General features: G+C 37.4%; 1 protein-coding gene across 1 annotated transcript; it reads right to left on the reverse strand.

Annotated features, from left to right (window-relative positions):
- Positions 1 to 1,619: 1,619 nt before the first annotated feature.
- On the reverse strand, positions 1,620 to 215,443 carry LRRK2 (leucine rich repeat kinase 2). The gene is made up of 51 exons (XM_052640501.1): positions 215,290 to 215,443; positions 214,897 to 214,982; positions 210,436 to 210,545; positions 207,837 to 207,925; positions 204,699 to 204,833; positions 202,208 to 202,342; positions 196,465 to 196,596; positions 193,588 to 193,707; positions 193,002 to 193,141; positions 192,830 to 192,909; positions 191,090 to 191,196; positions 175,478 to 175,607; positions 172,893 to 173,017; positions 167,700 to 167,812; positions 154,458 to 154,602; positions 154,193 to 154,332; positions 151,715 to 151,843; positions 151,470 to 151,640; positions 140,385 to 140,643; positions 134,792 to 134,980; positions 129,648 to 129,766; positions 128,680 to 128,749; positions 127,760 to 127,977; positions 122,877 to 123,127; positions 122,447 to 122,595; positions 118,202 to 118,295; positions 112,691 to 112,877; positions 111,404 to 111,585; positions 106,055 to 106,284; positions 105,512 to 105,639; positions 103,744 to 103,962; positions 100,245 to 100,446; positions 99,581 to 99,669; positions 81,145 to 81,332; positions 80,120 to 80,274; positions 78,917 to 79,063; positions 78,589 to 78,780; positions 77,789 to 77,935; positions 74,446 to 74,546; positions 71,530 to 71,720; positions 61,570 to 61,730; positions 29,610 to 29,780; positions 28,108 to 28,208; positions 24,037 to 24,231; positions 22,691 to 22,884; positions 21,395 to 21,467; positions 20,431 to 20,615; positions 5,920 to 6,072; positions 4,503 to 4,715; positions 2,623 to 2,690; positions 1,620 to 1,741 (listed from the first exon to the last, which is right to left on the reverse strand). The coding sequence occupies exons 1-51, from the start codon at positions 215,441 to 215,443 to the stop codon at positions 1,620 to 1,622; spliced, it is 7,584 nt and encodes a 2,527-aa protein (XP_052496461.1).
- Between the last annotated feature and the right edge of the window lie 72,915 nt (positions 215,444 to 288,358).

Below are 288,358 nucleotides of genomic sequence, written 5' to 3' on the forward strand. Positions count from 1 at the left end.
ACAGAGGAGTTTGGTGGGCTTCAGTCCATGGGGTTGCAAAGAGTCAGACATGACTAAGCAAGTAACACTTTCACTTCACTTTCATCTTATCACAGGGAATAGTTTGAAATAAGAAATTTTGGCCAGGGCCAAAAGATTTACCCCCCCTCAAAAAAATTTTCTTTTAAAGCAGAAATGACACTTAAATGGTTACCTAGGTACTTGACCCTGACACTCTTATTATGAAGGGAAGCGAAATGAAGTGAAAGTTGCTCAGTCGTGTCTGACTCTTTGCAACCCAAGGGATTATAAGGTCCATGGAATTCTCCAGGCCAGAATACTGGAGTGGGTAGCCTTTCCCTTCTCCAGAGGATTTTCCCAACCCAGGGATCGAACCCAGGACTCCTGCATTGCAGGTGGATTCTTTCCTAGCTGAGCCACAAGGGAAGCCCAAGAATACTGGAGTGGGTAGCCTATCCCTTCTCCAGCAGATATTCCTGACCTAGGAATAGAACTGGGGTCCCCTGCATTGCTGGCAGATTCAATACCAACTGAGCTATCAAGGAAGCCCAACACTCCAAGCATAGGAATTTATTTAAACAGTTCAAGTATAATTTAGAAGACTAGGTTAACAGTTACCCATGATAGCTAAAGCTCCTTTCTGTTTCAGCAAACTGGAATGCTACATTCTTATCTCCATGGTCTTGGTGGGAGTTGTAGAATTCTGTAATTCTGAAAATAGAGTTTCTGTTTTGACTGATGTAGAATTTGCAGGTCACAAATTAAGGAAGAAGGTGAGTACTAATATTTGGAGTGACGAAGATTGGGAACAAGTAGTCAGTGGTATGGTTTAGCACTTAAAATCAAAATTAAAATATAATAATATCACTTGAAGGACTGTACATTTTATTTACATCAATTATAAAACTTTATGATTTCATATTTGAAGACAGAGTTACAATATAGGAAAGAGAATAGCTACATCTTTCTTGGATAGGAGGATTTTGACAACATGTTAGTTTCTTATCAGCACATTTTGTGGCATTTTGTTTTAGATAAAGTGAAGTTGTATGAGATGCACTGTTTACATAAGCAACAAAAATAACTCATGTTCCAGCAAAGGGCTTCATTAGTGCAAATTCAATGACTATATACAAGTATATATGATAACTGCATTTTAAAGCAATCTAAGAAGGAATGTGTTAAACTTTTCTAATATTTTTATTCTACTTCGCAGAATATCTAGATGGTAATCCAGCAATAGACCAGTCTTATCACAGAATGCAAAATAAACATAACCTTCATTATGAGTAACAAAACAAAAAATTATCCACTTTGTAAATTTCAGTATGAGTACTACAATCAAGTACTTTTTAGATTTCCTTTTATTACTTAATCCATAAACTTAATTAGGATATATAAGAAATATTACATTTAAAATAGTTCTTTAAAATATATTTTCACTGGTAACAATTTTGTACATTTTTACAAAATAAAATCTATAAACATTCCTTCATATACACATTAGCAAACAGCAAGTAGTAGAAATTATTCTTTTTATACATAAACATGTTTTAAAGATATTTACAAAAGAAGATAACCATTTTTCTATCCAAAGATAAAGATTTCCAGTATCCCTCTTATTCAACAGATATTCTTCTCATTTTTTCAGCTAATTCTTTTCTTACTTCAATATGTTTTTCTAAATTTTGCACTTCATGTGGAAGATTGATGTCCCAAACAGACAAGCAAGATTGTATCTCTAGAAAATTTAAAAACAAATCATGTTACAAAGATCTGCCATGAAACATTTTTATCTTTTGTTAATTTATATTTAGCTGTTGGACCAATGTGTATGTGTGTATATATATGTGTGTGTGTGTGTGTGTGTGTGTGTGTGTGTGTGGTCAGCCATTCCTGACTCTTTTTGGCCCCATGAACTATAGCCCTCCAGGCTCCTCTGTCCATGGAATTTTCCAGGCAAGAATACTGGAGCAAGTTGCCATGCCCTCCTCCAGGGCATCTTGCCAACCCAGAGATTGAAACTGGATCTCTTAATTCTCCTGCACTGGCATCTTGGTTCTTTACCACTAGTGCCACCTGGGACTACACACACACACACACACACACACACACACACACACACACACACACAATACACATATGCATATAAAAGTAACATTAAATTATTACCATTTATAAGAAATTATATTTGGAAAGTGTTTAAGATACATTATAGAACTAACTACTAAATTTTAAGAATGGACCTTTAGTAACATAAAGCTTCATTTTCTGAAAGAAAAAAGCCTTTTCAAACACTTATCAAAATCAGACTATGATTTGGATAATATGGAGTAGGTAAGATCTAAGGAAAAATACCCATGTTGGGTTTGAGCTAGTTCTCATTTAATAGTGGTTGCTAGCTCTACTTCACCTGAAAAATATATTACACTGCTAAATCACTAATACTTAATTTTGAAGATTTATATCTAAATTATTTGAACTATAATGAAGCTATCAATTAAAAATGCCTAAAGTTGTATGCATATGTAATATTTACCTTAAAGGTATAAAAACATAATATGTTATAATCATTCATGTCATTTCAGTCTGCTTGGAATACAGTATCCTATTAAACATTACCTTTTTGGTGTTGTGTACCTTCAGCACTTTTCCGGTTATACCCCAAAACCAGCATGACATTTTTAAGGCTTCCTTTATTAAAAAATAAAACAGTTCTGTTAAAACAATATAATAAGTTGGACCTTAAAGAGTACAATAGTTCATATTTTAAGACATAAATACCTTGGAAATTAACTTACAATTCCACTACTTAAGAGATCCCTCAACTGAGTTTGAACAAAAATACTCTGCAAGGTGATGAACAAAAAATACTCTGCAAGGTGACCAGTATGTTTTTAAAGTTAGAAAATTTGATCTACCTTCTTGTTATGATTCTTATTGTGCGAATCTGAGAAAACAGCTTAAACTCGCTGCAAAATGGGCTCAATAGTTATATATTACTCCTCCAACACAAGCTATATATGAAAGAGATAGTGTAAGTTCCTTTTACAGGAATGTATTAAAGAGAGACAAATGGAGTTTATGGTCTAGTGATGAGATTAGTTACTAAACAGTAACTAAGTTAACTATGCAGAATGAAACAGCACACACAAAACTTTGAGGTAGGATGAAGCATGGTATTTAAGAGGGGCTGAACTTTCTTCTAGAGCAGAAAGAGCAAAGAAGAATACGGCAAAAGACAAGGGTGAGAGAACTGAGTTGAAGCTAGATCAAGCCATATATTGTATATTATGTTTAAATAATTTAAAAAATCAATTAAACCCATTGAAATTGCCCTATAATGTCAGTAATGAACAACCATTTGGATACCAAGTGCATACAAATTAAAGGCTACAACAACCTTGGTGAGTAAGACTAGAGAGACAACCCCTCATCCGCCTACTACTTTGCTTGCATGGACAAGTGTCCTGGCAGTCGTCAGTCACGAGGAGCCCGTAATTCTAAATTTCATGCAACTCTGACACCTATTCATGGGAAATTTGTGAGACTGAAGAGAAACATTGGTCTCTCCTTAATACATTCCTGTAAAAGGAGTTTACTGTTGTCTTCATCCTGTTCCAACATTTTTATTATTCATTTGCTAGTTACATCCGTTGATGTTGTTTAGTAGCTAGATCATGTCCGACTCTTTTGTGACCCCACGGATTGTAGCCCACCAGGCTCCTCTGTCAATGGGATCTCCCAAACAACAACTGGAGCAGGTTGCCATGGTCTCCTCCAGGGAATCTTCCTGACCCAAAGATCAAATTCACATCTCCTGCATTACAGGTGGATTTTTCTTTTTACTGTGGAGCCACCAGGGAAGCCCCAAAGTTACATAAACTCTAGTTTTATAGAACTTAACCCAATTTTTGTGATCAACTCTGTATAAATACTAAGCCTATTCCTTAAAGCAAATAACTAGTGATAATAAGAGTTAAGTGTGAGCATCATGTGCTATCATGATTTTTTTCATAGTTGAGTAGAAAAGTAGGAACAACAGAAAACATAAAGTAAATAAAACATGATTTTCCAATATTTGTATATAGATTATGAAGTATATATTGCTATAAGAATATACACTGGTAGCAATATATACTGTACAAAAATATAAATTTATTTACAGAAAGAAAAACTAAATGGTATTCCTTAACAAGGGTAGAAAGTTTAAACTAAGATCAAAATAGTCATCTGCTTAAATTTCTTTGTCAAAAAGTTAAAAAATGCTTAACATATATTTTTTGCCTTGATTATAAAGAAAAGAGAGAAAGTAAGACCTAAATTTAGTGTTCACTTGCAATGCCTGCTTCTCTTATGGGACTAAAAACATCTACTCACTTCATGCTTATAAGGCCCCTACTCAAAATTTCTGAGACACTTCATACAATGTTGAGAAGTGAAGAAAAAACATATTCTTATAGTCTTAAGAGAATATGATAAAAGATTTAAAGGAAGTAAACTTGCCTAACTGTGCAGTCATCATGACTCTAACAGAATCACAAAAGTTGTGAATTATACGTATAATTCGACGAGTTGAAAGATCAAGGAGTAAGATATGGCCTCCTCCAGTTCCTATCCAGAGAGCAGTGTTCTTCTGGAGGCAGAGAGTCTTCACTCTCCCAGAATAAGACATCTTGTGTTTCAATTCCTTGCTTACTCGGACCAGTTCCTCCCTAAACCATAATGAAAGCATGCGTTAATCCTTTTTGTTCAAAAATAAAGAGATAAAATAAATGTGACTATACATACAGATATACACACACATAAATATATATATATACAACATTTTGGATTATGAATACATGACAAGATTCACTGCATATCATTAAAATTATATGAAACTAATTTTGCTAAATATAGAATGTCAAAGAGCCACATTTTGCTACTTAAAGCATAAATTATCAAAGATAACACAACAATTGCCTCTTAAATTCAAGAAACTCTGAAATAAGATGAATATAATTTTTATATATAACAAACCTATGCAATCCAGCAAAAAATGAATAGTATCTGCTCAATATAAAGAAAAAAGTATTCGTTTCAAAATTTTTTATGAAGTTTAAAAGTTATAAAAGAAAATAAAAACTATAGTCATCTACATGTAAAAGATATGAATCCAAATCACTGAATTTTTCCCTGAGCTAATGAATAATTCATGACAAAAATGAGGTATCCAGAAGCAAAAAATTCTTACAATTTTAGAACTCCAGGAAAGGACCTCTTACTAGGCAGAACTGTCAAGTCTTCCAATCAGAAATCTCCTCATCATCCAGAGAAAAACTAAAGTGTTAGTAAATTTTGAAATCTCAGTTTATGGATATGGTATATAATAAAAATGTTCTCCAGAAGATAAAAAAAATTCTATACAGTAAAACCAAAATAAAAGTATATAGTAGCTAGCAAATAAGACTGGTGATGGCCCTGGATGCCAGCAGCAGCACACAGTTATGTGGGTGATGTGAAGTCTCCTACACTCTTGATCCTGGTCAGTCTAGCACATTTTTCACCCATATTTTATATTGTTTTGTGACTTTTTCTTTGTAATACCTTGAGGAAACCATATCTGTTATGATTCTATTTTTTTTACAAAGATGAAATTTGCTGGATACCAACAGATGGTGCCAAAAATTATTAATGATTTTGTTTCTGAATTTTTTAACATTTATCTATTTAGAAGTATAAAGGAAGAAAAATAAGCCATAATTTCTCCCTTTGTGAAATCTGAAGTGCAAGGACAGCTCTTACAGGCATGAAATAAAGAATCAATGACACTGTACCTACATTCAACAACACAGTGCACACTTAAAAATTTGTTAAGCAGATAGGTCCCATAGTACTCTTTCCACAATCAAATAAATTTAAAAAATATTAATTTACTTTAAAAAGTGCACACAGTCTATTAGTTCACAGAGTTTTTCAGTCTTCTTATCCCACACTTCCACAAATGGGCTATTTTTCTTAGCAACATAAAGAGCCGTGTCTACCACCACTGCTATGATGTTGGAATCACAGAAAGATGCATAAGAAAATCTAGAGGGAAAGAAAATAATGTCATTTAATTTTTTTATTATTTTAAAATGTAATACAACTTCATATTAGCTCTTAATGCATATAAAGGATTAACACTATTTTGAAAAAGAAACAATTATTTCATATTATCCCCTAACCATTCTGAACAACATACTTTGATACTTCACCTACTTCTGGTTACTTCATATTTCATATTTCTTCCTTGATAATAAAATTTAAATTTGTTTCCTATTTTATTAATTTCAGTTTTATCTGGTTATCTATAGAATATCATATTATCTGAATATGTAAAGTATCTTGATTTCTAAGAAAATCATAGTAATATCTGTAACTTTATAATACTGCAAAAAAATCCATATTGTCAAGAATGACTGGGATATTAAGGGTCACCCATTTACACTTAAAATCGTAAGACCTTTAAATCCACCTTAGTGGCAGTCTTCAAATATTAAAATATATCTGCCTCAACACAAGCCAGTCAAGGTATGGGGAAAAAAATCCACAGGGGAAAAAAAATCCACACCGTCATCCAAATATTAGAAAGCAAATTGTCATTTTTCTTTCCCCTTTGAAAATAAAGGAAAATGGCAGACATTTTTAAACATCTACCTTCCAACCTAGTATTTTTGGCATTTCATAAACAGATTGGCAACCAAAGGCCCCATCTGCATGGCAAACTCCAAGTTGTACTTCAAGGCTTAATTTAAATGTCAGCTCCTCTCAAATTCTTCCCTGACTTACTGAAACAGACCAGTCATACCTTTTTCCAAAACTGATGCATTAAATATATAATAATAATCTATAGTAATACTCAGTTCAGTTCAGTTCCATTCAGTCGCTCAGTGGTGTACAACTCTTTGTGACCCCATGATTCACAGCACACCAGGCCTCCCTGTCCATCACCAACTCCCAGAGTTCACTCAGACTCACGACCATTGAGTCAGTGATGCCATCCAGCCATCTCATCCTCTGTCATCCCCTTCTCTTCCTGCCCTCAATTCCTCCCAGCATCAAATATTATTAAATATAAAATCATATTCATTAGTATGTCCTGACACTACCCTGTTTCCTTACCATGGTATCTGCTTAATGGGAGAGAGATATTAGACAATGGGTGACAACTTCTGAGAAGTGCCTGTGATATTTCCAAGTGTATGTGAAACTGGGTCCTAATCTCTTTTTGAAAATGAATATCTTTGAGAGCCTGATATTTATGGCCATTCTATCTAGTAAATCACCTATATTCCAAATCTTAAAGGGAATTTTAGGGGGCTAATTCATACCATGACCTCATAACATTCTATGTAAAATACAAGAATGCGAGGAGGGGAGGGGGCTTTTCTTCTTATATCTTCAGGCCTGTTTAAATTGGTTAAAAGTGGAAATTACAGAATAAGAATGTGCATGTCTGCTAAACTGCTTCACTCATGTCCAACTCTTTGCAACCTTATAAACTATAGCCCGCCTGGCTCCTCTGTCCATGGGATTCTTCAGGCAAGAATACTGGAGTGGGTTGCCATTTCCTTCTCCAGGGGATTTTCCCAACCCAGCAATCAAACCCGTGTCTCTTACATCTCCTACAGTGGGAGGCAGGTCCTTTGCCACTAGCACCACCTGGGAAGCCCAAGTGAGAATACGTTTAACCAAATATTTACCACATGCTAGGCCAGGGGGAGCTACCCCGCGTCTGAGGTCAGGGGTGGTGGCCGGGAGGAGCCATCCCGTACCCGAGGCCAGGGGAGGCGGCCAGGAGGAGCAACCCCATGTCCGAGGCCAGGGGTGGCAGCTGGGAGGAGCAACCCCACGTCCAAGGAGTGGTGGCTGTGTGGGCTCAGGAAGGCCTAGAGGAGCTATCCCATGTTGAAGGTCAGGAAGGGCAGCGGTGAGGAGCTACCCATCGTCCAAGGTAAGAGAAACCCAAGTAAGATGGTAGGTGTTGCAAGAGGGCATCAGAGGGCAGACACACTGAAACCATACTCACAGAAAACTAGTCAATCTAATCACATTAGGACCACAGCCTTGTCTAACTCAATGAAACTAAGTCATGCCCGCGGGGCAACCCAAGACAGGTGGGTCATGGTGGAGAGGTCTGACAGAATGTGGTCCACTGGAGAAGGGAATGGCAAACCACTTCAGCATTCTTGCCTTGAGAACCCCATGAACAGTATGAAAAGGCAACATGATAGGATATTGAAAGAGGAACTCCCCAGGTCAGTAGGTACCCAACAGGCTACCGGAGATCAGTGGAGAAATAACTCCAGAAAGAATGACGGGATGGAGCCAAAGCAAAAACAATACCCAGCTGTGGATGTGACTGGTGATAGAAGCAAGGTCCGATGCTGTAAAGAGCAATATTGCATAGGAACCTGGAATGTCAGGTCCATGAATCAAGGCAAATTGAAGAAGCTCTATACAGTCAACAAAAACAAGACCAGGAGCTGACTGTGGCTCAGATCATGAACTCCTTATTACCAAATTCAGACTCAAATTGAAGAAAGTAGGGAAGACCACTAGACCATTCAGGTATGACCTCAATCAAATCCCTTATGCTTATACAGTGGAAGTGAGAAATAGATTTAAGGGCCTAGATCTGACTGATAGAGTGCCTGATGAACTATGGAATGAGGTTTGTGACATTGTACAGGAGCCAGGGATCAAGACCATCCCCATGGAAAAGAAATGCAAAAAAGCAAAATGGCTGTCTGGGGAGGCCTTACAAATAGCTGTGAAAAGAAGAGAGGCAAAAAGCAAAGGAGCAAAGGAAAGATATAAACATCTGAATGCAGAGTTCCAAAGAATAGCAAGAAGAGATAAGAAAGCCTTCTTCAGCGATCAATGCAAAGAAATAGAGGAAAGAACAGAATGGGAAAGACTAGAGATTTCTTCAAGAAAATTAGAGATACCAAGGGAAGATTTCATGCAAAGATGGGCTCGATAATGGACAGAAATGGTCTGGACCTAACAGAAGCAGAAAATATTAAGAAGAGCTGGCAAGAATACACTGAAAAACTGTGCAAAAAAGATCTTCATGACCCAGATAATCACAATGGTGTGATCACTCATCTAGAGCCAGACATCCTGGAATGTGAAGTCAAGTGGGCCTTAGAAAGCATCACTACGAACAAAACTAGTGGAGGTGATGGAATGCCTATTGAGCTACTTCTAATCCTGAAACATTATGCGGTGAAGTGCTGCACTCGATATGCCAGCAAATTTGGAAAACTCAGCATTGGCCACAAGACTGGAAAAGGTCAGTTTTCATTCCAATCCCAAAGAAAAGCAATACCAAAGAATGCTCAAACTACCACACAACTGCACTCATCTCACATGCTACTAAAGTAATGCTCCAAATTCTCCAAGCCAGGCTTCAGCAATATGTGAACTGTGAACTTCCTGATGTTCAAGCAGGTTTTAGAAAAGGCAGAGGAACCAGAGATCAATTTACCAACATCCTCTGGATCATCGAAAAAGCAAGAGAGTTTCAGAAAAACATCTATTTCTGCTTTTGTGACTATGTCAAAGCCTTTGACTGTGTGGATCACACAAACTGTGGAAAATTCTGAAAGAGATGGGAATACCAGACCACCTGACCTGCCTCTTGAGAAATCTCTATGCAGGTCAGGAAGCAACAGTTAGAACTGGACATGGAACAACAGACTGGTTTCAAACAGGAAAAGGAGTACGTCAAGGCTGTATATTGTCACCCTGCCTATTTAACTTATATGCAGAGTACACCATGAGAAACGCTGGACTGGAAGAAATACAAGCTGGAATCAAGATTGCTGGGAGAAATATCAATAACCTCAGATATGCAGATGACACCACCCTTATGGCAGAAAGTGAAGAGGAACTAAAAAGCCTCTTGATGAAAGTGAACGAATAGAGTGAAAAAGTTGGCTTAAAGCTCAACATTCAGAAAATGAAGATCATGGCATTCGGTCCCATCACTTCATGGGAAATAGATGGGGAAACAGTGGAAACAGTGTCAGACTTTATTTTTCTGGGCTTAAAAACCACTGCAGATGGTGACTGCAGCCATGAAATTAAAAGACGCTTACTCCTGGAATAAGGAATAAGATAGTATATTCAAAAGCAGAGACATTACTTTGCCGACTAAGGTCCGTCTACTCAAGGCTATGGTTTTTCCTGTGGTCATGTATGGATGTGAGAGTTGGACTATGAAGAAGGCTGAGTGCTGAAGAATTGATGCTTTTGAACTGTGGTGTTGGAGAAGACTCTTGAGAGTCCCTTGGACTGTAAGGAGATCCAACCAGTCCATTCTGAAGAAGATCAGCCCTGGGTGTTCTTTGGAAGGAATGACGCTAAAGCTGAAGCTCCAGTACTTTGGCCACCTCATGAGAAGAGTTGACTCATTGGAAAAGACTCTGATGCTGGGAGGGATTGGGGGCAGTAGGAGAAGGGGACGACCGAGGATGAGATGGCTGAATGGCATCACGGACTCGATGGACTTGAGTCTGAGTGAACTCCGGGAGATGGTGATGGACAGGGAGGCCTGGCGTGCTGTGATTCATGGGGTTGCAAAGAGTCGGACACGACTGAGCGACTGAACTGAACTGAACTGACTCCTTGGAAGAAAAGTTATGACCATCCTAGATAGCATACTCAAAAGCAGAGACATTACTTTGCTGACCAAGGTTCGTCTAGTCAAGGCTATGGTTTTTCCAGTGGTCATGTATGGATTTGAGAGTTGGACTGTGAAGAAACCTGAGCACTGAAGAATTGATGCTTCTGAACTGTGGTGTTGGAGAAGACTTGAGAGTCCCTTGGACTGCAAGGAGATCCAACCAGTCCATTCTGAAGGAGATCAGCCCTGGGATTTCTTTGGAAGGAATGATGCTAAAGCTGAAACTACAGTACTTTGGCCTCCTCATGAATCATTGGAAAAGACACTGATGCTGGGAGGATTGGGGCAGAAGGAGAAGGGGACGACAGAGGATGAGATGGCTGGATGGCATCACTGACTCTACAGTCGCGAGCCTGAGTGAACTCTGGGAGTTGGTGATGGACAGGGAGGCTTGGTGTGTTGCGATTTATGGGGTTGAAAGAGCCGGACACGACTGAGCGACTAAACTGAACTGAACTGAACTGAGGAAATAAACTACCTCAAATGCTAGTAAAGCAATGCTCAAAATTCTCCAAGCCAGGCTTTAGCAGTACATGAGCCGTGAACTTCCAGATGTTCAAGCTGGTTTTAGAAAAGGCAGAGGAACCAGAGATCAAATTGCCAGCATCTGAGAGAGTTCCAGAAAGGCATCTATTTCTGCTTTATTGACTATGCCAAAGCCTTTGACTGCGTGGATCACAATAAACTGCAGAAAATTCTGAAAGAGATGGGAATGCCAAGACCACCTGACCTGCCTGTTGAGAAATCTCTATGCAGGTCAGGAAGCAACAGTTAGACCTGGACATGGAACAACAGTCTGGTTTCAAATAGGAAAAGGAGTACGTCAAGGCTGTATATTGTCACCCTGCTTATTTAACTTATATGCAGAGTACACCATGAGAAACGCTGGCCTGGAAGAAGCACAAGCTGGAATCAAGATTGCTGGGAGAAATATAAATAACCTCAGATATGCAGATGATACCGCCCTTATGGCAGAAAGTGAAGAGAAAGTAAAAAGCCTCTTGATGACAGTGAAAGAGGAGAGTGAAAAAGTTGGCTTAAAGCTCAACATTCAGAAAACGAAGATCATGGCATATGGTGCCATCATTTCTTTGGAAATAGATGGGGAAACAGTGGAAACAGTGTCAGACTTTATTTTGGGGGGCTCCAAAATCACTGCAGCCATGAAATTAAAAGATGCTTACTCCTTGGAAGGAAAGTTATGACCAACCTAGATAGCATTTTGAAGAGCAGAACTTTGCCCACAAAGGTCTGTCTAGTCAAGGCTATGGTTTTTCCAGTGGTCATGTATGGATGTGAGAGTTGGACTGTGAAGAAAGCTCAGTGCCGAAGAAATGATGCTTTTGAACTGTGGTGTTGGAGAAGACTCTTGAGAGTCCCTTGGACTGCAAGGAGATCCAACCAGTCACTCACTCCTAAAGGAGATCAGTCCTGGGTGTTCTTTGGAAGGAATGATGTTAAAGCTGAAACTCCAGTACTTTGGCCACCTCATGTGAAGAGTTGACTCATTGGAAAAGACTCTGATGCTGGGAGGGATTGGGGGCAGGAGGAGAAGGGTACGACAGAGGATGAGATGGCTGGATGGCATGAGTTTGAGTGAACTCCAGGAGTTGGTGATGGACAGGGAGGCCTGGTGTGCTACAATTCATGGGGTCACAAAGAGTCAGACACGACTGAGTGACTGAACTAACTGAACTGAGGAAACAAATCTCTGGGAAAAAAAATAATAGAAAATCCTCATGCATGAGAACTTACCATATATAGCAGTGTATCTGAACTCTGACCACACTTTAGAATCACTTGGGAGACAAACATGGAGGACCCACCCCAGTCTTAATTCACCTGCTTTAATTGCTTTGAGGTAGGTTCCGGGCATCAGATTATTTTTAGCTACCTAGTGGCTTCTAATGTGCAGCCAATTAAGAAGCAGTATGTCTAGTGGTATTGAGAAAGTTATTTTTAAAAGTACATTTATAAACTTTTGTGACAGCTATTCTGAGGGGAAATAACAAATACAATGGAAGAAAAACAAATCTAAGGCACCTAAACACCACAGGTGGGATCATAGACAGCCACCCAGAAGTGACTCTTAGACTATAGACAAGAGGCATAGTAGTCATTCAGAAAAACAAAGAACCATATGTAAAGGCTGGAGTGAAAGGGAGCATGCTATCATCAAAACTGAGACAAATTCATTTTGGCTAAGGCACAGAGGGTAAGGAGGTTGCAAAATATCAATCTACAGAGATAAGCAAGGACTAAATCATGAAAGTCTGGTAAGTCATCTCAAGGAACTTGGACTTCATGCAGAGGACATTGGAATACCCTGATCACTTTTAAGCAGGAGAGTGGCATCAGCTTGATTTGCATTTTAGAACAATCCTTCTGCCTGAATGCTGGGAATGAATTGAAGGGAAGACAATCAAAGGTTTGAGAACTCTCTGCTATTGTTAAAATGGCCAGGCCTTTGATGGTAGATGGCAGCTTGGCCCATGGTAGCAGCAATCAAGCAGTAAGAAGTATAAGTATTTGAGAGTCAAGAAGAGCGTAAAGTGGATAAAGAGTTAGAAACAGAAGAATGAAGGATTTTTCCCAAGTTTCAGTCTTGGGCAATTAGATGGATGTTGAAAAACTAGGATATGCCCTGAGATAAAGATTTCTCACTTAAAGCTAATAATAACCATGATAATTATCTAACATTTATTGAGAGCTTACCAAGTGCTGGATCTCATATCAAGTTCCTTATATTACTTTTTATTCTTTAGTTTTTCAAGTATCTCTTTGAGACAGGGTACATTACCATCCTCAGGTTAGAGGACCAAAAATTTGAGAAGAGTTTGCCAAGTTCACATAACCAATACATGACAAAGCCAAATAACAATCTATGCTCTTATCCAAACACTACACTGCTTCTCACTGAGGAATATGATGAATAAGAACTAACTGCAATGCTTTGGTTAAAACACAATTTAAAAAACTGAAACAACAAATTGGAACAAGGTTTATATTTTATTTTATTCTGCTTAAAATTGGTAACACTAACTTTTCTTTTGAGGAAATGTCTGCATAATTATCAACTCTAGAGAGGACTTAATTCCTAAGGTTCATTTCCTACAATCAATAGTTAAAATTATCCACAGGGCAAGTGTGCAAGATAAGTGGAGGAGAAGACCCTGAGTCGACCTCTTCTCACCGGCACACCATCACAACAATTTGAAAAACAATCATAGATTAAAAAAAGACTAGAACCTACCAGAAAAGATCTTCTACAACCAAAAATACAAAGAAGAAATCAAATTGAGAGAGGCAGAAGGGATTGGGTCATGATATAGTCCAATCCAATACCCCCAAGTAGGAGCTTCACAAACAGGAGAATAGTTACAACTGCAGACGCACTCCCAAAGGAGTGAGACGTTCAAAACCCAATTCAAGCTCTCCAACTCAGAAGTCATGCACCAGGAAGATGAGCCCCCAGAGCATCTGGTATTGAATGGCAGTGTGGCTTACTTTCGGGAGTCCCAGAGGGCTGGGGAGAACAGAGAATTCACACTTAAAGGGCACACACCACATAGTCTGGAATAGAAGGCAGAAGCTGGGGTAGGAGGCAACTGCAGCTTACCCGGGGACACAGACACCAGCAGGCCAACAGAAGCTTCAAGAAACCAGAGGCCACACAGCCAGATATTTCAGGAACCAGTCCCACCCACCAACAACATGCTCTGGGACTCCATAGCCCTGAAACAAGAATCCAGGACTTGGTTCTGCCTGCCAGTAAGCCACACTAGCTCCATGACTTAGTTTTATCCATTGGCGGGCAGGCAACAGCCCCTAGGTCTTCTGGACCCTGACTCCACCCACCAATAACCCAGCAAAAGTCCAGAGCTCCCGAAAGTTCCACAGTCAGATGCCTGGTAACCCAGTACCACAAACCAGAGGTCATCTCAGCCTCCATACAAGGCAAGATTGAGCAACAAAATGGACCAGAGGCCAACCAAGTTTAGCCGACTGCTCACATGGTCCGTCAGCTGCAACAGAAAGACCTTTGCAGCCCTCATGGGGGAACCTGTAGAGAATACAGCACTGGTGATGCGAGGGGAATACACTGCTGGGAACAAAAGATGTCTCCTGCATAAGGCCAGTTCTTCAAAGTCAGGAAACATAACCAACCTACCAGATAAGTTAATATAAAAAAGCAATTTAGGCAAAATTAAGTGACAGAGAAACATGTTTCGAATGAAGAAACAAGATAAAACTCTAGAAGAAGAGCTAAGTAATGCTGAGTTAGGCAATCAACTTGAGAAAGAGTTCAGAGTAGTGATCATAAAAATGATCAAAGAACTCAAGAGAATCGATGCACAGAGCAAGACATTAGAAGTTTTAACAAAGATTTATAAAATACAAACAACAACCAAACAGATATAAAGAATATAAGTGAAATTTAAAATGTACTAGAATAAATCAATAGTAGATTAAATGATACAGATGAATGAATCAATAACCTGGAAGAAACAGTAGTGGAAATCAATGATGCTTAACAGAAAACAATAATAATAATGAAAGAAATGAGGACAATTTAAGAGACTTCTGGGACAACATCAAGCCCAATAATATTCACTATAAAGTGAATAAGGGTCCAAGAAGAAGAGAGACAGAAAGAAAGGAGTTGGGAGCATAATATAAGTTATAACAGATGAAAAATTCCCTAACCTGGGAAAGGAAATATATATATATAAATTCAGAAAGCAGAGTCCCATAGAGGATTAATTCAAAAACAAACATACCAAGACACACTATTTATTTATTTAATTAAAATAAAAGATAAAGATATAGAGATAATATTATAATAAAAGAGAAAAACAACAAATAACATACAAAGGAATTCCCATAAGGTTATCAGCTTATTTTTCAGCAGAAACTCTGCAGGCCAGAAGGAAGTGGTATGATATATTTAAAATGATGAAAGGGAAAAACTTAAAAACCAAGAATACTCTATCCAGCAAGGCTCTCATTCAGAGTTGATGGAGAAATCAAAAACTTTGCAGACAAGCAAAAGCTAAAAAAGTTCAGCACTACCAAACCAGCCTCACAAGAAATGTTAAAGTAACTCTCTAAGTGATAAAGGAAGGGCCACAAGAAAACTGAAAATTATAAATTATAAATTGAAAAACTTCATCAGTAAGGGCAAACTGGTACTAAAGATAGGAAAGCATCCACACACAGAACTAGTAGTAAGGGTAAAAGACAAAAGTCGTAAATTCATGCATATCCACAATAAGCAGTTAAGAGACATGCAAAGCAATTACATGTAAAATATGGTATCAAAAAACCATAATTGTGAGGAGAGGAGAGTACAAATGCAAGGGTGATAAAATGTGTTTGAAATTAAGAGATCAGCGACTTAAAACAGTTAAAGACTCTGTCTGCTATGCAGGAGACCTGGGCTTAATCCCTGGGTCGGGAACATCCCTTGGAGAAGGGAATGGCTACCTACTCCAGTATTCTTGTCTAGAAAATTCAACGGTCAGAGGAGCCTAGCAGGCTACACCATGGGTTGAAAAGAGTCAAGACACAACTGAGAGATTCTGACTTGTATTTTCTTCCATGTATATTTCCACATGTATAACTCACAGTAGTGACAAGCCAAAAGTCTGTAATAGATACAAACAAACAAACAAAAAAAGGACTTTGAAACAGCACTAAAGATATTTATCGAAATACAAGAGAAAAGAACAAAAAAAGAAAGGAACAAAAGGCACCTACAAAAACAAACTCAACACATTTAACAAAATGGCAAAAAGAACATACATATGAATAACTATTTAAAATGTAATTTGGACTAAGTGCTTTAATCAAAGACAGAGTGGTAAAATGCATACAGAAACAAGATTTGTATGTTTGCAGCCTACAAAGACCCAATTCAGATATAAAACTGACTGAAAGTTCAGGACAGAAAAAGGTATTCATGCAAATGGAAATTAAAAAAAGCTGGGCAGCAATACTTATATCAGAAAAATAGATTTCAAAACAAAGACTTTTACAGGAAATAGAGAAGGACATTACATAATGATCAAGGGATCACTCAAAAAAGATATAACAATTGTTAATATATTCACTCAACATAGAAAAACCTAAATACATAAACCAAATGTTAACAGAAATAAAGGGAGAAATCAATAGTAATACAGTAATAGTTGAGGACCTTAACACACTACTTACATCAATGGACAGATCATCCATACAGAAAATCAATAAGGAAATACTGGCCTTAAATAACAAATGATACCAGATGAATTTTACATATATATAAACTGAAGCCCATTCTATTCAAAAGCATTTGAATGCACATTCTTTTCAAGTAAACATGTAACATACTCTTGGATAGGTCACATGCTAGGCCAAAAAATAAGCCTCAGTAAATTTAGAAAATTCAGTTCAGTTCAGTTCAGTCACTCAGTCATGTCCAACTCTATGCAAACCCATGAACTTCAGCACGCCAGGCCTCCCTGTCCATCACCAACTCCCAGAGCCTACCCAAACTCATGTCCATTGAGTTGGTGATGCCATCCAACCATCTCATCCTCTGTCATCCCCTTCTCCTCCTGCCCTCAATCTTTCCCAGCATCAGGGTCTTTTCAAATGAGTCAGCTCTTAGCATGAGGAGTATTGGAGTTTCAGCTTCAACATCAGTTCTTCCAATGAACACCCAGGACTGATCTCCTTTAGAATGGACTGGTTGGATCTCCTTACAGACCAAGGGACTCTCAAGAGTCTTCTCCAACACCACAGTTCAAAAGCATCAATTCTTTGGTGCTCAGCTTTCTTTATAGTCCAACTTTCACACCCATACATGACTACTGAAAAACCCATAGCCTTGACTAGATGGAACTTTGTTGGCAAAGTAATGTCGCTGCTTTTTAATATGCTGGCTAGGTTGGTCATAACTTTCCTTCCAAGGAGTAAGCGTCTTTTAATTTCATGGCTGCAATCACCATCTGCAGTGATTCTGGAGCCCACAGAAATAAAGTCTGACACTGTTTCCACTGTTTCCCCATCTATTTCCCAAGAAGTGATGGGACCAGATGCCATGATCTTCGTTTTCTGAATGTTCAGCTTTAAGCCAACTTTTTCACTCTCCTCTTTCACTGTCATCAAGAGACTTTTTACTTCCTCTTCACTTTCTGCCATAAGGGTGGTGTCATCTGCATATCTGAGGTTATTGATATTTCTCCCAGCAATCTTGATTCCAGCTAGTGCTTCTTCCAGCCCAGCGTTTCTCATGATGTACTCTGCATATAAATTAAATAAGATGCTACACATAGAAAATCCTAAAGACACTGCCAGAAAACTAGTAGAGTTCATTAATGAATTCAATAAAGTTGCAGGATACAGAAATTTGTTGTATTTCCATATACTAACAACAAACAATCAGAAAGAGAAATTAAGGAAACAATTCCATTAGCAACTGCATCAAAAAGAATAAAATAACAAGGAATAAACCTACCTGACCTGCCTCTTGAGAAAACTACATGCAGGTCAGGAAGCAACAGTTAGAACTGGACATGGAACAACAGAATTGTTCTAAATAGGAAAAGGAGTATGTCAAAGGCTGTATATTGTCACTTTCTTATTTAACTTATATGCAGAGTACATCATGAGAAACGCTGGGCTGGAAGAAGCACAAGCTGGAATCAAGATTGCCGGGAGAAATATCAATAACCTCAGATATGCAGATGACACCACCCTTATGGCAGAAAGTGAAGAAGAACTAAAGAGCCTCTTGATGACAGTGAAAGAGGAGAGTGAAAAAGTTGGCTTAAAGCTCCACATTCAGAAAATGAAGATCATGGCATCTGGTCCCATCACTTCATGGGAAATGGAAGGGGAAAAATGGAAACAGTGATAGATTTCACTTAGGCTCCAAAATCACTGCAGATGGTGACTGCAGCCATGAAATTAAAAGATGCTTACTCCTTGGAAGGAAAGTTATGACCAACCTAGATAGCATATTCAAAAGCAGAGACATTACTTTGTCAACAAAGGTCCATCTAGTCAAGGCTATGGTTTTTCCAGTAGTCATATTAGTCATATATGGATGTGAATGTTGGACTGTGAAGAAAGCTGAGCACTGAAGTATTGATGCATTTGAACTGTGGTGTTGGAGAAGACTCTTGAGAGTCCCCTGGACTGCAAGGAAATCCAACCAGTCCATCCTAAAGGAGATCAGTCCTGGGTGTTCATTGGACGGACTGATGGTGAAGCTGAAACTCCAATACTTCGCCACCTCATGCAAAGAGTTGACTCTTCGGAAAAGACTCGGATGGTGGGAGGGATTGGGGGCAGGGGAAGGGGACTACATCGGGTCGCAAAGAGTTGGACACGACTGAGCAACTGAACTGAGCAGATAAAAGACTTGTACTCAGAAAACCGTAAAACTGATGAAAGAAACAAGATGACAGAAACCGATGGAAAGATATACCATGTTCATGGACTGGAAGAATTAATAATGTCAAAATGACACATGAAAAGGCACTTACCATCAGTATCATCAGAGAAGCTCAAATTAAAACCACAGTGAAATATTACCTAACACCTGTCAGAATGGCTATCATCAAAAAGACCACAAATAACAAGCATTAGCAAGAGTGTGGAGAAAGGGAAACCTCATACATTGGTTGTGAAAATGGTGCAGCCACTATGGAAATAAAGTATGAAGATTCATCAGAAAACTAAAAATTGAACTACCATATGACCCAAAAATTCCACTCCTGGGTATTTATCAAAAAAAAAAAAAAAAAAAAAAAATATATATATATATATATATATATATATTTGAAATGATACAAGCACTCTAATAATAAGCAAGATATGAAAGCAACCTAAGTGTCCACCATCAGATAAATGAAGAAAGAAGACATGGTATATATAAATATATAAGAGAATAATACCTACCAATAAAATGATTAAAATTTTGCCATTTGCAACAACATGGATGAACTTAGAGGTTATTATGCTAAGTGAAATAAGTCAAAGAAAGACAAATACTATTTGATCTCACTTATATGTAGAATCTAAAGAATAAAACAAACTGCTCACAGATATAGAGAACAAACTAGTGTTTACCAGTGCAGAGAGGAAAGAGGGGAGGGCCAAGATAATGTTAGGAGATTAAGAAGTACAAATTACTATGTATAAAATAAGCTACAGGATATACTGTATAACACAGGGAATGTAGCCAATATTTTATAATAACTATAAATGGAATATAATCTTTGAAAATTTCAAATCCCTATGTAGTATAGCTGAAATTTATATAATAGTGTAAATCAATAATACCTCAATAACAAAAGAAAGAACAAAGAAAATTATCCAAAATATATGTGTAAAATTCATATCTTTAGTAAAATAATGAATTGTCTTTCAAATTCCATGTTTAATTTGATATGGAGATAATGAAAATGATAAATATTTAAATTGATAAACACTATAAAATTACTATGGATTTCATATTTTATCCCAAATGTTATTAGACTGGGTGATTTTTTAAACATTCCTGTGCTTTCTAAGTTTCATAATGAATATTTACATTTACAACAGAATAATGTATGCATTTTGAAAGATTTTTGTTGGAAATTACAGACAGTATTATTGACATGATTACAAAGAATAAACATTAATAAAATGTTAAGTTAGCTGCACAGAAAGGAATAACTCACCGCTGATTTGTCCTGGTCTCAATGAGTTTCTGAATGGTGAAATCATCAGAAAATGAGAAAACTTTTGTACCACATCCTCCCCACATAATGTTTTTTTCAGTTAAGTTCACAGATTCACTCAAACACATCAGTGGAGTGCTAACATTTCCTATGTTGAGTATCTTCAAAGGAGAGGCTCCTTTACACTTTGCCAAAAAGAGAAAACACATTCAGTAAATTGAGTATCTACAGAGTGAAACAGTGTAAAATTTCAGCTTCCTAAAAACTACTTTCCCTCTTAAATGGTTAGAGGTATAAAAATAAAAATTCAGGATATATTTTTCAAATGGCTTATAAAAACAGGATTTAATTCAAATAGTATTCAGTTATCTTTATAACCAATCTCTTCACTTCTCCATGCAAAATTTGTACAGCAGTAACCTAAAAATTCTACTACAATTATTTCTTTGTCTTTCATTAGATAATAAGCTTTTTTGCTAACAAAGAGTATGAATGGGTAGGATGTTAAATGACTAGATGGAACCACAGATGAATGAAGCGTGGAGAAATCAATGCTTTAATGATAAATGTGAATCCTAAGAACAGAAAGTCAAATGATTTCTTCAAGATTAAAGAATAGGTTGATAGCAAGCTAGACTTAAAACTTGTTTCCCTTGTCTTTTCTACAATATATTTATGAGAAATTATCTACTTCACTTATATAAAAATGGAATTATTTCCATCACTAACACTATATTATAAATCAGATCTCATTTATCAATTTTTCCTTGGTTCATTCATATACACAGTTAATCAGCAAGTACTTATAGAGAATCTATTGTCTACAAGACTTTCTGAAGCAATGAAAAGATAAAAAGCAGAATACATGATCCTTAGTGTCAGGGAGTTTATAATCAGAAGGAGGGTGTTGATGAACAAACATAAAACAATTTAAAATTTGATGCAGAATGTGTTTAATATTTACCTTAACAGTTTTATCTTCAAAAATCGCTAAGTTGCCATCAGCAGTTCCCACTAAAAGGAAATTTTTTTGCTTGCTAAAAGAAAAAATGTCAAAATTGTTATAAAAAGAATGATTATATTGACCAAGATGGCTTCACATTCCCCCTAGCTTAACTGAACTTTAGACAGGTTTTTTTCCTGGTTATTGGCCCTGACTTCCCTTTCCTTACAACATTCATTTGAGAAAACGTAAATTGTAACTTCTTTCACGGTCCATTTAAAATGCAGATCTTCTCCTAGACCCTTGCAAGTTTTATAACTGAAGAATGACTTTCTCAAGGATTTGGGAGCCTTCTCTGAAATGTCATCAGGAAGGATGACATGCCTTCTCTTAGTCTTTGTAAGGCAGTAGGAGCTCAATTTCAATAAGCAATGATCAGCAAACACAGATGGCCTAATCACATTGACCCTTTTCCTCCCCTGAAGTCCTCAGGCACTTTTACACCAGCTCGTTAAAGGGTTTGAAAACTCTCCCATCTTTTATTTCAGCAGAGCTGAGTTCAATTCCTCTCCCCTGTTGCAATTATTTTAAATATAAAATCTTCCTTGCCTATTTGACATCCTCTGATGAAACTTTTGACAGTATCCAAACAATAATTTTTGGATCATTGCCAATGGAGTTTATAATTCAGCCACCAAAACTTGGACTTCACATTTTTCTAATACTTATTTATTTTCCGGTACTGACTGAAGGATATGACATATAATCTAAATGACTCATGGAAATCATACTGCCCCAAATATTACAGCAACTAATCTATCACTCATATCTGAAATTCTACCATTTCAATAACTGATAATGTTTAAGCCATTTTCACCTATAAACAACTTATGAATTCATTTACTGAAGTGTTTTTTTTTTTTCAATCTGGTAGTTAAGTGCCATGCTTTAGAGGCATATAACAGATTATCGATTTACACGCATTCAGAGAAGAATAAGAATTCCTTTTGGTAGAAGCCCTACGAAAGTAAATTGCTGTCATGAGTTGTAAAGTGTTAGAGCCATAGTTGAGCTAAAATGGAGCAAGGCTGGAGGCCTGAAAAAATGACTGACCTATTTTTTAACTACCTCAGCCTGATCTGTATACAGGAAAATACAAATATCTTTGAGGCCTCCTACAATTCCCTTTAATACATGCAACCAATGGGAAAAATGTTAAAACTTTGCAAGCTGTGCTGATACTGTAATAATTTTGCACATAATTAAGTCAACTAAAAGATAGGTAATGCTCCTTCAAGGTCAAATTCACTGTCTTACCTTTGCTTGGAAAAGGAATTGCAATACAAGCAAGTAACAGAATCAGTCATCTTTTCAAGGGTATGCCTCTTTCTCCCATCTTCAGTGTTAATGACAAGGAGCATTCCAGACTGTGTTCCAGACACAATCCAACTTTCCTTTTCAACAGGAAAATACACCAAGGCAAGGCACAGAATTCTACTATCAGTAACTTCCTATTAAGAAAAGAAAACACACTCTAAAGGACTTTGTTCTACCTTAAGTGGCTAGAATTTGTACAGAATTATGTAATCCACATATTTAATGTTTTATTTTCTTGCTTTTAATTTTAAAAACGGTGACAATTTTATTTAACTTGCAACAGTAAATGAGTTAACTGGCAAAGAAAAAAAAATGTGTGTCTACAGTGTACCTGAAGCTAAAATTTAGAAACTGAAAATCATTTTCAGTATTACTTCTCACTCAAAATAACACAAGAACACTGTCCAACCTTAAGAATAATATTTAGGCACAACACATTTCAAAGCAACTATCAAAATATTAAATTCTTTAAGTCTAGAAATTTACTTTATATTTCCCAATACAATTAGTGACCCATCTTGTAGAAGCCAAGCCCAGATCTCCTCTATCAGCCACCCTCAGCTGAGCTCAAAGTTGCACCCTTCATTACCTTCAGCCCACAGGGAGCTGGCTTGTTCAGAAGTGGCTGGGAGATTACCCCACTCCTACCATTGGGCAAATTGTGCTAATGACTGACTGATAGTGGGATTGACATGCCAGATCACTTGCCTGGTAAAAGAATTAATCTGTGCTGTTATTACATTCCAGTTTCTTGCGGGTAATGATTGAAAATTGGAGGGCTACATACACTACATGGAGTCGAAAGATTGAGCATGAATGCACATACACAAAGCTTGAAGCTAGACTTTCTCAGAAACTACATTTTTGCTGAGCTGCTTCTCCTGACCTATGCGGCTTCCCATATCTTCTTTAAAGTTTTTCTCTCCTTGTGTGCTCTGCTTAGTCATTCAGTCATGTCTGGCTGTTTGCAACCCCATGGACTGTAACCTGCCAGGCTCCTTTGTACATGGGGACTCCCCAGGCAAGAATACTGGAGTGGGTTGCCATGCCCTCCTCCAGGGGATCTTCCTAACCCAGGGATCAAGTGCAGATCTCCTGGATTGAAGGCGGATTCTTTGCCAGCTGAGCTACCAGGGAAGCCCTCTCTTTCCTTAAATCACTTATATAAAATCCTGTTTCAGGCTCTGTTTCTAGGGATCCTGACCTAAGACATACATTGTGGTTTTAAAACAAACACAAGTAACTTTTTCTAGAATATCACTAATTTAAAGAGTATTTGGATTTACCTCAGAAGTGTATCTTTCTGTATTTAAGTCAAGAAATGAGAGCTGTCCTTTGTCAGTGTGCCCACAGCCCAGCCAAATCCTCACATTCTTGCTGTTATGATTCGTAGCAACCATGCATTCAACAGTAAAGCTTTTAGGTATTGATATACGTCTCATCAGACAGATTAACTCAGCTGAATTCAAAATGTCAAAGACCTGAGGAGTTTAAAAAACAACACACGTCAAGTTAACACATGTCTGCTTGAAAGATTATGATGGTAGTTTAGTTGCTAAGTCATGTCAGAGTCTTTGAGAACTTATGGACTGTAGCCCACTACGCTCCTCTCTCCGTGGGATTTCCCAGGCAACAATATGGAATGGGTTGCCATTTCCTTCTCCAGGGGATCTTCCTGACCCAGGAACCAAACCTGCATTTCCAGCTTGGCAGGTGGATTCTTTATCACCAAGACACCTGGGAAACACCTAGAAAGATCATATCATTATGCATAATGTTACAGTTAAATGTTACAGTTTCATCAAGAAAAATCTAAATTTGTTATTTAAACTGTGATCCACCCAGAGTAACAAGATTAACAAACTAGAGATAAAATTACATCAAAAAAATAACTTATTTTTAAACTGTGCATGCTATACACACTTTTTTATGTACTGTGTGTTTTGTAACTTTGAATTCTTTGAAAAGAAATCCCCAAAGTGCCAAATTAACAGAAAGTTAGCAGAACCAGGAGCTATTCTTCATTCAGTTTTATACTGCAGAAACACATCACGTTGGAGATAAATATTCAAGCCAACAAGAGCCAAGAGCTTCTACCAGTTGGAGGGAAATGAAATTTTGATCTTTGGGAACAAGCTTCCCTGTAGCTCAACTGGTAATGAATCCATTTGCATTGCAAGAGACCACAGTTCAACTCCTCTGTTGGGAAGATCCTCTGGAGAAGGGATAGGCTACCCACTCCAGTACTCTTGCCTGTAGAATCCCATGGACAGAGGAATCTGGTGGGCTACAGTCTATGGTGTTACAAAGAGTTAGACACAACTGAGCGACTAAGTGCAGCATGGCAACAAGCTCACAAATCACCTGAAGATTCTGTTTTTGTTTTTCCTTCAAGCACTAAAGAACTAGAGAGATGGCATAAAGCCAGTGTAAGGAAACAGTGTCAGGAAAATGGAATTAGAGTCTCGCGTCACAGCCATTTGCCTGCCATGAAGGAGACTCCAAGAAAGCTCCTTTTCACCCACTGCCTCATCTGACAAAGGTATGAGTTTACCTATCTTGCTTAGCACACATGGTATTTTCAATAGGTATGAGAAAGTTTTTGAATACTGTCATAGGCTAAAAGAAAAAAACCCTATAAAATACAAGTGAAGTATAAGTAAAAATTAAAACAATAATTAAGCTTTGGAGAATATCACCAAGATTTTTTTTTTAAGTCTGTGTGATTAATTCTGGTAGCAACCAAAATTAAAAAGTAAGACAAGTAGTCAAAGTGATTATAGGTTGTTTGATAAAGGTAGTGTACATGTCCTCAGCTATTTCTCAGTAAGAAACTGAACAAAAATTTTTCAGTTAATTATTATACAAAATTAAGAGTCCAAAACATAAAAATACCTCTTATTTTGATATATTAAATGTTTTATTTAAAACATAGTAAGAGGGACTTCTCTGGCAGGCCAGTGGTTAAGACTTCCACTACAGGGGGTGAGGGTTTGATATGGTCAGGAAACTAATATCCTGCATGCCATGCAGTGTGACCAAGAAATAAAAACACAATAAAATTTTAAAAACTGCAAGAGTTCTATTTCCAATAATATGATAGAAAAGGTTATTTGGACAATCCTTCCAGCAAACTATAATTCAAAATGCTGAAGAAATTTTTTTAACCTCTTAAAAACATTAGGGATCTGACAACACCATACAGAATTATCAGGCCAAAATATTAATGAAAGGCAGAATCAAGAGAGGTCAGATGAGCCCCAAAGCCTGATTTTCCCTTAAGGCACTGGTCTACTGAAGTAAAACTGATTTGTGGTTTTGAATGCCTTGTGGGGCTGGTGGGAAAGAGTTAAATCTAGGGATGCCCAAAGTGGAGAATGTAGTAACGAGATAAAACTGGGATCCCAAAGGGCCACACATTCAGAATAAATGAAAACTAGAAATAAAGCCATGCCCCACTCCCACTGGTCTATAAGGAAAGTAGCCTTGGGACTTTACAGACACAGAGTGAAAGAGCAAAAGAACCCTGAGAAACTGTTATTCATAAGCTTGCTCTCAAGATTTACAGATAAGATTCCCATCACCTAGGTGGTTCAAAAACATCTCAAGCCAGGAACTGAGTTTAAAGCAATTTATAGCAAAAAAAAAAAAAACATAAAAGATGTGCAAGACCTGTATGCAGAATTGCAAAACTTCATTGAAAGATACTTAAAACCTAAACAGAGAGATAACCCACATTCAAGAATACAGTGACTTAGTACATTATAAGGCTATTGCCTATAGATTCATTGCAAGTCTAATCCAAAGCACAATAGAATTTTTCAAAAAAGTTAACAAAGTGATTTAAAAACTTATATGGAAAAACTAGACCAAAGAACAGCTAAGTCATTCCTAAAGGATAACAATTATGGGGGGAAAAGACTATTAAAGCTTCAGGAATTAAGACAGGACTGTACTGGAGGAAAAACAGGTAAATTGACCAATGGAAGAGAGTATGCATGTGTGTATCTTTGAGAGTAAATCAAAGAGTGCAAACGGAAAAAACAAAGATCAATGGAAGACAAAGGAAGAAACAAGTTCATAAATGAAACTGGAAAATAGGTTATCCAAATGGAAAAAAGAAAATTGGATGTAGATAAAAATACAATTCCTGATGAATTAAGAACTTTATAAAAAACAAAACTTTAAACTTTATGAAGAAAACATAGGTAAATATTTTTGTGGCTCTGGGAGAGATAAGGGCCTTTTAAAACAAGATTCTAAAATTAGTAGCTATAAAAGTAAGTACTGTTAAGTTTATCTCTATTAAAATTAAGAAATTCTGTTAAGCAAAAGCCACTCAATAGGAAATAAAAATGGGAACCATGAATTGGGAAAATAAATTTGCAACATACGTAACCAACTAAGTTTTAGTATACAGTATAGAAAAGAAAGAAGCTGTTTTTAAATTTCATTTTTATGCAAATAACCTAATAGAAAAATGGGAAAAACAATGAACAAGCATTTTCCAGAAGAGAAAACATATATATTACCAATGAATATATAAAGAAATGCTCATCCTTATTAGTAATTAGGAAAATGTAAACCAATGTACAAAACTGAATCCATTTTGAAAAAATTTAAAAATCAGATAGTACAACATTTAAGGAGAATATATTTTAAAAAAACAGCTACAATAATATACAGGTGATGGAACCGTTAAGCTGGTACAACTTCTTCAGAAAATGATTTAGACATTCCCATATTCCATGATTCTGCAATTCAACTCCTAGATATATAACATAAAGCAATTCCTGTGCAATTTGCACTAGGAGATGTACAACCATGCTCATAACAGTACTGATAATAGCAAAAAACTAGAAACGTTGATATGGTCATGGGTAAATACATTGTTGTGCATTCAAACAATGGAATGGAGTAGCTGGGAAAGAAATCAACAGTTATGTTCAACAACATGATGAAGATCACAAAACGATGTTGGGAGAAAAACTGAAAAATCTCAGAACAGATGTGACTGATTTCATTTGAAATAAATTATGAATACAGGAATATTAAACTGGGTAGTGAAACTTTAAAGAGGAAATAATAATGATTATCATGAAAGTTACGAGAGTGGCTGCATTGATAGGGAAAGAGAGTGATGCAACCAGAAATCGGCATATGTGCGTTTCTGGGATGTTCACCCTTTGTTTTGTGCCCAAGGTGGTGAGAAGATGTAACAGTTTTGCTTTATAACTGTTTTAAACTGTGAGTGTATTTATATGTTTAAGTATATATATATTTTTTTATTATTTTATAAATAGATAAATATTTTATGTTCTGTACAAAATATTGATAAATTTTAATGATATGAATACCTGGGCAGAAGTGGGTCTTTCTTGAGGATTTTCTTTCAAACACTTTTTAATTAACTTCTCAACCATAGGCCATGGGGCACAACCATATTCTTTAACTGGATCTAAAACATTAAAAAACCAATCACACTAAAACACTGAACAAATCAGAAAGATTATTTTATTTCTTCTCAATGTGTATGAGAGATCCAGACACTGCAAAGGAAACATTGATTTCTATAATCCCACATTTATTATGAACTGCTTATCACTCTTAAAGCCAATTTTGTTAATTATCTCCACTAGAAACATCAAAAAAGAGTCCTTGATTTTTACAGTATAAAAAGAGACACAAATACCAATTGAATAAAAATAGATTTTCATTTCATACATTCATTTCAAATAGATTTTGAAAACACTTTTGTTCATATATTAGACTTTTTCGCACATACTTTTATTTTAATATTCAAAGTAGACAAGCATTCAGTCCTCATATCCCCACAGTCAGTTTGTGAACATTTGTTTTTAAGTATGCCATTTTTCTGGTCGGTGTAGAATAGAGACCTGAAAACTTTTCCTGGATACCTAATTGATAAAACGAGGGAGATGACTCAGATTGTGCACGAAGTATTTAGTCAAATAATAATTGATTTCCTTCTGCTGGGAATCTTTAAAGGTCCTCAAAAGGAGATAGTTATCTTCCCTGTAGCTGGAACACAGTGTACACTCAAAACTTCTTTTAAGTGAAAAGCAGAAAATATGAGAAACAACTAAATATATTTTAAAGAATATTTCAGAATGCAAACTGAAGTAACAGTTAAGGAATGAAAGAAAAAAGTCCTGGAATTTCTTTAAAGCATGAGTGAAAGTGAAAAGTGAAAGTGAAGTCACTCAGTCATGTCCAACTCTTTGCAACCCCATGGACTCTAGCCCACAAGGCTCCTCCATCCAAGGAATTTTCTAGGCAAGAGTACTGGAGTGGGTTGCCATTTCCTTCTCCAGGGGATCTTCCCAACCTGGGGATCGAACTGTGTCTCACGCATTGAGGGCAGATGCTTTACCGTTTGAGCCACCAGGGAATCCCTTAAAGCATGAGGCAACCATTCAAAATAGATCTGATCTCATTAAACACTCATTTACTAATTCTTGCTAATATTTACTACTAAAAATTATTATAGTCAATAATTTGTTTTCATTCCTGCCTAGAAATTACTTCACTCAAGAAAATGAAAATACTCCAAGCTAATGGACACTTAGTAACTCTTTATGAGAAAAAAGTCACTAACCTGGACTTATGCTAGTATTTCCTTTCCTGAGTATTCTTCTAAATACAATACCTAATATATCAATATTTAGAATACTAAAAAGAAACCCTATATCTTCTATGTTTTATGCATCATAGAATTTAAGACTATTCATGCAGTAAACAAAAAAATTATCAGTTGTAAAATGAATTAGTATATAATAACTTAGAAATGAAGCTGCTAAATTAAAATATAATAATCTTTATTGTAGATAAAACTTACCGGGTAACTTCCCTTGTATTGCCAATTCATCAAACTCATTTGGAAACTTCAAACCCTCTGCTATTCTACCTCCAGTTGTCAAAATGTCATAAAGTAGCAAACCAAATGAATAAACATCAGCTTGTTGGTTATAAATAACATTTCCTCTAGCAACTTCAGGTGCACGAAAACCTGAAAGAAAACAGACATATTAATAAATATGCTCAAACCCAGGGCTTATACACCCAAAGAAGTATATATTTAGGCCTGTATGCTAATGAATAGAAGATGAGTCTAAACAGGCCGTATCATCTCTAAATGCAGATATCTTAAGTCAGTTAAGAGCCATGTCCCAAGACATTTCACCCATGGTCAATTTTGAAGAATAATAAGGATAAACATGCAATAATAAATTATTTAGTAATGTTTCACAATTAAATAAATCCTAAAAGGGGGAAAAACTATATCCTTCTTAATAATAACTATTCTCAGGGTAGTATTTCAAACAGACGAGGAGGCAGGAGGCAGATTTGCACATTTTACTCCAAGTCACTTTAACCTGGCTAAAATGTTAATGGACTTATTATTTCAAGAACATGTGACTCTACTCCTTTAACTCAGTTGAAAAGTAAAAAGAAAACCACAACTAAAATAAACAAAAGCCCTCTATCTCAAGTGAAGGTTCATGCCTGAAATTCTTTTATAAGGAAATAAAACCTTTCATCTCATAATAAAGATAAATCATTTTAATCACTTGAGAAAAAAAGAGTAATTTCAACATTACCTATAACAATAAAAACATTAACAATCTAAAGAAATCCAACTATAAAGAAAATAAGTTAAATACTATACACTATGCAATAACTTAAAATAATTTTTAAGATGTTATAATGTAAATGAAAAAAATGTATAATTCTGAATAGACAAAATTATCACCTGAATTAATTTTCTTAGCTGTGATAATGGTATGGCTATTATGCAAGCAAACATCCTTATACAATACTAAGAAAATGCATGCAAATACATTTCAGGATGACACGGCATGACATCTTCAACTCAATTTAAAAGACTCATATTCAAACAGAACAGAAAGAGAACAACAATGTGGCAAAAAGTTAATAATTAAATTATGTGAAGGGTATATAGGTATATATTATACTATTCTTTCAACTTTTTCATAGGCTGAAACATTTTCAAAATAAACAGTTAATGGGAATATGCAAAATTAAAACTACAAAGAAATACATCCAAATGTAATAACAATTATTTCCAAGTATAAAAACTATGAGTAGCTTTTATTTTCCTTTATAATTTCAAATTTTCCACAATGAACATATATGATTGCTATGGTAAATATATAGCCAGGAAAATATAATGAAGTATGAATTCATATCCTTCAAGGAGTAAACGACTGAACTGAGAAACTTTTTAACAGCACTTCTCAGTGAAAGACAAAGCTCGTCAACCCTTCAACAAGCTAGGAGTCAAAAGGATGGAGACAACAAGTTTGAGCATGATAACCTCTACTGAACTAACTGTAAACATTCTCTCATGAACATTTTGCTGCATTTTTTCCTCTTCTCTGTTTCTCTGTTACCATTTCCACACATTTGTATCTGTGTGTGTGTGTCTTCTTCCTTCTCTGTCACTCCCTTTCACTCTTTCTCATTCTCTCCTTGTCTTTGTGCATGTACATAAAATATCTGACATTATATTAAGTTGAAGATAAAATATTTCAAACCTAAATATAATATGTATCCTTAAGATAAGGATACATGGGGATCTTTAGGCAAGAATACTGGAGTAGGTTGCCATTTCTTTCTCCAGTGGACCATGTTTTGTCAGAACTCTTTTCTATGACCTGTCCATTTTGGGTGGCCCTGCATGGCATGGCTCATGGCTTGAGTTATACAAGCCACTTTGTCATGACAAGGCTGTGACCCGTGAAGGGGATCTTAAGAATTCTTTGGACTACAAAGAGATCAAATCAGTCAATCGTAAAGGAATCAACCCTGAATATTCATTGGAAGGACTGTTGCTGAAGTTAAAGCTCCAACACTTTGGCCACCTAATGCAAAGAGCTGATTCACTGGAAAAGACCCTTATGCTGGGAGAGATTGAAGGCAATAGGAGAAGGGCGTGGCAGAGGATGAGATGGTAAGATAGCATAACCGACTCATTGGACATGAATTAGAGCAAACTCCAGGAGACAGTGGAGGACATAGGAGCTTGGCATGCTACAATTCACAGGATCACAAAGAGTCAGACACGATTTAACAACTGAACAACAGGATAAGGACATTTTCTAACTTAGCTATAATATAATTCTCACACCTAAGTGAAAGAATTATACAAGTAGTTAAGATAGTTCTAAAATAGATCCCTAATAAACTGTACCTATGACATAATGTATATATTTCACAACAGTTCCTAATTTGTATCACTATAGCATTTTACACACACCTTCCTGAATAGGCAGATGAGAACTTTCCATTTTACAAAGAACATAATCATCACGAAAGTGTTAGATGTTTTCCTAAGGACACACAGAAAATAAATGGTAAAGTTAAGAGTACTTAAAAACTGTGGTTGGATCTCACAGCAGGCTGGAGGCCAGCCCTACTCACCAGGATGCTTTAACAGCAGCTGCAGTTCTACCACAAATGGAGGGTGTATACAGCCCACATAGAGGATACTCTTTGAGCACCTGCCTCTGGGGGCCATGTGGGACTGCACTTCTGATTCACAGAGTATATCTCCTTAATAAACCTACTCCTTCAAGAACAGGAGAGATCACAGACTTACTCAATACATACAAACAAACACAGAAAATGAGGCAAATGAGAAGACAGAGGAAGCTGTTTCAACTGAAACAACAAAACAAAACTTCAGAAAAATAAACACAGTGATAAGCAATTCACTTGATGAAGCATTCAAAGTAACGGTCATAAAGATGCTCAATGAACTTGAGAGAATAATGAAGGAACACAGTGAGAAACTGAACAAGGAAAAAACATAAAAATTATAAAACAGAGTTTATAACTGAACTGAAAAATCACTAAAGGGGCTCAATAATAGATTAGATGAGGTAGAAGAATAAGTCAGTGATCATTCTAAGACTATGGAAGATAGAGCAATGGAACTCATCCAGATAAAGAAGTAAAATAAAAATACTGTTTTACATGGACATACATTAAAGTACGTTTGTGACATCATTACCCAGAATAACATCTGCATTATAGAGTTTTCAGAGGGAGAGGAGAGAAAATGGCAGAAAAATTATTTCAAGGAATAGTGGTAACAGTCTATAACAAATATAAACAAAGACATTTCTTTGCCAACAAGTCAAAGCTATGGTCTTTCTAGCAGTCATGTACAGATATGAGAGTTGGATCATAAACTAGGTGGAGTGCTGAAGAATGGATGCTTTTGAATTGTGGTGCTGGAGAAAACTCTACGCATGGACATCACCAGACGGTTAATATCGAAATCAGATTAATTCTATTCTTTGCAGCCAAAGACGGAGAAGCTCTATATATTCAGCAAAAACAAGACCTGGAGCTGACTGTGTCTCAGATCATTAGCTCCTTATTGCAAAATCCAGACTTAAATTGAAGAAATTAGGGAAAAACACAAGGCCATTCAGGTAGAATATAAATCAAATCCCTTATGATTATATAGGAGAGGTGATGAATAGATTCAAGGGACTAGATCTGATAAACCAGTGCCTGAAAAACTATGGATGGAGATTCAGACGATTGTACACGAGGTATTGACTAAAACCATAGCCTCAAAAGATAGATGAAAGAAGGCAGCGTGGTTGTCTGAGGAGGCCTTACATGCAGCTGAGAAAAGAAGAGTAGTGAAAGGCAAAGGAGAAAGATAAACTCATCTTAATGCAGAGTGCCAGAAAATAGCAAGGAGAGATAGGAAAGACTTCTCAAGTAAACAATGCAAAGAAATAGAGGAAAACAACGATTGGGAAAGATTAGAGATCTAGTCAAGAAAATTAGACACCAAGGGAACACATTTCATGCAAAGATGGGCACAATAACAGACAGAAACAGCAAAGACCTAACAGAAGCAGAGGAAATTAACAGGTGGCAACAACACACAGAAGAACTGTTGGAAAAAAAATATCTTAATGACCCAGATAACCACAATGGTGTGGTCCCTCACCAGAGCCGTACATCTTGGAGTGTGAATCAAATGGGCCTTAGGAAGCATTACTGTGAACACAGCAAGTGGAGGTGATGGAATTCCAGCTGAGCTATTTCAAATCCTGAAAGATGATGCTTTGAAAGTGCTGCGCTCAATATGCCAGCAAATTTGGAAAACTCAGCAGTGGCCACAGGACTGGAGAAGGTCAGTTTTTATAAAAATCTCAAAGAAGGGCAATGCGAAAGAATGTTCAAACTACTGAAAGGTTGTGGCTGTGAGCCGTGTGCTACACTGGGATTCATAACCTCCGGAACAAAGGATTTCGAACCAGAGCCAGAGATGAGGCTTGACTACTCAGAGCTTTTTGTGTAGCAAAGTTTTATTGAAGCATAACAGAGATAGGGAAAGCATCTGACATAGACATCAGAAGGGGACAGAAAGACTGCCCCATTGCTAGTTTTTAGCAAGACAATTTACGTTTGTTAATAAGCTTCTAATCAGAGGAGAGAAATGCCTCAAGGCTGAGGGAGTTTCACCAGGCTCTTCTCCCACAATATGCACTTTTGAGATAGTGCATATAGTGACACAAGATATGTCATCCCCAGCCATAAAACAATTAACATGAATACTGGTTTGCTGAGCCATTATGTGCACAAGGTTTGAGGAAAAAGAAAAAGTCTGCCACCTGTAGTTTATTCTTCTTGCCACTTGGGGACCTCGGGCCTTCCTACCTGTTACCCTCTCACTACCACACAATTGCGCTTATTTCATATGCTGCTGCTGCTGCTAAGTCGCTTCAGTCGTGCCCGACTCTGTGCGACCCCATAGACACAGCCCACTAGGTTCCTCTGTCCCTGGGATTCTCCAGGCAAGAATACTGGAGTGGGCTGTCATTTCCTTCTCCAATGCATGAAAGTGAAAAGTGAAAGTGAAGTTGCTCAGTCGTGCCTGACTCTTAGCGACCCCATGGACTGCAGCCTACCAGGCTCCTTTCTCCGTCCATGGGATTTTCCAGGCAAGACTACTGGAGCGGGTGACCATTGCCATCTCCCGATGATAGCAAGCCCAAAATCCTTCAAGGTATGCTTCAACAATACAGGAACTGAGAATTTCCAGATGTACCAGCTGGATTTAGAAAAGGTAGAGGAGCCTTGTTGTTAACTTATTCAACATCTGTTGCATCATAGAAAAAGCAACGGGAATTAAAAAAAAAAAAATCTAATTCTGATTCACTGACTACACTAAAAGCTTGGACTGTGTGGATCACAACAAACTGTGAAAAATTCTGAAAGAGATGGGAAAACCAGACCACCTTACCTGCCTGCTAAGAAACCTGTATGCAGCCCCAGAAGCAACAGTTAGAACTGAACATGGAACAACAGACTGGTTCAAAATTGGGAAAGGAGTACGGCAAGGCTATATATTGTCACCATACTTATTTAAACTATATGCACAGAACATCATATGAAATGCCGAGCTTGATGAAGCACAAGCTGGAATCAAGATTACCGGCAGAAATGTCAACAACCTCAGATATGCAGATGATACCACACTAATGGAAGAAAGCAAAGAGAAACTAAAGAGCCTCTTCATGAGTGTGAAAGAGGAGAGTGAAAAAGCTGGCTTGAAACTGAACATTCAAAAAACTAAAATTGTGGCATCTGGTCCCATCACTTCATGGCAAATGGAAGGGGAAAAAATGGAAACAGTGACAGATTTCACTTGGGCTCCAAAATCACTGCAGATGGTGACCACAGCCATGAAATTATTATACACTTGCTCCTTGGAAGGAAAGCTATGACAAAGCTAGATAGTGTATTAAAAGCAGAGACATCAGTTTGCCAACAAAAGTTCATATAGGCAAAGATATGGTTTTTCCAGTAGTCATGTATGGATGTGAGAGTTGGACCATAAAGAAGGCTGAGCACCAAAGAATTGATGCTTTTGAAATGTGGTGCTGGAGAAGACTCTTGAGAGTCCCTTGGACTGCAAGGAGATCCAACCTGTCCATCCTAAAGGAGATAAGTCCTGAATATTCATTGGAAGGACTGATGCTGAAGCTGAAACTCCAGTATTTTGGCTACCTGATGCGAAGAACCAACTCATTGGAAAAGACCTTGATGCTGGGAAAGATTGAAGGTGAGAAGAGAAGTGGACAACAGAGGATGAGATGGTTGGATGACATCACCGACTTGATGGACATGAGTTTGAGCAAGCTCCAGAAGATAGTGAAGGACCAGAAAGCCTGGTGAACTACAGCTCATGGGGTCACAAAGAGTCAAATATGACTTAGCGACTGAACAACAATGAAGACTCTTGAGAGTCCCTTGGATAACAAGGAGATAAAACCAGTCAATCCTAAAGGAAATCAACCCTGAATATTCATTGGAAGCACTGATGCTTAAGCTCCCATACTTTGGCCACCTGATGTGAAGAGCTGACTCACTGGGAAAGACCTTGATGCTGGGAAAGACTGAAGACAAAAGAAGAGGGAGGCAGAAGCTGAGATGGTTGGATAGCATCACTGATCAATGTTCATGAACTTGGGCAAACTCCAGGAGACAGTAAGGGACACAAAGGCCTGCCATGCTGCAGTCCATGGCTTTGCAAAGGGTCAGATATGACTTAGCAACTGAATAGCAACAATAAATGGTTGAAAATGTCCCTAATCTGAGGAAGATTTCCCTAATCTAGTCCCCAAACCTCTAAGATAAACAAAAATAGACACACACCAAGACACATTATCATTAAATGGTAAAAGTTAAGGATAAAAGCAGCGAGCAAAGCAACATATTACATACAAGCGAAATCCTATAAGGCCATCAGCAGACTCTTTGACAGAAACTTTACATGCCAGAATAGAGTGACACAGCATATGCACAAAGTGCTCAAAGGGGAAAAAACAAAAAAAAAGAAAAAACCTTCTAACCAAGAATACTCTACCCAGCAAAGTTATCATTGAGAACTGTAGGAAAGATTGGGAATTTCCCGGAGTTCACCACTTTTTCACTCTCCTCTTTTACTTTCATCAGGAGACTTCTGAGTTCCTTTCTCTTTCTGCCGTAAGGGTGGTGTCATCTAAATATCTGAAGTGATTGATATTTCTCTCAGCAATCTTGATTCCAGCTTGAGATTCATCCAGCCCAGCATTTCTCATGATGTACTCTGCATATAAGTTAAATGAGCAAGGTGACAGTATACAGCCTTGACGTACTCCTTTCCCAATTTGGAACCAGTCCATTGTTTCATGTTGTTTCTTGACCTGCAAACAGATTTTTCAGGTGGTCTGGTATTTCCATCTCTTGAAGAATTTTCCACAGTTTGTTGTGATCCACACAGTCAAAGACTTTAGCATAGTCAATGAAGCAGAAGTAGATGCTTTTCTGGAATTCTCTTGCTTTTTCTATGATAAAACAGCTATTGGCAATTTGATTTCTGGTTCCTCTGCCTTTTCTGAATCTAGCTTGAAATTCTGAAGCCTAGCTAGAAGAATTTTGAGCATTACTTTGCTAGTGTGTAAGATGAGTGCAATAGTGTGACAGTCTGAACATTCTTTGGCATTGCCTTTATTTGGGATTGGAATGAAAACTGACGTTTTCCAGTCCTGTGGGCACCGCGAAGTTTTCCAAATTTGCTGACACATTGAGTGCAGCAATTTCCAAGCATAATCTTTTAGGATTTGTAATAGCTCAGCTGGAATTCTATCACCTCCACTAGCTTTGTTCGTAGTGATGCTTCCTTTTTTTTTCTTTTGTGATGCTTCCTAAGGCCCATTTGACTTCACACTCCAGGATGTCTGCCTCTAGGTGTGTGATCACACCATCGTGGTTATTTGGTTATTAAGATCTTTGCTGTATAGTTCTTCTGTGTAGTCTTGCTACCTCTTCTTAATCTCTTTTGCTTCTGTTAGGTCCATACCATTCCTGTCCTTTATTGCAACCATCTTTGCATGAAATGTTCCCTTGGTAGCTCTAATTTTCCTGAAGAGATCTCTAGTCATTCCCATTCTATTGTTTCCATATCATGGCTACTTTAAATAATGCTGCAATGATCATTAAATCACATAAGTCTTTTTGAATTAGTGTTTCTATTTTCTTCAGGTAAATGCCCAGAAGTAAAACTGAAGGATCATACAAAATTTCCATCTTCAATTTTTTGAGTAACCCCCACCCATATAGTTTTTGGAGGTGAAACTAAATCATCCAATTATTTATTATTCAAAAGATTTATTGTGTATCTGTTACATCAAGGTACTATTAAAAATACAAAAGGTATTTATTGTGTATCTGTTACATCAAGGTACTATTAAAAAACTTAAAACCTTTGGCATTTTCCCACTTGACTGTTAGAAACATTAGGATTGAGAATTGTAAGTTTTTAGAGTAGGGAGATACTTGAGGGGTCACTTTGTTTAAATTTTAATCCATGGCACATAGCTTTTTACATTAGTTTTTTTTTTTATCCCTTTAGATAGCAATCCACAGATCTTATGGCCGCACAAAAGGTTACAATTTTTCTCAAAATTAGTCAGAGACAATAAGAAAGATAATTGTGAGGATACAGAAAGGAATATTTACTTCAATAAGGAAATGGTTTCAACCTTCTTATCTTCTCCCTTTCAAAATATAAGTATCTTCACTGACATAATCCCCAGTAGGAGAATGTAGCCGATTTATATAGCCAGGAATTACTTCAATTATAAAAAAAAAAAAAAAAAATGCACTCTTAAGTGTTTCTTGAAATTCAACCAATGAATTTCTAATGATTTTATTTCAACCAATGAACTTCTAATGATCTTATTTCTTGACCATGCTAACAGTTTCTTCTAAAGTTATCTATGGAAAACAGATGCCTTTAGGAAAAATCTCCCTTAAATAATAAACACTAAATGATGACAGGACTTTAATCCTTCAGGTGGACTGGTCTAGATCAAACATATTGTCATAGATAGCAATAAAATGACATTTAATCGAAAGGGTATATGGAATAACGTGAAATATACTATTCACAACTATATCTTTAAATACAAAAATGCATAAAGCATTACTATAATTCATTTCTCTGAAAATGATAAAGCTATTTGAAAATCATTAATTTCAAGAACTCTGAGTAAATAACCCTTTAAATCAGACTGTCCTATAAATTACATACTTAAAACATTGATTACCTAAGCAGAATGACACAGTACTGAAACTGAATGAGGACTAAGACCCAAATATGCAGGAAAGACGTGACAAAGGTGACACTCAGAGTAGTGGAGAAAAAGACATAGTTAATTAAATGATAATAGCATAGGTTGTTTGATAAAGAAAAAAGGAGTAGCTACATTATTCGAAACAGCTAATAAACTCTTGATGAACCAAAAGTTTTAACATAAAATGCAAATCTACATTTATGTGGCTGATTCATGTCAACGTATGACACAAACCACCACAATATTGTAAAGTAATTAGCCTACAATTAAATAAATTTTTTAAGTACTAAAAAATATTCCAATTAAATGGATAAATACTGGAATTTAAAAGGCCTCCCTAATCACTCTAACAGAGATGGGTGGTGTAAGCCAACAGGTTGAGAACTGGGGAATACATTGTCTTTGGAGAATTTTAAATAAGAAGCTACCTGCACAGGATAGTTACTACTGACACTGCCTTTGATATATCACTGACTAAACATGTCGGATGGAGAAGGCAATGGCACCCCACTCCAGTACTCTTGCCTGGCAAATTCCATGGATGGAGGAGCCTGGTAGGCTACAGTCCATGGGGTTGCTAAGAGTTGGACATGACTGAGCAACTTCCCTTTCACTTTTCACTTTCATGCATTGGAGAAGGAAATGGCAACCCACTCCAGTGTTCTTGCCTGGAGAATCCCAAGGATGGGGCAGCCTGGTGGGCTGCCGTCTATGGGGTCGCACAGAGTTGGACACGACTGAAGCTACTTAGCAGCAGCAGCAGCAAACATGTCAGAAAAATTAAAGATTATTTTGTCTAAAAGAATCAAACTCAGAAATAGCATAATACCATAAACAAGTAAAAGACAAACCCTAAACTGAAAAACATCTGCAATACATGAGAGACAAAGAGTCAACATTAACTGAAATCGGCTTCACAAATAAGTAAGAAAAGTAGATAAATGAGTAAAGACAGAAAAATATACAAAACATGAAAGGAAAAATACATGTCCTATATATAAATAGACATTTGAAAAATAAAAACATTAAACTATCACTTTTTGACTATTAACTTCATGAAGACTAAAAATAATAACAAACCCAGAATGGAAAATAGGTGTTCAAATTCAAGTATTGATGGAATTTGAATTGATAAACCTTTCCAGAAGGCAAGTAGTGTTTCAACATTCAAAATATGCCTTTCCAGAAGGAAATGGCAACCCACTCCAGTGTTCTTGCCTGGAGAATCCCAGGGATGGGGGACCCTGGTGGGCTGCCGTCTATGGGGTCGCACAGAGTCGGACATGACCGAAGCGACTTAGCAGCAGCAGCAATATGATCCTTAGAAACCTGCTGTTTAAAAATCAGCTTCATAAATGGAAATTTTTTAATTTACAAGTCTTTTAATTAAAGCTTTTTAATATTTCAAAACGTTTGAAAAATAAATAAACATCAAGATAACATATAGTTAAGAGAATCACTAAAATATTATGTAAATGTTAAAACTGATATTTAACAAAGAAAGATTTCCCTGAAATACTAAGTAGAAAAAGAAAATGAAGTAGAATTTACAATATCATATGTATATAAATCTCTTGCTGCTGCTGCTAAGTCGGTTCAGTCATGTCTGACTCTGTGTGACCCCATAGACGGCAGCCCACTAGGCTCCTCTGTCCCCGGGATTCTCTAGGCAAGAATACTGGAGTGGGTTGCCATTTCCTTCTCCAATGCTTGAAAGTGAAAAGTGAAAGTGAAGTCACCCAGTCATGCCCGACTCTTAGCGACCCCATGGACTGCAGCCTACCAGGCTCCTCCATCCATGGGATTTTCCAGGCAAGAGTACTAGAGTGGGGTCCCATTGCCTTCTCCGATATAAACCTCTTAAGCACATCTAAATCTAGATATATCTCTGTGTTACCAAAGTGTTATTATTCCACTAATTTATGAGAAATACATCTCTTGACCTGCTCAGTATCATTCGCTGTTTTCATGCCAGGAACTTACGTTTTGAAAATCAAATCTTAAAAAGACTTGCTTGAACTACTCATCATGGAGTCTTTCACCTCAAAAACAAAAATGGGGAGCGGAGGGGGATGGAGGGCATTAAAACCTAAGCTACCAATATAATATTTGATTATCAATCTAAACCATAATATCCTCCAAGCTACTCTATATGTATCCTTATCACTGATGACTTCCCTGGAAAAGCAACTGCAATTTCTTCAAAATTGTTTGCCTTGTATTTAACTATGCTGGTGACCATAGTAGGAACAGGAAAAATAACATTTCAAGCCATTCAATGTATTCATCACGAAATTTAATTTGGGGTGAAAATGAATGCTTTTAACATTGCTTGTCATTAGGCTAGAAATAGAAACATTTACTGCCTGTTTACAAAAGGACAACGTTGTCATCTGATCTAATACTGTGAATGATCTATGATGGGTATAGATTGTACTACTGTACCACATGGACAGCCTGTTTAGCATCAGTGACCCTCAAAAACTAGAAATTTTAAGCCCTCACTAAATTCCTAAATACACATTGTTGTGTTAGGCTGTTCAAATAAGTCATTTTTTTAAATATGTGTCACTTCTACTTCTAGGTAAAATGGAACTAGGGACTAGACTTATTATCCTGCATAAAACAATGAAATAACTAGACAACAAAGACGAAATTCTGAATACTGGGAAAAGTGATCCCTGAGAGAGAGCAAGCAAACAAGGTGGGTTCTCTGAATACCTTTCAGAGGACTGGATAAAGGGAAGGCAAACAGAGCTGGGCCCCCTGGTTAAGAAGACAAAGCAGAAGCTGGGAAAGCAAGGACAGATAAGGAATGTGCCAAGTGCGGTGCTAAACCCTTTATTTTACAACAATCCATAAACAGATACTATTATTAGGTATGGCTGGCAATGTCACCCCACTCCAGTACTCTTGCCTGGAAAATCCCATGGAGGGAGGAACCTGGTAGGCTGCAGTCCATGGGGTCTCTAAGAGTCGGACACAACTGAGCGACTTCACTTTCACTTTTCACTTTCATGCACTGGAGAAGGAAATGGCAACCCACTCCAGTGTTCTTGCCTGGAGAATCCCAGAGACAGGGGAAGCCTGGTGGGCTGCTCTGTGCTCTATGGGGTTGCACAGAGTTGGACACAACTGAAGTGACTTAGCAGCAGCAGCAGCAGCAGCAGCAGCAGCAGCAGCTGTTTAACCAAGGAAAGGAATTAGGTGATTTCTCCAGCCTCAGCTAATAAGTGGTAGAGCAAGGATTTAAACTAAGACACTCTGACTTCATAGCCCAAGTTTAATAGAATCTATTTAAAATAATTCACATTTGCTTCATTTTTGTTTGAACATAAGTCTAAATCCTATACTCACTCTCATGACCTTTTGTTTATATCACAGGCTCACATTCTCAAAATGTAGAGTAAATTCTAATCACCTTATAAAAATTTTTTTTATAAATAACATTTTCCCTAATGTGAAAGGTACCAAAATTTGACCTGCCTATCTTATAATTGCTTAATATAGGCAGTGACACTGTTTATATGATGCAAAGATGGGAATCACTTGGAGATCATTTAAATAGCCTCGATGTCTGGGCTCCATGGTGACTCCAGGGGTAAAGAATTCACCTGCAGTGCAGGAGACCCAGGTTCAATCCCTGGCTCAGGAAAGAGAAGGAAATGGCAACCCATTCTAGTATTCTTGCCTGGGAAATCTCATGGAGAGAGGAGCCTGGTGGGCTACAGTCCATGGGGTCACAAAAAGAGTTGGACACCACTTTGCAACTAAACAACAAATGTCTGGACTCCACCCAAACTAGTTAAATCAGAATCCTGGGACCCACACGTTTGAAAGTCTTCCAGAAGCTTCAAACATGTGCCCACACTGAGGGCTCTTGCTCCACAATTGTAAATGACACAACCCCAGGGGATACATTCTTAAGCCTACATGCAATCTAGTTACAGCCAGAATTAAAAACACAACCAAATAATCCTCCATCTATCACTTAGAACACAGGGAATTTCTTGCACAAACCATTTTCTACATTAGTACATTTTGCCTGAAATGTCTCTTCCTGCTTTTCTATCAATATTTATTTATTATTTTCTTAAATCTCAAACTTCTCCCTTAAGATGTAATTTCAGAATCACCTCCTCTATGAAGGAAGTCCTAAAAGACCTATGGCTCAGTTAAGGACTTGCTCCTCTGCACTACCACTGTGCATTGAACTATATCTCCTGTTGAAACTGACACAATGTTTTATAATTATTGTTTATAGCCCTATTTTTCCTGGCAAAATGTGTGCTTCTGGAGGAAAAAAATCACATTTATTCAGGCACATTCTCCAAGTTCACCACTAAAGCAACTGCTAACTCACTTGGAGCAACTGCAATATGCCAGTCCTTCTCTATGTTACTTACATGGATTGTTTCATTTTATCCTTACAATAACTCTGTTGAAATAGGCATTATTTTTCTCATCACAATTTACAGAAATGAAAACTGAGTCCCAAAAAATGAATCTTGATGAACACCACACAGCTTTGTTAAGTGAGTGAGTGGGTGAAGTCGTTCAATCATGTCCGACTCTTTGCGACCCCATGGACTGTAGCCTACCAGGCTCCTCCCTCCATGGGATTCTCCAGGCAAAAGTACTGGAGTGGGTTGCCAAAATACTTAATCTGATGTTAAGGAGTAACACCAGATTGGTATTTGGTGTTTATAACATTCAATATATTATTGCCAAATGTATGAATAAATGAATAAAAAATAAGAATATTTTCCCCAAGAGAATTATTATAACAATTACAGTGTTAAAATAATTGGGAAAATATGATTCATCTAGAAACTATATTTTTCAGATAGGGCTGCATTTTTACAAATGGAATGAATTAAGATCCATAAATCAAAGATATGAGAAATTTATAAATTAGGTCTGATTATATATGACTACATGTAAACAATACTTTCTTTTTACTTTCAGAAAAGTCTGAGTAGAGCATGTTTCATAATTCCTATCAGAGGATAGGTATAACCAGAGAATAACATTTTTGTTTACCCAAACACTGTTGTATTTAGTGGATGCTGACTGAGTGAAAGCCGTCGGTCGGTATCCATCTCAGTCAATAGCACATCTGTCATAAGGTCTGGAATTAACTGTTAATACCAACTGGATATAATATAAACATATCCAATTGACTGAGTTAAAATTGAATCTCTTTAAATTATTTGTAGTTGAAAGTTTCCATCCCATGGTTACCTTTCAAAATGTAGACAGACATGGTGCTGTGGTTCCTGCCAGGAACTGAATTGTTAACACCTTTGCCCACAAGCTGTGATGGTCGCTGGCCGGGGCTGTGCTCTTAGGAAGCACAAGTTTGTATCCTGTGTAACCCTAAACAAATTTTAATAGCCCCTAAGCTTTAGTTTCCTTATCTCTAGACTAGGAATAGTAATACAACTTATGTCAGAGTGTCATAAGGATTAAACAAGACAATCAAGCCATGAAAAGGGCTAAGTGTGAGACAAGCACCACTGTTAATGCCTTGAAAGGTTTGCTCTCATCACCTTCCCTGAGACAAGAGTAATGAAACCACACTCACAGCACACATGGGGTGAATAAACCACAGTAAGAGTTAGTTCAAAAATATACAAGAGTTTAACAAACACATGGTCTTCTGTTTTTCTAAAATTTCCAAGTTAAACCTTATATTGTGTCTCACAAAGTTTCAAGTATAACATTAACAAAGAAGATTCATCAAAAAGGAAAAGAGAAGCAGAGAACTAAAATCCTTTGAGTGGTAATGATCTTCCACTCAAACATAATTGCTCTGGGGAAGGAATTACGATGGTGCTAGCAGTGGTAGCACTGCTACCAAAATGCAACATTTCAATTTAGTAATTTAAGTAACAATTCAGTTCAGTTCAGTTCAGTCATGTCCGACTCTTTGCAATCCCATGAATCACAACACGCCAGGGCTCTCTGTCCATCACCAACTCCCAAAGTTCACTCAAACTCATGTCCATTGAGCCAGTGATGCCATCCAGCCATCTCATCCTCTTTGGTCTTCTTCTCCTCCTGCCCCCAATCCCTCCCAGCATCAGAGTCTTTTCCAGTGAGGCAACTCTTCGCATGAGGTGGCCAAAGTACTGGAGCTTCAGCTTTAGCATCAGTCCTTCCAAAGAACACCCAGGGCTGATCTCCTTTAGAATGGACTGGTTGGATCTCCTTGCAGTCCAAGGGACTCTCAAGAGTCTTCTCCAACACCACAGTTCAAAAGCATCAATTCTTCGGCACTCAGCCTTCTTCACAGTCCAAATTTCACATCCATACATGACCACTGTAAAACAATAGCTTTGACTAGAGGGAACTTTGTTGGCAAAGTAATGTCTCTGCTTTTGAATATGCTATCTAGGTTGGTCATAACTTTTCTTCCAAGGAGTAAGCATGTTTTAATTTCATGGCTGTAGTCACCATCTGCAGTGATTTTGGAGCCCAGAAAAATAAAGTCTGACACTGTTTCCACTGTTTCCCCATCTATTTCCCATGAAGTGACGGGACCGGATGCCATGATCTTCGTTTTCTGAATGTTGAGCTTTAAGTCAACTTTTTCGCTCTCCTCTTTCACTTTCATCAAGAGGCTTTTTAGCTCCTCTTCACTTTCTGCCATGAGGGTGGTGTCATCTGCATATCTGAGGTGATAGATATTTCTCCCAACAATCTTGATTCCAGCTTGTGTTTCTTCCAGCCCAGCGTTTCTCATGATGTACTCTGCATAGAAGTTAAATAAGCAGGGTGACAGTATACAGCCTTGACGTACTCCTTTTCCTATTTGGAACCAGTATGTTGTTCCATGTCCACTGCTAACTGGTGCTTCCTGACCTGCATATAGGTTTCTCAAGAAGCAGGTCAGGTGGTCTGGTATCCCCATCTCTTTTAGAATTTTCCACAGTTGATTGTAATCCACTCAGTCAAAGGCTTTGGCATAGTCAATAAAGCAGAAATAGTTGTTTTTCTGGAACCCTTTCGCTTTTTCCATGATCCAGTGGATGGTGGCAATTTGATCTCTGGTTCCTCTGCCTTTTCTAAAACCAGCTTGAACATCTGGAAGTTCACGGTTCATGTATTGCTGAAGCCTGGCTTGGAGAATTTTGAGCATGACTTTACTAGCGTGTGAGATAAGTGCAATTGTGCAGTAGTTTGAGCATTCTTTGGCATTGGTTTTCTTTGGGATTGGAATGAAAACTGACCTTTTCCAGTTTCCTGTGGCCACTGCTGAGTTTTCCAAATTTGCTGGCATATCGAGTGCAGCACTTTCACAGCATCATCTTTCAGGATTTGAAAAAGTTCAACTGAAATTCTATCAGCTCCACTAGCTTTGTTCATATGTTGCTTTCTAAGGCCCACTTGACTTCAGATTCTAGGATGTCTGGCTCTGGGTGAGTGATCACACCATCGTGATTATCTTTGTTGTGAAGATCTTTTTTGTACAGTTCTTCTGTGTATTCTTGCCACCTCTTCTTAATATCTTCTGCTTCTGTTAGGTCCAGACCATTTCTGTCCATTATCGAGCCCATCTTTGCATGAAATTTTCCCTTGGTATCTCTAATTTTCTTGAAGAGATCTCTAGTCTTTCCCATTCTGTTGTTTTCCTCAATCTTTGCATTGATTATTGAGGAAGGCTTTCTTATCTCTTCTTCTTATTCTTTGGAACTCTGCATTCAGATGCTATATCTTTCCTTTTCTCCTTTGCTTTTCACTTCTCTTCTTTTCATAGCTATTTGTAAGGCCTCCCCAGATAGCCATTTTCCTTTTTTGCATTTCTTTTTCTTGGGGGTGGTCTTGATTCCTGTCTCCTGTACAATGTCACAATCCTCTGTCCATAGTTCATCAGGTGCTCTATCTATCAGATCTAACCCTTTAAATCTATTTCTCATTTCCATTGTATAATCATGAGGGATTTGATTTAGGTCATACCTGTATTGCCTAGTGGTTTTCCCTACTTTCTTCAATTTTAGTCTGAATTTGGCAATAAGGAGTTCGTGATCTGAGCCACAGTCAGCTCCTGGTCTCATTTTGGCTGACTGTATAGAGCTTCCCATCTTTGGCTGCAAAGAATATAATCAATCTGATTTCGGTGTTGACCATCTGGGATTCCATGTGTAGAGTCTTCTCTTGTGTTAGTGGAAGAGGGTGTTTGCTATGACCAGTGCGTTCTCTTGACAAAACTTTATTAGCCTTTGCCCTGCTTCATTCCGTATCCCAAGGCCAAATTTGCCTGTTACTCCAGGTGTTTCTTGACTTCCTACTTTTGCATTCCAGTCCCCTATAATGAAAAGGACATCTTTTTTGGGTGTTAGTTCTAAAAGGTCTTGTAGGTCTTCATAGAACCGTTCAACTTTAGCTTCTTCAGCGTTACTGGTTGGGGCATAGACTTGGATTACTGTGATACTGAATGGTTTGCCTTGGAAACAAACAGAGATCATTCTATTGTTTTTGAGATTGCATCCATGTACTGCATTTTGGACTCTTTTGTTGACCATGATGGCTACTCCATTTCTTCTAAAGGACTGTTGTTTAAAATATTAAATTTGAGTTTAGGGCTGATGTGATTAAAAGAAAACGCTTAGTATGCAGCCTGGGGAAAAAGGGGGCAGAACAGAAAGAATCAGGTTCTGAGTTTTCCTGTCATGATCTTTCTCCTTTACTTGTGTTACTGCACGTTGATAGAACAGATCAAAAGGGATCAGGAACAAGTATCTGACTTGTAATGAAAAATCAGCTGGATATTGAACTACAGGCAGGTTTTGACCCAAACCAGGAAGTAAAACACTTAAAATGAAGGGTCATGAGTTAGAAGAGAGTTGAAACAAGCTGGCTGCTGGTAGCCCAAACCACTGAGGGAGCACAATCAACAAGGATCAGAGAGATCCACTGCCAAGTAGGAGGCTGAAGCTTCAACATCAGCATCTCCTCTCCATGAACAAAGTGACAGGGCTCAGGGGAGGAGGAAAAAATTGCAGGCCCCAGATGAGTGGCCTGCCCAACTTCATGAGATATGACAGTAATGACAGATCTTCTAAGAGAAGAGCACTGTCAGGTGCCTACATTGCTAGGTGGGTTTATGAGGCCTCTGGAATCCCATCTTCAGTTCTTGAGATTTATGATCCTATCATTTTGCTTTGTTTGACTGGATTTTTAAATAACTAAGATTGATCATGTAAACCTCTGTACGTAGATGTTACAGCTGTATGTGATCCAGGGGAGCGACTATAGGCATATCTTGGAGATACTGTGGATTTAGGGCCAGATCACCTCGATACAGCAATAATGCATGAGTCACACAAATGTTTTGTTTTTTCTGCTGCTGCTGCTAAGTTGCTTCAGTCGTGTCCGACTCTGTGCGACACCACAGACAGCAGTCCACCAGGTTCCCCCATCCCTGGGATTCTCCAGGCAAGAACACTGGAGTGGGTTGCCATTTCCTTCTCCAATGCAGGAAAGTGAAAAGTGAAAGTGAAGTCGCTCAGTTGTGTCCGACTCTTAGCGACCCCATGGACTGTAGCCCACCAGGCTCTTCCATCCATGGGATTTTCCAGGCAAGAGTACCGGAGTGGGGTGCTATTGTTTTTTCTACTGCATATTAAAGTTGCTTACACCATTGTTGCTTAGTCACTAAGTTGTGTCTGACTGTTTGTGACTCCATGGACTATAGCCCACCAGGCTCCTCTGTCCATAGGATTTCCCAGACAAGAATACTGGAGTGGGTTGCTATTTCCTTCTCCAGGGGATCTCCCTGACTCAGGCATCAAACCCACATCTGCAACTGGATTCTTTACCACTGAGCCACCTGGGAGGCAAAAAAAGACAAATAGCTGTCCTTCCCCACCAACCACAGCCTCTCCACCTTTCCTACATTACATAGAATATTTTACCATACAAAGAGCTTGCTTTGATTACAAAAAGGCAAGTCTCAGTAAAGATTTGAAAATATTCAATGGTTGGATACTTTCATTTCAAGTAAGAGGTTTTATAAAGGGTTAGCATGTGAAAGAAGCAAGACAAAGCACACCAGCAGCTGTTTTCCACATTAAGTATACAAGGAAAATATAAATAAGATATTATATCAGGAAAACTTCTTATATTATAGGATGAAATACTTTAAATTTCTCAAGAAAACAATTTTAATTTCTCCAAGGCAGACACTGGGTAACAGCATAAGTCGCGCCATACTGCAGTTTATTAATAGCAACAGCATTATGTCTAAAATTAACATACATACCTTAAAGATAGCTTATTGCTAAAAACTGCTAGCCATCATCTGAACCTTTAGCAAGTCATAATACTTTTGCAATACTAACATCAAAGGTCAATGATCACAGACCACCATAACAAGTATAATAATAATGAAAAGCTTTGAAATATTGTAAGAATTACCCACATGTGACACAGAAACCCAAAGTTAGCAAATGCTATTGAAAACTGCCTCTGATAGCCTGGCTTGATGCACGGTTGCCACAAAAATGCAATTTGTTTGAAAAAAAAAATTGCAAAGCACAATGAAATAAGGTATAGATTTAAAGATATAGATTTAAAGCCTAAATAGCTCTGGATTCAATTGTCATTTAGATTGAGCTTTGTCTTGGCCACTTACTGCATGACTTTGTGCAAGTTATACAATCTCACTGAGCCTCAGCTTCCTCATTTTACAGATGAGAAGATAAAAGCTAACTTTCAGCCCTGGCATGAGGATAGGATAACCATGTGTCTAATGTACCTGGACCTGAGCCTGGGATATAGCAGGTGCTGGAGAGATGGCAATTATCTTATTATTATTTAACAATCCAGAGACACTTGCAGCCAGAAAATATACCTTAAAATATTTATGAGAATGCACACTCTACTTCCAAAAGATAGTTATGTAAAATGAAAGAGAGGATGTGTATATAAAAAATAATAAAACCAGACATTGGAAGCTGGGACCATTTGCTTTTCTAAGGACATAAATTGAGGAAAGGAGAGAGGGTAGGAAACAATTTTGACTACTCAGATAAAGTATTTTCTTCTGTCTTAGGAATATGTTTTAATTGAGCTGCAATCACCAAGATGATGTAAAGCCACTTGCAATTTTATTTACAAACAACCCATGCCTGACTCTTTGTGACCCATGGACAGTAAGTAGCCTGCACCAAGCTCCTCCGTCCATTGGATTTCCAAGGCAAGAGTACTGGAGTGAGTTGCCATTTCCTTCTCCAGGGAATCTTCCCAACCCAGGGATCGAACCCAGATCTCTCGCATTGTAGACAGATGCTTTACTGGCTGAGCCACCAGGGAAGTCCTTGTAAGATTTCTCTAAGGATAGAGTTGGCCCCACTAAACAGATGTCAACCCTTCAATTTTCTATTCCCACTCAAACTAAAATCTGAAAGACAGGATGTCTATACAGATCACTTGTTCTGTGACAGTTTCATAATAATGAATCTGAGACAAGAAGAGGAATGAGAGCTAAGAAAGGGAGAGAGGATTTCATGTGGAAAGAACATGTCTAAGATCATGAAAACACAAGAACACAGGAAACTGGATTTTCATTGGTATAAAGTCAGTTAACAATTAAAGTAACAGGAGTATTACAGTAGGTTTGGTAAAAAAGGGTTAGAGATGACCCTTAAAAGCAACATTAACTGATGACCTTATGACCAAGTGTTTTAAAATTTTCTTACAAACTTCCCAAGTATCAAGTTTTAATCAAAGTTCTTCTGACTTTCAGCTAACTTTGAGATGCTTTAGAGGGCCCCTGAGGCATATCAGAGAAATATTAACCATATTATTCAGTATGATAAATTACATAGAAAGCATTATCACATATCTACCTAAAAATATACTGTATGAATGAATGCTATTTATACAGACATTCTAACAATTATATGAAGTTTCAAAATTTGGATATGTCCTCAGTTCAGTACAGTTCAGTTGCTCAGTACTGTCCAATTCTTTGTGACCCCATGGACTGCATAGGCCAGGCTTCCCTGTCCATCACCAACTCCCAGAACTTGCTCAAACTCATGTCCATCAAGTCAGTGATGCCATCCAATCATCTCTTCCTCTGTCACTCCCTTTTCCTCCTGCCTTCAATCCTTCCCAGCATCAGGGTCTCTTCCAGTGAGCCAGTTCTTCGCATCAGGTAGCCAAATTATTGAAGCTTCAGCTTTAGCATCAGCCCTTCCAATGAATATTCAGGACTTATTTCCTTTAGGATTGACTGGTTGGATCTCCTTGCTGTCCAAAGGACTCTCAAGAGTCTTCTCCAACACCACAGTTCAAAAGCATCAATTCTTCAGCGCTCAGCTTTCTTTATGGTCCAACTCTCACCCATACATGACTACTGGAAAAACCATAGCTTTGACTAGGCAGACCTTTGTTGGCAAAGTAAAGTCTCTGCTTTTTAATATGCTGTCTAGGTTGGTCATAGCTTTTCTTCCAAGGAGCAAGTGTCTTTTAATTTCACAGCTACAGTCACCATCTGCAGTGATTTTGGAGCCTAAGAAAAGAAAGTCTGTCATTGTTTCCATTGTTTCCCCATCTGTTTGCCATGACATGATAGGGCCAGTTCCCATGATCTTAGTTTTTTGAATGTTCAGTTTCAAGCCAGCTTTTTCACTCTCCTCTTTCATCAAGAGGCTCTTTAGTTCCTTTCTCTTTCTGCCATAAGGGTGGTGTCATCTGTACAACTGAGGTTAGTGATATTTCTCCCAGAAATCTTGATTGAAGCTTCTGCTTCATCCAGCCCAGCATTTCACATGATGCACTCTGCATATAAGCTATATAACCAGGGTGACAAAATACAGCCTTGACATACTCCTCTCCCAATTTGGAACCAGTCCATTGTTCCATGTCCACTTCTAGCTGTTGCTTCTTGACCTGCATAGAGATTTTTCAGGAGGCAGGTAAAGTGGTCTAGTATTCCCATTTCTTTAAGAATTTTGCACAGTTTGTTGTGATCCACACAGTCAAAGGTTTTGGCACAGTCAATAAAGCAGAAGTAGACATTTTTGTGGAATTCTTTTGCTTTTCCTATGATCCAACAGATGTTGCCAATTTGATCTCTAGTTCCTCTGTCTTTTCTAAATCCAGCTTGAACACATGGAAGTTCTCAGTTCAAGTACTGTTGAAGCCTCACTTGGAGAATTTTGAGCATTACTTTGCTAGTGTGTGAGATGAGTGGATCTGTGCAGTAGTTTGAACATTCTTTGGCATTGCCCTTCTTCAGGATTGGAATGAAAACTGATCTTTTCCAGTCCTATGGCTATGTCCAAATATAATGCTATAGTTCTATTTGTTATGTTAAAATGTTGTATGTCATAACAGTAACCAAACTTCTTTATCAATTATACTGTAATAAAATATTTAAATATGATTTTAAGTCTTCTGTCATTTACAGACAGTTATACTCTGATGCTCTTACAAAAGTGCTTCATTTTCAAAAGGATTCATAGGAAGGCTACACAGGGTGTAACAACAGTTCCATACCAAGAGGATGGCTATGCAAAGACTCCAGCCCATATTCACACCAAACAAGAAGCCACCCTGCCCCTGAGGCCCCTAGATCAGGCATCCAGAGATCTTTACTCCCTAAAAGACAGGGTTGACATCCCTACTCAGCCCTGAAGCATCTATAGAAGATAAACATCATCCATCCACTTCCCATTATATAACAGGAGTAAAATCTCTGAGGGAGTGATTGAGACAGGGAGGTGGCAAGGTACACTCTTTAAAAGAACAATATAGCCCAAGAATGTGACATAAACTGATTAAAACCAACTAGGTCCAAGATGGCAGATGAGTTGACTTTCACTAGACCTTGAGCCTCAGTATACACTTACTGTAACACATGAGCAAGCTAAATGACACACTCACAGGCAATATGACAGTTCCAAGGCAGACCATAAAGGTCAAAAACTGGGCAGTAGTCCAATGCCTAGAAACCTCCTTCTCTTTCCCAAAATAGCTGGAATACTCCTCCTACTCATCAGCCAATGAAATTACTCACCCCGTAAAAACTTACCACCTTCATGGATCATAGCCTTGCTGTGGCAAAATGGCTTGAGTAACTCAATGAAGCTATGAGCCGTGACCTGCAGGACCACCCAAGATGGACAAGCCATAGTGAAAAGTTCTGACAAAATGTGGCACACTAGAGAAAGGAATGGCAAATCACTCCAGTATCTTGCCTCAAGAACCCCATGAACAATATGAAAAGGCAAAAAGAAATGACACCAGAAGATGAACCCTCCAAGTGGGTAGGTGTCCACTATGCTACTGGGGAGTATGAAGAGGCTGGGCTAAAGCAGATACGACTCTCAGTTGTGGATGTGTCTGATGTAAGTAAAGTCCAATGCTATAAAGAACAATATTGTATAGGAACCTGGAATGTCCTAAACTAAAGTAAATAGGACATGATTAAGCAGGAGATGGACAGAGTGAACATCAGCATCTTTAGAAATTACTGAACTAAAATGGACAGAAATGGGCGAATTTAAATCAGATATCCATGATATCTACTACTGTGGGTAAGACCCTCTTACAAGAAACAGAGTACTCCTCATGGTCAACAAAAGAGTCCAAAATGTGGTACATGGGTGCTGCCTCAAAAATGACAGAATGATCTCGGTTCATTCCCAAGACAAACCACTCAACATCACAGTAACCCAAGTCTATGCCCAAACCACTAATGCCGAAGAAGTTAAAGCTAAACGGTTCTATGAAGACCTATGAGACCAACTAGAACTAACACTATCAAAGACGTCCTTTTTTCTCATATGCAATTGGAATGCAAAAGTAGGAAGCTAAGATTTACCTGGAGTAATAGCCGAGTTTGTCTTTGGAGTACAAAATGAAGCAGAGCAAAGGTTAACAGAGTTTTGTCAAGAGAATACACTGGCCCCAGTAAACACCCTCTTTCAACAACACAAGAGATGACTCTACACATGGACATCACCATAGGGTCAATATCAAAATCAGATTGATTTTATTCTTTGAAGCCAAATTGGAGAAGCTCTACATAGTCAGCAAAAACAAGATCTAAAGCTGACTGTGGCTCAGATCATCAGCTCCTTACTGCAAAATTCAGGCTTAAATTGAAGAAAGTAGGGAAAACCACTAGGCCATTCAGGTATGAAATCCCTTACGATTATACAGTGGAGATGATAAATAGATTCAAGGGATTCAAGGGATCAGATCTGGTAGACAGAGTATCTGAAGAACTATGGACGGGGATTCAAAACATTGTACAGGAAGCAGTGACCAAAACCATCCTAAAGGAAAAGAAATGCAAGCAGGCAAAGCAGTTGTCTGAGAAGGCTTTACAAACACCTTAATGCCGGGATCCAGCGTGAGGAACTCCGCCCATGGCAAAGGTCATGAGGAAGGAGGCTTCGGCATATGCAAAGGCGTGATTAAGCCTCAGGAAACCCCCTGTTCCCGAGCATCTATTCCCAAAACCAGAGTCTACCTACTTTACTGTTTCATGCTCTCACCTATACCTCTGGCTTTACGGGGGGCTGATCCTGAAAGATGAGGCTGTGAAAGTGCTGCACTCAATATGCCAGCAAATTTGGAAAACTCAGCAGTAGCCACAGGACTGGAAAAGGTCCGTTTTCATTCCAATTCCAAAGGCAAAGAATGCTCAAACTACCGCACAATTGCACTCATCTCACGTGCTAGTAAAGTCATGCTCAAAATTCTCCAAGCCAGGCTTCAGCAATACGTGAACCGTGAACTCCCTGATGTTCAAGCTGGCTTTAGAAAAGGCAGAGGAACCAGAGATCAAATTGCCAACATCCGCTGGATCATCAAAAAAGCAAGACAGTTCCAGAAAAACAACTATTTCTGCTTTATTGACTATGCCAAACCCTTTGTGTGGATCACAATAAACTGTGGAAAATTCTGAAAGAGATGGGAATACCAGACCACCTGACCTGCCTCTTGAGAAATCTGTATGCAGGTTAGGAAGCAACAGTTAGAACTGGACATGGAACAACAGACTGGTTCCAAATAGGAAAAGGAGTATGTCAAGGCTGTATATTGCAACCCTGCTTATTTAACTTCTATGCAGAGTACATCATGAGAAATGCTGGACTGGAAGAAACACAAGCTGGAATCAAGATTGCCGGGGGAAATATCAATCACCTCAGATATGCAGATGACACCACCCTTATGGCAGAAAGTGAAGAGGAACTAAAAAGCCTCTTGATGAAAGTGAAAGAATAGAGTGAAAAAGTTGGCTTAAAGCTCAACATTCAGAAAATGAAGATCATGGCATCTGGTCCCATCACTTCATGGGAAATAGATGGGGAAACAGTGGAAACAGTGTCAGACTTTATTTTTTTGGGCTCCAAAATCACTGCAGATGGTGACTGCAGCCATGAAATTAAAACACGCTTACTCCTTGGAAGAAAAGTTATGACCAACCTAGATAGTATATTCAAAAGCAGAGACATTACTTTACCGACTTAGGTCCGTCTAGTCAAGGCTATGGTTTTTCCTGTGGTCATGTATGGATGTGAGAGTTGGACTGTGAAGAAGGCTGAGCGCCGAAGAATTGATGCTTTTGAACTGTGGTGTTGGAGAAGACTCTTGAGGGTCCCTTGGACTGCAAGGAGATCCAACCAGTCCATTCTGAAGGAGATCAACCCTGGGATTTCTTTGGAAGGAATGATGCTAAAGCTGAAGCTCCAGTACTTTGGCCACCTCATGCGAAGAGCTGAGTCATTGGAAAAGACTCTGATGCTGGGAGGGATTGAGGGCAGGAGGAGAAGGGGACAACCGAGGATGAGATGGCTGGATGGCATCACTGACTCGATGGACGTGAGTCTGAGTGAACTCCGGGAGATGGTGATGGACAGGGAGGCCTGGCGTGCTGGGATTCATGGGGTCACAAAGAGTCGGGCACGACTGAGCGACTGAACTGAACTGAACTGAACTGACCCCCATTACCTCTCTCGGAGAAGGAGTTAGCTTACAGCTCCAAGTCAATAAAAATTCCTGGGCGTGATAAGAGTGTTTCAACTTAGGAACTCCTCTGAAGGTTATCTAGCCTGCCTGTAGGGGTTCGTCCGGCCACATGTGATTCTTCTCCGCCTCCCAACTGTGAGAGGCAGGAGATCTTTTAGACTTACTAAGGGCAGATTCTTTTGGGAAGTTAGAATTTACTGGTATAGTGGGTTGGTTAGGAATTATATTGGTGGAGCGTTTTTCATTTGTTGTGCCAATAATTGCTGCTAATTCCCTGCCCTGGGTATGACAAGGGTGTCTCAGGTCAAACCTCTCTGCTGGCAAACTAGCTTGTGTGACAGGATTATCCATACTCCTGCCACTAGGCACATGATTGTTTACTACCTCTCAACCTTAAACAGCACAGAGAGTTTGGAGTATCTTGAAAGTCTTAATTAGCATAGGGCTTTTCTCATTGTTGAGTCAATGATTGCTGCCAGGCCTCCATATCCTTAGGCACTGGGAATATATTAATCAATGTATTTGGAATATAGAAAAGGAAATATAGTAGTTTTTGATGTTAGCAATACTAGACTTTTTGAGTTAATGAATTTTCTCTTTTTGTTATAGATCACTGTACTTTGTTATAAATAACTGTGTCCTTGCTATGTAAAAATGTAACTTCATCACTATCTTAAGACTAAATAGATCTTAAGGGAAACATTGGTGAAGGGTTTTCATTTGTTGGGCTGATGTTTGCTGCTAAATCTCCATATTCCTTGCCCTTATAATGAATATAACTAGCATATAGGACATATAAGTATTAACCTTTAAGATTAATCATGTTAACCTTGGGTTAAATAAATTCCTTTCTTGATTGTAACTCACTACACCCTCACCCTATAGGAATGCAATTTTATTTGGAGGGTGGTGCCTGGTTTAAGAAAAAACACCCTTGGAAAAAATAAGTTTTTTGGTTATCAGAAAGAAAGGATCATAAAATGTCAGCAGGCCTCATGGCCAGAAGATGATGTAAAACCCCTAAGACCTTTTTTATACATTTATGTGAAGCACCTGATTTTGATAAAGGTCAGGACTGCTGACACCCATGTGACTCTATATTCATCCCTACGTATAACGAAAGGTATGTAAGCAAACTTAAAAAATAAAGAAATTGGATCCGTTTCTGGAAAGACTGATTCCCCCATGTCGTTCTTTCTTGCTCTCTGTTTTTCTGGCTGAATTCCCATCTGATACATGGGTACTCACAAAGCCTGCTAATTTTGTCTGGGCTTCTAAGATCAGACCGGGGAGGCCTCAGTGCCTCCTCTCCTTCGGGAGAACGGAAAGACGCCTGTGGCCTATGTAGGTGGTGATTGGTATTCCACATAAACCAAGTTATTCAGCCTCTTTTTCTCCACTAATTTTCCTACTACACTATCCATTTCTAATCTCTTCTCTATATGTAATTAAATAAGTTTTTTCCTAGGATGCCAATCCCATCCCCACCTTTGAATTACCCTGGATCCACCGGGGCTGGACCCCGAGACCTCAAAATAAAAAAACGAAAAGAGGAGTGAAAAGAAAGGAGAAATGGAAAGATATACCCATCTGAATGCAGAGTTCAAGAGAATAGCAAGGAGAGACAAGAAAGCCTTCTTAAATGAACAATGCAAAAGAAAAATAGAAGAAAACAATAAAATGGGAAATACTAGAAATTTCTTCAAGAAAACTGGAGATATCAAGGTGATATTTCATGCAAGGATGAACACGATAAAGGACAGAAACAGTAAGGACCTAACAGAAGCAGAATAGATTAAGAAGAGGTGGTAAGAATACACAGAAGAACTATACAAAGAGGTCTTAATAACCAGTGATAACTGGATGCAGATAACCAGGATGGTGTGGTCAGTCACCTAGAGCCAGATATCCTAGAGTGTAAATTCAGGTGGGCCTTAAACAGCTTAACTACAAAGCTAGTGGAGGTGATGGAATTCCATGAGAGCTATTTAAAATCCTAAAAAGATGATGCTGTTAAATACATGCACTCAATACATCAGCAAATTTGGGAAACTCAGCAATAGCCAAAGGACTGGAAAAGGTCAGTTTTCATTCTTACCCCAAAGAAGGGCAATGCCAAAGATGTTCAAACTACTGTACAAGGTTTGCTTGTACAGTAAGGTTTTCTTGTACTGCAAGGTTTGTTCAAAATCCATCAAGCCAGGCTTCAGCTGGACGTGAACCAACAACTTCCAGATGTACAAACTAGATTTAGAAAAAGCACAGGAACCAGAGATCAAATTGCCAACATATGCTGGATCATTAGAGAAAGCAAGGGAATTCCAGAAAAACTTCTGCTTCATTGACTACACTAAAGCTTTTGACTATGGGGATACAACAAACTGTAGAAAAATTCTTAAAAAGATGGGAATACTAGATCACCTTACCTGTTTCCTGAGAAACCTGTATGCAGGTCAAGAAGCAACAGTTAGAACCAGACATGGAACAATGGACTAGTTCAAAACTCGTAAAGAAGTCAAGGCTGTATATTGTCACTATGCTTATTTAACTTCTATGAAGAGTACATCATGCAAAATACCTGGCTGGATGAATCACAAGCTGGAATCAAGATTGCTGGGAGAAATATCAATAACCTCAGATATTCAGATGATATCACTCTAATGTCAGAAAGCAAGAGGAACTCAAGAGCCTCCTGATGAGCATGAAAGAAGAGCATAAGAAAGTTGGCTTGAAACTCAACATTCAAAAAACTAAGATCACAGCATCTAGTGCCATCACTGCATGGCAAATAGATGGGAAAACAATGGAAACAGTGACAGATTTTATTTTCTTGGCCTCCAAAATCACTGCACACCTTGACTGCAGCCATGAAATTAAAAGACACTTGCTCCTTGGAAGGAAAGCTGACAAACCTAGATAGCAATTTTAAAAGCAGAAATATCACTTTGCTGACAAAGGTCGATATATTCAAAGCTATGGTTTTTCCAACAGTCATGTACAGATGTGGGAATTGGACCATAGCCAAGGCTGTTGTTATTTAGTTGCTCATCGTGTCCGACTCTGCAACCACATGGACTACAGCCTGCCAGGCTTCTCTATCCATGGGGTTTTCCAGGCAAGAAACGAGTGGGTTGCCATTTCCTTCTCCAGGGGTTCTTAATGACCCAAGAATGGAACCCATGTCTCCTTCATTGGCAGGTGATTTCTTTTACCAATGAGTCATCAGGGAATGAAGGCTGAGCCCCAAAGAATTGATGCTTTCAAACTGTGGTGCTAGAGAAGACTGTTGAAACTCTTGGACAGCAAGATTTTTTTTCCAGGTGGTGAGAGTGGTAAAAAACCTCCTGCTAAAGGAGGAGACACAAGAGATGCAGGTTTAATCCCTGGGTCCAGAAGATTCCCTGGAGAAGGGCCTGGCAACTCACTCCAGTATGCTTGCTTAGAGAATCCCAAGGACAGAGGAGCCTGGTGGTCTTCAGTCCCTAGGGTCACAAACAGTTGGCCAGCAAGGAAATGAAACCAGTCAATCCTAAAGAAAATCAATCCTGAGTACTCACTGGAAAGACCGATACTGAAGCTGAAGCTCCAATACGTTGGCCACCTGATGCAAAGAGCTGACTCACTAGAAAAGACCCTGATGCTGGTACAGATTGAGGACAGGAGAAGCAGGCAAGAGAGGATGATATGGTAGGATAGCATCATTGACTCAATGAATATGAGCTTGAGCAAAGTCTGGAACATAGTGAAGGATAGGGAAGCCTGGCACGCCGAGGTCCATGTGGTCGAAAAGAGTCCAACACGACTTAGTGACTGAATAGCAACAACAACATAAAAACTGACAATCCCATACCCTGGTGCCTCTCTTGCCTTCCAAGATGATCCACACTCTGTCTGTGGAGTGTGTTTCTCTCTGAATAAACCGTCTTTCACTTTAAAGAAAAAAAAATGCTACATTAAAATATAAGGTAAGAAAATGATGCTTGTGATTTCTGGAGACCATAATATGACAGTACATACATAATATGATATAATATGCAGAATGGATATGTCTCATTTTACATAATAACCTTGACATATTTTTTTACAGGGTCAAAAAGAGACACTATGAAATTTTTAAGTATTTGTGTTAACAATCAATAAACTATGAAGAAAGAAAAATGAAGTTCAGTAGTTAAAGGTTTAAACTCATGTACCAATCAGAACTCTCCTACACTGTTGGTGGAAATGTAAATGGTACAACCACTAGGTAGAAGAGTGTGGAGGTTCATTAAAAGTACTAAAAATAGAGCTAACATATGATTCAGCAATTCCATTCCTATGCTTATATCTGGAGAAAATCATAATTTGAAGAGATACATGTACCCCAATGTTCACTACAATGCTATTTACAATAGCCAAGACATGGTATCAGCCTAAATGTCCACTGATAGACAAATGGATAAAGAAGATGTAACACATATATACAATGAAATATTACTCAGCAATAAAAAATAGAATGAAATATAGCCATTTGCAGCAACACCAGATGTACCTAGAGATTACCATACTAAGTCAAAGACAAATGTCATATCACTTCTATGTGGAATCTAATTTTTTTTTGAAATAACACAAATGAACTTATTTATTAAAAAGAAGACAACAGAAATTATTTACACATATCAAAAACAAACTCATGATTACCAAAGGGAAAATGCGGCAGGGAGAGTTAAAGCAGGAGCTTGCGACGAACATACACACACTACTATATGTAAACTAGATAACCAACAAGGACCTACTGTTTAGCACAGGGAACTCTACTCCAGTAAAATTAAAATTTTTTAAATTAAAAAAAATTTTTAATTAAAAAATGTACATACGTATATGTATATATATATGTTAAAAAAAAAAGAGTAAGAAAGTATGCTTGTATCAAGAAGAGTGCAACAAAGAACTCCAGCAGCACCAAAGTCCTTATCTGAAACTCTTGGCACTACGATTATTTAGGGATTTATACTTTTTAATATTTATGAAAGTTAGTAATAATGCATATAACAAATTACACTAATCTTCAGTGGGATCAGAGCCAGCACCCTATCCTCAAACATGTTTATATTTCTGCCATGAAACATACACATTCACAGTGAGTATGAGAAATAAAGACCATAAAGAGAGTCAATTCCTTTAGGCCAGATTTCACCATGAAATCAGTTATTTAAAAAAAATCTTTGGATTTTCAAAGTTATTTGGATTTCCTAGTTACAAAAAAAAAAAAAAAGGTTTGTGATCCTAAATCTAGTTTGCCTCATTTTATGTAAGTGTCAACAGTAGCTAGATTAAAACTTTGTGGTTCCCTTACCACCTCTTTAGTAATTCAATGTTTTTAAGAAATCCAACTTTTAGAAACATAACTTGACATCAAACATACTCTATGTTTTATAATTTGACTTTTTCCCTATAAAATTACATGAGTTGATTTTTTTGCCGTACTGGATACAATGATCAAAATCACAAATATACTGGTCACAACTATAAATGAACATCTGTTCACAGCGTGATAGGCTACAGTGTTCTCTTGAGTCTCCTGAACTCACAGCTGAGGGCAGTGGTTACCCGTCCTGAAGAGAACATTATCAAGCACACCTTGTTACCTACCTGGAGTGCCCTCTGATGTTTTTATCCCCATTCTACAGCAGTACTGAGCAATCCCATAGTCCGCAATCTTGGCGATGATGGCAGCATTGGGATACAAGGTGAAAAGCAACACATTGTGGGGCTTCAAGTCACGGTATATAATCATGGCCGAATGGAGGTATCTGCCATAAAATGCACAGGAAATTCTATTAAAATGTGCTTATATCATAATATATTTTGGCATTATTTTTTTAAATGTACATATTCACTAGGAAAAGCATCAAAATTCTGTGCTAAGTTTTACCTTCAAAGTTAAAAGATACTGTAGAAGGAAATCAAAATATGTAAGCCCAGTTTTACAAAGTTTATGCATTTAAAACAAACTAAAAGATATGTTAAATTCTGATAAGTGATTTAAAGTTTAAGGCACAACCACTTTAAGCAGAACATGTATTTTTTTGAGACTTCTTTTCTGTATACTTTAATATTCACTAAAAGGAATTCTGAATTCCCTCAATATCATGCAAATATTTTAACTGGTTTAAAATGAAAATACATTAAATAAGAATTGATAGTATTTTTTATAACTCATTTATTTAACAATTTTAGAAGTTCTTCATAGCCTTCAAAATTCTCTCTCCTTTTATATTAATTTTTTTTCTGAATAAAACATTTCCTAATTTTTTGGAAAATGTTTTCTACTTTTTCAATAGTTAACAAACTAAAATAAAAGACTTTTTTTTAGCTATTTGTACTGTATCACTTGAAGATGCAATCTACTTTAAACCCAGATCTACTATGAGTTATCAAAGAACAACTTGAATTGAGAGCTGGAGTGAGTAAACCACTGTCTTAGGAAAGGTGATGTGGGGAATTTTAAAGTCTTTCCTTTTAGAAATTGATCCATTCAACCATTGGCAACCAGAGTTTGACATTCACTGTAGGTGAAGAATAAAAACTAGTTAATATAAAAAAAACAAAACTAAGTTTTCCTCTTAACCAGATCTTATCCATTTTAGAAACATGGCCAAAGAGCTATCCCTAGTTCTAAAGTAACTCTATTACCTTTCCTTACCCATCTAAAAAATTCAGATTTTTCCCCAGCTCTTTTCACCCTACCCGTTGACATCAAATTTGTCATAGTTCTGCACATGACCTCACAACTATATTATGTCCTACCTTGAAATTACAATTTTTCACAGAACTACAAGGCTGTATATTGTCACCTTGCTTATTTAACTTATATACAGAGTACATTATGTGAAATGCCAGGCTAGATGAAGCACAAGCTGGAATCAAGATTGCTGGGAGAAATATCAATAACCTCAGATACATAGATGACATCACCCTTATGGCAGAAAGTGCAAAAGACCTAAAGAGCCTCTTGATGAAAGTGAAAGAGTAGAGTGAAAAAGTTGGCTTAAAACTCAACATTCAGAAAACTAAGATCATGGCATCCGGTCCCATCACTTCATGGCAAATAGATGGGGGTAAAATGACAGACTATTTTCTTGGGCTCCAGAATCACTGCAGATGGTGACTGCAGCCATGAAATTAAAAGACATTTGCTCCTTGGAAGGAAAGCTATGACTAATCTAGACTGCATATAAAAAGCAGAGACATTACTTTACCAACAAAGGTCTGTCTAGTCAAAGCTATGGTTTTTCCAGTAGTCATGTATGGATATGAGAGTTGAACTATTTAAGAAACCTGAGCAGTGAAGAATTGATGCTTTTGAACTGTGGTGTTGGAGAAGACTCTTGAGAGTCCCTTGGACTGCAAGGAGTTCCAAACAGTCCATCCTAAAGGAAATCAGTGTTGAATTGGAAGGACTGATGCTAAAGCTGAAACTCTAATACTTTGGCCAACTGATGCAAAGACTAACTTACTGGAAAAGACCCTGATGCTGGGAAAGATTGAAGGCAGGAGGAGAAGGACGACAAAGGATGAGATGGTTGGGTGGCATCATCAACTCAATGGACATGAGTTTGAGCAAGCTCCGGGAGTTGGTGATGGACAAGGAAGCCTGGCATGCTGCAGTACATGGGGTCGCAAAGAGTAGGACACGACTGAACTGAACTGAAATTATATTTTTTCACAGAACTTAAGAGAGGTAAATTTAAATCCTTTGTTTGTGGCTTTTGGTATAGGCTCACCGGAGTAGCCTGGTGGGCTGCAGTCCATGGGGTCGTGAAGAGTCAGACACAACTGAGTGACTTCCCTTTCACTTTCCACTTTCATGCATTGGAGAAGGAAATGGCAACCCACTCCAGTGTTCTTGCCTGGAGAATCCCAGGGATGGTGGAGCTTGGTGGGCTGCCGTGTATGGGGTCGCACAGAGTTGGACATGACTGAAGTGACTTAACGGTAGCAGCAGCACCTTATATTAATAAATATTTGCTCCATTACTGAGTACTAATCACTGCTAGAGGGATTAGGAGCAGAGAGGCAGAAATATCCTGAACTTTCCATTGATTGATGACCTAGAATGTATGTATCATTTAACTTCATCAATAAAAGATTCCTTCTCTTCCAGGATGTAGTTACAACATTTGACATTAGGCCTATTCCTTTCAGTAGACATATTTTTGGCTGAAAGTAAGAGAGATATACTAATGAAGCTGACCTTAACAATAAGTAATAGGCTTAAAAGAAAAATTTACTGAGGGCTTACTGAAAGGCCATTAGCTACTCTTATCCTGTTGAAGAGAAAAGCTGGGAGATTAAGAAGAAAAAAGTTAAAGCCAAGTCATACAGTATTGAATAGCATCCAAATCCTTCCTATTGCATGCCTCTTTCAGAATATTTAAAGACTACAGACTCTCTCAAAACACTTTCCAAAGGTTAAAAAAATTAAACTTAATTTTAAATAATGTCAGTGGGAAGGAAAGATTATCTGGATTAGTTAAAATGTTCAATTACAGAATTTAATCTTAAAAGCACAGTTTTAATAGCTTTAAATAGCAGAATAGCTTTAAAAACATAACAAGTGCAGATGTTGCCATAGTAAGAATAATTCAGCCATAATTTATGTATTATATGACAATAATCATTTTCAAATATTTTATTAAAACAAACTGGCTAAACTCAATTTAGTTATTTTTAAATTGTGATTGTTATCAATGTTACAAAGAAACTTCTTTGAAACTTACAGTAAACTTTATCTCACCCTAAAGAGAATTATTCTAAGAATAGAATATCTTCATTCATTTAACAAATATATACTGGGCATCTATGAGGGACAGTCCCTGGGGATATAAAGTCATCCTCGTCTCCTTGATCTTCAGGGCCACAATCAAGAGGGAGACAAGGGTATTCTAACAAGATTGCAAAAATGTGATACTTCCCTAGCATTTGGTATGACTTCTCTAGTAGTTCCAAAGCAGACTCTCCCACTAGACTATAAGTTTTCAATCTTGATAAGAGCAATATAATCTCTATCTTTCTTTTCCCTCTTCAGCACCCAGTGTAAAGTTCTGTGTGGAGCAGAGTCAAGAAACATGTTTCAGCCAGGTCAACTCTTCACGGTGTAGTCAGTCATCACGGTGAAGACAGTATGTGAGCAAATTCTAAAGGAATATGAGTTTTCTAGACGGACGATTTTTTTTGACAAGACAGGAATGACAAATGCAAGAATAGACACGGATGCCAATGAGAAGTCAAGTTCTTCAGCATGGTTGGAATGTGGGCAATGGAATGAAAGGAGTCTGGAGAGGCAGGCAAGAGGCATACATAAAGAGTTCTGAGGCTATGACAGGAATTTAGATGTTTTCTCCAGATAACTTGAAATGCTAAGGAGTTTCAAGAATACTTAAATTTTTATTTTGGAATGATATGATATCAGAAATATTCTGATAATTACCTATAAATATCAGACCAAGACAGCAGTAGTGGCATAAAAATAAATTAATCAAGGTTAAAAATAACCTACTGGACAAAGGAGTGCTTACTTTTGGGGGGGAGGGAGTGGTCTGGATGTGATTACAAAGACCTTTGTTGGCAAATGGGATACAAAATAAAAAACAGATTCATAGTGAAACAAGAGAAAATATATTCACTTTTGAAAATATTGAAACACAAACTTATAGGAAATATAGGTTACTATATCTTCAAAGGTTTAGTTCAATTCAGTTCAGTCGGTCAGTCATGTCCCACTCTTTGCGAGCCCATGGACAGCAGCATGCCATCCCTCCAGTGTATCACCAACTCCCAGAGCTTACTCAGACTCATGTCCATTGAGTCAGTGATGCCATCCAACCATCTCATCCTCTGTCGTCCCCTTCTCCTCTCGCCTTCAATCTTTCCCAGCAGCGGGGTCTTTTCAAATGAGTCAGCTCTTCACATAAGGTGGCCGAAAAATTGGAGTTTCAGCTTCAACATCAGTACTTCCAATGAATATTCAGGACCAATTTCCTTTAGGATGGACTGGTTGGATCTTCTTGCAGTCCAAGGGACTCTCAAGAGTCTTCTCCAACACCACAGTTAAAAAGCATCAATTCTTCGGCGCACAGCTTTTTTTATAGTTCAACTCTCAAATTCATACATGACTACTGGAAAAACCATAGCCTTAACTAAACAGACTTTTGTTGGAAAAGCAATGTCTCTGCTTTTTAATATGCTGTCTAGGTTTGTCATAAGGCAAAAAGATAGGACACTGAAAGATGAACTCCCCAGGTCAGTAAATGCCCAATATGCTACTGGAGATCAGTGGAAAAACAACACTGGAAAGAATGAAGAGATGGAGCCAAAGCAAAAACACCACCCAGTTGTGGATGTGACAGGTGATGGAAGTAAAGTCTGATGCAGTAAAGAGCAATATTTCATAGGAACCTGGAATGTTAGGTCCATGAATCAAGGCAAATTGGAAGTGGTCAAACAGGAGATGGCATGAGTGACCATCAACATTTTAGGAATCAGCAAACTAAAATGGACTGGATTGGGTGAATTTAACTCAGATGACCATTATATCTGCTACTGTGGGCAAGAATCCTTTAGAAGAAATGAGTCCAAAATGCAGTACTTGGATGAAATCTCAAAAATGACAGAATGATCTCTGTTCGTTTCCAAGGCAAACCATTCAATATCACGGTAATCCAAGTCTATGCCCTGACCAGTAAGGCTAAAGAAGCTGAAGTTGAATGGTTCTATGAAGACCCACAAGACCTTCTAGAACTAACACCCAAAAAAGATGTCCTTTTCATTATAGGGGACTGGAATGCAATAGTAGGAAGTCAAGAAACACCTGGGGTAACAGGCAAATTTGACCTTGGCGTACAGAATGAAGCAGGGCAAAGCCTAGTAGAGTTTTGCCAAGAGAACGCACTGGTCATAGCAAACACCCTCTTCCAACAACACAAGAGAAGACTCTACACATCATCACCAGATGGTCAACATTGAAATCAGATTGATTATATTTGCAGCCAAAGATGGAGAAGCTCTATACAGTCAGCAAAAACAAGACCAGAAGCTGACTGTGGTTCAAATCATGAACCCCTTATTGCCAAATTTAGACTTAAATTGAAGAAAGTAGGGAAAACCACTAGACCATTCAGGTATGACCTAAATCAAACCCCTAACGATTATAGAGTGGAAGTGAGAAATAGATTTATGGGACTAGATCACACAGACAGAGTGCCTGATGAACTACGGATGGAGGTTCATGACATTGTACAGGAGGCAGTGATCAAGACCGTCCCCAAGAAAAAGAAATGCAAAAAAGCAAAATGGCTGTTTGAGGATGCCTTAAAAATGGCTGTGAAAAGAAGAGAAGCAAAAAGCAAAGGAGAAAAGGAAAGATATATCCATTTGAATGCAGAGTTCCAAAGAATAGAAAGGAGAGATAAGAAAGCCTTCCTCAGTGATTAGTGCAAAGAAATAGAGGAAAACAATAGAATGGGAAAGACTAAAGATCTCTTCAAGAAAATTAGAGATACCAAGGGAACATTTCATGCAAAGACAGACTCAATAAAGGACAGAAATGGTATGGACCTAACAGAAGCAGAAGATATTAAGAAGAGGTGGCAAGAATACACAGAAGAACTGTACCAAAAAGATCTTCATGACCCAGATAATCATGATGGCATGATCACTCTTCTAGAACCAGACATTCTGGAATGTGAAGTCAAGTGGGCCTTAGGAAGCATCACTATGAACAAAGCTAGTGAAGGTTATGGAATTCCAGTTGAGCTATTTCAAATCCTAAAAGATGATGCTGTGAAAGTGCTGCACTCAATATCTTCAAAGGTAGTTGAGGATTATAATAAAAAGCTCAAAGCAGCAGACAATTTAGAGACACAAGTTAATAGCTGAATGTAGAATATGTAAAAGATATGCACAAGAGAGAATATATAACATGAAGAAAGTTCTTGGATGTCATTCTAAACAGCTCCATCATTTAAGGGGCTGCAAAATTATGTGATTTTATTGCCTCTTTCTATCTCTGTAGTTATGACTCTATGCTAAAATATACTTGGGAAGACAAACTCTAATGCTGAGTTTTTTAAATACACTTAGTGCTGGTAGAAGATTGCTAGCTATTAAAGTCTATTAGCCTTTTATGGTACAGAACCCAGAAGGTACCTTGGCATTATGCTGAAAACAAATGAGGCAAATGATAGGAAAATATGCTGAGATCATTTACTTTGTCAGAAACTGCTGGACTTGTTATTTTAGGTAAGGTCTCTAAGAACCAGAGATCAAACTGCCAACATCCGCTGGCTCATCGAAAAAGCAAGAGTTTCAGAAAATCGTCTACTTTTGCTTTATTGACTACGCCAAAGCCTTTGACTGTGTGGATCACAACAAACTAGAAAATTCTTCAAGAGATGGGAATGCCAGACAACCTGACTTGCCTCCTGAGAAATCTGTATGCAGGTCAAGAAGCAACATTTAGAACTGGACATGGAACAACAGACTGGTTTCAAATCGGAAAAGAAGTACGTCAAGCCTGTATATTGTCACCATGCTTATTTAACTTCTATGCAGAGTACATCATGAGAAATGAATCATGCTGGATGAAGCACAAGCTGGAATCAAGAATGATGGAAGAAATAGCAACAACCTCAGATATGCAGATGATACCACACTTATGGCAGAAAGCGAAGAACTAAACAGCCTCTTGATGAAAGTAAAAGAGTAGAGTGAAAAAGTTAGCTTAAAACTCAACATTCAGAAAACTAAAATCATAGCATCCAGTCCCATCACTTCATGGCAAATAGAAGGGGAAACAATGGAATAGGTGAGCAACTTTATTTCTTTTGGGCTCCGAAATCACTGCAGATGGTGACTGGAGCCATGAAATTTAAGGATGCTTGCTCCTTGGAAGAAAAGCTATGACCAACCTAATCAGCATATAAAAAGCAGAGACGTTAGTTTGCCAGCAAAGGTCCGTCTAGTCAAAGCTATGGTTTTTCCAGTAGTCATGTATGGTTGTGAGAGTTGGACTATTTAACCAAGCTGAGCAGTGAAGAATTGATACTTTTGAACTGTGGTATTGGAGAAGACCTTAAGAGTTCCCTGGACTGCAAGAGATCCAACTAGTCAATAAAAGAAATTGGTCCTGAGTATTCATTGGAAGGACTGATGCTGAAGCTGAAACTCCAATACTTTAGCCACCTGATGCAAAGAACCAACTTATTGGAAAAGACCTTGATGCTGGGAAAGATTAAAGGCAGGAGGAGAAGGGGACAACACAGGATGAGATGGTTGGATGGCATCACCAATGTGATGGGATGAGTTTGAGGGCTCTGGGAGTTGGTGATGGAAAGGGAAGCCTGGTGTGCTGCAGTCCATGAGGTCGCAAAGAGTCGGACAAGACTGAGCAACTGAACTGAGCTGAAGAACCAGAAAGTTATATAAAAGATGAGGTCTTTCAAACAGTGACGAATTTTTTTAAAAAATCAATTGTTCATTTCACAAATAAGTACTTTGGGAATCATGTAGACGATTTAGGAAAAAAACAGGACCTGGAGTAAGTTAAATTAAGGAAAATGACCAATACAAGTTTTGAAACCGATAAGACATGGTTGCACTTTTCCTAGATTAAGTTAGTACAAGGTTCTCCCTGTTGTTCAAAAGTAGATACAGCAACCCAGATCAAAATGTGCTTTTATGTTTGGAGGGCTTCCTCAGTGGCTCAAAGGGTAAAGAAACTGCCTGCAATGCGGGAGACCAGGGTATAATCCTCAGGTTGGGAAAATCTCCTGGAGAAGGAAATGGCAAACCACTTCAGAATTTCTGCCTGGAGAATCCCAAGGACAGAGGAGCCTGTCGAGTCACAGTCCATGGGGTTGCAAGGAGTCAGACACAACTGAGCTACAAACACATTTTTGGTAGTTCTAACAGTAAAGAATTTTCCTGCAGTGTGGGAGACCCAGGTTTGATCAATGGGTTGGGAAGATAAAGGGATGGCTAGCCACTCCAGTATTCTTGCTTGGAGAACTCCATGGACAGAGGAGTCTGGCAGGCTACAGTCCATGGGGTCACAAAGAGTAGGACACAACTGAGTGACTTTCACTTACCTTATAATAATCTGTTTTTCATTAGCTTATGGACTTTTTCAGGAAAGGAAATCTACTTATTTTATTCTCCTATTATATTCCTTATACAGTATTAATAGTTAAATCCCATATATCAGCAGTTTAATTTATTTGTGAGAAATGTTTGTTTTCCTTACCATCCATTCCATTTAAGTTTTCTGGATACTGCTCAAAAGGAACAGACACTATTTAAGAAGTGAAGGAAGAGAAGGAAATTTGCATCCACTTTGAGGCTACTACACTCCAGGCAGTCTTCCTTCCTTCCACTTTCTCCCCTCTGTCCTCAATGCCAACACGTATATTGAGGATATGGTATTCTTGGAGCTACAGTACAAATGTGAACAAACTGAAAAGCCTTTATGTCATGGCATGTAGATTGTGGTGGCAAACATAGACAATAAACAAACTTTTTAAAGGAAAATATAAAGAATACTAGGCAGTGATAATTGCTACAGGTGCCCAAGAGACATGAGGTAGTCAGGGACTTCCATTCTGAGGAATCTGAGTGAAATAAGTGAGTCAAGAGGCTTTCCGCAGGTTAGACATTTCCGGCTGAGAGAAGAGACGGTACAGAGCCCCTGGTATATTCCAGAAACCTCAGGAAGGGTGTGGCTAAGCACGGTGACCAGACAGTGTGGTGGGAGAGGTTTGATAACAGGAGAAAGATGTGATCCAGCTTCCATATTAGAACAATCACTCTGGCAGCCATGAGGAGGATGACTCCAGGCTGACTGGAGTTGGGAAGGGGTGGAAAAGGGGGGAATCAAGACTTTAATTTGGGATGTCTTCAATTATTGCAGACATACTCGGGACACTATACATTAAGTATTAGACACAGTGTAGAGACTACAAAAAAAAAAAAACAGAGAATTAGAGAAATAAAATCAAAGGAAAGTAAGTACATTAAGCAGTGATTTATTCCAGTCTCTATCTCCAAAGGCCATGGCCTTTTCTCTCTGCTGTGCTGCCTCTCCAAGGCTCTGTCTGGGTACCATCCAGCTGCAGGGCTGGTGTACCTCGGAGACACACTGTGGTCTTTCAGGACAACCTGACTTAAATAACTCGTTCCTTTCAGAAATCCGACCTCACCTCTCCTCATCAGAATTATCCATGATAACTGAAACTTTCCTTGATACTTTGAAGCCTCACCCACATGTTTTTAGGGGAGGGAGGTCAGTGCATGGTTAAGATCATGGGTTCTGGAGCAGGACTTCTGGGTTCAAACTGTACTTCTGTTAGCTATGAGGTGTGCATGCTTTTCTTACTCTTATTTTATGAAACTACAAAATCTGAACAGGGAAATGGTAGTTTTACACTCAAATAGTTTGTGAAATATTACCAGGACACATTGTTACAGGAAAGCGCCGTCCTCAAAGTCTGAGAGCAAGTTTGGGCTCATATTCATTATGCACTGAATAGAAAACAGCATGACCTAATCAATTACCTCAAGCCATCGGCCACATGTAGCACGATTCTGTGCTGCAGTGTTCTGGTAAGACTGGTTTTGTCTTGCTGAAGCAGGCGGTCCAGGGAACCCTTGGAGGCTAATTCCATCACCAACATTCGAGGACGAATCCCAGCTGCCAGCAAAGATATTAAGCTGGGATGGTGGAGGTGGCAGAGCACCACCAGCTCCTACAAAGTCAAAAATCATTTAAGAGTAAATAGACCATCAGTTCTTACGCAAATGCCTCCTTCCATAAGTCCATCAAGACTTGGAGAACAGTTTTCCCTGAGTGACTGGATTACAGCAAACTTTCCATTTCTTCTTTGAGCTTATTTATATTTTCCATGTGTTCAGAATTAAACCACTGGTTTTGCAACTACACTGTGAATTAAACATTTAAGTTCTCCTTTTCTGTTTGCTTTGCTTTATCAGAACATTTAATGCTGGGACAATACATACACAGTGGCAACATTAATAGTTCATGTCAGTCTTACCTACTGAATCTTCCTTAGCTACAGATTCCTGAGCAGCCACTACTGATCAACTGCACTTGGTGTCTGAGGAACAGCCTGCCTATTGTCTCTGGTTTGATAACTAGAAAGGTGTACGGAGAAGAGTATCTAAGTCTACAGAAATATCTGACATTGCCCCCCACCTAAAAACTCTCTATTGACTTCCTGTTACTTCTAGATTGAGATTCCATGCACGTACACAGCCTTCATGGCCTGACCTGATCGCTCAAACCTCATCTCCTTTCTCTCTCCTCCTTGTTCACCATCTTCCCGTAACACCTGTGTTATTAAATCCCCAAAAGCCCAATCCCAGCATACACCCGGCTTCTTCCTTCCAGCCACAGGGTATTTGCCCTTGATGGTCCCTCTGCCTAGAAATCTCTTCAACCTTCACGTAGCTAAAGTTTTCTTGCCATTCAGACCTTAGCTTAAAACTCTTACTTCTTCAGAGTGATTGGCCCTGGTAATCCCCAGGTGCAACAATCTCTCTCTAATCCAAGAAGTTAGCTGGAACAGAGAGGTCTTTATCCTGATTCTAGGATATATCACGTGAGACTTTATAATCTCTTTCATGATATGGTTGTTTTTGAATTCTATACACATATTATTCTGTATATTTCACTCTACTCTGAAACTATATTTACTTGAAATTTATAGCTTCTGTGGTATTAAATTAATTCCTCTTTTAAACTATGATTTCATCAGCAGCCCTGCTTCTTAACAACTGGCTTCAAAGATGGGGAGTATCAGTACCAACTGCATTTATCAGGAAACTGAAGTATGAAGAATTCTGCAAGCTGAAGAATAAAGGCTCAGTGCCCTAAGAGGAGATTTTTAAGAACACAGGCTTCAAACTGCAATCATACTTTCAGAGTAGATAAAAATCTTTTTTTTCCATGTCTGATTAGCTCAGTTGGCTAAAATTGATGAGAACAAGTCAATTTAGCTCTGTTTTCTTTCATAGGCACAGACAGAAGCCTAATCCAAATTTCCTATTCTAGAGAAACAGCTCACTGATTGCAGACAGCAAGGAGCAAAAGACTGTAACAGATCAGCCCTGATTCATAACCACAGGTAGAATGACCCTCAAAATGTAGCACTGAACACTGAAGTGTTTTTCTTTTTTTTTTAAGAAACACATTACATATACCCTTTCTATTTCTATTATTTCCTTGGTTCATCTAGCTGCCTATACACTAATCAGTCCAAAATGCTTTTCTAGTGTTCTGATTTCCAACAAGGTTTCCTGAGCACATTACATAAAATTTGAAACATGTTGAAGACTAATGATCAAGCCTACAGACAGAAAAGAGATTGTGCCCAGATTTGGTTCACTGACTTACAAAATATTATATACAAAACGTTTATTAGTTTATTCCTAGAGCTACTGTGTAACCTTTGGTACTAATAATTAAAATTACTCCAGGACATTTTACACAGACATGAAATTTTTTCATTATGCAGAGTAACTAATATATTGCAACTGTACTTTTTGTTTACATTAGTTATTTAGATTCAGACATAGGCACAATTTTTTTTAAAATAAATCAAGAAAAATAAGAATGAATAGAGTGAAAAATACAGTTGAGTTCTGGTGTAAGAATGCAGAATCCACACTAGATTTTATCTATCTTCACTGTGTCTCTCTCACTCATCCCTACTGCTAGGAAAGACTCAGAAAAAAAGCAATAAATCCCCACCAGTATTCAAAACAAGAAAGGGCAATGGAGTGACTACTCTTGGTTATGCATTCAAACAACTTTCATTCTTCCTAAGAGTATCCTGGACTTTTGCTGTGGTACCCAACCCTCACCTAAACAGCTGATGAACTTTAAGGAGAACTGATTCCAATCAGTCCATCATGGACTGCATGCTGCTGTCCACGGGGTCGCAAAGAGTCAGACACGACTAGTGACTGAACTGAACTGACTGCAAGCCCAGCTTCAGGGAAAAAGGGGAATATTTTTAAAAATACCCTGCTCATAACCAGAGATTGGTTCAACATCACAGGCCTATGCCAGTCAGCAACAGCACTGCCATGAATATTGGTACTTGCTGAAAAAAGAACATGTGACTTAACTGAGTCCAGGAGAAGTTTTCAAATGGACTACTGTTATATGGATTTTGGTTCCTCTGAATTGCAAAAATGCAAAAGAGATGCCCTCTTTTCTTTTGGACTTGTGAAGCCTGGAACAAGAATTCTCAGAATACTGTCTTTTTGTTTGTTTTTCAACAAGAGAAACAAAACAAACCTATTTCAGTCCATAAGGAAAGGACAAAAGTGGGATTTTATGACGAAACTCAACTTTGAAAACAGGGTCAATACAAGCATGTGCCAAACAAGGGTTCCAGAAGATTAACGATGTATTATTTAATGTAATAATATTGTTGCATTTCTTACTTGTCTTAACAGCCTAAGTGATGTATGTTTATTAAAAATCTTCACAGCCACTTCTTCTCCTTGGTAGGCTGCTCGATAAACAGATCCAAAACTGCCATCACCTTTCAAAAAGAAGGTACAAAGCACTTGGGTTAATCTGTGCAAGCAGGAAACCTCAACAAATTGTATCTTTTGTGATTATATTTGTTTTGAAGAGAAATCTGACCCACAAGTTTCAGTACATCAAGCCTTCTTTAATGCTTGCTCTTCCTTCTTCTACTTGAGGAACCAAGTTACAACTAAAGATTTTGTCTCTAGCCTTTCTGTCTTCCTTTTACAAACTTCCTACTCAATTACCTCGTGTATTCCCTAACTTCATCTATCTCTGAATGCAGAGAATTTTCACATTTAAATCTATAGTCACAGCTACCACGTGAACTCTACCCTACATTTACAGCTCTGTGTTGGAGATAAGCACTGGCGTGCTCTTCCGAATCTCAACTGCATTCCATCAAAAGTCCCATTCATCATCTTTTCTCCAAAATAGTTTTCATCCTATCTTTCATATATCTGACAAAAACAAAAAATAAAACTCTTTTTGTGGTCATTCTGGAGTCAAAAACAAAAAAATTATCTCATGCCTCATAAGATAACGTGCCTCATGACAGCCCCACAGCTGACCAGCTCTACTGTGCTGCCTCTCTTATGCCCAAGCCTCCCTTTCCATTTCCACTACAATTGCACCCTCTTGGTACCTTCATGCTTTCTGCCTACACGTGTGGGCCTCATGACTTCATTACCCCTAACTCATTCTCTCTCTCCTGAAAAATTAGCTCTGTAATTGCATTTTGATTATGTCACTCTCTTGCTCAAAAACAAATCATTCTACATTGTCTACCAAATGAAATTCAAAATCAAGTTCATATTCATATTGCAGCCCCAAGTTCCCTTTGTGGTTCTCCTCCTGGTTCCACTTCTTTCTATTCTCACTGTCTAGACTCTGGGCCAGTAATTCTCCTCCTAGATTTGGCGTCACAGTACATCTAAAGAGCTTTTTGAACATAGGATAGTCTGAATCTATCCTCAAAGATTCTTACCCGAGCTTTTTGAACACAGGATAGTCTGAATCTATCCTCAAAGATTCTTACCTAATCAATCCCAGGAGGCCATCAGGTTCATCAGGATTTTTTTTCTTTTAACTTTGCTGGTAACAGCATAAACCACCAGGGTTGAGAACAACCGATCTAGCAAGCTGGAATAGTTAAAATTTCTTAAACATGCTTTCTATCTTCAGACCTCCATCTCCTTGTTATGCCATAATTTACAGAGCTCTTGTTTCTCCCTCAGCTCAACCAGTACCTCTCTGACTGTAAAATGTTTTTAGAACAATGTATCTGGTTTGTTTAGGTCAGTGGTTCTCAATTAGGGTGATGATGCTGCTGACCTCCAACCACCACCCTTGACAGTGTTTGCAGATATTTTTGGTTGTCACATCTGGGATGGGGTGAGATGACACTACTTACCTCCAGTGGGTAGAGACCAGGATACTGCTAAATATCATGCAATGCGGAGGACACTCCCCCTAACAAAGAACTATCTAGTTCCGAATAGCAAAAGTGCAGAGGTTAAGAAACTCTGATCTAGATTGCTTTTTGTAAATAAACATAGAACCTATGAATTTATTGGAAATGGGGTCAGAGTATGAGGAGTACTCATAAGCATTCTCCTATCTGTGTGAAGTGTGTGTGAAGTGAAAGTCACTCAGTCATGTCCGACTCTTTGTGACCCCATGGACTGTAGCCCACCAGGCTCCTCTGTCCACGGAATTCTCCAGACAAGAATACCGGAGTGGGGAGCCATTCCTTTCTCCAAGGGATCCTCCCAACCCAGGGATCTAACTCAAGTCTCCTGCATTACAGGCAGATTCTTTACTGTCTGAGCCACCTATCTGCTAAATAAAAGCATATAAAACATAGGTGCTTTAGAAGGTAGTCAAAAGGTACAAACTTCCAGTTATAAGGTAAATAAGTACTAGGTATGTAATGTACAATATGATTACTATAGTTAACAGTGCTATAAAATATACATGGAAGTTGTTAAGAGAGTAAATCCTAAGAGTTCTCATCAGAACAAATTTTTTTATTTTTATTTTTTATATATTAATATATGCAAGGATAGATGTTAATAAAGTTATTGTGGTAATCATTTCACCATATATGTAAGCGAAGTTATTACACTGTACACCTTAAACTTATACAGTGCTATATGCCAATTACACCTCAATAAAACTGGGAAAAAACACAGGTGTTTCAAAAAATGAACTTTTTGAACACTTCTACATAACATTGCTCAAAACGTGTCCATTAATCCAACACACATCTTTTAGTGCAATAAGAGGTATATTTGGGAGAACTGTATGTGATGGCTTGAAACTCTTTCAGAGAAAGAAAATAGTATGCCTGGTACTTGCCTGTATCTTTCAAATCACAAGTCAAGTTTGATGTTGGTTAAGACCTAAGATTCAGTGTTGATAATTCAGCATTTTGCATTAACCTAGTAGTGATAATATATTCACTTCTAGAGTTCTAAGGTATTTAAAATCATCCTAAATTTCCCAATCAATGTAAAAAATAAAGGTACAAGGAGTTTATTTACTCCTACATGTCATATCCTGAATTTTAGACTCAGTTTATTAATAATATTAATATTCTGGCATATATTTTAATCATCCTCTCTGTGAAAGTTTAATTAAAATTAAATGTAAATATTCATAACAGCAACAAATACTCCACAAAGTAAAGTCAGAATTGTCTTTAAATACTTTACATTAAATAAATTAAATACTCTTCTCCGGTCCCAAGGACTCTTGGGAATGTTTAGAACTTGAGTATATTACCAATCTAATACTTTTGAATTTTTAAACCCAAATTGGTTTTTGTGACTATTTTAATGAAAATTTATGCTTGTTATATAGAGTAACATAACTGCCACTATCACTACATAGAGGTGTTCCTCCTTTATTTATTCTTTTTGCAACTGGAAAATGGCTGAATTACTCCTCTGAAAATTTCCTAACTGCCTTCCCTATCACTGACAATCGAACAATTAAAACAAATGCAAGGATATGTTTCATAAATACCTGTGCTTCCACAGAGATGGAAACCTAGCATACAAATGTGTGTGAGCAAAGCAAATTCCAGATTTGTAACACGTTACTTTAAAATATATTATCCCAAAGGAAAAAATTACAAAAATATATGAAGATACTAAAAACTATGACAATTTAATTATATGCGAATATTTGCTAGATTATAAATAAAAACCATACCCTAATTTTTATTCTCAAACCAACAAAAACAGTTACCTAAGAGAAACTCTGGAGCTTGTTCAAATTCCAATTCATCATTATTCAACATAATATTTCTAGGCAGATCAGCCAAAATCAAATCAGGAGCAATCTGAGATATTGGAATTGTGAGTCTTGGTTGATCTGGATTTACTAGGAGGTCTCCTGAGAAGTACAGAAAACATTTTTTTTAAAGAAAAACCTTTAAGATTGTACATAAATTTGTCCTTTTGATTTACAGAACTAATCACATATTGTCTATGCTTTCCAATCACTCTTAGGTTCACTTTCCAATCTTATTTTTCTCTAGAAAATTTGAGAATGTTTTAAAAGTTGAGTTACTCTCTATTTGGAAGTTTAAAAACTCATTCCTAGGTTCACTCACTAGAAAGTAGAACTCAGAACTGCCTAGGCTATTGATATATGACTAGGAAATTATATATTCTTTACTTTCACAGCATTCATGGAACACAGCATATGGCTGACATTACTAAGTTACTTCCATGTATCATCTAGTCTAATCTTCATAACAATTGTATGGCATAGTTTTGGTTAGTAATCTCACTTCACAGATGACATATCATTGCCCAGTAGCCAGTATTCAAACTCTCACACCATTTTTTCTGAATCTGAAGTATAAGATCTTACTGGCAATAAATATATTTTTCTGAACTGTTCACTATAATTGAATATAGTATCCTCTAACTTATCCCTTGTAAATAAGAGCAATCAATTTTTACATTTATTTCAAAACTCACTTCGCAAATATTGAAAGAATCACTTAAAAACATTTGTAAGTTGTGTCAACACATACATACCTTCTTCTGCTTTCTTCATCAAGTTGTCAAGCAATATTTTTTGATGCTCTTCACCATCATTAAAACTATATAATGCCCATTTCTTCAGCAGAGTTTCTCCTTCACCACAAATATCAATCTCCAGTAATCCAGGAAACCACTCTTCCATGAGAGAATCAATGTGGTCCACAACTTGGCCCAAAAGAATACAGCCTATGTAATCCAAAGAAAACTTGATTAACATCCTAGCTGAACCTTATCCTGTCAGAAACTGAAAAGAACTATAGAGACTTTTTAAAGGTTTAGATTTCTTTAGTGGTACAATACCATTTTGAATTAATTTCCTTACCTTTTCTACAAGAGGGAACTGTAATTTTTAAGAAACTCTCTGGGTGATGATCTAAAACTTCAGATCCTACCAAGCAGTAAGCTTCAGGAGACCAATTCAAGTAAATGCCTTGTCGCCAGTACATTCTATTTGGGCGAAGTGCTCGTTCTGAAAGAAATTTAAAAGAACCCAAATATAGCTATTAATTATTTGTTGTTCCATAAACTGTAGGGGAAAAAAAAGATCACTGCACATATTACAAGTGACAGTAACAGAGATGTATTTGTTTTGAAGGAAAAGTACTGGAATTGTTAATGATATGTTATCTGTTAAATATAATATTAAATATTTTGTCCTCAATTTTGAAATGAAACAAGCAAATGCCCAGTAGATTACCTAAGACAGATTTCAGGTTGATGGTGTCAAGCAGTTTAACATATGTAATAGACGAAAAAGAGAATCATAAACAGGTTCCCATAACTTTTAAAAAGAGGTTGGTGGTGATGCTAAAATCAACACTTTGATGTGATGTAACTATCTGTATGTTGATTAACTGCAAGCAAGATAAGGTTTATTTCAGAATACAGTACCATCTCCATAAAGCTGATTTTAAGCACAAAACAGAAAAATTATATTTTCCCCCTTGGAACACTAAGATCTCTCTTTCTTCCAGGAGGAAGATCTAGCATTGTAATTTATAATTAGAGCAAGATAAAGTCTTTATTCTTTTTTGTAAACCCCTCAGGGACCATGCAGCAGAATAGAGCTATTGTAGTCCCCACAGAGAATGGTTAGGACCTGTTACTCTACTAAACAAAACTCCCTGACTGAGGGGGTGGTCATTTCTAGTTTTTAATTTCTCCATGCATGCATGCGTATTTGTGTGTACGTGTAGGGAGATAGGTGTTTTTACGCCTGTGACTCTGTAATTTCATCTTTTAAAACTGCTGCTTCTAGTCTGCTTTGGCTTGCAAAGCAAGATATTCATACACATTGTAAATGTGCCTAAAATAAGTACACTTGGACTTTGAGGAATTTTATTCTTAACAAATTTCATGAATTTATCTGTGTATATTTTTATATTGGCCATGCTGAGGTCTTTTGAGCTTATTTCCTGATTTTCAGCTGCATTACAAGCCAGTAAACTCTAGGAAAATGACATATTAATTTTAATATGCTTTCTAACTATCTTCTCCACATATTAATTCTTCATTAAATACATACCTCTTCCTGAAAGCATGTAAGGTGAAATTTCAAGCAACCGATTGATTAATCTTGACCAAAAGCCCATTGGAAAATAAGGCATTTCATACAGTCGAATGATAATTTCAGAGTTCTCACAATGGGGAAGCTCTATTACAGGCCTGTGGTCGGACAAACTAAAGATAAAAGCACACTATCATTATATAGCTTCAGAAAACGCCCAACCATGCTGACCAGAGTGCTTTACTACTCGAAATCAATGAACTGATGATGATAAATATTCTAAGCAACTTTATTTTTTAGTAATGTTATTTTGCTACATACTCCTCCTACTTCAAAATTTAATGGTTAATCAATTCAAATCATGCTCAGATAAAGTGATGTATAGAAATTTTTCAGTGATCCTATTTACATTATAAATAAATTATTATAGTTAGTTATGTATAACAAGTAAAGGGATTACATAAAACTTTAAAAAATGTATGTCCTAGAATCAAGTGTATATCTGTGTTTAGAATTAGTTACCATCCATCAATCATTGCAATTTGCACTTTTCAATGTCATTTACTTTATAACATTTCCCAGGTTTTATAAGGCAGTAAGAAAAATTTCTATAACACAGGGCTAGAATTTAGGATTCCTTGTGTTGGCCATATCCTCTGAAAATTCACAGTCATAAATTATTTACAGACTCTGTTGAAAAATCACCATTTCTCCAGAATCTGCCTAATAACTCCTTCAATATCATATGAGGAACATACATACACACACAGCAACACAAACACACACACTCTAATCTCCACTATTAACCTTTCTTAAATAAGCTGAGCATTGTCAAATCAAATAATAATTATATATATAAAATCATTTACATCCTTAAAATGTCAAATGTAGTCTTCATCAAAAGAAACTGTTATACTCCAGTACAAAGTTTACACAAGAAGGAAAAAATTAGTACATTCATCATAGACCAAAGTTACTTTCACAACTTAAAGAATATATGGTAAATTTCCATAGGGTAATTAAATTTTTAGGTTTTAGCTTACCTGCTTGGAACCAGTAAATATTCTTCTCCAATTGGCAAGGCAATCTGGAATTTTTCTAGGAGTTTAAAGTACTGTGCCATGTAGTTCTTTGGAAATCTCTTTTTCTTTGAAAGAAATTTTTCCACATCTCTGCGTGAAATAATTCCCTTAGGATGTTTTGGAAAGCCTTCCACTTTCACTGTCAAAATCTGAAAGGTTTAAACGGATACATAATCATAGAATTCATTTGCTGGGAAGTTCTGAATTTAAAGAATTTCCTTTGCTCAGTAAAAATGATCTAAACAATTCTAATGTTGTCAAGTACAACACAGGACCTAATTTCTCTACCTAGCAGCCACATAAGCCTAGCATCTTTCACACACACACTTACACACAGAAATTATTAAAATAAGTGAGTGAATCCAGATCAGAAACGATGGAGATCCTCTGATAGCAATGAACCACAAGCCTTCCCCAGTTCAATTAATACATCAGTCCATTACCCCACATGCTTATTACAGTCTCATCAATAATATATTCCAGAGGAAATTATCTTCCAGACTGTTATCACCACAGATTTGCAACAGAAATGTTGCTACATTTATACAATTGGAGGTGGGTTTCCATTAGTGGAAAGAGAGGCAGCTTAGTAAGTTAAGTGATTTTCAAACAAGTAATCACTGAATTTCAGTGGACTCCATGCAGTCTGAGTCATAGGTCAGGGATAAGGCTTGAGAATCTGTTTTTTTAACAAGAAACTCTGAAGATTCTAAAGTGGAGACCATAATTTGAGCATTGATCATCATCACAGCAATTAAAAACATGAGTTGAGAAGAATTCAGGTTCAAATCAAAGCTCTACTGCCAGTTGTATGCTCTCGAATTTAATTTCTTTACCCACAGTTTCCTTCTTTATAAAATGAGAAATAAAAGTAACTGTCTCTTAGACTGCCATAAGAACAAAATAAGATAACATACATAAAACACATAATATACATATCACTATTTTTAGCAAATAGGAAGCCCTCACATTTTACCAATCCTATTTACATATTCATATTTATTTTACTTGGATAAACTAATTTTAAAAAGAGATTTGTGCTTAATTTTCTTTAGTAGATCTATAATATTTAAGGGATTCTTAAATAGAAACACAGGAAAGGAAATGGCAACCCACTCCAGTACTCTTGCCAGGAAATTCCCATGGATGGAGGAGCCTGGTAGGCTGCAGTCCATGGGGTCGCTGAGGGTCAGACAGAACTGAGTGACTTCACTTTCACTTTTCACTTTCATGCACTGGAGAAAGAAATGGCAACCCACTCCAGAGTTCTTGCCTGGAGAATTCCAGGGATGGGGGAGCCTGGGGGGCTGCCTTCTATGGGGTCGCACAGAATCAGACTGAAACACTTAGCAGCAGCAGCAGCAGCTGCAGTTTGGCCTCAGGCCAAACTACAGGGCGGGAACACAGCCCCACCCTTCAGCAGAAAATTGTTTTAAAGATTTACTGAGCTTGGCATTGCCCAACAAAAGAAGACCCAGTTTTCCCCACAGCCAGTCCCTCCCATCAGGAAGGTTGCACAAGCTTCTTAATCCTCATCCATCAGGGGGCAGACAGAATGAAAACCACAATTACAGGAAACTAACCAAAGTGATCACCTGGGCCACAACCTTGCCCAATTCAATGAAACAATGAGCCATGCCATGTAGGGAGACCCAAGACAGAAGGGTCATGGTGGAGAGTTCTGACAAAATATTTACTGGAGAAGGGAATGGCAAACCACTTCACCATTCTTGCCTTGAGAATCCCATTAACAGTATGAAAAGGCAAAAAGATATGACACTGACTGTGAATATTCCAGGTAGGTAGGTGTCCAATATGCTCCTGGAGAAGAGCAGAGAAAGTTCCAGAAGGAATGAAGAGTCTGAGCCAAATCAGAAACAAAGCCCCATTATGAATCAGTCTGGTGGTAAAAGTAAAGCCCGATGCTATAAAGAACAATATTGCACAGGAACCTGGAATGTTAGGTCCATGAATCAATGTAAATTGGATGTGGTCAAACAAGAGATGGCAAGAGTGAACATCAACATCTTAACCAGTGAACTGAAATGGACTGGAATGGGTGAATTTAATTCAGATGACCATTATATCTACTACTGTGGGCAAGAATCCTTTAGAAGAAATGGAGTAACCCTCATAGTAACAAAAGAGTCCAAAATGCAGTACTTCGGTACAATCTCAAAAACAGAATGATCTTTGTTTCCAAGTCAACTTATTCAATATCACAGTAATCCAAGTCTATGCCCTAACCACTAATGCAAAAGAAGCTGAAATTGAATGGTTCTGTGAGGACATTCAAGACCTTCTAGAACTAACACCAAAAGAAGATATCCTTTTCATTATAGGAGACTGGAATGCAAAAGTAGGAAGTCAAGAAACACCTGGAGTAACAGGCAAATTTGGTCTTGGAGTACAAAATGAAGCAGGGCAAAAGCTAACAGAGTTTTTCCAAGAGAACTCACTGATCAGAGCAAACACTCTCTTCCAACAACATAAGAGATGACTCCACACATGGACAACACCAGATGGTCAATACTGAAATCAGATTGATTATATTCTTTGCAGCTGAAGATGGAGAAGTGCCATACAGTCAGCAAAAACAAGACCTGGAGCTAACTGTAGCTCAGATCATGAACTCCTAATGGCAAAATTCAGACTTAAATTGAAGAAAGTAGGAGAAACCACTAAGCTATTCAGGTATGACCTAAATCAAATCCCTTATGATTATACAATGGAAGTGACAGGCAGATTCAAGGGATTAGATCTGATAGAATGCCTGAAGAACTATGGACTGAGGTTTGTAACATTGTAGAAGGCAGTGATGAAAACCATCCCAAGAAAAAGAAATGCAAAATGGCAAAATGGTTATCTGTGGAGGAATTACAAATAGCTGAGAAAAGAAAAGAAGCAAAAGGAGAAAAGGAAAGATATACCTATCTCTTCAAGAAAATTAGAGATACCAAGGGAACATTTCATGCAAAGATGGGCTCGATAAAGGACAGAAATGGTATGGACCTAACAGAAGCAGAAGATATTAAGAAGAGGTGGCAAGAATACATGGAAGAACTGTACAAAAAAGATCTTCACGACCCAGATAATCATGATGATGTGATCACTAATCTAGAGCCAGACATCTTTGAATGTGAAGTCAAGTGGGCCTTAGAAAGCATTACTACGAACAAAGCTAGTGGAGGTGATGGAATTCCAGTTGAACTGTTTCAAATCCTGAAAGATGATGCTGTGAAAGTGCTGCCCTCAATATGCCAGCAAGTTTGGAAAACTCAGCAGTGGCCACAGGACTGGAAAAGGTCAGTTTTCATTCCAATCCCAAAGAAAGGCAATGCAAAAGAATGCTCAAACTACTGCACAATTGCACTCATCTCCCATGCTAGTAAAGTCATGCTCAAAATTCTCCAAGCCAGACTTCAGCAATACATGAACTGTGAACTCCCTGATGTTCAAGCTGGTTTTAGAAAATGCAGAGGAACCAGAGATCAAATTGCCAACATCCGCTGGATCATGGAAAAGGCAAGAGAGTTCCAGAAAAATATCTATTTCCACTTTATTGACTATGCCAAAGCCTTTGACTGTGTGGATCACAATCAACTGTGGAAAATTCTGAAAGAGATGGGAATACCAGACCACCTAAGCTGCCTCTTGAGAAACCTGTATGCAGCTCAGGAAGCAACAGTTCGAACTGGACATGGAACAACAGACTGGTTCCAAATAGGAAAAGGAGTGCGTCAAGTCTGTATATTGTCACCCTGCTTATTTAACTTCTATGCAGAGTACATCATGAGAAATGCTGGACTAGAAGAAACACAAGCTGGAATCAAGACTGCTGGGAGAAATATCAATAACCTCAGATATGCAGATGACACCACCCTTATGGCAGAAAGTGAAGAGGAACTAAAAAGCCTCTTGATGAAAGTGAAAGAGGAGAGTGAAAAAGTTGGCTTAAACCTCAACATTCAGAAAATGAAGATCATGGCATTCGGTCCCATCACTTCATGGGAAATAGATGGGGAAACAGTAGAAACAGTGTCAGACTTTATTTTTCTGGGCTTAAAAATCACTGCAGATGGTGACTACAGCCATGAAATTAAAACACGCTTACTCCTTGGAAGCAAAGTTATGACCAACCTAGATAGTATATTCAAAAGCAGAGACATTACTTTGCCAACTAAGGTCCGTCTAGTCAAGGCTATGGTTTTTCCAGTGGTCATGCATGGATGTGAGAGTTGGACTGTGAAGAAGCCTGAGTGCTGAAGAATTGATGCGTTTGAACTGTGGTGTTGGAGAAGACTCTTGAGGGTCCCTTGGACTGCAAGGAGATCCAAACAGTCCATTCTGAAGGAGATCAACCCTGGGATTCCTTTGGAAGGAATGATGCTAAAGCTGAAGCTCCAGTACTTTGGCCACCTCATGTGAAGAGTTGACTCATTGGAAAAGACTCTGATGCTAGGAGAGATTGGGGGCAGGAGGAGAAGGGGACGACAGAGGATGAGATGGCTGGATGGCATCACGGACTCGATGGATGTGGGTCTGGGTGAACTCCGGGAGATGGTGATGGACAGGGAGGCCTGGCGTGCTGCAATTCACGGGGTCGCAAAGAGTCGGACATGACTGAGCGACTGGACTGAACTGAACTGAACTGAACACCTATTTGAATTCAGAGTTCCAAAAGATAGCAAGAAGAGATAAGAAAGTCTTCCTAAGTGATCAATGCAAAGGAATAGAAGAAAACAATAGAATGGGAAAGACTAGATCTCTTCAAGAAAAATAGAGATATCAAGGGAACATATCATACGAAGATGGGCACAATAAAGGACAGAAATGGTATAGACCAAACAGAAGCAGAAGTTAAGAAAAAGTCGAAAGAATACACAGAAGAACTAAACAAAAAAGATCTTAATGACCCAGATAACCACAATGGTGTGATCACTCATCTAGAGCCAGACATCCTGGAATGCAAAGTCAAGTGGGCCTTAGGAAGGACCAACATAAAAAAAGCTAGTGAAAGTGATGGAATTCCAGCTGAGCTATTTCAAATCCTAAAAGATGATGCTGTGAAAGTGCTGCAATCGGTATGCCAGCCAATTTGGAAAAATCAGCAGTGGTCACAGGATTAGAAAAATTGTTGTCATTGCAATCCCAAAGAAAGGAAATGCCAAAGAATGTTCTAACTACCACACAATTACACTCATTTCACACATGAGCAAAGTAATGCTCAAAATTGTTCAAGCTAGGCTTCAATAGCATGTATACCGAAATCTTCCACATGTTCAAGCTGAATTTAGAAAAGGCAGAGGAACCAGAGATCAAATGGCCAACATCCCTTGGATTATAGAAAAAGCAAGAAAATTCCAGAAGAACATCTACTTTTGTTTCACTGACTATGCTAAAGTCTTTTAGACAAAGGACAAGACTGTGTGGATCACAACAAACTGAAAAATTCTTCATGAGATGGGAATACTGGACCACCTTACCTGCCTCCTGAGAAACCTGTATGCAGGTAAGAAGCAACAATTAGAATGGGGCATGGAACAACCCACTGGTTCCAAATTAGGAAAGGAGTACATCAAGGCTGTATATTGTCACCCTGCTTATTTAACTTATATGCAGAGTACATCATGCAAAATGCCAGGTTGGATACAGCACAAGCTGGTATCAAGACTGCCAGGAGAAATATCCATATCCTCAGAAATGCAGATAACAGCACCATTATGGCAGAAAGTGAAGAAGAATAAGAGCCTCCTGATGAAGTTGAAAGAAGAGAGTGAAAAAGGTGGCTTAAAACTCAACATTCAAAAAACTAAGATCATGTCACCCATTCCCATTACATCATGGCAAATAGATGGGGAAACAATGGAAACAGTGACAGACTTTATATTCTTGGGCTCCAAAATCACTGCAGATGGTGACTGCAGCCATAAAATTAAAAGAGAGTTGCTCCTTTGAAGAAAGCTATGATAAACCTAGATAGCATATTAAAAAGCAGACATCACTTTGCCAACAGAGGTTCTAGACGTCTAGTCAAAGCTATGGTTTTTCCAGTAGTCATGTATGGATGTGAGAGTTGAAATATTTAAGAAAGCTGAGTGCCGAAGAACTGATGCTTTTGAACTGTGGTATTGGAGAAGACTCTTGAGAGTCCCTTGGACTGCAAAGAGATCAAACCAGTCAATCCTAAAGGAAATCAATCCTGAATGTTCATTGGAAGGATTAATGCTGAAGGTGAAGCTCAAATAGTTTGGCCACCTGATACAAGGAGAAACTCATTAGAAAAGACCCTGATGCTGGGAAAGATTGAAGGCGGAAGGAGAAGGGGACAACAGAGGACAAAATGGTTGGTGGCATCACTGACTCAAAGGACACGAGTTTGAGCAAGTTCCAGATGGTGAAAGACAGGGAAGCCTGACATGCTGCAGTCCATGGGGTCGGAAAGAGTTGGGCATGACTGAATAACTGAACAACAACAGAGTCACTAAGACCTTGTCTGACAACTCACTCTCCATCCCCAACCACACCTGAAGCTTTCTTTGTAGCAATCTGTACCACCAAACACATTAAGTATTCTTGCTTTGGTTGTTTCCTCCCATTTGAACATCAACACCATGAATGTAGAAACCTTGTTTTCCCTACTGCTATATAGCCCCAGTACCAGAACAATATCTGGAACATCATTAGGTTCATAATAAATATTGTTGAATGTGTGAATTTTGGGAAAATAAAGTTTTGAGCATTTTATCATTGTGTTAGGCTCTCAGGCACTAGAGTCAAACCACTTAAAATCCCAACTCTAATTCTCCCTGAATATGAATAATATTACATTTATCAGTATGCAATTTGATAAATTATTTAACCTCTCTATCAAGTTCTTCATCTTCAAGATGGGCACTCAAATAGTACCGTTTAAAGGAGCTGTTCCAAGAATTAAATGAGATAATCTTTGAAAAGCATATAAGTAACCTCTCATATGTCTGCCATTATTACATACTTACTCTATCTTACTTAAGACAAACTGATTTTAAAATAGAAGTTTGTGCTTGATTTTTTTAGATCTATAGTGCACTACCACTATTTGGAAAAGATCCTGGTGCTGGGAAAGATTGAAAGCAAAAGGAGAAGTGGGTGGCAGAGGATGAGATGGTTAGACAGCATCAACAACTCAATGGATATGAATTTGAGTAAACTCTGTGAGACAGTGGAGGACAGAGAAGCCTGGTATGCTTCTGTCCATGTGATCTCAAAGGAGTCTAACACAACTTAGCAACTGAACAATAATCACTACTTGTAGCAGATAGTTTCCAAAGATGGACACATTAATTTTTTTCTCTCCCTAAGTATGTAGGTTGCTTAATCCTTCAAAATATAAAATCCATACATTTTCCCTTAAATCTGAACAAGACCTGTGGTTGCCCTGGTTACCAGAACATGGCAGAGCTAACATTTTACCAGTTCTGTGCCTGGCCTTTAAGAGGTCTACATATGTATGTGGGGTCACATGGAGGAGAACCAACAAACCAAAACTGTGAATATAGCCTTCCTGGAATCTCCAGACCATCTTAATGAGGAAGTCAAGTGAATGACCCCTGCCAGTGCCATGTAGAGCAGACCCACTTGGCTGAAACCAATAAACCCACAGAATAGTGAGAAACGATGAACTATTGATGTTTTTCTCCAATGAACTGTTGATGTTTTTCTCCAAATTTACTTATGTACTCTAAGTTTGTGGGTATCCTGTTACATACCAAAAACTTAAACCTTTTCTTAAGTTTATCACCTTTAAAATACCTCCTATTATTGCTTCAGCTTGGCTATTTCTAAGGCTATCTTAGGCTCATATGCAAGCAAAGAGACTCTTCCAAATTCTTCATACATTTTATCAAGACTAAATCACCATGCAAGCTTTATAATAGGCAACACAACTGATCCAGTGAGTCCCTTTCATATTTCTTTTATCATATAGTTAGTTGAGTTTTGCAAACTTCTTTGTGTGTTGATGGAAACTTATTTAATAAGTGACCTAAAAGCTCAGAACACAGAGAGGGTGGATGGGCTCATTAGAGCTTCTGCACCTTAAATTATTTCTGCCCTTGCCTTGATGATCCATGGAGGTGAATACTTCTGTTTATTTTTACTGACTTAGTGTCAGGCAAGTCATTCTTGTTTTCATGTGATTATTTATAGCCTTCATTTTCTTTAAACCTTAGTAAAATAACATATTTCAGTATATCAGAATAAATAAAAATAATTTACATTAATAAATTTAAATCATCATTTACATTACTAAGAAATTTAAATCATTTTACTGACCCTTTAGATCCATCTTTCAAAATAACTTGAGCTGTTCAAATTCCTAACAATTTTCAATTAAATTAACATGCTTATAGTATAACTAATAGTATAAGTATGCTAATGAGAAGAATTTTCATGGAGTTTCCACTTAATTACTCCATAGCATCTTCAGGGATTTTATTTAGTCATGGTGGAAATTTGATTTTGTTAAAAGACAGTGATTTTGATGCAAACCAGTTCATTATTCTATTGAATATGATGTATCTACCCTAATATCCACATGTGTGCAACTCTAAATATTCCCAATTCATAAGGAAACACATGCACTTTTTGGTGCAACTTTAGCCTTTTCTTGACTGTACAGAGTTTAGTTATTTTCCGATAGAATGTGCCACCTAGGGTAACAACTCTTCAGGGTATAATTAAAACCCCCTTTCCTAAACAGAATGCATATACCTACACTATATTTCTTTTTATTTATTCCTGGCACATTTTTCAAAAATGCATGAATACATCTTCATAGTTTTGATGATTTTTCTTTTTTTTCTAAAGTAAGTATTTAATTACCAAATGGGTTAAATATAAAATTTCACTAAAATTTATTGCTCATTTTTACCAAACTACAATGGCAATGTGGAAGATAATATTGTTATTATTGTTATTTTACAAGGGAAGAAACAAAGGCTGAAAACATTAAGAAATGTCAAAGTTGATAAGTATTTAGGAGAGATTTGAACACAGGTTGTACTGACTCTAGAGTTTACGCTTGACCACTATACTTTTCTGGCTCCATTCTCATTGAGTAGATGAGTAATATCACACTTTCCATGGCTTATTGCATTAGGGTGAAAGTCTAATTTAAAAATATCTACCAGAATAGTAGTAACTGTCCAATTACAATTAATTGCCAACTGTAATGTTTCAGTATGTTCTCAGGTTCCACGGTATACGGTTTAGCAGTAAATGAGTTCCCTTTTTAAAATAACTTTTTTTTCCATAGATGAAATTTAGGAGCGCAGTCCTAAGATGGTAAAGGAATAGGACAGGGAGACCACTTTCTCCCCCACAAATTCATCAAAAGAACATTTGAATGCTGAGAAAAACCCACAAAACAACTTCTGAATGCTGGCAGAGGACATCAGGCACCCAGAAAGGCAGCCCACTGTCTCCGAAAGGAGGTAGGAAAAAATATAAAAGATAAAAAGAGAGACAAAAGAGGTAGGGATGGAGATCCATCCCAGGAAGGGAGTCTTTAAAAAGAGAGAAGTTTCCAAACACCAGGAAACACTCTCACCAGTAAATCTGTGGCGAGCCTTGGAACCTCAGAAGGCAACATAACCAGGAGGAAAAATAAATAAATAAATAAAACCCACAGATTACATGCCTAAAGGCAACTCCCAGTGGAGAAGCAGTGCAGACGCTTGCATCAGCCACTAGCAAGCTAGCAAGAGGGGACTGGACAGGGAAGACCGGGCCTTAATGCCCCAAGGGCAATCTGAGGGAACTAACTAGAGATAGCAACCCAGACTGTGGGATAGCTGTCCCGCGAAAAGCCCTAACCTAAGACGACCAATTCATGGGGTCGCAAAGAGTCGGACACGACTGAACTGAACTGAACTGAACTGAAGACACCACCAGGACAGCTCACAGAACAAAGGACTGAGCAGAGCTAGCCGGCTGCAGACCGCCCATCCCCCACTGGAGACAGGCACGCGAGGACAGCCAGAGCAGGAAGGGGGCAATCTCAGCCCCAGAGAGGCATCATCTACCAAACTGCAAGCAGACTTCATTGCTAACCAAGACTCCTTGGGATTCTGGATGGTCGATATCCGCCAGGAGGGTCACAGCCAGAGATCAGTTCCCCAGAAGAGACACAGCACAGCTGAGAAGTCATGCCAGTTGTACACCCAGAAAACCAAGCGGCAGGGACAGGGGAGGTGATAAGTCACAGTGACCAGTGACCGCACTCATCAAGCACCTGGTCACCTGAGCTGCTCGGACTGGGGAAGGGCACAAAACGCAGGCCCACTCAAGTCTACACCTTTGTGGAGTACCCGAGAACCTGAACCTGAGTGGCTTAGACCTGGGAAGTGCACTCAACCCAGGGCCCACATCAGACAGTTCCCGGCAGACCAACCTAGAGCCTGAGCAGTGTAGACTGGGAAAATACACGCACCGTGAGCCGGGGCAAACCCATTGTGGCCAAGACACTGGGAGCACTCCCTACAGATGCCACTGATATTTGTTTGCAGTGTTCCTTCCTCCGCACAGCACGATCGAAAAGGCAAGCCTAAAAAGGTGACCACCACCGCCCCCTTATGTCAGGGTAGAAATTAGACACTGAAGAGGCCAGCAAACATAAGAAGCTAAAATAAACAGAGGGAACCACTTTGGAAGTGACAGGTGCAATAGATTAAAACCCTGCAGTTAGCACCAAGTACATAAGAAGGGGCCTATAGATCTTGAGAAGTGTAAGCCGGATCAAGGAACTATCCAAAAATGAACTGACCCCGCACTATCCACAACAACACCAGAGACAGTTCTAGATATATTTTTACTATTATCATTTTTTAACTTAAAAATTTTTTTTAATTTTTAAGTCCTCTATTACTCCTTTAATTTTCATTTTTATAACCTACTATTAATATGCAAAAAAGGACCCAATTTTTAAAGCAAACTTCATATATATATATTTTATAATTTTTGCGACTTTGTTTTTTCCTTTAACATTGTATTTTTGAGAATCTGACCTCTACTCTAGATTTTTAATCTTTGCTTTTTGGTATCTGTTATCAATTTTGTGCCTTTAAGAATTCAATCTTCAGTACCCATTTTTACTTGGGAGTGAGATTACTGGCTGGATTGCTCTCTCCCCCTTTGTACTCTCCTTTTTCTCCATCAGGTAGCCTCTATCTTCTCCCTCCCCCTTCTCTTCTCTACCCAACTCTGTAAATCTCTTTGTGTGTTCTGGGTTGTGGAGAACACCTAGGGAACTGATTATTGGCTGGATCTGTCTCTCTCCTTTTGATTCCCCCCTTTTATCCTCCTGGCCACCTCTGTCTCCTTCCTCCCCCTTCTCTTCTCTGTGTAACTCCATGAACATCTCTGAGGGATCCAGACTGTGGAGAGAACATAGGGAAGTGATTACTGGCTAGCTTGCTCTTGCCCCTTTTGATTCCCCCTCTGCTTCTCCTGGTCACCTCTATCTCCCGTCTCCCTCTTCTCTTCCCCATGTAACTCTGTGTACCTCTCCAGGTGTCCCTCACTGTGGAGAAACTTTTCATCATTAACCTAGATGTTTTATCACCAGTGCTGTATAGATGGAGAAGTCTTGGGGCTACTGTAAGTTTGAGACTGAAAATCAGAAGCAGGAGGCTTAAGTCCAAATCCTGAGAACACCAAAGAACTCCTGACTCCAGGGAACATTCATCTATAGGAGATCATCAAACGCCTCCATGCCTACACTGAAACCAAGCACCACTCAAGGGCCAACAAGTTTCAGAGCAAGACATACCATGCAAATTCTCCAACAACACAGGAACATAGCCCTGAGCTTCAATATACAGGCTACCCAAAGTCACACAAAACCCACTAACATCTCAAAACTCATTACTGGACACTTCAGTGCACTCCAGAGAGAAGAAATCAAGCTCCACCCACCAGAACACAGACACAAGATTTCCTAACCGGGAAAATTTGACAAGCCACAGGTCCAACCCCACCCACAGCTAGGAGCCTCCAAAATAAAGAGGAACCACAAACTGCCAGAATACGGAAAGGCTATCCCAAACACAGCAATATAAACAAGACGAAAAGGCAAAGAAATACTCAGCAAGTAAAGGAACAGGATAAATGCCCACCAAACCAAAGAGGAAGAGATAGGGAAGCTACGTGATAAAGAATTCCAAATAATGATATTGAAAATGATCCAAAATTTTCAAAACAAAATGGAGTTACAAGTAAATAGCCTGGAGACAAGAATCGAGAAGATGCAAGAAATGTTTAACAAGGACCAAGAAGAAATAAAAGAGGCAACATATAATGAATAATGCAATAAATGAGATCAAAAACACTCTGGAGGGAACCAACAGTAGAATAACAGAGGCAGAAGATAGGATTAGTGAGGGAGAAGATAGAATGGTAGAAATAAATGAAACAGAGAGGAAAAAAGAAAAAAGAATTAAAAGAAATGAGGACAACCTCAGAGACCTCTGGGACAATGTTAGATGCCCTAACATTTGAATCATAGGAGTCCCAGAAGAAGAAGACAAAAAGAAAGGCCATGAGAAAATACTTGAGGAGAAATAGTTGAAAACTTCCCTAAAATGAGGAAGGAAATAGTCCCCCAAGTCCAAGAAACCCAGAGAGTCCCAAATAGGATAAACCCAAGGTGAAACACCCCAAGACACATATTAATCAAATTAACAAAGATCAAACACAAAGAACAAATATTAAAAGCAGCAAGGGAAAAACAACAAATAACACACAAGGGGATTCCCATAAGGATAACAGCTGATCTTTCAATAGAAACTCTTCAGGCCAGAAGGAAATGGCAGGACATACTTAAAGTGATGAAAGAAAATAAACTACAGCCCAGATTACTGTACCCAACAAGGATATCATTCAAATATGAAGGAGAAATCAAAAGCTTTACAGACAAGCAAAAGCTGAGAGAATTCAGCACCCCAAAACCAGCTCTCCAACAAATGCTAAAGGATCCTCTCTAGACAGGAAACACAAAAAGGGTGTATAAACTCAAACCCAACACAACAAAGTAAATGGCAACAGGATCATACTTATCGACAATTACCTTAAATGTAAATGTGTAGAATGCCCCAACCAAAAGACAAAGACTGGCTGAATGGATACAAAAACAAGACTCCTATATATTTTGCCTACAAGAGACCCACCTTGAAACAAGAGGCACATACTTACTGAAAGTGAAGGACTAGAAAAAAATATTCCACACAAATAGATACCAAAAGAAAGCAGTAGTAGCAATACTCATATCAGATAAAAAGACTTTAAAACAAAGGCAGTGAAAAGAGACAAAGAAGGACACTACATAATGATCAAAGGATCAATCCAAGGAGAAGATATAACAATTATAAATATATATGCACCCAACATAGGAGCACCGCAATATGTAAGACAAATGCTAACAAGTATGAAAGGGGAAATTAATAATACCACAAGAATAGTGGGAGACTTTAATACCCCCACTCACACCTATGGATAGATCAACTAAACATAAAATTAACAAGGAAACACAAACTTTAAATGATACAAGAGACCAGTTAGACCTAATTGATATCTATAGGACATTTCACCCCCCAAAACAATGAATTTCACCTTTTTCTCAAGTGCACATGGAGCCTTCTCCAGGATAGGGCCATAAATCTAGCCTTGCTAAATTCAAAAATATTGAAATCATTCCAAGCATCTTTTCTGACCATAATGAAGAGTAAGATTAGATGTCAATTACAGGAGGAAAACTATTAAAAATTCCAGCATATGGAGGCTGAACAACATGCTGCTGAATAACCAACAAATCACAGAAGAAATCAAAAAAGAAATCAAAATATGCATAGAAAAGAATGAAAATGAAAACACAACAACCTAAAACCTATGGGACACTTTAAAAGCAGTGCTAAGGGGAAGGTTCACAGCAATACAGGCTTATCTCAAGAAACAAGAAAAAAGTCAAATAAATAACCTAACTCTACACGTAAAGCAACTAGAGAAGGAAGAAATAACCCCAGGGTTAGTAGAAGGAAAGAAATCTTAAAAATTAGGGCAGAAATAAATGCAAAAGAAACAAAAGAGACCATAGCAAAAATCAACAAAGCCAAAAGCTGGTTCCTTGAGAGGATAAATAAAATTGACAAAGCATTAGCCAGATTCATCAAGAAACAAAAGGAGAAAAATCAACAAAATTAGAAGTGAAAATGGAGAGATCACAACAGATAACACAGAAATACAAAGGATCATAAGAGACTGCTATCAGCAACTATATGCCAATAAAATGGACAACTTGGAAGAAATGGACAAACTCTTAGCAAGGTACAACTTTCCAAAACTGAACTGGGAAGAAATGGAAAATCTTAACAGACCCATCACAAGCACGGAAATGGAAACTGTAATCAGAAATCTTCCAGCAAACAAAAGCCCAGGACCAGACGGCTTCACAGCTGAATTCTCAACATAAGAAAAGCTATATATGACAAACCCACAGCAAATATTATCCTCAGTGATGAAAACTTGAAAGCATTTCCCCTAAAGTCAGGAACAAGACAAGGCTGCCCACTCTCACCACTACTATTCAACACAGTTTTGGAAGTTTTGGCTACAGCAATCAGAGTAGAAAAAGAAAAGGAATCCAGATTGGAAAAAAAGAAGTAACACTCTTACTATTTGCAGATGACATCATCCTATACATAGAAACCCTAAAGATTCCACCAGAAAATTACTAGAGCTAATTAATGAATATAGTAAAGTTGCAGGATATAAAATCAACACACAGAAATCCCTTGCATTCCTATACACTAACAATGAGAAAACAGAAGGAGAAATTAAGGAAACAATTGCATTCACCACTGCAAGGAAAAGAATAAAATACTTAGGAATATATCTATCTAAAGAAAAAAAAAAGACCTATATATAGAAAACTATAAAACACTGGTGAAAGAAATCAAAGAGGACACAAATAGATGGAGAAATATACTGTGTTCATGAATCAGAAGAATCAATACAGTGAAGATGAGTATACTCAAAGCAATCTATAGATTCAATGCAATCCCAATCAAGCTACCAACTGTATTTTTCATAGAACTGCTGCTGCTGCTGCTAAGTCGCTTTCCGTTGTGTCTGACTCTGGGCGACCCCATAGATGGCAGCCCACCAGGCTCCCTCATCCCTGGAATTCTCCAGGCAAGAACACTGGACTAGAACAAATAATTTCACCATTTGTATGGAAATACAAAAAACCTCGAATAGCCAAAGCAATCTTGAGAAAGAAGAATGGAACTGGAACAATCAACTTGCCTGACTTCAGGCTCTACTACAAAGCCACAGTCATCAAGACAGTGTCATACTGGCACAAAAACAGAAACATAGATCAATGGAACAAAATAGAAAGCCCAGAGATAAATCCACACACATATGGACACCTTATCTCTGACAAAGGAGGCAAGAATATACAATGGAGAAAAGACAATCTTTTTAACAACTTTGTAAAAAAAAAACTTTCTAACATCATACACAAAAATAAACTCAAAATGGATTAAGGATCTAAACATAAAGCCAGAAACTATAAAACTCCTAGAGAAAAACATAGGCAAACACTCTGCGACATAAATCACAGCAGGATCCTCTATGACCTACCTCCCAGAATATTGGAAATAAAAGCAAAAATAAACAAGTAGGGCCTAATTAAACTTAAAAGCTTTTTCACAATGAAGGAAACTATAAGCAAGGTGAAAAGACAGCCTTCGGAATGGGAGAAAATAATAGCAAACGAAGCAACTGACAAAGAATTAATCTCAAAAATATACAAGCAACTCCTGCAGCTCAATTCCAGAAAAAAAAACGACTCAATCAAAAAATGGGCCGAAGAACTAAACAGACATTTCTCCAAAGAAGACATACAGATGGCTAACAAACACATGAAAAGATGCTCAACATCACTTATTATCAGAGAAATGCAAATCAAAACCACAATGAGGTACCATTTCACGCCAGTCAGAATGGCTGCGATCCAAAAGTCTACAAGCAATAAATGCTGGAGAGGGTGTGGAGAAAAGGGAACCCTCTTACACTGTTGGTGGGAATGCAAATTAGTACAGCCACTATGGAGAACAGTGTGGAGATTCCTTAAAAAACTGGAAATAGAACTGCCATATGACCCAGCAATCCCACTGCTGGGCATACACACCCAAAGAAACCAGAATTGAAAGAGACACGTGTACCCCAATGTTCATCGCAGCACTGTTTATAATAGCCAGGACATGGAAACAACCTAGATGTCCATCAGCAGATGAATGGATAAGAAAGCTGTGGTACATATACACAATGGAGTATTACTCAGTCATTAAAAAGAATACATTTGAATCAGTTCTAATGAGGTGGGTGAAGCTGGAGCCTATTATACAGAGTGAAGTAAGCCAGAAAGAAAAACACCAATACAGTATACTAACACATATATATGGAATTTAGAAAGATGGTAATGATAACCCTGTATGCGAGACAGCAAAAGAAACACAGATGTATAGAACAGTCTTTTGGACTCTGTGGGAGAGGGTGAGGGTGGGATGGTTTGGGAGAATGGCATTGAAACATGTATATTATCATATGTGAAACAGATCACCAGTCCAGGTTCGATGCATGATACAGGGTGCTCAGGGCTGGTGCACTGGGATGACCCAGAAGGATGGAATGGGGAGGGAGGTGGGAGAGAGGGTGAGGATTGGGAACCACGTGTACACCCGTGGCAGATTCATGTCAATGTATGACAAACCAATACAATATTGTAAAGTAATTAGCCTCCAAAAATAAATAAATAAATAAATAATTTTTTTTTAAGAGACATTTAGGAACTATCATTCAGATTATCTGAAGGGATTTAATTAACATTATGGTTAATTAGAAAAGATATTTCTAATGTAAAAAGATACATTTTAGTAACTATAAATTATAAGAAAAATAGCTGCCAGTGAGTACACATGCTGGTGATTCCCTCCCCAAGCTCATTTCAATTCATGATTCATCCAGACACAGTCGTCCTCCCCAAAGTGATTTTGTACTTCCTAAAATATTTGGAAATGTCTGGGCACATTTTGCTTCTCATACTGGGAAAGTACTACTGGCATCTAGAGGGTAGAGGCCAAAGATGCTTCTATCATCCTACAGTGTACAACAAAGAATTACCTGCCCCATAATGTCCATAGGGCTGACATTGAGGAACCCTGAGCTAGTGTGTTGTTTGAGTGATTTTCTGCAGCAAATCTACAGAGAGGATTATGGTAGCTAATTAATATAAACTCATTGGTAACTGATTATTAGTGATAGAAGAAATCATTTTCCATATGAAATATAGACAGCCATAACTACTTTTCAAAATGCTAAGCACTTATAGTTTTATATTATATTGAAAAGTCACAATTTCCCTCCTTGTTGTCTACACAGAGGTTTCACAGCCTTATCAGGTCCAATTATGTCTGCCAAGCTCCTCTGTCCATGGAATTCTCCAGGCAAGAACACTAGAGTGGGTAGCCATTCCCTTCTCCAGGCCGATCTTCCTCATCCAGCGATCAAACCTGAGTCTCCTGCATTGCAGGCAGATTGTTTACCATCTGAGCTACCAGGGAAGCCCAGAGTTTTATATTCCACTGAAGAGTCAAAATTTCCCAACATGTTGTCTAGATACAGGTTTCACAAGCTCATCTACACAATTTTCTTATACTTATTTACCCCACAGATTTTCACAAAGCTTTCATTCAATTGATTATATCAGTAAACAAGTCAAAAAACTGTGAATATAGAAAATGGAAGAACAATTTGTGTAGACAACTGCATAAAGAAAAACTTTTTGGATCTAGAAAGGTACTATGGAATAGAGCGACACAAACCTCTGTCTATGAATTGAAAACAAAGACATTAAATTCTAAGATATCTTCTCCCCCTCCACAAAGTTCTTCTTTATACAGTCTTCTACACAAACTGTTCTACCATTTTTCTATATTCACAGTAGTTTCTACCTTCAGTCAGTTCAGTCACTCAGTTGTGCCCAACTCTTTGCAACCCCATGAACTGCAGGATACCAGGCCTCTCTGTCCATCACCAACTCCTAGAGTTTACTCAAACTCATGCCCATTGAGTTAGTGAAATGCCATCCAACCATCTCATCCTCTGTTGTCCCCTTCTCCTCCTGCCTTCAATCTTCCCCAGCATCAGGGTCTTTACCAATGAGTTAGTTCTTCACATCAGGTGGCCAAAGTATTGGAGTTTCTACCTTAACTAAACACAAACTCTATAAAGCTCAGTACTCTAGGTGTCACCTGAAGTTCATTACCCTCATGCCTCAGAAGTATAATATACCAACCTGTGCCATGACTTTACAAAGCCACTTGGGTTCTACAAAATATAAGTCACTTAACTGCAGCGCTGGGTCTTGAAAATGAAGAAGGACCCCTGTAGGAAAAATCAAAAGTGAAACATGGGATTTAGAATATGAAAATATCAAGGGGCTTCAGAGAGAATCTAGCCCAGTCTCCTCATTTTACAGATTAGAAAACTTCAGCATTGTTGGGGTCAGAGCTGAGACCAGAACCAGGGCATCCTAGCTTTCATCTCAGTCAACCATTGATTCTCCAAGTGCCAAGTTAAACCATCACAATAATAATTCTCCTGCGAGTGTACAAATAACTTCCACATACACTAAATTCACCTGATACTATGAAGGATATAGCTTGAACTTAAGATTTTCAGAGCTCCTAAACACTACAGTCAAGCTCTAGAATCCACATGTTTTAACTCTGGCTGAGAGACTTTTTCCACTACTGTCAGATAATTTCTAAATTCTTCTCTTATGACATAATATATGATTCAACATCAGTACACATGATGATCTTTCAAAAAGAAAAAAAAATCAGCTACCTAGTAAAGAATTTTGTCAATATTCTTTTAAATGTAAATCGTATACAAGGTTCAGATACATTTTCACCAACTCTACTGCAGAACTTTGAAAAAATATGTAATAAACAAACCTGATTCATTTAGAAAGTGAACTGCATGAGGAAGCTCATTTTCATCTAACTGCAGCTGATGTTCTCTCACAAGTTGTAATAATCGTTTCCGGTCAATTACAGGAAATTCAATTGGCACATTTTTACGCTCTGATAAAATGATTTTCTCAAGTTCTACATAGCAGTCTGGAATCAGCTGCCCAACAACAGGCTGATCTCGGATCTATGAAATTACAGATGACAAGCTGTAAAAATCCATTTTATACATCTATGCGTCAGGTGGTTGGTAAATTCTGTGCTAATCATTCAGAAATGATTATTTTTAATAAAATCAAGATGCAATATAAAACTAATTAAATCATGAGAAATAAATAAGATTACCTTAAAATAAGAAAAAACAATGAACACAGAAGCCAATTTGGAAAGAACTATCAAATAACATTGTATGGAAATAATTATCAACATATTCAGAAAATCCATGGCGAAATCCAGGACAAATCATTAACCTTAAATAAAGGACCTACTATTTTCTAAGACATTAAATCTACAGGTAATAGATATGCTAACATAAAAGTCAGGATTGTAAGAGCTTTTGGACTTTATTTTTTAGATGAAAATATCCACATCCCAAAGTAAAACTACATTTTGTTCTTGCTATTTGCAAAATGTAATATTAGTGGGATGTACATATCAACAGTGAATTCTGGAGACAAACATGAAATTTCCTCATTAAGCTATGCTTTTTCATGGAGACTTGAACTTGGAAAAATAAAAAATCATCTACACCCCAATGATTCTATACGAGAGGATGATTTGGGGTCTCTTACACTTACAATCTAATTAAAATCAAAATTTTAATGGTATGATTTTATATGAGAGTTTCTGTAATAAAAATATTTCCAAACATTTTTTCTTCTTAAAAATCTAATTTTAAATAGAAATACAACTTTAATAATAGTAAATGCCTTTGCAAACCACCAGGTGGCAAACTCTCCTCATTTCTCAACCCATGAATATATTCTTGACAATAAAGAATAAAATTTCTACTTGAATTCTTCAACTTATTACAAATAGAAATTGGGTTTATTATACCTGCACACACACACACACAAACTTTATACTTGTTCTTTTTCTACTCTTAACTTGATCCTTCAGGAACCTAATTTATAGCAGCCGTAACCATTACTTACATATTTACTTCCAAACAGTCAAGATTGTTTTGAGATACCCCTTGAACCAGAAAATTAAATATAATTTCACTAGCCTCCACTTTTCATATTCCCTCTCTTCATCATTTATAAATTAAGATAAAACAGAACTTCAGATTGAAGTTTGCGTTTAACCCAAGAAGGGAAACCTACATATAAAAGTAAACGAGTTCACACAGTAGTTAAGTAACAAAGGGATGGACTTTACAGGGCTGGGCTACAGGGTGAGCAAAGGATCCCACTCTGCTAAGGGGCTGGACAAGCCTGAGAGGGACATTGTTGGCACTGATTTCTATTTTGTCCTACTTTCTTTAACCTTTATCATCGGGTCACCGACAGTCAAAAACAGAAAGCTTTTATTCTAAACTCTGCATGGACACATGTTAATAAGAGTGAGACACACAAAGATTAGAAAAGATCAAGATAAAAGGAAAAGATGAAAAACAAATGAAAGACCAAACAAAAAAGATTTCTAATAGATTAAAAGCTGCTGACTGAATACAGGTTGAGGCACCTCAGGAAGGAAAGAATATTCAAGTTCTGGCAGGCTTATTGTTTTGGGGTCATCTGAATCACTATTCTGCAAAGCAGCCAATTGAATTTTCAAATCAATATAACAGAATGATGCATCCATTTGCAATATATACCTTCCTTCAAATAATAATGCCATTTCTCAAAGCATTTGTTTTTAACCTCCTCATCTGGTATTGTCTTCAGAGTTCATGTACAAGTGCAGAAAGCAGACTGGTCTTATCACCAGTAAACTGGTCTAACTTGCTGTTAGCCTAAAGTAGTACCAGTCCAGCTTGATGAATCAACTACTCTTTTCATAGACTTCCTCAACTAAATTCAGATTTTCACAAAACAAACTCATACTTTAAGAATTCTTTTTTTAAAATATGATAAATGGTCTGATATCAATGATAAGAGAGAAGCTATTAAAATATTATAAGTAACAGCAAAGTTCTGTAAGTACAGATATAGTCTCAAAAGGAAATTTCTCTGGGTAAAGAGGATATTTAATTGAATATATTAATTTGGTGCATTTGTTTCTTAAAAGTTATATCACTCTTTAATCATATGTCTCACAAAAGAGTAGCAAAAACTAGAGATAAATGATACTTTATTCTTCTAACATAAAACTCCATTGACCCACATTTGTAAAAGCTTTTATTGATTGTGATAAATGTGTGGAAAGATATAAATGTGCAAATTCTCTCTCTGAGCACCACAAAGACTGGCACACTTATAAATGTCTCATTAAGTTTTAGACAGAGCATAATCTGTGGAAATGGAACAGAACTAAGCTAACTGGACAACGTGTTATAACCAAGGTGACCGTGTAATTTATCATCCAAACTGGAATGCTTCTGAGAATGTAGTGAGACACAATTAATAACTACACTGGGACTGTCCAGGCAAAACAAGACCCTTGTTAGAAGTCACAGCTTTGATCATTAGTACTAATGAGCTAAACCAATAGAGACTAACGGTGAAATCCACTATTGTGTTTGTCATATGGAACTATTCAAAGTGTTTTTCAGTACAGTTTACCCCTTGCTATCTGTAGAGCCCAGGTAAAATTTCTTTCTCTTTTGTATTAAAAACAAGCATTTGTTAACCAATTTATTTGTGTTTTATGAACTCTATGAACTATATTTGTCTTACCAGAAAGAAAAACTTTGTAAATCAAAAACATAACTCTTAAAGTTTGTATGAACTAGAATAATGCTTACACATTGTTGAAAACCAAATTAGTGACCGTTGTGACCAGATGAAAGAGCCTTCTCTCAATATTGAAGAAAAAAAAATATTTGAAAGAGGAAATCACAGTGACAAAGACATGAAGGAACAACAAAGACCAAGATGAGCATAAAACAGAAACTCAAAAAGGAGCAGATGGAGAAAAAACAGTCAAAGAAAAATACAAGAAAGATAACTCCAAGACCCCAACATCCATCTTTATCCTTTTGATTGAATCACTACTATAGGATGTTGGGAGAGAAAGGGCATCAAAAACATGTCCCCAGATTCTCTCAGGAACATTCTCTCAGCCTCTCAGATATCCTTTTAGTTTCTCTCAGGATCCTCAATTATTTCTAATTTCCAATTCTGTGAGTTCAAAATTAAGTCTAACATAAATAATTTTAAAATTAAAAGTACTTGAATAATGCTAACAGCTAAGAAAACCCCATACTTTTAAGATAGTTATTCTTTTCTCAAGACTGCTGACATTTCTTAGCAGTTGCAGAATGTAAGAGTTAATAAATTATATTTATCTACCACCTAGGGTAGGCAATGAACCATGTTACCTTGAAATTAAGGCTCTCATTGATTATGGTTTTCCGAAGTTTTGCCAAAGCATCAGATTCCTCAGTGGCATTCACAAAGTGGTAATCTCGTATTGCAGGAAATCCTCGTTTGTTCAAGAGTTCCTTGGTAATTTTACTGATACAGGCTTTGCGCTGCTTCTCATCAGTAACATCTAAATGTGTACCAACAAGAATCACAGGAGAAGAAGAGGCACGGGCCTATGGGGGAAGATACAAAACACTCTTGTGTTTGTTTTAAAAATCAAGACTGCTTATATTTCCACTGATATTCACTTTCTATGAAATTCACTAGAATCGAAATGAGAATTCAAAAGATTTCAAGAAGAAAATGACAACTGTCTTCCCTTCCTTAAACCTAAGGGAACAAATTAAACTTAAGAAATTTTTAAAAGTCATTTTTATGCTCCTTCTTAATCTAGTTATTGTCACTTTTCAGGCGGTCCATGTGACAGTAATAACACATTTCTTTCCTCTGTGCCTAAAATGGGTTATTCTTTAAGTGTGCTTTGGGCTTCTAGATAAAATAATATTTAATAACACCCAAATAATATCAGAGTAATACAATTTGTTTTATATTTTCTCTTCCTTATCTGTGAATTAAAGCTCATTAATTCATATTATAGTAATTCAGCGTGGCTTCTACAAAGAAAAAACAAGTCACTAAAGTAATAAAGCATTTGGACAGTAATTTGAAGTAGAGGATTTATTTGGCAAAAACAGAACTATGTTCAGCAATGTGGAACTGAACATTATCTTTCATACAAAGTTAAAAGCACATTGTATTTCCGTCCTGACCACTTGCCCAGTCCCCATCTCTTTGAGAGAGAAAAACTCCATCTAAATTATTTCATCTGATTGATGACTGTCATTTATAACTTTATTGCTACTTCTGTCTTGGGTATTCCTTTGGAAAAGGTGTATGGATTCATTACATATTCTAATGTATTGTCTATAGATTATAAGATAAAGTCAAGCGTGTATCCGCTGATACTTTTTAAGTTGGCCTATCTTTATACTTAGAAATGTCTCTTAATAGTAGGCTTCCCTGGTGGCTCAGATTTGCCTCACAGAAGAGCCTACTAGAGCATTATTCAATGACCATTCATTTTTACTTTAGTCTCAATTATAAAAAGGCACAGATTTTTAAAACCATATATACATGAAGGAATATCTAAAACTGTAAGTCCCACAGGGCTTTACACTAAATTGCCTCTGAGGACACAGTTGGTAATGCATAGATTGCTTCTTTTTCTTACTACAGTTTATTTTAAATTAAGGAAATCCATATTATACATAAGTAATAATACCAGGGAGCTCCCTGATAGCCTCGTGGTTAGGATTTGGGGCTTTCACTGCCATGGTCCAAGTACAATCCCTGGTCAGAGAACTGAGATCTTGCAAGCCACACAGTGCAGCCGATAAATAAATAAAATAAAATAAAAAAGAATATAAAAAATAGTCTAACATATATTCTCATTTTTAACAGATTAAAAAGGCTTCAAGTTTCTATACCTTTCATTAACACAGAACATACTATTTTCATGTCACAACTTAATTACTCCTAAAAATTTCCTAACTCAAGTTTAAGTGCTTCTAACTTTCTTGCAAAAAAGTATTTAAAAAATACTTTTGCAAAAAAGCATTTGAAAAGTATTTGATGGTACTATTTGCCCCAAATAAATCACCTTATATACAATAAGAAAACTCATGAAATATTTTCTATTTTTAAATTATTAGATCATATCACCTTTATATTGAAAAGCCAAGGCTTCATGGCATCAACTTCTGCTTGCCCTTTGCTGAGGTCATAGACCGCAAGATACAAGGCTCGTTGGGTCATAAAGTGGGGATGAGTGCTGTAGAATTCCTCACGACCTAAATAAAGATTGGAGAACTTTTCAGTCTTCCAGAGAATAGACAAGAATTCTCTTCTTCAAAAATAAAGTTAGGTGGCACTACCCACTATTTATCATACAAAAAAAAAAAAAAGAGAGAGAGAGAGAAACAATCGAAAGATAATAGCTACAAGATTACACTGGGTTTTTACTAGGGATTGACAACTTCTTGCTTATGTGTCAGCTATGTGGCTTCAGCTGACACGTGCTGGTTCCTAACATTTCCTTCCATTGCTTCTTCATTCTGGGGGCAAGGGAAGAATTAGGAGAAATAAATGACTGGAATAATTCCATATGATCCATCAGGTCTCTGTAGTATTGGAACAGAAAATCCAGTTTTTAAATCCCTGTTTTTAAAAAGATATCTGAGTAAAAAATTTTAGCAAAATAAATACCTGCAAAATCCCATACATTCAGAATGAGGTCTTTCTTCCCTTTGCCTCTTATTTGGATGGGCCAGTCCTTCACATCAATGCCAACTGTGGCACCTTGCATCCCAAGATCTGATTTCTTGATTTTCATTAATTGCTGCAATAAGGTGGTCTTGCCACTCCCAGTATTTCCCACAATCATAAGTTTCATTCGGTTATAGGGCACAGCCTTTTTCAACCGCTGCTGAAGAAACCTGGTATTTGAAAAACAAAAGTAAAATAATAAACTGCTTAACAGTGTACTTAGGCTATAGGTGAATTCTTATGCACTGAATTATTTTAAATATCAAACTGTCATAATGTACAGTATGCAAAAGAGCACATAACTCATACTAACTTAATAATGCATGTGTCTTTCAATGCATTGTTAATACATCTACTTTGTTAGTGATGTTGGTTGGTCTAGCTGATAATGATTAGAAGCCTCATCAAATATAATGACATGAGAAAGAATCAAAGTATCAAAATATTTGTAATACTCATTAAAATTTTATATAAGACACATACAAAATTTCTTTAAATATCACAAATAAAATTCTAAAAATTATAAAGCATAAAATTTTACAAAGCCCATAGGATAAAGAATCAAGGTAGATCTATGTTCAGTTTTTTAAAGAACCTCCATAATGTTCTCCACAGTGGTTATACCAATTTGCATTCCCACTAACAGTGTAAGAGGGTTCCCTTTTATCCACACCCTCTCCAGCATTTATTGCTTATAGATTTTTTGATGATGGCCATTCTGGCTGATGCGAGGTAATACCTCATTGTAGTTTTGATTTGCATTCTCTAAGAATTAGTGATACTGACCATCTTTTCATATGCCTTGTGGCCATCTGTATGTCTTCTTTGTAGAGATGTCTATTTAGGTCTTTCACCCGTTTTTTATTGGATTGTTTGATTTTTTGATATTGAGCTCCATAGGCTGTTTGCATATTTTAAAGGTTAACCCTTTGTCTGTTGCTTTATTTGCAAATATTTTCTCCCATCCTGAGGGTTGTCTTCTCATCTTGTTTATGGTTTCCTTTGCTGTGCAAAAGTTTTTATGCTTAATTAGGTGCCAATCATTTGTTTTTATTGTCATTATTTTATGGGATAAGTCAAAAAAAGATCTTGCTGTGATTTATGTCAAAGAGTATTTTTCCTATGTTTTCCTCTATGAGTTTTACAGTTTCCAGTCTTTAATCCATTTTGAGTTTTTTTTTTATATGATATGAGGTAGAATTCTAATTTCATTCTTTTACATGTAACTGTCCAGATTCCCCAGCACCACTTACTGAAGAGGCTGCCTTTTCTCTTGCCTCTTGACTTGTACTCTTGCTTCCTTTGTTATAGATTAGGTGACCATAAATATGTGGGTTTATCTCTGGGCTTTCCATCCTGTACTGCTGGTCTATATTTCTATTTTTTGTGCCAGTACTATACTATAGTGATTTGATTAATATAGCTTTGTAGTATAGTTTGAAGACAGGGAACCTGATTCCTGCTGCCCCATTTATCTTTTACAGGATGACTTTATTTTTTCAGGGTCTTTTGTGTTTCCATACAAACTATAAAATTTTTGTTCTAATTCTGTGAGGAATGCCATTGGTAATTTGATAGGGATTGCACTGAATCTGTAGATTGCTTTGTGTAGTACATTAATTTTCTATCAATTCTATCAATCCTTTCTCTATCAATTCTTCCAATAGAAGAACATGGTATATATTTTCCATCAGTTTGTATCCTCTTTGATTTCTTTCATCAGTGTTTTTTTAGTTTTCTGAGTATAGTTCTTTTGCTTCCTTAGGTAGATTTATTCCTAGGTAATTTATTCTTTTGTTGTGATGGTAAATGTGATTACTTTCTTAATTTTTCTTTTTACTCTTTTGTTGCTAGTGTATAGGAATGCAAGAGATTTCTGTGCATTAATTTTGTATCCTGAAACTTTACCAAGTTCATTGATAACGTCCCAGCAGTTTTCTGGTAGAATCTTTTGGATTCTCTGTATATAGTAGCATGTCATCTGCAAACAGTTTTACTTCTTCCTTTTCAATTTATATTCCTTTTATTTCTTTTTCTTCTCTAATTGCCATGGTGAGGGCTTACCAAACTATGTTGAATAAGTGGTGAGACTGGACATCCTTGTCTTGTTCCTGATGTTAGGGGAAATGCTTTCAATTTTTCATCACTGAGAATGATGCTTGCTGTGAGTCTGTCATATACGGCCTTTATTATGTTGAGTAAGTTCCCTCTAGGCCCATTTTCTGGAGAAGAAAATGGCAACCTACTCCAGTATTCCTGCCTAGAGAATCCCAGGGACAGAGGAGCCTGGTGGGCTGCCGTCTATGGGGTCGCACAGAGTCGGATGCAACTGAAGTGACTTAGCAGCAGCAGCAGCAGCAGCACAACCATTTCTGGAGAGTTTTTATCATAAACAGGTGCTGAAATTTGTCAAAAGCTTTTTCTGCATCTATTGAGATGATCATATGATTTTTATTCTTTAGTTTGTTAATATGGTATACCACATTGATTTATGTGCATATATTAAAGAATCTTTGCATCCCTGTGATAAATGCCACTTGATCATGGTATATGATCCTTTTAATTTGTTGCTGGATCCTGTTTGCTAGTATTTTGTTGAGGATTGTTGTGTCCATGTTCATCAGCGATATTGGTCTATGATTTTCCTTTTTTTTGTAGGTCTCCCCTGGTGGCTCCATCTGTAAAGAATCTGCCTGCAATACAAGAGACCCAGGTTTGATCCCTGACTCAGGGGAGAGTCCCTGGAGAAGGAATCTTTTTTTGCGATATCTTTGTCTGCTTTAAATATCAGGGTGATGGTGGTCTTGAAGAACGACTTTGGGAGTGCTTCTCCTTTTGCAATATTTTGGAAAAGTTTTAAAAGGATAAGAGTTAGCTCTTCATTAAGTGTGTGACAGGATTTGCCTGGGAAGTCATCTGGTGCTGGACTTTTGTGTGTTGGAAGATTTTTAATGACAGTTTTAATTTCATTACTTACGATTGGTCTTTTATATTTTCTAATTCTTCCTGGTTCAGCCTCGGACCAATCCCACTGCTGGGCATATACCCTGAGAAAATTATAACTCAAAAAGACACATGTACCCCAGTGTTCCTTGCAGCAGTATTTACAATAGCCAGGAGATAGAAGCAGCCGAGATGTCCATCGATAGATGACAGGTAAAGATATATGAGAATGAGATTGAGACAGTTGAACTGATGTGGATGAACCTAGAGCTTGTCATAAAAAGTGAAGTAAGTCAGAAAGAGAAAAACAAATATCATATATTAACGCATATATACAGAATCTAGAAAAACAGTACTGATGGACCTATTTGCAGGGCAAGAATAGAGACACAGACACAGAGAACAGACTTGTGGAAATAAGTGGGGAAGGAGAGGGAGGACGAATTGAGAGCAGTATTGACATATATATGCTACCATTTTTACAACAGTGAGAAGCTGCTATATAGCACAGGGACCTCAGAGCACAACTCCATGATGACCTAGATGGGTGGAATGGCAGGGGGAGGGTTCAGAGGGAGGGGATATATGTACACATAGAGCTGCTTCACAATGTTTTACAGTAGCAACTGACTCAACATTGTAAAGCAATTATATTCCAGCAAAAAATATCAAAAACATCAAGGTAGAGTATACAAGCATACTGTTATATTCATCCTTGATAGTGAGGTTCTATTTGGTACATGTATTCATATATGGTATACATAATGTATATATTCATATATATTGTACATGCACACATATAATGTACACAGAAAGGAAGAGCATATTGGTTAAACTACATTGATAACACATAAATGATTTTACTATCAGCAGATAATATGTTGTTATTCCTAACAATTTTAATGCAAAAGTCATTGAAACTTACTAGAAGTGCTACAAGTGGCTAACAATACCACCTTTAAATTAACAGAACATGTAAATGTTCTCAAAAATAAAATGGATACAGAAAAATACATTTAACTATGTTAAAATGTTGCCACAGTTCAAAATTAGAATAGTAAACTAAATCATAAGTGAATCTTAGGGAATATTAACTGATTCATTCTCACAATTAATAGGACTCTGAGGAGCATTCTTGATAATCTTCATCACCAATAAACAAGAAAATCAAAGTTCCAAATATCTATTTATTAAGACTTCACCATTCTTTGTCATTCTTCAAAGAAGCAAGTGAGAACTACAATTTTTAAATTATTCCAGGTCTATGTCCTCTCTAAAAATGTTTAAAAGGTTTAAAAATATTTAAGTTACATAGTAGCTTGATAGCATAATACTCTGAAAACTTCTTACAACTAAACATTTAGTAAGAATTGAACAAATTTTATATGAGCATCTTTTCCAGTTTCAGGAAGGAAAATCATGGGAAATAATTATGTAGGATGAGGAGTAGTGTTTTTTAGCATAGCTGCTGACAAACACTTTGATCATAAAATAGAAAATTAAATGTAAACTAAGAAAATTTAAGGAAGAGAATTAGGTAACTAGATAACTAGGTAATTAGGAACTACAAGTTCACTGATAATGCAACAATTATTAATTGTATGCCAGACTCTGTGTTTGGTGCCACGAATGAAACAGAGAGTAAACACAGCGGATATTATAGGCAAGTCAAGCATACATTGAGAGGTGATAACTGAGTTGAAACCTGTAAGATAAATATAGATAGGAGCAGTTTGTGGAAATAAAAACATGATTTTGTGAGTAGGTAACAAGACTAACATGCTCAAATGGTAACAAAGAATAGAATAAAGTTCATTATTAACGAAGTTCATAAAGTATAAAATCAAAAACAAGCATACTTGAAAGTTTTGATGGTTTCAAAAATGATCAGGTTGAGTAGGTTATCAGCTTCATAGGCAAAACAGAAGTAATTTTATATCCTTTAAGTAACTATAATGCTTTACGATATAATAGACATATGATAAATCCTTCCTACATGAAACCCAGATCGAGAAGCCATTATATTCTGCTCTATTTCTTCAGATTGATAACTGGTAATAAGAGAACAAAGATTAATAATTTCCTTTTAGAGTCCATTTCTACTGAAAAGCATAATAAGGAGAAGTAATTTTCTCAACCTTAACTTGGCCAGGAGGAAATAAAAAGCTCTGCAGTGGCACCAAATAAACCCATTCACTAAGTAAAAGACAAATGACATAGAGTACATCATGCTAGATGGTCCTATACATTCTTTTTTATGAACTGTAACTATATATCCACCAAAGTAACCAGAAAAGGACATCTGAAACAAATTCAGTTAAAAAAATAAAAATAAAATTATCTAACCTTATGATGTCTTTGGCTTTACATCCTACATGTTTAAAATCAAAATTAAGATGCAGTTCGTCCAAAGGAAGATCCCATATTTTGCTTAATTTCCCCATTTCATTGGGAAAGGATCTCAGGTCCAAGTTGTAACTAACATCAAGAGATGTTAGATTTTCAAGACAGCCAATCTCAGGAGGAATCTTAATGAAATAAAAAAGAGCAAACGCTGTCGGTGGGAAGTAAGAAAAGTGTGCTACCAAAAAAACAAGATGCTACTAGAAAACAAGAGAGGCTCAGAGAGTCTATGAGCAAACTGTACAGCCTTCCAACAGAGTTCTCAAACTTTCCAAAGGTTTGTCATAGTTTCCATCAAAAATGTTTGAAAACATAAATATAAAGGACTTACCCAAAACAATCTATGGCATTTGTTTATAATCTTTTAAAACCCATTCTCCCTTGGAAGCATATTTCATCACTTCACAACATTGAAATGAAGAATTTTTTTATATGTATCCAAATCCAATCGTTGGTGGCTTCAGGCTATTCCCTGTCACTATGTTCTTCAGCAAAACCAAAGATCTAATCATCACAAATTTACATATAACTTAATATTCTCAAAATACAACTAAATGTTTAAACCTTAGGTGGCATAATAATTGCAATATTCCAAATTTTTAAGTAATACTCATTATTTTTATAATAGGTAACAGTAATCTGATGCAAAAAAAGCTAGGTACCAAAACTATGCAGTTATTCTGGAACCTCATGGTTTCAGACACTTTACTCTCTTTGGCTTTTATAGACAATAGGCTTGAAGCTGGCAAAAAATATGTTTTCTGGGATGAATGGACAGTCAATTTCAGATTTATAATAAAGACTGGTCCATTTGGGTGAGGGGGTAGGGGAGTATGATGGAAGAATACAGAAATTTAAGAATGTGGAAAACAATGTCAGCTGAAGAACAAAGGCTATATATAGCCTGGTGAAACTTGAGAAATGCAGCATGTCTGAGAGTCTGTTAACAGATCAGAGATTTCATGGTAAATTGACACAATTAAAGCATTACATGTATTTGCAATTAAACATATATAAATATATATTCAAAATAAAAGAGAGTAAAAAAGGCAATCTTTAAGGAAATTAAGCATGTTAGTATACCCATTTACCTCAGGGTAGGATTAGATCTTACTCAAAAAGTAAGCAGTATCAAATAACAGATTTCAAAATGATCATCTATGATAACAGACATTACAAAAGCACATTTTTTCAATTGGCAATAATTTTAAACAAATATGATCTCTTTACCTCTTTCAGTTTATTATGAGAAAGATGTAGTTTCTCTATTCTAGACCATGCACATGCTTTTTCACTCAAGTCCAAGATACTGATCTGATTATGACTAAACAAGAGTTCCCTTAAGTTCAAAGATCTCCAGTGCACAGGACCTGGTAGATATCGAATATCATTGCTGCTCATATCTAAGGACCGCAGGCTGAAACAATACAATGTCGAGAATAAAAATCAAATGAGTATTTCCTAAATACATGAAATGACATCACAAACAACTTTCAGCAGAGTGAGAATAAGATATAATTTTAAAACTAATAGTATTTAAGTCAGTCCTAATGAGGGGGATGAAACTAGAGCCTATTATACAGAGAGAAGCAAGTCAGAAGAGAAACAACACTGTATATTAACGCATATATATGGAATTTAGAAAGACGGTAACAACAATCTTAAATACAAGGCAGCAAAAGAGACACAAATGTAAAGAACAAGCTTTTAACTCTCTGGGAGAAGGCAAGGGTGGTATGATTTGAGAAAACAGCACTGAAACATATGCATTACCATATGTAAAAAGATGACCAGCATGAAACAAGGCACTCAAAGCTGGTGCTCTGGGACAATCCAGAGGGATGGGGTGGGGAGGGAAGTGGGAGGGGGGTTCAGGATGGGGGACACATGGGCACCCGTGGCTGATTCATTTCGATGTATAGCTAAAACTATCACAATATTGTAAGTAATCATGCTTCAGTTAAAAGAAATTAATGAAAAGTAAATTTTTAAAAAACTTATATATGAGTATACAGGTGTGGTTTTTTTGTATCTGTAAAGGTATATGTGGTAGGAAAAAAAAGGCATGTCTTAATAGGAACATTTAAATAAGGCCCAATAAAAACTAAATTGAGGTCTAATTTCCCTACTTCAGAAATATAAAAATGTCAATCAGAATGAAAGATTGTATTTTACAAACATTTATGATGCATGAGAAATCATAATCAACAAATGCAAAAACAGTCATTAAAATTCCTGCCTTCTATACAAGATTCGCAAATATGTAGCTTCCATTTCTCTCTTCAATCTCATTAAAAATCTGGAGGGATTTTTCAGAAGTCAGGTCCTCAAGTTTATTACCAGCTTGTCTCAGTGTGAAATATAACACTGAGCATGATATCTTGTAAACAGAAGGCCCTCAATGAAAATTTGTTGCTTTCATGCAGGAATAGCTACCCAAAAAGAAAACGAAGCACTCAGTCATGTCCGACTTTTTGCGACCCCATGGACTGTAGCCTACCAGGCTCCTCCATCCATGGCATTTTCCAGGCAAGAGTACCAGAATGGGGTGCCATTTCCTTCTCCAGGGGATCTTCCCAAGCCAGGAATTGAACACCCAGGTCTCCTGCATTGCAGGCAGACGCTTTACCGTCTGAGCCACCAGGGAAAAAAGTTTGTAAAAAACAGCAGGAAAACACATGTCACATACAAGTTTACATGTGTAAAAAGACTAAAGATAGCAACTGTGGTATATTTCACTATGTAAAAGGTTGTCTGGACTTTTACTACTGTTACTGATTCTTTTCACCCAACATATTTAAAGCATGATAATTAATTCTAAGATCTGCTAGACCAAGATTCAGATCTATAAAGCAACATTTTTGCTCTACTTTGTAAATGATATTAGATTTTGCTCTAGTTACTTTATAAAAAAGTTGAAAGCAAAAAAATTAATTTGATTATATGAAAGGCAAGACACATATGTGTGATCAACAATGCGACTGAGACAAAATTGACAACTGTCAAGTTGTTCAAAGGCAATGCCTCTTGGCTTTAAGACTAAGCTTAGAGCCTAAAGGTGGCCAAGTACATGCTCATTTGTGAAACAAGAGAATAAATTTAAAGAAATACATATAAACACTGGAAATTTACACCTGAAGATAGTGTTTGAAGAATAGTGTAATTCAGTTCAGTTCAGTCGCTCAGTCATATCTGACTCTTTGCGACCCCATGAATTGCAGTACGCCAGGCCTCCCTGTCCATCACCAACTCCCGGAGTTCACTCAAACTCATGTCCATCGAGTTGGTGATGCCATCCAGCCATCTCATCCTCTGTCATCAGCTTCTCCTCCTGCCCCCAATCCCTCCCAGCATCAGAGTCTTTTCCAATGAGTCAACTCTTCTCATGAGGTGGCCAAAGTATTGGAGTTTCAGCTTCAACATCAGTTCTTCCAAAAAACATCCAGGACTGGTCTCCTTTAGAATGAACTGGTTGGATCTTCTTGCAGTCCAAGGAACTCTCAAGAGTCTTCTCCAACACCACAGTTCGAAAGCATCAATTCTTTGGCACTCAGCCTTCCTCACAGTCCAACTCTCACATCCATACATGACCACTGGAAAAACCATAGCCTTGACTAGACGGACATTAGTCGGCAAAGTAATGTCTCTGCTTTTGAATATGCTGTCTAGGTTGGTCATAACTTTCCTGCAAGGAGTAAGTGTCTTTTAATTTCATGGCTGCAGTCACAATCTGCAGTGATTTTGGAGGCCCCAAAAATAAAGTCTGACACTGTTTCCACTGTTTCCCCATCTATTTGCCATGAATTGATGGGACCAGATGCCATGATCTTCGTTTTCTGAATGTTGAGCTTTAAGCCAACTTTTTCACTCTCCTCTTTCACTTTCATCAAGAGGCTTTTGAGTTCCTCTTCACTTTCTGCCATAAGGGTGGTGTCATCTGCATATCTGAGGTGATTGATATTTCTCCCGGCAATCTTGATTCCAGCTTGTGTTTCTTCCAGCCCAGCGTTTCTCATGATGTACTCTGCATATAAGTTAAATAAACAGGGTGACAATATACAGCCTTGACGTACTCCTTTTCCTATTTGGAATCAGTGTGTTGTTCCATGTCCAGTTCTAACTGTTGCTTCCTGACCTGCATATAGGTTTCTCAAGAGACATGTCAGGTGGTCTGGTATTCCCAACTCTTTCAGAATTTTCCACAGTTTATTGTGATGCACACAGTCAAAGGCTTTGACATAGTCAATAAAGCAGAAATAGATGTTTTTCTGGAACTCTCTTGCTTTTTCCATGATCCCGCGGATGTTGGCAATTTGATCTCTGGGTCCTCTGCCTTTCTAAAACCAACTTGAATGTCTAGAAGTTCACGGTTCACATATTGCTGAAGCCTGGCTTGGAGAATTTTGAGCATGACTTTACTAGCGTGTGAGATGAGTGCAATTGTGCGGTAGTTTGAGCATTCTTTGGCATTGCCTTTCTTTGGGATTGGTTGAAGACTGACCTTTTCCAGTCCTGTGGCCACTGCTGAGTTTTCTAAATTTGCTGGCATATTGCGTGCAGCACTTTCACACCATCATCTTTCAGGATTTGAAACAGCTCAACTGGAATTCCATCACCTCCACTAGCTTTGTTCATAGCGATGCTTTCTAAGGCCCACTTGACTTCACATTCCAGGATGTCTGGCTCTAGGTGAGTGAGCACACCATCGTGATTATCTTGGTCGTGAAGATCTTTTTTGTACAGTTCTTCCGTGTATTCTTGCTATCTCTTCTTAATACCTTCTGCTTCTGCTAGGTCCATACCATTTCTGTCCTTTTTCGAGCCCATCTTTGCATGAAATGTTCCCTTGGTATCTCTAATTTTCTTGAAGAGATCTCTAGTCTTTCCCATTCTGTTCCTTTCCTCTATTTCTTTGCATTGATCACTGAGGAAGGCTTTCTTATCTCTTCTTGCTATTCTTTGGAACTCTGCATTCAGATGCTTATATCTTTCCTTTTCTCCTTTGCTTTTCGCTTCTCTTCTTTTCATAGCTATTTGTAAGGCCTCCCCAGACAGCCATTTCACTTTTTTGCATTTCTTTTCCATGGAGATGGTTGATCCCTGTCTCCTGTACAATGGCACGAATCTCCCGTCCATAGTACATCAGGCACTCTATCGATCACATCTATTCCCTTAAATCTATTTCTCACTTCCACTGTATAATCATAAGGGATTTGATTTAAGTCATACCTGAATGGTCTAGTGGTTTTCCCCACTTTTTTCAATTTTAGTCTGAATTTGGCAATAAGGAGTTCCTGATCTGAGCCACAGTCAGCTCCCAGTCTTGTTTTTGCTGACTGTATAGAGCTTCTCCATCTTCGGCTCCAAAGAATATAATCAATCTGATTTTGGCGTTGACCATCTGGTGATATCAACGTGTAGAGTCTTCTCTTGTGTTGGTGGAAGAGGGTGTTTGCTATGACCAGTGTTCTCTTGGCAAAACTCTAGTAGCCTTTGCCCTGCTTCATTCCGTATACCAAGGCCAAATTTGCCTGTTACCCCAGGTGTTTCTTGACTTCCTACTTTTGCATTCCAGTCCCCTATAATGAAAAGGACATCTCTTTTGGGTGTTAGTTCTAAAAGGTTTTGTACGTCTTCATAGAACTGTTCAGCTTCAGCTTCTTCAGCACTACTGGTTGGGGCATAGACTTGGATTCCTGTGATACTGAATGGTTTGCCTTGGAAATGAACAGAGGACTGTATAAATTTCTGGCTCTCTAGGAAGAAACCTTTCTTATGACATTAATCTCCTAATAAATTTTTATAAATAAGTGGTCTCCAAACACATTTTCACCAAAGCAATATGTTTAAAATATTAGACCATCTATATTCTATAGGTGCTTGTATGTCAGAATTAAGAGTCTGAAATCAAACTACCAGTGTGGTGGTTTGAACTATGACTTTGGGCAAGTTACTTCCTCTCTTTAATGAAACAGTGTCCTTATGATAAAGTAGAGATGATAATAGCAACTACTGATATTCATAGGATTATTAGGAAGATTAAAGATATGACACACTGTTAAGCAGTTAGAACAGTGTTCCACACATTTTAATGCTGGTTTTAAATTGACTACTATATATCTGTCTCACACCTTCCATTGCTAAATTACAACTAAGGATTATTTGCCTGTATATGTATATATATATATATGCACATGTACCTTTATGGATTTTGCCTATAATATATAACACTAGTAGAATAGTTGTTTAAGATGACAACACCTTTGAAAGCCATTTAATATCTGAATTTTCAGTTAACATGAAACTTTATTTTTAATGAAATTAACTAGAAATATTCCCAAATACCTGAAACTACAGAAATTTTCACCAAAAATGTCATTCAAACATAATTGAAATATAATTTCAAAGTTAACAGTGTCTTAGCAACATAATCCCCAAAGCAAGTGAAATTTTAAAAGTTAAAGTGACAGCCAGTACAATCTCATTTGATTATAATAATGTAACCATTAATTACTCTTAAATTGTTTCTATGCAACAACACATTAAATTAAAATAAAAGTTTAAAAGTCCAAACAACAACTTAGGTCTTTTGCCTAATAAAAATCAAACATTCATAGATTTTTAAACATTAAGCTTAGTAGGTTTAGAAATCAATTACATCTATATGTCTAAATTAAAACCAAGTTTCTGAAAGTTCTGTTTCAGCTCATGTGGTTTGTAAAATTAAAATAATAAACTTACTGTGGGAGATGTAAAATTGCTTCTGGGACACATGTGAATCTGTTTTGAGATAATTTTAGGCTTGTGATAGAAGAAGGCAAAAAAGGCATAGCAGCTAAGAGAAAATAAAGGTGAGTTAATGGACATTTTAATCACTTTAACTAGATTTCTACCAGATTCCACACTAAGACAGCTATCAGTGATCTGACATGTAATTTAATTTCTATTCTTACTCTGACAATAAAAAGTTCTACTTTTAAACTTAGTTAATACTACCACAAAATATTAAAATAATACACCATAATTATAAGAATCTTCTAACTTGAAAGCTCTACAAGTGTCTAAATATAAACTCTTCTAACGTCTGCACAAAGGAAAAATCATTAGAATATTCATTTCAAAGTATGTGTGATATTATGTGACATATATTATGCGTGCGTGCAGCGTGCTAAGTAGCTTCCGTTGTGTCCTACTCTTTGCAATCCTATGGACTGTAGTTGGCTAGGCTCCTGTGTCCATGAGATTCCTCAGGCAAAAATAATGGAGTGGGTTGCCATGCCCTTCTCCAGGGAATCTTCCCAACCCAGATATCGAATCCATGTCTCGTATGTGTCCTGCATTGGCAGGTGGGTTCTTTACCATCAGCACCACCTGGGAAGCCCTATATATATTGTATGTTAATTCAAATTACTGAAGTAAGTTTAAAAAACCATTTTGGAATATTTTACTAATCCACAGCATGATATAAAAATTCTCTTTAACACCGTCTTGTAAAGAATATTCTATGGAATAATTATGAAAATGAAATTGAAAGTGAGAGTTGCTCAGTTGTGTCTGACTCTTTGCGACCCCATGAAATGAAGCCTGCCAGGCTCCTCTGTCCATGGCATTTTCCAGGCAAGAATACTGGAATGAGTTGCCATTCCTTTCTCTAGCATATCTTTCTGACCCAGGAATCGAACCCAGGTCTCCTGCATTGCAGGCATATTCTTTACCATCTGAGCCACCAGCAAAGTCCATTGAATAATTATGGATGTTACTTAATAAAAGCATTCTTTGATCATATGATCTTCAGAGAATGGGGAAACATTAGGCCAAATAAAGTGAAATATCTCAAAGCTGTCAACACCCAGGTCTCCTGCATTACAGGCAGACTCTTTATTGTCTAAGCCACCAGGGAAGTCACACCAAAGCTGTCAACATTTTAACATATTTTATGAATTTCCAAAAGGGAAATTAAAACAAGGTACCGAAATAAAATTCTATGGAACATAATTTTGGAAACTAAATTAATCATACTGCCTGTTTTGTCATCTGTAAAAGTGCACCTAACTCAGATGAAGCCTGAGATTGTTTAGCAATCTGAAAATCTGTGGTTCTGTGAAAGTGGTTTGAGAAATTATTTCTTAGCATTTTCAAGGTTAATAATATGGGTTATCCTTTATCAAGAAAATCTTCAAGGGTCAAAATGTTCCAGGACATTACTAGAAGCTGTCTTCCTAACAAGCAGAAAGTTGCATGCTATACCTTACCTATTTCCCAAAAGTATTTGTAGCAAAATAAATTAGTATAATAGATGTAATTCTCCATTTAGGAATTAAGAGTCTTTGGGTTCAGAGATTCTTGAGCTTTCCCATTCTATATGAGAAAGACTCATAAAATCAAAGAACTGAAACTTCATTTCACAGAGGAATTTTTAATGGTTAGAGTTCCACTGAGGTTATCACATCAATAGGGTGTTTTTCCAAATACAAGGCCATTTCTACAACTATTAAATTTGTGTCCTGCAAAGAAAGCAGATTCCTGAAACAACTAATTAATTAATTCTATGTTCCTGAACATTTCACACAAAAATCTCAGTACTTCAATTTCCTCAATTAGTCAAGCAGAGATCATACTTGTTCCGCCCTATAGGATTTTTGTGAGATTCAGCTGAGATGACATATTGACCATATGCTAGCCTCAGGGTCCCTCAGATGCTCTTTTTTCTAGATCTAATTAAATGCAACAAACACAGACACTTCCCTATCTCCACAGTGTAGATCGGATCCCCTTGAGGTACCCTCGTAGCATCTTGAAACTTATCATCATAGCACTTAGTGCAATATAAAATTACATTCATTTATTCCATCATTACTTACTGTCTGTCTTCTGAACTTAACTACATGTTCCTTAAGGACAGAGTCTGAATTGCTTTGCTCATTAGTGAGTGAATAATTCTATACCCAGTTTCAGGCTCATGGTAAGAACATGGTCAATATTCAAGAGAGTGAAAGGAAGGGAAAGAGAAGGAAAGTAATTTTCCATAAATTAATATGGATTTCATTGTTAGTAGTTTCTCAAAAATGTATAAAAATAAAATATTTTAAAGTAAGTAGTCAAACTATATTCTGCTATTTAATAAAATTAAAAATTATTTTACTAAGTCAGGTATAGAATAGGCATGTGGGTGGCAAAGTATGTGTGGCCTCCATTAAGGAAGCTAAAATAGGGGGAATGTTCCCATTTATTACCATAAAAGTATTTTGTTCCTCAATATTAGAATTTGCAGACAGGCTAAAGTGAACATAAATCTCTGCTGTCTCACATGCTAAGAGAACATAGAGTATTCCAGGATTTTTAACAAAAGTGACAATCATATAGTCCGTGATTATAATATTTTGAACAGAGCAAAAGCTCAATGAATACATATTAAGCTAATTTGAAAACTCCTAAATGATTAATTTGATTCCTAAAAAATAATAATAGCACCATACTCCAGAAAACTGATGAACAAATTTCAGTAGGAAACCCAGTATTTCTGCTTCAACCATCTCAGGCAGCCATACTGAAATTTTAGTATATTCACAGAACCATAGATTAATGACTACTTGTACTCCAAGATACTGCAGTCTTGGGTTTCCCTGGTGGCTCAGTGGGAAAGAATCTGCTTGCAGTGCAGGAGACTGGGTTCAATCCCTAGGTTGGGAAAATCCCCCTCGGTTGAAGAGGGAATGTCAACCCACTCCCGTATTTTTGCCTAGAGAATCCCTTGGACAGAGGAGCCCAGCAGGCTCCAGTCCATGGGGTCACAAAGAGTTGGACACAACTGAGTGACTAGCACTTTTCATAAGATATTGACATTTGAGTCTATGACAATAACAGCATGTTAAATACCATAATATAATTTTTAATATTTTAGAATTTAAAAACTAGACTAGTTTTTAGGGCAGCTTTAGGTTTACAGAAAAAATGAGAGGAAAATACAAAGTTCTCCCATATTCACCTTTTCCCCTCACCACCACCAGCCCAAACGCATACATCTTTTCCCCATTATGAACACCTAGAATAGAATGTGCTGTGTGCTTAGCTGCTCAGTCGTGTCCAACTCTTTGCAACCCCATGGACTGTAGCCCACCAGAATCCTCTGCCCATGGGGATTCTCCAGGCAGGAATACTACAGTGGGTTGCCATGCCCTCCTCCAGGAAATCTTCCCAACCCAGGGATTGAGCCCAGGTCTCCCACATTGCAGGCAGATTCTTTACCATCTGAGCCACCAGGGAAACCCTAGAGTAGAATAGTTTGGTATATTTGTTATAACTGATGGGTCAATATTATTAAGTAAAGTCCACAGTTTACAACAGAGTTTACTCTTCGTTTACAATAGAGTTTACTCTTTGACAGGACTTCGCTGGTAGCTGAGCTGGTAAAGAATCCACCTGCAATGTAGGACACTCCGGTTCAATTCCTGGGTGGGGAAGATTCCCCTGAAGAAGGGATAGCCCATCCACTCAAATATTCTTGGGTTTCCCTGGTGGCTCCTCCACAAAGCAGGAGACCTGGGTTCAATCCCTTGGTTGGGAGGAGCCCCTGGAGAAGGGAACAGCTACCCACTCCAGTATTCTTGCCTGGAGAAGTCTATGGACAGCCAACACTTTCTCCCTCACTCCAAGATCCTGGAAATTTCTGGTTGTTAGCTTTGCCTTTCCCAAAATATCATACAGCTAAAATTATACAGTGTGTAATCTTTTCAGATTGGCTTCTTTAACTTAGCAATATGCATTTAAGTTCCCTCCACATTTCACGGCTTGACAGCTCATTTCTTTTTATCAGCAACCTGCAAAATTTATATTTAAAACTCTAGCATGATATTTAACTGAAACCCCACCTTTTAATCCCCACCTAAAATGTTCATACAGGTCTCATATGATTACTTTTATTTGTTTCATTTGACCCATATAACACTCAAAATGACTGGAAAGAGAAGTCTCATAAAAAGTACTTACCAAGAAAATTCATTTTGGCACTTAAAATCTCCAATTTAGGACAAGTCTCAAGGAAGTCCTCTGATAAAGATGAAATGTGGTTTTTACTAAGGTTTAAAATCTTCAGTTCCTTCAGGCTCAAAGGAGAACATATTTCTGATATTTTATTTCTAGTCATAAGAGACAAAGTGAGGATTAAATTGCATAAACTCACAGGCTTTGAAGAAAAACAGTCAATCATCTTCAAAAATAGCATCAAAGCACATTTATTAACTTTTAAATTAATTGTAAAAATTTAAGTCAACTGATAGAAGCTATATTATGAATTGTCTCATTTTTTTATCACATTACCATGTAAAACTCATTACTATGGAAACAATGTCACTGTGTATCAACCTTATGAAACTTCAATGTGAGGCAACTGTTTTGTCTTCAATGAAGACATGCTTACCCTTCTAAAATGAGCTGTTCCAATTTCTCTACCACATCACCAATGTTCTCAGGAAGAGAAGATATCTGATTATAAGACAAGTTAAACTGTTTCAAGGTCGGGCACTTCACAGCAGGGTCCAAAACTACCGAGGGTCCAATGTCATTTCGAGAGACATCAAGGTTAGCAATACAATTCATTTTCAACAAGTAAGTGGGAAACGATGTAAATTTATTACTATGCAGATCCAAATGTGTTAAACATTTCAGAGTCTGAAAAGACAAAATGTTTAAATGAACCATCTGAAAAACTTAAATCTAGCTAATATTTCTGTTTTCCACATCTCTGGTAATTACAACCATTAAGACTTTTTCAAAAAATTGAAAATACAATCGACAAGATGACTTCAGTATACTCACTAGTCCTATCTGCTCTGCTATAAAATGGGTAAAGACAGGAAAAATATTAATAGGTGGACAGTCAAAAGCAGGCTCACAAAATAAGGTTTAGAGTTTAATTCAGCTTTTGTGGTAAATTATTCTTGCAATGAGTAAATGGAAGAATAACAGGCTCCAACAAATACTTGAACAAATGACTTAATGAATAAGCAGTACAACATAATCCTGGAAATATGTTTTTCTCTAGCTTTTACATATTGCTTAACATTTTAACATAAGTAAGATATAAACATAAAGTAGTCACGTATATAATACATGTGTTATTTCATAAACCCCTCTTTCAAATGAAACATTTTGTTTTAAAAGTCTATTTTCTATTTTTAAGATATTATATATTTATTATATTACTAATAATTATATATTTGTTATATTTCTAATGTTTATACTCTATCATTTATTTATACCATTATATATTAATTATATACTTAGGCATCATAAATATATTATAAATTATATATAAATCTTATAAATTTGTACAATAGACAAATATGTTTTACAAACTATGCATAATATATGAATTTTAAATAATAAGCAAGCTATATGTTATATACAATATATATTATATGCCATATTTATAGTATATATAATGATATATATATATTACATGCTATATATATAATTATAAATATATACTATCTTATAATTATAAAATAATAATATATAATATAAAACATGTTATGTTATGTATTATATAATGATTATAAATATATTTTATAATTTATACAATACATATTATAAATTATATAGCATATAATATATAATGTATGAAATGTTATATAAATATAAACATTATTTGAATAATATATAAATGATGTTTATAATTATATATTTATATCATATATGTTATATTTATGTGGTACAAATATTATATATTTATTTATATTATGGACTTCTTAAGTGGCACTAATGGTAAAGAACCTGCTCCCAATGAAGCAGAAATAACAGACTTGGGTTCAATCCCTGCGTTAGGAAGATTCCCTGGAGGAGGGCATGGCACCCCGCTACAGTAATCTCACTTGGAGAATCCCAAGGACAGAAGAGGTCATAATATTATATATAAGTATGTAATTATACACTTCAGTTCAGTTCAGTTCAGTCGCTCAGTCATGTCAACTCTTTGCAACTCCATGAACTGCAGCACGCCAGGCCTCCCTGTCCATCACCATCTCCCGGAGTTCACTCAGACTCACGTCCATCGAGTCTGTGATGCCATCCAGCCATCTCATCCTCTGTCGTCCCCTTCTCCTCCTGCCCCCAATCCCTCCCAGCATCAGAGTCTTTTCCAATGAGTCAACTCTTTGCATGAGGTGGCCAAAGTACTGGAGCTTCAGCTTTAGCATTATTCCTTCCAAAGAAATCCCAGGGCTGATCTCCTTCAGAATGGATTGGTTGGATCTCCTTGCAATCCAAGGGACTCTCAAGAGTCTTCTCCAACACCAGAGTTCAAAACCATCAATCCTTCGGCGCTCAGCCTTCTTCACAGTCCAACTCTCACATCCATACATGACCACAGGAAAAACCATAGCCTTGACTAGATGGACCTTGGTCAGCAAAGTAATGTCTCTGCTTTATGCTATCTAGGTTGGTCATAACTTTTCTTCCAAGGAGTAAGCGTCTTTTAATTTCATGGCTGCAGTCACCATCTGCAGTGATTTTGGAGCCCAAAAAAATAAAGTCTGACCCTGTTTCCACTGTTTCCCCATCTATTTTCCATGAAGTGATGGGACCGGATGCCATGATCTTCGTTTTCTGAATGTTGAGCTTTAATAAATATATAATTTATATACATAAATACATAAGTTTGTATTATAAAAATACATTTTAATATAAATAAGAGTTAACCATAGAGTAATCATGTAATAATACATGTTTTATTTTATAACCTCCTCTTTCAAATTAATTTTCCAGTTTGCTGTGATTCACACAGTCAAAGGTTTTAGTGTAGCCAGTGAAGCAGAAGTAGATGTTTTCCCGGAATTCTCTTGCTTTTTCTATGATCCAGCGGATACTGGCAATTTGATCTCTGGCTCCTCTGCCTTTTCTAAATCAAGTTTGTACATCTGTAAGTTCCTGGTTCATAAACTGTTGAAGCCTAGCTTGGAGAATTTTGAGTATAACCTTGCTAGCATGTGCAATGAGTATAATTGTGTGGTAGTTTAAACATTCTTTGGCATTGTCCTGCTTTGGGATTGGAATGAAAACACCTTTTCCAGTCCTGTGGCCACTGCTGAATTTTCCAAATGCGAGGGCATATTGAGTGCAGCACTTTAACAGCATCATCTTTTAGGATTTGAAATAGTTCAGCTGGAATTCTATCACCTCCACTAGCTTTGTTTGTACTGATTCTTCCTAAGGCCCATTTGACTTCACACTCCAGGATGTTTGGCTCTAGGTGAATGATCACACTATCATGCTTGTCCAGGTCATTAAGATCTTTTTTGTATAGACCTTCTGTGTATTCCTGCCACCTCTTCTTAATATCTTCTGCTTCTGTTAGGTCCATACCATTCTGTCCTTTATTGAGCCCATCTTTGCATGATTGTTCCCTTGGTATCTCTAATTTTCTTGAAGAGATCTTTAGTCTTTCCCATTCTGTTGTTTTCCTCTATTTTTTTGCATTGTTCATTGAGGAAGGCTTTCTTATCTCTCCCTGCTATTCTTTGGAACTCTGCATTCAGATGGGTATATCTTTTGCTTTCTCCTTTGCCTTTTCCTTCTCTTCTTTTCTCAGTTATTTGTAAGGCCTCCTCAGACAACCCTTTTGCCTTTTTGCATTTCTTCTTGGGGATGGCTTTGACCACTGCCCCCTGTACAATGTTATGAACCTCCATCAATAGTTCTTCAGGCATTCTGTCTATCGGATCTAATCCCTTGAATCTGTCTGTCACTTCCACCGTATAATCGTAAGGAATTTGATTTAGGTCATACATGAATGGCCTAGTGGTTTCCCTACTTTCTTCAGTTTAAGTTTGAATTCTGCAATATGGAGTTCATGATCTGAGCCACAGTCAGCTCCAGGTCTTGTTTTGCTGACTACAGAATCTTTGAATGTCCTAATGTATAATATAAATATTATTTATAATATATAAATGGCATTTATAATTAATTATATTATATATTTATGTATAAATATATAATGACATGTTCTCTTCATATTTTCTTTGTTTTACCTGCGCTAAACTCTAGTTTTCCTTTACTTACTCTTTAGTAAATATTTACTGACAGTCAGCCAAGTGACACTCATTAGTTTCTTCACAAATTACTTCAGTAATCATCTATACAGCCTCTACTGTACTTACTAGGCACTGAGGGCAGGCATGAACAGGTTGAAACAGTTTCTGTTCTGAAGGAGTTTATAACTTAGTGAGGACAATATACCTTAGATTCAAATTTATAGTGTAAGCATTGGAGAAAAAAGAGTGGGTGCCACAGAAATCCAACCTAGCCTGGAGACTGGATCTAAAATGAGCCCCTGTAACTTGGAAGATTTAGTCAGGTAAAAGGAGGATAGAGAGGGGCCATATTTTAGACATCATGGTGGAGGTAGGGATCACCTTTCTTTCTTCTCTCCCTTTAGATGCACAAACTTCAAGGGAAATATATCACTTAAATATATTTAAAAATCATACAATTCTGCTTTTAAAGTATCAAAATTATGGTAAATTTTATAAGTTAGAAAAAGGGGAAAGGTACTTGCAACAAAATTAGTTTTTTAAAAACATATAATTCTTTATCAAACTTTGCAGTTCAACCCAAGAATTCACTTAATAATTTAAAAGGTAATGTTATGATCATTTTAATTTATAAGCATATCTTTGAATTCTAATCTATAGTACATAAAAATGATGAACAAAGTAAGTAGTCAGAGGACTACCCTATTGGCAGATTACTTTAAAATTTAATTGCTATGAAATAGGAATTTTGAGCATAAAAATCAATTTTTAAGGTGCATATAATATTAAGACTTGATTAATGCCTTGTGGATAGTTTAGCTGAGCCTCTTTGTTTTGCAGACAAGAAAATGAGGGCCTAGAGCAGTGGGAGTGATATGTTCTTATTGTCATACAGTTGGTAGCTGAACAAAGTCAGGACCATCAAACCAGATCTAATTTAATTTAAACAGTTTAAGTTGTCTTACTAGAATAAAATAATTGAAGGCATAATCAACATGCAACCTTGCCAGACTTTAATACATACCATGAATCATTAGGACAGAACCTAGAATTCCTTTTTAATCAGATTTCCGTTCCCACTGTCTACCCGCAAAGATGCATCTGAAAGACCACATGAACTAAGATAGTTGTGCGACAACCAGAACAATGGAGGACTTACTGTCCAATGACACAAAAGTAGAACCTTCTTTCTAAAGACTTAAGCATACAACTTAGACACAAATGTAGATGTTCTTGAAATATCCTGAGAATTATAAGGATAAATTAAATTTACTTCACATAGTTGTTGTGGAAAACTTGTGAGTGCATTCTGGTGAAGCTCCAGCTTTTCAAGATGCTCCAAATGACCACTTATACAGGAGTTCTGGCTCAGGGCATCAACATCTCTTAGTTCATTTGCTGAAAGGTCTAACGATGTGATATATTCTCTCTCAGAAGGCAGGGAAGACATGCTCTCTGAATGCTTCATATGGGACTGGAATTTTGAGGCTCCTTCTGTCAAAAACAAACAATGGAGATATAAGTAAGTAATTTAACTCTACTCAGTAAATGCTTATTGATCATCTACCAGCATCAGGTTCTCCTCAAGGCACTGGAATAGAAAACCAAACTATTAAACTTTTATTCCAGTGTCAGACATGAAAGTCAATAATAAATATTAAATCAGGTAGTTTAAGTAGTATAAAAAACAACAGACCTAGAGAAGAACATTAAGAGTGGCACTGATGGAGGGTTTTATTTACATTTTAGGAAAACAGCAGGAAGGATAAAAAGTGTCTGGTATAACATCATAAAAGCTTAAATTTTAAATTTATAGATGTGTTCCTTGGTGGCTCAGATGGTCAAGCATCTGCCTACAATGCGGGAGACCCAGGTTCAATCCCTGGGTTGGGAAGATCTCCTGGAGAAGGCAACCCACTCTAGTATTCTTGCTGGAAAATCCCATAGACAGTGGAGCCTAGTAGGCTACAGTCCATGGAGTCGCAAAGAGTGGGACATGACTGAGCGACTTCACTTCACTTCCACTTTCATTTTTCTACAGAATGATTTCCGTGGAACCACTAGGTAAATAAAATTTGAGGTTATGTATGATGAAACTTGTACCAAGAAAATCTGAATAATCAGAGGAAATTTACAAAGTGGTATATTCTGCTCAAAATATCTATTTACTTATGATTACTTTCAACTACTTACTGAGTGAATCATCTGATGAAAATATTTTTCTTTTTCTCTTTATTAAATCTTCATGATCAAAAATGGGTCCCTATTAAACAAATAAACATTTATAATAAAATTACCATCACTGTTTAGAGCAAAGAGAACATTTTCCTGGCTGATTTCTTTAGGAGTCACTATAAGATCACTGGGCTTCTCTTGTGGCTCAGTTGGTAAAGAATCCTCCTGCAGTGCAGGAGACCCTGGTTCAATCCCTGGGTCGGGAAGATCCCTTGGAGAAAGGAATGGCAACCCACTCTAATATTCTTGCTTGGGAAATCTCATGGACAGTGGAGCCAGGCGGGTTACAGTCCATAAGGGTTCAAGTCTCGAACACAATTTAGTGACTAAGCCACTACCACTGTAACATTATTATTAATAGCTAAAGTACTCATGGAACCAAGCCACACCATAAGACACAGACCTAGTCTGTGCTCCACAGACATGATGCTCTACAAAGAAAAAAGAATATAACTATTTCAAAGTGTACAGAGCACATGTATGCCCCAGACATGCTCAAAAGTCTACAAATGTAAATTCAAAATAGCATATGCACGCATGTATGCACAGACACACACACACATGTGTGTGTGTGCGTGTATATGTATATACATACATATATATATATAGTGGCTCAGCTGGTAAAGAATCTGCCTGCAATATGAGAGAGACATGGGTTCAATACCTGGGTTGGGAAGATCCCCTGAAAAAGAGAAAGGCTACCCACTCCAGTATTCTGGCCTGGAGAATTCCATGGACTGTATAGTCCGCGGGGTCGCAAAGAGTTGGACAGGACTGAGCAACTTTCACTGTCATATACGTACAGAGAGAGCACTTTCACACATTAGGGAGTTTCTGTATCTAGCTTTGACACACAACTTCAGTTATTAAAAGAATGTCAAACAAAATATACAATATTTAAGTACAGTTTTTACAATATAACTTACCAATGAACTGGAATGTCTTGGCAAATTTGGTGAGCAATGCTGCAAGGCAGGATCTCGGTAAAATTCTCCTACGCTAATTGAATTTGATTTCTTTTTCACAAGAAATGAGCCTTCACTTCCTATTTTTAAACAATAACACAAAGGCAAGTAAAAAATGCTGACCTAATCATAAGATGCTAGCATCATAGTTCAATCACAAAACATTTTTAAGCACATTTTCATGAATGGAATTTACCCAATTCCTTTTGTAACAGCTTTAAAGTAGAAAAGATAAACTATGCTGGCTTTTCATTTTCAAATTCAACATTTTTTTCATCCACAACTATTTATTGAATGGCTGTCACAAGACTAGAAGCTGAATAAGTGCAGGATAAAGATAAACAGGAAAAGTAACCCAGGCCTTAAGTGAGCTCACAGTATGGCAGGAAAAAGCCAAGAAAAAAAAAAAAAAGTAGTATAGTTACAAGTGCTAAAATTAATACCTGGAAGCAGAGAAAGTTTATACATAAATCTGATCAGTGTTATTCTTTTCTGTTTCTCTGAATTTTTCTTAAAAATTTTTCAAATCTTGTTTTAAATATTGGAATCACACTTTAACACTCAGCAAGTTTAAGTACATTTTTATTTAATTACATATTGTGTAGTTTAATTCATGAAATGACATTAAAATAAATACAATGAGTTTAGCTGGCAGTATTGTTTTGAGAGAGAAGTGAGAATTGCTTTTAAAATTATAGACTTTCAAGAAAATAAGGATCAAGGCTGTTATATTTTAAGGATAAATAATGTAGAGCTACTTTTGAGAACCATGCTATTTTAAATTCTACCACTCTTTTTCTTTAAAGCATTAAAACTGTGTCAAAACAAATTGTAAAATTTACCTAACCAAAAATCAAGTCGTTTTTGCAGTTGCATTTCTGATATTATCCTTTATTTAAAAACACTTAAAGAGAATTCTTCTTTCAGCCCTGATGATATAACAAACACTGAACTTAACCTCCCCACAACAAATAACTAGAAAGTTGGCAATTTTTTAAAAAATAATTGGTTTCAGACATGGGCTTCCCAGTAGCTCAGTGGTAAAGAATCTGCCTGCCAAAGCAGGAGATGTGGGTTTGATCCCTGGGTTGGGAAGATCCCCTGAAGAAGGGAATGGCAACGTACTTCAGTATTATTGCCAGGGAAATCCCATGGACAAAGGAGCCTGGTGGGCTACAGTCTATGGGGTCACAAAAGAACAAGACACAACTTAGCTACTAAACAACAGGCTAACTTAGAAGTGCTCTAGGATCAGTTGGATGCCTAAGGTTCCTTGATCAATCTTCCTTCGGGCTTCCCAGGTGGTGCCTGCCAATGCAGGAGATGTAAAAGGCACGGGTTCAAACGCCTGGAGTAGGAAATGGCAACCCATTCCAGTATTCTTGTCTGGAAAATTCCACGGACAGAGGAGCCTGGTGGGCTACAGTCCATGGGGTCACAGAGTCGGATACAACTGAGTGACTTACCACACACACACACACACACACACACACACACACACACACACACAGAGATATTGGGCTGCAGACAGTGTAGGACTGAGTGACTTACCACATACACACACACACACACACACACACACACACACACACACACACACACACACAGATATTGGGCTGCAGACAGTGTAGGACTGTGTAATCCCTGAAAGAATGAAAACAAATTATGTGAACCTTTTAGGCACCCTAGCTTCCTGCCTGTAGGCAATTTAAGGGCTATGGGCAGTGAAAAGGAATTTAAACAAAGCCCAGTAGCTTTCTTGAGATGAGGAAATGGAGATGTGTTCATGGAGATTAACTTAGATGGGAGTTCTAGGGCAGACTCATGGACAGAAAGGAAAACAAATGAAGCAGAAACCTGATTCTTTGAAAAAGATCAATAAAATTGATAACTTTTAAGTGAGACTGAAAAAGGGAAAAAAAGAAAGATAAAAACTATCAATGTCAAGAATTAAAAATCAGATATCACTAATGATCATATAAGCATTAACAGGATAAAAAGAGAATTATTATAAATATCATTAAACAAACTGGTAACATATAAAGAGGACAGATTTCTTGAAAGTTTCAAATTATAAAAACTGACAAAAGAAATAACAGAAAATCAAAATAACTGTAAATTGATTACATTTATAATTAAAAATATTCCCCCTCCGCACCAAAAATATATTCTTAACATACCAGGCTTTACTAATGAATTCTACTAAACATTTAAGAATAAGACCTCTCCTACAAAAAACCTTTCAGAAAACAGTGGAGTCAGGAGCAATTTTCAGTTCATTTCAAGAAGTTAGCATTACTCTCATAGTTACAAGGAAACAAAAATACAGACCAATATCCTTCACAGATGCAATATCCTTAATGAAATTTTAGAAAATCAAATAATATTTTAAAAGAATAATATACCGTAACAAAGTGAGATGTATCCCAGAAGAACATCTTTGGTTTAACATGAGAAAATCATGGTAATAAACTAAATAACAGAATACAGGGAGAAAATATGTCCATTGCAACAGATGCAGAAAAGCATTTTCTAGCACCCATTATGATAAAAAGTCTCAGCAAATTATTACTAGAAATGAGCTTCCTGAACTTGATGAAGAGTATCTATTAAAAAAAAAAAAAAACGATAACATCATGCTTAATGATGAGACACTGAATGCCTTCCCTCTAAGTTTGGAAACCAGGGAACAATGCCTACTCTTAGCACTTCTATTCAACATAATACTAAAGATTTTAGCCAGTGCAACAGGACATGGAAACATTTTAAAAGACAGATTAGAATGGAAGAAATAAATCTTTTTTAGCAAATGGCATTATTGTGAACATAGAAAAAAATCTATGCAGTCAACAAAAAGCTATTAGAACTCATGAATTTTACAAGCCCATATAATACATTAATGTATGAAGAAATCAACCACATTTCTGTAAACCAGCAGTGAATGAATTATTGGAAATGAATTTAAAAACAACACTATTTACAATAGCATCAAAAAACATGTAATACAAAACACTGGAGGTAGAAATTTAAATACAAATAAACAGAAATAAATACTACATTTATATCTCAGAAGACTCATTAAAACATCAGTTCTCTCATTTATTTATAGATTTAATCTAAAGCAATTTTTATTGATGTTAATTCTGTATAATATTATTTATACATTAATTTTATATTAAATGTAGATTTAATTCTAATAAAAATCCCAGCATAAAATTAATTGATTCAAAATATAATATATGGAAATGCAAAACAGAGCTAGTATAATAAGCACAATTTTTAAAAAGAATACCACCAGAGAACTTATACCACCAGATTTCAAGACCTGCTATTAAGCTAAAGTAGTCAAGAGAGTATGGCTTTGGATAATGATCTAAATCAATTGCACAGAATAAAGAATACATAAATAGAACAACATCTATATGGTCAATTAAATTAGACAAACATGCCATTAACTCAACAAGGAAATAAAGTATATACAACAATTTATGTTAAAACAACTGAATATCTATGTGGAAAAAATTAAATGTCAATTCTTCACTAATACTTTATACCAAAATTAACTTAAAATGGATTATAGACCTAAAGGTAAAAGCTAAGATTTTCATACTTCTATAAGAAAACACAGGAGAAAATATTCATAAATTTGAAATAGGAAAAGATATCTTAAATGATATAAAAATAACACAAATCAAAAAAGAAAAAAACTGAAACACTGCAGTTTTTAAAATTTAACAATTCTGCTCTTTGAAAAATATCAATAAAATAAAAAAGACAAGCTATAATTGATAGAAAATATTTATAGTTCATATATCTGTCAAGGGACTTCTGTTAAGAATATCTAAAGAACTCTTATAATAGCACAATAAGACAATAACACAACTAAAAATTAACAATGATCTGAACAGACACTTTGCAAAAAATATATATGAATGGTCAATAAGAACATGAAAATAATCTCAGTATCAGTAGTTTCCAGGGAAATGAAAATTAAGCCCAAATGTGCTAGGACTACACCCTCAGTAAAATGGCTAAAGTGACATACAATACTAAATGATATAGTAAATGATGAACATTTAGAGAAGCTAGAATTTTTGTATATTGTAATTTTGTATATTTGATGGGAGTATAATATGGTATAACCACTTCAGAAAACAGCCAGAGATAAATAGATATCCTATTTATATGAAAGTTGAGAAAATACTAATTTAGTATACTGTGACAGAAAGCAGACCAGCGGTAGGGGGCAGCTTTTTTGTGAAGAGGCATGTAAAGGGACTTTTTTGGATGACAGAAATGTTACATAACCTAACAGTGGTAATGATTACATGGGTATATAAATGAAAATATACACTTAAAATGTGTATATTTTACTGTATGCTAATTACATCTCAATAAAGTTAGTTTCTAAAAATACTTGAACTTGAGACATTAAATTTTTGGAATAATCCTTAGTTATCACCTTCTCAGATATGTTTATTCTATCACCCAAAGTTTTCAATCATACTAATTATACTATTTTAAAAAATCACCTCACCCCATTTTTACCAAACTGCATTATGTTAAATGTCAGCATTAATCACTGCCATTAATATCTTACCATGTCAATTTTTTATCTCATGAGTTATTAAAATATTATTTTTAATTCTAATAAACATAAAAATATTTATAATATACTTCCTATTTGCAAGCACTCTCTCAGACACTTCACATACATATTTTCCAAATTCCTATAAATAATCCTGGAAGGTTAGCAACACTACCTTTAATAAGGGTAACAGGTTTACACAAACCACAAAAGGTGTTAGGCAGTGATGGAATATGAAATCCAATTCAAGTCTGAGTCAGTGTTTTCACTGCAATAGCCACCATTCACTGATTTGGGGGAGTACAATAACACTTAAAAGTGCAGAGATATATTTTCTTCATTGCCTCAACTAATGGTTAAGAAACAGTAAGCATTAAGTAGTGAATATAGTTTTCCTCAAGTTTTTCTAAATGAAGTAAATCAGGTTTTTGTCTCAATTTCCATGGTTCCATGCCAGAGTGTGTGTGTGTATATATATATTAGAGCATAAAGGGAACAATTGTTTTGAAATAATCACCTTCACTATCCAGGTCATCACTTTGACCAAACACACTGTCAACATAAGACTCAGGAATGAAGGTCCATTCATCAAATTTATCAACAATTTCTTCAGAAAAATTCCCATTGCTGCCTGAGCCAGCTCCTTCCTCCACAGAACTTTTCATCTGATATCTGAGCACCATCCTTGCCAGGGTGGATCCTATATCTAAAAATAAAGATATATCAACAACTTCTTAGAAATCAGTAATTACACAAATATAAACATATCAAAGTTCCTTATATAGTTTCATGCTGTTAAGAGAAATTTTTATTCTTACTTTCAAGTCACTTGTCAATCATAACTTCTATAAAGTAGCAGGTAATAAATTTTTTTAAGTCATAAAAATTTACACAAAGCTTTCATGTAGGTGACAAAACTGAGCCATTATAAAACTAACTTGACTCATGAAGGGGCCTGGACGTTGAAGCCTCACAGGCCTGTGTTCAAGTTACTTGCAAGTTGTACAGGCTGCCTGAGTGTCAGTGTCCTAATTGGGAAGTACACACAGCACAGGATTACAGAAAAAGTTAAAGAAAATGATGCATATAAAGTTTTAAGAATAACATTGAGGACACAGAAGATAATAAATGATATGCTTATTTTCATAAACTATTTGAAAAGTGATTCATTCTACTAAGAAATCTGATAAGATTTCAAAATTAACTTGCTATTTTACTAAATTTTATATTAAGTGATATAATGAATAAACAAGTTGACACAGTTCTCATTGTCCTAAATATATCCTGGAAATTTTCTTCAAATATTACTCTTCTAGCTCACATTACAACATGTGTACATAATTCAGTCAAGTACTACCTGGAAAATACTTTAAAGCTTTGAATTCAAAATGTTTTTTACTCAGACCAGCTGTCAAAAAATTTAAGGCTATGCCCTGCAATATTAGGAAAGACTTGTCAGTACTTGTAAAAAATTTCATACAGAACCAAAAGAATACAGTGAGTATAAATCTCCCTTCATATCTTCAAAGGGTCCTCAACTCCCTTCCATTACAAACCAAAGATTAAAGTTAAGCAGGTTGTTGGCATGAGACTGGCTGAAGTGACAAAACATCGAATCTAATCATCTCGCATTAGTTCCCAAGGTCCCCAAAGGCAATCAGAGAATCCATTTCTGGATTTTTTTTCTGGACATACTATTCTCATATTCAAAATTTATGGTTACAATATCCCAACTGTGTTTTCACCAATACTATTAATAATTAAAAAAAACACTATTCTCTGCTTTTTTTTTCCCCTTAAGAATACATTCTATCTCTGGACATTTGGATTTGCAAGGTGCTTTTCTCTCAGTGATTGCAAAGCATTACACTGTATGAATATATCCAATTATTATTAATTTGAATAGTTTCTTTGGGAAATATTTAGATTTTTTCCCTAATTTTTTGTCATTATGAACAATATTTAATGTGTATCCTTGAACACAATTTTTTGTGCACATTAAGAATGCTGTATCAGGGATTTTTATCACTACATTATTTGATTTTAAAAAAGTACATTGTTGTTGTCCAGTCACTCAGTCGTGTCCCTCTCTTTGCAACTCCATGGGCTGCAGCAGGCCAGGCTTCCCTGTCCTTCACCATCTCACGGACCTTGCTCAAATTCCTGTCCATTGAGTCGGTGATGCCATTCAACCATCTCGTCCTCTGTCGTCCCCTTCTCCTCCTGCCCAGTCTTTCACAGCAACGGGGGCTTTTCTAATGAGTCACCTTTTCACTCCAGGTGGGCAAAGTATTGGATCCTCATAATCAGTCCTTCCAGTGAATATTCAAGACTGATTTCCTTTAGGATTGACTGGTTTGATCTCCTTGCACTCAAGAGTCTTCTCCAACAACACAGTTTAAGAGCATCAATTCTTTGATACTCAGCCTTCTTTATGGTCCAAATCTCACATCCATACATGACTACTGGAAAAACCATAGCTTTGACTAACAGACTTCTGTTGGAAAGTAATGTCTCTGCCTCTTATTTAATATTCTGCCTAGTTTTATCACAGCTTTTCTTCCAAGGAGCAAGTGTCTTTTAATTTCGTGGCTGCAATCACCATATGCAGTGATCTTGGAGCCCAAGAAAATAAAGTCTGTCACTGTTTCCACTGTTCTGTCATTTTTTGCCATGAAGTGATGGAACTGGATGCCATGATCTTTGTATTCTGAATGCTGAGTCCTAAGCCAGCTTTTTCACTCTCCTTTTTCACCTTCATCAAGAGGCTCTTTAGTTTCTCTTTGCTTTCTGCCATAAAGGTAGTGTCATCTCTGTATCTAAGGGTATGGATATTTCTTCTGGCAATCTTGATTCCAGCATGTGCTTCAACAAGCCTGGAATTTCACATGATGTACTCTGCATATAAGTTAAATAAGCAGGGTGACAATATACAGCCTTGACATACTCCTTTTCCAACTTGGAACCAGTCCATTGTTCCATTTCCAATTCTAACCGTTGCTTCTTCACCTGAATACAGATTTCCAGTAGGCAGGTAAGGTGGTCTGGTATTCCCTTCTCTTGAAGAATTTTCCACAGTTTGTTGTCATCTACACAGTCAAAGGCGTTCATGTATTCAATGATGCAGAAGTAGATGTTTTTCTGCAATTCTCTTGCATTTTTATGATCCAATGGATGCTGGCAATTTGATCTCTGGTGCCTCTGCCTTTTCTAAATCCATCTTGAACACCTGGAAGTTCTCCGTTCATGTACTTTTGAAGTCTAGCTTGGAGAATTTCACCTGCTACATTGCTAGCAGGTGAAATGAGTGCAATTGCGTGGTAGTTGGAACATTCTTTGGCATTGTCCTTCTTTGGGATTGGAAAGAAAACTGACCTTTTTCAGTCCTGTGGCCACTGCTGAGTTTTCCAAACTTGATGGCATATTGAGTGAAGCACTTTCACAACATCATCTTTTAGGATTTGAAATAGTTCAGTGGGAATTCCATCACCTCCACTAGTTTTGTTCATAGTGATGCTTCTTAAGGCCCACTTAACTTCACACTCCAAGATGTCTGGCTCTAGGTGAGTGATCACACCATTGTGGTTATCTGGGTCACTGAGTTTTTTTTTTTTTTTTCTAGTTTTCCTGTGTATTCTTGCCACCTCTTCTTAACATCTTCTGCTTCTGTAGGTCAATACCATTTCCATCCTTTTTCGAGCCCATCTTTGCATGACATGTTCCCTTGGTATCTCTAATTTTCTTGAAGAGATCTCTAGTCTTTCCCATTCTGTTGTTTTCCTCTATTTCTTCGCACTGATCATGGAGGGAGGCTTTCCTATCTTTTTTTGTTAGTCTTTGGAACTCTGCATTCACATGGATATATCTCTTCTTGTCTCCCTTGCCTTTCACTTCTCTTCTTTTCACAGCTATTTGTAAGGCCTCCTCAGATAATCATTGTTGTATTTCTTTTTCTTGAGGATAGTTTTGATCACTACCTCCTGTAAAATGTTACAAATCTGTGCATATGTCTTCAGGCACTCTGTTTATCAGATCTTATCCTTTGAATCTGTTTGTCACTTCCACTCTACAACTGTAAGGTATTTGATCTAGGTCATATCTGAATGGCCTAGTGGTTTCCCCTCTTTCTTCAATTTAGGTTCAAGTTTGGCAATAAGGAGTTCAAGATCTGACCCACAGTCAGTTCCCAGTCTTGTTTTTCCTGATTATATAGAGCTTCTCCACCTTTGGCTGCAAAGAGTATTATCAATCGGATTTCAATATTGACCATCTGGTGATGTCCATGTGTAGAATCATCTCTTGCGTTGTTGAAAGAGGAGTCTGCTATGACCCATATGTTCTCTTGGAAAGCTTCTGTTAGCCTTTGCCCTGCTTCATTTTGTACTACAACGCTAAACTCGCCTGTTACTCCAGGTATCTCTTGACTTCCTACTTTTGCATCCCATTCCCCTATGATGAAAAGGACATCTTTTTTGGTGTTAGTTCTAGAAGGTCTTGTAGGTTTTCATAGAACCATTCAACTTTAGCTTCTTCTGCATTGGTGTTTGGGGAATAGACTTGGATTACTGTGATACTGAATGGTTTGCTGTGATTACTGTGCTATTGAATGGTTTGGACAGCAAGGAGATCCAACCAGCCCATCCTAAAGGAAATCACTCCTGAATATTCATTGGAAGGACTGATGCTGAAGCTGAAGCTCCAATACTTTGGCCACCTGATGTGTAAAACTGACTCGCTGGAAAGGACCCTGATTTGGGGAAAGATTGAAGGTGGGAGTCAAAGGGGACAAGAGAGGATGAGATGGTTGATGGCATCGTTGACACAATGGACATGAGTGTGAGTAAATTCTGGGAGTTGGTGATGGACAGGGAGGCCTGGCATGCTACAGTCCATGGGGTCGCAAAGAGTCAGGCACTACTGAGCAACTGGACTGAAACTGAATGGTTTGCCTTGGAAATGAACAGAGATCATTCTGTCATTTTTGAAATTGCACCCAAGTACTGCATTTTGGACTTTCATTGACTTTGAGGACTACTCTAGGGATCCTTGCCCACAGTAGTAGGCATAATGGTTATCTGAATTAAATTCACCCATTCCGGTCCATTTTAGTTCACTGATTCCTAAAATGTCAATTAAAAAAAAAATTACATGTACTTTATTAAAGTACCTGGATGTACATTTAAAATATTAATATTGTTCAGTCACTAGGTCATGTCACTTTTTTTGACCCCTTGAATTGCAGCATGCCACACTTCCCTGTCCTTCACTGTGTCCTAAGTCTGTGATGCCACCCCCTCCATCCATGGAATTCTCCAGGCAAGAATACTGGAGTAGGTAACCATTTTCTTCTCCAGGGACTCAATTCAGGACTCAAACTTGGGTCTTCTGCATTGCAGGTGGATTTTTTACCATCTGAGCCACCAGGGAAGCCCCATAACACTAACAGATATTGCCAAAGTTTCCTTACAAAAGGACAATTTGAATTTATATCAATAATGTGTGACATGCCTGTTTCCACTTGTGCTTATCAACATAATTTATAACCAAATTTTTCTATTTGAAATGCACTAGTATAGATACTAATGATAACTCACAACTTACTACATACAAGACCTATATTAACTAGAAAACACATCCTTAAGTAAAACGCAAAATATATTAACTTGAAAACACAAAATACATATGTATATTTCTACACATATATTTTAATTCATATGCAAGTCCACGGAAAAAAATAATCTACATTGATTACCTATAGGTAAAACAGTAAGTTACTGTTATTTTCTTCCTTATGTTATTTAAGTTTTTCTATTTTTAAAGGCACATAGATTATTTTATAATAAAAACTAAAATACTTAACAAAGAAAGGTAACCTCACAGAAAGATCTCAGTTATGATTTATCTTTATAAAATATGGATTTGCTGGGTCATAAGGAACTTAAATATAATGTCAATTTCAAGCATTTCATGATCAAAAAAAAGAAAAAGCTAAGCCTTCACAATATTTTTGCCTTAAGTTGTACCAAATGGAATGAAAACTAAAGGATTAGTGATTTTTAAAAATACTACTAAAATTAATCCTTCTATAAAAGTTTCTTGGAAATCCTTACTTGTCTCTTTTCTTAAATAAGATGTCTTATCTGGAAATAAAGGACCAAGCCAGGAAGGGTCAATTTTTCCCATACAAAATCCTCCAAGACAGATGCTACTATTGGCCAGATCCAGGGCAAGCCTCCTCAAGAGTAAGCTGATTATTTGGCTGTTGCCTTTCCCAATGCTGATTGTCAGAGCTTTCCGAACATCCTGCTCACGAGATCCACTATTCAGTAGCAATTCTACCAGTTTGGGACTGCTTGCTTTCTCACATACCTATTAAAGAAAAAGAGACGGTAAGCACATAGATATTTAAAAAAATCATTTTTCCTTTATAATACTGGTAATCAAACTTGGTGTGACTTTCCCCTACATCTTTAAATTTTCAGTTCAGTTGCTCAGTTGTGTCTGACTCTTAGCAACCCCGCTGACGTCAGGCTTCCCTGTCCGTCACCAACTCCCAGAGCTTGCTCAGACTCATGTACATTGAGCTGGTGTTGCCATTCAACCATCTCATCCTCTGTCAACCCCTTCTCCACTGTCTACAATTTTTCCCAGCATCAGGGTCTTTTCCAATGAATCAGTTCTTCTCTCAGGTAGCCAGAGTATTGGAGCTTCAGCATCAGTCCTTCCAGTGAATATTCAGGACTGATTTCCTTTAGGATTGACTAGTTTGATCTCCATGCTGTCCAAGGGGCTCTCAAGAATCTTCCCCAACACTACAGATCAAAAGCAGCAATTCTTCAGCACTCAGCTTTCTTTATGGTACAACTCTCACATCCATACATGACTACTGGAAAGACCACAGCTTTGACTATATGGACCTTTGTCGGCAAAGTAATGTCTCTGCTTTTTAATATGCTGTCTATGTTGGTCATAGCTTTTCTTCCAAGGAGCAAGCATCTTTTAATTTCATGGCTGCAATCACCATACGCGGTGATCTTGGAGCCCAAGAAAAGAAAGTCTGTCACTGTTTCCATTGTTTCCCCATCTGTTTGCCATGAAGTGATGAGATTGGATACCATGATCTTAGTTTTTTGAAAGTTGACTTTTACATTGGCTTTTTCACTCTCCTTTTTCACTTTCATCAAGAGGCTCTATCATTCTTCAATTTCTGGTCTTTAAATTTAGAATCAAAAAAAAATAAGGAAAAACTCATTCTTGAAGTAAAATTAGGAAAATAAAGTAGGATTAGCACCATAACTATCAGAGCAGCATAAATTAAATCTGCCATGTGAGAGCCTGTCACCATGAAGAAGACAACATGATATGAAGTAAAACTCATAGGCTTGAAGTCAAAATACCTGAGGCTCCATCAATTTACACATTTCTCACACTTTCTGGATTTGTTTGCTTATTGGATGATATCTGGGAAACTGATACCTTAACACAGCAAATGCTACTTCATTTACTTGGCAAATGCCTTCCCTTCATTTGTGATATAGAATAACTAAGTGTGCATATAAATATTAAATTCACCAATGTCACATGCAAAGGACAGTCATCATTCACTGGATTTCCAGGACAAGAATTTGAACTTCTACAAAGATACATGTTGTCTCTCAGTTTTCTACCTTACCCTGAAAGTTATGTTTTCAAAGCACGTCCTCAAAGTGGGTTAACATGGTAACTGGTACAAAAACTAGAGTGACCACAGTAAGCAGAGAAAAGCCGTAGCAACCTACAGCATAGCACACTGGCCCAACCCCAGCTAAAGTTTCTGAAAGGCAATGGAATCTAACGTTATTAACTACAAGAATGAAATCATAAATAATAAAATTTTGATGTCAGATACTGTGCTAACTTCTATAAACACATGACCTCCAATTATTTTTTAAAAGCCCTATGCCATAAAAAGTATTACTCCCATTTTATAGATGAATATTTAGGAAAAATATGTGGTTTGTCCAAAATCTTAGAGCTACTTAAAAATACACTTGGAATGCAATCCCTATCAAGCTACCAGCCATATTTTTCACAGAACTAGAACAAATAATTTCAAGATTTGTATGTAAATACAAAAAACCTCGAATTGCCAAAGCAATCTTGAGAAATAAGAATGGAACTGGAGGAATCAACTTGCCTGACTTCAGGCTCTACTATAAAGCTACAGTCATCAAAACAGTATGGTACTGGCACAAAGACAGACAGACATATAGATCAATGGAACAAAATAGAAAGCCCAGAGATAAATCCACACACATATGGACATCTTATCTTTGACAAAGGAGGCAAGAATATACAATGGATTAAAGACAATCTCTTTAACAAGTGGTGCTGGGAAAACTGGTCAACCACTTGTAAAAGAATGAAACTAGATCACTTTCTAACACCACACACAAAAATAAACTCAAAATGGATTAAAGATCTAAATGTAAGACCAGAAACTATAAAACTCCTAGAGGAGAACATAGGCAAAACACTCTCAGACATAAATCACAGCAGGATCCTCTATGATCCACCTCCCAGAATTCTGGAAATAAAAGCAAAAATAAACAAATGGGATCTAATTAAAATTAAAAGCTTCTGCACAACAAAGGAAAATATCAGCAAGGTGAAAAGACAGCCTTCTGAATGGGAGAAAATAATAGCAAATGAAGCAACTGACAAACAACTAATCTCAAAAATATACAAGCAACTTATGCAGCTCAATTCCAGAAAAATAAACGAACCAATCAAAAAATGGGCCAAAGAACTAAATAGACATTTCTCCAAAGAAGACATACAGATGGCTAACAAACACATGAAAAGATGCGCAACATCACTCATTATCAGAGAAATGCAAATCAAAACCACAATGAGGTACCACTTCACACCAGTCAGAATGGCTGCGATCCAAAAATCTGCAAGCAATAAATGCTGGAGAGAGTGTGGAGCAAAGGTAACCCTCCTACACTGTTGGTGGGAATGCAAACTAGTACAGCCACTATGGAGAACAGTGTGGAGATTCCTTAAAAAATTGCAAATAGAACTACCTTATGACCCAGCAATCCCACTGCTGGGTATACACACTGAGGAAACCAGAATTGAAAGAGACACATGTACCCCAATGTTCATCGCAGCACTGTTTATAATAGCCAGGACATGGAAACAACCTAGATGTCCATCAGCAGATGAATGGATAAGAAAGCTGTGGTACATATACACAATGGAGTATTACTCAGCCGTTAAAAAGAATTCATTTGAATCAGTTCTGATGAGATGGATGAAACTGGAGCCGATTATACAGAGTGAAGTAAGCCAGAAAGAAAAACACCAATACAGTATACTAACACATATATATGGAATTTAGAAAGACGGCAATGACGACCCTGTATGCCAGACAGGAAAAAAGACACAGCTGTGTATAACGGACTTTTGGACTCAGAGGGAGAGGGAGAGGGTGGGATGATTTGGGAGAATGGCATTCTAACATGTATACTATCATGTAAGAACTGAATCGCCAGTCTATGTCTGACACAGGATACAGCATGCTTGGGGCTGGTGCATAGGGATGACCCACAGAGATGTTATGGGGAGGGAGGTGGGAGGGGGGTTCATATTTGGGAATGCATGTAAGAATTAAAGATTTTAAAATTAAAAAAATAAAAAACTAAAAAAAAAAAAAAATAAGGACCAGAAAAAAAAAAAAAAAAAAGGAAATACAGGAGTTTATGCTTGAATGAATCACTGCGCAAAAAAATACAAAATGTTAACACTGGGAGAAAAAAAAAAGAAATCAAATCTGCAGATTCCAAAGCTTGTGGTCCTTTCACAACCTAATATTAATGATTTAAAAAAGAAATATATATCTATTTAGGTTTTCTGCCTATTTTTTAACTGAGTGATTTGTTTTGATGATATTAAGCTTCATGAGCTGTTTTTGTAAATTTTAGGAAAATGGGCAGAAGACCTAAATAGACATTTCTCCAATGAAAACATACAGACAGTCAAGAGATACATAAAAAGATGTTCAGTATGTTAAACTAATATAGAAATGCAAAGCAAAACTACAATGAGGTATCACCTCACAACAGTCAGAATGGCTATCATCAACAAATCCACAGAAGATGACTTCCCTGCTGGTTAAGGGGTTCAGTGGTTAGAAATTCACCTGCCAAGGTAGGGGATGTGGGTTTGATCCTTGGTCCAGAAGATTCCACAAGGCTTGCAACTAAGCTCATGCACCTCAACTACTAAAGCTTACATGCCCTAGAGCTCATGCTCTGCAACAAAAGAAGCCACCACTACATTAAGTCCACACACCACAACTAGAGAGTAGCCACCACTTGTTGTAACTGGAGAAAGCCTATGTGCAGCAACAAAGGCAGCCAAAATAAATACATAAATAAATAAATATATATATATATATATATATATATATATATTTTTAATCCACAAACAATAAGGGAACCCTCTTACATTGTTGGTGGGAATGTAAATTGGTGTAGGCACTGTGGAAAACAGTATAGAGGTTCCCTAAAAAACTAAAAATAGAGCTACCATATGATCCTGCAATCCCACTCTTAGGCATCAACCCAGAGAAAAACATGGTCCAAAAGGATATATGCACCCCAAAGTTCATTGCAGCACTGTTTACAGTAGTCAAAACATGGAAGCAACAAAAATGCCAATCAACAGAGAAGTGGATAAAGAAGCTGTGGTACATATATATGTTGGAATATTGCTCAGCCATTAAAAAGAACAAAATAATGTCATTTGCAGTAACATGAATGGAGAAAGAGAAATATTGTATAATATCAGTATATGCAGAATCTCCCAAAAATAATACAAATGAACTTATTTACAAAACAGAAACAGACTCATAGAGAATAAATTTACAGTTACCTGGGAAGGAGGGATAATTAGGGAGTTTTGTATTGACTGTATACAGTAGTACTTAAATAACTAAAAAGAATCTACCATATTAAAAAAAACATGGAGAAGGGACGTGAGAATGGTACAGACAAGATGAGATTAGACATGTATTGATAATTCTTGAAGATAACTGATGGATTCATAGGGATTTATTACACTACTCCTTCCACTTTGGTGTATGTTAAAAATTTTCTATAATAAAGAAAGTTTGAAAAAATTAAAATTAGTTTAAAAAGAAGTGATTTTTTTTTTAAGGATAGAGCAGAGATTAATCAGAGGTGATGGTTCCTGTGGGCCAAAACCTGTCTCTTCCCACCCCTCTAACCACCAGAGAAGCCAGAGGTGGGATCTAGAGACTGGCACCATCCAATGTGGTCTACTGTGTGCCTAGTCACTCAGTTGTGTCTGACTCTTTGTGACCCCATAGACTGTGGCCCACCAGGCTTCCCTGTCCACGGGAATTCTCCAGCAAGAATACTGGAGTGGATTGCCATGCCCTTCTCCAGAGGATCTTCCCAAACCAGGGATCGAACCCAGGTCTCCCACACTGCAGGCAGATTCTTTACAGTCTCAGCCACCAAGGAAGCCCAGTGTGGTCTATTAAGCAACTTGAAATTTGCTGTAAGCGTCAAATGAGCTGTAAGAGTAAAATACTCCCTGGATTTTGAAGACCTGGTATTTTAAAATGTAAAATATCTCATTAATAATCCTTACACTGATCACATGTTGAATATTTTGGATACACCACAAACTCATTTAATAATATTTTGAAAATATTGATTAAATGAAATATATCATTAAAAGTCTAAATAAATGAAAGAAAAGATCTTAATATTCAGGGTACCAGGTCAGGGGCAAAAGTTGGTTGAGGGGAATTCCTGAATTCTTCAGAATTAATGTGTGTCCAAACATATTTGGGGGCTCCATAATCACTGCAGATGGTGACTTCAGCCATGAAATTAAAAAATGCTTGCTCCTTGGAAGAAAAGCTGTGTCCAACCTAGACAGTATATTAAAAAGCAGAGACATTACTTTTACCAACAAAGGTCCATCTAGTCAAAGCTGTGGTTTTTCCAGCAGTCATGTATGGATATGAGAGTTGGATTATAAAGAAAGCTGAGTGCCTTAGAATTGATGCCTTTGAACTGTGGTGTTAAGACTCTTGAGAGTCCTTTGGACTGCAAGGAGATCCAATGGGTCAATCCTAAAGCAAATCAGTCCTGAATACTCATTGGAAGGACTGATGCTGAAGCTGAAACTCTAATACTTTGGCCACCTAATACAAAGAACTGACTCATTTGAAAAGACCCTGATGCTGGGAAAGATTGAAGGCGGGAAGAAAAGGGAATGACAGAGGATGAGATACTTGGATGGCATAACCAACTCAATGTACATGAGTTTGAGCAAGCTCTGGGAGTTAGTGATGGACAGGGAAGCCTTGAGTGCTGCAGTCCATGGGGTCACCAACAGTCAGACACGACTGAGTGACTGAACTGAACTGAACATGTGTCCAGGAAGTTTGAGGGGACAGTGCTCTGGTTTGATGGAATCAGCTAAATGCCCACCAGCCTTCAGGAACACCCCTATCTTCAATCTGTTCTCCCAAGAATCACTATAGTACTTTTTTAGTCTAGATATAATCAAGTCATTATACTATTTTAAAATCTTCTAAAACCTTTTGCTCCAGGACACTCCCTCTAATACAACATGCAATTTTTCAAACCTCATTTATGCTACTTCTATTGCCTCCAATGTCTAATTTTGTTCTTCATCCAGGGGAAAAAAAAAAATTTATTCTTGAAGGAATAGCTTTAAAGTCTCTTGCACTAAGTCCTTGCTATAACCTCCCAGGCTACACACCTTCCTCCTCAGGAGTCCATCCCATTTTGTTTAACACAGCACTTAGCACACTGAACCAGACATGTTTATCTGTTTGGTAACTAGAATGAAAGGCATGGATGCTACTACAATTCAATTTGTACCTCTGTAACCTAGCACAATGCCTACAGAATATATTTAACTTAGCGAACTACTAAAATCCACAGGAGTCTGGCAGGCTATAGTCCATGGGGTCGCAGAGAGTCAGACACAACTTAGTCACTGAAAAACAACAGAAAATCCACTAAGGGCCCACAGGAAATTTGAAAGGAAGGAAGGAAGGGAGGGAAGGAGAGGCCAAAAAACCTCAATCACAAATGCCTTCTCTTGGAGTCCAGAAAAGTTTTATCTCTAAATTATGATATTTACTGCCTACCTTCTATTAAGGTGATTTATGTTTTACTCCCTTATCTTCCAAGTGACACTTTGAAACTATCTTGAAGCAGGACACCCCTTTTATATGCTTTACTAATTGTCTAGCAGTGTGCTTTCCACAGAGAAGATGCTCAATAGATTTTAATAGCAGAATTTTCCTTGGGGGACCCAAACTATCCAAGATGATTTCTGATATATGGTGACATGAAAAGTAAAAGTGAAAGTCGCTCAGTCATGTCCGATTCTTTGTGACCCCATGGACTATACAGTCCATGGAATTCTGGAGTGGGTAGTTAGCCTTTCCCTTCTCCAGGGGATCTTCCTAACCCAGGGATTGAACCCGGGTCGCCTATGGTGACATGAAGAGAGAAATATTTGTCTTTTATACCAGATAAAAGAATAAAATAAAATTAGGAAAATAATTCATGAGAGGGAAAAAAAAAAAACTGTTCAGATACCTTGGTGCTCAAACAGTAAAAGAATCTGCCTGCAATGTCAGCGACGAAGGTTTGAGCCCTAGATCGGGAAGATCCCCTGGAGAAGGAAATGGAAACCCACTCCAGTATTCTTGTCTGGAGAATTCCATGTAACCCTGGAGGGCTACAGTCCATGGGGTCACAAAGAGTTGGACATGACTAAGAGATCAACACTTTCATACACAGTTCTGTATTTTAATAATGGGGATAATTCAAATATATATAATCAAAGTGCAACTTACTATCTTTTCCCATCTTCTCTCTCATACTCTAATTTATAAATAATGCAGCTCACAATCAAAGCCAATTACTTTAAGCTAGCATTCAAGAATGAATGTACAACCCTCTCCCCTACCACCACCACTATCATGAATCTGTTATGTAAACAAGAGACTAAAGCAGGCACAAGAGAGGAAGATTTTCCACTACTTACCTGGAAAGTTAAAGTTAGTCCTCAGGAAAGTTACTTAATCTTTCTGTGCCTCAATTCCTCACACGCCTAATAAAATAAACCCCACTCCAGTACTATTGCCTGGAAAATCCCATGGGCAGAGGGGCCTGGTAGGCTGCAGTCCATGGGGTCGCTAAGAGTCGGACACAACTGAGCAACTTCACTTTCAGTTTTCACTTTCAGTTTTCACTTTCATGCACTGGAGAAGGAGATGGCGCCCCACTCCAGTGTTCTTGCCTGGAGAATCCCAGGGATGCAGGAGCCTGGTGGGCTGCCGTCTGGGGGGTCGCACAGAGTCGGACACGACTGAAGCAACTTTGCAACAGCAGTAGCAAGAGTACTCCTAAGGTTGTTGTCAGGATTTTACTAAGTAAAGGACTCTGAGCAGGGCCCAGGTGGCAATAAATACCACAGAAGAGCTTGCTATTATTTTTATTCAGAATTCATTATACTTGCTCTTCCCACCATGACCTGATAAGTCTTATTTTCATGTCCCTATTCATGCATTTTCATACCCAATATTAATCCTCCCAAAGCCTAATAAGATTAACTCCGCCCTTAATAATATAACACTGGTACCTGGCTAAGTCTTGACTATGCTACTTTGTACAAAATAAGGTGTGTTCAAACAGTCTACTCACAAAAGTCAATGTTTACTATTTGTTAGATATAAATAATCTCTGACAACCAGGATAAATTCTTTACATTTAAAGATCTGATTTTAAGAAGAAAAGATATAAATAAGCACATTAAATTCAAAAGAATTTGGGAAGAAGAAAATAAAAAGCCTTTATACAGAAAGATTTGAATAAATTGAGAGAAAAGTAGAAAGCAGTCCCTGAGCAGAATGTAGAGTAACTGTACTTAAGGGCTTTTAGGTGTGTTATTTCTCTACGAAAGACCTGGAGGAAGCTCCCTTTCAGTTCTTTGGCATATCCAAGTAACATTAACACAATGATCTGAAAATCACACAAAAGAAATACAATAAAAACATTAAATTATTGAAGGAAATTATTCAATTACTTTTAATAACAGAGAAGCAACTATTTTCAATGTTGCCTGCTTAGATGAAATTTGACTAAATTTAAATAATCTGATTATGTATTTGGTTTTAATGAATAACTTAACTGTGCATGAAAATGAGTTACATGTTCAATTTCTTTTTATGTAGATTGCTAAGTAGTACTACCTTAATCTTACGATTGACAAATTGCTTTGAACACATAGGTGAGTGGAAAATTAAATAAAGTGAGGCTTTAGAAGTAAATTATTGAAAAAACACAGCACTCTGTTGGTTATTTAAGAATGCATATTGAGTTCAGTTCTGTTCAGTCACTTGGTTGTGTCTGACTCTTGGCAACCCCATGGACTGCAGCACACCAGGCTTTCCTGTCTATTACCAACTCCCAGAGCTTACTCATACTTGTGTCCATTGAGTCAGTGATGCCATCCAACCATCTCATCCTCTGTTGTCCCCTTCCTCTCCCACCTTCAATCTTTCCCAGCATCAGGGTCTTTTCCAATGAGTCAGCTCTTCGCATCAGGTGGCCAAAGTATTGGAGTTTCAGCTTCAGTATCAGTCCTTCAAGTGAATATTCAGGACTGATATCCTTCAGAATGGACTGGTTGGATCTCCTTGCAGTCCAAGGGACTCTCAAGAGTCTTCTCCAACACCACAGTTCAAATGCATCAATTCTTTGGTGATCAGCTTTCTTTATAGTCCAACCCTCACACCTATACATGACTACTGGAAAAACCATGCCTTTGACTAGACAGACCTTTGTTGGCAAAGTAATGTCTCTGCTTTTTAATATGCTGCCTAGGTTGATCATAGCTTTCTTCCAAGGAGCAAGCATCTTTTAATTTCATGGCTGCAGTCACCATCTGCAGTGATTTTGGAGCCCAAAAATCTGAAGTCTCTTACTGTTTTCATTGTTTCCCCATCTATTCACCATGAAGTGATGGGCCAGATGCCATGATCTTAGTTTTTCTGAATGTTAAGTTTTAAGCCAACTTTTTCACTCTCCTCTCACTTTCATCAAAAGGCTCTTTAGTTCTTCTTTGCTTTCTGCCATAAGGGTGGTGTCATCTGCATATCTGAGTTTATTGATATTTCTCCCAGCAATCTTGATTCCAGCTGTGCTTCATCCAGTCAATAAGGCATATTAAATCACTACATAATTGCTTTGTTTGGAAATATTATTATTTAGAAAATATACATAGGGTTACCTGAATACTACTGCAAACTAAAATGTATACAGTGAAGACAAACTGGAAATGATATGTAATGTACTCTGATACTTAATTGAATTTCTACTGTATGTACAACAGTGAGTTAGATATTCTGAATGATACACAGATGAACATTGTATATGTCTACCTTCACACAACTCAGAAACTATCAAGAAGTGTACAAAAATTGTCATGGGTTTACACAGCAAGTAAATCTTTATTTTGTATGGAGGTCAGGAAGTGTGGGAAGAGCTTTATTGAGGACAAATAATTTGGTTTATATTTTGAAGGCAGAGCAGAAGAATTAGATAGATGTGTTTGTGCAGTGCATGAGGGAAGGGAGAGAAGGAAGGCACGACCTCAGTGCACTCTACTGCAGGATGGCCCACAGCAGGGCTGTCAATGTGAACAGGCCCCAGAGTGTGCAGTGCACAGGCTATGAGGCCTCCTGTGGTAGCCCTGAAGGCAGAACTTTCTCGAGAGAGAAGTTGAAAACAGAAAGAAAATACTTAAAAGATGAATCGAAACAAAATATAACTGTGTGGTGTGTTCCTGGAGAGTGATTCACACAGAGATGCACAGTAGGAGACACGTTTAAAACTTATTTATCATCTTAACAAAGTGGGTAAACATGTAAAGGGAATGATTAGATGATAATGCCTAAAGAAATACCCTATTTCTGAAACTCTATGAATCTAAACCCTACTACAAATTACAAGCAATTGGGCCATAAACTGATAAATTCTGTAATGAAGAATCATACGATGTAGGTAAGAGCTATACAATAGCAGAGTCATAGAAAAAAAGACAAAAGTGAATCTTTGAATATTTACCTGACAAATCAAAGAAGTTGCTTCTTTTGCTCGATTGGCATCTGCTCCCAACAGAAGCAGGCATTCAACCATGATGCTGTTATTCTGATCACATGCTTTCTCCAGCATCACACTTTTTAATTCATTATCAACGGCCAGTTTTGCAAAGCACTTGCAACAAAGGTTTAGAAACTAAAAAGAATGGAAATGAGGATTAGAGTCAGCGAAATGTGTAACAATGAGAATACAGGTAAAAAACATTGTACCTGTTGATCCTTTTGCTCCATGATACTGGAAGACAATTGATGGAATATTACTGAATCAAAGGAGTAATCCACCAGTAGCTTGGAAAAAGACACTGACAATTCCAGTATTGTCAAGACTGTCTGAAATCCCTGAAAGTGTGACAAAGTTAATAATAAAAAGGTAATTATGGGCAAAAAAGAATAAACAAATGATACAAAAGAGACTGTATACAGTACTTAAAACTTGGGGTGTTCACTTAGGTAAGTAGATACATTTATTGGGCTTGTACTTTAAAGCTGTAAACTTTGAAACAATGTAATAAACACACCTTGCTCTCTCACTACTAAGAAATAAGAAGACGCACACAGAGAATAAGATGCTAAACTCTCATCTAGCCAAACAGGAAAAAAACCTAAAACACCTAATTTACCAAAATTTGGCTTTTAAAGATTCTTTGCCTAAAGCCATACCTACAGGTTGGAAGTTAGATATTAATCAGGATTAGACAGCAGAGTCAGCAGCGCCACAAACCCAAATAAATCAGTGACTTGAGTTCTTCAATACAAGACTGCAGATCAAGTTCTATAAAGAGACTAGCACTTCCCCCAACAATTTTTTTGTGCTATCTTCTGAAATTTAAATCTCAGACAAATGTGAGTTCCTAGACTGTGTTCATCTTGAGAACATTTTAGAAACGCTCTAAAGACACTCTGAGGTTTACATCCTTTCAGCAAGTCATTTATAAGGAACTGATCGGACACACCATTACTTTTTAGAACCACTCAAAAAGTTGTCTAGGCTCTATTTATGTGATGTTAAAGAAAGAATGAACTTTAGACTTGCCTATTTTATACCTTGGGTACATTCAACAAAGATCAGTTTTACTTGTAAAATGTTCATCTTTCTAAAATATATTAATGAGATCATCTAAATGTTAAAAATTATTATTTTGAGCTCTTCAGACGCTAAGTTTCTATAAATGCTTCCTAACATTTGACAAGAGAAGCAGTTTGAGGGGCATGTGGTCCACCCACCTCTAGAGCAGAAGTCCCTGCAGACAAATGAATGCAGCAGCAAAGCAGATAATACAAACACAGAGAAGGCAGATAATTCAAACTCAAAAGCTTACAAGCACTGAACTGGTCAAATAAAATATGCTGGCAGGCAAAATTTAGCCCACTGGTCAACAGTTTACAATCGCTACATAAAAATCCTAAAATTAATGCCTAGGTGAATAAATACTGAGTGAGAGCTTCATACCTGCACAAACTAATTTACCTCAGATTACTTATAATCAATTCTGTCTTGGCTTTAGTCAACCTAGGTTCAGGCACATTACAGAAAGAAGATATATAAAACCCATTGTTGGTTCTAATCTAAGAAATGCCATATGTTCAGCACTTTATAATTTAAAATCTTACATGCATTTTCCCATTTACTAATAATATTTGTGCAAAGATCAGAGCTTAGACATTTTCACTCCTGGCCAATGCTGCCATTTTTGAAAATATTTGCTGAGTATGGTTTATGAAAGTTGTAAACTTCGTTACCAAAAACACTACAACCAAGGTAGAAATTCTTAGGAAAAAAAAAAACAAAAAAAAAAAAACTTCTTTTGTTAACATTAAAATAAAAGTACTCTGAAACAATTTACTTCATCTTCCCTGAATTAATCTTAAACCAATATCTTGGATTCCTCATAGACAGCTAATATAGATTGCATTTTAAATTTTGCTTAATGAAGAACGTTTAAAATATTATTTCACTGCAAGAACAAAATTAAGGGGAAAAATTACTAAGTAAGCAGCTCAAAACAAAGAAAATGACAAACTTCATAATAATTGTAACTTTTATTTATCTAAAATCTAAGCAAATAAAAGTCCCTTGGACAGGAAGGGGATCAAACCAGTCAATACTAAAGGAAATCAACCCTGAATATTCACTGGAAGGACTGACGCTGAAGCTGAAGCTCCAATACTTTGACCACCTGATGCAAAGAGCTGACTCATTAGAAAAGACCCTGATGTTGGGAAAGATTGAGGGCAGGAGGAGAAGGGGATGACAGAGGATGAGCTGGTTGGATGGCATCACTGACTCAATGGATATGAGTTTGGGCAAACTCCAAGAGATAGTGAGGGACTGGGAAGCCTGGTGTGCTTCAGTCCAAGTCCATCGGGTCACAAAGAGTTGGACATGACTGAGCAACTGAACAACAACAAAGATAATAAAGCTCACCTAGCTGAAATTTCTTTAGCACATGCTCTGCTTTTTCACAGAAAAGACAAACGTACTAATTTGAGAGATTTAGTAATGAAACATAATGATATTTTGAAATTCAACCCAATTCTCTTCATCTACTATAATAAAAATACTATGAAATGATAAATGGCTTTCAATTAACTAGAAAATACTCATTAATGCTAAGTAGGAATTACACCAGCTGCTCTGAAAAAGAAATCTGTACAAGATCTCGATTCTCTTCAAGATAATGCACATACTTTTATCTGTATTTCACCAATATCCTTAAATCGTTGTAGGGTGGAAATCAGAATTTTTGCCAGCAGATGCCCAGTTCCCATGCATAAATTCTTCTTTGTAATCAAACATCCTATAAGACTTAAACCCAGACACTGAATTTCTAGAAAAATAAAAGAAAAAAAATAAAATGTACTGTTTTAAATCTCAAAGAAGAAAAAATTAAACATGTTCAACTAATAGCTAAAGGCCTATAAAAATCTAAATCCTGACTTCAGTTGTACCAACCTTGGTCATCTGGATACATCTGCAGTGTATGAAGCACTGAATCAATAGCACCTTCCAGGGATAATACCTCTAATGCATCAGGAAAATGTATTATAGATGATAATACTTTTAATCCACACTTCTGAATCCCAGGATTTCCAATGAACTAAAAGTCAAAAGGATAATTAAGAAAATTTGCTGTGTTAAAAAATGAATTCCAATACTTACCTTAGTTAAAGTCAGCTTATAGGCTGATGAAACATAAACTAAGGAGTCCAAATAAAATTACCATTCTTGATTCTGCCTTGTAGCACTAATTACTTTTATTTATTATTAAGAATAATAGTTAACATTTTTTGTACTTATTAAGTACCTCTTCTTCACCAGGCACTGTACTAAATAATTTCACACGGTTTTCTTTTCAGAGCATCCTTATTAAATATATACTAATATGATTCCTATTAAAAGATGAGTTCATTGAATGTAGACTGTACACTGCTGAGAAGATACTAAGTCAAAGACATTTGCCATCACAACCTAAACTCTTAACCATAAAAATGCAATGCTGTCCCTCATCATAGAAAATACTGAGAATTTACTCTTTATATGTTTACATGCTATACTTCATTTATTCCCCATCAAGTTTCATACAATACGTTCACCAACTTTAATGATGCAGGAAAAAGAGCTCAAGTCACATAGCTAAAAATTGTCAGGATTAGAACTTCCCTGGTGGCTCAAACAGTAAAGAATCTGCCTGCAATGCCGGAAACCTAGGTTCGATCCCTGGGTCAGGAAGATTCCCTGGAGGAGGGCATGGCAAGCCACTCCAGTATTATTGCCTGGAGAATCCCCATGGACAGAGGAGCTTGATGGGCTACAGTCCATAGGGTCACAAAGAGGCGGACATGACTGAGCAACAAAGCACAGTGCAGTCAGGACTAGTACTTTAATATAAATGTTTCAAGAATCTTAATCTCTTCCAACCTTTTAAATTCAATTCTTCCAGAATTTGATATTATTTGACAGTTATTCTAATAGAAGCCACTACTTTTCCGAGGCCATCCTTCTCATTGACTAAGAAGAAAACAATCAACAACACACTTTCCAATCATGCGACAATCACAATCACACCTCCTCTCTTTCAATGTCTGTGACATTTACCTAACTCTTACACTCTGCTTTTCCATGGTGCTCTTCATGATGTTCTAGGTGGTCACTCACCTAGAGCCAGACATCCTAGAGTGTGAAGTCAAGCAGGCCTTAGGAAGCATTACTACAAGCAAAGTTAGTGGAAGTGATGGAATTCCAGCTGAGAGATTCAAAATCCTAAAAGATGATGCTTTAAAGTGCTAAACTCAATATGTCAGCAAATTTGGAAAACTCATCAGTGGCTATGGGACTGGAAAAGTTCAGTTTTCATACCAATCCCAAAGAAGGACACTGCCAAAGAATGTTTAAACTACTGTACAATTGCACTCATTTCATATGCTAGCAAGGTTATACTCAAAATCCTTCAAGCTAGGTTTAGGCAGTATGTGAATCAAGAATTTCCAGATGTACAAGCTGGGCTTCAAAGAGACAGAGGAACCAGAGATCAAATTGCCAACATGTGCTGGATCCTAGTAAAAACAAGAGAATTCCAGAAAAACACCTACTTCACCTTCACTGACTGTGCTAAAGCCTTTGACTGCGTGGATCACAAAAAATTGTGGAAAATTCTTAAAGAGATGGAAATACCAGACCACCTTACCTGTCTCCTGAGAAATCTATACACGGGTCAAGCAGTAAACAGCTGGAACTGGACATGGAACAACTGACTTGTTCAAAATTGGGAAAAGAGTAAGACAAGGCTGTATATTGTCACTCTGTTTATTTAACTTCTATGCAGAGTACATTATGTAAAATGTCAGGCTGGATGAATCCCAAGCTGGAATCAAGATTGTCAGCAGAAATATCAACAGCCTCAGATATGCAGATGATACCACTCTAATGGCAGAAACTGAAGAGGAACTCAAGAGCCTCTTGATGAGGGTAAAATAGAAGAGTGAAAAAGGTGGCTTGAAACTCAACATTCAAAAAATTAAGATCATGGCATCTAGTCCCATTCAGTTCAGTTCAGTCACTCAGTCATGTCCGACTCTTTGCGACCCCATGAATGGCAGCACCCCAGGCCTCCCTGTCCATCACCAACTCCCAGAGTTCACTCAAACTCATGTCCATTGTGTCGGTGATGCTATCCAGCCATCTCATCCTCTGCTGTCCCCTTCTCCTCCCGCCCACAATCCCTCCCAGCATCAGGGTCTTTTCCAGTGAGTCAACTCTCATGAGGTGGCCAAAGTATTGGAGTTTCAGCTTTAGCATCAGTCCTTCCAATGAATACCCAAGAATGATCTCCTTTAGGATGAACTGGTTGGACCTCCTTTCAGTCAAAGGGACTTTCAAGAGTCTTCTCCAACACCACAGTTCAAAAGCATCCATTCTTCAGCGCTCAGCTTTCTTCACAGTCTGACTCTCATGGGAAATAGAGGGGGAAATGGTGTCACACTTCATTTTGGGGGGTACAAAATCACTGCAGATGGTGATTGCAGCCATGAAATTAAAAGGTGCTTACTCCTTGAAAGGAAAGTTATGACCAACATAGATAGCATATTCAAAAGCAGAGACATTACTTTGCCAACAAAGGTCTGTCTAGTCAAGGCTATGGTTTTTCCAGTAGTCATGTATGGATGTGAGAGTTGGACTGTGAAGAAAGCTGAGTGCCGAAGAATTGATGCTTTTGAACTGTGGTGTTGGACAAGACTCTTGAGAGTCCCTTGGACTGAAAGGAGGTCCAACCAGTCCATCCTAAAGGAGATGAGTCCTGGGTGTTCACTGAAAGGACTGATGCTAGTCCCATTACTTCATGGCAAATAGAAAAGGAAAAAGTGGAAACAGAGATAGATTTTATTTTCTTGGATCCAAAATCACTGTGGACCATGACTGCAGCCATAAAATTAAGAGATACTTGCTCCTTGGAAGGAAACCTATGATAAACCTCTTCAGTTTATTAAAAAGCAGAGACATCACATCACTGACAAAGGTCCATGTAGTCAAAGCTATAGTTTTGCCAGTAGTCTGGTATGGATGTGAGACTTGGAACATAAAGAAGGCTGAGTGCTGTAGAATTGATGCTTTCTAACTGTGGTGCTGGAGAAGACTCTTGAGAGTCCCTTGGACAGCAAGGAGACCAAACCAGTCAATTTCCAAAGGCAATCAACCCTGAATATTCATCAGAAGGACAGATGCTGAAGCTGAAGCTCCAATCCTTTGGCCACCTGATGTAAATAACTGACTCACTGGAAAAGACCCTGATACTGGGAAAGATAGACAGCAGGAAGAGAAGGGGGGTGACAGGATGTGATGGTTGTATAGCATCACTGACTCAATGGACATGAGTTTGAGCAAACTTCGGGAGATAGCAAAGGACAGAGAACTCTTCTGTCCACTGGGTCAAAAAGAGTCAGAAGCCACTTAGCCACTAAATAACATCTTCACTATAGAGCTGAAATAGCTTCCAGTCAGACCTCAAATTCTGATATAGCCTCTTCAACAAAAACCTACTGCCTTCCAACATGTTTTACTTCCCCCTATTGTCACTGAACAGATTTTCATTCATTTCCCAATCTAGTCCCTCAATACCTCTCATGTGTTTTGTATTTGCATCTTTCTTTATATAGGTTATGGACCGAAGCATCATTTTCTCATCTTGTATTGTCCTCTTCCAACACTGAACTGCTCAGCTCAGATATCATTTCATCTATCATTTCAACAAGACACTCATATCTTTGTCTCCCTTAGCAGTTTTCCCCCCCATTATTTCCATCTTACCAATTCCTTGAGTAGTAAAAGGATATCAGCTTGGAGTCAATTAAATTTGGCTTTAAACTGTCTCATCACTTAAAGAGTTCCATGAATCTCTGGGCCATTAAAAATGAATGAAATAATATTTACTGAGAAGTGGTATTAAGTCAGAAGGTATTATTCAAGAACATAAAGAAATTCAAAGTGGTACAAAGTGAAGCTGGAGGGATGGCTCAGTGTTTGCCCAGGTTTCCTCACCTCGAAAATGATTCTAATAATGCAGTGTTGTTATGAGGGTGAAATGAGATAAATCACCATCCATGCAGTAAACACTGAGTGATGGCATAGTTCAGGCCTTGGAAGGAACGAACACTCTTCACAGAAGTGAAAGACTTCTCACTGGGAGAGAATATCCCTAAATTGATCTTTCATTCTATCAAGCTACCACTCCTCTCTCATTTCTAAACGTATTAATAGAAAAGTCTAAACCCACTTCCTCTACATTCTTCCCACCTCTTAATTTCACATAATCAGGCTTCTGTCCTAACCACTCAAAATTAAAACCGTTCAAAGAAAAAAGTTCTTTAACAACTGAATTGCTGCTCTTTCCTCCCTTGATTTCCATGACACAGTAATCTCCCTATTTATTCTCAAACTTTAAAACTATTTATTTATCTATCTCATTCACAATCACTTCTTTCAATTCCAAACTTTGTCCAAAGAACTTTACTTAAAACTCTCTGTTCATGGATGGAATTCATATACCATCATGGCTTCAGGCCACCATAACAACAATAGCAACAACCACAAGGATAACCAAAACCTAAGGAGCATTTGCTATGTTCCAGACATTCTTTTCAGCACTTCATATGTATTAACTCATTTAATCTTCACACTCACCCTATGATGCAGACACATAATTATTATCCTAGTGTTATTGGTGAAAAAAAATTGAGACACAGAAGCCTTTGAGTAGATAACTCAAAGCATAAGCTTAAACTCTCTTAAGTTCTAACTCCATATTTCTCTTTGTTTGACACTAGTATCTTGAACTTAGATGTTCAAAGTTAAAAGTTTATTATCTTCTCAAAGAAAAAAAAGAAAACTCAGACTGCCATTTTGAACTTTCTGTTTTAATTAACAGTACCACCATTTCAAGCCAGGCTTTAGCAATACGTGAACCGTGAACTTCCTGATGTTCAAGCTGGTTTTAGAAAAGGCAGAGGAACCAGAGATCAAATTGCCAACATCTGCTGGATCATCGAAAAAGCAAGAGAGTTCCAGAAAAACATCTATTTCTGCTTTATTGACTATGCCAAAGCCTTTGACTGTGTGGATTACAATAAACTGTGGAAAATTCTGAAAGAGATGGGAATACCAGACCATCTGACCTGCCTCTTGAGAAATCTGTATGTAGGTAAGGAAGCAACAGTTAGAACTGGACATAGAACAACAGACTGGTTCCAAATAGGAAAAGGAGTACATTAAGGCTGTATATTGTCTCCCTGCTTATTTAGCTTATATGCAGAGTACATCATGAGAAATGCTGGGCTGGAAGAAACACAAGCTGGAATCAAGATTGCCGGGAGAAATATCAGTCACCTCAGATATGCAGATGACACCACCCTTATGGCAGAAAGTGAAGAGGAACTCAAAAGCCTCTTGATGAAAGTGAAAGAGGAGAGTGAAAAAGTTGGCTTAAAGCTCAACATTCAGAAAACGAAGATCACGGCATCTGGTCCCATCACTTCATGGCAAATAGATGGGGAAACAGTGGAAACAGTGTCAGACTTTATTTTGGGGGGCTCAAAATCACTGCAGATGGTGACTGCAGCCATGAAATTAAAAGACGCTTACTCCTTGGAAGGAAAGCTATGATCAACCTAGATAGCATATTCAAAAGCAGAGATATTACTTTGCCAACTAAGGTCTGTCTAGTCAAGGCTATGGTTTTCCCTGTGGTCATATATGGATGTGAGAGTTGGACTGTGAAGAAGGCTGAGCGCCGAAGAATTGATGCTTTTGAACTGTGGTGTTGGAGAAGACTCTTGAGGGTCCCTTGGACTGCAAAGAGATCCAACCACTCCATTCTGAAGGAGATCAACCCTGGGATTTCTTTGGAAGGAATGATGCTAAAGCTGAAACTCCAGTACTTTGGCCACCTCATGCGAAGAGTTGACTCATTGGAAAAGACTCTGATGCTGGGAGGGATTGGGGGCAGGAGGAAAAGGGGATGACAGAGGATGAGACGGCTGGATGGCATCACCGACTCGATGGACGTGAGTCTGAGTGAACTCTGGGAAATGGTGATGGACAGGGAAACCTGGCGTGCTGCGATTCATGGGGTCGCAAAGAGTCGGACACGACTGAGCGACTGAACTGAACTGAACTGAACTGAGGGAGGCCAGCTTGAGGCGTACACACATGTGCAGTAGCACAGGTCCCTGTGTTCAGAAGGGCCCCAGACCTGGTTTAATACTCTGTAGCCACCACCTTGAAATTCTTAATAATTTTAAACACAGGGTGCTGCATTTTCATCTTGTATTGGGTTATGTAGCTGACCCTGCCCTTAACCTCAAAATGCACCCATAGGCTTATTTTTATGCTAAAATCAAGTCAAATTGGTACCTGATGGTTCAGATAGTAAAGAATCAGCCTGCAGTGTGAGAGGCCCAGGTTCCACCCCAGGGTTGGGAAGATCCCCTGGAGAAAGAAGGAAATGGCAGCCTACTACAGAATTCTTGCCTAGGAAATCCCACGGACAGAGGAGCCTGGTGGGCTACACAGTCCATGAGGTTGCAAAGAGTCAGACACAACTGAGTGACTAACACTTTCACTTTCACTTATATTTATAAAGTACCTGTTCTTGTGCTTAATACCATCACCTCTAACTAGTTTCTACTCAACTATTACTTCTGCTATCTTGAGCTTCCCTAATCTCTATTTCACTTGCAGTTTGATGATACACCTGATTACTGGCAACAGGAAATCCATGATTTGTCTATGTAGAAAGAGAATGCAGAGTATCACAGTATCATATGTGATGGAGATCAAATAAACTTTTTGATGATTTTAAATAGTGATGTCTGATTTTGACAGTTTCATAAATTTGAAGAGTAAATATCATTATGTATATATGTATATATGATATTCACAAGCCTATAATGGACTTTTACTTACTTAATGTTCTATCTTGAAAATAGTGATTCATTACACTGTTATTCAAATGGGGATTGAAATTAATTTACTAGCAAGTGTTGTCCACATGAAATTTTTGAAAGTACCAGTGTTGGACATCTACAAATATTAATTAGAAACATCCTGTTTACTATGCTTCACAATTTTCCAAGTTTTTTCAAAGACTACAAAAACAATCAAAATATTTTCTCGAGTGAGTCAGCTAGCCAACTCAAGGGGAAAATGCCCACACCAGTCTCTTTCCAAACTGCCAGCCAAGTCAAACTGCAACTCAGAAAAACTTTCCAGAAAAAAAATTAATGTACGGCTAAAAAGAAGATACCATAGTCCAGGACTAACACTGAGATATATCCTAATAAAGTAGGTTCCAAGAAAATGAATCCTTTGGGCATCCAGTTAAAAATACCAAACCATTTAAAAATGAGAAAAGAATTAAATTGGTCTCAGACTATTCCACTAAAACATTCTGTACTACAAAACAGTGAAACGCCTAAAAGGTTTTCAAAGAATAGAACACAAAACCCCAATACTTTGCAATCAACCAAACTGTTTTTTCAAGAGTCCAAATATACAGACAACAACAAAATGTTCAGGAAATGAATTTTTTTAAAAAAGAAACAGACAACTAAAAAATAAATGGAAGAACTGTAGCAACTTGCACTGAACACTGAATCCACGTGACTGTAGGAAGAAGATGAAAACAACTTATTAAGTATGGTTATAGAATCGAATATAAATATTTTAAAACTTGTCAATGTAGAATTAATTCATTTAACAAAAGTTGGTTAGAAAATAGGTAAAAATAGGAAGACGGTGTGAGTACTTCAATCTTCTCATCTTTTATAGCCACAAGTCAAAAGATAGTTTTAAATCTAACAGTAATAATATTAACTAATATTTGCTGACTGTATACCATGTGCCAGGCATTGTATAGAGTACACAGCATGAATTATATAATAAAATTCTTCATAATAACCCTAAGTGAAAAGCCATTTATTACCTCCATATTATAGATAATGTAACAGAGGCTTTAAAAAACTTGTTCAGAATACATTAGTCTGTAGATGGTGAAGCCAGCTTCAAATACAGATATCCTGATTCCAGGGGCCACACACATTAGAATACGTCATACACTTAAAGATATAAAACTAAAGACCATATAATCTGCTTTAACTGAGTGATAAAGGGAAGAGAGAAGACATAGAGAAGTGAAAATATACTAGTTTCACCAAAAGTATGCATTATGTGTTAATATATGTGTAGGAAAAAAATGAATACCTGGGCAATATATTTGTCATATTCATGGAAAACTGTACATAATTCCTTGGCAACACATTAGGAATCTCACCAAGTTGTTTTTAATTCCTACAAAGAACTACACAGTTTCAAAATATTATAATTTATTTTCTTAGGATCTATTGATAAGGATTGCATTGTCAGGACAGACTAAATTAACCTATAGTAACAACCTCAAAATTACATCAACTGGAAAAAGAAAAGGTTCAATTTGTATTCATGTCTCATATGTGTTACAGATCAGGAGGGGGCCTCTGCTCAGCACAACCACTCTGGGAGTTGTGATTCCTGGGCAACCACCATCTCAAATATCACAGATCACAGTGCCTGAGAGAGTGTTCTATAAGATGCTTCACCAGCAGTTAATGCTTGGTCCAGAAATCACAAATGAAACCTCTACTTAAAACGCTTTGGCCAAAACCATTACATGATTCAATCCAACTACAAAAGCACCAATAAATACAATCCCAGAATCACCAGAAGGGGGCAGACAACACTAATGATTACCATGTAAGCATTTAGTTTGCTGCCACATTCTTCTTACTACAAATAAAACCACAATAAATATTCTTGTTAAAAAGCTTTGACCACATGTACACATGCATCTATATTATAAATTCTTAGAGTGGAATAGCTGGTCAGAAAACATGTCCATTTTAATGCAGATGAGTATTATTAAATTTCCTTCAACAAGGTTTTTGTTTTGTTTTGTTTTTAATTTACATTTCTTTAATAATGATTGTGGGCTTCCTTGGCAGCTCAGACAGTAAACAATCTGCCTGCAATGTGGGAGACCCAGGTTTGAGCTCTGGGTTGGTAAGATTCCCTGGGGAAGGGAATGGCTACCCACTCTAGTATTCTTCCCTGATTGAGAATCTATGCCAGATTCATTTTTACTTTTAAATCTCATTCACGTGAGATTTGATTCTTTAAATGAGTAATGTAAATATGCAGCTTCCTTTGCTTTCTCCAGATGGCCAGAGAATTAGCTGCTTCAATACAAGTTCCTGAGCAATCTTCCACAAGCAATTTTCCCTTGTGGTGGTTGGGAAATCATACACGAATTGAACATGTGCATTTGAGTCTATCTCCTAAATCACCATTATGTGATACTGATCTATCGCTAGTGCCAATGTCACACCACTATAATCACTAAAGTTTTATAATACATTTGATAATCTATTAATACTAGAGTTAGGCCATATTAATTATCTTCTTTTTCTAAATTATCTTGATTATTCATGTAATTATCTAATTAATTTTCTCAAAATTTTGCATTAGCTTACCTAGTTCCAGAAAATACCAGTTATTTTTATAAGGATTCATAAATGCAGATAAATTTTCACTTTTTAAAAATTATCAAAACAGAAGGTATATCTTTTCCTATATTTAACTGTTCCTTTGTACTCCCAGTTGAGTTTCAGAGTCTTCGTTGGAGCAGTTCTATAAATTTTTATTTACCTTAGAAGTGAAAGTGACGTCACTCAGTCATGTCCAACTCTTTGCAACTCTGTGGACTGTAGCCCACCAGGCTCCTCTGTCCATGGGATTTTCCAGGCAAGATTATTGGAGTGGGTTGCCATTTCCTTCTCCAAGGGATCTTCCCAACCCAGGGATCAAACCTGGGTCTCCTGCATTGCAAGCAGACGCTTTACCCTCTGAGCCACCAGGGAGGCCCAAAGTGAAAGTGAAAGTCGCTCAGTTGTGTCCGACTCTTTGTGACCCCAATGACTGCATAGTCCATGGAACTCTCCAGGCAAGACTACTGGAGTGGGTAGCCTTTCCCTTCTGCAGGGGATCTTCCCAACCCAGGGGTCAAACCCAGGTCTCCTGCATTGCAGGCAGATTCTTTTCCAGCTGAGCCACAAGGGAAGCTCAATATTTCTTTGAGCCCCCTTTTTGGGGGAGGGGGCAAGAATAGTGGAGTGGGTTGCCATTCCTTTCTTCAGGAGATCTTCCTGACCAAGAGATTGAACCCAGGTCTCCCACATTGTAGGCAGACGCTTTACCGTCTGAGCCACCAGGGAAGTGCTATGTAATTTCTCTTTGTTTTTGTTATTGCTGTTGCTTTCACAAATCAGCTCTTGCTTTCACTATATATTAATCACAATTGAAATATGTATCTTCAGTATTTAAACTGAGTACATTTTGCTTTAAGGTTTTTGAGAAGCTCTTTAGTTTGTGTGCATTTAATGAGAAGATTGGCTGACTTCTTAAGTTTCCTGACTGAAGACAGCAGCAGTGCCACTGCACACAAAGCACAGATGTGACCAAAATGCTGAGAGCTCTCTTTTCCACTGTGTTCTCCAGAGACAATACTGGGTAAATAGATGTCTCTGGAACAGATTATTGAAAGTTTTCATGTGTAGAAAAAGCTAAAAGGATCAGGCATAAATGTAATGTTAATATTTCAGACAGATTTAACTTCAGTCTGAATGTTACTGGATTTATGTACACCTCCAGACACTGATTCACTTTAAAAATACTTTTAGTAATTTTTGCATTGTAAATCTTAGTTGAATCAAAAATTCTACCTTATTTGGAAGTTTGCTATCCAAGAAAAGGCTTATTTTTAATGGCAATTCATTTTATTTCATCAACAGTATTTGGATCCAAAATCTCTGATGCCTTGTAACATTTATTCAGAGTGACACATGCAATTATGGGATTTTAAAACTAAAGAAAAAAAATACATTCATCTTTTAGAGCATTTTTTTTCTCAACCATGGAAAAGAATTAGGGGAATGACACAGGGGAGATTTTTTAAAATAAAACAGTACCACTTCTGCTTCCCATGACCTTAATTCCTTGCCCACAAATGGCAGTCACTTTTTAGTGAGATGCTGTGTCATTACCCAGGTGTGGCATGGAAAAGAAAGGGGTAGGGAGGTTCTTGGGTTTCCCTGGTGACTCACAGCAGTAAAGAATCCACCTGCAATCCAGGAGACCCTGGTTTGATCCCTGGGTTAAGAAGATCCCCTGGAGAAGGAAGTGGCAACCCACTCCAGTATTTTTGCCTGGAGAATCCCAAGGAGAGAGTAGTCTAGTGGGCTATAATACATAGGGTCACAAAGAGTTGGACACAACTCAGTGACTAAACAACAACAGGGAGATTCTCAACCACTTCTCCTGGGATTATATAGCAAAAGAAAGGAAGACCTAGGAGCACAGTGATTTTCTTGGCATCACAGTACTGACGGCAGTAAGTACAATACTTCTCCCTTGACTGGCAACTCCTTCCACTCTATCATACCTGTATTCAATGATGTTAGGAAAGATGACATAACCAGAATCGAAGTTACCAAAAGGCTTTTCTGGTACCACTTGCTTTTCACCAACACACATCACAAATAAAACTAACTATTCTTTCCTCTAGTACTGAGCTTCTCTGTTGGCTCAGTCAGTGGAGTCTGCCTGCAATGCAGGAGACCCGGGTTCAGTCCCTGGGTTGGGAAGATCCCCTGGAGAAGGAAATGGCAACCCACTCGTGTATTCCTACCTGGCAAATCCCATAGACAGAGGAGCCTGGTAGGCTACAGTCCATGGGGTCCCAAGAGTCAGACATAACTTACCATATCTAAAGAACTGTTCATAAAACTAGCGCAGCTCATAAGTGCTAACACCGAACAACTTAGTGTTGCTTTATGTTTCATGCATGGCTGTTACGTCCCCAGCCAGATTATGAGCTCCATTACAGAAGGACACAAAGCATATTCATTTCTGTCTTCCCAGCGCCTAACGTAGTTCCTTCTACATTCTTATTTTCACCAAGTATTTCTCGAATTAAATTCAACCCAAAGCTATATTCAAGAATCATATTAAAGTCTGAGTACAAATGACTCAAATATATCAGATAATTACATTATAAAGTTCAGTTTAAAATGAATGAAGGTCTCTCTGCAGGCTCTTCTATTTAATTCATGACATTTTTCAAAGTATACTATATCAGAAGGAATTATGTCCATTAATTACTTTGACTATCTTTTCCTTTCACAAAAACATTAACCTAATCTTTACATCTTTACCTTTATATCTTTTATAAAGAACCAATTCATCTTATGTTAAACTTCCAAACCATCTTAATTCCATCAATACCTTTTGCATTGTACAACATAAACATGATTCTCCTCTTTTTTCAGACTTAACATGATTATTAATTTATTAATTATAGTACATCATTGCAAATGTACATAGTTATGTGCATGCTCAGTTGCTCAGTCATGCCCAGCTCTTTGCAACCTCACAGACTGTAGCCCGCCAGGCTCCTCTGTCCACAGGATTTTCATAGCAAGAACACTCAAGTGGGTTACCATTTCCTTCTCCAGGGAATCTTCCCAACCCGGGGATCAAACACATGTCTCCTCCATCTCCTGCATCACAGGCAGATTTTTTACTGCTGAGCCAGCAGGGAAACCCAGTGTTTGTAAATGCCTAATACTAGGAAGAAACAATGAATACTGAGCTATTTCATAGGTTATCTCTAAAGAGTACAATACAAAAAAGCACAGGGAATGAAAAAAAAAAACTTCAGTGTTGCTCCCTGTGTGTCTTCATGGACTGAATCTTTCAGCGTGGGACCAGAAAAGAAAGACCAGGAGGACAGAAAGAGGAAACAGCAGCCATGGCTCCTGGCATCACTCATGAGGTTAAGGTGAACATCCAGAGTTCTCTCTCTGACTGAATTGACTCAAATGGATTTATCAAAAGAGCCTGTCAAAATCTGTAATTGTGCACTTCTCTTAGCTGGAATGGTACATCTCTTCACCCTCTTACATCCCTACTCTCATCTTATGTTTCTAAACAGATAACTTCTTACTATCATAGTAAACAGAACATGGGAAACTTAAGCTAATAATAGCCCCCATAGATCCCCAAATTTCATATTCTAGTTAAGAGTATAAAGGCAGAATCTTATAATATACATACCCTGTTCAAAGCTCCCAGGACCAATTTGTGAATATCATTCCTGAAACACTGCTTTTCAATCATATTTAGCTTATGCTGATATTCAGTATCTTCCCTGTATTCTTCTGGGATGCCTAAATGTAAAGTAAATACAAATCATTTTCTCATAACAGATTTAGGCTGAATAGAATGTCATTTATTAGGAATGATTATAATTAACCCAACAATACATATGTTGTACCTTTTTCTAACCCATGGTTCTTTATCAAAGAAGTAACTCTAAAGTTTAAGAAATTTTCTAAAATTGTTCATCACTGAATATAAAATAAATACACTGTATGTGGATGTTTACTGAATTTAAAGTAGCAAGAAGTTACTATGGTGGAGCAATTTTCTGGAACCAACAATCTCTTTTTTGTGTATTAACAAACAGTCTGTACTCATTACAAGAAGCTAGATTTTTATGCAATGGTGGAGGATTTTTAAAAAGTTCAAAGTTATTTGGACTCTAACATAAAAACATCAGATATGAAAGGTAGACATAAAAGAGTAGCAGGAAGAACAGTGAAAAATTCCGCATTATGATGGTAAAGAACACGTAGTTTTATCAAAAGTCCTCTAAGGCTGTATAAAAGTATTAAGTAACTTAAAGAAAACATACTTTATTAAGCTATATTGTAGCTGAACTATCGCACAATGGTTGAAAAATAGGAAGTCAAAAAATATTGAACATATACAGAACATATAATAGAACATGAAAGTAAAATAATTGTGAATAATGTTTCTAAAATCTATGACTATAGAAATAATTATTAATAAACAATACCTCATAATCTTTCATTTCAGTAATTTGTATTAATAAAAGTTATAAGTTGGTTGCATGTAAGTTTTCATTTCCTTAACAAAAATTTGAATGCCAACAATACATGCAAAGGATTTTGCCGCATGCTAAGAATACCACAATGAATTTGACAGGCATGATTTTCACCCTCCTGGAACATTCAGTGCTCATTTTAAAATTTATTCAAATAGGTCCTGACATTCACTACAGCTGTATGACCTTGGACAAGCCACTTAAACTCTTAGAGTCTCATTTTCAGTGACCAAGACCACATTAATTTCTAAAGCTGCCTATTATATCACAAGGAGATGTAACCATTAAAAGCAGTCCTGTTGAAATGTAAAAGCTTCATGCCAAATGTAAGGAGTCTTACTAACTGTCTTTCTTACATTAAGACCAAATGAACACTCCCCAAATTTCATCTCTGGTCTCTGCCATATCACTTGAGGTTCTACTATCCAGAATCGATATCATTTCCTTACCAGATAATAGTCCTTTAAACTGTTTGAACTGAAAACTTTTTGAAGAGGGTATCCATAGCCTAATCATCTCCAGATTACCAAGAGTTCCAAGCACAGCTCTTTAGGTATAACAGCTGTTCAATAGCCACTTGTTGCACAAATGTGCCTTTAGAAAGCACCCATTCTGATTCAGGCTGGTGCTGGTGCTAACTTGCTTCAGTCGTGTCCGACTCTCTATGAACCCCAAGGACTGTAGTCTGCCAGGCTCCACTGTCCATGGGACTCTCGAGGCAAGAATACTGGAGTGTGTTGCCATGCCCTCCTCCAGGAGATCTTCCCGACCCAGAGATCGAACCCACGTCTCTTAAGTCTCCTGCATCGGCAGGAGGGTTCTTTACACTAGCACCATCTGGAAAGCCCCTAACTCAGGCTGCCTAGGGTGAAAACTTTCCATTATATAAGCTGTGACCTTAAAATCTTTGTATCTTATGTCTCAGTTTCGTCATTGGTAAAATGGTGGGCAGGAGGGAAGGGGGTAGAATCTGACTGATGGGTTGCTATAAGAATTTTAAAATTTTATATGAAGTACTTTGAATAATGCCTTACACATTTGTTATTAACTAAATATAAATGAAAGAGTTTTAATAGTTTCATAACCTCTTGAATTATCTCCTCTGCAAAGTAAACAAATTCAGTTTCTCCTACTGTTTGGCTTTATATTCATAATCACTTTCTTCTATACACTTCCCAATATGCATCTGTCCTTTCCTAAAGAATTTTGCACTGTTTCCTCTAGAACTGACACAAGACAAGAAGGAACAAGTCAAATGATATTTATTAAAATAAGTAGGTCTTTAGTATTATTCTTTTAAAGCACAGGCTCAATCACTTCAATAAGTTATGTTATAAAAAAGGAGGAAGTGAACAGTACCAGATTGAAAGCAATTTAAGTGACATAATACTAGATGCAATATGTGCTCCTGAATTAGATACTAAATTACACAAATTTGCTATATGCACATCTGCTACAATTAATAGTTTTAATATGGTTTAGTTAAAATTATATACATGTACATCTAAACATCTTATAAGTACCTACTTCAACTTAACATGTCAAAACCATAATCATATTCAACCTTGAAACTACTGGGGTACTGATATTATAGTTACTCCCTGACATACTGAATCATATGCTACAGATGGTATATGCTCAGTTGTTTCAGTCGTGTCCGACTCTCTGCGACCCTATGGACTACAGCCCGCCAGGCTCCTCTGTCCATGAGATTCTCCAGGCAAGAAGACTAAGGTGGATTGCCACGTCCTCCTCCAGGGGATATTCCCAACCCCTAACTACAGGATGGTATAGGATGGCATAATTACAGCATGATAGAATATGGTTATTTGTGTGGTGTGCTATGGTAATACAGTATGTTACCACAGAGTGAAGTAGATGATTAAGCCTTTACCTAATAGAGAAATATATTTATATACTGATATGCTTGTAAGGTCAATAAAGCATAAATAGACCTTATAAGCATAGTTTATTGACTATGCCAAAGCCTTTGCCTGTGCGGATCACAATAAACTGTGGAAAATTCTGAAAGAGATGGGAATATCAGACCACCTGACCTGCCTCTTGAGAAACCTATATGCAGGTCAGGAAGCAACAGTTAGAACTGGACATAGAACAATAGACTGGTTCCAAATAGGAAAAGGAGTACATCAGGGCTGTATATTGTCACCCTGCTTATTTAACTTATATGCGGAGTACATCATGAGAAACACTGGACTGGAAGAAACACAAGCTGGAATTAAGATTGCTGGGAGAAATATCAGTCACCTCAGATATGCAGATGACACCACCCTTATGGTGGAAAGTGAAGAGCAACTAAAGAGCCTCTTGATGAAAGTGCAAGAGGAGAGTGAAAAAGTTGGCTTAAAGCTCAACATTCAGAAAACGAAGATCATAGCATCTGGTCCCATCACTTCATTGCAAATAGATGGGGAAACAGTGGAAACAGTGTCAGACTTTATTTTGGGGGGGCTCCAAAATCACTGCAGATGGTGACTGCAGCCATGAAATTAAAAGACGCTTACTCCTTGAAAGGAAAGTTATGACCAACCTAGATAGCATATTCAAAAGCAGAGACATTACTTTGCCAACAAAGGTCCATCTAGTCAAGGCTATGGTTTTTCAGTGGTCATGTATGGATGTGAGAGTTGGACTGTGAAAAAAGCTGAGCACCAAAGAATTGATGCTTTTGAACTGTGGTGTTGGAGAAGACTCTTGAGAGTCCCTTGGACTGCAAAGAGATCCAACCAGTCCATTCTAAAGGAGATCAGTCCTGGGTGTTCATCAGAAGGACTGATGCTGAAGCTGATTTGGCCACCTCATGCAAAGGGTTGACTCGTTGGAAAAGACCCTGATGTTTGGAGGGATTGGGGGCGGAAGGAGAAGGGGACTACAGAGGCTGAGATGGCTGGATGGCATCACTGACTCAATGGACATGAGTTTGAGTGAACTCCGGGAGTTGGTGATGGACAGGGAAGCCTGGCGTGCTGTGATTCATGAGGTCACAAAGAGTCAGACATGACTGAGTGACTGAACTGGAACTGGATGCTTATAAAGTATGTTTATTAATATATATTTTCATATATAAAGTATCACCATGTATTTATAATATCATTTTCAAGGACACCTGTTTAATATACCTAAAAACATTATAAAACTATGATTTATCATTTAAATACATCACTTCATACATATCAATGTCACTTTAGGATCATCTCAGAACAATAAAAGAAATTCTATATTCAAAACTTACTTCTTAACTAAAATAGTATTATTTAATTAACAGACAATTCTGAATGTCTTTTGGTTATCTTTAAAACTCAAAACCACTCTCAGAAGAATAAGGTTGACATCTTTAAAGATAATCAAAAGGATTTTGTTTGCTTTTTACAATCTATAACATTTTTTAAAAACTCTCAATAATATCCAAGCAAAATTATGTCTGTTAAATTATATCTCAAAAGTTGTTTGACAATTTGAATGGGACATGATTCAATTCAAAATTTACTGAATTTTTGTCCAAGTTTCCAGGGGATTTAAAATAAAAAGAAAAACATGACTAAAGAAAGCCCTTTCCTTGAAAAATTCTATACTCTTATACTCAGAAATATAAATACCAATATGACTACAGAAAATGGTAGGTTTAGGAAGATTTCATTTAAAAGGATGAAAAAAAATGAACTTCAAAAGTACTGGAACTCTCACAGAGCAAAATAATAATAACATCCCTGATATTCAGTAGTCAGAAAATTGCATCACAGGTGATCCTAATCACCTCCCACACGCATCCTCTCCTGCTTTCTTGGCTGGGCTTCCACTGTGTCTCATCTGGCCATCCAGCCTCCAGCCTAGTCTCCTTGCAGGAGGCTCTCCCCTGTCCATCATGCTCCACACCATACTACTGCTGTTATAAATGGCAGCTTTAGTTATGACACTGCAACTTTCAAACACCTTTAATAAAATTTTAGATTTGACTTGCATTAAAAAAAGCACAAACTGCTGTCTTCTGTTCAAGGCCCTCCCTCTCAGCCTCTGCCCATCCTGCCACATTCACCCCCAGGCACTGCTCTCCTCAACACCATGCTCCACTCATCCCAGACCATGTGTTCTTTCTCTTTCTGCTTGAAATGTCCCTCCTGGCCTTTTTACCAGCTCAGCCTTACTCACCTGTCAACTGCAAACATTTTCCCTCTAGTTTTATTTTTGGGCTAGTACAAAGATTTAAATTTGGTTGGCAGAAACCAGTCCTTTAATTTTTGCCTAGAAAGTTGATATTTCATGAAAAGTCAAAAAATTCATTTACAATGACAGCTCTTCCCGCCATCAATTATGTAACTTACCTGGAACTATAAAATGTAACATAGCTCGAAGTGCTTCCAGCTGCACTGATAATGACGTCTCATGACTTTTCATGACTGTTATTATTTTGGGGACCACTGCTGCCATTGTATCCAGGGAAGTGCTACTGGAGATATAATATTGAAATGCTTATCAAAAGTCCAACCTGGTTCCAATACAAAGACCAATTTGAAACAAGTACAAGAAAACAGAACTATTTTATCAGAAAAGGCTATGTGAACTCAGTAATATGAGCAAACACAATTTAAATTCTTATTCGGTTAAACTTTGACTTCAAGAAGTTAAATTCACAGTAAATTGGGACATCTTTTACTTAGTTTCCCAGAACTAACAACCTCCTTTTGATCTGTACAGGGTCATTGGCAACAACCCCTGAAAAGAAGGTATTATTTGCATTTTCTAGGTAGAGAATTTAGGCTGGTAGAGGTTAAATATCAAGGTCCTTTCACTGGAACATGACAGAGCCAGGGCTGGAATGCAAACTCTGACCGCCAAGTCCAGAGAGCTGTTTACAGCATAACTACCTGCCCTTTCCTGATTAACACCACTGGACTTCCTGTGTGGTAGTCTTAATTAGTTTTATCTGCACTAAAGTCTTGGTTTCTCTAAGGCATTTTAGCTATTATTTAACATACACAAATGTATGTTAATCTACACATAAATGTAGATGTCAGTAGGTCCTACCAAATTTAATAGAGGCAGCCCTTGCTTTTACATAGTACCATATGGACTAAAACTTCTGCATATCAGATCTGGGTCCTCACTTTGCATGGGTCTATGGTTACTGACATACAGTCCCTCTTTACCATCTTAAAGTCCCAGTTTAAACACATCCCCTCTTTGCAGCCTCTCTCCTTTGGTCACCCTAGCTTGATTCACCATACCCTATGATTTTACACATCCCTGTCATTGAATTATCACACTGTATTGTAATTATCTGCTTAAAAATGAGATTTTTAGGGGCAGACACGTTGTCATAGTTAACTCTGAATTCCCAGTCCTGGAAATTCATGCATTTTACATATGAGGAAACAGCCAGAAAGATTAATTGCCCAGAATCTACAACATCTTAAACTGTCCATTATTCCACTGTATTTTTCCCTCCTTATAAAGGTTTACACACTGACAGAACAATAAACAATCACAGTTTAACATAAACTTTTCATTTAAATGTCAAGAACAACATTTAAAAAGAGAGATATTGTTTTAAGTTATGATATATAAACATAAATAGATAAGCTGGACTTATTAAATTATATTAAATTATTACACTTATATTACATTAAAAACAATGTATTTTTACATTAAAAAACAATGTAATGCTGTTCATTCTAAGTCTGTAAACATGTTACATACAGTTTATCATGCTATATGCATTTCACTTATTCATATTTGAAAGTGAAAGTGTTAGTCATTCAGTCATTTCTGACTCTCTGAGACCCCAGGCTTCTCTGTCCATGGAACTCTCCAGGCAAGAATACTGGAGTAGGTAGCCATTCCCTCCTCCAGAGGATCTTCCCAATCCAGGGATCAAACCTGGGTCTCCTGCCTAGGAGGCAGATTTTTTACCATCTGAGCCAACAGGGAAGCCCTATTAATATTTAATACCTGTTAGCAAAAACAGTTACATTTTATTGGGGGCTTAAAACAGCACCAGTCATTTTCCTAAGTCTTTTGTTCAAACTTATTTAATCTTTACATTATAAGCTAAAAATTTATGAATTTGTTATTATTCCTCATCATCAATGAGGATTCTGAAGTTGAAAGATCAAATAGTTGACTCAAACTAGTGGGAAAACCAGGACTCAAAATCAGATTTTACTGCAACATCTGTGCCATTTGACACAGGACAGTTTTCTAATGCTCTTTTTTTGTTTGGAATTTATTTAGACTATGTCAAAGTTACCTCACATTCTTTGACCTAATAAAGTACAAAAATGTGCTGAGCACATCCTTCAGGAGGAGATAACCCTCTGTATTAATTCAGTTTCAGGCTTTTAAACAAATTTTAGATAAATTCCACTCCCCTTCCCTCCCCACCCCACCACTACTTGCCATTCTACCCCAAACCTGCGTTATCCATCGCCAGATAAATGATACGGTCTCTCTGTGCCACAAACTAGACATATAATCTTAACATCTCTGTGCTTGAACTAAAAGTGTTAAATGCTTCCCCAGGTAAGGAATGAGAGCAGGAAGAAAAGACAAAGCTAATTCTAATGAATGAATATTGATAAATATTAGCTGTGAGAAAGCAACAATTAGAAGCCATATCCTATCTTCCACACAACAAAATTTTTAAAATTGTTTAAAGTTATGTGCTATATAAGCACCATTTTTCAAAACACAGTCAATACCAATCATAAAGCACAAAAGCAAATTTTCAACATATTTCTATATGTAAATAAAATAAGTCTATGCATTACTGACATGAGATTATGTTGCAAAATGTCTCCATCTTCAAATGCCCTGTTTTTCTTTTTATTCTTACAATTATGCTCAAAATATTGATATTCTGCCTGGTCCAATACTATATATTCTACATAAATTCATAAATATTTCTTACCTTTCTTCGAAAAGATGATTTAGCATTTTACAGCCACTTTCAGCCACTTCAGGAGAATGCATATGCTTCTGCATTAACTCCAATACATTCAGATATATTCCTTTTGACAACAGGATCTTTCTAAAATTAACTACAAGATTTTTTAAACATTACTTGAATAAATGAAAGGACATTGTCATAACCTTGCAATAAGACACATACTATTAAAGATAATCAAAGTTCATCAGAATGTGTATACAACTATATATTAATTTATATTTCAGTAATAACTTAAATATCATTAATTTTTTTCTTTAAAATATATAGTATTTCCAATTTTTTCATATTTATTAACCACTTGAGGTTTTAGTGTGAAAGTTTCATTCACAGAGAAAACTAGGGGAATGTGATTACTATTCATGTGAAAAGAATATTTTTGAAGAAACACATTTTTACATAATGCCCCCCAACATAAGAATGAAAAATAAATTTCATTCTAATTATAAAACAACTTCACAAAAAAACTCAATTGATGTAGAGCAGAGGCTCACTGGTGACCTGGGAATAAGTTATAGATGAGTGAAGATCCTATCAGCTTTTGAGGGATGGAGGAAGTAAGGCTGAAACCAGGCTGGGTTGCCCTCAGCCTTCTCCACTTACTCCAGTGGACCATGCAAACATCATTTCTATCTGTGCTATGATACACAAAGTTATAAAAAGCACTAATAAAAAACATATAAAACATAACTACATATTTTCACAAAATAATAACAAAGCTTAAGAAACATATAGATTGCTTTACAATTGATTTCACATTATGTGTGGAAAATGATTATGAAATAATTTTCCTCTTCATAATAAACTTTCTTCAGTAAATGCAAATCTAGTGTCTTGAAAGTTTCCATAATATCTTAAAGTTTCCATATAAATACCATTTATCTTGAAGACTCTATATAAATATCAATTCCAACATTATAAACTATGTTTCAACACTGAAGGTGGCAGGAATGAAACTGAGAAAGCTTTAAATAGTATTTTTTTAAAAAATTAGTTTGCATCTGAAATTGAGAATAAAAGAAAAGATCAGAGAAAACTCACAAGTAGAAGTAATATATGTATTCTAAATTACTGACAAAATCTGAAACTCATACTTTTTCAAAATCTAAAAAATCATCAAAATATGGTAAGAAGTTGGTTATTCAAGTGTTGGTGAGGAAGTGGATAAAAGGTAATGAAAAATGGTACAGTTGCTATGGATAACAGTACAGAGATTCCTCAAAAAACTATGAACAGAACTACCACACGATCCAGATATCCCACTTCTGGATATTTATATTTTTAAAAACATGAAAATACCACTAATTTGAAAAGATATATGTACCCCTATGTTCTTCATAGCATTGTTTATAATATCCAAATCAGAAGCAACCTAAGTACCCATTAGCCAATGAATGCACAAAGAAGGTACGACATACATATATGGTACAATACTACTCAGTCATGAAAGAAGATGAAACCTTGTCATTTGCACCAACATGGATGGACCCTGATGGTATTATGCTAAATGAAATCAGTCAGCTGATGAAAGATAAAGACTGTATGATTTCACTCACATGTAGAATATAAAAAACAAAATAAATGAACAAACCAATCAAAAACAGAGTAGCAGTTACCAGAGAGGAAATGGGTAGAGGGGAGTGAAGTGTGTAAAGAGGATGAACAGTACGGTGATAAATGGAAACTAAATTTTTGCTAGTGAGCACACTGCAGTGTATACATAAGTAGAAATAAAATGTTGTACACTTAAAACTTGGTATAAACAAATGCTAGTCCAATAAAAAAAATTTTACTGATTTTTAATTAATCAATTAAAAAAAGAGTAATTTGATTATTTTGCTCAGTCAAATCAAAAGCTTTAATAGCTCCTCCTAAAATGGCTAAATTCTAACTAAGGAAATAATTTACATCATAGAAGTTATTCTAGATCAGCAGTTCCCACACTTCAGAGTTCACAAGAATTCTCTCAGTGATTTTTTAAAACAGATCACTGAGTTTCATCTACACAGTTTATGATTCACTGGGTCTGTATGGGGCCCTAGAACTTACATTTTCAAAAAGTTCCCAAATGATGTTGCTGGTCCAGAGACCACACTTTAACGATCACTGTCTTGGACATTAACTCAATTTGAGATTTGAAAATTAAGAACAGAAATTTCATCATACAGTACACCTTGGAGAAAAAATTACAGCATGGAGTCACTTTAGAGTTTATAGAACATTTTACACATCTCATTCACCAGCTCTCTACACCATACTCATGACCTCTTCTACACCATTTAAGCAATAAATTATCTGTTATAAAAGACCAATAACAAAAACAACTTCCTTCAGGCCTTCACTTCAATAGTCACCTTGTTTCCTCACTGCCTAGTCACAATTTTGTCACCTCTGAACACTAACATGTATACTCTTTCTTTGCTTCATATTTTTTTTTGGCTTCACATTCTCTTTGATACAGTCAAGGTTCACATATCATATATATCAATTAGCTTTTTTACTTATCTTTCCCACTAGAGTATAAGGTTCATGAACCTGGGATTTCTATTTATCTCGGATGTCTAAAGCTCAATAAATACTAATTTTATTAACTAATTAATTAAAGAATAAAATGTCACACAAGATGTTTGAACCTTGACCTGGGAACCACCATGACAAAACCCAGTTTTGTCGGCCACCAAACAAATTATTTGCCTATAAAACTATACTCAGCCCTTCCTATGCAATGTTCCCAAGTGTCTTTCAATGGAGACTGGTGAATAAGCTGCCTAAGTTCTTACTATTCTCATAAGGCAGAACTCCAAGGATTATTCAGAGGGATCTGAGGAAAGTTAACATGGCAGGGAACCAAGAACAAAGAAGTATGAAATCAGAAAGACCAGATAATTGAGTCTTGAACAAAGAAATCAAGGTTAATTTCAAATGTAACCAATCCTGAGGCATCATAGTAAGAAACAGCCCAGAGAGTGGTCAAGATTGCACAGAAGATTCTTCTCAGGGAAGACCCTGAACTCACTTCCTCCCATGAGCACACCAAAATTATAACCACTTACAGTGCAATGATCTATGAAAATGATCTGAAAAAGATATTCCACAAGTAAAGATATAAAGAAGGAACTACATGAGATGACAGGAAGGATGGGGAATGTGATATAGTAAATACCCACACTACCAGATAAGCAATCAATAAACAAGAGGATAATCACAGAGGTTATTTACAAAAGTTTTCCGTATGAATCAAGGGGTCCAAGCACTGGGCTTGAGCCCCTAGAACATCTAGCTTTAAAATCCAGCAGAGTTTGCACAATGAGAGAGCAAGAGGGCTATAGGAACCAGAGACTTCACTCTTAAAGAGCCCATGAAAAGTCTCATACACTTGGAAACCCAGCATAAAATAAGTTTAGAAGAGTCTGGATCAGACCCACTTGCTGATCTTGGAGAGTCTCTCAGGGAGACAGAAGGCAACTGGGACCCCCTTGGGAGAGTCTGTCTCCAGCAGATGCTGCTGACAGCCATTTGAGGTAGCATATTTTACTGCAAGGACACTGGTACTGGCAAGTGCCATTTCGGAGTTCCACATTTATCCAAATAGCACTAAGAATCAGCTGTACTCACCAGCAGGTAGGCACCAGAACTGAAAATCCCCAGGGCCCATAGTCAGCTGCCCTGGGACTCCCAGGCTCACAGCCAGCCACCCAGGGACCTTACACTACCAACCAGCATGTTAACTCCAGCTCCAAAACCCTGTGTCTGCAGTTAACTGCCCCAAACCTCCCAGGCCTTAAGTCAGCCATGCCAAGACACAGCTCCACTTACCTGTGGATGGAACCAGTTCCAGAAAGCCCTAGACTGTGCAGTCAGCCATACTATGCCCAGTCTTGAGCACCAATGATTAGCAGCCTCTACACAAGGAGGTCTAGGCAGCTAACCCACCAGAAATGGGCCCCACCTACATCAGCACCACAACATTCAGTGGCCCACTCAGACCCTGGAGAGGGCACCACTGGATCATACAGCTCTGTTAATCAGAAAGGAGTGTACTATAAGGACACTCCTCCAAGATTAGGAAACATAATCAATCTGACTAAATACACAAACAAAAACACAGAATTATGCAAAATGAGGCAACACAGGAATATGCTCCAAATGAAGGAACAAGATAAAATCTCAGAAGAATAACTAAGCCAAGTGGAGATAAGCAATCTACCAGACATCAGCTCAAGGTAACGATCATAAAGATCCTCAACAAACTCAGGAGAAGAATGATGAATATAGTGAGTTTATCAAAAAGCTAGAAAATATAAAGAAGAATGAAACAGCTGAAACAGGATACAAAAACTGAAATGAAAACTATATACAAAGACTCAACAGTAGATTAAATGATATAGAGGAATAGATCAGTGAACTAGAAAACACTGTGGTGAAAATCACACAAGCGGAACAAACAGAGGAAAAGACATTTTAAAATGTGAGAACTCTCAGACAACATCCAGCCTACTAACATTTTCACACAGAGATCCAAAAAGGAAAAGAGAGAGAGAGAATGGCAGACAAATTATTTGAAGTGATAATAGCTGAAAAGTCCCCTAAACTTGGAAAGGAATAGATATCCAGGTCCAAGAAGTACAAAGCCTCAAACAAGATCAATAGAGAGAGGTCCATAAAAAGACACATTGTAATTAAAATGATGAAACTTTAAGATTAAGAGAATATTAAAGCAAAAAAGAAGCAATAGTTATATACAGAGGTACTCCCATAAGTCTGTCAGCTGACTTTTCCAGATAAATTTTGCAGAATACCAGGGAATAGTGGGATCCATTCAAAATGCTGAAAGGAAAAAATAGTCTATCCATTAAGGTTATCATTCGTTTGAAGGAGGGATAAGAGTTTTACAGACAAGCAAAACCTAAAAAGAGTTCTGCACCACTAAACTAGCTATTAAAAAAATGTTGGAGAGACTTGTCTAAGTGGAAAAAAAGACGACCACAACTAGAAAACAAAATTTATGAAAGGGAAATATTGGTAAAAGCAAATGAGAGTAGCAGATGACCCACTTAACTAGTAGGAATAGTAAAATTATCTATGTCTACAGTAAGTATACATAGAGAAAAACAAAACAAAAAGATGCAAAATATGATGTAAAAAACATTAAATGAGGAGACAGTAGCAAAAATGTAGGGATATTTAAATGCTTTCAAAATAAGGAGATAATCTTCTCAAGAAAGTAATATTGCATAAAAGAAAAATAGTTTAATGCCTTATATGTGCATATGTGTCCACATGTATATCTATATACTCATATATGTAGATAGATATCTATCTATAATACCTTCATAACAGTCAAATGCATCCATATTTTGTCAATAAAATGATAAAGCAAATGAGAAATAGAAAGTTAAAAGAAGCTGAGATCAACTTAAAATAATTTTATACACACATATACACATCTCACAGTAATCACAAACTAAAAATCTATAATAGACAAATGATGAAAAAAGAAAGTAATATAAACATAACACTAAAAACAGTCATCAAATCACAAGAGAAGGAAGCAAAAGAAGAAAAGAACAAAAAGAACAAGCATCCAAAACAATGAACAAACAGCAATAAGCACACACTAGACACAAGCTACCCACTCCAGTACTCTTGGGCTTCCCTGGTGGCCTGGATGGTAGAGAATGCACCTGCACAGGAGACCTGGGTTTGATCGCTAGGTTGGGATGATTCCCTGGAGGAAGGCATAACAACCCACCCCAGTATTCTTGCCTGGAGAAGCCCCATGGACAGAAGAGCCTGGTGGGCTACAGTCCATAGGGTTGCAAAGAGTTGGACATAACTGAGTGACTAAGCACACAGCATAAATAATTACTTCAAATATAAAGGGACTAAATGTTTCAATCAAAAGAAATATAATAGTTGAATGAATAATAAAACAAGATCCATGTATATGCTACCTACAGGAGACTCAATTCAGATCTAAAGACAGACAGGCTGAAAGTGAGGGGATGAAAACAGGTAATCCATGCAATTAGAAAAGAAAAGAAAACTAGAGTAGCAATAATCATATCAGACTAAGTAGACTTTAAATAAAGGCTGTAAGAAATGACAAGGAAGGACATTACACAGTAATAAAGGGATCAATCAACAAGAAAATATAAAAACTGTAAATAAATATGTACCCAACATAGTAATAATTAAATGCATAAAGCAAATATTAACAAACATAGAGAAGCTAACAGCAACACAGCAATAGTAGAGAACTTTAACACTTAACTTACTTCAATGGGCTGATCATTCACACAGAAAATCAGTAAGAGAACACTGTCCTTAAACAATGAATCAGATGGACTTAATAGATATATGTTAGCACATTCTATCCAAAAGTAGCAGAATAAATATTGCTTTCAAGTGCACATAGAACATTTTCCAAGATAAATCATGTGCTAGGCCACAAAACTAGTCTCAATAAATTTAGAAAGACTGAAATCATTATCAAGCATCTTTTCCTATGTTCCCTGGTGGCTCAGACTGTAAAGAATCTGCCTGCAATGCAGGAGACCCCAGTTTCTTCTCTGGGTCAGGAAGATACCCTGGAAAAGAGAATGGCAACCCACTCCAGTACTCTTGCCTGGAGAATTCCATGGAAGAGGAGCCTGCCAAGCTACAGTCCACAGGATCGCAAAGAGTTGGACCTGACTGAGAGACTAGCACTTTCACACTTTTCCTCCCATGACACTATGGGACTAGACATCAACTATGAGAAAAAATTGCAAATAACACAAATACATGCAAGCTAAACAACCAATGGGTCTTGAAAAAATCAAATTGCAAATGAAAACATAAATAAATAAAGTAAAAATAAATAGAGACTAAAATATTAGTCTCTAGACTAATATTAATAGAAAATATTAGAAAATATTAATGAAACTTAGAGCTGGTCCTCTGAAAAGATAAACTAAATCAGTTTAGTTTGATAAACGGGGCTTCCCAGGTGGCGCTAGTGGTAAAGAATATGCCTGTCAATGCGGAAGACGCAAGAGATGAAGGTTTGATCCCTACGTTGGGAAGATCCCCTGGAGAAGGAAATGGCAACCCACTCCAGTATTCTTGCCTGGAAAATCCCAGGGACAGAAGAGCCTGACGGGCTACAGTCCAGGGGGGTCACAAAGAGTCGGACATGACCAAGCAACTAAGCACACATACACAAACAAAACAGAAACAAACAAACATACACACACACACACAAACACACACACACAAAAACAAATTCTATGGGATGCTGCAGAAACAAACAACCAAAAATTCTATGGGACACAGCAGAAGTAGTTCTTAGAAAGAATTATATAGCAATACATGCATGTCTAGGAAACAAGAAACATCTCAAACAACCAACCTAACCTTATACACAAAGGAATGAGAAAAACAAGAACAAACTAAACCCAAAATTAGTACAGGGAAATAAATCATAAAGATCAGAGAGGAAATAAACTAAAAAGAGACTGCAAATCAATAGAAAATATTAATGAAACTTAGAGCTGGTCCTCTGAAAAGATAAACTAAATTGGTAAACGAATAACCAGACACGTCCAATAAAAAAGAAAGAGACAGAGAGGACCTGGGCCCAAATCAAAGCAGGACCTAATTAATTTTAAAGGTTTTTGAACAGCAAAGGAAAGTATGCACAACACGAAAAGACAACCTTCAGAAAAGGAGAAAATAACTGCAAATGAATCAACTGACACAGGATAATGTCCAAAATATGCAAGGAGCTCATGTAGCTCAATATCAGAAAAAACAAACAACCCGATTAAAAAATGGGCTGAAGACCTAAAGAGATCTTTCTTCAAAGACACACAGAGAGCTAACAAACACAGGAAAAGATGCTCGACATCACTCATTATTAGAAAATCAAAACTACAATGAGGTATCACCTCACACCAGGAAGAACGGCTATCATCAAAAAGTCCACAAACAATAAATTCTGCAGAAGATATGGAGAAAAGGGAACCCTTTTACACTGTTGCTGAAAATGTAAACTGATACAGCCACTACGGAAAACAGAACAGAGATTCCTTAAGAAACTAGGATCGGAGAAGGCAAGGGCACCCCACTCCAGTACTCTTGCCTGGAAAATCCCATGGACGGAGGAGCCTGGTAGGCTGCAGACCATGGGGTCGCTAAGAGCCGGGCACGACTGAGCGACTTTACTTTCACTTTTCACTTTCACGCATTGGAGAAGGAAATGGCAACCCAATCCAGTGTTCTTGCCTGGAGAGTCCCAGGGACAGAGGAGCCTGGTGGGCTGCCATCTGTGGGGTAGCACAGAGTCGGACATGACTGAAGTGACTTAGCAGCAGCAGCAGCAAGAAACTAGGACTGAAACTACTATATGACACAGCAATCCCACTACTGGGCATATACCCTGTGAAAATCCATTAATTCAAAGACACATGTACCCCAAGGCTTACAGCCGCACTACTTACAATAGCCAGGATATGGACGCAGCCTAGATGAATGGATAAAGAAGCTGTGGTACATGTATACAATGGAATATTACTCAGCCATAAAAAGGAATGAATTTGACTCAGTTGTATTGAGGTGGATGAACCTAGAGCCTATTTCACATAGTGAAGTAAGTCAGAAAGGGTAAAACAAATATATATTATCACATATATATGGAAACTATAAAAACATTATTGATGAACCTATCTGCAGAGCAGGAATAGAGAAGGAACTGTAGAGAACAAATTTGTGGACATGGAGAGGAAGGTGAGGGAACAAACTGAAAAAGTAACATTGACATATATACACTGCTGCTGCTGCTGCTGCTGCTGCTAAGTTGCTTCAGTTGTGTCTGACTCTGTGCGACCCCATAGACGGCAGCCCACTAGGCTCCTCTGTCCCTGGGATCCTGCAGGCAAGAATACTGGAGTGGGTTGCCATTTCCCTCTCCAATGCATTACTATGTGCAAAACAGATACCTAGTGGGAAGCTGCTATAAACACAGGGAGCTGAGCTTGGTGCTCTGTGACAACCTAGAGGGGTGGGATGGTGGGGGTGAGAGGAGGCTCAGGGAGGGGATATATGTATACATACCACAAATAGCCAAAATCTTGAAAAAGAACAAAACTGAAGGTATCATGAACCCTGATTTCAAACTATACTACAAAGCTATAGGAATCAATACAATACGATACTGGCCAAAAAAAAAACCAGACACATACAGTGTCTGAGAACAGTCTAGAGAGCCCAGAAATGAAAACTTAGATGTTCATTTAATCTCCAACAAAGTATGCAAAATATATACAATGGGGAAGACAGTTTATTCCATAAATGGTGTTAGGAACACTGCACAAATACATACAAAAGAATCAAACTAGACTTTTCACATGATATACAAAAATAAACTCAAAACAGACTAAACAATTAAATGAAAACCTGAAATCATAAAACTCCAAAAAGAAAAGAAGCAGTATGCTCTTTGACAATGATCTTAGCAATATTTGTTTTTCAATCTGTCTCCTCAGGCAAGGGATGAAAAGTAAAAATGAAAAAATGGGACTACATCAAATTAAAAACCTTTTTCCCAATAAAGGAAACCATCAACAAAATGAAATGACCACCTACTGAATGGAAGAAGATATGTGTAAATGATATATCTAATAAGGGGTTCATATTCAAAATATACAAAGAATTCATAAAATTCAAGATCAGAAAAACAACATAGTTAAATTGTGGGCAGAGGACCCTATAAACATTTTTCACAGAAGAATTGGGGATGGCCAACACACACATGAAAAGATGTTCAACATTACTAATCATCAAGGAAATACAAATCTAAACCATAAAAATTTATCACCTCACAACTGTCAGAATGGCTGTCATCAAAAAAAAGCACAAATAAGAAACGTTGGCAAGGATGTGCAGAAAAAGGAATCTTCGTGAACGCTTGGCAGAAATCCAAATTGGTGCAAGCATTATGGAAAATAGTATGGACACAGTTCAAAAAATTAAAAACAGAACTACCATATGATCCAGCAATTCCACTCCTGGATATTTACCAAAGAAAACAAAAACACTAATTCCAAAAGATATATGGTCATACTGAGTGACGTAAGCCAGACAAAGAAAGACAAACATGATATTATTTATGTGAGGAATCTAAAAAAGTGATAGTAATGAACTTATTTTCAAAACAGAAACAGACTCACAGACATAGAAAACAAACTTATGGTTACCAAAGGGTGGGGAAGGGATAAATTAGGAGTTTGGGTCTAAAATATACATACTACTATATATAAAATAGATAACCAACAAGGACCTACTGTATGGCACAGGGAACTATACTCAATATTTTATAATAACCTATAATAGAAGAGACTTTAAAAAAGAAAACATATATGTAATGTAAATATATATGAATATATATGTAAATATAATTGAATCACTTTGCTGTATACCTGAAACTAATACATTATACGTCAAATATATTTCAATAAAAATTGGTTTAAAAAAAAACGGTATATAGACCTATATGTTCATTGTAGCATTATTCACAGCAGCCAAAATACAGAAGCAACCTAAATGCTCATTGATAGATGCATAAATAAAGAAGATGTGAATATTACTGAGCCATGAAAAAAGCAAAATCTTGCCACTTGCTGCTGCATGACAGACCTAGGGAATTATGCTAAGTGAAATAATTCAGACAGAGAAAAACACTGTATAATTTTACTTCTATGGGGAAACTAAAAAGCAAAAGAACTGAACAAACAAAACAGAAACAGGCTTATAGTACAGCGAACAAACTGGTGGTTGCCAGAGCAGAGGACAGTGGGGGATAAGTGAAATAGGGGAAGGAACTTAAAAGGTACAGACTCCCCATTACAACATAAAGAAGTCATAGGGATGAAAGTGCAGCATGGAAATATAATCTATAATAATGTACTATTTTTGTATGATGATAGATGATAACTAGACTTATCATGATGATCATTTTGTAATATACAGAAATATCAAAGCACTGTATTGTGTACCTAGAAATAATAGGCTGCTGCAGGTCAATTATATTTCAAGAACAGACTAATAGACAAAGAGATCATATTTGTGGTTACCAAAAGAAGGGGGGACTGAAAGAAGGTGGTAAGAAGGTACAAACTCCCATCTATAAGATAGATACTAGGGCTGCAAAGTACAACATAATCAATATGTTATACTGTTGTATGTTATATATGAAAACTGTTAAGAGAGTAAATCCTAATCCTCATCACAAGTAAAACATTTTTTTTCTTTTTCTTTTATTTTGCATCTATATGAGATGACAGATCTTCACTAAAATTACTGGACTAATCATTTCCTGAGGTAAGTAACTCAAATCATTATGCTGTACACCTTAAACGTATACAATGCTTTACATCAATTATATTTCAATGAAAATTGAAGAAAAAAGAACAAAAAAATTTTTTAAGTAAAAACTGTACATCTTCTAACTAAAATACCACTGTTCTGCATGGAGCACATGGAGCAGGACAAGCTTTCATCCGGGGACATATCAGTGGTACCAGCTAATCAGAGCATGTGACATCTACCTGGTCACTATAGGCTCCTTATGAACTGAACTACCAGAATTTAAAAAAAAGGGATTAAGCTCACAGCTGACGCGATTGATCCATTTACCAAGAGGAGAGAGGTTTCTACTACACAGTGGCTACAAGGAAGCCTGTCAGATCCAAAGTAATCTTGAGAAGCCTCTTGATGCCTGCATCCGCAACAGTAGAAGTGAACTGAAAACTACAGCAACCATCACAGTACTATATATAAAATAGACAACCAACAAGAACCTTCTGTACAGCACAGGGAACTATACTCAATAATTTGTATAATATGTTGTATTTCTATCTCACCTATAATGGAAAATTATTTCAATTCCTAAAAGATGATGCTGTGAAAGTGCTGCACTCAATATGCCAGCAAATCTGGAAAACTCAGCAGTGGCCACAGGACTGGAAAAGGTCAGATTTCATTCCAATCCCTAAGAAAGGCAATGCCAAAGAATGCTCAAACTACCACACAATTACACTCATCTCACACGCTAGCAAAGTAATACTCAAAATTCTCCAAGCCAGGCTTCAGCAATATGTGACCTGTGAACTTCCAAACATTCAAGTTCGTTTTAGAAAAGGCAGAAGAACCAGAGATCAAATTGCCAACATCCATTGGATCATCAAAAAAGCAAGAGAGTTCCAGAAAAACATCTATTTATGCTTTATTGACTATGCCAAAGCCTTTGACTGTGGGGATCACCACAATCTGCAAAATATTCTTCAAGAGATGGGAATACCAGACCACCTGACCTGCCTCTTGAGAAACCTGTATGCAGGTCAGGAAGCAACAGTTAAACTGGACATGGAACAACAGACTGGTTCCAAATAGGAAAAGGAGTACATCAAGGCATATATTGTCACCCTGCAAAGTTAACTTATATGCAGAATACATCATGAGAAACGCTGGGCTGGATGAAGCACAAGCTGGAATCAAGATTGCCAGGAGAAATGTCAATAACTTCAGATATGCAAATGACACCACCCTTATGGCAGAAAGCAAAGAAGAACTAAGCCTCCTGATGAAAGTAAAGAGGAGAGTGAAAAAGTTGGCTTAAAACTCAACATTCAGAAAACTAAGATCATGGCATCTAGTCCCATCATTTTTAATGGCAAATCGATTGGGAAACAGTGGAAACAGTGAGAGACTTTATTTTTTTGAGCTCCAAACTCACTGCAGATGGTGACTGCAGCCATGAAATTAAAAGATGCTTACTCCCTGGAAGAAAAGATATGACCAACCTAGACAGCATATTAAAAAGCAGAGATATTACTTTGCCAATAAATGTCCATCTAGTCAAGGTTATGGTTTTTCCAGTAATCATGTATGGATTTGAGAGTTGGACTATAAAGAAAGGTGAGGGCTGAAGAATTGATGTTTTTGAACTGTGGTGGTGGAGAAGACTCTTGAGAGTCCCTTGGACTGCAAGGAGATCAAACCAGAGCATCCTTAAGGAAATCAGTCATGAATATTCATTGGAAGGACTGATTTTGAAGCTGAAGCTCCAATACTTTGGCCACCTGATGTGAAGAACTGACTCATTTGAAAACACCATGATGCTGGGAAAGATTGAAGGTGGGAGGAGAAGGGGACAACAGAGGATGAGATGGTTGGATGGCATCACTGACTCAATGGACGTTAGTTTGAATAAACTCCTGGAGCTGGTGATGGACAGAGAAGCCTGGCATGCTGTATTCCATGGGGTTGCAAACAGTCAGACACGACTGAGCGATTGAACTGAACTGAACTGATGCATGTATTATGTATAAAAGGCTTCCCACGTGTCAGTAGTGGTAAGGAACCTGCCTGCGAACGCCGAATTCGTAAGACATGGATTCAATCCCCAGGTCGGGAAGATTCCCTGGATGAGGATATGGCAACCCATTCTAGTATTTTTGCCTAGAGAATCCCATGGATAGAGCAGTCTGGCAGGCTACAGTCCATGTCACACAGAGTCAGACATGACTGATGCAACTTAGCACACAGCATATCTATGTCTAACTGTGCTATATACCTGACTAACACAACGCTGCAAATCAACTATACTTCAATAAAAATGAAAACAAAGAAAAAAAAAGTACAACAACCAGAAAAGGCAGTATGATTGAGGACTTCAACCTTTCATGGATGAAGGTTTGGGTCACTCCAGAACCAGGAGCCACGGAAGTTCCAACTGAGGGCAAGGGGAATACGGAATGAGGAGGTGAAGACAGAAACTATAGATGCTAACTTTATATATATACACACACCAGCTAGCACCTGGTGGCCAACTACAGAAATGAGTACTGTAGTAGCTTTGGCTAGTCTCTCCATGATTGCTACATGTATGTGTCTATTTGTGTAAAATAGTCCTTCTCTTAAAAAAAAAAAAAAACACAGAGGTTTAACTCTCACAAAATCATGGTTGTATTGTTGAAATATCAAATATTTCGATGGAGTTAAGAAGTATAGCACCAGCACAATGTGTTTTGTACATGGTAAAGGTTTGTCTACTCTCTGCTGCTGCTGCTAAGTTGCTTCAGTCATGTCTGACTCTGTGCTGCCCCATAGACGGCAGCCCACCAGGCTCCACCATCCCTGGGATTCTCCAGGCAAGAACACTGGAGAGGGTTGCCATTTCCTTCTCTAATGCATGAAAGTGAAAAGTGAAAGTGAAGTCACTCAGTCCTGTCCAACTCTTTGCAACCCCATGGACTGCAGCCCACCAGGCTCCTCCGTCCATGGGATTTTCCAGGCAAGAGTACTGGAGTGAGGCGCCATTGCCTTCTCCGGCTGTCTCCTTGCTAAGGTGCCTCAACAAAAGCAGCAAAGTCCAGTGTTCATTTTCAAGAGTGAGACCCCCCACCCCACCCCACTGCAACCCAGGCCTCTGCCCAACAGAGGAAGGGAGACTCAAGAAGAGCACCTCCCCTTTCTGCCACTTCCACTGACTCATTATCCTTTGAGAGCAACCCCGATCAATCTCTCAGGGCTTGGCCAGCCCAAGCCTTTTATGATGGCCTTTTCAGTACCATCAGAGGTGAAGTGAAAAGAATGAAAACAAAGAAGTGATTTTCCTCTTGATCTGACTTAAATAACCATGTACGGAAACATGCATGAGGAGGCTTTCTTCACTCTACTCGGGTTCTCTACTAAAAGCTAATGCTAACACTGGTCTTTTTTTTCAAGCTTTCAGTGTTCTTCTGTATTTTTCTCCCTTCGAGAATATCCTTCAAGAGCTGCCAAGTCCTAATGCTTTTATGATTAGTTTTCTCCCAAGATTTTCTGGCCGTATTTCCTATTTGTTAGGGCTGAGCTCTAATAACAGCAGCCTGAGCCTTAATTCTAAACCTCAAGAGTTCTTCCAAAGGTATAACAGCTATTTTTCTCTCCTAAATAATGGAAAGCTGTAAGATTTACATGTAAAGGACTATTTTTTTTTAATTTTTATAATGGACAAATTTAGAATATTTTATAATGGTGACTCTCTCTCCATCCACTGCATTCCTAAGAAAAAAACCCAGGAACAGTGTACAAAGAAAACTGGGGCAGAAAAGTGACTATTTGGCTACTGTTACAAATATTCAAAACAATATCACTGGACACAAGCTAAAAGTCCATCCATAAGAAATTGGAACATAAAGGAGGACATAGGTATTAGAAAACTACACAACCATCAAAATGGTAGTGTGGGAATTTACATTTGGCAACATAAAAAAAGGAAATGTAAAATTTGGTTATAAAAGATTATAATAGGAACCCATTTCTCCAAAAAACAAAAAATGTATATGTCATGTGTAAGTACATACACAGAAATCCAGAAGAAAAACATCAAAATGTTATTTTCTTCTTTATCTTTTTACCTGTTTGTCAATATATCTATATATCAGATATATATATTTACATATTTGAAGTTTTTACAATTATCGCTTTTATAATTTTAAAAATACCACAAAATGTGTTTCATTATACTAAAAAATATGGTTTACCTCTTACCATTTTGTTCTAACAGAGTTGACAAAGCATTTGCAGATGCCTGGAAGACTTCTTTTGATGAAGAGTGCATCAGCATGGACAGCATCACTTCCCTGTGAGCTGGGAACCTTTCACAAATTCAACCACAACATTAATAGTAATCTCTTTAATAATTAACTTAACTATTCACTTACTGTTATCTAATCTAACAACCAATAAGGGCAGATAAACAGTATTTTATGCCACCTCTACTCACAGGAGAGCAGTGTTCTATTTACATTATATTCAAATACGTTATTAATAAAGTAGTATTTCTGTTTCTTCAAAGTAGTTAAGCAGTAGAAGGAAAAAATAGAAGACTCGGTAGATATATAAATAGGTGCTAAGAGTAAAAAGATTAAGAGAGAAAAAGGAGATGATGTAAGCAAGAAAGGAAAAATTAAGAATCATAAAGAAGTAGAGTGAAATTTTTTAATTTAGAGCATAAATATGTTTTAATGATGTATTTATTTTAACAATCTCCTGTTGAGTTTTAAGGGATTAGTATCTATGAATTGAAATTTTTATAAATTGCAGCATGAACCAACCTTATCCTAACTTCTTTAAAAGATTGCTCAAAGCAGATTAGAAGGCTGGTTTAACACATATTTTTCAAAATTTAGTTTCCATTCAAACTAGAGACATTTAAATAAATAGAATCTGTCATTAACTGCCTTCTATTGGCAGTAGATCACTATGGAAATGAGGGCTTCCCTGATAGCTCAGTTGGTATAGAATCTGCCTGCAATGCAGGAAACCCTGGTTCGATTCCTGGGTCAGGAAGACCCTTGGAGAAAGGATAGGCTACCCACTCCAGTATTCTTGAGTTTCCCTTGTGGCTCAGCTGGTGAAGAATCCGCCTGCAATGCAGGAGACCTGGGTTCGATCCCTGGGTTGGGAAGATTCCCTGGAGAAGGGAAAGGCTACCCACTCCAGTATTCTGGCCTTGAGAATTCCACAGACTGTATAGTCCAGGGGGTCACAAAGAGTCGGACACAACTGAGAGACTTCCACTTCACATCACTATGGAAACAGGCTGCCAGAATTTGAGGTGCAGAAAAATACTGTTTAAATTTCCAAGGTAAGTCATTCAAAATTTAAAATTGAGAGGCTATGCAGAGCCAACAGTACAAACATAAGCAGTTGCTCATGGACATGAAACAAATCAGACACACAGAATTCCTGGTTACAATGTGCATCTTTGTCTGGTCTTATGATGTTTAAATGGAGCTCCCATGGAAAGCATTCTCAAGAGCTGACAGTTATACAAATAACCCTCTCAAGAGAAGACAGGTTAACATCACCACATAAAGCAGGGAGTCACTAAAGGAGGCTTCTAATCATATCTAATTACTGATATTGACAACCTCCTGGCCAGTAACCACAATAGAAAAGGTCACAGATGGCTCTGCAATTTCTGTCAGTTGAGAATAATTTGTACTTTTAAATTAATAGCCAGAAAACTTAACGGTTCTTTCTTGATGATTCATAACTTACTGAATGACTCTTGATTCTAAATTTCTCCATAATAACTCTCACACAAAGAGAGTTTTACTAACTATTGAAGACAACGGGCATCAAAATATTATATATCCACAAGTATTTTATGGCAACACTTAATATAAATACCTATATCAAAAATATTTCAAACAATAAAAATTTCAGTGAATTGATTAAAACTATGACTAAAATTTTCTATCGTATAAAATCAAAACTACTGACTGGCCATCTTCATCTCCAATCTTCTCATGTAAACTGTTTTGATACATAAGGAGATTATTCAGGGCCCAACAGGCAGCCTCCTGGATTCGGGAAAGAAAAAAGAAACCAGTCAAAAAATAAACTATTGAACAAAAAATTTTGAAGAACTATAAAATTTATGACAGAGTCTAACCTGCACATGCTTGTTCTTTCTATGCCAAGTTAATGCTTTGTAACAGGCTTCCAGCCAAAACAATTTATCTTCTTCATCATCATCATTCTCCTGATTCTCATTCTTTTCCTCTAAGTCTTGATTTAAGAAAATGGTCTCAGCTTTGGAAAAATGAAAACATATAACTTACATATACTTTCGAGTGATCAACTGTTAAGACCATTATTTTCAAACATTATCAACAGAGCACTGGTTAATTAAAAGACCTCTTTAATATATTACACACTTTATCATATTTATATTCCATGTAGATAAATCAGATGAGGGAGAGGGTACCAAACAAAACTAATAGGCTAGAGAAAGATTAATTAAGAAAATGAACTGCTAATAATAAAGCTAAATCAAGGATGTATTCACTGATATCTGAACTGGGATATTTATCACAACTTTAATTCCCTTGAAAGTATCCTCTATGAGAAAATGTGTTACAGTAGGAAAAGAAAAAGCATTTAAGGGTTCCTTCTCTATGTATAACTTTCTTGTTATAATCTTAACATTCAAGATCAAATGCACCTGAAAGAATTTCCTTGTTAGTAAAGTCACTTACTGAGGAGTGCTAAACAGCTGAGTGCTGCGATTTGTAATACTGCATTCTCTGAATACTGCTGCACAGCTTTCACCACAAACACATGCACCTCATTTAATACCAGGATATTAAAAAAATTACCTAAAAGTTAAGTGACATATTAGCAGAATTCTCATCCATGGAACTTATATTACCTTTAATTATGTAACAGTATTTAAATCAACATCTTTGAGTAGTGATAACTATTCTTAATTACATTAAAACATATTTACTGTAATTAAAATCACTTAATGACTACATAAAGAACTAAAAACATTTCATGCACTCATTCAACTCTTGCTTAGACAACAGAAATGACTGGGCCAAAAAACCCTGTATGTTTGAGTTATATAACTTATGTTGTTTGATTCCGTCTCATGTCGTGTTGCTGTTGTTTATTTGCAAAGTCTTGTCTGACTCTTTTGCGACCCCACGGACAGTAGCCCGCCAGGCTCCTGTCCACGGGATTTCCCACATGATAATACTGGAGCGGGTTGCCATTTCCTTCTCCAGGGGACCTTTCCAACCCAGGGATAGAACCCATGTCTCCTGCATTGGCAGGTGACTTCTTTACCATGGAGCCACCAGGGAAGTCCCCCTCTTGTCATCATCATACAAAAAACCACGAGGCGGAGACTTCCCTGGTGGTCCAGTGGTTGAGAACCTGCCTTGCAGTGTGGGAAAGGGTTTGATTCCAGGTTAGGGAACTAAGGTCGCATATGCCACAGAGCAACTGAACCGGAGCACCACAACTTCTGAGCCCATGTGCCCAACTAGAGTCTATGCACCACATTGAAAAACGCCTCATGATTCAGTGAAGATCCTGTGGGCCACAACTAAGACCCAACCCAGTCAAATAAATAAATATTTTTATACATGGCACTACAATATTCAGTGTACAAAACAGCTTAATTTTCCTGTCTTCTAAAAGATAAGGAAAAAACCTCCTTGTCATTAAATGCTTTTACTATAACTCACTAACAATTATCACATTCCCTTGTAGGAATAAGAATTAAACTTCTAGTTAGCTATATGTGTAATTAGATAATCCCTAAGATACACACCCAGAATTGGAAAAGATCCTATACCATTAAAAGCCTAAAGCCCACACTAAATATTAATCAAAGTTTCAAAATCAAAAAGCAGATTAACTAGTGTAACTCTTCTGTATCAGCATCTTTCTATGTTCATACCTCTTCCACATTCATCCATTAAGCTGACATAATAATCCCCAGTCCTTAGTCTCTACAGTTTCGGAAAGTCATTTCAAAAAAGATTCTGTTCTACTTTTACTTTTACTTATCTAAACTTCAGCGGTCTCACCCTCTTTTCCCTACTATTATTTCTAAGTCACTGCCAACAGCTGCTCTACCACTGACCAACTTTGTGACTCTAAGCAAATACCAGTGGCCTTATCTTATTTTTAGACAATTTAGGTGAAAATACATTATGTTACAAAAGCTGCCATAAAAAGATAAAAAGACAGCTCGACATTTTCAATACATATAACTGACCACCAAAACATTATTAGCCAGAACTATGAATCACTTTTTTTAAAAGACAGAATATACTATGGAAAAAACAGAAAAGGGCAAATCAGGTATTCCACAAAAAAGAAAGCATGAAGAGCAAAGAAATATTTGAAAAGATATTCACCTTCCTTTACAATTTTCATGGCAATACAGATGGTAGTAGCATAAAATAAGAAATAAACCAATGTCCATGGATAGGAGAATGGATAAATAAACAGTGGTATACCTACATAATAGAATACTACATACAACAATGCCACGCTTCCCAGGTGGGTCAATGGTAAAGAATCTGCCTGCCAATTCAGGAGATGCAGGTTTCATCCCTGGGTCAGGAAGATCCCCTGGAGGAGGAAATGGCAACCCACTCCAGTATACTTTCCCATGGACAATCCCATGGACAGAGGAGCCTGACGGGCTATAGTTCATGGGGTCACAGTCAGACACAACTGAGACTGAGCACACACACTGCATGCACATACAGCTATGTGCAAAATACTCATGAGTCTCATAAACACAATTTTTAAAAACTTGCAGAGGACAACATTCAGCCTGATACCATTTTTATTAAGCAATAACAAGCAAACATTAACAATTTTATTTACAGAGATATATAAACACAGTAAAATTTAATTTAGAGCATAAGGTTTATGCTCTGGAGAGTGCTCACCTCTGTAGAGAAACTGGTAGAAGGGCAGAGCCCAGAGTAGCTTTACCAGCACTGCTGCTGCTGCTAAGTCGCTTCAGTCGTGTCCGACTCTGTGTGATCCCAGAGACAGCAGCCCACCAGGCACCCCCGTCCCTGGGATTCTCCAGGCAAGAACACTGGAGTGGGTTGCCATTTCCTTCTCCAATGCATGAAAGTGAAGACTGAAAGTGAAGTCGCTCAGTCGTGTCCAACTCCTAGCGACCCCATGGACTGCAGCCTACCAGACTCCTCCATCTATGGGATTTGCCAGTCAAGAGTACTGGAGTGGGTTGCCATTGCCTTCACTAGTAACATACTAATAGTTAAATTTGATGAGGAGTTTTTTTGCATTGCACTTCATATTTTCTATATATTTATTCTTTTGTATGTAATAAATATTTACATAATAATACTTCAAATATAGCATTAACAATAAGATGAGGCTTCTAATATTGCACACATTTATTTTGCTACTCCTTTTAAAATTCCACCTAAGCATGGCATGACAGTTTGCTACTTTACAATATTTCCATCCAGGGTATGTTCATCGGCTACCTATCCACCAACATGCAACATATGTATGTTATATACACTTACATCATATAGACTGTGATAAAAAATTAACCAAGAGTTGTAACTTACCTAATGTAAGCCTATGGAGCAAGCAGCAACTCACTTCTTGAATTTTTTCACTGATAGGGAATGCTTTCATGGCTTCTACCACAATATTATAACACCTGACATTGCCACTCATGAGGACTTCAACATTACTACCTAAATTTAAAAAAATCATAATTATCAATATGGCAATAATTTTCCCCATTGAAATATGCATACAAACACATCTCATAGAGATTTTAAATTCTTGGCAGTATAATGGCTACAATACCAAATTTAAATGTCATTTTCTGTCAAACAGCTATAAAAATACTGTTGTTCATTGTTAACATAACAGAATTTAGAACTCATCTCTAGGACTAAGGGAAAGTTGCTTTACTCCTGTATCTTGGCTTAAAAACGTAAACAAATAGGCAAATCTGAAAAATGCTTTTATGTAAGTCAAAATATGTAAAGTCCTGGCCACTAGTTTTCAAATAAATGAATTTGGGGCCTGTTTCCTAATGAGGCAGTATTCCATTGGATAATAGATTTTAATTGTTCTTTTTTCTCAAACCAGTAGAAAGAAAAGCAACATTATATCACATAACAGAAGAGCTAGAATCAGCCATGATCTATTCCTATTAATTCTAGAAGGGCAGCAGAATAGCCAGTGTAAAAGCCATAAAACCAAGCCCCCTGAAGGCTCTGCCACAGACAGGGAAAAGAATGGATGAAAGGGAGAGAAGAGACAAAATATTAAAATATATGACTAAGAGATAAACATAAATGAACCACAAGGAAGGAAAGAATTTACTGGAAAAGGCAATTAATCAATAGAGAGAGTATGTGAAACCACGTGGAGAAAATTAATTTATATGTCTCAATGAAACATTTACTATTCTTAAAACAGAAAAAGGTATGCAAAACAATTTTATTTCTTTTTTGGCACAATCAAACTAACTTTTTTTTCCTAAAATTACATTTTTAATGTTCAAATTGTATTTTAAAAAATGCTAAATATGAAAAAAGATGTTGTAATTAAAGAAAATGGCCTCTTAAAACAATTACCTGCTTTTACTCAGAACCGCAGATATGATTTGCTCTAGATTCAAAGGTAGTCTAAAACGCTTGCTTATGTATTTTTAGTTGCCACTTTCTTTGACCTTTTCATTATGAATCAGCCCATTTACAGTGAGGATATGTCAATGTGGGTGGAAAAAAATGAATTTCAAAAGAGCCAGTACAAAACAAATAAATATATAGCCAAGGAAAGGCAAAATGAAAAATATATTCAGTTTGCTGGCAGGAGATGACTCAGAGAAGTTTAAATTCCATTTTCTGGGGGCGGTCCAAACATGGCAGAGGAATAGGATGGGGAGACCACTTTCTCCCCCACAAATTCATTGAAAGATCATTTGAACACTGAGCAAATTCCACAGAACAACTTCTGAACGCTGGTGGAGGACACCAGACACCTGGAAAGGCAGCCCATTCTCTTCAAAAGGAGGTAGGACAAAATATAAAAGATAAAAAGAGAAACAAAAGACTTAGGGACTGCGACCCATCCCAGTGAGGGAGTCGTGAAAGAGGCGAATTTCCCAAAAACCAGGAAACCCTCTAACCGGCAGGTCTGTGAGGAGTTTTGGACTCTCAGAGGGCAACATAACCATGAGGAAAAAAAAAAAAAAAAAACTTTCCAAAACTGAACCAGGAAGAACTAGAAAATCTTAACAGACCCATCACAAGCACGGAAATTGAAACTGTAATCAGAAATCTTCCAGCAAACAGAAGCCCAGGACCAGACGGCTTCACAGATGAATTCTACCAAAAATTTACAGAAGAGCTAACACCTATTCTACTCAAACTCTTCCAGAAAGTTGCAGAGGAAGGTAAACTTCCTAACTCATTCTATGAGGTCACCATCACCCTAATACCAAACCCAGACAAAGATGCCACAAAAAAAAGAAAACTATAGGCCAATATCACTGATGAACATAGATGCAAAAATCCTTAAGAAAATTCTAGCAAACAGAATCCAACATACTAAAAAGATTATATATCATGACCAAGTGGGCTTTATCCCAGGGATGCAAGGATTCTTTAATATATGCAAATCAATCGATGTGATACACCACATTAACAAACTGGAAGATAAAACCATATGATTATCTCAATAGATGCAAAGAAAGCCTTTGACAAAATTCAACATCCATTTATGATAAAAACCCTCAGAAAGCAGGCACAGAAGGAACATACCTCAACATAATAAAAGCTATATATGATAAACCCACAGCAAATATTATCCTCAGTGGTTAAAAATTGAAAGCATTTCCCCTAAAGCCAGGAACAAGACAAGGGTGTCCACTCTCACCACTACTATTCAACATAGTTTTGGAAGTTTTAGCCACAGCAATCAGAGAAGTAAAAGGAATAAAAGGAATCCAGATTGGAAAAGAAGTAAAATTCTCACTGTTTGCAGATGACATGATCCTATACATAGAAAACCCTAGAGACTCTACCAGAAAATTACTAGAGCTAATCAATGAATATAGTAAAGTTGCAGGATATAAAATTAACACACAGAAATCCCTTGCATTCTTATACACTAACAATGAGAAAACAGAAAGAGGAATTAAGGAAACAATTCCATTCACCATTGCAATGAAAAGAATAAAATTCTTAGGAATAAATCTACCTAAAGAAACAAAAGACCTATATATAGAAAACTATAAAACACTGATGAAAGAAATCAAAGATGGCACAAATAGATAGAGAAATATACCATGTTCATGAATTGGAAGAATCAATATAGTGAAAATGAGTACACTACCCAAAGCAATCTATAGATTCAATGCAATTCCTATCAAGCTACCAATGGTATTTTTCAGAGAACTACAACAAATAATTCCACAATTTGTGTGGAAATACAAAAAACCTTGAAAAGCCAAAGCAATCTTGAGAAAGAAGAATGGAACTGGAGGAATCAACCTACCTGACCTCAGACTATACTACAAAGCTATAGTCATCAAGACAGTATGGTACTGGCAGAAAGACAGACACAGATCAATGGAACAAAACAGAAAGCCCAGAGATAAATCCACACACCTATGGACACCTTATCTTTGACAAAGGAGGCAAGAATATACAATGGAGCAAAGACAATCTCTTTAATAAGTGGTGCTGGGAAAACTGGTCAACCACTTGTAAAAGAATGAAACTAGAACACTTTCTAACATCATACACAAAAATAAACTCAAAATGGATGAAAGGTCTAAATGTAAGACCAGAAAGTATAAAACTCCTAGAGGAAAACATAGGCAAAACACTCTGTGACATAAACCACCGCAGGATCCTCTATGACCCACTTCCCTGAATATTGGAAATAAAAGCAAAAAATAAACAAATGGGACCTAATTAAACTTAAAAGCTTTTGCACAACGAAGGAAACTATAAGCAAGGTGAAAAGACAGCCTTCAGAATGGGAGAAAATAATAGCAAGCAAAGCAACTGACAAAGAATTAATCTCAAAAATATACAAGCAGCTCCTGCAGCTCAATTCCAGAAAAATTAATGACCCAATCAAAAAATGGGCCAAAGAACTAAACAGACATTTCTCCAAAGAAGACATACAGATGGCTAACAAACACATGAAAAGATGATCAACATCTCTCATTATCAGAGAAATGCAAATCAAAACCACAATGAGGTACCATCTCATGCTGGTCATAATGGCTACTATCAAAAAGTCTACAAACAATAAATGCTGGAGAGGGTGTGGAGAAAAGGAAACCCTCTCACACTGTTGGTGGGAATACAAACTAGTACAGCCACTATGGAGAACAGCGTGGAGATTCCTTAAAAAACTGGAAATAGAACTATATGACCCAGCAATCCCACTGCTGGGCATACACACTGAGGAACCAAAATTTAAAGAGACACGTGTACCCCAATGTTCATCACAGCACTGTTTACAATAGCCAGGACATGGAAGCAACCTAGATGTTCATCAGCAGACGAATAGATAAGCAAGTTGTGGTACATATACACAATGGAATATTACTAAGCTGTTAAAAAGAATGCATTTGAATCAGTTCTAATGAGGTGGATGAAACTGGAGCCTATTATACAGAGTGAAGTAAGTCAGAAAGAAAAACACCAATACAGTATATTAATGCATATATATGGAATTTAGAAAGATGGTAATGATGACCCTATATGCAAGACAGCAAAAGAGACACCGGTGTAAAGAACAGTCTTTTGGACACTGTGGGAGAGGGAGAGGGTGGGATGATTTGAGAGAATAGCAATGAAACATGTATATCATCATATGTGAAATAGATCGCCAGTCCAGATTTAATGCACGAGACAGGGTGCTCAGGGTTGGTGCACTGAGATGACCCTGAGAGATGGGGTATAGAGGAGGGTAGGAGAGGGATTCAAGATGGGGAACACATGTACTCCTATGGCTGATTCCTGTCAATGTATGGCAAAAAACCACTACAATAGTGTAAATTAATTACCCACTAATTAAAATAAATTAATTTAAAAATAAATAAATAAATTCCATTTTCCATTATTGTTCAGCCCCATCTACTTTTAACAGTTTAACTTTCCATGAATAAGATTTTATAACCATTATTAAGAAAGGGCATTCTTTCACAAAAGTTTTTACTGAAGTCTCATATCTGTAAGATTCCATGTCTGAAATCATACATTTATTACGTGATATATTTACTACGTATATATGAGATACAAAGTATGTAGTAATACTGTCAAAGCTTTAACCACACTTATTATATTACATTATCAGGTACTATTCTACATTTTTAACATTATTTAACTGATTTAATCCTCACAACTTTACACATGTGAAGATGAAATTATTACCAGATAAATGCATGTGTAAATCCTGTACAAGCCCCAATAGGTAATAAACAAAATAAAAAATGCTCAAGTGTACTTATAAAACAGAAGGAATTGAAATCTGAAGTAATAGAAGCATTCACTGGTAGCATACAGAGCAAATTAAATTTTTTGTATTTTTTATTATAAAAGTGGCTAGATTTCAAAGCATCACCAAAATGCTAACCAAGAATTACAAAATAAAGTTCAAACTCCTTCCCGTGACTTTTCAGGCCTTTTAGCATCTGATTATGTCTCCAGCCTCATCCACTAATTCTTATCAAGCCCTTATCTCACCTCCATTAATCAGTGTACAAGCAGATGCTCAGGGCTCTGCATGTGCATTTCACACACACATGCATCCACACACTTATAAATATAGTTTACTGACTACTTTTATCCTCTTGATATTTCTATGCTTTCTTGCTCTAGGATCTTTACGCTTTAAGATGTCCACCCTTGGGTTACTGCCTGCACCTCTACTTCATCTCACACTTTTCTGCACACAAAGCTGTCCTCATCATTCAAGACTCTGCTGAGAGATCTTGCCTCATTCCCTGTTTGTTCTCATAACCCCAGGTACTTCTGCCAACATTTGCCTTATAATACTCTGTAATCTCTTCTGTGCTTGTCTGTATCTTGTACAGTACTATGGGAATAGAAAGGCAAGAAATATTTATATTTTGCTACTATTTCCCCAGCACAAAGCCCAGAGCCAGCAGCAGTACTAAATCAATAAACAAAAATTAATCTGATGAATAAACAAATGAATGGCTTTATCACCTACAGGTTTCCAATATAAACATTTTTGAAACACACTCAGAAAGAACATATATTGTAATTTTCAGGTTCAAGAAAGAAACCATGCATGCAGGCTACTTACAAGGAATTGCTAAGGAATGTAAACAGTGCAGTACATGAAGCACAACTTCCTCTTCATCTTCAAAATTTTTTAACGCACTGAGCAATATCATATAATCTTTATTCTCAACAAATTCAGTCAGTTGCTCCTCTGAAACTAAAAAATGAAAGACCAAATACTGACAGAGCTAAAACATGATTTAAAAGTTTAATTACTCAAAAATATACTATTCATGATAATTCATGATGACAGTATATACAACAGATATAAATTAAAGACTATACTTTAGCAAATATCCCTTCCTAGTAATTTTAAAATAGGAAAACAAGCGATTGAGGTAAAATAATTTTGTTTTGACCCATATCAGTTACTATTAGTTACTCCATGTTTTGAAATGTAGTGACTAGTTCTCAGAAAACCAAAATTATTTACAATTTCATTTGAAAGATTCTAGAGAAAACTAATCTATGACTAATAAAGATGGCCTATTGAAGTGAACATATCACAATACTTAAAAAGGAGTGGTTAGTGGTACACTGTTGAAGGGCAGCTAAGTTAAATGCATCAGTTTAAGAGGGATGAACTTCAGCAAATGACAAGTAATGAGACTTTGAAATACTCTATCTTAATGGTCTTGATTTCATCAGAGAACAACAAATGTCCTCATTAATTTTCATAACTAGTCTTTGGATCAAGCAGTGGGTTTCATTTAGAGTCATTTTATTGGGTGGGAACCTCAAAAACATGTATAAAAATCTGGTTTATCTAGCCTGAGAATAACACTGACATAAATGTTAGAAAATGCAGCACTCTTCATGATCAACATTAGTTTCTGTTGTTCAACTTTATACCAATAATCCATGTAATATAATGTGAAATTGATTGGGTTCTTTTAATAAATGTGGAGTGTCACCAAATCTTCTCATTTTATGGAACAGTTTCCAGAGCACAGTTTTAAATTTTGAAAATTAACTTTACAGGTGTCATTAAGTCCTGGGGAACCTGATACTCTTCAAAACTTCAGAAGTGTTTCTACTCTACATTTATAATCACAGTATTGTTAGCGTTGATCTTTCTATCACAGTAAGATCTTCTTTTCAACATTCCTTGGTGCCTCTTCACAGGTCTTGGATCCCACAACGCTGGAGAGAATTATGTTAACCCTTCTTTCATGAATAATGATGTGCCCTTAAACTACAGCACAGAAGATTACAAACTCTCAAGACAATAACTCCTCAAATTCTATTCTGCCCAATTCTTATCAAAAGCTTAGTTGCCAGATGTAACATTTAGAGAAGATAGCCTGAGAGACATGCACCTCCTCCATTCCTCTCCTCCACCAAGCCCCTTCATCAGAGAGCTGAGGCCCGGCCCAAGCTGTGCTCTTTGATAGACTTTCACTGAAATGACACTGTGTTCCTTACAGAATGTGTGCATTTTATCACCTCATCCAGGGAGACTCAAGGAGGATTTTCTCCAAGTCTCCCATGATTGCTTCTTCTGATTAATGGGTTTACTTTTATTTCTGCCTACTTTTGTTTCTGCCTCTTTCCTTTGCCTGATACAAAGCAAAGAACCAAATTTCTGGTCCATCTCTCTGCAAAGATACAGGATCTGAAGTAAGCAATAAATTTAACCTACCATCATATTTTCCCTTCACCCATTTTCTCATTTATTTTTCCCCTCTAATGTATTATAAATATCTATAAACTATTTGAAGTCTTTTTGGAATAAGGCAGGAAATTAAACAGTATAAGGTGATCTATTCCATTCCTAGAGCTGCCAGAAACTGGAATAGGTAAACTGGTATGGACACAGGGCCCACTGAGGTTCTTCTTATTCTAAACCCCAACCATTGGCTCTCACAATGACACAAAAGGTGCTCTCAAAAAACTTAGTCAACTGAACTATAATGGAGATAACTAGCTGTGTGCCCTCAGGCAGGTTACTCATTTCACTTCTCTGATCCATTTCCTCATCAAGCCAGTGGAAGAACCAAAGGTTCCAACTAACTATAAAATTACATGATTATCTCTGTCATCAATCTCAGTGTTATGTGATAAAATACATATTAGTCTTATTCCTAAGGGAAATTTTGTAAACTTTCTGTTCTTTAGCCAGAGCCTTGAGCAATTTCTAAAATCTCTGGTGATGACTCAACATCATAAACCCAAATTTAACCTGTGCTTGACTTCACAGTTTTACTTTTTTCTTTTTTAACTCCTACACATCTAGTTTACAAACTGAACCTATGCCTTGTTAAGCAATGGAAGAAAGTTTACTACAATTGCATAACTTATAATCCATGAATGAAATTTATTCTGTAAAAAACAAGCAATATTTCTGAATTAACTCCATTACCTATCCTTCACTGACACCTCAAATTTTAATAAATAGTACAGTTTTAAATATCTTATCATGATAATTAATCCTACTTTTCCTACTATAAACCCTTATAAACCCTTTTTTCTTATATAAATATCAAAATAAAGAGTTTGACATTTTTAAATACCTCTCTCAAACAGCACATGTAAAACTTTACATCCAAGTTTCTGGACTTCATCACTGGCTGCAAATGTGCGCATGGCATCGAAGATTAACAAGAAAATATCATTTTCTTCATCCAATATCAGCAAAGTGATTTTACCTATTTTGAAGAGAATAATAAGCTCCAAGTAAATAGCTGCTTTAACATTTTAATGTCTTAATTTTTACATGAGGGCTATGATGGTTTGTGAACTTCTCCTTCTGATGAACCACTTAATTGCCCCAGCTGTTAGCCCTATCAAGATCTATGGTCTTTCTAAATGAGATAAATCCGCAGTACACTCACCTATAACTTTATGATTCCCAATCAATGACCATTACCAAGACCTCTTGCCCCAAACTCCTGAAATATTTCTGCCTCTTAAACAACATTGTCTGAATGCTTCATGGCCACCCCAAACCTCACCTACTCCAATTGCATCTCTTCATCAATGATACCACCTTGGACCCAATAGTTACCAGGGAAGTTTAGGTCATATTCCTTCTTTCATTCTCCCTCTTTCTTCTCATTCTGCCCAATCAAAGAATCAACTCATACTAAGTCCTTCAAGTCCAACCTCTAAATATCTCAAAAATTCCTTTTGAACTAGGCCTCTTCATTTCTATTTTGTTCTGGACCCCACCTCTCACCTAGAATGCAAACACAATTGCTTAACTTCTCTGCTTGGTGCAAACTCCTACCTAACTAGTTGAACCCCTGCACTATATTTCTAAAACACAAATGTGATCTCTAATTCCCTTTTAAGTCTTCTAAGACATTCTCATATTCCTCAGTCTGACAAACTAGACTCGTCACAGATTACCTGTATCTTATCTGCCTCACGTCCCTCCCTGCACTACTGACTCCAAACACACTAAGCTCTCTGCTCATCACAAACACATTTCTTTTGATATAAATTTTTGCATTTGCACTAGCTAAGTGGAATGCCGTTGCCCTTTTCTATACCAAATATAATGCTACCTTAATTCAAGCCATAACATAAACAGCACCTATTCGGTCAATAAAAACTGTAGGTAGTCACAGCACACACGTGTACAGCACATAACACATCAGACATAGGTTGAAACATTGACAGTTCCCTCTAACATCACCACAGCCCCACGAGACAGGTGCAATCTTCATGTCAGAGACGAGAAAACAGCCACAGAAGTGACCCAGTAACTCTGACCAAAGTGAACAAACAAGAGTCAGAGCTGGATTAAAATTTAGGCAGGTCATGGACATGCCCTTAATCCCACAAATAAGCCAAGCTTCTCTCTGTGCTCCTATTGTGGGTGGTTTTCTTCCTATCTCTGTTATGGTACTTTTCTTATTAAACTGAAATTATCTCTTTAAATGCTTTTTATCTCTTTGTTGGGCTGTTCAATTCTGTAGCCACTAATTGCATGAGGCTACTTAAACTCAAATTTAAATTAAGTAAAATTAAATAAAATTAAAATTTAGCTCCTCACATTTCCCATGTTCAACCACCACATATGGCTATGAGCCATGATTTTAAACATGCACAGTATTTCCTTCATTGCAAAAAGTTATATTAGACAATGCTTCTGGACTGTGAATTTCTTCATTGCAGGAACTCTACCTCAGCTGTCTGAGAGTTCTCTAGTAGCCAGCGTAGCAGTAAGTGCCCAATAACTATCACATCAGTTAACAAATAAGTCAAACAAAAAGTGATTCATAAATTAGCCTCTAATAAAGTATCTGAAATGAACTCTAAAACACAGTACAAACTTCCCTAAAAACTCAAAATTCTCAATGTTATATGGAAGAAATTAACTAGTCTTTTGCAAAACACACATCAAATTTCTTAACTGTCTGCATCCTGCTAATCTCAACATATTCATATTGCGAGATTTTTCAAATTCATAAACCACCTGTCCACCGCCAAATGGAGAATAAATCTTTGCACACTCCCAAAAAAGACTCTCAAGGATGAGTTTAAAATAAATCATGATTAAGACTAGTTTGGAGTAGGAAATGACAAACCACTCCACTATTCTTGCCTGGAGAATCCCATGGACATAGGTGCCTGGTGCGTTACAGTCCATGGGGTTGCAAGAGTCGGACACAACTTAGCAACTAAACCGCCAAGACTAGTCAGCACTTTCTGTTACATATTTTAATAAAAGGCTCTGTCTGGTGAAGTGGTGAGGACCTTCAGGCCTTTCCTATCCCTCTTTCATTCTCTAATCTTCACCCTCTGTCTTCCTTTCTCTTTCTCCTAATGGGCCTTCATCACTTGGCAGGGATTATGAAAGCGTTTAAAATCTTACCACCCACACCTCCAGCTCCTCTCGTGCTCTCCTCCTAGACCTCTGCAATGCTGCACATGCTGTTCTCTTGACCTAAAGGACCCTTCACATGTTGAAGGAAAGCCTCCCTCTCCTTTCTGATTAGCTTCCCTGTAAGCAGTCTTTCTTCTTAGAATCTTACATCATAGCAAGTGTCCAGCACAGCAATGATCACAACGATTGTACCACAGCAACACTTTTTGTTTCCAGGTCCATTATCCTTCAAGCAGAATCTTACTCAGGGAAAGAACCTAACACGTGAAATAAGAACCTGTTTCTACAGCTTTTTGCTGAGGCAGTCTCTCTGGTTTCAGGGTTCGCTCAAGGGATGTTTTGAGGATTATGCTTTTAAAAGCATATGAAGTATTTTACATGTTAAACCTAGCATTTAGCAAGCACAAAAGAAGAAAAGCTATATATTTTTATTATGACATATTACTATTATCATACTCTAGAACATATTCTATAGAAAATATATTAGAGATATAATGGAGAACAAATACTCATGACAGGACATGTATGGCTAACAAACTAATGGGAATATGAGATGTGGGATCAGATCAGAGGAGCAAAGCTGAGGACAGAAATTAAATTTGGCAATAATATACAAGGTGATGTTTAAGGCCAATATGTTGGGTGGTATTTTTGAGAGAAAAAGTTTAGAGAAAAGGAAAATGGATACACAGAATTTTGGAAATCATCAATATTGAGGTTATAATATTATATTTTTTTAAATTAAAATATATTCAGTAAATGATTTAAATTATTTTTTAACTTGTGTCAACATTAAAAATATGTGCATATATATTACCTGAATTTAGGAGAAGATCTAAGGCCTTCAATCCAACTGTTGTCAGGTTGACACTGGCATTATGAACCGTTAGCATTTTAAGAATCAATCTGTAAGTAAAAACAAAAAAATCAAGATCATCCTAGATGTTTACTCTTTTAGATATTGTCTTTTACTCATCTACATTTTTATTTATCTCATTGCACTTCATTCCCTATATTGAAGCTAATGTGTTTTTTCCCTATAAATCTGAGCCAGGCTTACAATGATTAATAGGGAATTATTATGAGTCTCAACAGAAAAGTTATAACTTTTTCCTCAAAATATTTAAGTTCAATTATTAACTATTTCACTCAATTCTATATTCAAAATAATACAGAACTAAATGTACTGAAGGATTAGTCATTTTATATGTGATACAAACTTGTGAATTTTATGTGACACATATTTATGTATTAAATTATAGAGATGTAATTAAAATGTTAGCTTGTATACAAAAATTAAAAACCATCTGAATATTTAAATTATTGACTTTTTACTACTTTTAAAAGAGAAATTGACATTACAGAAAGTGAACCTAGTATATCAGTAATATTCAGTTAGTTCAAATACATTTGATTTGAGCCCCTGAGTTATTAATTTTAAAATATATAGTCTGTAGTCTATTCCTACTCAGGGCTGATTAATTTTAAAATATACAATCTATAGTTTATTCCTACCCAGTGCTGTTTGGCTTTCTATTGTTAGAAAATAGAGCTTCCATGGCTTCACTTAGATTCAAGAAACTCGAGACATGGTCTCCAGCGATGCAGTAAGAAATTGAGAGACTCCTTCAACTCTGTTAATTCTCCTCCTACGTATGCTGCCCCTACCTCTTCTTGAATCATTCCCACTATTCCTGACTTCATTACCACACAAGAGATTTCTCCATAGTACTGTAAGCCTTTGGGGGGAAAAATCCTTGAATATAAGGAGATATGTTTTACAATAGCTATTGGCTGGAAATGATCTAATACACTCCACTATAGAGAAGAGTGTGTCTATATTGTTCACACTACTTCTGGCCTAAAGGAGGGGTGTAATAAATACAGGATGAACAGAAGATGAATAAATGATGAGTGAGCAAATAAATGAATAAAAAGAAACTTCCTGCAGCAACATTCACATAAGTTAACTGGAACATTCAGTTTGTACTAAAATATGACTAAGTAAGTTTTCTAAGTCTCCCTAAAGTTACAGATTACAAAGCTTTGGGGATTTGGGAAATTCTCATCCAAACCAAGGGACACATAACATTATAACTATTAATTGCAGGCATATTTTGCCTAATTCTTTGTTAAATGCTGTATTCTTTATTACTGACATAGAATTTCAGGGATTAGTTTGGAGATGAGAATATCTATTATTTGTAAATAGTCTCTTTGCAAAGCATACTCTTTAATGCTAGAAACTGAAAAAGAGCAACTCATATTTATCAAAGATGGAAAAATACACAAGCATAGGTATACTCGCCTATGAACAAACAGCTCTTACTTGTCTAAATTTGCAGCCACAGTTAAAACTAATACAGATGTAAAATTTAGTTTTGCATTAATTATGTTCTCCACAGCAATATATCTTTGGAAATCATAGTATTCACTTTTCTCAGATAAAGAAAAGTCACATTAAGTATAAAGAATACCTAAACTTGATGACAGAAGATATTTTATTAAATGTCAAGAAACAAAAAAGTTATCCAACAGTTATCCAAAGTTTTCCAAAAAGGATTTTCTTGTAAACACAGGAAAAATTTTCTTAACTAACTATGGCTAAAGAAGTAGTCTCATTTAAGAAGTCATTGTGTTGAAAACTGCAATAACATAGCTAGTAAATAGCTATCAAGATTTGGTGGCAAATGTGCTGAAAAATAATTTCTTCTTTTTCCTTCATTTTGAAAGCTGCAGTTTAAGCTCATTAAATATATACATATGAATATACATAAATGTGCTTTTTAAAGACACTAAAGCATATATTTCTAAATTACTATTTAGAGAACATTTTAGCTTCCATATGTTTGTTTTGAAGAAGTAGTGGTTTGTGTCCTGTGTGTGTGCCAGGTCACTTCAGTCATGTCCTGCTAGGTGCAACCCTATGGACTGTAGCCACCAGGCTCCTCTGTCCATGGAACTCTCCAGGCAAGAATACTGGAGTGGGTTGCTGGGCCCTCCTCTAGGGGATCATCCCAACCCAAGGACTGAACCCAGGTCTCTTCAGTCTCCTGTATTGATGGTAGGGTTCTGTCCTAGGAGGCCAGTGTTTTGTGTCAATTCTACCATTAAAAAGTAAAAAAGAAAAGAAAAAAAAGACATCTTTTATTCACTTGAATTCATAAGCATTCATCAACAATATACAATTTAATCAATTGTATGACTATTATTATATTATTAAAATAATAACAACACATAACATTTTACCTCAAATGTTAGCTTTCTAAGCTGTCTATAAATGTAAATCATTGATTCAAGGATAACTAGATGTATTTTAAAGGATTTTTATCAGTTTGGCTTGAAGTGCAAATACAGTGTATCAAGAAAAGGGCTGTCATACAGATATTTAGTACAGTACATTTTTACATACTTACTGGTGAACCCCAAGGACTTCCCAATCATGTCCAATATCATGGGGTCCCATTAAGCTTTGCATTGTATTTGGACAGATTTCTATTAATTTGCATAAAAGTGACCAACCCACCTAAAAATAAAGGCAAATATTCACATTTTAAAACAAACGCTCATATATGCAACATATTTAGTCAAAAAATCTCTTCATTATTAATAGACTAGGTGACTATTATTTTAAAATAGTTATTTTACAACAAAATTATACTAAAAAGAAGTATAACAAAATCATACTCAAAAAGCAAGTCATATAATTAGAAAACATATTTCTCCAAAAATCTACTGAAAAGGCATACAAAAGTAACATTTCTGAATGATGAAGGAAACAGACTGCCTATTGTCTAAATAAAAAGCAATAAAATAAAACTTTAAAAATAGTTTTAGAGGACATACCAAGACTATGACGGTACAAGAAAGGCTAGTCTCCGGGCTTTGTACTTTTTAAGGAACATCCACCTAACAGAATTTATTTTAAATATTTGGGACTTTAATTAAAAGAAGAAATGAAGTAGTTTGGAATGAGAGATTAGGAAAAGCCAGAAATTTTGACAGCCAAGTGTAAATTATCAGAAAAGACTGCGCCCCAGATAATAACGCTAGGACAAATGGCAAGAGAAGTAGCACTGTCTGATGACAGTGTAACGCTTTTCACAGGTAAGAGAAAGGCACTATGAGATGGAGAGTAGGTAGAACTTTTCAATGGACTGCTCTAGACTTCTTCAGTGTACCTAAATATGGGTTGATGAGGTCAAGACATCACGAACGTCCTTTAAGTCTTTCATATTTCCAAATGAATTATGATTTTACTGATGCCTTTTAAATATACCTTCATTCAGTTCACTTATACAAGTGATGCCAGATCGAATAAGTTGCTCTTTACTTTTAAAAAATACATTTTTAAATATTAATGATATTTTAATTCCAAACTGGAGATTAACTCACTCTTCCTGCCATATATTTCTCTCCAAATGTAAGGACTCTTCAATTCTTTCTACTATGTTACCAAACTATACTCGATATGGTCAGAAAAAGAAGATGCATAGATATTTAGTTCTACAGATTAATGGAGAAGTGCCTAACCATGATGTGTGATAAATACCAAAATTTAATATGAATTTTGAAAGCTGGATTCACTATCAGCTAGAGTTGCTCAGGGAAGAATATAATACAGAAAAAGTGTGACGAGTCAAAAGAACTATAAATTTGGTCACTTAAAACAGTGAAATGGAAACTTCTAAAACTGATAAGCTATGAGGAAGAGAAATAAGATGCTAAATATTGAGGAGGCTGCCAGAGAGGGGCCCGTTGCTAAATGTGACTGAATGTGTGAGTTGGAGCTGAGTGGCAGAGTTGAATGACCAGGGGAGAAATTTCTATGCATCTGAAGAGGAATAATGGCACACATTTCCTAATTGTTTACAGGAATAAACAAGGGGTATTTAATATGATAAAAGTGTTTATACAAGAGTTCTTTACAAATACTATTTCCAGATCCTTTCTGGACTAAGCATGAATTGCTTTACTCTGTCATTACTTCCTCTTACACAATTTCAAATTCCTTGAAAAGGAAGCAATTTTTGACAGCTATTTTTACCTAAATTTGAGTAGACATCCTCCTCCACATAAGCCGAACAGATATTGACAATCCAGATGCCATAGAAACTGGCTATTTCTGTGCTTTCATAAAATATATCAAGATTTTTTCATCTAAGTATTTCAAAAGTAACATTTGGAACAGTTTCTGGTGGGAAATAAATCATAAATCACACAGGATGCTATACTCATCTCTGCACCTGCATGGCTGACTCAAGAAGAAAACCTGTTTTGCTTTGGTTGGTGAAATAGCAGCATCAGTAAAATTGCTTTGCAAAAAGACTGAAGCAACTGAGCTTCTATGATTAAACAGAATCGCTAGCTGCAAAGTAGAGGTAACAACTGATCCATTAATGTATTCAATTAAAAGCTTATCTTTCAAAAAAAGAAACCTCCCATCTTGGACAGTCGTAATACAATTATAATTATTCTGTAAACTCAAGTTATCTAATTAACGCACAATGGGAAACATCTAGGGTTTAAAGAAAATTTTAGTCACTTGCATATATTTCACTCAAATCAAAGATGGAAACTGTGTGAATAAAGTAATGTAAAACTGAAGAACACAGAGAAATGTTCAGATGACTTGCAGGAAAAGAGATTTATAAGATAAATAGCCTAACTACCAATTGTCTAAAGATTATGATTTATTAAGGAGAACTAATAAAGTGTGAAAAGACATTGAAAATAAAAATTCAGAGTCAGGAATGTCATGTTAAATTCTGAAAACAAACCTTGATGTTCATTTTTGAAGGGTAATTTAATTCCCTAAATTCATCAAGTGCTTTTACTTCAGTACTTTCAGCTGATTCAATGTATAAAGCTTTAAAGTATATCTATATTAATTTCACCAGTAATATGCGTAAATTTGAAGAAGACAATATTTTCTTTTAAGCAGAGTATTAAAACATCCCTTTGATAAGATCAATGATAATTTAAATCAATAACGTCAGTAGGCATAGCATGGCCACAATATTTGTACCAAACCACTATACTCTTTAGTTATATAAAAAGTTTGTGAATTCAGCACCTATTATATTATGAAAAAAAGATTTTGAAGGTGTGTGAAACTTGAGTTCTAACTCTGTTACTAGCTCTGTGGTCCTAAATGAGCTACTTACTCTGAGAAAAAAATATTCAGTGAGATTTCTAAGAGGGAAGCAGATTTCATCAAGAATCAAATGATAATTACACAAACATAATGCCTTTTGCAGGTTAATATACTGTGCTGCAACAAGTAATTCTATTCCATTAAATCACCACATCAAAAGACAATTCCTTATTTTCTTACATACTTTGTCTTTGGTACCTACTGGGCAAGGATATTGAATGACATTCATAACTACCCAAAACAAACATGTCTGGGATCTGGCAGTTTCTAAAATGAGGAAAAATTAGGAGGTGGTATGTTGCAGACTCCCTTGGATTCTCAAGTCTAGCACTAGCTCCTCTGCAGACCAAGCCTACCCAGGGCCCGGTGTTCAAAGTTGTGCCTGGCAGAAGCGACTCTGCCAAGAACAGAATCCAAGGAATGGGGTCTGACAGACAAGACAATTTTGAACACCAAAGCAGAGGCGAGTAAGAAGGATGATGTGGGTGGAGAGCAGCAAGCACAAAAGGCCAGTGCGGGAGACTGAATGTTTCATAGGCAAAATTTCAGACACTGGGTGTTAAAAGAATAGTGTCTTTATCATGCCTCCGTTTTTTTCTTGATCTTATTTGCTAACAGCCTGAAAATCAATAGTCAGATGGGATATACTTCAGTTGAAGAAAAATAAAAGTAACCATTTATCTCACATATATATATCTTCATATAAAAGGAACTAGGCATATGGTTCACCAAAGCTAGACATAGCTGGACACAGAGATAAGCATAAGATAATTGATACAGACAGAGATTCAGATAATTCTTACATCGGTCTAGCCTCTCAAGTAGATATTAAGAAACATTGCACCTCGATAGAGTTCAAGCTTCAATTCTCTTTCCGTTTAAAATCTAACGTGCAAATGAGAAACCTAGCACTACCCAAATCTCAAAATCTACAAAGAAGTTCCCCAAATCTCAAAATCTACAAAGGAAGTTAACCTTAAGCAGTAATTTTGTTTTGACGGTGTATCAGACTTAATTTTCATCTTAAGGCTCCTTTTCAAATATATCTGATATATTTAACAAATTTCAGGGTTTCCTATGACACATGTTCTAAAAGGTTCACTTTTACATTCATTTTATATGAAAATAGTTGAGAAGTACAGATTTAAACTTACAAGGGACTCCTAAAACATTACTCTCTTAAGATAATACAAGGTGTACTACAACTAAAGAAGGTTAGAAATCTGTCTTCAAGTTTAAAAAAGAAAACCTTAAACCTATGAGAGTTTGCCAGTAACTTCAATTCATTAATTTAATTATTAATTCTATTACTGTTCATTATTCCTCTTTCCCAAACTATTCACAATGATGTCATCTCTAGAACATGCTGTACATTGGGAAGAATCTTAGGTTAACTTCTTTTAAACACTTAGGAACAAATCTAGCCAATGAAAGAAACCAAACCTCAACCCATTATTATTTCCCTCCCATCACCATCCATATTCTGTCAGTTAATTATATAAAGTTACATCTTAATGATAATTAAGGAGCACAGAGGAGGCCCTCTTACACAGTTAACATTTGATAATGATTTAACAATGCTTCCTATCTTAAAACCACAGACAGTGGTTTGTCAGGACAAATCTCAGAAATAACCCTGAACTCTGGGTACAAAGTATCAGTAGAAAAACACCTATTTCCGAAGAAGGGGAAATGGGAGAAATGAAAGCAACTCTTTTACCTGCTGCACACTTGCGACTCTCATATACGAGTCCAAGACGATCAACAGAGGCACGTGGACATTTTTGTCTTGAAATAACTTGGAGGCTGGAAAAGAAGGGGGTTAAGGAAAAGGAGCAAAGTCACGATTCATGGCACCCCTTTTAAGTCTGAGGAGGAGGGAGAAAGCAGAAGAAGTGAGCGCAAGACCTTCCTAGAATTTTAGAATTGTCAGCTCTTGTTTGCCCCAAGAAGTAGAGAGCTTTCGACTTCTCAAGAGTGCAGGTTTGTGCGGCCACGAAGTTGGGAGGAGAAAGTTTGTTAAAAAGGCCTGGGAAAGCGGGAGGCGGGGGAGCTGGGGGGGGAGCGGCGGGCGGTGCGGGCGGTAAGGAACAGTTTCCAGACAAAAGATTACCGTGATCGGCGTAAGTAAACACCAGCATATCCTCCAGGATTTGAACCAGCGTCTCTATCTGTTTTCCTTCCTGGACATTGTTCAGCCTAACTATTAACTTCTTCAGAGATTCCTCGTCCTCCTCCTCGCACCCCTGGCAGCTGCCACTGGCCATGACCGACCCTGCGCCAAACCGGCCGCCCCTCCCGCACTAAGGCAGGCCGCTCCGGGAAGGAAGGAGACGAGCCCAGCTCACCGGCCGTAGCCAGCACTCAGAGCCAGCCGCATCAGCACCCACGCCCGCCTGTTTATGCGACGGCGGCGGCTCCCGCCCTCTCTCGGAGCCCTCCTCCTCAGCGTCCTCCTCCCCCACGCAAGGCCAAAACCCCGAGCAGGAGCCTGCAGGAGAGAAGGCCGAGGTGTGGCCCAGCGCAGAACCTTGCGCCCGGGCAGGACTCAGCTAGAGCGGCCCGCCCGAGTGAGGCCGCGCCCGTGGCCCCCGCGCGGCCGAGTCGAGACCCTGGGTGGGCGCAGCCTCCCGGGACCGGATCCCGCCTGCCCCGGTGGTGGGGCCGGGAGTCGCGCCGAAGAAACCGACTCAGCGGACTCTGCCGAACGCCCAGGCCCCTGGCGCTTCAGAGGCCCGGGAGGCGTGCGGTCCTCACCCCGGGCCACCCCCTGACCCGCCAGCCTGGTCTCCTGCAGCCCGCGGAACCTCTGGGAACTAGGAAGAAGAAAAAAGCCGCCGCAGATCTCCAGATCCAAGAATATAAATCGGGGCCTTGGGAAAAGAGAACGCCGCCCGGTTGGCCCCTTTTAGGAAAACGTTCTCTTTGGAGTTCCCCCTATTGGGAGACGAGGAATCCCCACCCCCCTGCCCCCCAGGATGGACATAGTTAAGCAACCAAAATGTGCTTTTCTATGGTTGCTGCGACTTGTTTGTAGGAAAGGAGATAAAGACATTTTTCCTGTTAACTGAGTCTCTGTTGACCAAAAGGCCACGAAAATTAGCTTTTGAAAATTTGAGTTTGCACTAGGTAAGATTCTGAAAATTGGGGCACACCAAAAAGTAATGGATTCTCATTGCAATTGAAACTAAAGAGAAACAAACACCTGGTAAATGATATGAACAGGTGACCTAAACATTGTTCTGTTGATATTCAAAATTACTAAACTGTTTGAAAAATATATATATAGTAATGTGTTTTTCAAGAAGAGAAACCTGAGCAAGAAAAAAGAAAGACAAGGCTGGGCAGAGATGGCCTATTGCCTTCAGATCTGTCCTGGAATAGGGGTGAGGTCATTCACAAAGAAGATTGAACTAGAAGTTAGTACTTCACAATTTAAATCCTTTTATTTCACTTCCGGTACCCAGTTCTGACGACAATTTTGAAATGGGTAAGACAGCTACTTACCCTTCTTTTACTGATGAGGAAATGGAGATTTAGAGGAGTCTTAATTTAAGGAAAGCATTGTTGGTGTCACAGGGTTGGGAAGTTGAGTCAGGACTTAAATGCAGGTAGATGTCTTAACCTCAAACTGAAGGTTCTTTATACTCTACCACTTTAATCAAGTCATGGCAGTGTTCACCTTAGGGCTTCCCTCATAGCTCAGTTGGTAAAGAATCTACCAGCAGTGCAGGAGACTCCGGTTTGATTCCTGGGTCCCCTGGAGAAGGGATAGGCTACCCACTCCAGTATAGTTAACAGAATGAAAAGGCAAACTTCAAGCACAAATTCATAATAGAAGTAGTGTTCAGTGGAAAATCAAATGGTTCTGAAACAGTTCACTAGCTTCCTGGGAAGAAAAAAATAAAACAGACATTGCTAATTGCATCAAATTACCAAAACAAATTCCAGCTGGATTAAAAAGTTAATGAAAGTAACTAAAAATAAAATGTAAATTAACAGTTATTTAATCTTGGTATGCTGCTAAGTCACTTCAGTCATGTCCAACTCTGTGCGATCTCATAGACAGCAGCCCACCAGACTCCCCCCGTCCCCGGGATTCTCCAAGCAAGAACACTGGAGTGGGTTGTCATTTCCTTCTCCAATGCATGAAAGTAAAAAGTGAACGTGAAGTTGCTCAGTCGTGTGTGACTCTTCGCGACCCCACGGACTGCAGCCTACCAGGCTCCTCTGTCCATGGGATTTTCCAGGCAAGAGTACTGGAGTGGGGTGCCATTGCCTTCTCCCAATCTTGGTATAAGGAAACATAAAAACTAAGAAAGAAACTACAGATTGATATATGTGACTCCATAAAAATTCAAATTTTCTGCAATCAAAGAAAACAGAAAACTAAAAAAGCAAATGTCAAACTGAACAAAAAATATAATACATATGACAAAAACAATTAGGCTTAATTTTTAAAAGTTGTTACAAATCAGTGAGGGGAAATCACACTCTACAGGTACCCCAGAAGCAAAATGGATTAAATTTTTGAGCCAGAAATTCACTGTGAATGGGTAATAAGTATAAGAAAAGTATATTCATAATTATACAAAAATTGTAATACATAGCTATAAAATGTAATTTTCTGTGTATATGAGTGTGCAATAATAAAAATGAGAGAGAGCTGGGAATACATTCCAAAAATATTTCTAAAGCCTTTATGAAGAAATTATTAAACTATATTAAAAGGCATTATTAACAAGGTATAAATAAGTGAATAGGCCACATCAATTAATGAGAAGTTTAACTACCAAAAAGGTGCCAATTACCCCACAGAGTAATAAAAAAACAGACTAATGAAAATCTAAGCAAGATAGCACTTTTTTTTTTTTTTTTCAACGAAACAGACAGGCCTAGAACAGAAGAGACACTTTTGAAAAAGGACAAAGCAGAATTGCCCAATTAGACATTGAATCAGGGAGTCTTAACAGCCTTTATCAGTTTGCCAATGTGGAAAAAGCGCCTGGCAATGTTTTCCTGTAAATTAGAAAAATGTGCGCCTCCTTCTAGGCAGACACAGTTCTGTATCAGGGTGCACAAAGGCAGGATTTGGACTTCAGACTCCACTCATCCTGTCACCCTGGTGTCCTAATGCAAGGTATATGAAGGTATACAAAGGTATATGAAGCAATGTGTTGACTGTTATTATGCTGTAAGAGCTAATCTGTGCAAAAACCCAATGAAAGAGTATCTGGAACCCAGAAACATACCCTTACATATATGGAAATTATATGAGAGATGTTGCAGTGTGTAACAGTGGAAAGAGAATAGATTATTTATTTGATAAATGAATCTGAGACTATTGGTTGTAGGAAGAAATATTAAAACCTTTACCTCAGACATCATATTAAAAAATAAATTCCATTGAGCAATTTTATATGAAAAAATTAAATATTTTGAAAGTTTTGAGGGGGAAATGAAATTTTATGACATTAAGATACTAAAAGGTAAGACATAATCATAACAGTTCATAGAGGAAAAGATTAACAGGGAGCCCAGTACAGGGCTCTGTGACAATCTAGAGAGGTAGGATGAGGGGTGGGGGGCGGAAGGGGGACTCAGGAAGGAGCGCACATATGTATACTTATGGCTGATTCATGTTGTTGAATGGCAGAAACAATACAACACTGTAAGGCAATTATCCTCCAAATTAAAGTAGAAAATAAATAAAGGAAAAGACTGTTAAATTCAAATATATTACAATTTTAAAATGTTTACAAAGACCCAACCAACCAAGTTAAAAGATGACCCCAAGCTGAAGTTTTTTGCAACACACATAACAAGAAAATTTAATAAGAATATGTAAAAAACTATCATAAATTGTTAAGAAAAAGATAGTCTAGTTTATATATGTGTAAAAGACATAAAAGGCATTTACAGAAGATAAAATGCCATTTAAATCTATCAAAGATGCTCAGTTCAGTTCAGTTCAGTCGCTCAGTCATGTCCGACTCTTCACGACCCCATGAATCACAGCACGCCAGGCCTCCCTGTCCATCACCAACTCCCAGAGTTCATTCAGATTCACGTCCATCGAGTCAGTGATGCCATCCAGCCATCTCAGCCTCTGTCGTCCCCTTCTCCTCCTGCTCCCAATCCCTCCCAGCATCAGAGTCTTTTCCAATGAGTCAACTCTTCTCATGAGGTGGCCAATGTACTAGAGTTTCAGCTTTAGCATCATTCCTTCCAAAGAAATCTCAGGGCTGATCTCCTTCAGAATGGAGTGGTTGGATCTCGTTGCAGTCCAGGGGACTCTCAAGAGTCTCTCCAACAGCACAGTTCAAAAGCATCAATTCTTCGGCACTCAGCCTTCTTCACAGTCCAACTCTCACATCCATACATGACCACAGGAAAAACCATAGCCTTGACTAGACGGACCTTAGTCAGCAAAGTAATGTCTCTGCTTTTGAATATGCTATCTAGGTTGGTCATAACTTTTCTTCCAAGGAGTAAGCATGTTTTAATTTCATGGCTGTACTCACCATCTGCAGTGATTTTTAAGCCCAAAAAATAAAGTCTGACACTGTTTCCACTGTTTCCTCATCTATTTGCCATGAAGTGATGGGACCAGATGCCATGATCTTTGTTTTCTGAATTTTGAGCTTTAAGCCAACTTTTTCACTCTCCACTTTCACTTTCATCAAGAGGCTTTTTATTTCCTCTTCACTTTCTGCCATATGGGTGGTGTCATCTGCATATCTGAGGTGATTGATATTTCTCCCGGCAATCTTGATTCCAGCTTGTGTTTCTTCCAGTCCAGCGTTTCTCATGATGTACTCTGCATATAAGTTAAATAAGCAGGGTGACAATATACAGCCTTGATGTACTCCTTTTCCTATTTGGAACCAGTCTGTTGTTCCATGTCCAGTTCGAACTGTTGCTTCCTGACCTACATACGGATTTCTCAAGAGGCAGGTCAGGTGTTCTGGTATTCCCATCTCTTTCAGAACTTTCCACAGTTTATCGTGATCCACACAGGCAAAGGCTTTGACATTGTCAATAAAGCAGGAATAGATGTTTTTCTGGAACTCTCTTGCTTTTCCCTTGATCCAGCGGATGCTGGCAATTTGATCTCTGGTTCCTCTGCCTTTTCTAAAACCAGCTTGAAAATCAGGAAGTTCACGGTTCACGTATTGCTGAAGCCTGGCTTGGAGAATTTTGAGCATTACTTTACTAGCATGTGAGATGAGTGCAATTATGTGGCAGTTTGAGCATTCTTTGGCATTGCCTTTCTTTGGGATTGGAATGAAAACTGACCTTTTCCAGTCCTGTGGCCACTGCTGAGTTTTCCAAACTTGCTGGCATATTGAGTGCAGCACTTTCACATCATCATCTTTCAGGATTTGAAACTGCTCAACTGGAATTCCATCACCTCTGCTAACTTTGTTCATAGTGATGCTATCTAAGGACCACTTGACTTCACATTCCAGGATGTCCTGCTCTAGATGAGTGATCACACCGTCATGATTATCCAGATCATGAAGATAGGATACTGAACGAGGAACTCCCCAGGTCAGTAGGTGCCCAATATGCTGCTGGACATCAGTGGAGAAATAACTCTAGAAAGAATGAAGAGATGGAGCCAACGCAAAAACAGTACCCAGCTGTGGATGTGACTGGTGATAGAAGCAAGGTCCGATGCTGTAAAGAGCAGTATTGCATAGGAACCTGGAATGTCAGGTCCATGAATCAAGGCAAATTGGAAGTGGTCAAACAAGAGATGGCAAGAGTGAATGTCGACATTCTAGGAATCAGCGAACTAAAATGGACTGGAATGGGTGAATTTAGCTCAGATGACCATTATATCTACTACTGAGGGCAGGAATCACTCAGAAGAAATGGAGTAGCCATCATGGTCAACAAAAGAGTCTGAAATGCAGTACTTGGATGCAATCTCAAAAACTACAGAATGATCTCTGTTTGTCTCCAAGGCAAACCATTCAATATCACAATAATCCAAGTCTACGCCCCAACCAGTAACGCTGAAGAAGCTGAAGTTGAACAGTTCTATGAAGATCTACAAGACCTTTTAGAACTAACACCTAAAAAAGATGTCCTTTTCATTCTATGGGACTGGAATGCAAAAGTAGGAAGTCAAGAAACACCTGGAGTAACAGGCAAGTTTGGCCTTGGAATATGGAATGAAACAGGGCAAAGACTCATAGAGTTTTGCCAAGAAAATGCTCTGGTCATAGCAAACACCCTCTTCCAACAACACAAGAGAAGACTCTACACATGGACATTACCAGATGGTCAGCACTGAAATCAGATTGATTAAATTCTTTGCAGCCAAAGATGGAGAAGCTCTATACAGTGAGCAAAAACAAGACCAGGAGCTGACTGTGGCTCAGATCATGAACTCCTTATTACCAAATTCAGACTGAAATTGAAGAAAGTAGGGCAAACCACTAGACCATTCAGGTATGACCTAAATCAAATCCCTTATGATTATACAGTGGAAGTGAGAAATAGATTTAAGGGAATAGATCTGATAGATAGAGTGCCTGATGAACTATGGACAGAGGTTTGTGACATTGTACCGGAGACAGGAATCAAGACCATCCCCATGGAAAAGAAATGCAAAAAAGCAAAATGGCTGTCTGGGGTGGCCTTACAAATAGCTGTGAAAAGAAGAGAAGTGAAAAGCAATGGAGAAAAGGAAAGATATAAGCATCTGAATGCAGAGTTCGAAAGAATAGCAGGAAGAGATAAGAAAGCCTTCTTCAGCGATCAATGCAAAGAAATAGAGGAAAACAACAGAATGGAAAAGACTAGAGATCTCTTCAAGAAAAGTAGAGATACCAAGGGAACATTTCATGCAAAGATGGGCTCGATAAAGGACAGAAATGGTATGGACCTAACAGAAGCAGAAGATGTTAAGAAGAGGTGGCAAGAATACACAGAAGAACTGTACAAAGATGCTCAGCCCCACTTAAAACAGAATCACAAATCAAAGTCATAATAAGATATGATTTCACACCCCTCACATTAACCAAATATGTAAAATTTGATAATGCCAATGATTTCCTAGAATATAGAGCAACTGTAAAAACTACAGAGGCTTCCCAGATGGCTCAGTGGGTAAAGAATTCTCCTTCAGTGCAGGAGATGCAAGAGACTTGGGTTCCATCCCTGGGTTGGGAGACCCCCCTGGAGGAAGGGCATGGCAGTCCATTCCAGTATTCTTGCCTGGAGAATCCATGGACAGAGGAGCCTGGCAGGCTACAGTCCATGGGATGGCAAAGAGTCAGACACAACTGAAGTGACTTATCATGGACATAAGAAATATAGAATACTTATATAATACCTGTGAGACTGTGAATCAAAAAAAAAAAAATCACTTTGGAAATCTATATGGAAGTATCTATAGAGTTGACAATGTAAGCATTATGACCCAGCAGTTTCTTTCTAAGGATATTCCTTGGGGACACTCTCACATATGCATGGGCAATTTGTATTAAAATGTTCAATTTGGCATTTTTTGCTTACAATGAAAATGAAAACCACTTGAATTTCCATCAACACTTACATTTCATATATTTATGTATTAGACTTACATAAATCTGTGAAAATTACTGAACAAGAGCTTCATGAATGCATGCATGCTAAGTCGCTTCAGTTGTATCCAATTCTTTGTGACACTATGGACTGTAAGCCCTCCAGGTTCCTCCGTCCATGGGATTCTCCAGGCAAGAATACTGGACTGGGTAGCCATGCCCTTCTCCAGGAGATCTTCCTGACCCAGGGATCAAACCTGCATGTCTTTTTTCCCCTGCATTGGCAGGTGAGTTTTTCATCACTAGTGCCACCTGGGAAGTTCGAATCAACATAACTGGGCTTTTAAAAAGTTGCAGCAGTACTCTTGCCTGGAAAATCCCATATACGGAGGAGCCTGGTAGGCTGCAGTCCATGTGGTCGCGAAGAGTCGGACACAACTGAGCGGCTTCACTTTCACTTTTCACTTTCATGCATTGGAAAAGGAAATAGCAACCCACTCCAGTGTTCTCCCCTGGAGAATCCCAGGGATGAGGGAGCCTGGCGGGCTGCCATCTATACCGTCTCACAGAGTCGGACACGACTGAGGCGACTTAGCAGCAGCAGCAGCAGCAGCAGCAGGACACATAACCTACTGGGATATCAATACTCTAATACTAAACACGCTAAGTTGCATAGTAAAGTATAAAAATTATGCATGGGACTGATAAATTCTAGCCAGTGGTTACCTCTGGGGAGAGGAAAGAGTAGAAATGCATCCAGGAAGAATACATTGAAGGCTAGAATTGTATCTGTAACTTTTTTTCTTAAGCTTACTTTTGGATACATGAATGTTCATTATATTGTTATCTATGCTCTGTATTCTTATTTCATAATAAAAAAATTAAATGTATTTCAATTTCACTGGTGTTCAAAGTAATAAATTAAAAAATAGATTAATTCCTTTTATTCACCAAATTGGCAAAGAAATCCTTGAAATTTGTTTGGTAGTTTGTATATGAGGAAATAATAAATTATTCATAATATATAAAAGTAAAACATAAAACAGCGGGATTTTGATCCAAATTTTGCAAAAATAACCAAAAAAGTACATGTCTAATGAACTACTGAAAGTAGATAAGATAAACACATGCGTAACAAAAATTCTTATGAGGTCATAGAAGTAAAAGCTGCTTTTATGTGGTATATATTTTTCTGTATTTTTCCAATTTTTCACAGCAAATAGTGTATTATAATAAAAAATGGCTTCCCAGGTGTCACAGTGATAAAGAATCTGCCTACTAATGCAGGTGACACAGGAGATACAGTTTTGATCCCTGGGTGGGGAAGCTCCCTTGGAGTAGAAAATGCCAACCCACTCCAGTATTCTTGCCAGTGAAATCCCATGGACAGAGGAGCCTGGTGTGCTACAGTCCAAGGAATCACAAAGAGTTGGATTTGACTGAACGACTGAACACACATCCACATTTATATGATACAAACTTTATAAGTACAAAACTTATTTGGAGAATATAACTTACCACACCAATAAATATAAAATATTTTATATGGCGCGAGCAAAATAGGAAAATTCAAATTGAATTCTAGGAGATTCACTGAATATATGCAATGATTAAGACTACATAGCCTACAAACGATAATCCAGTAATATAAGCTTGTTTTCAGAAATATTTCACTGATGTCTATAAATTCCTTGAGAGCCTCTTGAGCCTTATTCTATACCCACACGCCAAAATGGTTCCTGGCACAGAGTAGCCATTCCATGAATATCTGTCACTTGGATGAATGAGTGAGTGCAAACCGAAGACCAGAGGAGTAAAACAATCTTTCCAAGTCATCACTAAAAGGCAAAACTGAACTGTGTGACAGGGACTTCTCAAACTCTCAGCCCAAACTTTTCCCATCATTTTGTTGTTCTTATGTGAGTTTCATTAAACTAGATTAAGGCTGTTTCTAATCTGAAACTGCACTTCCCTTTTACCATCTATGCCTTATATATACAGAAAGCAAATGTTTTTTCTGGTTTCTGAACTAGAGATAAAAATTTCAACTGTGCTTGTGATGTAATATTCTCCCCTTATCAGTTGAAATAATCTCTCATCATAATCAAATGCAAGTTACTCTGAGATTAGAACAACAGAGTATCCACAGTCTTCAAGCTTGGTTTGCTCAGGAAATTAGTCTCCAAATTTGTATGCTAATATTATATTTTAGTTTAGAATTTTTAGAAGTACATATGTATATAAGAGTATTATGCAAAAAAAGCAATATCATAGAAAACCAATTCAACATTTATCCCACCCAAAATAGATCATTGCTTTTGTGTTAAATGGACATATTATAGGTAATCAAAAATATTCCTTGAATTGAAAACACTAAATTATTATTCACAATACCTCTGTTGATAAAATAATATTAAGAACAAGGAAATTAAATGATGCATTTTTTATTACATTTCTTCATTAGAAAAAAGTAACTTGAAATTTCTTTTTAGGAGAAACATTATTTTTACAACTCAATAATTAAATGGTATCTTAAAAACATAGTTTCATATCCCTTCAAAGGGTAGTTATAAAATAAAGATATACACTTATGTGCCAAATGAGAGGGTATATATCAATGATGTCTTTCACCACTAGTACTAGAGTTTCTAGAAAATTTAGATGACTATCATAAGTAAATGATTTTACTTAAATCTGTCATAAGCATACATCTTTCTAGACTATTTAAAATTTTAATTGTTTAATTAGGTTAGAGTGCTTTTTTGAGATTAATAAGAAGATAAATTTGAATTATAAAAATAAACATATTCTAGGATATTCGATTAAGTCAATAGCTATTGTGTATCTACTGTGTTTGAACTCTGCTTTGTATGTTAGGGACCCAGAAGATAAAGTCTCTACCTAAAGTAGTTCACAGTCTAGTGAGACAGATATTAAAACAATTATGAAACAAAAGAGCACAGTGAAAGTGGAAGAAGCCCAGGAGGTACAGGAAGTGGGTAAGAAGGAGGAAAGGGAAGAATGGAGGCAAATGTGTACATGAGGAAGTGTTTACCGGTGAGTAAGAGCAGGAAGGACTGAGAAGTATGCTCTGGTTTGGGGCACTGAGAGAAGCTACTGATCAGGGTTCTGAGCAGGACAAGCCCTGAGGCCTGAGTGCTCTGCAAATGGAAATGAGTGCTTTACAAGCATAGTTAGTCTTCAGGTATTTTTCAGATCTTAATGAGGTGTCATTTTTCACATTTCGCGCATTCTGAATCTACTTCTTGTTCCTTACTATCTTACTAACTGCGTCAGTTTTCTGCAGCGAACAGTTGGAAAATGTTGTTTGTTTTATTGCAAACCAGAAAAAGCCAAGAGAGAAAAATCTTAATATAATCCTTGTTGTTATTGGCAGCCAAATCATGGGAATTATAGGAGTGAGTTACCAATATCCACAAGAACTTGGGGGAAAAAAATGAAGCATAAAATCAACAAAAGCAGATGAGGCCAAAAATAATATATTAAAATCACTTCAAAGAGACACAACTGCACCCATGCTGGCAACACTATGTTTAACTAGTTAAATATATTAACATGTCTAAAGAATAAATATAGTTATGTGAAGGGGATTGGTAGACAGCCATGAAAAGACAGAAAAAGAACAAAATAGGCAAACTTGAGTAATGCAAACCCAAGGGAGATTCCTATTAAGGTGAACTTTAGTAGAGTGGACCAAAAGCAGACGGCACTGTTGGAGAATGTGTCTTAGCCATTGGATTTTGGACCTTCTGATGAAGCCACCCTATTATGAATGAATGAATTTAACATTTATTTGTTGAACCTCTGCCAAGCACTGGGGATATGAAAGTAAACATAAAGTTTACAGTCTAGGGATGTTATAGTGCTGAATGTTAAGTGCTATACTGAGGAATACGTAGGTTACTATGAAAATACATTGAAAAGGGAACTTTGGGGGATAGGGAAATAATGAGAGAAGCCTTTCTTCTATTTTCGAAAGCACCAGCCTGGACGTAACAGGGAGCAAGACAAACATTCTAGAAATTAAACAATATTCAGTATAAACAGAGCTAGGAGTACAAAACAGAGTTCATGCACATTGGATTCCTCAGGAAGCAGATTCTGAGACTGAGATTAGTGTGAGGGAGGGCTATTAGAGAGCACTCTTTACTAGGAAGTATGGAAGGTTAGCAAGGAAACAGGACTGAGTGGAGAGAAAAGTTGGGCTGTGATGCAGTGTCAACAGAGCGCTCAGCCAAAGCCACAAGGGTTTTGGAGCTGAGATGGCCCTCAGAGAGTTCTAAGTTGAGATAATGGGACAAGGTCTTCATTTCTCCATGTGGACCAGTCATTGAATGAAAGTATTTTGGGGAATGGAGAGTGGTATGACTTTGTGTGAGAGAATTCTCTTTAGCTAAGGCAGTTCTGAAAAGGGATGACAGCTGAGGGCTATCTGCCAACAATAGTCCCAGGAGCTAGCAGAATAAAGCTATAGTCCTCAAGGCAGATATGGTAGCTGACTTACAGTACAATTACATGACAGGTGGGAGATAAAGCAGGAAAGGTGAGCCAAGATCACATCATGAAGGGCATTGTAAGTCATTTTAGGGACTTTGGATTTTACATAAGGAAAACAAGGTGGCCAGTGCGGAGTTTTGCTTAAAATAGTGGCATATGAAGATTTTTGCTTTCACCATGGCAGGAGTATTGTTCAGGGTAGGAAAAGAAATTGAAAGGACAAAATTGGAGGAAAATAAGATTGTGTTCGGAAACTCTTGAAAGAATCCAGAAGAGAGATGGCAGTGACTTGATTGAGGAGGCTATGGCAGTAAGGATGGAGAACAGCAATGGATTTGAAATAAAGTTCAATCACAGAATAAAATGAACTAGCTTACTGATTTGATTGAAGGTGCAAAGGCAGAAGTACAAAACTCACCAATTAAATGATATGTCAAATAGATAGCCAACAGGAATTTGCTATACGGCTCAGGAAACTCAAACAGGGGCTCTGTATTAATCTAGAGGGGTGGGATGGGGACAGAGATGGGAGGGAGGTTCAAAAGGGAGGGGCTGTTTGTATACCTGTGGCTGATTCATGTTGAGTTTTGACAGAAAACAACAAAATTCTGTAAAGCAATTATCCTTCAATAAAATATAAACAAATTTAAAAAATAGTGTTAGAGAAGTTATAAATTCCCTAAATAAGACATGGAGCTAGGGTTCAAATATATAACTGTGCAAAATGCTGGACTCAATGAAGCACAAGCTGGAATCAAAACTGAGGGTACAAATATTAATAACATCAGATATGCAGATGACACCACCCTTATGGCACAACTTGAAGAAGAAGTAAAGAGCATCTTGATGAAGGTGGAAGAAGAGAGTGAAAAAGCTGGCTTAAAACTCAAACCACTCAAAAAACTAAGGACATGACATTCAGTCCCATTAGTTCAGTTCAGTTCAGTAATTCAGTCTTGTCCAACTCTTTGCGACCCCATGGACTGCAGCACACCAGGCTTCCCTGTCCATCACCAACTCCCAGAGCTTGCCCAAACTCATGTGCATTGAGTCCGTGATGCCATCCAATCATCTCATCCTCTGTCATCCCCTTCTCCTCCCACCTTCAATCTTTCCCAGCTCCAAGGTCTTTTCTAACAAGTCAGTTCTTCACATCTGGTGGCCAAAGGATTGGAGCTTCAGCTTTAGATGTCTTTCCAATTAATATTCAGGATTGATTTCCTTTACGATTGACTAATTTGATCTCCTTGCAATCCAAGGGACTTTCAAGAGTCTTCTCCAATGCCACAGTTCAAGAGCATCAGTTCTTTGTCACTCAGCTTTCTTTATGGTCCAACTCTCACATCCATACATGATTACTGGAAAAACCATAGCTTTGACTATATGGATCTTCAACAACAAACTGATGTCTCTGCTTTTTAATATACTATCTAGGTTTGTCATAGCTTTTCTGCAGTGATTTTGGAGTCCAAGAAAATAAAGTCTGTCACTGTTTCCATTGTTCCCATCACTTCATGGCAATAGATGGGGAAAAAATGAAAACAATGACAGTCTTTATTTTCTTGGGTTCCAAAACCACAGTGGATGGGGACTGCAGTCATGAAATTAAAAGATGCTTGCTCCTTGGAAGAAAAGCTATGACAAACCTAGACAGCATATGTAAAGCAGAGACATCACTTTGCCAACAAAGTTTCATCTAGCCAAACCTATAGTTTTTCCAGTAGTCATATACAGATGTGAGAGTTGGACTATAAAGAAAGCTGAACATTGAAGAATTGATGCTTTTGAACTGTGGTGTTGGAGAAGACTCTTATGAGTTCCTTGGACTGCAAAGAGGTCAAACCAGCCAATCCTAAAGGAAATCAGTCCTGAATATTCATTGGAAGGACTGATGCTGAAGCTGAAGCTCCAATCCTTTGGCCATCTGATGGGAAGAGCTGACTCATTAGAAAAGACCATGCTGGGAAAGACTGAGGGCAAAAGGGTAAGGGAACAACAGAGGATGAGGTGATTGGATGGCATCACTGACTCAATGGACATGAGTTTGGTCAAACTCTGGGAGATAGCAGAGGACAGGGAATCCTGGCATGCTGCAGTCCATGAGGTTCTAAAGAGTCAAACATGACTGAGTGACTGAACAATAGGAACAGCTGGAAGCGATTCTCACCAGGAAGGACTGGGCTGTATACAATCATCACTCTGTATGGTCAGAAAGGGAGAAACCCCCAATGATATATGGCAGATCTGGGGCCCAGATCATCATTGTTGTCATTGTTAGCATTTGCTTTGGCTGAAAGCATATCAGCTAAGAGTCTCTGTGACTTTGACTTCTGATTTAGAGTCCACAAAAGAAGAAGATTTATTTTAAAAACTGAGAGCTAAATTTGGGTTCCTACACAGTTAATTTACACATCATAAAATATAACCTATATTTTATTGGCCACACCAGACTAGGGATCAACAGAGTCAAGCGTCAGTTCTCTGGAGCTGTCATCCCCTGATTTGGACCAATGTCAGTTCCTTCATGGTCTTCCAAATATGCCTGGAGCCCCCAGGATGTATATCACATGTGTTCTCCCAAAGTATTCTTTTGACTACCAAGTAGAAACTAACTTAATCTTTTTCTTTTCTTCCTTGGTTAGATTATAAGCTCTATGATACTCCATGAGTTTTTTTCACTCCTGTGCCTACAGAGTTTAGTCTTTTTTTTTTTCACAAGGGAAATGGTTTTCTTCATGGAATAGCGTTTTATGTTATTTAATTTTTAGCATTTTATCTTAAATTTAGTGGTGTGCACATGTCAATTCCAAACTCCCAATCTCACCCTTTTAATGGCTGAGTAATATTCCATTGTATATATGTACCACATCTCTATCAATTCATTTGTCTAAATATACAATTCATGTATATTTAGGTTGTTTCCATCTCTTCACTATTGTAAACAGTGCTGCAATGAACACTGGGATTCATGTCCTTTCAGATCAGGTTTTTCTCTGGATAAATACCCAAGAGTGGGACTGCAGGAATTTATGATAGCTCTATACTTAATTTTTAAAGAAACATTCATGGGATTTCCTAGGTGCCTCAGGTAAAGAATTTGCCTGCGATGGGCTATGCTCCCTGGGTCAGGAAGATTCCTGGAGAAGAAAATGGTAACCCACTTCAGTGTTCTAACTTGGGAAATCCCATGGACAGAGGAGCATGGCGGGCTACAGTCTATGGGGTTGCAAAGAGATGGACATGACTGAGCAACTGAGCACAGAAGGAACCTCCATACTGTTCTCCACGGTGGGTGTACCAAGTTACACTGCCACCAATAGAGTGTGTGGGGGGTCAGGGGAGGGTTCTCTTCTCCCCACACCCTCTCCAGCATTTATCGTTTGCAGATTTTTCTATGATGACCTTTCTGAACAGTGTGATGTGAGGTTGTTTTGATTTACAGTGTCACCTGGCCAATTCTATGTCTTCTTTAGAGAAATGTCTCATTAGATCTTTTGCCTATTTTTTGACTGGGTTGTTGCTTTTTTGATATTGAGCTGCATGGGCTGTTTATAAATTTTGGTGACTAATTCTTTGTCCATTCCATTGTTTGCAAATATTTCCTCCCAATCTATGGGTTGTCTTTTCCTTTATTTTTATTATATTTGTATATTTATTGAATAAATAATTATTTTTTAATTGAAGGATAATTGCTTTACAGAATTGTGTTGGTTTCTGCCAAAGATAAACATGAATCAGCCATAGGTATACATATGTCCCATCCCATACATACCTCCCACCCGAATCCCTCCCTATCCCACCTCTTAGGATGTTACAGAGCCTGTGGGTTGTCTTTTCATTTGTTTATAGTTTCCTTTGCTGTGAAAAAGCTTTTAAGTTTTAATTAGGTCTCATTTGATTATTTTTTGTTTTCATTTCCATTGCTCTGGGAGACAGATCAAAAAAGATTTTGCTGTGATTTGTGTCAAAGGGTGTTCTGTCTATGTTTTCCAATGCTGTCTTGAGAAGGAGAGCTGAAGGAATCAGGCTCCCTGACTTCAGACTATAATTATGAAGTTACTGTCATCAAGAGAGCATGGTACTAGTGCAACAATGAAACATAAATCAGTGCAACAGGATAGAAAGCCCAGAAATAAACCCATTTATGGTCAATTAATCAACAATAAAGGAGGCAAGCCTTCTGCAGGCTTGGACTAGAAGCAGAACCAGAAAACTGGAGCCCATTCAACCATTTCCTAGATCACATATAAAACTCTGTGAAAGTCACTCCATTGTGTCTGACTCTTTGTGATCCCATAAAGTAAACAGTCCATGGAATTTTCCAGACCAGAATTCTGGAGTGGATAGCTGTTCCAGCGGATCTTCCCAAGACAAGGATCAAACCCAGGTCTCCCACATTGCTGGCAGATTCTTTACCAACTGAGCTACCAGGGAAGCCCTATAAATCTCTGATTCTGTGCAAAAAAACTGCAAAGAAGGATCCAGACCCTAAATGACAGAGATTTAATGCTCTGCCATCCAGTGGAACAGCCACTTATAGTTAGAATTCAGCTATGTTAAAAAAAATAAAATAAAGATAGTGAAAATATTTACATGATTAAGTGTGCCATCTGAGATTTGATCCTGCTGTTACAATTTCTAAAATTTTAAATGTAAAAATTCTTTAATGCTTCTGCAATGAACTCATTCATTTAGCAAATACTTACTGAAGGATTCCCAAGTAAGTGCCAGGCATTTGGGATAAAATGATGAAGAGGAGTTATATACCAAGTCTTTCAGCCTAGCACCAGGATAATCTAATAAGTGAAATTAGGTACAGTATGCTAAGAATAATGATAAAGTAAGAGAAACAGAAAAGATATAGGGGACCACCTAACTCAGAGATTCACACAAGAGAATGTTTCCCCAGGAACAGCCCTGAGAGAAAAAATACACTGAATACTGGAGAAAGTGAGATAAACATGGTGTTTAAGGTACTGAGTGGTGAGAACAAATGAGCCCATAAAGGCCACCCAAGGTCCAAATTACTGAAGACCTTGAAAACAGATTTAAAGGATTTGGGCATTTAATTGGTTACTCCAGCTTTTCATATCTACAAATTTTTATCAAGTTTCTATAAGAAGTTTTCTTAAGAAGCCTTTCCATATATACCGGTTACAGCTACTTATTCAGCAGTAATAGACTCTCCAATGTGTAAATTTTCTGGTTAGTATTTCCATTTGTGGAAGGGCTGTGCCATGCAGCATGCAGTAAGAGAAATCTTGAGTCGCAAATGTTTTTAACCAGAAAAGGGCCATTTCCAATCTGGCTGTTACCTGAAGATGGGCCCTTGTTACACAGGACACATTTATCTCTGTTTCACTTCCTTTGTTGCAATATCAAACAGCCCCATGATTGCAGCAGCTCAGGTCCACTTCTGTTTAAAATAAGGAAGTGGAAATATGCTTCTACTTTCATTTTAGGTTTATATCATCACTTTTTAATATTTCACTTCTGAAAATGAGGCTACCTTCCAAAACTGACCTGATTAACTGATTTACCAGGTTAGGCAGAAGTCTCACAACCCACCCAGAACTACACAGGGTCAGGAAATACAGAAATAGGCACTGGTAGGTGATTTGCTCAAAAGTAGGTACACTGAGACTTCCTAAAGTGAAAATTTTATATGATCATATTTTTAAAAATATTTCAGCTATGTCATTAGCATTTGGAAAATTTAAAACAGTTTAAACATTAACTTTGTAGTGACTGGTTCAAATGCAAGAGGCATTAGCTTAATGATAACTAAAAATTTCCATTTTCCAAAGGCTGGAAAGATTGCAATGGATACCCTACCTGTTCAGGGCAGTTGAATGAACAAATCATTGTTATTTAGCTGAATTTATATGCACAGTTTATAATGGAAATGTAGGTTACAATTTATGAAAGTTACAAACATTTGAGACAAACAATGGATCCAAAAACATCTCAAACCGTTTTTTATACTCCTGAATAGTATGAAGCAAATTGAACAAAAGTCACCTACACAATAATCTCCTAGCCAACCAGAGACTGGGAGAGCAACAAGCAGAAAGGCTAGAGGCCCCCAAATGGAGGAAATAGGCTGCGTTTCAGACGTTTTTCATCTCTCTCTCTCTCTTAAGTGGCAGGAGGAAACAAACTACACATGTCAGATTTTTGTCCCTTCTCTATACAAAATTTAAAGGAGGTTTCCTTTAAAATTCTGTGTTGCTGTGATGACAGCTGGTTCCACCTGAACTTAACTTTTCTCGAAACTTGAGATAACCAATGCGTTTTTCTTATGGAAATGTTTTTCTTAAGCTACATTAATGAACTATGTATTTACCCTAGACTCTATCTTTCTTCAAGTCGGTTCCACCTAAGACTCAGAACCAATAATGGATCAACAAACTAGCATGTTTACTAATACAAATATTCTCTTAAGCTATATTAACGAGTCTATGTATTTGCTTGGAAATCCGCCTTTCTTCAAGATTCATGTCAGTCATTTTCTAGCCTGGGATGACTCACCTTGTGCCAGTGTTATCTCAAAATGCATGTTGTAGGTGAGGAGCCTGGTGCCACTCTTTGAGTTTTGAGACATTTCGTTTCTCTAATTAGCAGCCTGCTAAGAGGTATATAACTTCCTGCTAAAGACTAGCAGGGGGGCAGTCTTTCTGCCCCCTTCTGATGTCTATGTCAGAAGCTTTCTCTATGTCTTTTATACTTTAAATAAAACGTTATTACACAAAAGCTCTGAGCAATCAAGCCCTGGATCGAATTCCTCTCCTCCGGAAGCCAAGAATCCCGGTATCATTCATGGCTCAGCAACAACCTTTCAAGACTAAAATTAGTTTATAAAGTGATATGCTTTTGAGTTCACTTAGCTTGACAATTTATCTACTACTTTGTTATATTGAACTTAGCTTGTGTGAATTCTACTTGGGACCCATGATATGAGATGCTACAGAGTTTATGTAAATGCCATATTTTCCCTGCTCTGTAATGTACAATAGTGCTGTCCACCAGGTTCTCATGGCATAGGCTGATACTACACAGTGGTATCTAAACCCTAACCATGTACTCTGGTCTTCTGTGAGTAAAATAGACAGCTTTTGTCAAGGGGCCTGCATGGCCATAGATGTTTTATCAGTTTTAGTCCCTAGTCCTTGAAAGCCAGTAAATTTGCAGTTTGGTTGGAGTCACTGACATAAGTTACCAACTCTTTGATTTCAATTGTGTCTGTGAGGTGGGAGCCATCATACGCTCTGGTCATCTTCCAGGGTAACAGACGAGACCAAACATTTAATGATTCAGCATTGCTGTGTGACAGGAGAAGCAGAACTTTAATCCACAGTTACTCAGGATTTTATCGTGATTCTTTTAATGTGAGACATATTTAAAGCCAGAGTTTGAGCAAACTGTGTTTTTGTGACCTCTTACATTAAATAAGCAAAGGGAAAAAAAAAATCTTTCATTCCAACAAGCTTGTAAGCTTTAGAACCTTTAGGCAAAATAACTGGAAGTTAGGGGTTATAGAAAAGTAAGCAAGGGAATTCTCTGGTGGTTGCACTTCCACGTGTGCAGGTTCGATCTCTGATTGGGAAACTATCATCCCTCGAGTCCTGAGGTGGAGCCAAAACAAATGAAAACAGCAAGTATAACATCAGGAACTCTACTCAATATTATTGGTAACCTATATGGGAAAAGGATGAATTATACATATATATGTATATTCACTTTGCTATGCACCCGAGACTAACACAACATCATACATCAGCTATGTGCTCTGTGTTGTGTTTAGTCACTCAGTGGTGTCTGACTCTTTTCAAGCCCACGGACTCTAACATGCCAGGCTCCTCTGTCCATGGGGGTTCTCCAGGCAAGAATACTGCCGTGGGTTGCCTCCAGGGGGTCTTCTCCTCCCAGGAATTGAACCCAGGTCTCCTACACTGCAGATGATTCTTTACAATCTAAGCCACCTATACGCCAATAAAAACTAAATAAAAATCGATAAATTATTTTAAAGTAATCAATTAAATTGCTAGACTTATAGTAGAGATTAATGCTATAAGAAAATAAATTATAGTGTTGGAATATTATATTCATTTGAGTTTTATTGGAAAGGAGCATTCTTTCTAAAGTTAAAATATGAAGCTTCTGATTAAACCAAGCTCAACCAATATCCGGAAATAAGATTGTAACAATGGAGATCAATATAATCTACTAGTCACAATGTGTCTCTACCACAGCTGTCTAGCAGGTATACGTTATTTTAGGCTGAATACATCATAACAAAGTATACTTGTATGAATAAGCACCTAGTAGCTTTCTTTTTATTGGCATAAATTCCTACTGTAAAGTTTACCCTAAAATGAATATGCAGATCATTCAAATTTTAGTGGAACTAATCCTATAGAAATATTTTACTATCATTGTTGACAATTTTTACTCTTGAAACTAGGGAGGATTTTAGAAACATAACTTAAAAAATGAACATAAATTAATGAGTAGAAAGATGTACTTTTAATGTGGTTTAGAATTAATGGGGAAAGCTTAGAGACATTCCAATTCACATAAATAAGTTTATTAATGAAATAAATATTTACAGTACATTTCTCTTATTCTAGGTATTGTGATAGGTGCTAAAGACTAAAAAGAAAAAAAAGCTTTTGGAAATTTTGGGTAGAGCATAAAATAAACAGAAACAACAAAAAAGTAACTATTTGAAAGAGATTCCTTATTTGCAAGTAATATATACATGAGTTTATAAAATCTAAGTGAGTGATTGCAAGTCTTGTAAAATCAGTTTACTACAAGGACAAAGCACAAGGTTTATGTTTAAACAGTTCTTCTGTATATTCGTCACCTCTTCTTAATATCTTCTGCTTATGTTGGGTCCACATCATTTTTGTCCTTTATTGTGCAAATCTTGGTGTGAAATGTTCCCTTGGTATCTCTAATTTTCTTGAAGAGATCTCTAGTCTTTTCCATTCTATTATTTTCCTCTGTTTCTTTGATTGATCACTGAGGAAGGCTTTCTTATCTCTCCTTGTTTATCTTTGGAACTCTGCATTCAGATGGGTATATCTTTCCTTTTCTCCTTTGCCTTTGGCTCCTCTTCTTCCCTTAACTATTTATTTGGCCTCTTAGGACAACCATTTTGCCTTTTGGCATTTCTTTTTCTTGGGGATAGTTTTGATCACCACCTTCTATACAATGTTACAAACCTCAGTCCATAGTTCTTCTGGCACTTTATCAGATCTAATCCATTGAATCTACTTGTCACTTATACTATATAATCATAAGGGATTTGATTTGAGTCATACCTGAATGGTCTAGTGGCTTTCCCTCTTTCTGCAATTAAAGTCTGAATTTGGCAATAAGGAGTTCATGATCCGAGCCACAGACAACTCCAAGTCTGGTGTTTGCTGACTGTATAGAGCTTCTCTATCTTCAGCTTGCAAAGAATATAATAAATCTGATTTCGATGTTGACCATCTGGTGATGTTCATGTGTAGAGTCATCTCTTGCGTTGTTGAAAAAGGGTGTTTGCTATATGACCAGTGTATTCTCTTGGCAAAACTCTGTTAACCTTTGCCATGTTTCATTTTTGCACTCCAAGGCCAAATTTGCCTGTTACTCCAGGTATCTCTTGACTTCCTACTTTTGCATTCCAGTCCACTATGATGAAAAAGACATCTTTTTTTGCTGTTAGTTCTAGAAGGTCTTATAGATCTTAATAGAACTTTTCAGTTTCAGCTTCTTTGAAATTATTTGTTGGGGCATAGACTTGGATTACTGTGATATTGAATGGTTTGCCTTGGAAACAAACATATATCATTCTGTCATTTTTGAGATTGCACACAAGTACTGCATTTCAGACTGCATAAAAGATAGAAATGGTAAGGACCTAACAGAAGCAGAAGATATGAAGAAGAGGTGGAGAGAATACACAGAAGAACTATACAAAAAAGATCTTAATGACCCAGATCACCACGATGGTGTGATCACTCACGTAGAGCCAGACATCTTGGAGTGCAAAGTCAAGCGGGCCTTAGGAAACATCACTAAGAACAAAGCTAGTGGAGGTGATGGAATTCCAGCTGCACTGTTTTAAATCCTAAAATATGATGCTGTTAAAATGCTGCACGCAATATGCCTGAAAATTTGGAAAACTCAGCAGTGGTCACAGGACTGGAAAGGGTCAGTTTTTATTCTAGTCTCAAAGAAGTGAAGTGAAGAAGTGAAGTTGCTCAGTTGTGTCCGACTCTGTGACCCCATGGACTGTAGCCTACCAGGTTCCTCCATCCATGGGATTTTCCAGGCAAGAGGACTGGGATGGCTTGCCATATCCTTCTCCAGGGGATCTTCCTGACCCAGAGATCAAACCCTGGTCTCCTGCATTGTAGGCAGACACTTTACCATCTGAGCCACTGGGAAATAAGGGGAGTGTCAAAGAATGTACCAACTACCACACAATTGCGCTCATTTCACATGCTTGCAAAGTAATGCTAAAAATTCTCCAAGCTATCTTTCCACAGTATGTGAACCAAGAACTCCCAGATGTTCAAGCTGGATTTAGAAAAGGCAGGGGAACCAGAGATCAAATTGCCAACATCCGCTGGATCATAGAAAAAGCAAGAGAATTCCAGAAAACCATTTATGTATTCTTCATTGGCTACGCTAAAGTCTCTGACTGTGTAGATCACAACAAACTGTGGAAAATTCTTCAAAGCATGGGAATAGCAGACCACTTTATCTGCCTCCTGCAAACCTGTATGCAGTTCAAGAAGTAACTGTATACAGGTTACAGAACAACAGTAACAGAACAACAAGCTGTTTCCAAATCGGGAAAGGAGTACACCAAAGCTATATATTATCACCCTGCTTATTTAACTTATATGCAGAGTACATCATGAGAAATGCAAAGTTTAATCAAGCACTAGCTGAAATCACGATTGCTGGGAGAAACACCAATAACCTCAGACATGCAGATGACACCACCCTAATTGCAGAAAGCAAAGAGGAACTAAGGATGAAGGTGAAAGAGCAGAGTGAAAAAGTTGGCTTAAAACTCAACATTCAAAAAACTGAAATCATAGCATCCAGTCCCATCACTTCATGGCAAATAGATGGGGAAGCAATGGAATCAATGACAGACTTTATTTTCTTGGGTCTCTAAATCACTGCAGACAGTGACTGCAGCCATGAAATTAAAAGACACTTGTTCCTTGGAAGAAAAGCTATGACAAACCTAGACAGTGTATAAAAAAGCAGAGACATCACTTTGCCAACAAAGGTTCATCTAGTCAAAGATATGTTTTTTTCAGTAGTCAGGTATGGATGTGAGAGTTGGACCATAAAGAAGACTGAGACCAAAGAATTGATGCTTTTGAACTGTGGTCTTTGAGAAGACTCCTGAGAGTCCCTTGGACAGCAAGGAGATCTAACCAGTCCATCCTAAAGGAAATCAATCCTGAATATTCATTGGAAGGACTGATGCTGAAGCTGAAGCTCCAATACTTTGGCCACCTGATGAAAAGAGCTGACTCATTAGAAAAGACACTGATACCAGGGAAGATTGAAGGCAGGAGGCAAAGGGGCAACAGAGGATGAGATGGCTGGATGCCATCACTCACTCAATGGACATGAGTTTGATGAAGCTCTGGGAGATGGTGAATGACAGGCAGTTCTGTCATGCTGCAGTCCATGGGGTCGCAAAGAGTCAAACACAACTCAGCAACAGAAAAAAACACAATGTTGACAAAGTAGTTTGCAACATAACAACAGTAGAGTTCTTAAATTCAACTGGGAAAAAGGATTTACATAGTTTCATTAATAGAAACAATAACCACTCCCTCCCCAAAAACCTTAAGCATTTTCCTAATAAGAAATGTGTTCAGTGTCTATTAAACACATAAATACACAGAGGAAACATCCTTAAACTTTTTAAAATACCTGATGACTTGAAATAAATGGATATTCCATGTTTCTGGATGAAATAATTTTTAAAAAGATCTACAAAGCTTTTAATTCATTAAATTAAATTAATTTGCAAATTAATTTACAAATATAACATAATCCCAATTAAAATGTCACTGGTTTTATTAGTGCAATTACATTTATTTTAAAAATACATCTACAAAGGCACATGAGAAAAACTGATAAAATTTTGAAAAAAGAAAATTTAGAGAGAAAATTTGTTCTATTAGATATTAAAGTATTTTACAAGGCAAAAACAATAGAAGAGTAGATAATTGTTGCAAATATTGTTAAACAACAGTGCAGAATTGATAAATCTAACACAGAATTTAGTGTATACAGGAACTTAGTACTGATCAGAGAAACCTTATGAATTAACAGGGAAGAAATAAGTTTTTAAATAGTTTTGTAGAAACTCAAGATATTCAATGGAAGTAACAGGTTTATTTCTCACATTAGAATAAACATCAGAATAAATTCTAGACAGATTATGAGACTAAATATAAAAATTAAAAATGTAAAATTGTTTTCTGAGTATAAAATTTTTAAAACTCTACTATAAAGGATAATGTTATATTCAACTGACTTTTTAAATGTTTAAATACTGTACATACAAATACACTAAACTTTTTCTTGGAAAAGGACAAACAGAGGGAATATATTTGCAAAATATATGGTGGCTAAAAACTTAATATTCTTTCTTCTTTCCTATTTTTTTCTTTCCTTCAACAAACATATATTAAAATTCTGATTAGTCCTCTGTAGGAATTGAAGATGCAAAGGCAGAGAGCATAAATTCAGTCCCTGTGGCTGCTGCTACCCAAAAGTTACTGTGTATGGAAAGAACTGTAGAAAAATGTTCCTCTGATTATTGCAAATTGAGAAATGATCTCAGCCCCATGAATTCTCCTCAGTTGATGCCCGTGGGCAAGAAACATGTACAGCTCTGTTTGGTAACTCTCCAGTTCTCCTGCCAAATCTGCAAAAATGTCAAGTACTTGTAAGCAGGCAAGGCAGAAGAGATTAGGGGGCTCTTAAACCTGAGCTGAGGCTTTAGGGAAGATAGCTGGGAGATGTGGAAATTAAATTGTAGGAAAATGTGCAAAATTTACGTAGAGAGAAACAACAGTGTAAGTGCAAAATTGAGATTCTCATTTGGTAAAGAGCTCTTCTAACCAATAAAGGAAAAAAAATGACATCACAATATAAAATTAGGCAAAATACATTGTAATTCATAAAATATTACTAAAAGACCACGAAAAATTTCTTGTTCTCCCAAGTAATGCAAGTCAAACCAGCAACTGAGATGTCAATTTTTCTATAAATTTGAGTTAAAAGCCCTGAAAGAACTTATACCCTTTATTCAAGTAATTTCACTTCTAAAATTCTTATATCAAATAAAACAAAACTGATAGAAACACAAAGACATGTAAGATTATTCATTGTTAAACTTTATGTATGCTATTAAAATCAACTGATAAAAAGATAAACAAAATGTAGTGTATGCAATCCAGTCAAGTCCGACTCTGCAGAGTCATGTCAGACTCTTTGAACTGTAGCCCACCAGGCTTCGCTGTCCATGAAATTTTCCAGGCAAGAATACTGGAGAAGGTTGCCACTCTCGACTCCAGAGGACCTTCAGGATTCAGGGATCAAACCTGCATCTCTTGCATCTCCTGAATTTCCTGCACTGGCAAGCAGATTCTTTACCACTAGCGTCACCTAGGAAGCCCTGTGTATCCAATAGAGTAAAGTTCTAACACATGCTATACCATGGATGATCCTTGAAAACATATGCAAAATGAAAGAAGCTAGTCACAAAAGACCAAGTAAAGTAGTGATGGTTGCTTAGAGTTAGGAGCTGGGGAAGAAATGGGATGGGTGAACATGGGAGTGGTAACTCAAAAGCATACAGTTTCTTTCAAGATAATTAAAATGTTCTAAAATTGATGGTGGTGATAGTTACACATATTTGTAAATATATTAAAAATCATTGAATGGTATGCTTTATATAGATGAATTGTATGGTAGGTGAGTTATATCTCAATAAAGTTTTTTTAAATGGTATGTATAACAAATAAGAAAAGAAAGAAAAAAATCCTAATATCCAAAATATTTTAAAATAGTTAATATTTCTACCTAAATCTATCCATCTAATATTAACATTGGTCATGCAGCCTTTTCTGAATGTTGGTAATTTAGGGTGATTTTTATCTCTTTTTTTCTCACGAATACTCTTCTGTAGATGAGAGTGAAATTAAAAGTCATTCAGTCCTGTCTGACTCTTTGCAACCCCACGGACTGTAGCCTGCCAGGCTCCTCTGTCCATGGAATTCTCCAGGCAAGAATACTGAAGTTGGTAGTGCTTCCTTCTTCAGTAGGCATCTGATTATTTTTTACAATTAAAGGAAATGACACATTAAAAAAAAGAGATTAAAATGAACTTGTAAAATTTAATAAAATGCTCAAAACAAAACTTCTGAAAGAAAAATATAGGACCTAGAAGTTGGGAAAATTAAAAGTAGTTCATTGGATATCTTGTTCATTGGTTCTCTTTTTTTCTAAATTGTGGGTAATATTTTGCACAGTTAACTTTATGCCCTACACTTCCTGTGTGAGCCACAAGCTATTTTAAACTTCATTTCTCTCATGTTAGTCATTCAGAAGAAAAAGCAAGCTGTTTGTAAATGATATACAGCTCTAAAAATTCTACATTCTTCTTGAAATTTCAACATTTTAAGAGAATGATTCAGTAATAAGATTTCTAAGTTGATGATTCACTTAGAAATGAAAAAAAGTAAATGACTGCTAACAAAACATTTAAAACTATAACATACTTTCCTCTTGAAGTATAGAGTTTAAACCACTTAAAAGCAATGTTTTCTAAAACTATCTTCACCATTTCAAAATGGAAAGAACATATTGTGGTTATGCAAGGAAATATCTATAATTTTAGACATTTTTTGTAGGGGTGAATTAATATAATGTCTATCATTTGCTTTGAAATATTTCAGCAACATGAAAGAAAGGGGAAAGTGATGGATTAAATATATGTGGCAAAACTTTGAGAATTCTTAATTTTGACATTTTTATATATTTAAGCTTATTTTGTGTTTTGAAAGTTTTCATAACAAAATATTTTTGAGTGGAAGGGACTTTTTAAAGTTCTTTAAAAGAATATAAGTAGAATTTTAAAAAACAGATCAATAAAATATACTGCACATAGAAGAAGTTTATAAATCTTAGTTAATATAAATATGCTAAAAACTCATAAATTCATTTTCTGATTCCAAACATCATTTTTTCCAAATGGAAAAAAAGTTTAATTCTCAGTTGAAATTAGAAGAGGTATGAGACTTTATATTATTTGGCCTAAGAGGTAGAATTCTGACCAATCGATATAAACTAAAGGAGGAAAAATATTCCAGAGATGGACTAGATGGCCTTGAGGAGTTGTAATATACTGCCCCTGAAAATGCAACTAGGCATTCCTTCTCTCAGAAAGTTAACTAAAGAAAGATTTGAACCATCAGATATGGGGTTGGATTAAAAGTTCTTTAACTTTGTTATTCAACCAGAGAGTCAGCGAGGCATAATAATAAGCTGGTTACAAGGTTTATAATTATCAGGCCAATCATGCTAAACCTCTGGGCCCCTTCGGCAGAGTATCCATCTCTCAGGGTTGTTGTGAGGATTGAATGATAAAATGTATGTAAAGCGTTAGAACCCTGCCTCATCTATGGACTATAAAATATTTTGCTTTTCTAACTCAAAAATATTAAACTTTATGGCGATGATGATTAACATCATAAGCTTTGGAGTCAAATATCTGGTTTCTAACTACAGTTCCAACACTTACTATAATCTCCCTATCTCTCTTATTTAAACCTCAATTATTTTACTTTTCTTGGCTTACTATTTTCCTTTCTTTAGATCTTTCCATGCTAATCTCTAAATAACATGTTAAAATTCAATACTAACTATTGATTTTCCAGTTTATTGTGATACACACAGTCAAAGGTTTTGGCATAGTCAATAAAGCAGAAATAGATGTTTTCCTGGAAATCTCTTGCTTTTTCTGTGATCCAGCAGATTTTGGCAATTTGATCTCTGGTTCCTCTGTCTTTTTTAAAACCAGTTTAAACATCTGGGATTTCACAGTTCACATATTGCTGAAGCCTGACTTGGAGAATTTTGAGCATTACTTTACTAGCATGTGAGATGAGTGCAACTATATGGTAGTTTGAGAATTCTTTGCATTGACTTTCTTTGGGATTGGAATGGAATTTTCTAATCATGTGGTCACTGCTGGGTTTTCCAAATGTGCTGAAATATTGAGTGCAGCACTTTCACAGCATCATCTTTCAGGATTTGAAATAGCTCAACTGGAAAGCAATCACCTTCACTAGCATTGTTCATAGTGATGCTTCCTAAGGCCATTTGACTTCACATTCCAGGATGTCTGGCTCTAGGTGAGTGATCACACAATCTTGATTAACTGGGTCATGAAGATTTTCTTGTACAGTTCCTCGGTGTATTCTTGCTACCTCTTCTTAATATCTTCTGCTTCTGTTAGGTCCCTACCATTTCTGTCCTTTATCGAGCCCATCTTTGCATGAAACATTCCCTTGGTATCTCTCATTTTCTTGAAGAGATCTCTAGTCTTTCCCATTCTGTTGTTTTCCTCTATTTCTTTGCACTGATTGCTGAGGAAGGCTTTCTTATGTCTCCTTGCTATTCTTTGGAATTCTGCATTCAAATGGATGTACCTTTCCTTTTCTCCTTTGCTTTTCACTTCTCTTCTTCTCACAGCTATTTGTAAGGCCTCCTCACACAGCCATTTTGCTTTTTTGCATTTCTTTTTCTTGGGGATGGTCTTGATCCCTGTCTCCTGTACAATGTCACAAACCTCTGTCCATAGTTCATCAGGCATTCTGTCTATCAGATCTAGTCCCTTAAATCTATTTCTCACTTTCACTGTATAATCATAAGGGATTTGACTTAGGTCATACCTGAATGGTCTAGTGGTTTTCCCTACTTTCTTCAATTTAAGTCAGAATTTGGCAATATCTGATCTGAGCCACAGTCAGCTCCCAGTCTTGTTTTTTTTGCTGACTGTATAGAGCTTCTCCATCTTTGGCTACAAAGAATATAATCAATCTGATTTCGGTGTCTACCATTTGGTGATGTCCATGTGTAGAGTCTTCTCTTGTGTTGTTGGAAGAGGGTGTTTGCTATGACCAGTGCATTCTCTTGGCAAAACTCTATTAGCCTTTGCCGTGCTTCATTCTGTACTCTAAGGACAAATTTGCCTGTTACTCCAGGTGTTTTTTGACTTCCTACTATTGCATTCCAGTCCCCTATAATGAAAAGGACACTTTTTGGGGTATTAGTTCTAAAAGGTCTTGTAGGTCTTCATAGAACCATTTAACTTCAGCTTCTTCAGCATTACTGGTTGGGGCATAGACTTGGATTACAGTGATACTGAATGGTTTGCCTTGGAAATGAACAGAGGTCATTCTGTCATTTTTGAGAATGCATCCAAATACTGCATTTCAGACTCTTTTGTTGACTATGATGGCTATTCCATTTCTTTTAAGGGATTCCTGCCCTCAGTAGTAGATATAATGGTTACGTTAAATTCACCCATTCCAGTCCATCTTAATTCACTGATTCCTAGAATGTCAATGTTCACTCTTGCCATCTCCTGTTTGACCACTTCCAATTTGTCTTGATTCATGGACCTAACATTCCAGGTTCCTGTGCAGTATTGCTCTTTACAGCATCAGACCTTGCTTCGATCACCAGTCACATCCACAACTGGGTGTTGTTTTTGCTTTGACTTCGTCTGTTCATTCTTTCTGGAGTTATTTCTCCACTGATCTCCAGTAGCATATTGGGCACCTACCAACCTGGGGAGATCCTCTTTCAGTGTCCTATCTCTTTGCCTTTTTATACTGTTCATGGCGTTCTCAAGGCAAGAATACTGAAGTGGTTCGCCATTCCCTTCTCCAGTGGACCACACTCTGTCAGACCTCTCCACCATGATCCACCCGTCTTGAGTGGCCCCACACGGCATGGCTTAGTTTCACTGAGTTAGACAAGGCTGTGGTCCATGTGATCAGATTGGCTAGTTGTCTATAATTCTGGTTTCAGTCTGTCTGCCCTCTGATGCCCTCTCTCAGCGCCTATCCTCTTACTTCGTTTTCTCTTACCTTGGACGTGGGGTATCGCCTCACAGTCGAGACACCTGACCTTGGATATAGGGTATCTCCTCTTGCCCATGGCTCCTGACCTTGGACATGGGGTTGCTCCTCTTGGGTGCTGCTCCTGACCTTGGACGTGTGGTAGCTCATCTCGGCTGCTGCTTCTGACTTTCGACGTGGGGTATCTCCTCTCTGCCGCTCCCAAGAGATGGGAAGACCAAACCACCTGACCTGCCTCTTAAGAAACCTGTATGCAGGTCAGGAAGCAACAGTTAGAACTGGACATGGAACAACAGACTGGTTCCAAATAAGAAAAGGAGTACGTCAAGGCTGTATATTGTCACCCTGCTTATTTAACTTATATGCAGAGTACATCGTAAGAAACACTGGACTGGAAGAAGCAAGCTGAAGAGAAACAAGCTGGAATCAAGATTGTCAGGAGAAATATCAATAACTTCAGATATGCAGATGACACCACACTTATGGCAGAAAGTGAAGAAGAACTAAAGAAGAACTAAGGAGCCTCTTGATGAAAGTGAAAGAGGAGAGTAAAAAAGTTGGCTTAAAGCTCAACATTCAGAAAAACTAAGATCATGGCATCCCGTCCTTTCACTTCATGGCAAATAGATGGGGAAAGAGTGGAAACAGTGGCTGACTTTATTTGGGGGGGCTCCAAAATCACTGCAGATGGTGATTACAGCCATGAAATTAAAAGACACTCCTTGGAAGAAAAGCTATGGCCAACCTAGACAGCATATTCAAAAGCAGAGACATTACTTTGCCAACAAAGTTCTGTCTAGTCAAGGCTATGGTTTTTCCAGTGGTCATGTATGGATGTGAGAGTTGGACTGTGAAGAAAGCTGAGCGAAGAAGAATTGATGCTTTTGAACTGTGGTGTTGGAGAAGACTCTTGAGAGTCCCTTGGACTGCAAGGAGATCCAATCAGTCCATTCTGAAGGAGATCAGTCCTGGGTGCTCATTGGAAGGACTGATGTTGAAGCTGAAACTTCAATACTTTGGCCACCTGATTCAAAGAGCTGACTCATTTGAAAAGACCCTGATGCTGGGAAAGATTGAGGGCAGGAGAAGAAGGGGACCACAGAGGATGAGATGGTTGGATGGCATCACCGACTCAGTGGACATGAATTTGGGTAAACTCCAGGAGTTGGTGATGGACAGGGAGGCCTGGCATGCTGCAGTTCATAGGGTTGCAAAGAGCCGGACACGACTGAGCGACTGAACTGAATTATTGAATATATCCATGACACAGTATTGATACACAACAAATGATGTTCATCGTATTACAACAATGGTGACATTCCTCCACTCAAAAATTGTATAATCCCAAGAAAAAGTAGATGATACTAATTATTTAATATTTGATTTCCTATATCTGTTAAAACTATTATATACTGTGCTTGAAATTTACTTTAAGAAAACAAAACTTACTGCAGAGAGAATTTACTTAAAGACACATTGGTCATTAGCAAAGCTGAGGAAACTTTTGAATCTGCTTCCTCGAACTCCACCAGATTTCATCCACTCATTGACTATTACAGTGTTATTACAAATAACTTATTACAGATAACTTATTCTCTCCAGAGTATCCACATCCTATTGCCAGGAGATTCTTCCAAAAGTAAAATCTCTGTGGTGTTTATGACTTATTTCAACATCTTTGGGATAAAGATGTTTAAGAAACATAAAATATGAACATTTAACATGTTTAAATATGCTGTTACAATTTCATCAGTATCTAAGGGGAAAATACTGTATTTATCATTCTGATTACTGACTGCAATTCAACAACAGTTTAAGATTTACTAATTTGTTGTTAAAGAGATATTTTTAAGTAAAATCTCTATAGTTCTCTTCATACCCCTGTAGCTGAAGCAGAGTCAAAAACCGAGGTCACTTTAATTTAAAATAAGAAGCATGCAATTGGTTATCAGCACCTAGCTTAATGTTCTTCCTATGGTTAGTGCAAAAAAAAATGTGAAATATAACTGAAAAATGTCCAAAATATATGGCCGTTGCAATTTAGCAATATTAAAGATTTGTGTGTGTTAGTGCACAAGCAGTTGTGTCTGACTCTCTGTGACCCTATGGACTGTAGCCCACCAGGCTCTCATGTTCATGGAATTTTCCAGGCAAGAATACTGGAGCATGTTGCCATTTCCATCTCCAGGTTATCTTCCTGACCCAGAGATTGATCCCATGTCTCTTGTATCTCCTGTATTGGCAGTCAGGTTCTTTACCAGTTGAGCCACCAGGGAAGCCCATATTAAAGATTTATTTTGGAAAAGTATGCATATAAAGCTGAACTCACTGTATCAAGTAGTTTTTTTTTTTTTAACTCTGGTAGAATTTATATATGTATATGTTGCTAAGTCACTTCAGTCGTGTCCGACTCTTTGCAACCCTATGGACTGCAGCCTTCCAGGCTCCTCTGTCCATAGGATTTTCTAGGCAAGAGTACTGGAGTGGGGCGCCATTGCCTTCTCCGATATGTGTATCTTAAACATCTTACCCATTATAATATCAATGCACATTAACTCAGCATTAAAGTAAAAGAGAATTATGACTTCCATATTTGAACTATATTATCCATCATGTTCTGTCTTTCTAAATTTTGTTCTTAGAGCAAACTATTTCAATTTTAGATGAACATTTTCTCTAAAAGTTTTTCTGACTGTAACAATCCTGGGTAAAAGAGATGAAAATTTCTGGGCAATTTTCTTAAAGTGAAATAGAAAACCTACATTGAGAGACTAAATTAAATTTTTTAGCGGGCACACTTTTAACTAATAGATTAAAATCTTTTTTTTTTAACTGCAATCTATCAATTACATATTGAAGTTTTAAGATTTAAATTCTCTCAGACACTCTGCAATACGTGAGCCTTTAGGTTACTAGTGAATGTCAAGGACCACTTAGAATTTGAATCCCACAACGGAAAGAGGCCAAATTCAAAAGTAATACCCAGTTAGGCCTTGGTGATGCCAAGAGCTGACCTCCTCTCACAGCTAGGCCTTACTAGTCTATGCAGCCTAAAATTGCATAGAACATTAACATCAGGCAAGGCTGCTCTGTCACTGTGACAGATAAAGACAAAAACCAAGACACAATGCAATCATGTTTGAAAATACAGAAAACCATGAACTTTGTCTATTCACAAAAATGACCAAATATTCCCTGTCCCAGCTGCTATAGACTGTTTGAATTCATATATTGAAACCAAATCCCCATTGAATTAGAAGGTGCGGCCTTTGGAAGGTGATTAGGTTATGAGGGTGGAGCCCGCATGAATGAGATTAGTATCCTTACAAAAGAGACCCCAGAGATACCTCCCTTGCTCTCTCTGCCATGTGAAGATAAGCAATAAGATGCTGTCTGAGAGCCAGGAAACAGGCTTTCATTAGATACTGAATCTTGAACTTCCAAGCCTCCAGATCTCTAAGGAATAAATTTCTGTTGTTTAAGCCACTTAGAATAATGGCCTTCTACTAGAGTATCTTGAACAGACTAAGACACTGGCTAACAGGAATGATTTTTGATTCTTTATCAATTATATCTTTAGCTTGTGCTGTGCTACGCTTAGTCACTCAGTATTGTCTGACTCTTTGCTACCCCGTGGTCTGTAGCCCGCCAAGCTCCTCTCTGCCCACGGGGATTCTCCAGGCAAGAATACTGGAATGGGTAGCTTATTCCTTCTCCAGCAGATCTTCTTGACCCAGGAATCGAACCGGGGTCTCATGCACTGCAAGCAGATTTCTTTACTAGTTGAGCTACCAGGGAAGCCCGTTTTTAGCTAAGATCTAGCCTTTTCTTCTAGGGCTTCCCTGGTGGCTCAGGGGTAAAGAATTTGCCTGCAATGCAGGAGACTCAGGTTCGATCCCTGGGTCAGGAAGATCCCCTGGAGGTGGGCAGGTCAACCCACTCCAGTATTCTTCACTGGAGAATCCCATAGATGGAGGAGCCTGGCAGACTTCATTTCACAGGTCACAAAGTTGGAAGGACTGAAGTGACTGAGCATGCAAACTTTTCTCCCAGCTGAGATCTATTTCATACCATTTATGGGGTGCTCAAGGCAAGAATCCTGAAGTGGTTTGCCATTCGCTTCTCCAGTGGACCACATTTTGTCAGAACTCTCCACCATGACCCATCTGTCTTTGGTGGCCCTACACAGCATGGCTCACAGTTTCATTGAATTAGATAAGGCTGTGGTCCATGTGATTAGATTGGTTAGTTTTCTGTGATTGTGGTTTTCAGTCTGTCTGCCCTCTGATGGAGGATAAGAGGCTTATGGAAGATTCCTGATGGGAGAGACTGACTAAGGGGGAAACTGGGTCTTATTCTGATGAGCAGGACCGTGCTCAATAAATCTTTAGTCTAATTTTCTGTTGAAGGTGGGCTGTGTTCCCTCCCTATTATTTGACCTGAGGCCCAACTATGGTGGAGGTAATGAAGATAATGGCGACCTCCTTCAAAAGGTCCCATGCAGGCACTGGTACACCCAGTACCCCCAATCCTGCAGCAGACTACCGTCGACCCATGCCTCCACCTGAGATTCCTGGGCACTCATGGGCAAGTCTGAGTCAGTCTCTTCTGGGGTCACTGCTCCTTTCTCCTGGGCCCTGGTGCACACCAGGTTCTGTTTGCACCCTCTAAGTGTCTGTTTCCCCAGTCTTGTGTAAGTTCTGGTGGCTCTATGGTAGAGTTAATGGTGACTTCCTCCAAGAAGGCTTATGCCATACCCAGGACTGCTGCACCCAGAGCCCCTGCCCCTGCAGCAGTCTGTTGCTGACCCATACCTCCTCAGGAGACACTCAAACACATTTCTGTCTCAGTCTCTGTGGGGTCTCTGGGTCTTGGTGTGTACAAGGTATGTTTAAGCCCTCTGAGCATCTCTGGTGGGTATAGGGTTTGATGCTAAACAGGATTTCACCCCTTCTACCTTCTTTCTGGGGCTTCTCCTTTGCCCTTGGAGGTGGGGTAATTCAAAGTCACTCCAGTGCCACACAGCCACTGCTCTAGTGTTGTGCAGCCACTGCTCCATTAAATATTACAGTAATCAATATCACAGTAATCCAAGTCCATGCCCTGACCAGTAATGCTAAAGAAGCTGAAGTTGAAAGGTTCTATAAAGACCTACAAGACCTTCTAGAAATCATGCACAAAAAAAATATGTCTTTTTCATTATGGGGACTGGAATGCAAAAGTAGGAAGTCAAGAAATACCTGGAGTAACAAGCAAATTTGGCTTTGGAAAACAGAATGAAGCAGTGCAAAGGCTAATACAGTTTTGCCAAGAGAACTCACTGGTCATAGCAAACACCCTCTTCCAACAGCACAAGAGAAGACTCTACACATGGACATTACCAGATGGTCAGCACTGAAATCAGGTTGATTATATTCTTTGCAGCCAAAGATGGAGAAGCTCTATACAGTCAGCAAACACAAAACCAGAAGCTGACTGTGGCTCAGATCATGAAGTCCTTATTGCCAAATTCAGACTTAAATTTGTTAGGTAGTTAGAATAGGGAAAAGGAGTCAAAAATGGCAGTGGCTAAAAGACAAGGAAAGGAAAAGGCCACGAAAATAGAACAAAGGAAGGTCAAAGAAAGGTCCGAGGACCGGAGTGAGGACTTCAGGTAGAACAGCACTCCTGGCTGAGCCCAATTTGCATAGGGCAGGCCCACAGGGAAGAAAACATATAAAAGGAGGAGCCAAGCGCTCTCTCCCTTTCTCTCTCTTGCGTGTGTACTCTCTTTCTCTCTCTCTCCCCTCCCCCACCCCGCCCCTCACCTCCACTCTCTTCTCTTTTTTGAGGATGATTCTCCTGCTATCTTCTAAATAAAACAGAGCTGTAACACTGATTTGTCCAAGAGCTATGACACGGTTTGTTCAAGACTCAAGAGCTGTGATGCGCCAAGGGCTTTAATGTCAGTCACCCCAAATCATTATTGTGACGAGACAAGAACTGAGAAACATACACTCGCCTGACAAACTGATCAAAGTAGGGAAAACCACTAGGCCATTCAGGTATGAACTAAATCAAATCCCTTTCAATTACACAGTAGAAGTGACAAATAGATTCAAGAGATTAGATCTGATAGAGTGCCTGAAGAACTATGCACAGAGGTTCATGACACTGTACAGGAGGCAGGGATCAAGACCGTACCCAAGAAAAAGAAATGCAAAAAGGAAAAATGGTTATCTGAGGAGGCCTTACAAATAACTGTGAAAAGAAGAGAAGTGAAAGGCAAAGGAGAAAAGGAAAGATATACCCATTTGAATGCAGAGTTCCAAAGAATAGCAAGGAGAGATAAGAAAGCCTTCCTCAGTGATCAGTGCAAAGAAATAGACGAAAACAATAGAAGGAGAAAGACCAGAGATCTCTTCAAGAAAATTAGAGATACCAAGGGAACATTTCATGCAAAGATGGGCTCGAAAAAGGACAGGAATGGTATGGACCTAACAGAAACAGAAGATATTAAGAAGAGGTGGCAAGAATACACAGAAGAACTGTACAAAAGAGAGCTTCATGACCCAGATAACCACGATGGTGTGATCACTAACCTAGAGCCAGACATCCTGGAATGTGAAGTCAAGTGGCCTTAGGAAGCATCACTATGAACAAAGTTAGTGGAGGTGATGGAATTCTAGTTGAGCTATTTCACATCCTAAAAGATGATGCTGTGAAAGTGCTGCACTCAATATGTCAGCAAATTTGGAAAACTCAGCAGTGGTCACAGGACTGGAAAAGGTCAGTTTTCATTCCAATCCCAAAGAAAGGCAATGCCAAAGAATGCTCAAACTACTGCACAATTGCACTCATCTCACACACTAACAAAGTAACACTCAAAATTCTCCAAGCAAGGCTTCAACAGTATGTGAACCATGAACTTCCAGATGTTCAAGCTGCATTTAGAAAAGGCAGAGGAGCCAGGGATCAAATTGCCAACATCTACTGGATCATCAAAAAAGCAAGAGAGTTTCAGAAAAATATCTACTTCTGCTTTATTTACAATGCCAAAGCCCTTGACTTGTGGATCACCACGAACTGTAGAAAATTCTGAAAGAGATGGAAATACCAGACCACCTAACCTGCCTCCTGAAAAATCTGTATGCCGGTCAAGAAGCAACAGTTAGAACTGGATATAGAATAGCAGACTGGTTCCAAATCAGGAAAGGAGTATGCCAAGCCTGTATATTGTCTTGCTGTTTATTTAACTTATGTGCAGAGTACATCATGAGAAATGTTGGACTGGATGAAGCACAGCTGGAATGAAGATTGCCAGGAGAAATATCAATAACCTCAGATATGCAGATGACACCACACTTATGACAGAAAGCAAAGAACTAAAGAGCCTTTAGATGAAAATGAAAGAGCAGAGTGAAAAAGTTGGCTTAAAACTCAACATTCAGAAAACTAAGATCATGGTATCTGGTCCGATCACTTCATGGCAAACAGATGGGGAAACAGTAGAAACGGTGACAGATTTTATTTCCTTGGGCTCCAAGATCACTGCAGATGGTGTCTTCAGCCATGAAATTAAAAGACTCCTTGGAAGAAAAGTTATGACCAACCCAGACAGAATATTAGAAAGCAGAGATGTTATTTTGCCGACAAAGTTCTGTCTAGTCAAAGCTATGGTTTTTCCTGCAGTCATGTATGGATGTGAGAGTTGGACTATGAAGAAAGGTGAGCACCAAAGATTTGATGCTTTTGAACTGTGGTATTGGAGAAGACTCTTGAGAGTCCCTTGGGCTGCAAAGAGATACAACCAATCAATCCTAAAGGAAACCAGTCCTGAATATTCATTGGAAGGGATGCTGCTGAAGCTGAAACTCCAATACTTTGACCACCTAATGTGAAGAACTGACTCATTTGAAAAGACCCTGATGCTGGGAAAGATTAAAGGCTGGAGGAGAAGGGGACAATAGGGGATGAGATGGTTGGATGACATCACTGACTCAAAGGACAGGAGTTTGAGTAAACTCCAGGAATTGGTGATGGACAGGGAAGCTGGCATGCTGAAGTCCATGGGGTCACAAAGAGTCAGACAGGACTGAGTGACGGAATCTTTACCAATGCTTTCCTCTTCATGTTCTCCTTTCTCTCAGCATATAAACTTTTGAAATAACACTTATTAAGTACTTTCCACATATTAGCTTCCCTTATATCTTCACACATGTCCTCTGAGGTAAGCCTCCAGAGGCACTGTGAGATTAAGTAATACCTAACTGATGAGCAGCCTAGAACTCCAGTCACCCCAGTCTGGATGAATAGCATGTGATCTTAATCACTATAGTAACTTTCATCTTAGAAACAACACAATGCATAAGCTGGACAACATTTCTCCTTTTTGGTTCCACCTCTCTCACTCTTTGTCACAGTTGAGCTTTGGTGTCCTTGTTCCCTACCTTCTCTTATTCCCATAAGCAACATCATCAGAGTGCTATCTCCCATGCCCCACATTTTATCAAAACCACCAACAATCTCAGAATGGCTTGAAGAGAGGACAGCCTTTGTAATCATACAGACCTGAATTTAAATCTGAGTAAGTTATTTAATACCTCTAGTTTTCATTTCTACTTCATGCAGTCCTTGAGAGATCAAAAAAGATAATACATGCAAAACACCTGGTGCATTATTAGCAATAAAAATAATAATATATTAGTGTTTCTGACCAATTAGTAGCATTTGATGTTGTTAACTACTCTTTCTACTTTGAAAAAATCTATGCTTTTGGCTTCTTGGAGTCCATCCTCTCTTGGCATTCTCCCAATTTTCTAGAAGATCCTTGGTCTATTTCAAAAGATTAATTTTATTTGCTTAAGTCACAAAAATATTGGTATGCTGTAGAGACTTGTTCTTTGCATTCTTCCCTTCTTGCTTGAAATCTTGGTAGGTTCTCAATCTTTGTATGTAGAGGGAGAGGGATGGAAGAGAACCGAAAGGACTTTTCAGAATTACTAGAGGAGCTTTCAAACTACACACCTTCCATCCTTGACCTAAGGGAGGTTCTGATATATTCCCTCAGGGGCATAATACACTGTGTTTTAGTTTTTGTGTGATGATTAGTCTTCCTGGGTTTATGAAATTTTAGTATTTCTTTGTTTTGTGGCATACATAAAAGCACATCTAAAAATGTTAAGTGACAATGTAGAGGCAACTTGTCTCCTCTTTTCCTTGCATTCCTTTCTTGGAATAGTCATAGAATAGGTACTATCACTAATAGTTCTAACCTCTCAGGGGGTGATAGAGATTTTCATTCCACACTTAACTGACCTTGAGGATGTTCTGGGGAAGAAGTTGCCATCATTCTCTTACTCTTTTACTAGCTCCTTCCCAAGAGAAGAGGAGAGAGTTACTTGATTGAGAAAACTGGTGAGACTGGTATACACTAGCTGATGTTTGCTTACTGGTCAAGTTAATGCATTAAAAGTTATTGCCCATAAGCCATCTTATTTCTTGGAGCTAATTTTTTTTTCTCTGTTCTTGAACCTTGCATACCTTGTAAGAAGTGTGTGTGTGTGTGTGTGTGTGTGTGTACCCATGCAAGACTACAAGTGCTCTTTCCTGCTTTGAGGTTGTTAATGCCACTTGCAATACCCTACATGAGAAGCCTGTAATTATCCCAATTCTCTCCCTGTGTCTAGAAGGTTTGTTGTTGTTGTTTAGTCACTCAGTTGTACCCTCTTTTCTATCCTGTGAACTGTAGCCCACCAGGCTCCTCTGTCCTTGGGATTTTTCCAGTAAGAATACTGGAAGTGAAAGTTGTTCAGTTGTGTCCATCTCTTTGTGATCCCACAGAGTATACAGTCCATTGAATTCTCCAGGCCAGAATACTGGAGTGGATAGCTGTTTCCTTCTTCAGAGGATCTTCCCAACCCAGGGATTGAACCCAGGTCTCCCAAATTGCACGTGGATTCTTTATCAGCTGAGCCACCAGGGAAGCCCAAGAATACTGGATTGGGTTGCCATTTCCTCCTCCAGGGAATCCCCCTGACCCAGGGATCAAACCAGCATCTCCTCTGTCTCCTACATTGCAGGTGAGTTCTTCGCCACTGAGCTACTGGGACAGCCTAGGAGGTTAAGTAAGTTCACACCATGATGGGAGGTAGGGGACCCAGCAGCATTCACCCACGTGGGGACAGTGTCATGAGAAAACTGTTTGTTTTTTTCCAGGTATTTCTCCAGTCACTTTGCTCTTTATTCATTGCGCCCACTCTGGCAGGACACTAGAGAAGAGAACAGGTGAGCAGTGGTCAGTAGAGCAAAAATAAAATTAATGCATCATATTCATTATTGCATGCATTTCTTTTCACGAAGGGAATGTGACTTCCTTCTTATGAGCTGTTTTTTAGGTAACTGAAGACTATAGAATCCCATAACTCTGAGCTAAGACCAGTAATTGAGAAGAGTTTCTACATTTGACCACAAAAGCTGCATGACGCACTGCATTTCAAATGTGGCCCACAACTCATAAGTGTGTAAGAAAAAGTTTACCAAATTATTACCAGGATTTTTTGTTGTTACTGTTAATGAAAAAGAAAATTTTAGAAATTATTGGGGTTTTCTTGGAGGGTGAGAGCAAAAGAGAGAAAAATAATTTCAGTGTAGTTAACAGTCTTAATATTACATAACTTGTAAGTAGCAAAGTAGAGATTTGAATTGAGACCCTCTGAATCCATGACACGTGCTTCTGGCTGGATGATACATCTCAATTTTACTGATTTCCAACAACTTACTAAATTTACTCAGCTGATTGTCTTCTTAAACATGAACATGGTAATTAAATTCATAGTTCTTGAGGGTCAAACCCCAGCAAGATACTTTACTTCTCTGAGTCTCACTGTAGAGATAACACAGGGAGAAGGGTGTTATTATTCCAATACAAGAATTTACCTGTAACAGGGTTTTTTTCTAATGAGTCAGTTCTTCACATCAGGTGGCCAAAGTATTGGAGTTACAGCTTCAGCATCAGTCCTTCCAATGAATATTCAGGACTCATTACCTCTAGGATTGACTGGTTGGATCTCCTTGCAGTCCAAAGGACTCTCAAGAGTCTTCTCAAACACCACAATTCAAAAGCATCAATTCTTTGACACGGCTTTCTTTATAGTCCAACTCTCACATCCATACATGACTGCAGGAAAAACCATAGCTTTGACTAGACAGATCTTTGTTGGCAAAGTAATGTCTCTGCTTTTTAATATGCTGTCTCATTAGGCCTTGAAAATACCAGTGTAAAGTGCTCTTTGGTCAAAAGAATCCATAAAACACCAGTTACTTTTAGGAAGGAAGCAAATTGTGAAACAAGGAGCTTATCTTATTTTGTTACTTGAATATGCTTCTTGTCTCAAAGACATTGAAAAGAAGTTATGAGTCAAGAAGCTTTAAAGATGACTTAACAAATCTGGAGAAGTGAGAGAAGTCTACATAATTAGAGTAATACAGGAAGTAAAGTGGCTTCTGAATGAGAAAATGTCTATGATGGTTTCTTCTGAAAAGATAAAGTGAAATCAAAGCTCATAATATGATCATGGGTTTACACAGGGCACATGTAGATTCCCTCACCAATCACTGACTTTTAGAAGAGAGAGGACAGACTTGACTATAAGGACTTGAACATCAGGACTATGTAGGAACTCAGAAGTCATTCTAATCTAACCCCCTTATTGAAAATCAGAAAATTGAGATCTTGAAAGTGCAGTGACACCCTGCTGGCAATAACAGAGTTGGAACTAGGTTTTTTTCTGTCTCCAACCATCTCTCAACTCCATTCAGAATCTTCTTACTGCACCCTGACTGGTAAATGATGCCTACAAAGGAATTCCTTTCAGGCCAGTTCAACCCATTCTTGCTTTGCAGTCCTGAAGTAGAAAACAGATAAAGTAATTTATTCTAAGATGAAAAGAACACAGTCTGTATGCTCTACCTTCTCCATGGATTTATTTTCAACATATATATATATATACATATATATAAAAGTAAAGTTTATTTACAAGTTATCTTAGTTTCAGGTGTGTGTATATATGTAAAAGTCAAAATGTATATATATATAATTTTTCAGATTCTTACAGGTTATTACAAAATATTGAGTATGTTTCCTGTGCTATACAGCAGGTCCTTCTTGGTCATCTATCTTATCTGTAGTAGTGTGTGTATGGAACCGGACTTGCCTGGTAGCTCAGCTGGTAAAAAATCAACCTGCAATGCAGGAGACCCAGTTTGACTCCTGGGTCAGGAAGATTCGCTGTAGAAGGGATAGGCTACCCACTCCAGTATTCTTGGGCTTCCCTGTTGGCTCAGATGGTAAAGAATTCACCTGCAATTTGGGAGAGCTGGGTTAGATCCCTGGGTTAGGAAGATCCCCTGGAGAAGGGAATGGCTACCCACTGCAGTATTTTGACCTGCAAAATTCCATGGACAGAGGAACCTGGTAGGCTACAGTCCATGGGGTCACAAATCTCAATATCCTAATTTATAATTCCCATAGCACTTTCCCCTTTGGTAAACCATCAATTTGTTTTCTATGTCTCAGGTTCTATTTCTGTTTAATAAATACGTTCATTTGTATCATTTTTTTTAGATTCCACATATAAGCAATATTATATGATATTTGGCTTTTTTTGTTTGGCTTACTTCACTTAGTATAATAATCTCTAGGCCCATCTATATTGTTTCAAATGTCATTATTTTATTCCTTTTATGGTTACGTAATCGGACTCGATGGATGTGAGTCTGAGTGAACTCCGGGAGATGGTGATGGACAGGGAGGCCTGGCATGCTGCGATTCATGGGGTCACAAAAAGTCAGACACGACTGAGCGACTGAACTGAACTGAACTGAACTGAATATTATATAGATTTCCCTGGTGGCTCAGACGGTAAAGCGTCTGTCTACAATGCGGGAGACCCGGGTTCGATCCCTGGGTTGGGAAGATCTTTTGGAGAAGGAAATGGCAATCCACTCCAGTACTATTGCTTGGAGAATCCCATGGACAGAGGAGCCTGGTAGGCTACAGTCCACGGGGTCGCAAAGAGTTGAACACGACTGAGCGACTTCACATTCACATACCACATCTTCTTCATCCATTCATCTATTGATGAACATTTAGGTTGCTTCCATGTCTTGGCTATTGCAAATAGTGCTGCAGTGAATACAGGGATACATGTGTCTTTCTAAATTATATTTTTGTCTGGATATATGACCAGGAGTGGGATTGCAGAATCACATGGCTACTCTATTTTTAGGCAACTCTATTTTTTGAGGAACCTCATATTGTTTTCCATAATGGCTGCATCAACTTACATTCCGACCAACAGTGTTGGGGGTGTTCCTTTTTCTCCACACCCTCTCAAGCATTTTTCCTTTGTATATTAAAAAAAAAATTATGGCCATTCTGGCATCGCTGTATGGTGGCACTTCATTATACATTTGATTTGCATTTCTCTAATAATAATTAACAAGGCTGAGCATCTTTTCATGTGCCTTCTCATGTATGTCTTCTTTGGAGAAACATCTATTTTGGTCTTCTGTCCATTTTTTTAAAATTGGATTTTTTGTTTTGTTTTGTTTTGTTTTAGAGTTGTTTGAGCTGTTTATATATTTTTGAAACTTATCCTGTTAGAAATTATTCAGTCACATCATATGCAAATATTTTCTGTCAGTGCAGAAGTTGTCTCTTTATTTCATTTATGGTTTCCTTTGCTATCCAAACACTTAAAAGTTTGATTAGGTCCCATTTGTTTATTTTTGCTTTTATTTCTATCACCTTAGTAGACTGACCTAAGAAAACATTTGTATGATTTATGTCAGAGAACATTTTTGCCTGTGTTCTCTTCTAGGAGTTTTACATCATCACTCTTTGATATAGGGTATATCAAGAGTCAGGGCCACTCTCCTGGACTATCTAAAATTATGTAAACTAGATACCAACCAAGCTCTGCTATAAACAAGACAGCAGGCTCAAAACAGAGTCAGATGAGAAAGCCCATGTCACCAAACTGAGACTGAACATAGTCACAGTTTTGGTTCTCCCAGAAACAGAATCTTAAGCTAATCAATCAGGAATCACCTGGTCAGTATTGGGTAAGTAATCTGCCAAATGCCAGTGCCTATCAAAAGAGTAACCTTTGGATAACCAGTCTTGCCCAGTAAAGCTTCCTTATTCCTGTTCCAAATCTCTTGGCTTGTATAACTCATCAGATTCCTTTCAGTCTGCTAGACTGGATGCTGCCTGATTAATGAATTACTGAATCTTCAAAATATATTGAGTTGAATTTTGTTTTTTCAGTTTTGGTAGTGACAGTGGAATCCAGAGTTTCAGAGGCACTAAGAAATGTAGTTGTTAGTACCCACTGAATACTTTGGGTTCTGTCTTTCTTGCTGTTTCAAACAGGCATGGATAAGTTTCTCTCAGATTCTAATCCAGGCTCTCACTAGTTTTGACTTTCCAGTCCCAGGTTAACAGATCAGTCTAGACGGACAGAAGGCTCTATCAGAACACCAGTCCTTAGAATTTGGTTAGTCTACAATTGTTGTCCAGGGATTAGCAGGTTAGCTTGACCTGGCAGATCAGTCCACCTGGATCTAGCCCTCGTCCAGTCCACAGTACCATTTCTTTGGTTATTGCTGATTTCCACACTCCTGCTTCCTCAGTTACTGTTATTACTTTTAATGTGAACATGAGGTAAATGAATAATAGATCCACTGCTGATGGGAGTCTCAGAAGCCAAAGTTGCAAAATTGGTGGGTATAAATCAGGCATTTAGAAGCTATCAGAGCATTTGCCACTTAAACCTAAGACTCTAGTGCTAGGATAAATTGGTACCCTGGAAAACACCACAAAACTCTCAACCCAGGGACACATTCCTCTTAGGTATTAATTTAATTCTGACAGACCCAAGGCTTATCTAGAGAAATAGGATACTCAAGTCCCAAATAATTGAGTCCTTCAGTTCTAGAACACCTACTTATTTTTAAGAACTATGATCCTGGAAACTGCAGATATCTATAATAACAGCAAAATCTTACTAACGAGTACACTGGAAAGCAGTGGTTCCCAAATCAAATAAACAGAATGGGATATCTATTTTAATTGGCTGCAGAAGCCTCCCAAAACTTTGAGATTCCAAAATAGCTGCATTGCAGTTTTCATTGCAAAAAGCTATTAAAAAATTAAAGGCACACGAGGTACCCTCCCCAAAGGCTATAAAATTAATATGACTCCTACTGCTTCGCTCTGTGTTATCTGAGTCTACTAATCTGTCTGAATTGCCTTTCTATTCTATCGTTGTTGTTTAGTCACTCAGTCATGTCCGACTCTTTGCAACCCAATGGGCTGCAGCATGCCAGACTTTCCTGTCCTTCACCATTTCCCACAGCTTCCTCAAATTCATGTCCATTGAGTCAGTGATGCCACCCAACCATCTCGTCCTCTGTCTCCTCCTGCCTCTAATCTTTCCCAGCATGGGGATTTTCTAATGAGTCAGCTCCTCACATCTGACAGCAAAGTATTGGAGTTTCAGCTTCAGCATCAGTCCTTCCAATGAATACTCAGGATTGATTTCCTTTAGAATTAACTGGTTTGACCTCCTTTCAGTCCAAGAGACTTTCAAGCATCTTCTCTAATACCACAGTTCAAAAGCATCAATTTTTAGGCGCTCAGCTTTCTTTATGGTCCAACTCTCACATCCATACATGACTACTGGAAAAACCATAACTTTGACTATACAGACCTTTGTTGACAAAGTAATGTCTCTGCTTTTTAATATGCTATATAGGTTTGTCTTAGCTTTTCTTCCAAGAAGCAAACATCGTTTAATTTCATGACTACAGTCACACCATCTGCAGTGATTTTGGAGCCCAAGAAAATTGTCACTGTTTCCATTGTTTCCCCAACTATTTGACATGACATGATGGGACTTTAAGCTATGATCTTAGCTTTCTGAATGTTGAGTTTTAAGCCAGCTTTTTCACTCTCCTCTTTCACCTTCATCAAGAGGCTCTTTAGTTTCTCTTCACTTTCTGCCATAAGGGTGATGTCATCTGCCTATGTGAAGTTATTGATATTTCTCCCAGCTATCTTGATTCAGTATCCAGGTTGTTCTTCATCCAGCCCAGCATTTCTCATGATGTACTCTAAATATAAGTTAAATAAGAAGGGTGACAATATACAGCCTTGATGTAGTCCTTTCCCAGTTTTGAACCAGTCCATTGTTCCATGTCCAGTTCTAACTGTTGTTTCTTGACCTGCATACAGGTTACAGGAGGCAGGTAGGTGGTCTGGTATTCCCATCTCTTTAAGAACTTTTTACCCTATAGAAAATGTTAAATAATTATGTTTTAAAATAAGACTATCTCTTGAGTATCCACCTTCAAATATCTTTTACTTTTGGGATAAAGACCAAGCTAAGGGCCACAGTTAAAGAATTTCCTAAACCCAGAAAGGATTCCCAAAAGTTTTCTAAAGAATGTAATCTACCTCAGGGCCTATGACTCCAGACTGGCAAATCTTAACTTCCTTCTACACATGCTGGTAAGACCTGATAAAGCCCCACAATAGGTGCATAAAGCAGAATGGCATAACCCCAAGAGTGATATTGAGATCAATGTCCAACAGGGTCACATTAAGAAAAAGAAAAAATCATGAAATAGCAGTCAATATTTTATAAGCTATTCCTAGAGTTCCCTGCCCACTTTGATTGGCCTATTATTCAAACCTGCAAACAAAAGAAAGATGAATCTGTGCCAGACTTTAAAGATAATCTGAAAGTTTTTTTCCTACAACATGAAGGAAGGACAGGTATGCAGGGACATGCCTCAAGAAAAAATAGCCTATGTCCCAAATTTTGCTGAGTCTCTGAGAGTCTCCTTATTCTCAGCAAAACCATTGTAACCTTGGAAACAAAAGCTGTCATTGCTTTGCCTTTTCCTAGAATGAATCTTTGCTTTTAAATTTCCCTTCACAAGTTTACCCTCTACGACTGTTACTCTTTGAAATGCTCCCAGGGTGTACAGAATAGAAAGGAATAAAACAAGACTATCACCACTTTAAAAGTAGTTTACAATTCATGCCCCCAAGAGGGAAAAAATAGATTACTGCAAAGAAAGGATGAGTAATACTCAGTCATTGAGACTAACTGTATATTTAAAGGGGTAAGGATATGCAGCAAAATGACCTCAACCTCTGAGCCTATTGTGAATAAGAATCTTGGGAGCATCCATTCCATCAAACAGAATTTGAGGAAATTAACTATTACAGATAATTTATTTACTTATTTTTTTTAATATTTATTTATTTGGCTGCACTGGACCTTAGTTGTGGCACATGGGATCTTTGACCTTCATTGCATCATGTGAGATCTTAGTTGAAGCATGTGGGATCTACTTCCCTGAACTGGCATGGAACCCAGGCTCTCTGCATTGGGAGTGTAGTCTTAGCTACTGGACAGCCAGGGAAGTTTCAAGTTTCTTTATTTAAATCATCATATACCTTAGCATTATTAGTAAAATTTCTAGCAAATACTCTTTTGTTCTAATACCCTTAAACAATCATCTTGTAGGGGAGCATAATTTGCCACCCCAAAATGTTTCTTTGGTACATGAATCATTTTAAATTGAAACAATCAAGGGCCAAAAAGGCTCAAGACAAACGTGGACTTTCCTCTTTAATGTCTAAAAGAATGTATAGGTAGAAGACCTTGTCCAGGAAGGGAGCTATTACTATGAATAACTATAGTATGAACCGAGTGCTTAGACAGGAAGGAACCAAGCAAAGTGTTTGTTGAAATTTCATGCTGTGTCTCATTGTCTCTGCACAACTAAGCAAACATCTGTTTACCAAACTAGTTTTTTCACAGTCATGTAAATTGCCTTCTTCTCCTTGAGTTCCAAATCAATTCCTCCAATATCCTTTTTTTTTTTCTTTATCTGAGAATTGTGGTTAACTAAGGGTTTTGGTCCTTTTGGTGAGTTACTCAGTTTTTTCTGGAACTGTCCTATGTGTACATGTTATTAAAAGTTAGTTTGATTTTCTACTTAAATCGTCTACTATTAACATGTCTCCACATCAATTTAATTCTTAGGTCAGCCAGAAGAACCTAGAAGGGTAGAAGAAAAACATTTCTTCCTCCCTGACAATCTCTATACTCACTTTTATTCATCTAAGCATACACATTAGAGATAATCTCAACAGATGATCTCATTTGTCCTCTCATATTAAAATCTTCCCAAAGTCAAGAAGATTTCTTATTTTTAAATATTCTACTGGTTTTATCAAGAAGTTTGTGAATTTTCTTAAACTTTACATGTAAACATTCTTACTTGCTTTATTTGGAGTTTATAAGTAAATTCTTAGGTTAAAAATAGTTCATCAAAGAAGATCAAGATGGTAGAGAAGGAAGATGTTGGGCTCATCTTCCCTCACAAACACGTCAGAACTACAACTGCATAGATCAGGTCTCACTGAAATCAATCTGGGGACTAGTAGAAGAGCTTTTCTATAGCCAAGGCTGTAAAGAAAGATCCACACAGAGTCTGGTAGGAAGGAGAAAGAGGCCTGCATCTACTCAAGACCTGCATCCCTAATAGAGTAGACAGAAAAAGAGGGGGAAATCACCGGCTTGGGGATCTTCCCTTGAGATCAAGGAATTCAAGTTACTTATTAGGCACCCCAGCTCTGAGGTCTAACACTGGAATAATGAACACAACTGGCTAATTTAAAAACCGGTGGGGGCTACAGGAGGATTTTAGAAACCAAGACTCTGCTCTTAAGCACACACACAGACTTGCCTACTCCTAGTCACAATGTGTAGACAGAAGATTGAAAACTGCCTGAGGCTCTGGCCAGCTTGCCAGGATTACAATCCGTGTGCCCCCAGACCCACTCAGCCCATGTGGAGATCCCTCTCTAGATCCTCTTGCTTCAGTACTATTCCCAGCTAAGACAGTGGCTGCCATTGCCAATGAGAATGTACACATGGAGGGAATAGAACCAGTTCTGACCTAAGTCCTGCTTCTGACCAAGGTAGAGGAAATCATTGCCAGCATGGAAGTTGAGGCACACACTCGGGGAGGGGGGAGGGGAACAAGACTAACTCCAGCGAAGAGACTGCCAACACAAGTGGCCATCAATGTGCACCCTAAAAAGGAAGCAAGACTAGCTTCAGGATAGAGACTGCCATCACCAGAGCACCTGCCCTTGCACACACTCAGAAGGGAACAAGCCTAAGTGTAGGGTGAAGAATGCTTAGTACATGAAGAATGCGTAATGATGCTCCCACATAAGGAACCACTTTCAAGAATAGAATACTAACCATTTCACCCAATTTTACAAAGACAAATTTAAACAAATATGATTCAAATTAAAGAAAAAGAAAAAAAAAAAAAACCCTTGAAAGACCTAATGATAGAGGAAAATAATTTACCTGATAAAAAATTTCAAATAAAAAATATAAAAAGCTAACTAGGGAAAAGAATAGATGAACACAGTGATAATTTTGACAATGAATCAGAAAGTATAAAAAAAGAAACAGTCAGAGCTGAAGTGAATAACTGAATTTTTAAAAAATGACACTAGAGAAGATTAAAAGCAGTCTGGATAATACAAAAGAACACATAAATGATCTGGAAGATAGAACAATGGAAATAACCCATTTAAAACAGCAAAAAGAAAAAAGTAATTTTTTAAAGCTGAGAATAGCTTAAGGCATCTCAGAGACAATATCAAGCATTTAACATTTACATTATAGGAATCTCAGAAGGAGAAGAGAGAGAGAAAGGGGTAGAAAATGTATATGATGAAATTATGGCTGAAAACTTCCTGAACCTGGAGAAGGATAGATATCCAGTTTTAGGAAGCACAGAGACTCCCAAACAAGATGAATCCAATGAGTTCCAGAATATAGCTTGATTAAAATAGTGAAAGTTAAATATAACAGGAAAATCGTAAAGACACCGAAAGAAAAAGAGCCACATGCAAAATAACCTCTATAAAGTTATCAGTTAATTTTTTAGCAGCAACTTTGCAGACCAGAAGGGAGTAGTATGATAACCTGACACAAACAGCCAACTCATTGGAAAAGACCCTGATGCTGGGGAGGATTGAAAGCAGAAGGAAAAGAGGGTGACAGAGGATGAGATGGTTGGATGGTATTACTGAGCAATGGACATGAACTTGGAAAAACTCTGGGAGATGGTGAGGGACAGGGAAGTCTGGCATCCTGCAGTTCATGGGGTCATGAAGAATTGGACATGACTTGGCAACTGAACAACAACAATAATATATCTCATGAGAACAACAATAATATCTCTCAAAGAGATACAAAAATTCTTCAAAAAATATTAACAAGAAGAATCCCAAAATATATTAAAAGGATCATATACCATGATTCAGTGCAGTTCAGTTCAGTCGCTCAGTTGTGTCAGACTCTCTGCGACCCCATGAATTGCAGCATGCCAGGCCTCCCTGTCCATCACCAACTCCCAGATTTCACTCAAACTCATGTCTATTGAGTCGGTGATGCCATCAAGCCATCTCATCCTCTGTCGTCCCCTTCTCCTCCTGCCTCCAATGCCTCCCAGCATCAGAGTCTTTTCCAATGAGTCAACTCTTTGCATGAGGTGGCCAAAGTACTGGAGTTTCAGCTTTAGCATCAGTCCTTCCAAAGAACACCTAGAGCTGATCTCCTTGCAGTCCAGGGGACTCTCAAGAGTCTTCTCCAACACCACAGTTCAAAAGCATCAATTCTTCAGCGCTCAGCTTTCTTCACAGTCCAACATTCACATCCATACATGACTACTGGAAAAACCATAGCCTTGACTAGACGGACATTTGTTGGCAAAGTAATGTCTCTGCTTTTCAATATGCTACCTAGGTTGGTCATAACTTTCCTTCAAAGGAGTAAGCATCTTTTAATTTCATGGCTGCAATCACCATCTGCAGTGATTTTGGAGCCCAAAGAAATAAAGTCTGACACTGTTTCCACTGTTTCCCCATCTATTTGCCATGATGTGATGGGACTGGATGCCATGATCTTTGTTTTCTGAATGCTGAGCTTTAAGCCAACTTTTTCACTCTCCTCTTTCACTTTCATCAAGAGGCTCTTTAGTTCCTCTTCACTTTCTGCCATAAGGGTGGTGTCATCTGCATATCTGAGGTTATTGATATTTCTCCCAGCAATCTTGATTCCAGCTTGTGCTTCTTCCAGCCCAGCGTTTCTCATGATGTACCCTGCGTATAAGTTAAATAAGCAGGGTGACAATATACAGCCTTGATGTACTCCTTTTCCTATTTGGAACCAGTCTGTTGTTCCATGTCTTAAGTGAGGTTTATTCCAAGGATGCCAGGATGGTTCACAACTTACATACCAATGTTATATCACACTAAAAAATGAGGGATAAAAATTACATGATCATCACAGTAAGGTTAGAAAAAGTGTTTGACCAAATTTGACCCTCATTCATGGTGAAAACTCTCAACAAAGCTCATATGGAAGAAACATATCTCAACATAATAAAGGCCATTTGTGACAAACCCGCATCTGATATTACAGTCAATGGTGAAAACTGAAAACTTTCCCTCTGAAATGAGAAGCAAGACGAGGATGCCTGCTCTCACCATTTCTATTTAACACAGTATTGGAAGTCTTATCCACAGCAATCAGACCAAAAGAAAAGAAAAGAAAAGAAAGAGAGAAAAGTCATCCAGTAATCCAGATTGGAAGTGAAGAAATAAAACTCACTATTAACAGATGGCATAATACTATTGGCTTGGCCAAAAAGTTTGTTTGTTTTCTGTAAGATGGCTCTAGTAGTGCTTAGATCTCTTCAATTTCACTCAAAACACTTTTGTTAGATTATTTTGTGACAGCTGCCATATCAGCATGCAGTTTTAAAAAAGCTTATCAAAATTGTTGAATTTTTGTGTAGCCAATTTAATAATTAAGATGGAAGGGGGAAAGCAACATTTTTAGCATTTTGTGATTTATTATTTCAAGAAAGGTAAAAATGCAACTGAAAAACAAGAAAAGATTTGTTCTGTGTATGGAGAGTGTTGTAACTGATTAAATGAGTCAAAAAAGTGGTTTGAAAATGGGCCAAAGAACTAAACAGACATTTCTCCAAAGAAGACATACAGATGGCTAACAAACACATGAAAAGATGTTCAACATCACTCATTATCAGAGAAATGCAAATTAAAACCACAGTGAGGTACCATCTCACGCTGGTCAGAATGGCTGCTATCACAAACAATAAATGCTGGAGAAGCTGTGGAGAAAAGGGAACCCTCTTATACTGTTGGTGGAGAAGGCAATGGCACCCCACTCCAGTACTCTTGCCTGGAAAATCCCATGGATGGATGAGCCTGGTAGGCTGCAGTTCATGGGGTCCACAAAGAGTCAGACATGACTGAGTGACTGCACTTTCACTTTTCACTTTCATGCATTGGAGAAGGAAATGGCAACCCACTCCAGTGTTCTTGCCTGGAGAATCCCAGGGACGGGGGAGCCTGGTGGGCTGCTGTCTCTGAGGTCACACAGAGTCGGACACGACTGAAACGACTTAGCAGCAGCAGCAGCAGCAGCTTACACTGTTGGTGGGAAAGCAAACTAGTACAGCCACTATGGAGAACAGTGTGGAGATTCCTTAAAAACTGGAAATAGAACTTCCATATGACCCAGAAATACCACTGCTGAGCATATAGTCCGAGGAAACCAGAACTGAAAGAGATACATGTACCCCCGTGTTCATCACAGCGCTGTTTACAATAGCTAGGACATGGAAGCAACCTAGATGTCCATTGGCAAATGAATGGATAAGCAAGTTGTGGTACATATACACAATGGAATATTACTCAGCTATTAAAAAGAATACATTTGAATCAGTTCTAATGAGGTGGATGAAACTGGAGCCTATTATACAGAGTGAATTAAGTCAGAAAGAAAAACAGCAATACGGTATACTAACATATATATATAGAATTTTTTTTTGCTTTTTAAATTTTTTTAATATAAATTTATTTATTTTAATTGGAGATTAATTACTTTACAATATTGTATTGGTTTTGCCATACATCAACATGAATCTGCCACAGGTATACATGTGTTCCCCATCCTGAACCCCCCCCCCCCCCCCCCCCCGTACCATCCCTCTGGGTCTTCTCAGTGCACCAGCCCCAAGCATCCAGTATCATGCATCGAACCTGGACTGGTGATTCATTTCTTATATGATATTATACATGTTTCAATGCCATTCTCCCAAACCATCCCACCCTCTCCCTCTCCCTCAGAGTCCAAAAGACTGTTCTATGTATCTGTGTCTCTTTTGCTGTCTCGAATACAGGGTTATAGTTACCATCTTTCTAAATTCCATATATATGTGTTAGTATACTGTATTGGTGTTTTCTTTCTGGCTTACTTCACTCTGTATAATCAGCTCCAGTTTCATCCACCTTATTAGAACTGATTCAAATGTATTCTTTTTAATGGCTGAGTAATACTCCATTGTGTATATGTACCACAGCTTTCTTATCCATTCCTCTGCTGATGGACATCTAGGTTGCTTCCATGTCCTGGCTATTATAAACAGTGCTGCGATGAACATTGGGGTACACGTGTCTCTTTTACTTCTGGTTTCCTCGGTGTGTATGCCCAGCAGTGGGGTTGCTGGGTCATAAGGTAGGCAGTTCTATTGCCAGTTTTTTAAGGAATCTCCACACTGTTCTCCATAGTGGCTATAATAGTTTGCATTCCCACCAACAGTGTAAGAGGGTTCCTTTTTCTCCACACCCTCTTCAGCAATTATTGCTTGTAGACTTTTGGATTGCAGCCCTTCTGACTGGTCTGAAATGGTACCTCATTGTGGTTTTGATTTGCATTTCTCTGATCATGAGTGATGTTGAGCATCTTTTCATGTGTTTGTTAGTCATTTGTATGTCTTCTTTGGAGAAATGTCTATTTAGTTCTTTGGCCCATTTTTTGATTGGGTCATTTATTTTTCTAGAGTTGAGCTGCAGGAGTTGCTTAGAAAGATGGTAACAATGACCCTATATGGAAGGCAGAAAAAGAGACACAGATGTAAAGAACAAACTTTTGGACTCAGTGGGAAAAGGTGAGGGTGGGATGATTTGAGAGAATAGCATTGAAACATGTATATTACCATATGTGAAATAGATTGCCAGTCCAGGTTCGCACTGAGGTGATCCTGAGGGATGGGATGGGGAGGGAGGTGGGAGGGAGGTTCAGGATAGGGGACACGTGTATACCTGTGGCTAATTCATGTCAATGTATGGCAAAAACCACTGCAATATTGTAAAGTAATTAGCCTTCAATTAAAATAAATTAATTTTTTTTAAAAAGCGGTTTGAGAAGTTTTGCACTGGAGATTTCTCACTGGTCAATGCTCTGTGGTCAGGTAGACCAGTTGAAGTTGATATCAATCAAATCAAGGCATTAATAAAGAACAATCAACATTATGCCAAGTGGGAAATAGGTGACATACTCAAAATAATCGAATCAAGCATACAATGTCATCTGCACCAGCTTGGTTATCTTAATCACTTTGATGTTTGGGTTTCATAGACATGAAAAAACCTTCTTGACCATATTTCTACATGTGATTCTCTACTTAAATATAACAAAAAAGTTCTAGTTTTAAAGACACAGATGTAGAGAACGGACTTTTGGACTCTGAGGGAGAGGGAGAGGGTGGAATGATTTGGGAGAATGGCATTGAAACATATATACTATGTATACATGTAAGAAACTAATCGCCAGTCTATGTTCAATACAGGATACAGGATGCTTGGGGCTGGTGCACGGGGATGATCCAGAGAGATGATATGGGGTGGGAGGTGGGAGGGGGGTTCAGGATTGGGAACTCATGTACACCCGTGGCGGATTCATGTCAATGCATGGCAAAACCAATACAGTATTGTAAAGTAAAATAAAGTGAAAATAAAAATTAAATAAATAAAAATAAAACCAATTATGAGTGATGAAAAGTGAACACTGCACAATAATGTGGAATGGAAGATACCATGGGGCAAGTGAAATGAACCACAACCAACCACACCAAAGTCTGGTCTTTATCCAACGAAGGATTGGAAGGGAGTCCTCTATAATGAGCTCCTTCTGGAAAACAGAACGATCTTTTATGCTTCAGCTGGAATTCTATCATCTCCACTAGCTTTGTTTGTAGCCATGCTTCCTAGGGCCCACTTGACTTCCCACTCCAGGATGTCTGGTTTTCGGTGAGTGATAACTCCATCATGGTTACACGGGGGCGTTAAGACCTTTTTTGTACAGTTCTTCCGTGTATTCTTGCCACCTCTTAATATCTTCAGCTTCTGTTAGATCCATATGTTTTCTGCCCTTTATGTGCCCATCTTTGCATGAAATGTTCCCTTGGTACCTCTAATTTTCTTGAAGAGATCTCTAGTCTTTCCCATTCTATTGTTTTCCTCTATTCCTTTGCATTGTTCACTTAGGAAAGCTTTCTTATCTCTCCTTGCTATTCTTTGGAACTCTGCATTCAGATGGATATATTTTTCTTTTTTCCCTTTGCCTTTGGCTTCTCTTCTTTTCTCAGGTATTTGTAAGGTCTCCTCAGACAATAATTTTTGCATTTCTTTTCCTTGGGGCTGGTTTTGATCACTGCCTCCTGAACAATGTTACAAAACTCTGTCCATAGTTCTTCAGGCACTCTATCAGATCTAATCCCTTGAATATATTTCCAACTTCTACTGTATAGTCACAAGGGATTTGATTTTGGTCATACCTAAATGGCCTAGTGCTTTTCCCTACTTTTTTCAACTTAAGTCTGAATTTGGCAATAAGGAGTTCATGATCTAAGCCACAGTCAGCTCCCAGTCTTGTGTTTGCTGACAGTATAGAGCTTCACCATCTTCAGCTGCAATGAATATAATCAGTCTGATTTTGGTATTGACCATCTGGTGATGTCCATGTGTAGAACCATATGTAGAGTCATCTCCTATGACCAGTGCATTCTCTTGGCAAAACTCTGTTAGTCTTTGCTCTGCTTCGTTTTGCATTCCAAGGCCAAACTTGCTTGCTACTCCAGGTATCACTTGACTTCTTACTTCTGCATTACAGTCTGCTATGATGAAATTTTTGGTGTTCTGGAAGATTTGTAGGTCTTCACAGAACCTTTCAACTTCAGCTTCTTTGGCATTAGTGGTAGGGGCATAGACTTGGATTACTGTGATATTGAATGGTTTGCCTTGGAAACAAACAGAGATCATTCTGTCATTTTTGAGATTGCACCCAAGTACTGCATTTTGTATTCTTTTGTTGACTAGGAGGGCTATTACATTTCTTCTAAGGGATTCTTGCTCACAGTTGTAGATATAAAGGTCATTTGAATTAAATTCATCCATTCCTGTCCATTTTACCTCACAGATTGCTAAAATGTCGACGTTCACTCTGGCCATCTGTTTGACCACTTCAATTTACCTGGATTCATGGGCCTAACATTCCAGGTTCCTATGCAATATTGTTCTTTACAACATTAGCATTTACTTTCACCATCAGACACATTCACAACTAGGCATTTTTTCCATTTTTACTCAGCCTCTTCATTCCTTCTGGAGCTATTTCTCTGTTCTTCTACAGTAGCATATTAAACACCTACTGACCTGGGGGGGTTCATCTTTCAGTGTCATATTTTTTTGACTTTTCATTCTGGAATAACATGGAATATAATTTATAAACATATTTAATCACTATGTGGTACATCTGAAACTAATATAATGTTATAAATCAATTATAATTCAATTTTTAAAAAGGAAAAATATAGTCCACCAAGTAACCATCCTATAATGTTTTTGATAGTGTTAAAAACTTTTAACTTAAGAGGGAAAAAGTCATGTACTGGTACTGTCTTCAGCAGAAACAAAATGTGCTTAAGTTTGCAATAGGATTTCCAGTAAAATGCATACATGATATGCTAAGCACTCATGAAGTGCTCAATAAATATTTGTTGATAAATGACTGATGTTTTGCCTTACAGGCAGAAAGTGCCACTTGTTACTAAGAATATGAGTACTTTAAAATGGAAAAGTTTAGGAACTTGAAGTAAGAGCCAAATGCCACTCTTTGAAATAGCACTATCAAATATGTAGTTGATCAATTAACTCTTGCTTATGATGAGTCAGCTGAATAGGACAAAGAGTCTGTATTTTGAAAGTTTTTGAATAGGGGTTCATATTTTGTCACGTTTGAGATTTAGATAAAGCAACAGAACTCATGTTTCCCCTCATTTTGTATAAGAATACCATTTTAATAGGTTTTGATTTGCATAAATGGCTTTCCCCAGAGGACAACTGCCCAACCATCAACAAATGAATCTCACCACTGGAAGCACATGACAGAACAAAAGAGCATAGTTTGAATTATGGCACAATTGGGCAGAAATCACAGTACCAACAGTTATAGTTGCATGTGATCAAGGGCAAATAACATGTTTGAACCTTTATTCTCCTTACCTGGAAAATGGAAAAAATAGCATTTATCTTTCAAGATTGTTATAAGGATAGTGATAATAAATGCATAATAAAATATGCATTACATTTCAAAATAACTATTATCAAAATTACAAAGAATATTCCAACTTGAGAAAATGCTTTAAAATAAGACAAAATTATGGAATAATCATTGATCTAAAAATAATAACATTCAAGACTACAATTCTAGATATAGAACATAATACAGAACCTAAAGTAGTATTTCCTACTCAATATTTTTATTTCTTATTTTTCTATTTGTAGAAAAAAAGTCAAGCTTATGGAAAAGTTGAAAAGTAGCATACTGAATCCTGCATATCCTTTACTTAGTTTCAACTGTTGCAGGGCAAGAAATTTTCCTCTACTCTTCTAGGTTCTTCTGACTGGTCTAAGAGTTAAACTGACTTGAGACAGATTAACAGGAAAATATCTAACAAAAATTTAATAACATGCATACAGAGATGGCATCACCGACTCTATGAACATAAGTTTGAGCAAACTCTGGGAGATGGTGAGGGACAGGGATGACTGGTGTTCTGCAGTCCATGGGGTCACAAAGAGTCGGATACTACTGAGTGACTGAACAACAACAATAATACAGGGGATGGACACAGGAAAACTGAAGAACTTGCTAAAATGGCTGAAAACCTCACTTTAAAAACCATCTTCAGCTCAACACAAAAGAGGATATTGGGAGTAGAGGTTTGGATCTTAAAGGGGAGAAAGACAATTTATAGGAAGATAGAAAAGCAAATGATTGGTAAACAAATATTTGCTGAGTCATCTAGAGAAAATGGAACTCAGAGTGCATGCACTATGATCTCTAGTCCCTGTGAAGTCTCCCACCCACCATATTTAGCCCATGCTTTTGAACTGTGGTGTTGGAGAAGACTCTTGAGAGTCCCTTGGACTGCAAGGAGATCCAACCAGTCCATTCTGAAGGAGATCAGCCCTGAGATTTCCTTGGAAGGAATGATGCTAAAGCTGAAACTCCAGTACTTTGGCCACCTCATGTGAAGAGTTGACTCATTGGAAAAGACTTTGATGCTGGGAAGGATTGGGGGCAGGAGGAGAAGGGGACGACTGAGGATGAGATGGCTGGATGGCATCACTGACTTGATGGGCATGAGTCTGAGTGAACTCCGGGAGTTGGTGATGGACAGGGAGGCCTGGTGTGCTGCGATTCATGGTGTTGCAAAGAGTTGGACATGACTAAGCGACTGAACTGAACTGAATTGCATATATCTCTGGTGATATTTCTATTCTGGGAACAGGACCTTATCTAAATTCTTTAGACAACTAAAGGAGAAGGAAAAAGAGAGACTTTTTTTTTTTTTAATCCTCTCCTTTAGCTCTGAGAGCTGTTCTGAAGAAGTAAGGGAGGAACCAGGATACACAGGAATTCTTGCAACAAGGATCAAGTAGTCAGAATATCAAAAGACTACTGTTAATTAAGGAAAACCAAACATCTCAAGTTGAAAAATTTAGCACTTTTCAATATATGGGAAGGTGCAAGAGTCTGGGCTCCCTGGAACCATTCCTTTGATATGAACCTCAGCTATCTGTGGCCAGTATCTTGTGTTTTCCCATTCTGAGTCTCCTCAGGGTGCATCTTTGGAGGTGGCTGCTGTGCCTGACTACTTGATGGTGGGCATCCTATTTGCATCCTGTTTCCTCAGGACTCACCATGTTGGGGAGGGGTGGCTGTAATGTGATGGTTTGATGGCTACAACAACCTTTGTTTACTGATATGGCAAGCAACATTTTTTCATTGATGTTCACCACTGACTTTTGTCTAGTTTTTGTTCTGCAGCTTCTGCAGACAATAACTCCACTGTGTCGGGTTAATTTTGTTACATAATAACCATCAACCCCAGAGAACTGTCTAAGAGAAAGGCACTTTCGCAATATTGCTTTTCCCCCTCATCCTTATTGTTGACTGAAACCACTCACCCTAGTCAAGTACCATAGTAACCATTTGCACGAGTTGTTTTACCACAGGAGGTCCTAGTAGGGAACATGGAACTACAAGCCACCACCAGCTGGAAGAATTCAGAAAAGATCAAACGGAGACGCCATTTGTCCTTCCAACCTCCCAGAATCCTCCTCCCTGATATCCATTTTGGCTGAGTAATATATGCTCCACCAGGAAGGACCCAGAGTCAGACTAATTAGTCAAAGCCAACCCGAAAACTAACCCCATCACCATTAAACTCAAGGCTGATTTCCTTTAGGATTGACTGGTTTGGACTCTTTGCAGTCCAAGGGACTCTCAAGGGACTTCTTCAACGCCATAGTTCAAAATCATCAGTTCTATGGCACTCAGCCTTCTTTATGGTCCAACTCTCACATCCATACATGACTATTGGAAAAATCATAGCTTTAACTAAAAAGACCTTTGTTAGCAAAGTAATGTCTCTGCTTTTTAATATGCTGTCTAGGTTTGCAAAGAGTCAGACACTACTGAATGACTAAGCACACACTAGGTTTATCATAGCTTTTCTTCCAAGGAGCAAGCCTCTTTTAATTTCATGGCTGCAGTCACCATCCACAGTGATTTTGGAGCCCAAGAAAATAAGTCTTTCATTGTTTCCCTATCTATATGCCACAGTTATACAGTGGAAGTGACATAGAATGCTTACTATATGCCTAAATATTGTTCTAAGATTTTTATAAATTTTATCACACTTAATCCTTTCAACAGTTGTATGAGATCTTATGACTCCTGTTTCACAGATCAGAAAACTAGACACAGAAACAAAAATTGAGAACAGCTGAGGTTCATACTCTAGCATTGTGGCTCCAGAGGCCACAGTCTTAAACATTACAAATATTGCCTATAAAACCTTACTTAATTTGGGGAGACCCAGTCATACTTTTTGATCTAGGCACAAATAAATTTACCTCCTCCTTTGAGTTCATCCATTTAAACAACCTGATATGTGGATCTCATTATCTTTTTCTTTTCCTCCAGCCTGCCATCTAAACTATCAGTATTTCTCCTAAGGAATCTTGTATTTCTTTGAGCTCTGTCAGTAAGCCTTCATTCACTTTTGCTTCAAATTCTACTGTTTATATAATGACAACTTGTCCCTCATATGACCAACCTGGACAGCATATTAAAAAGCAGAGACATTGCTTTGCCAGCAAAGGTCCATCTAGTCAAGGCAATGGTTTTTCCAGTAGTCCTGTATGGATGTGAGAGTTGGACTATAAAGAAAGCTGAGATCAAAGAATTGATGCTTTGAACTGTGGTGTTGGAGAAAACTCTTGAGAGTACCTTGGACTGCAAGGAGATCCAACCAGTCCATCCTAAAAGAAATCAGTCCTGAATATTCATTGGAAGGACTGATGCTGAAGCTGAAGCTCCAATACTTTGGCCACTGGATGCGAAGAACTGACTCACTGGAAAAGACCCTGAAGCTGGAAAAGATTGAAGACGGGAGGAAAAGGGGATGACAGAGGATGAGATGGTTGGATGGCATAACTAACTCAATGGACATGAGTTTGAGTAAGCTCCAGGAGTTGGTGATGGACAGAGAAGCCTGGCATGCTGCAGTCCGTGGGGTCAGAAAGAGTCGGATACGACTGGGCAACGGAACGCTTTCATATCTGACTTATCTTTGACATTGTGTCCATGAAATATACATATGCATATTTATTTATATAAAATTATTTAAATTATCTAAGGGAATATGATAAAAATAAAATTTTCACAGTTATTAAGCAGCATGGCTTTTTTTTTTTAATGTAGGTATTTCAACTAATTGTTCCTTTTATTTCACACTTTTCTTACAAGGGCTTTAAAAATGTATCTAAAACCTCATCATAAAATTCTTTTTTAATCTTTGTGGAAATCTTAAGTAAACAAGTGTATTTGCTGTGCAGTCAGTTGAAAATATAACGATCACATACATAGATATGTGCCATTTCTCAAATCAAAGAAATTCTTTCAGCCACTTTATTGTACAAACATCACTTTAAAAGAAAATTCTATATACTTTATTACAAAACTGAATCTGGTCTTTGTCCAAGTCCTTTAGAAAACCACCAAGTCCTGGCAATTGTCCATATTCTGATATTTCCTCATGCACCCATGTTGCAGTTTTCCTTAGTTAAGAAGAGACATATTAGGAAGACTAATTTTGGAGTCAAACTTCTACTTCTACTTTTAAGGTTATTTGTAAGGAAATTTACACAAATTCTAATCATTCAAATAAGTATATTTCATCATTGGTGCATTGTACAAATGCAAATAAAGCTATCCACTGTGTAATAAATCAAAACTCTTTTATGGCAGCTGTTTTCTGAAGTACCTTTTCAGTTCAGTTCAGTCACTCAGTTGTGTCCAACTCTTTGCGACCCCATGAATCGCAGCATGCCAGGCCTCCCTGTCCATCATCAATTCCCGGAGTTCACTCAAACTCATGTCCATTGAGTTGGTGATGCCACCCAGCCATCCCATCCTCTGTAGTCCCATTATCCTCCTGCCCCCAATCCCTCCCAGCATCAGGGTCAACACAAGAGAAGACTCTACACATGGACATCACCAGATGGTCAACACTGAAATCATATTAATTATATTCTTTACAGCCAAAGATAGAGAAGCTCTATACAGTTAGCAAAAACAAGACTGGGAGCTGACTGTGGCTCAGATCATGAACTCTTTATTGCCAAATTCAGACTTAAATTGAAGAAAGTAGGGAAATGGAAAGTAGACCATTCAGGTATGAACTAAATCAAATCCCTTATGATTCTATAGTGGAAGTGAGAAATAGATTTAAGGGAATAGATCTGATAGACAGAGTGCCTGATGAACTATGGACAGTTTCGTGACATTGTATAGGACACAGGGATCAAGACCATCCCCAAGAAAAAGAAATGCAAAAAGGAAAAATGGTTATCTGAGGAGGCCTTAGAAATAGCTGTGAAAAGAAGAGAAGTGAAAAGCAAAGGAGAAAAGGAAAGATATAAGCACCTGAATGCAGAGTCCCAAAAAATAGCAGGGAGAGATAAGAAAGCCTTCCTCAGTGATCAATGCAAAGAAATAGAGGAAAACAATAAAGTGGGAAAGACTAGAGATCTCTTCAAGAAAATTAGAGATACCAAGGGAACATTTCATGCAAAGATGGGCTCAATAAAGGACAGAAATTGTATGAACCTAACAGAAGCAGAAGATATTAAGAAGAGGTGGCAAGAATACACAGAAGAACTGTACAAAAGAGAGCTTCATGGCCCAGATAATCACGATGGTGTGATCACTCACCTAGAGCCAGACATACTGGAATGTGAAGTCAAGTGGGCCTTAGAAAGCACCACTACGAACAAAGCTAGTGGAAGTGATGGCTTTCCAGTTGAGCTATTTCCAATCCTGAAAGATGATGCTGTGAAAGTGCTGCACTCAATATGCCAGCAAATTTGGAAAACTCGGCAGTGGCCACAGGACTGGAAAAGGTCAGTTTTCATTCCAATTCCAAAGAAATGCAATGCCAAAGAATGCTCAAACTACCGCACAATTGCACTCATCTCTTGTGCGAGTAGGGTAATGCTCAAAATTCTCCAAGCCAGGCTTCAGCAATACATGAACCGTGAACGTCCTGATGTTCAAGCTGGTTTTAGAAAAGGCAGAGGAACCAGAGATCAAATTGCCAACATCCAATGGATCATGGAAAGAGCCAGAGAGTTCCAGAAAAACATTTATTTCTGCTTTATTGACTATGCCAAAGCCTTTGACTGTGTGGATCACAATACACTGTGGAAAATTCTGAAAGAGATGGGCATACCAGACCAACTGACCTGCCTCTTGAGAAACCTGTATGCAGGTCAGGAAGCAACAGTTAGAACTGGATATGGAACAACAGACTGGTTCCAAATAGGAAAAGGAGTATGTCAAGGCTGTATATTGTCACCCTGCTTATTTAACTTATATGCAGAGTACGTCATGAGAAACTGGGCTGCGTTGGAAGCACCTTTTACTTAGCACCTTAATAAAGGTATAAGAGGGTAAATTAATGTAAACTAACAACAAAATTGTGGGAAAGTGCTCAGAATGAATTATATAGTCCAGTTTTACCTAAAACCTATAAGAGAACCATGCTTTTCAAATGAAAATTGTATATCTTTTTCATTAACAGTTGAATTTTTCCACAAGCAATATTGCACAAGAAAAAATAATGAAGGAATTAAATTATAAGATGTAAAAAGTAACGAGTTTCACAAGCTTTTAGAATTTCCTTCCTGGGTACTAGAATTGGATTTTTATTTCTCTTTCAATTTCTGATTTCACAAACTTAATTTATATAAAGGTATTTATTGTACCACAGTAAAAGAGCTCCCAATCTAAGTATCTTAAAACAATAAATATCTATAATCTTCACAGTTTTGGTGGGTGAGGAAATTTGGGAACAGATTAGCTGGGCAGTCTTGCCTGGGCTCTCTCACAAGGTTGCAATCAGAGATGACAAGGGCCAGTCATCTGGAGGCTTGAGTGGACTAGAGGTTACACTTCCAGTCATAAGGCTCCCAAGCTGTTGAAGGCTTTTGGAGCTGCAGGAGCTGTTGACTCCTGCAGGAGTCCTTGGTTTTTCACCATGTGAGCCTCTCCACAGGCTGCCTGAGTGTCTCCATGAAACAGCAGGTGACTGGTTTCCTCCAGAACAAATTATATAAGGGAGAGAACAAAGTGATACCCCTTTTATAACCTAGACTCAGAAGCCACACACTGTCACTTCGACCACTTTCTAGTTGTTAGAAGCGAGTCAGAGTCCAGCGCACATTCAGAATGAGGGAAGTTGGGCTCCATCTTTTGAAGTGAGGCCTATCAAAATACAATGTGGACATGTTTTTAAAAGACAAAAAGTGTTTTCTACTTTATCGTTTACTTATTATAAAGAAAGTTTAACAAAAACCTAAAATTATAGTAATAAAGACTTTATCTAATTCTCAAATATTTCCTCAAATTTTTTTCAACAAACTTACTTAACAGCCCTATATATCCTAAAAATTTTTTCTCACAATTCTATTGCTGTTAAGCATATAAGCTTGTTCCTACTTTCACCATCAGTACAATGGTGGTTAAACCTGAATACTTTGATGTACTAGACTGTGAGGTTCATATCAGGCTTTGAGATTTGAAACTTTCTGTTGTTCATCTACCCCTGAAGCCTTAGATTTTGCATTGTGTATGTATTTTGGCTGACATTCAAAAGTTTGGTAAATAAATAAATGAAGCATCTATATTCCTTAATTGTTAGTTTAGGATTCTTGGATCTAGCATTTCCTATCATATTCATAAAGTAAAATCAGAGAATTTATAAAACTATTACATTTGGGCCCTGGAAAGTTATGGCAAAAATATGTCATGACTTATTTTCATAAGAAAATGAAAAGTCATAGGGAGATAAAAGTATTGAGAAGAAACTGGTATATCCATCTCTTCCTCCCCCTACCCCACGTGTGTGTGCACATATGGCCTGAGAAGAAATGGAAGGGAAGTTTTCCAAAGAATAAAGCCCACTTTTTTAAATACTAAAACCCAAAAAACCCATGAAAAATAGGAGGAGTCATCAGCATAGTCATCACCTGAAAGTGGGCCAAAAGTTTACAAAGGGAAACAAAGGGAAAAAAGAGTTGTTTTGGAGAGTGGAAGTGTAAGTGATCATAACAGGAAAATGGTGGTTCAGATGGTAAAAAAAAATCTGCCTGCAATGCAGGAGGGCTGGGTTCCATCCCTGGGTTGGGAAAAACCCCTGGAGAAGGGAATGGCTCCCCACTTCAGTATTCTTGGAGAATTCCATAGACAGAGGAGCCTGGTGAGCTACAATCTATGGGGTCACAAAGAGTCTGACAAGACTGACCCACTACCACTTTTCACTTTTGCAGGAGATGACAGTGCCACACAGAGGTCCTCTTAAAATTAGTAGTCATGAATTTAAAGTGATAATAATCAGAATGATTATGTGTTTTTTCCCAGCCACTTTCAGCAGCTTGGGTACAGGCAATGAACAGAAAGGGATTGCAGTTGACCTATAGTTGGAGTTTTGCCCTAACTGGAGGGAAAGCAAGACAAGAGATAGGTTATGGTACACCATGGAATCTAAAACGGGTAATAAGATGCAAGGACAAGGCAGAAATGATGAACAGTAGAAAGATGGTAGAATCAATGGATTGGAGGTCCATTGGAATTTAGGAATTTGGGGTACCAATTTTAGCTGGAAAGACAGGGAAAATGGGATGTCTGAGATTACAATGTCTAAGCCAAGACCTTGGAAGTGGGTAATTAGCGAGATGTGAAGGACAGGATCACCAGAGAAGTAAAAGAATTAAGAAACCAGGACATGTATACAACAGAAAGGTTCTGAGAAAAACAACTGAAACTTAGAATGCATCCAAAGTATCCATCCAATAAGAGCAAAAATTGAAGAGTTTTTGAATGTAAAAACTGTAGAACATAATATCCACAGGCTATAAATGAAAACACTCTAGAGTGGAATACAGATAAAATCTATAACCCCCAAACAAAACAAAGTGGTGCCTAAGAAATGCTAGCTCCTATATATAAAAGTGAAGAAAGCTGGAAAATATTAAAACAGGACCTGCTATATTCAGACACTTAGAGACTTTTCCTTCAACTGGAAAAATTTTAATGATATAAAAATACATTAAATGACACAATATTATATTTTCTCTTTTCTTTTACTCTAATCACACCACACTATCAGTGTTATAGCAAGTTCATGTCTCTCCACTTTGCATATAGGTAAATTACATAAATAGAAATCTCATAGGCAATTCTTATAAGTATATGAATAATAATTACAGTTATAATAAAATGTAATCATAATTTTTGACAATGCAAAATAATAAAATGACTAAAAGATAATCAAAGAAGAGAACTGGAAGGAAGGGCAAGGTGGAGTATTAATTTCTTCATCTTTCATGTCAGAAAGTGGTAGATATTGCACATATCAATGTAAATAAGGCATTCAAGTGTGTTATTTCAAGCAGAACTAATATTGACACTATATATAACAATTTGGAAAGTGAGACTGAAAGAAATTTCTCATATCTCCTAACAGAGAGATAAATGATTACAATATATGGGTATAAATGTAACCACAAAAGAACAAAAACAAAATTTTGATTGCAATTGCCTAAGGAAGATGAAGCAGCTTAGTATTTGGGAAGAGGAATTACTCATTTTCATTTTCTGCCTTTTAAATTCTTTGACATGAAAAAAATATTATTTCTGTCCTTCAAAAACATGAGCTCTAAAGATAAATGAATAGTGAGGCAAGGTTTGGGGTGGGGAGTAAGTGACATACTATTTCAAATCACTTTTTTATGTATCATCTTAAGATATAAATAATTATATATTTACTTAGAAATATAAGGATTTAAATTACTTTATCCCATAAAGATAGAAATGAATAAATATCACCATTTTTTAAATTTAAAAATTACCTATAGATCTTGCTTTTTCTTTTGTTTTTTTACATCATTATTGTTAGTGTTACAGTTCTAAAAGAAATAGGTAGGGGTAGGGAGGAAGAGAGGAGAGAGAGAAAAGGAAATTCAAGTAGAAGATTTAAAAAAGCAGATCTGAGAGTTAATCATACAGAATAGAGACAAGATAAGACATACACAGTATCCATTGCCATAAATAACAAAACTTGTGTTTGTAAATAGTTTTATAGCTCTAGTGGCCAGAAGAGAGATTGCTGTTGGGCCCAAAGAGCACTTGTACAAGATGGGGAAACATAAAGGATCTACGCAGTACATCAGAAGAAGTACAAAGAATTAAACAAAATGAATAGACATGAGAATAGGTTCCACACAAAGGAATAAACCAAAATTACCTGATAGAGTTCAAGGTAATGACCTCAAAGATGCTCAATGATTTCAGTGGAATAATTGAAGAACAGAGAGAAGTTTGACTAAGAGTTAGGAAATATAAAATGGAATTAAACAGAGATAAAGGACATAATAACCAAAATGAAAATAATACACTACATGCTACAGTCCATGGGCTCGCAAAAAATCAGACATGACTGAGTGACTGAACTGAACTGTGCACTGTTGTTCATTGAAATGTAAATTGGTAAAGCACTATGGAATGCAGAATAAGATTTTTCAAAAAATTAAAAACAGAAAATTTTTTTATTTAAAATTAAAAATTTTTTAATAAAAAATTAAAAAAATTATGGCAGAAAGTGAAGAGGAACTAAAAAGCCTCTTGATGAAAGTGAAAGAGGAGAGTGAAAAAGTTGGCTTAAACCTCAACATTCAGAAAACGAAGATCATGGCATCTGGTCCCATCACTTCATGGGAAATAGATGGGGAAACAGTGGAAACAGTGTCAGACTTTATTTTGGGGGGCTCCAAAATCACTGCAGATTGTGACTGCAGCCATGAAATTAAAAGACGCTACTCCTTGGAAGAAAAGTTATGACCATCCTAGATAGCATATTCAAAAGCAGAGACATTACTTTGCCAACAAAGGTCCATTTAGTCAAGGCTATGGTTTTTCCAGTGGTCATGTATGGATGTGAGAGTTGGACTATGAAGAAGGCTGAGCACCGAAGAATTGATGCTTTTGAACTGTGGTGTTGGAGAAGACTCTTGAGAGTCCCTTGGACTGCAAGGAGATCCAACCAGTCCATTCTGAAGGAGATTAGCCAGCCCTGGGATTTCTTTGGATGGAATGATGCTAAAGCTGAAACTCCAGTACTTTGGCCACCTCATGCGAAGAGTTGACTCATTGGAAAAGACTCTGATGCTGGGAGGGATTGAGGGCAGGAGGAGAAGGGGCCGACAGAGGCTGAGATGGCTGGATGGCATCACTGACTCGATGGGTTTGAGTCTGTGTGAACCCCGGGAATTGTTGATGGACAGGGAGGCCTAGCGTGCTGCGATTCATGGGGTCGCCAAGAGTCGGACACGACTGAGCAACTGAACTGAACTGATACCATCCAGAAATTCCACTTGTGGACTTCTTTTCCTTTAAAGAAACAAAAGTATCAATTGAATAAGATATATGCATTTCTATGTTCATAACAACATTATTTAAAAAGCCAAAATATGAAAGCAACCTAAGGCTCTATTAATAGATGAACAGATGAAAAAGATGTGGTGTATATATATATATGTATGTATGTATGTATGTATGTATGTATGTATATGGGCTTCCCAGGTGGCTCAGTGGTAAAGAATTTGCCTGCAACACAGGAGACACTGGTTCAATCCCTGAGTGGGGAAGAACCCCTGGAGATGGAAATGACAACCCATTCCAGTCTTCTTGCCTGGGAAATCCCATGGACAGAGAAGCTTGGCATGCTATAGTCCATGGGATCACAAAACAGTTGGACATGACTGAACAACTAAATGACTATATATATATATATCTGCATATATGTTTGTGTGCATGTGTATATATATGTATATATGTACAATATTACTCAGTCGTAAAAGAAAGAATGAAATCTTGACATTTGGGGTAGCATAAATGGACATAGTGAAATAAATCAGACAGAGATACACAAATATCGTATGATTTCATTTGTGTGTGGAGTGTAAAAAACAAAACAAACATAAAAAGGGAACAGACTCATAGATGGTGAGAATAAACTGGTGGTTGTCAGAGGAAAAGAGGCTGAAGGTTGAGTAAAATAGGTGAAGAATTATACCTCCCATTACAAATAATTAAGCCTCAAGAATGTAATATACAGCATAAGGAATATATGCAATAATATTATAACTTTTTATTTTGTAACATATAAAAGATCACACTATGTTGTAAACCTGAAACTAATAAAATATTGCAAGTCAATTATACTTCAATAAAAATGAATACACAAATAGTGGAAACCTCAGAAAGTTGGATTGGGGATCTTATTTTATTTTACACTTATTTAAGTACATTATTGTGAGTTTTTTGAAACCTCAATGGAACAATAGACAGAATAAAGACTAAAAAGCAAAAAACAGAGTGTTTTTTCCCATAATAAACTGCTGATGGGTAGAGACAATATTTTATTTATTTAATCTGCCATAGTACCTATTCTGTGATTTGCACACAAATCGCAGAATTTTTGAACTCATTTGGACAATTGTAGACTAACCATCAATACTCTGTAATTCCTCTGGGAAAATTCTTATCCAAAATTTTGCTGAAAAGTGCATTAAAATACTTGAAATTGACTTAGAAGGCTATGTGTATTTGTATATTTTTCATTTAAAAAACATACCTACTTCACTTAATTTCAGGTAACTATAAATTTAATATCACTGGTCCAGGTTCTGAAAAGCAAAAAGAATTTCTGAGAGAGGTAAGTAGGAGGTGAGAAATGAGGAGAATGAAGATAGTTCTAACACCAGTGATTGTAACAGGAAAGGGACAAGGAAAAGTCAGAAGACAAAGCCAATTATTGATTTATTCTCTTGAACCCACAGGACCTCAGATAAGCCACCTAATGTCTATAAGCCTTATTCCTTTCGGTTGTTTGAATTGTCTATAAAATGGGGAAAAGTGGGAGCCATGCTCTGCTTGCCTCATTAGATGATAATGAGAATGAACTCTGTTGGGGTATGTGAAAGCTGTACAGACATCACACAATGTGATACACCATCATCCTCATTACCGCTGTGACACTAGATAAGAGCACACTGTGTTCTGTGTACCCTTGTGCTTATCTAGCTCTAATTCTGTGTAATTAAATAATCACTTTCCTTCATTTTTTTCTAACTCCAGAGAACATAATACAACATATTCCAAAACAAATCTCACCTGCCCTCAGTCAGGCCATACACAGACACACCAAGAACTGCCTCAGTAGGGACCTTCAATCTTTGGGATCTTGGCCTTCAATCTTTGAGTCAGGAATTGAACTGGCTAAAGTGTAAAGACTTTAAGTAACTTGTAATTGTCTTTTTCCTTGACTTTGCGTGTGTGAGTGCTCAGTTATTTCAGTCATGTCTGACTCTTTGCAACTCTATGGACTGTAGCTCATCAGGCTCCTTTGTCCATGGGATTCTCCAGGCAAGCATACTGGAGTGGGATTCAAACCCAGGATCAAACCCACATCTCCTGCATTCCGGGGACATTCTTTACCCAATGAGCCACCTGAAAAGCCCCTGACTATGCACAATTTTCCTATTTAAACTAATGTGATACTTGGAGGATATTATTTATAAATGTGATATTCACAATCAAATCAGTACATACCCTGTTTCGGAATTTAGTAAGCTCATCAGAAAGGGTCAGAGTTAAATTCCTAATGTTTAGTAAAAAATGCAAGGAAAATTCACAACAGAATAGCCTTCCTATGTGGAATTCATAAAACAGAACACTATTAGTGTGCTATCTTAATATGAAAGAAACATAAGTGTGAAAGATCACTTACCAAGCATAATATAATGAGAAAAATGCTGAACTTAAGCTACTGAACATCTCTTAAGTCTCTATTTTCTTACTTATGCAATGAAATTAGTACCACCTGCCTTATCAAATTGCTGTAAAAATTAAATTAGGAAAGGCTGATTAAATAAGAATAAAGCATATCATGGCTTCCCAGGTGGCACAGTGGTAAAGAATCCACCTGCCAGTGCAGAAGGTGCAAGAGATGCAGGTTCAATCCCTGGGTCAGGAAGTTTCCCGGAAGTAGGAAATGGCAACCCACTCCAGTATTCTTGCCTGGAAAATTCCATGGACAGAGAAGCCTGGTGAGCTGTCCATGAGACTGCAACGAGTTGGACATGACTGAGCACACATACAAAGCACATCATACTCACAGTTTCCTTTTTTATACATCTTTGCTGAAATCTGGGTTAAAGCAAATCCTGCTTCAAAGGATTGTGAGTGTGTTTCCCTCTCTTGAAGCTCATTTCTGGTGAGCTTCTGCTCATTCAACTGTGTAATATACACCCCCATATTCTTGCTTTAAATAGAGGCCTCTGTAATTTGCAGCATTTCTTTTTTACCTATAGATTCTCTAATCCAGATCTCAGACTCTGGCTCTTTCACATGAAAAGTATCTTCTGTGTGCTCGCTGCTTATGTATACTTTATCACCCTCTACATATCATCTGTATAGGCAGAAACAATAAGATTGCACAGTGACTTTATTATCAAGGATCCTCATTCTACCCCTTCTATCTTAAACCTCCAACCAATGCACAGTGCATTTCCAACCAATAATACAAAGAGAAGAGATATTATTTATCCAGAAAGAGAAATGTTATAATTTCAGGTTGCTGATTCAGTTTTTTAAAATTTACTTTTGTTATTCACCTGGCTTGTGCATAAAGCAAAAACTGAAAAGCAAACAGAGGAGACAGTGATCAGTATGTAAACATAACATATGCCAAAGTAGAACTGTTGCTGCAGCTATCCAAAGTTATCTGGGTTATCACTGACAAGTATTAATAGCTTCCCGCAGAACAGAAGAAATTGACAGCCACCTGTTCCTTCTTGCCTGGTGAAGTAAAACAGACTTTATCTTCTACTGACTCTGCTAAACTGTGCATTACAGGTGATCCAAAGCCACTCTGCCAACTATTCAAAAAAATGACTTCACTCAGCAGGAAAACTCTACCTTGCTATAAGAAAGGAAAAGAGACCAGAGAAAATGTTGAATCTATATGACAATGGTCTTTAGTATGCAGGTCAAATACTTTGCCAAAGTCATTAAAAGTTAGTCAGTTGTAAATATAGAGTGAGTAAAAACCTTTCTGTTTAAATTAAATATTCTTTCAGGAAGGCAGCATAACATACCATGGTTTTATACAAATAAATATATATATATATAAAAAACATACACATATGTAATATACATTAATATATATTATATACAGTATTATATATAATATACATTAATATATATTTTAGAAGCACAGTACCAGTACTGAAGGCTTCCCAGGTAGCACTAGTGGTGAAGAACTGCCTGCCAGTGCAGGAGAGGTAAGAGACACTGGTTCGATCCTTGGGTCTGGAAGATCCTCTGGAGGATGGAATAGCAACTTACTCCAGTATTCTTGCCTGGAGAATCCCGTGGACAGAAGAGCCTGGCAGGCTACCATCCGTAGGGTCGCAAAGAGTCGGACACAACTAAAGTAACTTAGCACCCACACATGTACCAGTACTGAGGGAGAATGTCTTGGCTTGTGTTATAATTCTTCAGTTATATACAAACTACCAAGTTAACCTGTAGGGACTTCAGTTTTCTTGAAATTGTCTTACGGGGTCATTGTGACGAGTACATGAGACAATCCACATAATATGTAATTGTACAGCATACAAATTAAACACATGATGGCAACTATTATTATTATTATTCAAAATCTAAGCCTGTTTGGGCCCAAAATAGCTTAGTATCTTCGAAAGAAGGGATCATCTTAC

This window comes from Budorcas taxicolor, chromosome 5 (assembly GCF_023091745.1).
Source record: "Budorcas taxicolor isolate Tak-1 chromosome 5, Takin1.1, whole genome shotgun sequence".
In the NCBI taxonomy this organism is placed as follows: domain Eukaryota; kingdom Metazoa; phylum Chordata; class Mammalia; order Artiodactyla; family Bovidae; genus Budorcas; species Budorcas taxicolor.

What these genes read in the sequence shown, in the direction of transcription:
- LRRK2 (XM_052640501.1), bottom strand. Translation starts at nt 215,443, where the DNA reads ATGGCCAGTGGCAGCTGCCAGGGGTGCGAGGAGGAGGACGAGGAATCT. An exon ending in GTTACATTTTATAGTTCCAG is followed by an intron (nt 167,813 to 172,892) that starts GTAAGTTACATA and finishes CTTTACATTTAG; the next exon opens with GCATCCCAGAAGAATACAGG. An exon ending in GAATGTATGGGATTTTGCAG is followed by an intron (nt 105,640 to 106,054) that starts GTATTTATTTTG and finishes ATCTTTATTTAG; the next exon opens with GTCGTGAGGAATTCTACAGC.